Source organism: Astyanax mexicanus, chromosome 18 (genome assembly GCF_023375975.1).
Source record: "Astyanax mexicanus isolate ESR-SI-001 chromosome 18, AstMex3_surface, whole genome shotgun sequence".
NCBI lineage: Eukaryota > Metazoa > Chordata > Actinopteri > Characiformes > Acestrorhamphidae > Astyanax > Astyanax mexicanus.
Window position 1 is genome coordinate 17,748,280 of NC_064425.1, and position 288,358 is coordinate 18,036,637.

General features: G+C 37.3%; 9 protein-coding genes and 4 long non-coding RNA genes across 41 annotated transcripts in view; 5 read left to right on the forward strand and 8 right to left on the reverse strand.

The window, feature by feature from the left end:
* Positions 1 to 4,150: 4,150 nt before the first annotated feature.
* On the reverse strand, positions 4,151 to 5,317 carry LOC125782591 (uncharacterized). Its single transcript, XR_007425312.1, has 2 exons — positions 5,221 to 5,317; positions 4,151 to 4,360 (listed from the first exon to the last, which is right to left on the reverse strand). It is a non-coding gene; the product is annotated as an uncharacterized LOC125782591 (long non-coding RNA).
* tbcela (tubulin folding cofactor E-like a) lies at positions 4,231 to 15,158 on the forward strand. Its single transcript, XM_022668912.2, has 7 exons — positions 4,231 to 4,369; positions 4,541 to 4,680; positions 5,249 to 5,430; positions 7,075 to 7,331; positions 7,631 to 7,757; positions 7,843 to 7,959; positions 9,140 to 15,158. The coding sequence occupies exons 1-7, from the start codon at positions 4,231 to 4,233 to the stop codon at positions 9,462 to 9,464; spliced, it is 1,287 nt and encodes a 428-aa protein (XP_022524633.1). The 3' UTR covers positions 9,465 to 15,158.
* Positions 15,159 to 17,196: 2,038 nt separating this feature from the next.
* On the forward strand, positions 17,197 to 58,178 carry usp2a (ubiquitin specific peptidase 2a). 8 transcript variants are annotated; one of them, XM_022668864.2, is made up of 14 exons: positions 17,197 to 17,269; positions 20,942 to 21,035; positions 27,029 to 27,747; positions 47,911 to 47,961; positions 50,285 to 50,408; positions 50,520 to 50,631; positions 51,451 to 51,561; positions 51,829 to 51,893; positions 52,659 to 52,762; positions 53,838 to 53,918; positions 54,037 to 54,115; positions 55,472 to 55,579; positions 55,701 to 55,821; positions 56,994 to 58,178. In XM_022668864.2, exons 3-14 carry the CDS (start codon positions 27,073 to 27,075, stop codon positions 57,067 to 57,069), a joined length of 1,707 nt encoding a protein of 568 aa, XP_022524585.2. In that variant the 5' UTR covers positions 17,197 to 17,269; positions 20,942 to 21,035; positions 27,029 to 27,072; the 3' UTR covers positions 57,070 to 58,178. The 8 variants fall into 8 exon arrangements, with proteins under 8 accessions (XP_022524585.2, XP_022524584.2, XP_049322901.1 ...); XM_022668863.2 differs by lacking the exon at positions 17,197 to 17,269 and adding an exon at positions 17,287 to 19,718; XM_049466944.1 differs by lacking the exon at positions 17,197 to 17,269 and adding an exon at positions 17,288 to 19,718 and having other exon boundaries at positions 53,841 to 53,918.
* Positions 58,179 to 61,678: 3,500 nt separating this feature from the next.
* On the reverse strand, positions 61,679 to 104,661 carry LOC103040601 (alpha-2-macroglobulin). 2 transcript variants are annotated; one of them, XM_049466945.1, is made up of 36 exons: positions 104,516 to 104,661; positions 98,370 to 98,426; positions 97,524 to 97,684; positions 94,890 to 95,070; positions 94,657 to 94,813; positions 77,128 to 77,180; positions 76,897 to 76,917; positions 76,615 to 76,780; positions 76,439 to 76,523; positions 74,960 to 75,065; positions 74,735 to 74,855; positions 74,541 to 74,650; positions 74,278 to 74,442; positions 73,963 to 74,196; positions 73,625 to 73,837; positions 73,383 to 73,532; positions 67,381 to 67,494; positions 67,137 to 67,233; positions 66,935 to 67,034; positions 65,974 to 66,199; positions 65,757 to 65,886; positions 65,526 to 65,647; positions 65,375 to 65,426; positions 65,179 to 65,262; positions 64,649 to 64,825; positions 64,446 to 64,521; positions 64,187 to 64,343; positions 64,034 to 64,108; positions 63,766 to 63,925; positions 63,441 to 63,631; positions 63,134 to 63,349; positions 62,888 to 63,009; positions 62,402 to 62,483; positions 62,244 to 62,312; positions 61,930 to 62,035; positions 61,679 to 61,841 (listed from the first exon to the last, which is right to left on the reverse strand). In XM_049466945.1, the coding sequence occupies exons 3-36, from the start codon at positions 97,607 to 97,609 to the stop codon at positions 61,801 to 61,803; spliced, it is 4,245 nt and encodes a 1,414-aa protein (XP_049322902.1). In that variant the 5' UTR covers positions 97,610 to 97,684; positions 98,370 to 98,426; positions 104,516 to 104,661; the 3' UTR covers positions 61,679 to 61,800. The 2 variants fall into 2 exon arrangements, with proteins under 2 accessions (XP_049322902.1, XP_022524556.2); XM_022668835.2 differs by lacking the exons at positions 61,679 to 61,841; positions 61,930 to 62,035; positions 62,244 to 62,312; ... (28 more) ...; positions 98,370 to 98,426; positions 104,516 to 104,661 and adding exons at positions 82,002 to 82,214; positions 82,292 to 82,397; positions 82,607 to 82,675; ... (26 more) ...; positions 92,540 to 92,560; positions 92,749 to 92,801 and having other exon boundaries at positions 97,524 to 97,665.
* Positions 104,662 to 105,729: 1,068 nt separating this feature from the next.
* Positions 105,730 to 154,243, reverse strand: LOC111192347 (zinc finger protein 883). Its single transcript, XM_022668890.2, has 5 exons — positions 154,198 to 154,243; positions 110,077 to 110,181; positions 108,735 to 108,921; positions 108,438 to 108,544; positions 105,730 to 107,893 (listed from the first exon to the last, which is right to left on the reverse strand). The coding sequence occupies exons 2-5, from the start codon at positions 110,152 to 110,154 to the stop codon at positions 106,226 to 106,228; spliced, it is 2,040 nt and encodes a 679-aa protein (XP_022524611.2). The 5' UTR covers positions 110,155 to 110,181; positions 154,198 to 154,243; the 3' UTR covers positions 105,730 to 106,225.
* On the reverse strand, positions 118,716 to 152,435 carry LOC103028185 (alpha-2-macroglobulin). The gene is given in 35 exon segments (XM_049466953.1): positions 118,716 to 118,848; positions 118,967 to 119,072; positions 119,169 to 119,237; positions 120,390 to 120,471; positions 120,711 to 120,829; positions 122,568 to 122,783; positions 122,875 to 123,065; positions 123,186 to 123,348; positions 124,104 to 124,178; positions 124,271 to 124,427; positions 131,684 to 131,759; positions 131,877 to 132,053; positions 133,737 to 133,814; positions 133,928 to 133,979; positions 134,905 to 135,026; positions 136,327 to 136,456; positions 136,544 to 136,769; positions 139,698 to 139,860; positions 144,385 to 144,454; positions 144,585 to 144,701; positions 145,393 to 145,542; positions 145,660 to 145,872; positions 145,993 to 146,158; positions 146,160 to 146,224; positions 146,307 to 146,477; positions 146,562 to 146,671; positions 147,418 to 147,538; positions 147,632 to 147,764; positions 148,331 to 148,415; positions 148,500 to 148,665; positions 148,779 to 148,799; positions 148,917 to 148,969; positions 149,086 to 149,242; positions 151,213 to 151,393; positions 152,223 to 152,435. Coding segments are annotated over 35 exon segments (4,308 nt in total). The 5' UTR covers positions 152,309 to 152,435; the 3' UTR covers positions 118,716 to 118,807.
* Positions 154,244 to 155,762: 1,519 nt separating the features above from the next.
* Positions 155,763 to 176,927, reverse strand: LOC103029544 (alpha-2-macroglobulin). The gene is made up of 34 exons (XM_007236888.4): positions 176,819 to 176,927; positions 176,086 to 176,266; positions 175,853 to 176,009; positions 170,296 to 170,348; positions 169,678 to 169,695; positions 169,380 to 169,545; positions 169,221 to 169,305; positions 168,162 to 168,267; positions 167,945 to 168,065; positions 167,721 to 167,830; positions 167,430 to 167,600; positions 167,114 to 167,347; positions 166,776 to 166,988; positions 166,527 to 166,676; positions 166,279 to 166,410; positions 165,974 to 166,085; positions 164,820 to 164,952; positions 163,950 to 164,175; positions 163,733 to 163,862; positions 163,513 to 163,634; positions 163,360 to 163,411; positions 163,166 to 163,249; positions 162,130 to 162,306; positions 161,964 to 162,039; positions 161,685 to 161,841; positions 161,024 to 161,098; positions 159,955 to 160,126; positions 159,655 to 159,845; positions 159,348 to 159,563; positions 158,522 to 158,643; positions 158,042 to 158,123; positions 156,957 to 157,025; positions 156,644 to 156,749; positions 155,763 to 156,555 (listed from the first exon to the last, which is right to left on the reverse strand). Exons 1-34 carry the CDS (start codon positions 176,905 to 176,907, stop codon positions 156,515 to 156,517), a joined length of 4,329 nt encoding a protein of 1,442 aa, XP_007236950.3. The 5' UTR covers positions 176,908 to 176,927; the 3' UTR covers positions 155,763 to 156,514.
* A 3,609-nt stretch (positions 176,928 to 180,536) lies between these two features.
* On the forward strand, positions 180,537 to 187,261 carry usf1 (upstream transcription factor 1). 5 transcript variants are annotated; one of them, XM_007236866.4, is made up of 11 exons: positions 180,537 to 180,641; positions 183,426 to 183,485; positions 183,590 to 183,639; positions 183,733 to 183,878; positions 184,234 to 184,347; positions 184,444 to 184,594; positions 184,813 to 184,900; positions 185,155 to 185,213; positions 185,318 to 185,412; positions 185,492 to 185,620; positions 186,583 to 187,261. In XM_007236866.4, the coding sequence occupies exons 2-11, from the start codon at positions 183,478 to 183,480 to the stop codon at positions 186,670 to 186,672; spliced, it is 930 nt and encodes a 309-aa protein (XP_007236928.3). In that variant the 5' UTR covers positions 180,537 to 180,641; positions 183,426 to 183,477; the 3' UTR covers positions 186,673 to 187,261. The 5 variants fall into 5 exon arrangements, with proteins under 5 accessions (XP_007236928.3, XP_007236931.3, XP_007236930.3 ...); XM_007236869.4 differs by having other exon boundaries at positions 184,813 to 184,867; XM_007236868.4 differs by having other exon boundaries at positions 183,733 to 183,848.
* Positions 187,262 to 193,575: 6,314 nt separating this feature from the next.
* On the forward strand, positions 193,576 to 215,993 carry LOC103024177 (ATP-binding cassette sub-family G member 4). The gene is made up of 15 exons (XM_007236865.3): positions 193,576 to 193,805; positions 196,983 to 197,229; positions 203,476 to 203,593; positions 205,240 to 205,372; positions 205,589 to 205,639; positions 205,743 to 205,888; positions 208,685 to 208,808; positions 208,897 to 209,011; positions 210,214 to 210,359; positions 210,673 to 210,771; positions 210,861 to 211,029; positions 212,708 to 212,808; positions 213,044 to 213,202; positions 214,389 to 214,507; positions 214,600 to 215,993. Exons 2-15 carry the CDS (start codon positions 197,004 to 197,006, stop codon positions 214,823 to 214,825), a joined length of 1,932 nt encoding a protein of 643 aa, XP_007236927.3. The 5' UTR covers positions 193,576 to 193,805; positions 196,983 to 197,003; the 3' UTR covers positions 214,826 to 215,993.
* Positions 215,994 to 221,892: 5,899 nt separating this feature from the next.
* LOC111192856 (uncharacterized) lies at positions 221,893 to 223,859 on the reverse strand. Its single transcript, XR_007425285.1, has 2 exons — positions 223,492 to 223,859; positions 221,893 to 222,444 (listed from the first exon to the last, which is right to left on the reverse strand). It is a non-coding gene; the product is annotated as an uncharacterized LOC111192856 (long non-coding RNA).
* Positions 223,860 to 230,753: 6,894 nt separating this feature from the next.
* Positions 230,754 to 251,350, reverse strand: LOC111192011 (uncharacterized). The gene is made up of 3 exons (XR_002649787.2): positions 250,871 to 251,350; positions 231,564 to 231,627; positions 230,754 to 231,371 (listed from the first exon to the last, which is right to left on the reverse strand). It is a non-coding gene; the product is annotated as an uncharacterized LOC111192011 (long non-coding RNA).
* A 10,680-nt stretch (positions 251,351 to 262,030) lies between these two features.
* The window catches only part of LOC107197064 (uncharacterized), a 41,190-nt gene continuing 14,862 nt past the window's right edge, over positions 262,031 to 288,358 (forward strand). The window contains exons 1-3 of the long non-coding RNA XR_002649767.2: positions 262,031 to 262,111; positions 275,625 to 275,709; positions 288,042 to 288,122. This is a non-coding gene — a long non-coding RNA (uncharacterized LOC107197064). The remainder of the gene's footprint in view (positions 262,112 to 275,624; positions 275,710 to 288,041; positions 288,123 to 288,358) is intronic.
* The window catches only part of msi2b (musashi RNA-binding protein 2b), a 404,741-nt gene continuing 384,267 nt past the window's right edge, over positions 267,885 to 288,358 (reverse strand). For 2 of the 17 annotated variants that reach the window (XM_022667930.2, XM_022667792.2), the window contains exons 12-15: positions 287,670 to 287,849; positions 281,572 to 281,726; positions 277,993 to 278,070; positions 267,885 to 273,382 (exon numbers count right to left, since the gene is read on the reverse strand). In XM_022667930.2, the coding sequence (XP_022523651.2) occupies positions 278,029 to 278,070; positions 281,572 to 281,726; positions 287,670 to 287,849 (377 nt within the window). In that variant the 3' untranslated portion in view covers positions 267,885 to 273,382; positions 277,993 to 278,028. Of the gene's footprint in view, positions 273,444 to 277,992; positions 278,071 to 281,571; positions 281,727 to 287,669; positions 287,850 to 288,358 lie in introns of all 17 variants that reach the window. The other 15 variants (XM_049466947.1, XM_022667753.2, XM_049466952.1 and 12 more) reach the window with 11 other exon arrangements.

The following is a 288,358-nucleotide window of genomic DNA, read 5'->3' on the forward strand; positions in this document are numbered from 1 at the left end:
TAACTGAAATAACAAAAAAGATGCAGAGGTTTCAGACCTCAAATAATGCAAAGAACACAAGTTAACAGTTGGTGAAATGACCCTTGTTTTTAATTACAGTTTTCATGCATCTTGGCATATTCTCCTCCACCAGTCTTACACATTGCTTTTGAATACTTTTATGCCATCCATGGTGCAAAAATTCAAGTAGTTCAGCTTGATTTGATGGCTTGTAATCATCCACTGATTATATTCCAGAGGTTTTCATCATTTTTAAAAGGTCTCTTATCTTTCCCATATATATATATATATATATATATATATATATATATATATATATATATAGTGTATATATATATATATATATATATATATATATATATATATATATATATATATATATACACACACAATATATATATATATATATATATATATATATATATATATATATATATATATATATATATATATATATATATATATATTGTGCTGTTGACCAGAGTGATCTAATTCTCCTTTATTTCTGTATCCACACATGAATATATGCCGTGTGCTGTGAATCTGCTGACTCTGGCTCCTGTACAAAAATAAATAAATTAAATTAAGGGCTTAAAATAAATAAATAAGCCACGTCCAATCACAACCCGCCTCTTGGAGTGATGTCACTTCCTACACAAGTGGGTTGGTGTGTCAGGAAGAACAACAACAACAGGACTGAAGGGGATCGAGCTGTTCTCTCAGAGTGAGTATTTTATTTCTGCTGCTGTGCTTTATTCCTGCGGCGGGGACTCGGGCTGTGTGGGGGACGGTTAGAGAGACAGGTAGCCGGGTTAGGGGCTGTTCTGTGCTGTAACCCGGCAGTGCTGTGCTGTCAGACAGCGGCGGTGGAACTAACGGGCTACGGACGGAGAGATTTACCCTGTTTAAAGCTGCTCCTCTGTGTTACCCAGGTAATATCTCAGGGTCTGTGTTCAAAGGGCTCAGGCGGTATATCATCGTGTATACATACACACACACGTAGACACATCGACACACACTGCTGTCCCCAGTACTAGGGCATGTCCTCGTAGCTCGAGCCTCATTGGCCTGTTTTTACTGCCTGCTCTCCAGAATTGACCTGTGGTTTCATCTGTCAGCAAGTTCTTATCTGAGCTTACTAAGCTTTTCCTCCTTAACTGAGAAAAGCCAATGGTGATGTATGTGTTGTGAGTCACAGACCCGTTAAAAGAACTGGAAAGTTCCTCACTCAACCCTGTGCTTCATTTCTCACTCATTAAGTCTCTGAGTGACACATACTGAACATCCTGAGAGCATCACTACAGGACAGTGTGTGAATGTGGGATTGTTCTTCTGAATTTATTTACAGATTGTAGTCAGAAGTGATGGTTTATTACTGTATCTTATTTTATATGTGTGTATTTTCTGCTTCTACATCTCAGACTGATTAAAACGCTTCAAATAAATGTTTCACATTTAACATTGATTTCTCAATATTTTTCAAATATACATCAAAATAAGAGACCACTTTAAAGGATGTATTTCTTTGTTTTTACCAAATTAAACACCTCTGGAATATAATCACAAGCCATCAAACCAAGCTGAACTGCATGTATTTTTGCACCAGAAGTGGCATAAAGTAGTCCAAAAGCGGTGTATAAGGAGAACATGCATTTTCTTTGCATTATCTGGGTCTGAAAGCTCTGCATCTTTTTGTAATTTCAGCCATTTCTCATTTGCTGCAAATAAATGCTCTAAATAACAATATGACACGTTGCAAACATTACTTTTTTTTATTTCAGTTAAGGAAAAGTGTAAAATATTTAAATTACTGACACATAAAAGGGTTCTATAGATTTCTGACAGAAGCTAATGTCTATCTACTGAGATTCATCGTGGTCCAATATGCTTTTTTTGCATGATATTTCGACAGCAGGGTGACCATTATTGCAATGTATTTTTATGTATTGCAAATGATTAAATACAGTGAACCAGGATTAAAGTAAAATAAATTACACTGAACAGATATAATATGTCTCTATTTGATATTTAATGGCAAATGTGAATAGTGTGAATTTTCCTTTTGTATTGTAAAATTGTATTCTCTTCGCCCATATGGCCCTTAAATAATATCACAATATATTAGGGTATTTTTGCGACAATGACATACATATTTTTGGCAATATTATTGAGTACGATACAATATACCAGATTGCTGAGCTGGGACGAGAACAGTAATTTATAATCCCTCTTAGCTAGATGGCTAGTTTATCTGGTTAACGGCTTGCTAGCATTACAATTACAAAATGACATTATTGCCATTTTCCCGCTTAATGATCAGTTTGATTCAATAGACAGTATGCACTGTACAGTGGCTGGCCGTAAAATGGAAAAATTGACAAAAGTGGATCTCTAACAGCACTCCACAGCATCCATGCTGATAGTGCTGCATAAAACTCTGCCTGAATAAAACTTAACTAAAGCTTTGCATACCATTTATAAAACTTACAAGGTACCTGTAGGTTCACTGGTGGTTTTACATTGTACATAAGATGACTATACACTATGTCTGTACCTGTATTTTTGGTTCCATTCACCACCGCTTTAAGCAAGTGGGTTTGTATCTCTCCTATACACCATTTCACCATTCCTATTCACCACTCTGAATGACTTTGTTTACATTTCATCTGAAATTATTTATGAAGGGGATGTGGTATTCCTTTTTAAAGGGCTTACTTAAAAGCTGCTTGATGCAGAAGGAATGATAAAACCCTTTAAGTTAATATTTGTCTTACTGTACTGGAAAATAGCATTCTTTTAGATGCATGTTATGAACAGCAGAACAGAAATGTAGACATTCCCGCTTGAAAGGGATGACTGAAACCATGGCATAGTTTTCAGAGCTCTTGTATTCAGAGCTCATTGCAAGGATCATTCATTGTAAGTCCCTGCAGCTGTAACACCATGACAACTTTGTTGTTGAGCACACTAGCCTTTGTTTTCTGATGCACAGCTGCTGTGGCTTCTCTCACTTTCTTTGTCATGCAGAGCGAAACTAGTTCTGAGGTGTAAATACAGGATGGTTATTCAGTCTCTCTGTGCTGTTTGCACAGGTCTGACCCTCTTGCTGATTCAGGATCTGCTCTCTGCAGTTGCCTCTGGTGTCCTCTCCTCTCATTGCTGGCCTTCCCCTGACGAAAAGGTGAAGTGAGCAGCTATTCAGGACACTTACTGAAAACTGTGGCTGTGGACTATCAGAGCAGGTAAGACTTCTTATTGTTTACTCTTCTTTCATTTTAGATTACCATTATATCTGAATTTAAAGGTGGGTGATCTAGGCAGTTTTGAACTGGTTAGCAGGTTACCCCTATTCTAACAAAACTACTAAACATGGCAATTAATTGATAAGTTACAAAGATCTAACATAAGTCTATAAATTGTTTTGCTTCTTGTGTTCATTAGTTCATTAGTTAGACATGTCATAACTAGACATGTCATGATAACATGACACAATGTTTTTGTTTGGACAATATTTTGTCCAAATAAATTATCTAGTTATTAAATAATAGCACAACAAAACTTCTCAGAAAAGCTTCTTAGAATACACAACTTGTTGACATTTTGAGGTGGATGAGCTTCAACAACAGAAGCCCCATCAGATTCCACATCTGTCAGCTAGGAAAAGAAAGTTTAGGTTGCAGTTTTTACACACAAAAATTGCAATTAAATAAAAGACTGGAAAAGGTAGCCTGATCTAATTAATCTTGATTTCTGCTAAAGCAATAATTTTGTGCCACTAGCGTTAAATTCTAAAACAGAAAACAGAAAGGACCAGTATGTATCAGAGATATTAATACTTTGGTATTCGTTATACCCATAAATAACATTTTATGTGCTCTATATAAAAAGAAGAGACTATAGATTAAAAAAAACTTTGTAAAATGATCCATTTTCAGGCAGCTTGATAAGTGTATCAATAAAAAAACAAGAATTAGAGATTTCAAAAGATAATTGTAAAGTAATTGTATACTTTGTATAGTTTTAGTTGTATAGTGTCCCAATTTATTGTTCTATCACCGAGCTTACACAGTATCCACCAACTAACCAGTCGCAATGTAACAATACAGTGGTAATGTAACACACAATGTAACACAAAAAAATGACATGTAAATTAAAGGTGAAAAATAAGTTTTAATGCTCTGGTTGGTTAATTTAAATTTTTTTCCAGACAGTCGTGTGTGGGGCAGGGCCATGGAGGCACCTGAGGGGGAAGGCCGCACATTCATGCAGGTGATCAGCGAAAAGTACAGCCCGGAGAACTTTCCATACCGCCGAGGCCCAGGCATGGGGGTGGTTGTCCCAACTGGCCACCAGGGATCTCCTATGAAAGGTGAGACAAGAATTTAGAGAAGACATATTTTATATTATTAGGAATAATAAATGACTAATTCGATAAAGGAGAAAGCAATGGCTTGTCATTGTTGTTGTTATGTTAGCTGCTTGTTGTATTTATGCTTGTTAGACAGTTCTATTGATTAGTGTTTTTATATGCCCCCACCAGACCGGCTGAACCTGCCCAGTATGTTAGTCTTGAATGGATGTGGAATCAGTAATGCAGGAGATGAAGCAGAGATTGCTGCCTTCTGTGCTCATGTGGTCGAGCTGGACCTGTCTCACAACAAACTCCAGGACTGGCACGAGGTGAGAGTGCTTTTTTCTTTTAAACCTCACAAGCTAGAGGGAGTGTTTGGATAAATCAATGTATCCATGAATAGTTATGTATAGTAATGTATAGTCAATTATTTTAAGCAAAAAACAAAAAAAACTAAAATTAATTTTATGACAAGACATATTAAATAGTGCAGTAATAGCAATGTGACCTATAATATATCCAACTTTCCTCTGAACAGTTTAGGCTTCTAAACTGACATGCATGCGCAAAAGAACAGTGCTTCACATGAAGTTTCGGTTTCATCTTTACCAGCATCACTAGGACTGTAAAGCTGAGTATTAGAAAACAAACCCACAGAAAGCTGCTTTGCCAGATTGCACTCTAGAGAGGCCTGATTAGCTTTTCAGCATGTTTACTTTAATGTTTATATTTTTTCTGTCTTGTTTCTTATGTAAACTTGCTGGATATTTAATTTAGCACTTAATTTATGTATCATACAAACATATTTAATGTTTTACACTCTTTGTTCCCTCTGACTTAACAAGTAGTTACACAGTTAATGTACTTACAGTCTGATTTTGCTTGGGTTCTTTTTAGATCAGTAAGATTGTTGCAAACATTCCAAACCTGGACTTCCTGAACCTCAGCTCCAACCCGCTTAGTGACGCAGTGCTGGAACCAGAATCTGCCGAAGCTTTCTCTCGACTGCGCCGCCTCGTACTGAACAACACTCAAGTGTCCTGGGACATCGTGCACACCTTAATGCGCGAGATGCCTGAGTAAGTTTAGCTACTTTTATTTATTTCTCAGCTTTCTGTGCCCCCAGACTGTATCAGCTGCTGTGGAAATCTTATAAAAGAGATCACTACACAGTGAGGCTGGCCTTGAGATATCTTCATGCCTTTAGTGTGAACGTTTTCCATGAATCTTAACTAGACACATGTTTACTGATTTGCCAGATAGACACAAATCAAGAGTAGCAGCTATATAGTTAGAAGATGTTGCAATATGTATTAATAATTGACTTGCCTGCCTCCCTGTGAGAAGGAAAGTGTGTGTGATTACCAGGAACTCGCTGTTCTGCAGATGAACATTATATCTGCCTTTTAGCTACAGTCTCTGCATGCCAGCATGAGGTATGAGCTGCAGTAGAATATCATATCAGAGATACAAACATCAACAACTGCCACTGCTTGTAAAAAAAATAATCCAGTTTTAGAGTAATTATTTTGTTTAGGTAATGTTTCTTGAAAAAGGCCTGAGTCTAGAATAGTCTTGAGGTCTATTCACTGAGATTAGATTAGGGCTGCACAATTTATTGCCTAAGCATTGGCATCACTATGTGCAAATGCGCACTATTCACTTGACTCACATCACAGAATAAGCAATGTCGCATAACCCAAACTACACTGTACACATTATTCTACTTATTACTGGATACAAATGGAAAATCTATACAGTTCTCATTTTCAATGACATACAGTAACAAAAGTTTGGATTGGTTTTAATTTTTTTCCAACATTGTAAATTAAAATAAATTCATCAAGACTATGAAAGAACACATAATGAATCATGTAGTAAAATTGAAAGTGTTAACCAAACAAGAATACTGTTAAATTGTGGTTTCTGAGGCTGGCAACTCTTATGAACTTATCCTGTGCAAAAGAGGTAGCTGTCCTGATGAGAGCCAGTTTCATCATAATGTTTTTGATGGTCTTTGCGACTCAACTTGAAGATACTTAAAAAAATTTAGAAAATTTTGGGATTGACTGATCCCAAACACACATTTTACATTTTTAAAAGTAAATTTTTTCTTCACTTAGTTGAGTAGTTCTTGCAATAATATAGATTAGAACATTACTTAAAAAAAGCTGTTCATTGTATTCCAACTCCTAAAAAAAAACTGATGCTCTTAAACAAAAAGGGGGCAAGAAATGAATTAACTCTTGACAAGTTCAGCACAGTTTTTGTAGCTATTCAAGGTCATTTATTTTACTCCAATAAAAAAGAACAACATCATTTTTTTCAATAGTGTGCAGCCTTAGGTTAGATTATGTTTTGGCAAATTCTGTGACCAAACGAATTAATGTCTACAGGTTATCTGAGAACACATGTCTCTTGGGCAACCCAAATGTTTTCATGGTACCCTGTTTTTTTTTCTAATCTAAAATAATGTTAAACAAAAGTAATACACATTTAGAATCACAAAATACTTGTGCCCTTTAAATACAAGGATGTGTGCAGGCAAATTAAGACTTGTGACCCAGACGTTAACCCTATTTAAATTGGCTTTGCCAGCAATTTACTGCTTTATGAGTCAGTAACTATTGATCGTTAACTCTTTCATTTTCGAGGTTGTAGCCATGGTATTTGTATCGTAAAAGGGTTTGCTTTCCTCTGACATTCATGTGTGTCTCCTCCAGACTGGAAGAGCTATTTCTGTGCCTTAATGAGTACAACACTGTGACGGCGTCTACCACTGCATGTCCTTCACTTCGACTGCTGCACATCACAGACAACAATCTACAAGACTGGAGCGAGGTGCGCAAGTTCGGCTCAATGTTCCCCTCCCTGGACACGTTTGTGCTGGCTAACAACAACCTGGGATCCATTCTAGATTCTGGGGACAATCTCCGCCGGCTCTTTCCCAACTTGCGCAGCGTCAATCTGCATAACTCAGGTACGATTTTTTGTATCTATTTCTTGAGTGTAATTACAATACACTAACATGCCAAATGTCATGAGGCAGTAACTTATATTTTGTCCCAAAACTTATGATGTGTCCCATGAAAGCTAAAGAATGCTGCCCTGACCTGTGGGATATGCATGTGGCGCATCCAGCTTTAAATGTGGAGGTGATTTCTAGCCAGACGCCGCCAGTCATGATAATTAGCACCCTCTGTGCTGTCCACCATGGGTGGTTATTTCTTCTATCATGTATTCCCGTTACAATCCTAATTCTTGCATATTTGTGGATAGGTCTAAGTCGTTGGGAGGACATTGAGAACTTAAATTTTTTACCCAAGCTGAAGGAGGTGAGGCTGCAGGGCATTCCTCTGCTGCAGACCTATACCAACACGGAGCGACGCAGCCTCATGATAGCACAGTGAGTATCTCCTTCTCCCTCTCCTACACAGATTTTCCTCTGGGAAAACCCTGTCTGACTGTCTGCTTGTCTCCTCCCTCAACAGACTGCCATCTGTAACCTGCTTGAATGGGAGTGTGGTGACTGGGGGAGAGCGAGAGGATGCAGAGAGGTTCTTTATCCGTTACCATCTGGATTATCCAAAGGAGGAGCTGCCTCACAGGTACAGTGCATTTAGTACAAAGCAGAGCTGAACCTGTGTGCAGGTGAATCACAGGAGCACTTTTTTATATAGAAATCGGGCAAGTTGCAAAGGTCTGCTCAAAATATTGATGCACCAAAATTTTTGATTGAATTATGGTTGCACATTGCAAAGCTTAAATACAGATTGATACATTTTGAGCAAATGCATAGTTTCAGCAAAGCATTGGATTTTGGAACCTCAAAATATAGTCATAATATACATACAGAAACAGCCTACCATTAACGGGGTACCACAGCAGTCACCATAGCAAAGTGATACCATAGAAACCAGTAGCAACCACATAAAAAACACTTAGCAACACCAAATACCGTAGGGTTCACTTAGGAACACCAAAAAATAGCAAAACATTAGCATCCACCTGGGATACCATAGCGACCACCTAGCAAAAACGTAGCAACGGTATTGAAACCACTAAGCAGGAGGCAGAAGTATTGTGAGATAAATGTATTTTACTTTAGCACTGTACTTTGAAGCAACTTTTAATTTTAAAGAATGTGTGCATGTTTTTTTTGTGTTAACTCGCAAGCTATAGGAACCTATTGCTTGTTAAATGGCTTTCGTGCAAACTTCAGGCAACAAACAGTTATGGTAAAGCTGTTTTCATATTGCCAGCAGGATTCCACTTTTCGTTCGGTTCTGCTCAACACTGGCCAGTTGTGGTTGTGGTTGCTGATGCTAAAGGTTGCTCTTTGTTGTGTGGTGTGGCCACAGCATCTGCCTCAACTTCAGAATAAAGCTCTGATTCTTGTCTCCCTCCTATTATTTCTATATAAGCGTGAGAGAACGTTTTGTGTTCACTAATCGTTAATATTAGTCCCTCACCTGTGTTTTTTTTTGTTGTTTGGACTACAATTTTTCTTTGGTTCCATGACTTTACATTGCGCATCATGTGTTTTCTTGAAGTGGAAGTTAAGCAGTAGCCCAGCAGAGGTGTGGTTATGGGTGTGGAAATGCAACGCTTTCCACACTGCTCTGCGGCAAACTGCTCTGGCACTGATGAAACAATTGAACCCAATGTGCGGTCAGTGTACAGCAGTGCGGCAACCACATGCAATGTGAAAGTTGAACTTAAGCATACACATATGCATAACGCTTATAAGCATAATGCTTATAAATTCTCTGTGCTTCCTTTTGACAGATACCACTGTTTGGTGACCAAATATGGGAAGCTGGCCCCGCTGGCTGAGATCGACCTGCGTCCACGCTGCCATGCTAAGGTGGAAGTGCACTGTGAAGATCGTGTAGAGCAGGTGAGCATCCGTCTAGACCAGACTGTGGCCGAACTTAAGAAGCAGCTGAGGACAGTGGTTCAGCTCTCTACCAGCAACATGCGGCTCTATTACATCGACAAGGACATGTGCTCTGCCTTTGGCCCCGAGGAGATGAAGTATAGCACGCGGGCTCTCCACTCCTACAGCATTCGTGATGGGGATGAGATCCTGGTGGTGCCAAAGACCAAATGACTGACCGACACAAGGACCTAGAAAATACTGTTTGGAATAAAGGAATCTGAACTCGCCGTCTTTAGGCTCCACAGTGTTTCACATGATTCAGGAGAAAAAGAACAACATCTAAGCTTCTTGGACTGGCTTGGGTTTTGATGATTTACTGTAGTTGTGTTTCACAGATCACATCCTTTCAGAGTCACTACACAGTCACGACACACTCGTCAAGCAATGTGTGCGGCCCTGCACTTGTTGATATATAGGTGGCTTCCTTTGGTTTTGTCGACTTTGCCCTGGTATGGGGTTTGCTATTAACTTTTAGCAGCTGCCTGTCTCTTCAAGACGAAAGCACAATAGAAGACACACTTTTTGGCCATCCAAAAAGTGCCTCTTATCTACTTTGTGACAATCATCTGCAACTGATCCTTTTACGGTTTTGTGGCAGGTGTGAAATAAGGAATCAGTTTGTGCAAAGGTCTTGAGGAGAAATGGTGGATTTGCTGAGGGTGTACGTATGCTGTGTCAGCCTAGTAAGACTCACATTTGGCAACATCTGGATTAGGAGTGCTGGCCTTTCATGTAGTAACAGCTTATTATTTTATTATTTTTTAATATTAATTTCTTGGATAAATACAAGGCAACTCTTACCTTGGTGGTTAGAGTTGGCAATAAGTATTAGCATCACTATTAGAATCAGACAGTAATTACTTAAAATCAAAATAAAAAATTATATTTTGATTCAGTCTAAGGCTTCAGTTGCTGACAGTTAGATGTCATCTGATCCCGCTTAGGAGTAGTGGAACTGCTCTTTAGGTGCGTAAATAGACTTAGAGTAGAATCTGAAAATAGGGGTGGGCAATATAGAAAAACATTTATATTTAAACATTTTCACAATATTTATTGTGATATTTTGATAAGCTTACAAAATGCATTATTAGAAGGCAGACTCCTAAAAAAACGCAGTCCAAATACTGTCCCAATATCCTAATAAAGTGATGTATACTTTAGATTTGCTGTACTTCTTGCAGTTAAACAAGACTACTTGTATTTTGTAACTGTATCTGACAATTGATATGCTCAAAAAAAGTATATTATGGATCACAATAACAAATGTATTAAAATATGATAAAATATTCTCATATTGCCCACCCCTAATCAGACATAACCACAGAAGTGAAGAACTACAAGCGTCTGTATGTCCAGGCCACACTAATTTAAAGGCCAGTTTCCCAGACAAAGATTAAGCCTGGTCCTAGACTACACAACATTTTTAATGGATATTTTACATTCAATGGGAAATTGCTGTCTGGGAAACCAGCCTAAAATGTTTTATAGCAGGTTAAAAACTTGGCAGCACAAGCAGCGGACCTACAACAAAATCATGATCATATATTTTTTTCTGCTGTCAGAATACAGTCACTTCCACACACTACTGTGCAAATGCTGGGTTGCAAAGATCATAACACTTTAGTAAATTATAATTTAAAATGTAGCTTTAAATGCTTTAAAGTGTGGAAGTGGTGTAAAAATAATAATATTTACATACAAAAAGGGACTGAAATATTGGTTAAAATGAAAGTGTATCTTATATAAGACAAAAAAATGAAAAACACAATTTACATCTAGTGTGACTTGGCCTTTTAAGAAAGCACTTGAGGATAAGGTTATTCCCCAGAAAAAGTGTTTAACTGACATTTCCCATGTTCTCATAATTTCAAAAGAAGGTAAATTAGCCTAAATTTAAGATGAACCACACATTTAATAGCTATCAGTGCATCTGCGTTGGAGATTGATGGTGTAAGGTAAAGGCTGGTGGCTATATAATAAATATCTCAAATCTTTCTTCCCCTAGTGCAGTCATGTCTGCTGTGGATCTTACATTTTGCTTTTTTATTTTACCTGTGCTGATATCAAAATACTATTGACTGACAGTTAATTCATTTTGGCTCATGAAATAATAATATTTATTCGGGCTTTCTGTGTAGTTTGACTGACCTGGTTGATCATAAAGAGAACATGGGGTAGGCTTCACATAGCAGTATTTCTAAGCATTTATTTAATATTCTATCTATCTTGTGTGTAAGAGTGAGACTAAAAGAAAAATCATTTTTTACAACCCTGTTATTTTTTACTGATGTTTTGTGTAAAAAATAATGCTCTTGTTGGCTGGTTGTTGTTTGGCTTACAGCTGCAAAGCCTTGCACCGTACACCCTAGCATAGCTTTGTTTTTTGTACTGTAGCTAACATGCTAACATATGTTGTTGTTTTTTTTTTAGCCTGAGCCTTAAAGGATAGCTTCACTGTCCTCTCTTTCACCTTTCATGTCCTCTTGGCATGGTGTGCAGTTCAAAGCATTGTAGCCAGTTAGCTTGGTTAGCTTTTAGCCAAGCATGAGTAGGCTCTCACACTTTCCTGTATTTTGAGTTTCCCTTTTTGATATGCAGCTAGCTGTTACTCTCAGGAGGTCCAGTTTGTTTTAAGATAGCCAGACTTTAAATAAAGGGTATAAAAAGGCTAAAAAAGGGAAATAAAAAGCTAATAATGTAGGGATTTGGCTTAACATTTAATTACCTGGCTTGCTTTGTTTATGTTCCCCTTCTGCAGAAAAAGTCTGGTTCAAAAGATAACTATTTTCCTTTAACTAGCGTAGCAGTTTCTGGAGGTGATGTGCTCCCTCTCTTAGAAAACTCAATTTATGTATAAATAAATTTTCCCAAAGTGGCTATTACGTTTTGCCTTGTCGCCAGCTCTGACTAGGACTATCAGAGACAGGAACTAGTCTGTTTTTTCGTGCTGTTTTGCTTCAGCTGGATTTTCTTTTACATTAAGTGATAACATTGTTAGAGGTTTATGGTATGTCCCTTCCTTGTACCATGTAGCTCTCATTATTCCCAAGATAAGTACAATTTTCCATTCTTGGGCCCTTTTAAGCCCAGAGTTAAGAATCACCCAATAAGAATGTCCCTTAATATTGTCCCCAAATTGAACAGCCTTGACTGTGGGCTTAGCTGACTAAACTGTGAAATCCTGCTTTATGAAATTCCCCCTCCAGAAAACTGTTTTTTTTTTTAACCATACTGACTGAGGAAAATACAGTTTAAAGTCACACAACGCAGAAATTCCAGGACACCATACTGATAGTTTTTAAATATGTTTAATTGTCTGATTTTTTTACTGGTTATATGCTTGCCTTGTTTTAGGTCTGGTGCTAATTGTTAAAAATAGAAGTATGACTGTTTGGCCAGCTGATAGTAATTAGCTCATTCTCTGGATGTGTTGCCCTGTGCCATTTTTGTCCTCTTGAATACCATGTTGATTTTTAGAATCTAAAGCCATTTTTGGAACTACAATAAGATTTTTATCTTTAGAAAGTGTTCTGCTGTTTCTAAGTATTCTTACTATTATTGTTTGTTAAAGGACTGAGGAAGTGCTTTAAGCAGTTAGTACAGATCAGAATTTGGCACAATTCACACTTCATAAATCACTAATTTAAATATAAAAATTAATACAAAAAATTAAACAATATCAGTATTATCTGTTTGTATTAGAACATAGAGTCATTCAAGAGTACTCTATGTTTCAATAGAGCAGTGGTTTAGATCTACATTAATGTAAGGGGAATTTAAGGGAAATTTTGGTCTATGTTTATAGAGTAATTTTTAGTTTATAGAGGTTAAATGTTGACAGCAATCTTATATTGTGTAGCTCAGCACTGGATTCTATCTTTTGATAGAATATTTGATAGTTTTATATGGTTTCATTAAATTCAATACACTTGCTACAATATCCAGTGTGCATTACACAAACCATACAGTCATAGCCCAAACAGTCCTTACAGCTAGCCTGATCTATACTGATCTATAGGCTAATAAACACAGCCAGCTAACATTACTATCCGATAATTCAGAGACCTTTCCACCTTCAAGTTACGTCGTAAAACTGGAAAAGCTCCCTCTAGAAATGTTTGTGGTGAAGCTGTTGAATGTGAGAATGCATTAGTTATGGGCAATTTTCTCTTCTTTCATTTTCTCCAAAGTGTCCCTTTAACGAGTCAACGTAGACCAATGAATTGCCTGAATTTACCAGTGGAAGCCTTGTTAGTTTTAAGGCAGAGTTTTAAAAGTTGATTACATGGATGTGTTCAGTGGACGCAAAGTACTGTACATTCTTAACATGTAACATTCGTAAGATGACTGACCATTAATCTGTTATAAAATAATTTACTGTTAATGTAATATATTATGGTATCACTGACACATTTAGGCAGTGCCATTTTTTGTAACTAAAATTAAGGTAATATTATGTTAATTATGGCATTTATACAGTCATTTATTTATGATAATTATACATAGTATATTATCACCCATGATAATAATGATCATATACACAATTCATATATTTATACAATGCCATGATATTTGCACAATAAAGCACTAAAAAGATGTATTCAGACTGCAGTTAGTTTAGAACAAATTTGAAGGATTTATGGAAAAGATAGTCTCCAAAATCACACTGAATAAGAAGATATACACTGATAAATAATGTTCATCAAAGATTTACTGTATTACTATTTGTCATGAAATGGTGTTTGGGAGGACATTGTCTAAATCATGCTGTTTCTTAAGGACTATGTATGTCGTGGTGTCATTTTTGATTTCCTTAAACATTACTACAGAAAGTAAGTAGTTGGTTAGAAAGCGAGTAGTCACCGTAATCTATATTAAACATGAGAATAGACATTAAGAGTGTAATATGTGTAAACTTATTTCCATTTTTCAAGAAAAGAAAAAGGTTTTGTATTATATATAATCAAGGGACCTATCCATAGAAAACAAGGTGTATTGTAGGTGTTTGATTACTGATTAATATTGCTCACAATTAAATGAAACAAATAATAATTGACTTGCACTGGCAAAGAAGTAGATTTGTGAATGATGAATATGGCCATTTTTGTTAATATATTTAGGGCTTCAGAAGGGATGCTTATAATGACTGTATTCAGTAGCTTTACTATTCAAGAGAACAAGTGGGAAACAAATCTCATGTCATTAAGATATTAATTAAGTTATGAATATTATTGTTATTATTAATGGTATTATTATCATTGCTGCTGTTGTTGTTATTACTACTATTATTTGTTTCCCTCTACCAATAATAATCTTGAAAAAACTAAAATGCTGAAGTAAACAGAGGGTCTTATTGTTTCTGAAAAGCTTTCAGTTGTTATTATTATTACTGTTGTTTTTACACTTTTACACATGTTTGGTTAATTTTATATGGTCTGTTAATAATTTGTTCACATTTGTTTGCAGATTTTATTAGCTGAATGTTTGTTGAAGATGGTTTACAGTAGTTTTCTGTTGTTTGCTTGAGAACCCCATATCTGGAACTTATGGGTGCAAGAGAACTTATTTTCTCACTTATTGTTATTTTTACAACCTCGCTTAAGAGACGTCATTTTCCATTAAACTGTGTGACAAAAACATTGGGTGGATTTTACCACAAGGAGGAACAGGCCGTTTACTCACAGCCATTAAATACATTTCCTGTCTATCAGCAGCAACTGAGTTGCTTTGACCACTCCACCCAAATGCATGTGTCAGGTGACGGACTTATGCTGTTAAATAAGTGGAAATTAAATTAATTTTGACAAATGGTTGGAATTAAATGCTTTGAACATGGATGGAAAATAAAGAGATATCTAAAGTGTATTAACAATTTTTCAGCAATCTGTCTATATGTTTATCTGTCCACCTATCCATTAAAAAGGATTCATCGTTGATAATCTATCTATCTATCTATGTATCTATGTATCTATGTATCTATGTATCTATGTATGTATCTATCTATCTATCTATGTATCTATCTATCTATCTATCTATCTATCTATCTATCTGTCTATCTGTCTGTCTGTCTGTCTGTCTGTCTGTCTGTCTGTCTGTCTGTCTGTCTGTCTGTCTATCTGTCTATCTATCTATAGCCATTTCTGTCTGTCTATCTATCTATCTATAGCCATTTCTGTCTGTCTGTCAATCTATCTATCTATCTATCTATAGCCATTTCTGTCTGTCTGTCAATCTATCTATCTATCTATCTATAGCCATTTCTGTCTGTCTGTCAATCTATCTATCTATCTATCTATAGCCATTTCTGTCTGTCTGTCAATCTATCTATCTATCTATCTATAGCCATTTCTGTCTGTCTGTCAATCTATCTATCTATCTATCTATAGCCATTTCTGTCTGTCTGTCAATCTATCTATCTATCTATCTATAGCCATTTCTGTCTGTCTGTCAATCTATCTATCTATCTATCTATAGCCATTTCTGTCTGTCTGTCAATCTATCTATCTATCTATCTATAGCCATTTCTGTCTGTCTGTCAATCTATCTATCTATCTATCTATAGCCATTTCTGTCTGTCTGTCAATCTATCTATCTATCTATCTATAGCCATTTCTGTCTGTCTGTCAATCTATCTATCTATCTATCTATAGCCATTTCTGTCTGTCTGTCAATCTATCTATCTATCTATCTATAGCCATTTCTGTCTGTCTGTCAATCTATCTATCTATCTATCTATAGCCATTTCTGTCTGTCTGTCAATCTATCTATCTATCTATCTATAGCCATTTCTGTCTGTCTGTCAATCTATCTATCTATCTATCTATAGCCATTTCTGTCTGTCTGTCAATCTATCTATCTATCTATCTATAGCCATTTCTGTCTGTCTGTCAATCTATCTATCTATCTATCTATAGCCATTTCTGTCTGTCTGTCAATCTATCTATCTATCTATCTATAGCCATTTCTGTCTGTCTGTCAATCTATCTATCTATCTATCTATAGCCATTTCTGTCTGTCTGTCAATCTATCTATCTATCTATCTATAGCCATTTCTGTCTGTCTGTCAATCTATCTATCTATCTATCTATAGCCATTTCTGTCTGTCTGTCAATCTATCTATCTATCTATCTATAGCCATTTCTGTCTGTCTGTCAATCTATCTATCTATCTATCTATAGCCATTTCTGTCTGTCTGTCAATCTATCTATCTATCTATCTATAGCCATTTCTGTCTGTCTGTCAATCTATCTATCTATCTATCTATAGCCATTTCTGTCTGTCTGTCAATCTATCTATCTATCTATCTATGTTTTTGTAGGCATATCAATCGTTTACTTATCTTTTACATATTGTTTACATATCTATCTATCTGTCTGTCTGTCTGTCTGTCTGTCTGTCTGTTTATGTAGCCATTTCTTTGTCTGTCAATCTATCTTTCTGTCTGTCTGTCTGTATGTCTGTTTATGTAGCCCTGTCTGTTTGTCTGTCTGTGTTTGTTTAGCCGTATGTATGCATCCCTCTGTATTAAACAGTACTGATGGTTGTTCGGTCGCTTCTCTCCCCGGCGTAGTGTTTAGTCCGTCACCAGGGCGATGGTGTGGGCGGCGACGCCGTCTGACGCTCGCGGAGCGACACTGACCAATCGGGTTGGCTGGACGGGCGCCTGACGTCACATTTAAAGTGAGAGTACCGTTAGTGGGAGAGACGGGCTGGGATTTAGCGAAGGCAAGGGAGCAGCGGAGGGGGCTGAGGGAGGGAGCTGCTCGCAGTTTATATAGCTGGTTATAGACCACCATTTATAGACCGGTTACTCTCAGTGTAGCGGCTCAGTGAGGAGGAGCTCAGGGTCCGGGGCATTGTAGTAAATAGTAGTGAGTAGTGAGTAGTGAGAGGGGGGGGGGCGGGGGGCTCACAGGGGGTCCACAACAGGAGAGGAGGTATGGTTACGGTACTATGTGTACGTGTGTGTGTGGTGGGTGAGTAATTGAGTAATCTCTCTATCTCTCATACTCTTGTACAGCCTGTATACAATAGTCAGCAGCTAATGTGTAATAACTGCGGATTAACGCGGTTCCGCCCAATCCTCTATCCGCTAGCCGTTGGCTAATAACTTCTGTACTTAATATTAACTATGTTTCCTTGAGCCCGCGCTGTGTCTCGCTTCATGCAGTAGATAGCCAGCTAACAACATTACCATAGCAACGCTGGTTAATGTAGCTTGTAGACAGCGTAGCTAGTTAACCGCTAGTTGCTGAAGAAGTAGTAGTAGTTCATAGCTAGCTAACCTAGTTAATAGTTTTAAGCTCATGTCTGCACTGTAAAGTTAGTGTACTGAGTGTAGCTGCAGTGCAGAGTCTAGAGTTGCCACCCGTCCCGTAAAAATACTGAATCCTTTATTTGGCAAATGAATGCTATGTCCTGTATTTGTTCCGTATTTCCATTAATGTCCAATACACGTCTGACACACACACGCACACAAAACACTAAAGTTTATCTAAATTTTAGTAGACTACTGTGGTTTGATTGTTTAGGATATTGAGGGTTAGTATTTTGAATGAATGATCATTTATTTAATATACAGCTCTGGAAAAAATAAGAGACTTTAGTTTCTGAATCAGTTTCTCTGATTTTGCTATTTATAGGTATATGTTTGTGTAAAATTAACTTTGTTGTTTTATTCTATAAACTACAGACAACATTTCTCCCAAATTCCAAAAAAATGCCATTTAGAGCATTTATTTGCAAAACATTAGCTATGACTGAAATAACAAAAAAGATGCAGAGCTTTTATACCTCAAATAATGCAAAGAAAATAAGTTCATATTCCTAAAGTTTTAAGAGTTCAGAAATCCATATTTGGTGGAATAACTCAGGTTTTTATTGCATCTTGGCATGTTCTTCTCCATCAGTCTTACACACTCCTTTTGGATAAATCTATGCCACTCCTGGTGCAAAAATTCAAGTAGTTCAACTTGGTTTGATGGCTTGTGATCATCTATCTTCCTCTTGATTATATTCCAGAGGTTTTCAATTTGGTAAAATCAAAGAAACTCATCATTCTTAAGTGGTCTCTTTTTTGTTGCATCAGATAATTAGTAACTGAAAACATGTTGTTGTATATGGCTGAATATTTGAAAATATTGATTGATTGATTCCACTTATTTACCTAATAAAAACTATTTAAAATATTTTACAGTACTAGTCAAAATTCTGGACACACCACTTCTCATTCAATTAGTTTTCTTTCCTTTTATGATTTTGTACATTGTGAAGTTAATATTGGACTGCATTAAAGCTATACAAGAACATACACAAAATTATTTTGTAAGCAAAAAGTATTAAACTAACCAGAATATGTTTTCTAGTTTTGGTTAATCTAAGTAGCACATTTATCTTGGAGGACAGATCTGCACACTCTTGGTATTTTAATCTCAGTGTCTTTATAAGCTAGAGTCAACTCGTTTTCTCAGCGGCTTGAAAGAGTTCCTGGAGGTGCTGAACAATAATTGCTGCTTTTCCTTTATGCTGTGCTCCAGCTCATCTCAAATCACCCAGTCAACCCACCTCAGTTGGTTAAATATGCAATTTTATGTTTCCTTTAATTTTTTAAATATTAATATACAATGTAGAAAATAAATTAAATAAACCGAAAAAAAACATGGAACAAGATTGTGTGTCCAACTCGTACTGTATAACCAACAAATCTCTTTTTTTCCAAAAGCAAAACAAAAATCTTTTTAATTTATGCAATGGTGAAACAGTACAAAAAAACTGTCCAAGTTTATTCAGTTGGGGACAAAACATGATTCAGCATGTTATTACGAGTGGGCCTTCATTAAAGAAGACTCCTCATTCTTCTGCTGTTGCTAAGGCTAAATGATATATGGCATCATCTCAACCTCAGAAGTTGCCAGCAAACCTACCCAAGCGCACAGCCCACGCAAGCCAAGAGGACATGGGAGAACTGGTTGCCTGTGCGCTTTTCCTTCCTCTCACTTGTGTACACTTCTGTACACTGAACCTGACTCCCATCTTCATCACACAAGTATAACTTACAGCTCATGTGTGAGCTCTGCATGTTCTGGAACCGAGCTGGCAGAGTTCATCATCCACCAAAATCAGAGGAATCATGAAGAAGAGTTAGGCCTACTCTGTACCAGTTTCACAAAATGGGTGTAAAAGAATTTGGTCTGCAATTCACCTGCCCATAAAAAGCATCAATGCTGAGCCTTTAAGAGCAAAGTGGAATGCCACTAAGTGTTGAATGACCGACTGAGGTCGTAGGAGATAGCTATATTTACCACCCCAGTAACATGATCTCTGGCATTCGGGATCACTGTGCTCATTCAATCCCTCCCTGGTCCTCTCGCTCTGGGGCCACAGCCTCTCAAACAGCACACTGCGTAGCTTCAGAAAACGCCACTGGTGAGCCTCACCTCCGCTTTAATAACTTTTTGATCTTTTTGTCTTTTGTTTGAGTACTAAAGCTAGAGGACTGATTTGACGAAGGAGAATGGATGTTACTGTCAGGTTGTTACATATTATTTCCTGTGGCTTTTTATAATATTTTTGGAAAGTGTTTTTTTTTAATAAGCTAGCTAATTTTAAGACTGGTCTTTTTGGTAAATTATTTACCACAGATTGTCAAGGAAATGCCTATGAAAGTTTGTAGTATTTAAAACTTACAAATGTTTACACATTTTGTTAAATAAAAACCTGTACCTTATTTTCCAAGTGGCAAGTTATCTGGTTGATTTGGTTGGGGGCTACTGGCCCAGCTTATTAGTTAACTAGCTTTTTAGTCTAACGGTCAGGCCTTAGTGGTAAATATTTCAGGATCTAGTGTACTGTGAATACGGTTAATGCTCAGACCACCAACCTGTTCATTAGAGTCTTTTGAGACACTAGCCAAAGGAATACAGCAGTTCTAAAAGACTGCTGACTGCTTTTTGGAGGTTATTGTGGAAATTCTACTTTGTTTATTCATTGCAGCTTATCAAATGTCAGAAAAGTATTGTAAAGTTATTTAAGTAATGTTTACTGTTTAGTTAAGTTAAGTAACTAAATTGTAAGTAATTGTATGTAATTCGTGATATCGGTTGCTTTGCATGATTTTTCTACTTTCAATTGAATAATGTGTATTCAGTATTCTTTTTAAATGTATTTTATTAAAATATAGTTTTGATTATAAAATTAAAAAATAAATTGAACAGAGTGAATACTATAGCACACACTCAACAAGCTTTGCTTGGTTTTACAGCCTACAACATAAAGGACAGGTAGTTAATCATAATGTATGATCTACAAGTTTACTGAAGTTATCCTGGTAGGAATGACTGCACACTGACGGTGATTGCCAGATTGCCAGGGGGACACATCCAGCCAGCAAATTGATGGTGCCAGAGGCCAATGGAAAATAAGCTACAAATGCCAGTAGACTAAACTCCATTATTATAAGTTGATTCAATTTAAAGGTTTAAGTTGAATGTATATGTGGTCACAAATGTTCAACAAGTAATGTTTGGAAATACCCAATATAACAAAAAAAAACCAGACTTTTTTGAGTTCATACTAATTGTGGTTTTACAGTGCAGTGCCATGTATCCAATGTCTACTAATTGTCCACCTTAATTCATGTCTTCCTTCAGGTTTAAGCCATGAAAAGTGGATGTGAGATATGACAAGCTGCCACCACTGTTTTTCCATCAGCTGGAACTGAGAAAACAGCTCTACTTACAGCAGGTACCCCATAACCTAACACCCATCTGCTACCAAAGTGCACACCACATAAATGATACTGAAAGAGGAGCAGTGGAGCTGACTAAAAGCACAAAGATCGTGAGCACAGACTTTACACATCATGTTTAGCATGCGCAAAATTGAACCTGCTGTTAAAACTGGCCTCAGCATTATTGTTATTATTTTTGTATTATGACTATTATTAAGAAACCGTCTTGCGTAACTGGGTGTACATTACAAACTTAAGAACATCTAGGCCTGTCACAATAATGACATTGTGTTGACATGATCTCAGAAATATTTCTAAACTCGGTATTGCTCACTCTGTTTTTTGTCTTTTCAGAAAGCAAGCCTATTAACAAAATCAGTGTTGGATTTATTTAAAAACAGTGGTTTAATTTAGTTTTGGTTTTATAAATTAAGGACAAGTACACATTGAGGATATTTCTGAGGATTACATTTCAGCATCAATGACTAAATAAGCTTAGTAATTAAATGTTAATTGCTTTTAAAAATAGTGTAATTGCATTAGAATACCAATGGTTTCTCATTTTAATAAAAAAGGGCCTTTAAATTACAATATCAAATATTCTAATAAATTAATATGTCGGCCAAAAATACGTTTCATGAGATTCCTAGTGATTGCATTATTGTGATATTATGGTATAATATTATCTTTGGCATAAAATGAATTTGACAGTTATATTGTTTATCATTATTATTTCTAGGACAATAAACTTCCTTTATCACTTACTGTGATGTGAGTCTATATTTTGCGCTATTGAAGTTGAGTTCCCCTTTTGATTTTGATTTTATAGAAGGTGCTCTAGAAATTAAGCTAAGATCTAGTGAAAGCTAAATGTGCTAGAAGTTGTAGATCTTTGTCAAAGCCTCTAATATTTTTGGAAGAGTATTAATAAGGTCCGACAGGCTGAGCTAAGCCTAAGAGTGGAATCATAGCAGCCTGATGTTGGTTAGAAGGGAGGGCAGAGGCGTCAGTTTGGTTCCCCACAGACGTAGAGTTTCTATCTGCTCGTGTTACAAGGTAAATATAGCTGTGCCCCAGACTCTGACTTTAAGTATTCAACATGCTGACCACCAACATTGTTTACGTTGTAAAAAGCCTCTTTGGTTTTGGAATTGCTTCTTCCTGTGTTTTGGATGGACAGTTTTACTGCGGTAACATTAGAAATTCAATATTTTGACTTTTAAAAGCAAATGAAGTTTATGTGTGCCTCTTGTGTGTTAATGCTGGTTGTTTTGTTGGCTATGACTCTCTTTTTGAGGACAAAAGACTTGATATGCAATAGCGCTGTTGGATATTAGAATAACAACGTGAAATTAAATCATTTAAGAGCCTAAAACAATTTAAGCTCCTAAAAGTTTTTTTGGAACTACGATAATTTTTTCCTGGCAAAGAAGTATTTTTGTGTGTGCGTTTACTATGAAACTCTGCCTCACTCTGCCTCCAGCTTTGTTATGTCACATGAGCACAGTCTGCTGCATTAAGAGCTTCCTCTGTTGCTGCATATAGGTAATATAGTTTCATATATTGCGATAAAGATTTAATTTAACACAATAGTCTTTGTTCCGCTGATGCTTGGACTTTCTTTGCCTAAAGAGAATCAAATACATTGAACTTAACTGTAAAATAAGTGCAGACCTACAGTGCAGTTGGATTGTGCACAATGATGAGACTGTGCACTAATCTACTCACAGATCTGTTGTTGATGACACAAGCCTGTATGTTAGTCCGTGTTAGTCCTTGTAAGGCCGAGTCTGTGCTGACCGTGTCTGGCAACTCCCAGCATCAATCACGATCAGAAGCGCTCTCCTGACTCAGCCACTCTCCACAGACATACGCTCACATAGCACACCTCTATCCATGCTGATTCAACACTCAGCCTAAACCCCCAAAAAAGTGTGAAAAACATGTCACAGTTTCCATAGCAATTTTTTCCATAGCCATTGCAGCTGATCCAATATAATTCCGGTATTGACCAAAAGCCACAGAACTGCCAGAATCCCTACATTGGACATCTGGACCTACAATTGAAAAAATGACACATTTTTTTATCAACTTCAGGCAGTGAGAGGTGCTGTAAATATTTTTTTAAAATCATATCACCATTATTTAACGATTTCTGTTGCAATATACATTGATATTGAACTCCTCCAGGCCCACTTCTTATAAAGTAGAAAGTATTTTGATTTGGAATCATTTGGGAATAAGCAGATTTAAACTGAACTAATATTTAAACTGGACTTTGACGGTAAAATGTTGGCCTTAACATTGGGTTGTCTACATTTTTTATTATTATTGCATTTTTAACCTTTTACAAAAAGTGTAATATTTCTCTGTGATGCCAATTTAAATAAATATTGTCAGTTTCTGTATTTTAGCAGATATGTATTTCAGATACTGGTGCATGTAATTCCCATACTGATGCATAAATGTTACATATACAGTGCCCTCCATAATTATTGGCACCCCTGGTTAAGATGTGTTCTTTAGCTTCTCATAAATTGAGTTTTGTTCAAAATAATATAGGACCACGATGGAAAAAAAGAGTAAAATACAACCTTTAACTCAAGTGAATTTATTCAGTAGGAAAAAAATCCCACATTAAGAAATAATTATTTAACATCAAATCATGTGTGCCACAATTATTAGCACCCCTGATGTTAATACTTTGTACAACCCCCTTTTGCCAACAGAACAGCACCTAATCTTCTCCTGTAATGTTTCACAAGATGGGAGAATACAGAAAGAGGGATCTTTGACCATTCCTCTTTGCACATTCTCTCTAAATCATCCAACGACCTGGGTCCTCTCCTCTGCACTCTCCTCTTCAGCTCACCCCACAGGTTTTCAATGGGGTTGAGGTCTGGGGACTGAGATGGCCATGGGAGGAGCTTGATTCTGTGTGCGGTGAACCATTTCTGTGTAGATTTGGCCACATGTTTAGGGTCATTATCTTGCTGAAAGACCCAGTGACGACCCATCTTCAGCTTTCGGGCAGAAGCCAGCAGATTTTGTTTTAAAATGTCCTGGTATTTTAGAGCATTCATGATGCCATGCACCCTAACAAGGTTCCCAGGGCCTTTAGAAGAGAAACAGGCCCACAGCATCACTGATCCCCCGCCGTATTTCACAGTGGGCATGAGGTGCTTTTCTGCATACTCAGCTCTTGTGTTACGCCAGACCCACTTAGAGCATTTGTTGCCAAAAAGCTCTATCTTTGTTTCATCTGACCAAAGCACACGGTCCCAGTTGAAGTCATAGTACCGCTTAGCAAACTCCAAACGTTTGCGTTTATGATTGTGAGTGAGAAATGGTTTCTTCCATGCATGCCTCCCAAACAGCTGGTTGGCATGTAGATAGCGCCTGATGGTTGTTTTGGAGACTTTGTGACCCCAAGAATCTACCATTTGTTGCAATTCTGTAACAGTGAGCTTTGGAGAACTTTTTATTTCTCTTATCATCCTCCTCACTGTGCGTGGTGGCAAAATAAACTTGCGTCCTCGTCCAGGCTTGTTTACCACTGTTCCAGTTGTTTTAAACTTCTTAATAATTCCTCTGACAGTAGATATGGACAGGTGTAGGCGAGTAGCGATTTTCTTGTAGCCATTGCCTGACTTGTGAAGGTCAACACACATCTGCCTCACTTGAATGGTATGTTCCTTTGTCTTTCCCATGTTGAAGATAAATGGTCTCTGTGTCACGTCATATTTATACCCCAGGGAAACAGGAAGTTGTGAATTACTAATTAAATGTTCCTACATACTCTGATCAACTTCGTAAACTACTGTAGAAGTGACAGAAATACTTTTATTAAATTTATTTCCTAAGAATTGTTAGGGGTGCCAATAATTGTGGAACAGGTGATTTTATGAAGAATAATTATTTCTAAGTCAGGGATTTTTTTTCCCCCTTAAAATTTACTTGAGTTAAAGGTTGGACTTTACTTTTTTTTCCATCGTGGTCCTATATTATTTTGAACAAAACTCAATTTATGAGAAGCTAAAGAACACATCTTAACCAGGGGTGCCAATAATTATGGAGGGCACTGTAAGTCAAAGAAAGCTTATATGTGTATAGGATATTACATATGTACAAAGCACTGATAATGCTTTTGTGCAGAAATTGTCAATCTTATTTACATGTAGAAAATTTATATATTTTGATCATGATGCCTTGTAAATACTTTATCTATTCAAAAATTCCTCATTTAGGATAGAAAAGAACAGGAACAAGTCCATGAAAATTCTTATAAGAATTTGGTTAGCCTGAATTATTTTAAAAACATCTGTATTTCTTTTTTGAAGCAGAAAGTAAAACAAATGTAAGAAAACGTCTGCATCTGATCTGTTTGGGCTACTTTTGCTTAGCAACATACCATGGAAACGGGCTACAATGCTGCATGTTGGCAGTTAGCTCTGGTTTACTTTGTGAAGGACAAGTAGGGAACATGCTTTAACAGTGGTAGACAACTGTCTTAAGGCTCCTGCTCTGTAGCGAGAGTAGCGTCTGTGAGTAGTCCTGCTGTGCTATGTGATTTGGACTGCCTCCAGCGTGCTGCCTACCCCAGATCCACATGCTGAATTATTGATGCCTGTTGGACTGCACTGAGAGAGAGAGAGACAGAGAGAGAGAGGAGAGGGAGGAAAGAAAGCAAAATGTGTGAGTAAGTGAGGCAGAGAGAGAGAGAGAGAGAGAGAGAGAGAGAGTCAGAAAGAGAGAGAGAGCACGGAGAGAGAGCGATTAAAGAAACAGGAGCCTTCCTACTGAACCCAACACGGATCGACAACACCAGATACTTTTATTTATTCAGATGCAGTGCTGCCTTGTGAACAAGAACGGACTGTGCCACCTTAACATGCAGCTCTGCTCAGGAGACTCTCACATTACACTCCAAAACACAGCAGGGGCTGCAGTGGCCCGCTTGGACTGCAGCATCGGACAAGTCCGCCATAAAAGAATGTGCAGCTTGACGCAATGCCCTACGCAAGCAGGGAGCGTATCCCCTGCTTACACACTTTCACGTATAGTGTGTGTGTGTGTGTGTGTGTTGGGTTTAGAAGAGAGTCACATGCTTGTCTTAGTCATCAATGCTTTAAGGGTTTAGGAGTACTCTCCATACAACAGCAGATCATCCTTTATTAACAATCAGGGCATCAACGTATGCACATGATACATGAAAATGAAATTTTCACATTTTGTTCTGGTTGGGAAATTATCCAAAACTATAAAAAGCACTATAAAAAAACATATTTTAAGCAAATGGTTCACCTAAAATACCCAGAGTGTACCATAATACACCAAATGTTTTATGTTAAAATTAGTGCTGTCAACGTTAACATTCCTCCTAAAATACAGGGAAGTATTGTCTATTGTTGATTATTTTATTTACATTTGAGTATTCACTAGTAAAGAATGATCAGTAGTCTGAAGTCCTAAGAATAGGCATTAATTACAGAATAATGTAGATTAAACTGTTTCATTTTCATAATTAATTTACACACTAGATAAAATCATAAAAATGTTTTTCTGTGAATGATTATGCCAACCATGCTCATATATTTCCATATACTGATAATAGAAGTCTGAATCAAGGGTATATGGCTTTTAAGGAATTCTTCATTGTTCCTTTTAATCTAATTTCAAATGATTGGCGATATCAGAATCATATCTGACTCAAATCCTAGCTTTAGAATTACTGGAATTTGATTCCATACAACGAAAATGTAGCCTATGTGTAATGCACCGGATTGAATTTATTTCCCAGCATCTGCAGAAAGATGTGTAACAAATATTTTATCATCATGTCCTTAATAACAGAGCAGGAATTTACTTATTTTGAGACACAGAAGCCAAAGGGCAGATGCTAAAGAGCACAATATAAATGATCAAATAGACGTTATTATCAGTGTTTATAATTTTGTAATTGTATTCTCTTATTACACTGGTAACAGCCTGGTCTTATCTTTTGCAGTCGATGCGGCCTGCCACTGCCTTGCCTCCGGCTGACCTCCCAGCATGTCTCGTGTCTCCTCCACGGCTAAGCGCTATGCTGGCTCTTCTTATACGAGCCACTATAGCTCATACGGCTCCTCCTTGACCCCTTCCCTGAGCTCCTTTGATCGGGACAAGCTCCCCTACAAGACCTCCTCTTCCTCCGGCTACTCCTCTTCCAGCTACCTGAGCTCCAGCACCAGCCGCATTCGGAACTACAGTGCCTCGTCCGAGCCAGACCGTGGCCGGCCCGTCCCTCGCAGCACCGACCTGCTGACCGGCCGGCGCAGCGAGAGCCTGAGCCGCACACCCGTAAAGGGCTACGGCTCGGGCCTCAACGGGGGCTCGGGCTACTCGGGCTACAGCTACTCTTCTGCCCAGCCCAGCTACCTCTCAGCATCACCCTCCAGCATTTCCTCCTCCAGTGTCTCCCTCAGCCGCCGCAAGTCAGTCAGCCAGAGCGACCTGACGCGGGATCTGTCCTCTCTGGGCCTCAGTGAGGCCTCAAGCAGCAGCTCCAGCCTGAAGCAGGCCTATAGGAGTCGGGCCAGTGATACCACGGAGTCCTACAGCAGCAGCAGTACACGCTCTGGATATGGACTGTCACGCAGCTCCACACAGGAGGCCTTGAGTAGCACCAGCAGCAGCCGCTTCTCCACTTACAACGGCCGCTCCAGCTCACCTGTCAGGGACTCACTGGTAAGGCTTATAAAGCTTACTCCCATTTGCAGAGGGTAGTCATTGCTGTGGCATAGCAATGAAACTTTTAACCAGTTGTCCTACTCAAATAGGCATATTTTACAAAAAATCGAAATATTCAAAAAAGAAAATATTTAATTACATCATTAATTTACAATAAAACATGCAAATAGCACAACGTTTTATTTAAAAATACTTCCAGCTGACCTACAAAACTAAATATAATACAAAACATCTGTACACATCTTTTTGTTTGAAATATCTTAATGCAAGTTAGAACTGTACTTTTGTTACAGAAAGCTTTGGGAAACACTGGCTAATAAACAAACATTCTTTAAATCTAGTTAGTATAGTTAGAACTATTTAGCATTATGCCACTTTTGGAAAACTCAGGGGGGTTTTAAGGCATCACAAAAACAGTGAATTCAGAATAGGCAAAATTAGCAGCATAGTTACCATAGATGGTCTGTATTGACACAAGAGCACAGGTATGGTTTGAAATATTAAACAATATTTATATAAACATATTTTGTTAAAAAAGTTGAAGACATTTTCCATGATAGGTGCTTTTTAAAGTGAGACACACTATCAACTATAAACTACATAACTTGTTGTACTGCAAAGCTCCATTAGGCGGCACTGTTGTGAAGTGTGTTTGGGATTGAGAGTGGTGTCTCAGTTGACTGTGAACAATGGCATCCAGGGGGATTGTGACACATGGAAAGAATGTTGAGTCACTGCTCAGATATATGACACTGGAGTGTCACAGAGTGCGTCTTTATGGAGTTCAGGTACCAGCTGATGAATCCTCACTTGTTTTAAGATAAAGATACAGGATGCTTGTCTTGAAAGGTCCCATATCCTACCTTTTTTCTAAAAATGTTGATATAAAGGTTCATTACCAGTTTAAAGTAATCTCTTTTACAAACATAGTTCTTTAGGAAAACAAAATTTATTCTTCCATAACATTGCTTAAATTGTAACACAACCATTTTAAAAACATGTTTATGTGCTTAAATATGTAAAGAAGTATAAAGAGCAATTTAAAGATGTTTTGTTTTCATTTGTTTCCTCTTTGTTGCTTCAGGACAAGATTATGCAGTTAGACCACTTTTGTTAGAGGAAAAATGCTAAAGCAGTGGTTATTTGTTCCTAAAAATTAAATTCATGACATACAGGGTTAATAGTGTAGGTTAATTTACCAGCAGCAGTAATGTTTACATTATCTAACCTTATTTTGACCCTAAAAAGAAAACGCCTTGTTGATGTGCCTTTAAGCCCATTATATGTAAATATGTTGTTTTTGGCCGCTCTTTATTAGGGCTGGACCCGAATATTCGGGTATTCGGATATTCGTTCGTTGAGTAGGTATTCGGTTTTTAATTTTGGTATTCGGATATTCGTTTTTTTTCTCCTTTCCAGAGTTCCACCTCACTCTAACCACTTCTGTTCTCGCGGGTCCCGTCAGAATATCTTGCGCACGGGACAGAACTGAACTGTTATTGGCTGGAGCGGGAGTTTAATCCAGACGATGCGGGAGCAAATTAATAAATAGTTAAGAAAACTGTAATAATTGTAAAAAAAAAAAAAAAACTAAAGAAAACTCTCAACGCGCAGGATGGACCGACACACACACGCACACACCGATGGTGTTTGGACTGGGGTAAGGAACGGGACCACACTATTCAGCGCTGCTGTTTTAATAAATATATAAGTAAATTTGAAGCATTAAATGTAGTTTATTTAATTTATATTAGGAACGTGGGGCGGGAGCGGCAGAAATGTGTATGTGGCGGGCGGGCGCGGGATTAAAAGAAGCAATTTTTTTGCGGCGCGGTAACGAGACAGAAACGCGGGAGCGTGGAAGAGTGGGTTTAAAAATCAGTCTCGCGCAGACCTCTATTATACATGATAAAAAAAAATGCAGGCTCTTCGAAACTGATTTATATAATAAAACGTAAGGGGTAATGTGGCAACAGTAGGGGCTAAATCGGTTACAAAAGCGTGGCCTACAAAAATGATGTCTGAACGAATTTCCTCTTATCTAATATAATTTAAAATGGTTTAAAAATGTAAAATAATTTCTAAGCAAACGAAATATTTAATATTGAGCTTATAGCCCAAGTGCAAAAATACAAAATCAGTAATACGGCTATGCCCTCCTTAAACCGAAATAGACCAAGTATAATAACGTCATTAACAATGACTTTCCTCTACTCTAATATAATTTAACATGGTTTAAAAATATAAAATAATTTCTAAACAAACGAAATATTTAATATTGAGCTTATAGCCCTAGTGCAAAAATACAAAATCAGTAATACGGCTATGCCCTGCACAATCCTTTAACCGAAATAGACCAAGTACAGTTTACAATGACTGTCCTCTAATATAATCAACAATGTTTAAGAATATAAAATACTTCCTGAACAAACGTTTTTTTTGTTTTTGTTTTTTAAGCAAATAGCCTAAGTGTGAAAACACAAACAGCAATTTACTGGGCTGGCTTGAGCAGCGGAGAAACCGTGCAGCAGCAGCCTCAATGTGGGGCAGCAGAAATTCCGGGATGAAAACACAAAGAAATCTGGGCTAAAAACACAGAAAAAATATGGGGTGAAAACACAAAAATCCAGGATAAAAACACCAAAAATCCGGGGTGAATATGTCTCGTCGGTCAGAGCAAATTGAACATTTTTCAGTGGATTAAAGGGGCCGTGATTTGCTTTTTTTTTTTTTTTTTTTTTACCTCTTTTTTAAAAAACGAATATTCGAATATTCGCTTCGAATCAGTGCCGAATATCCGGAGCTCAAAAAACGCTATTCGGGCCAGCCCTACTCTTTATTGTACCATATATAATAACCTCTGAAACACACCTCATAATAGCAGTTGTCCAGTTAGACCTTTCTGTGTGAATGAGCAGATGAACACCGAGGTTGCTGTTCTGATATCTCTATGTTTGTAGTACTTGTATCAGTACCGTTAACTGCATCATAGTCACTCTGGTAACCAGCAAATCTGTCAGAAAGAGCACACTGTCTCTGAATATATTTGGACTTGCAATGGTAGCTGCAGAAGCATATTAATGCCATTTACTACAGTCATTTTCTCTTGTTTCAGCTCAGAAATACTACTTATTTTAATGTAAGTGGAAAAAAAAGGTTTTCTTTCACAAAGAAACAGAGACATAGCCTTAGTAACAAGGATTTAATAGAAAGTTCTTTGCTGTTGTACACGTTTAATTAATTGTCATTCTTATCATATAACTCCTTTACTTGTTAACACAGGTGCCCAATCTAAATTTGGAGCAATGTCTGTCTGGCTCTAAAATGAATTTTCTGGATTTAACAGATTAGTCTACACATCTGGGAATTTCACAAACCAATCATTTCAACAACGCTCGCTTGAGTGCACTAATCAACTTGCTTTAATTCTCCTGCTAATGCTCAGAATATCCAGGGCTGTTTGAATTCAGGCCATTTAGATGACACTGAACCAGGTCGGTACACAAGTGAAGGTGAACTGTTCGCATTGTGGAGAGGGTGTTTTTTGTACTGATATTTAAAAAATAAGACTGATTTAGTCATGTTTTGTATACTGCAGGTTTTAAAGCTGTATGTATCTGCATTTATTAGGAGGTCAACTATATGGACAAAAATATTGAGACACCTGCTCATTTATATAAAAAAATGTGGGTCCAACTTTAGAGCACTGCTGTTGAGATTTGATTGTAATCAGTGGCAATAGTGTTATTGGGGTTAGGATGTCGGATTCACCCCAACGTATTCTTAAAATATTGTAAGGAACAGAGAACAAAGTTCAAACGAATTTGGATAACATATTTGATAAATTGTCCCAGAAATACTTTCAATAAATAATATTATTTTAATCTTATGAATATTTTATACCTATGATATACAAATATACTGATACGGAAATCTGGGCCAATTCCAATGTCCAATATGACATGTGTATATGCAGATGTCCATACAGATACAGGTATGCACATTTATTATTATTATATTTAAGCTTTTCAACTGTATGCAAACAATAAAATTACAGGTTTCTCCTGAGACATGTTTCACATTTTTTTGGTTTCACATTTATTTAGCTAGTACTTAAACTATCACTGGTTGTAGTTTTATCACCTCTTTTTTAACACAGCAAGTTAAATGAAATGATTGATATAATGAAACTAATAAAAGTAATTTAAAAAGAGCTTAATTAATGGTTTTTAAAGTAGCGCTGCCAGTGTTGGGACAAATGTAGTAGTACAGCCAGCATTATTTGGTCCTTTTCTGACACAAAATAAATACTTTAACAAGTACTAATTTGAAATATCGGCAAAATAGTTTCTAAAAAAAGCTCAAATTTGCCGATAACAATATAATTCCAATATCATTGTGTATCAGTGATATTGGACCAATGAACATTTAATTATTAAGAATATTGTAACTTTGGAATTGGAATGTTTATTGTCCTAAATACATAAAACATTAGGGTTGACATATTGGCACATTCATGTTAATAGACACTTTTTACTAAGTAAATACAATGGGTATAAGTATAATATGATAACATAACTGTTGTGTCAGACCTAGTTTCACTGATCCACAGCTCAGTGATGGGGTGCTATATACCTATTTAGATGATGCATGGCATTAGGCATGGTGTCAGTAGGTTCATGTACATTGTCTGCTCCAGAGGGTCCTGTTCTATTAGAAATACTAGATATTAGAAGGGGTGTCCACAGCTTGTTCATTTCTGTGAAGCAGTGCGGTGAAAAGCTCAACTAAGGGCTCCTTCACTCAATTTCAGCACAGCAGCAGATGTAAGAGGCAAATTCCAAATTTCCAGTAACAACATATTTTGCGGTATTTGAGTAGCCAGCAGGTCTGTGTTAGTGCTGGAGCGATTATGGGTCTGGAGAGCATTAACACACTTTCACTGCCAGACTCCCGCCAGTCTGAGCTTTGTGAGTCTCACTCAGATAAAAAGGAAATGTTTGTTATTTTGTCAGTGCTAGAGTGACTTAGCAGTTTTCACCATGTGTTGTCTGGTCCAGGCTGTGCCCGACATTAACTGTACGCATTATAATTTAACTTTTTTATTAAGATCATTAAATTGTAAACCCAAAACAGAAATGGCAGTGTTGGTTACTGGCCAAAAATTTTAACTGTTGCTGTTCAAAGAAATACATAGTACCCAAGTTTAACCCTTTTTGACCTTCCATGGAAGTCAATATAAAGAAATTTATTCCAGGTTAACTTGAAGAATTTTTAATGGTCTGTTTATCATAAAATTTTGACACATGTACATACACGTTTTTTTCTTTGGAGAGTGATGAAATGATGTCTCAGTCAGGTTAAGTACTTTGTGTTCTCCACATATTTATTTATTTGATCCACACACCCAAGAAATGTTTGATAATAAACAGTCTAATTTGCGTTACTGCACAACTCAGCGCTGGGTTCTTATATCAACACACAATGGTTTAAACTGGTTCAGCATTTGTAGGTTTAAATTAGGAAGCGTTAAAGGCTGGGTTATAAGAGTACATGGTGACCCAAAACATTACCTTGGGTTTGGTGGGTTGTTTTTCATTATTCTCTTCACACATCCCAGTTTAGAAAGGTCAAAGTGCAGGGTTAGCTATACTACACCAACCCTGGAGCAGAGAGGGCAAACAATCTTGCTCAAGCTCCCCAACAGTAGCAGCCTAGCAGAGCCGGGTTGTCAGTAACCATTGCTCTGCTACTGCCCAATATATATATAGAAGTTTGGACACACCTTCTCATTCAATGTTTTTATTTGTTTTTTAGCTTGCAAATTAATACTGAAGTCATTCAGACTGTGAAGGAGCACATAAGGAATCATGTAGTCCTAAAAGTGTAAAACTAACCAAAATAAAGTCCTCATCTGGGTTATCTGCTGTTAATTTGAGAAAGCTAACTAAGCTAATTGTATCAGCCCCACATTAACAGCAAGAAAAAAACACACATTTATACATTTCACTTGAAAGGAAGTTGCAAAAAAAAAAGTCAAATATTCTATATTTTATAGTAGTGTACTTACCAATATGTGTGTCTGTTTAACTGACTCTGTTCTAATCAGCTTCTTCGGGCGCTGTTAATTAATGGACATAATCAACCAATTAGCTGGATTGTTACTACCGGGGCACTGTGGCTGTTGGTCCAACTGCATGTGATTCAGGTGCAGCAGTGATAGTGGCTGGAATGTGTTTAATGACATATGGTGGCATAGTAATCCTTAGTAACTTCCTGTTGAGACAAAACTGGTTAGTATTCTAATATTTGTATACTACTGTAGCAAAGCTGCACTATTACGATTAGTATATAGTATTTGCCTTCTGGTATTTGTGTGTAGTATGTAATACTGGGTCAAATTTGGGTAGAAAAAACAAGTTCAGTTATTAGTTACGTTATTAAAAAGCTGAATGTTTGCATAAAACACTCTAGGTTGGGAGTACATAAACAGTTAAACTATCTGGCTAGTTATCTAAATAAATCAGCATTTATTTATCAGTGATAGTAAGAAGCCTTCAGATCTGGGTCATAGTAAATAGTACGGTTACTCCATTTTACTTGTGATGAAAATAAATCGAAGTGTCCCTGATTTTGGAGGATCTTACTTTTCTTACTAGTGCTGGTACTGATGTCAGAGCTGTATTAGAAGACACATGCACATGTACACGTGCATATGATATACACAAACACTCCTGGCTGTGAGCTGTTTGTTTTGTACATACTGCAGACTTAGTCACAAGACTTTTAGGAACAGAATGCTTCCCCTGAGCAGGACTTGAGGCTACCAACACAGCAACAGCAGCTTATCTCAAAAACACCCACTGCTGATATTCAGCAGTATTTTTTATATGACTTAGATATATGTTTGTTTATGTCTGGTAATTGGAACAAAATGGACACGTGAATGGGAACTAGCCATAAGCTTCTTGTTTCTGGGAATTCCATTATTTTTATTTTTATTGTACTATGTTATGCCTCAATAAAATAGCGTGATTTTTTCATCAAAAGAATGAAAAAAATGGTCCTCTTAAACCTTAACTGTGTGTTTTGTCAGATTGGGGTATGCAGTGAACAGCTGCAAAGCTGTTCTTGTATTCCAGTAATATATGTGGCCTATATATCAGGTAGAATGTCTACTGAAATACAAAAATGTATGGGATAGGGGTATGTAAATTAATTATAAAGTTTTACCTTAGAGGGTTTTGAATAACACACACCTGTATAAGTTAAGGCGTAGGGGTGCAAAATGATATCAAAATTGTATTGGTATTGGCTGATAACTGCCAATAAAAAGTCCTCTCATGTGAGGTGAGGTGAGGTGTTGAGAACAGGGGGTTCAGAATTTTCTCTTGTCTGAGCCACTAAAAATTTGAACAACAGGCAAAAGAAACAAGTGGTTGCCTTGCTGTTGTTAAGCACTTTCTATAGTATTCCAGGTTGTTACTAGGGTTTTTGCAATGTACACTCATTAACAAATATGTGGGGGGAGCCTAGGTGTTTTTCGTCCACTTATCCAGTTTATACTCTGTTAAGGCTGGCATACCTCTTAGTCTCTTTTACCTCTTATACCTCTTTAAAGATAGTGACTGCATCAAAACTGATGAATGATTTTTTTTTTATTGGATGCTTTTACCTCTTTATGTACAGGCTTTAAAGTAAAGACTTAATCGGCCTAGTGACAGTGCAGAAATGTAGGTAATTCCATGGAGATTACTTACTTTTTTATACTTTATTATTTCTGTAAATAGCTCTTTGCTTATTTTTAGTAAAATGCATTTAACTTTAATTTATACACAAAAAACATATTTACTCTTGCAGGTAGTTTTGTCTTGGGGTATTGACTTTTTTTTAGTAAAAATGGATTGAATTCCTTAATATCAGAACTCAAAACTAACACCTTCCCACCGATGTTCACATAGTCTATTTTGGATAATAGAGCTGTGCTTTTAAGACAAGCAGCCATCTAATGATGGCAGGAAAAAAATGCTAATAAATGTAAGTTGGGACTTTAGACATTGGAATGGTTCTGGGATGGTTGTGTAAAAATTGTATCTGGAGCCCTGCATAACACTACTCAACAGTTAAGATAAGATGCATTTAAAAGTGTATGTATAATTTCAGTGTTTTCTTGTTTGTAAAGTATTGCTGCAGTGGTGTGAATTGTAATAATGCTGAGAAAACAAAAATCCTCATAGAAATCACAGGCTGGTATGAAAAAAATTTGGTACAATATATTGTACATACTGTTGTAATCCTGATTGTGGTGTAACCTACTGTTTTAGCAGCTAGTGGCCTTTTCACAGTCCTCTCAGTATTCATGCAGTTTTTCTAACTAACCAGAGGTGCCTTAATTAAGTAAAACATTTGGTTATCTATACATTCTAAAATAACATAAACATTTTACTTATACTCCTTATATTAAAAAAAAAATAGTCTTATACTCCTATTTCATTTTATCTTTTAAACACACAATCAAGTGGAGAGTGCATTATATACCACTGTGGAGCACTGTCCCTTATGGCATTTTTCCCCTGACATTACATTTACTTTTAAACTTTAGGTAGTTATGAAACCAGTACTTTTACACTTTTTTGAGTAAAAAGCTTGAGCAGATACTTCAACTTCTGCTGAAGCATTTTAAACCCTAATATCTATACTTTACCTGAGTAATGACTAACACCTTTATAACTAAAATAAACTAATGCTAATGATGTGTGATTAGTATTTACAATTTTTCACGCAAAACCATGTTTTAAACCATGCTACAGCACTTTCTCTGACGTCGTGGCTAATTGTGAAAACGTCGTTTTTAAGAAAATGTGCTAAAAATAGCGTGTCCTTGAGGTCTAGCCTATCAATGGAGATGTGTCAGAAAGTCCTCTGTGTTTTTTTTTTTTTCTCAGACGGAAGCGAAGGCACGCTCTGTTTCTTTTACCACCTGTTTGCGCAGAGGTCCCGCCTCCTTGCGTCCTGTGCCAGGATTGGCTAGGAGTTCGTAATCGCGTTGAGTTAACCAATGAGGGCGGGACCTTGCGCAATACGGGCGGAAAATGAAAAAACAGCTCAGAAAGCGACGTGTGTTTGACGTCAGCGCTAAGCTGATGTGGGTGGGAGCTTAGTGTAGTAAAGAGCAATGCCTCCACGACATAGGGGAGATCTGAAATCACGCACATCTCAGTGCCCACACCAGTTGCGCATCTAGACTGTGCTGTGATGGATTGCTTTTAATCATTGGTGACGTTTTTTTCTGCCTGAACATCGATGTTCAGCACTATGGTATGGTAGATGCTGATCCATGCTGTGCTGTGCTGTGCTGTCACTCTTCACCACTCTACTGAATGAACTGTCCTGGCTACAGATGAGATGAGATGTTCCACATGAAGAACCCACCTGAGTCAGAGTGTTAAGAAGAGGACACATTTGCTGGATGTTGATACGGACGTTTGGTCTGGGGAAACAATATTTCACTTTTTTTTAGTGAGAAGCTTTTATTTTTAAACCATGCCCAGCATGCGCCAGTCCTACACCGTGACCATACCAGAGGAGCCCCCAGCTTCTTCTTTCGCCTTTCTGAAGCAGGATGTGCGGAGGAAAACCACAGCTGTGCCAGGATCTGTGTTGGTGTCCACATTCGTGGGGCTTCTGATTAATCAAGCCAAGGTATGAGGAACCTGTTAACCTGGGTCTGAAACAGGCTGCTGTGCTACAGGGACAGGGAATGTGTATGTATATGTACAGCTCTGGAAAAAATTAAGAGACCACTTCAGTCTCTGAATTAGTTTCTCTGATTTTGCTATTTATAGGTATATGTTTGAGTAAAATGATCATTGATGTTTTATTCTGTAAACCACTGACAACATTTCTCCCGAATTCCAAATAAAAATGTTGTCATTTAGAGCATTTATTTGGAGAAAATGAGAAATGGCTGAATTAACAAAAAAGATGCAGAGCCTTTAGACTTCAAATAATGTAAAGGATACAAGTTCACATTCATGAAGTTTTTCATGAAATCAATATTTGTCGGAATAACCCTGTTTTTTAATCACAGTGTTCATGCATCTTGGCATATGTATATATACAAATAAAAGGAAAAGCATGCAAGTGATGAATTGAATGTTTTGTACATCTCACAATGTCATTGGCATTGCATGCTTCTTGCTTTCTCCATCTGTAAGCTTTCTCTTTCAGAGCTTTTCTAAGGGATCAGTATCAGTATTCCCACAGGCCATTGGTTATATAACCATGGGCAAAGTGAGCCCACTCGTTTCCGCTGTGCTGTGCACTGACTGTATGGAACGCTTGTATTTTTGTATTTTCATGGTGGAGTTGAACTGAGTTGATGTTTGCTTTATGTAACTACTATAAAGACAGAGAAGAATGATATTGAGATTGTCAGAGTTCATCACAATGTTGTGCATTTAAGCTGTGCTGTCCAGGCTAAACAAGACAGAGCACTGATTGGATTCAGCCATTGAGAAACAGTTATAAGTGCAGATCAAAGATGGCAAGCTGTATGACTCATGACATGTGAAGCAGATCTGTACAGCTGTCCAGTGTTATGTAATGAGCAGAAATCGCATTAGAACTCTCTTTAATGCAGCAGAGGCTGCCTCTGGACCCTCTGCTCGCGTCCTGCCTTTGTTGTTGAGCATCTCTCTTTTTTTAGCTCTTCTTCTTTTCTGTTTTCTGTATCCAGTTCCTGCGTACTCCCCGTGCTTTGACACAGAGCTGCGGGAATTCTCAGAAAGCATTCAGCAAACAAAGCAACAAGTCACAGCCCAGGCAGTTGAGTTGTGTCAGAGATGTAGGCTAACTGCGATGTATTTAACCTTGTTAATTATGCCCAACCACATGGATAATGAACTAGGCAGTTTAATTACAAGGGAGAGGATAATTAAAAAATGTAGATCAGTTAAAGCATTAAATGTCCGGTGTTGAACAAGATACAAGGTACAGAAAGACTGTACTGGTTACCATTTGTAAAGTAACTTAAATTTGTAGAAAAATGTGAAATTTATATTTACATAAAAAGAGTAAAAATACTGACTTATTATTATTCTGTTTTCCTGAACAATTCACACTTTTATGAAGACACACCGGACATGATTTTTATATCCAATTCCGTTCTAAATTTTCTCTCATAAGCAATGGTGCAGCCTCTTTATTCAATTAAAAAGAAAGTATTTTAGCCACTACTTCCAGATCTTCTTCAGCATGTTTTTTCATGACGACTTATATTCTTCCTTTTGACCTTGTTTTTATTCCAGTTGCTTTACAATTTAATTCACTGATAGTTTATAATATTATTGGGTTGGGTCCTTATCATTGCTGTTTTAACCCAAAACTCTCTTCATATGGAAAAATGTAAACATTTCAAGTTTCTTTTAGGAGCGTGAATATTAGTATATCCTTTTAAACTACAATCTTAAAGTTGTAAAAAGAAAAAAACCCTGTGTCCTATTTAAACAATAGAATACATAAAAAGCTATATCAAAAGTGAGAACCAGAATAATAAAAAGCATGAAAAAAACACTTAATAATATATAAGTGTTTTTTTAAATACTCACTATAGAATCTTTTTGTGGATAAAAAAAAACTGTCTGCTTGTTAGCTGTGCAGCGAATGAAGGAGTGTTGATTATATTGTAGCACTAGTGGAAAAACTTTTGTATTGAGTCACATCCTATTAATTGATAATGCAGTATTAATCAGATTTTTTTGTTGATTAAAATATGTTTACAGAAATTATTTTTCTCCCTTTTCATAGAGATTACATCCTGGCTGCTTAATGAACAGACTTTTTACTCCTGCATAAGAGCCTCCTTGATCCACCCAATAATCTTAAAAAGAAAGACACTGTTAAAGGATTTTGAGCCGAAATATAAAGGAATTTCTTTAAGCCTTTGGATTTAGATTGATATATGATACTTATATAATTGTCTCTGGAATCGTTAATTTGTACTTGCAAAAAGTCCTTCATATTCCCACAATTCATTTACATGGTACTTTTTTTTTGACCTTGCTTAAAGAAACCATTGTAGCACGTCTTAAAAGTGTCATTTCAGTAATTTCCTCCTGCCAGAAAATAGTAATATTACTTTAAACAATGTTGAAACTCTTCCATAGCTTAGTTCTTGTACATTTCTCTGCTGTTCCCTCTCCTCCTCTCTCTCTTAGCTAACCTCCAGTGACCCTTTCTCCTGGCCCCTTGGTGCGCTGCTGGAGTGACAGGTAGAGTTAGGAACCCGCTGGCCAGCTTGTTTTTGAGCTGCTGGCTGAAAGAGCAGGGACAGAACGCAGTGTTCCTCAGCACTGTCCAGTATTCGATGCCAGCTTTCTCTGGAGAGACTGGAGAAAATGTACGGTGGAAATGTACTTCTTTGGTATTCAACACAGGTATCAGACATGTGATAAATGAACAGAGTAGGTTGGAGTCAGTGACTCTACATTACAGGAGCTAAGTGGATTAAGTGGATTTTGGCAAATTAATGTGAGCTTTTTCTTGAATTCCCATTTACAGAGGACACAAGGGTCACTCTCTTTCTCGCTTGCACACTCGTTCTCTCCCTCAGGGAGTGGTGCACAGATTCTGTCAGGTACCCCTAGACATGCTGGTGACCCCTTTTTTTGGTATACCTACTGAAAATTAATGGTCTGAAGAAGGTGAAAAATAACACTGTAATACACTTTTACAAAAATTACATTACATTACATTACATTACATTTGGCAGACGCTTTTGTCCAAAGCGACTTACAATAGTCAAGTACAATGTAAAATAAGTTTAAAGGTAAAAACAACTTTGGATAATGTAATGTAATGTAATGTAATGTAATGTAATGTAATGTAATTATGATAATTTTTAAATCATATTTGTCATATATGTATAGTAGTATCAGAAAATTCCAGGTGCCACAGCTGCAGGGGTCTAGGGGTGTGGGTTTGATTCCTACTCCAGTCACTGTTTGTTCCGAGTTTGATGTGTTCTTCTCGTGTCCACTTTTCCTCTGGGTACTTTGATTTTCCACAGGGGAGTGTCCTGCCCTGTGCCCAATGGATTTCGTGTAGGTTGTCCACAAAAAGTAGATAGGAGTAGATAGTGGATGGATTGTTGTGTGGCTGGATGGATAAATATTGTAATATGTATTCTGTATTGTGAAAATGTCTATACTGCCCACCCCTAGAATGGATATTCTGCTGGGGGTTTCGGTCCTGAGGGCTAGTTTCTGACATCTACCCGGTAAACCTGCCAGTGTCTTAAATTAAATTTAGAGAGTTATATTTTTATCTCCAGCATTGGTTTAGGGTTGTCACGATACCAAAATTTTGACTTCGATACCGATACCAACTGTAGTATCACGATTCTCGATACCAAAACGATACTTGGAAGAAAAAAAAAACAATAAAAATATCTCAACATAAAATGTTTATTTTTGACTGAACTGGATTGAACACTGAACAATAGGTGCAAACGTTTTTATTCTAAAATGAAACATTTGAACAAAAAACAAGTTTCGTTTTTATAACCTTAACTATAACATAATTATCTAAACACTTCCTAAAAACTAAAACTAAAACCAGAGGTAATGGTAGCCTGACTATGTGAACCTGACGGGCGGGCAGAAGTTAAGTTCTGAATAAGGAAAATAAAGAGACAGAAGAACATTACAATGTTATGTTCATTTTAACACTGCTCCGTTTTATTAATCAACCGTTTACCGTTTTTAATAAGCAGTCGCTAGTAAATCTTAGTAAAACTACAGACAGAGTGTATCTTGACTAACTCCACTAACCTGTCGACTTCTCAGCTCTTTGTAGAGATCAGGGTGCTTGTCTGCTATTATGTTAAATAACACTGTAACATAGAAGCATAGAACTATTATTTAATTAAAATGATTTTTAAGAACAGCTAAACACACTGCTGCAGGTCAAACGCGGAGGCGTTCACGTGCGAGAGAGAGAAACAGAGAAAGAGACACAGCGAGAGTGAGAGAGAGAGAGAGATTTGCGTGTTCTGATGTGAGCTACTCACAGGTAAAGGATCTCTTTTATCTCCTCGTGCTCATATTCTAGTCCCACACATAAGTCTGCAGCTCCCTCAGTGTTTTCTGTCGTATTTTGCGGCTAGCGCGAGCGCTTACAACTAACACCGCGGACCGCGAGGTGCCGCCGCGCTTGTGCCGAATCCGCTACTGAATACGACTCACGCTTCGCGGACAGAATCGGCACAACACCCCCCGCTGTACAACTGCGGGAGAGAAAACAGCGCTAATAAATAAAGTACCGTATTTTTCGGACTATAAGGCGCACTTAAAAACTTTTAATTTTCACAAAAATTGACAGTGCGTCTTATAATACGGTGCGCCTTTTGTATGGATTTTACTCGTCAGGTTGTAAGGAGCAGTAAACACACACTCCGTGCAGCGTTATAGAGAGTTTCAGTGCTATACAGAGTCCAGAGCCGTGCAGCTCCGAGGCTGGAGCAGCAATAGCATTAGCTAGATGCTAACCGCTAAGCTAGCTAGCTTATTCACTGTTCAGAGATCAGTATTATCTAAATTTTACTCGTCAGGTTGTAAGGAGCAGTAAACACACACTCCGTGCAGCGTTATACAGAGTTTCAGTGCTATACAGAGTCCAGAGCCGTGCAGCTCCGAGGCTGGAGCAGCAAATGGCATTAGCTAGCTTATTCACTGTTCAGAGATCAGTATTATCTAAATTTTACCCGTCAGGTGTAAGGAGCAGTAAACACACACTCCGTGCAGAGCCGTGCCGCTCCGAGGCTGGAGCAGCAATAGCATTAGCTAGATGCTAACCGCTTAGCTAGCTAGCTTTTTCACTGTTCAGAGATCAGTATTTTCTAAATTTAGCACTTTTAATACTGCTGGAGCAGTATTATTAGAGTTAGATGCTAATCGCTAAGCGTTCACCGTTCAGAGGTGAGTTATCGGCCTGTAAGTCTGTGCTGCTTTGCCTGGCTAGCATTAGCTAGATGCTAAGCGCTAACTCTCTCAGAGGTGAGTTTTATCAGCCTGTAATCTGCTTGTTTACCGTGTTAAAACAAGCTAAGGGGGACGAATCGCTAGCTAATATCTCACTGTCTTACCAGAACACGCAGGATTACTCAGTGTAACGCTGTCGTTTAAGTTTGGGTTAACTTTACTAGTTTAGGTGACTAGCTAGCGTGCTAGCGGATAGCTATGCTAACGCTGGTGAAGCAAGCGTTAGTGGACATCTGGAAATCTAAGCTTACTGTAAATAAACTGAAGCACGTTACTCACCCAAATAAACAGTTTTCAGGAGAGGAATCTGTGTAGATTAATATCCAGCACTCGTTTGACTTTGAAAGAGCTAACGTTAGATTTGTATACTGAGACGCTCCACCGGCAAGCGACCACCCCCGGTGGGGGAAGGGAAACATGGCGCCACCCCTGTTCACTTTGATATAGGCACCCTTTCTAGTGTCACTTAACGCGCCTTATAATGCGATGCGCCCTATGTATGGAAAAATAGCAGAAAATAGGCGTTCTTTGATAGTGCGTCTTATAATACGGTGCGCCTTATAGTCCGAAAAATACGGTAGTTTAGTTTCACTTTCAGTTTTCGTTATTTTCGTTATTTTCGTTATTTTATTTAAAAATAAAAATATAACTAAAAAACAGATGCCTACATCTCAGACTATTTTCCCACACTTCACTCCTCGCGCCCGTTTTGTACACAAGTCGCGGACGAGAGACATCTGTTATTTTAGCCGTTGCCATTCTACACTCGCTGCTGCTCTGCTGGCTTGCGCGTGAATCGATTCATTTGTTCAGAACACTAAGTTTATCTGAATCCTGCCACACCGACTGCTGCGGTGTGAATCAGTTTTCTTATGAACTGAATCAAATCGCGCATACTAATTTGACTCATTTGAAGCTAGTGACTGGGCTATATACAGTATCGAAAGCATCGAACGCTAAAGAACCGAATCGTTTGTGATAACGTAGTATCGAAAAAGAATCGAACCTTCGGTACACCGTGCAACTCTACATTGGTTTTCACTTTTTGAAATAGTGTGAATCTGGCAGTTGTTCTTTATATTGTGTCAAAATTTCACAATAAACTGTCCTTTATAAATGCTCAAAAAATCCCTGAAATACAGTCTTTTTACACTTTCTTTCTTTGTTATATGTACAAGGTTTTTGTTTAATATAGGCAATATACATGATATTGTACCTGGACCTGGTCACTGGAGGTTTGCAGTAAAGAAAATGGTAACTTGCACTTATGGCCTACAACAATGTAGCTGGGCCGTCAACTAATATATAAAATATTACTAAACACCCAAGAGAAATGAGCCCTAGAAGGCAATGTATGGGTGGGGGCACCCACCATTTATTTTGTTAAAAAAAATATTTACATAAAATTAGAGTAAACTCTTCCCAAACAAAGTAAGATTCTATACAGATTCTGTATGTAACTTTTTATATATGTTAACTTCTCTATGTGGTAGATTTTGTGTTTTTAACTAGTGTTTAGTCTCAAAACAAAGCAGTAAATTCCTAGAAACGTCTTAAATATAACCACCCCTTTTTTCCTCAAATGATACTGTTATGTATACAAGTGGCAGCTGTTTTAATAGGGCATCCGAAGATGCAATGCATTCTACAGTTCAACAAAAGAACATTGTTAACTCTTATTTACAATTAATTTACTGTAAAAAAAAAATACAGGATTTGGTCACAGGGTATTTTACAAAATAATTTTTGCATCATTGATGCAAGGAGAAGAATGTTAAGGTATAAAGAACAGGGACAGTAACCGCCATTCAACCCTAAAGGATATTTCCCAACGTGACTCTGTAATCCTTAGATCTGTACACACTAACAACATGCTCCACTGCCCCGAAGTCTAAGACTTATATCATCTCAACACAACTGAAGATGTGATGTCAGTAGAATTAATGGAATGGAATTATCCATTCATTCAGTCTCTTATATTTTCTCGCACCTGATTTCCAAATATTTGCAGATAGCAACTTGGAAACTGTATACTTAAAAGTACACTTAAAAATGCCTGTAATTTAGGAGCCACTGACAAAAATGACACACTGTTAGCTTGATATTTAAGTAATTGTCCGACTTTCACCAGAGCAAAAGCTCCAATATGGGTCAGTGGATGAAGCTGTGAAGACCTGTTGGCCGCAACCCATAATCTTATCTTTTGATCTGAACTCTACGAATGGTCCACGGTGTGCAATGAGGGAGCCAGTTATAAAAGCAGGATTAAGGGCTCCCTCACCTCTCTGTATTAGGGACAGCAGTGCACCGTGACCCACTTCCATCCTCGTCAACGGAAAGGGTCAGACAGAAAGTGAGAGCACTAAAGCTGTCCTATACTGTTTATTTGACAAGCTCATTTTTTAATGCTGCCATCAAGTTGTTTGAATTAAATGAGTGCACATGGACGCTCAGACTTTAATGGTTTACTCTCATAAACAAATTCTTTTTGAAAATTATATTATTCTGATTGGGTCATTTAATTTAGTTCTACTTTAAAGCCCATCTGAATCCATGTGTCATGGCTTTTTGCAGTAAGAAGAAACTAACCTTAATTGAAATCTAGTTTGTTTTTACACTTGTTATGATTCATTCAGACAGGTGTGAATGCAGATGTGGACCAAAACAACTGCAAGAAAACCTTTGAGAGCAGGTGGTCTTGGTCCAGTCCCAAACAACTTTGGAGCAAAGCTAATTTACAATGTCTGAATCTTCTTCCTGTGTGTACTTTTTTAAGCTCTTACACTTTTCCTGGTCTAAAACACATCATTCAGCTTAGGAGTTATGGTAATTAGCCGATTAGCTATTGATGGGAGAACTAGGTGTGTGAGGACAATCACCCTTTTTTCAGGTGCTGTCTATGTGCCATTACTAGAGTGCCAATACATTGAAGGCAATAGTTGGATCCCTAGTTCTGATACATCAGCTACAGACACCCATGCAAGCTAGTATCATGGAAGTGATGCCATCTAGCCACCCAAAGAGAGCATTACAGGTTGTGCTCTCTCGGGCTCCAGCTGCTGATGGCGAATGCAGCATAACATGAGATTCAATTTTTTTATGCTCAGGTCATAACATGCTTAGTATGCCACTTGGAGACCTAAAAATCAGTTTTTAAGAATCTGCAGACAATAATGTTGTCGGAATATCAGGGCAAACATTGTGTATCGTGTAAATGTCTTTAAATATTGTGATTGAATATTTTTAGCAGCTCTAAAGGCAAGGGTTGGAATCCACTGCTTTACAGTACTGATAGAAGATCTCTGTTAGAATAGGAGATGGATCATATGCTAACAAAGGCTTCAGTTCAGTACAATATAATAAATAAGTTTGCCTTCAGAATCTCTTCCAGTCTCCAGATTGTAATGTATGTGTGTGTATGTGTGTGTGTTTTCACAGTTCTTTCTCCAGTCCCTTAGTTAGGGGCTGTAAAAATAGAGCTGGCCGGCTCAGGAAGCTGTCAGGATGGCTCCCAACCGGCCAGCTGCTGATATGGGATCAGTGTTGCTGTGAGTACAGCAGATCAACCAATGAGCAAACAGCCCCGTGTGAGAGGATGCTATTTTTGGCATCGATGATATTACTCAGCAGAGTACAACAAACTCAGAGTCAGAGTGGCCGCTCTCAAAATGGCGGGACACAACAGGCAGGTTTCCAGTAGCAGCATTATCAGAGCGGGACATTGTGGATCCTCTCTCCTCCCGCAGCTGTTCAATGGAACACTGAGCACCAAACCATAAAAGCTTTGGTGCACATCCATCTGCAAGGGCTTTTAATTTGTTCGTGGAATTTCAGTGAAACAAGGATTTTGATAATCCCCAGTTAATTAAGCACCTATTCTCCCGGTGTTGTTGGGAAATGCACAGATGGTAGGCACTTGCATAGTAACAGTTAAATGCTTGTTTCCTCACATTTGATGGAAACAGTGATGAAATACTTCAGAATCGATCCTGGTGGAGCAGGAGGTCACAGTATATTCCGTGGTTGCTGTTGGCGTCCAGGTGAGACCTACTGACCGACGTCACAGTCACCCTGCTGTTTGATTGAGTTGCTGCTCAGGGTGGATCGTGTTTCTCCTACTGTGCTTCAGTGCTCCGGAAAAACAACACAACAGTGTCGGGTGTCCAGCGTGTCTGCTCCATTAATGGCTAGTTTCTGCCTGACCAGATCCCTATGCAGTTATGTTCACATTTTATCTCCTTCACTGCCACATTTAATGTTATCTAGAAGTAACTGTTACTACAAGTAGTATTATTAGTAATTTGTGCAGTTTTAAGTGTAAGGAAATTTTAAGTGTGGGCCCACATCCAGATCTTTAAGTTCTAAGGGGTCAAAGGAATCCCCCATAACTGGTTCATAAAATCCACAGAATAATAACATCTCCAAAATGGCAATATAACAGAAGAGGAAAAACATATTATTTAAGTAATTTCTATTGGTCCATTGATCATGAAATATTATATACATAATGCAAAGAACACCTGCCAGACTCAGGCCAAGTTAAGATTATGCCAGAAGTTCAGAAAATGGCAAAAATGGAAAAGCAATGATTTTTGGGATAAAAAGTAAAATAAATGTACCACTACTGCAAAAAAAATCCTTAGCATACTTTATATTCACCTACAATACAGTGCACATATGTATCAGTATATAATGTTGCAACAACATTAATACATACTTTTTTATATTTTTGTCTTACTGGCTAATATGTTTTAAAGTTAATCACACTCATAGTGAACAAAAGGTTATATATGTTAACATAAACAAATAAAAATACATAAATCAATCATTATTAGAGAGTTAGAAACTAAAGGAAAGCTTGTAAGTTTTTCTATAAAAATGTGCTGCTTCACTATGTAATACAATATAACTGTGGAGCTGCATGAACAATCTCATATAGACATCAGTCCATATACTTTTTTGTCTTTGCTCGTCAACAAATGCATATTTACAGCTGTCAATAAGGGGTCTATAAAAGCAGCCCATTTACAAAAAATACAAATGATGTCACTTATTGTTCCTTGTATTTGCAAACTAGTATTTTTGTTCACTATAAACATTTGTTTGATTTGTTTTACAGAACTCCAAGAGTGCCCAGGGGCTGGTGGGACTGAAGAACTTAGGAAATACAGTAAGTACACTAATGACCCATTTTTCCACATCTGTTCTCTCCACTTAATAGTGTTTTTTTCGTACACTGTATGGACAAAAGTATTTTTGGACACCTGCTCATTTATTTTTTTCTTCTTCTGTAAAGAGTGTTAAAAAACATTTATCTTGCTTTCTACTAGATATTGGAGCACTGCTAATGTTGTAAACAAAATGTTTTATTGGAAGCAACATCATAATTCCAGTAAACACAGTTACTCTGCTCCATAGATCAATGCTAGTGGGCTTTATACCCCTGTAACTCACTCCTGGCATTTGGGTTGGTACCAATAGGTTTATGTAAATCATTCCTGTATCATTTCTTAAGATACTTTTCAACAGGGACTAGACAAGCTGTGTGGTGCATCTGCACATCTGTAGCAGTAATGTGTGCAACTTTCATTAACACACCGTTTATTAGAAGAGGTGCCCACAAATATTTGCACACTATGTGCAATTTTACACAAGCTCCATTAGCAGAGTGAATTCCTCCCCTGACTAGCGTATTCTCGTCATCTACTGTTTACGGAACGCAGAGTATTTCTGACTCAAAATAGAATCTGTTTAATCTGTCATATCTCTCAACTTTTGCTGGCGACAAATCCGGCAGTTCAGAGAAGACGTGTTTTGATATCACTTTCACATTCCTCTTGGTCTTTCCACCTGATGAGATTATTTGTCATGGTATCTCTTTGCTCTGAACATTCAGTTAGGATGCATTTGCCAGGCAACAGTAATCGGAGAGTCCAAAAATAAATCATTACATGTTACATGCTGAACTGGTCCAAGGCCAACGATTCCCTCATTGCCTCTCCACCTCATACTACACTCTTAAAGTGCCTCAAAAGGTTCTTTAAGCAATGCTATAGAACAGCTTGTGGTAATATGAAGAATCATGTCTGTTGTAAAAGAGGTGTGAGCTATCCATTGGTATCGCTAAAATAACAAGTTGAAGCATTTGTAAAAGTAAGACTACAGCATTTGTAAGACTAGGCCTGTCACAAAAATTACAATATCAATATATATTCTTCAATATCACCCATTTTTTGTCTTAGTAAGTAGAGCCTATAAACATGCATGAGCCAGTGTGTTGACTTTGTATAAACCAGTATTTAATCTAATTTGTATTTTATTTATTTAGGGAAGTATATATTTTTTACATTCCCATTCCATTCTCTAAATATTCCTAAACGTTTATTGCTCTTTAAATTGGTGTAATTCAATTATTTTGTTATATCATATTGTATAATCTTTAAATCAGTGTCATTAAGGGAGAATACTATTGTTTACCACATTTTTTATCCCATATTCTCCCCAATTTACAAGGCCAATTACCCAACCCACTCATTAGAACTCTCACTATCGCTAGTGCTGCTCCAACACCAGGAGGAGAAAGACTAGCACATGCCTCCTCTGACACACGTGAAATCAGCCACCGCCTCTTTTCAAACTCCTACTGATGTAGCATTGCTAAGTAGCGGAGAAAAACGCAGCAACTCGGTTCTGATACATCAGCTCACAGACGCCTTGTACTGCGGACATCACCCTTTGGAATGATATGGGAAAAGAGAGAGCAAGGCCAATTGTGCTTCCTCAACACCCTGGCAGCTGATTGCAAGCTGCATAACAGGGATTCGAACCACCAATCTCCCGAACATAGTGGCAGCGCCTTAGTCTGCTGGACCACTCGGTGCCCACAATATTGTTTATATTAAAAGAGCTATCAGGACAGGCCTAGTCCAGACTTACAGACTGTTTAGTTTGGTCTAAACCAAAATAGCAGGTGTGAAAGGAACCACAATAAAGACCAAAGGACCAAAATTTTGTCCAAATAAAATAAGTAGTAGGCAATCGTCATCCATTCAGCAACAAAAGAAGAAAAAGACCTTGTGTTGTTCCAAAATCTGACTCCCAATTTCATGCATGTTTATCACACACCAATACAGATTTCGCTGGTGATTTCTGTATTTACTATAACTCTAGATAAAAGGAATCAGAAGACGCAACTTACCGAACATTCAACAAGTATGGAGAGACGTAGCCTGCATAAGTGATGACGACAGGCATGGCAAAGTTCACTAAACTGCATTGTGAAACTAAAACAAACTGAATCAAATGTATACAGTGTAACAAACAAAACAACTTTGGTTTGGACTCTGGTTCAAACTTTCAGGAGTAAAAATGGCCTTACATGATCTGTGCAGGGCTGTGGATTGAGCTCTTGCCTTCTCTCCTCTTTCCCCATTGCTTTTTATTTCAGGTTATATGGTAATTTTTAAAGTTCTCTCTCTTTCCTCTTTTTGCAGTGCTTTATGAACTCCATCCTCCAGTGTCTTAGCAACACACACAGCCTGCGAGACTACTGTCTGCACAACTCCCACCGCAGAGACCTCAACAACAACAGTCGCACAAACACTGCACTCATGGAGGGTGTGGGAGCTTTTAAAGTTTCTCTTTGTGTTCGGTGACTCCCTCTGTTAAAACACACCACCTCTGTCCCACTGCTCAGCTCAAAGTATTCCTCTGCTCTTTTGATCTCAGAGTTCGCCAGGCTCATTCAGGCGATGTGGACGTCGTCCGGCAGCGAAGCGGTCAGCCCTTCTGAGTTCAAAACGCAGATTCAGCGATATGCTCCCAGATTTGTGGGATACAAGTAAGTTTTGGCACCGAGCCTCAGAAATTCATTCAGATCTGAGGACCTGCAGGGTGAAGTTAGAAGCTCTTTTAACTGTTCTGTGATGGTTAATGTTTTTGTTTATACTCAATTAAACTTTATAGAATAATTGCAACAGTGACTATGTGTGGTTGTTACATTTAAAAGGCCTAATATACTTCAAAGAACATTTTTACTTTGGATTTTATTACTAGCTAGAAATAGAGTACGGAAAGTTATTAACCAGTTAAGGCCTTTTCACTATAGACTGTTGTGGTCAAGCTTCTCCATGCTTCCTATCAGGCATCCTCAGTCAGATATGTTGAAATGAGATTAAATTAGCTCTGGTAGAAAGGGCTTTTTGTATTATATCGTATTTTAGTGTTTCTCCTAGGCATATTCTCCTAGCCCTACTGTTAACTAACCCTAGTCCAAATCCTGTAATTTTATTCTTATTATTCCACAGACTTCTTTCACTTGAAAAAATGGTTCTGTAACTCTTAGCTTGTCAGCAAATGCATGGATACAGCTGTTCACATGTGTTTTGTATTTATGACAGTGATGTAAATGTGATATTTGACGTTCCATTACTGTATGGGGAGCCCTGGGAAAAAAACAGTTGTTTTATAATGCTTTAGGTTTTCACTTTAATTTCATTTCCTTTTTTTTGCAGTGTTTTGTAAGAAAATATTGCTTATTAAGGTTAATTCAGTCTGCTGTTTCTATTTTTTCGGCAGTCCAATGCTTTGCTTGCTGTGCATTTTGTAATTCAGCCCATTTCCCCACAGCAGGTACTGATCTATATCCTGTGTTGTTCAGCCAACAGGACGCTCAGGAGTTTCTGCGCTTCCTGCTGGACGGCCTGCACAACGAGGTGAACAGGGTTACAGTCCGGCCACGGGCAACTACAGAGGACTTCGACCATTTGCCGTAAGTGTGCGTGTGTGCGGATGTGTGTTGTGTGTTTTATTTTTGAGTCTGATTTCTCCCTGCTGAGCTGCTGGGCCACAGCCAAGCGTGAGTTTACTGTAGCGTAGATCAGAGGGCAGCTCGTTCAGATGAGCAGCACATGCGCTCTGTGGTCTAACTCAGGGTTAAATTTGCAAATGTTTCCAGCAAAGTATGTGGACAATTTTGAGTAGCACTTCCCTTCACACATGTTCCCCTGACTGTCAGTACTTGTTTTATCTGTCACAGTGATGAGGAGAAAGGGAAGAAGATGTGGAGCAAGTACCTGGAAAGAGAGGACAGTAAAATTGTAGGTATGTATGTTTGTGGATACACTGAGAGCTCTTATGGATTTGGGCCTCAGTGAATATATTGTAAGCTGATGGAATTAAACTTTGCATTTGTTATTATATAAACCAAACATAGACACTATGGGTAAAAATGCTGTGCATGCCAAGACTAAGCTTAAACATCACATGGGAAAATTATAGGAAAAATATATATATTTTATTAAAAATGGTAAAATTATCCCAAACTTTTAAACATGAGTCATTCTGGATATTAATATACAAATACAGTTAATTCCTAAAACCACAGCTATAATTAAGTACAGCTCCTTCCATCATTCCTGACAAGCTTGTTGGCACAGACTTTTGCAAACTGTATCTTTATTTTTGTTTTTGTTTTGACACCATTTGATTCTGGCTGATTTTTTACACTGTGTCAATCAATAATCAGTAATTTCAACCAAGTGACCAATAAAAACATTTCAAAATGACCTTAAGTCAGGAAGGTTTTGTTCTCCTTTGGTATTGTTACAGTTTTGGAGACATGTTTTTTTTTTTACATAAAAATCGTACTGTAAATATGCTGTATGTTACTCCAACAAAAAGAGGATTAGCTTTTTTGTGCTCTTGATTTTTAAAGAAACAGTAATTGAGCAGGTGTCCTAATACTATTGTCCATGTAGTGTATCAAAAATCTGTTAGCAGATCTTCCATAAACCATTGGATCCTTAAAAAGATTTTTTTTCCTTTAATGTATGTGTCTGATAAGCATATTTGTGTGTTTGTGTTTAGATTTGTTTGTAGGCCAACTGAAGAGCTCCTTGACATGCACTGAGTGTGGCTACTGTTCCACTGTGTTTGATCCCTTCTGGGATCTTTCCTTACCAATCGCCAAGGTCAGTTCTGCTCAGCAAATCACACATACAGTGGCAGGAAACAGTGTTTGCCCCCTTAGAGATTTATTTTGTTTTTGCATTTTTGTAACATTTACATTTTTCAGATTATCAAACAAACTTTAATATCAAACAAATATAACCTGAGTTAATAAAAAACACTGTAGAATCAAGAAGTCACTTAAATAAAACCTGTCTGACAACAAAAAGCAGGGTAAAACATTATGCCCCAATCTGAAGAAATTCAAAAACATATGAGAAAACAAAATCATTGACATTTGTTGGTCTGGAAAAGGATACAAAGTCATTTCTAAGGCTTTGGGACTCACAGCAGACCCCAGTAAGAGCTATTATTCACAAATGAAGAAAACACGGAACACTGGTAAACCTTCCTAGGTGTAGCCGTCTGACTGAAATTATTCCAAAAGAACATGGACAACTCATCCAGGAGGTCACAACAGAAACCAGAACAACATCTAAAGAACTGCATGTCTCACTTGCCTCAGTTAAGTTCAGTGTTAATGATTCAATAATAAGAAAACTGTGTACACTGCTGACCTAAAATAACACAGTGACCCCTTTCAAAGTCTGATTGAGATGCTGTAGCATGATCTTAATCAGGCTGTTCATGCTGGAAAACCCTTACATGTGTCTGAATTAAAACAATTCTGTAAAGAAGAGTGGAACAAAATTCCTCCACAGAGATGTGAAATATTCATTGCCAGTTATCAGTAAAGCTTGATTGCAGTTGTTGCCGCCAAGGGTGGCACAACCAAGTTATTCGTTTTAATGGGCAAACACTTTTTCACACAGGGCTAGATTGGTTTAAATAGTTTTTTTCTTTAATAAAATGATCATTTAAGAAGTGTTTTTTATATTTACTCAGGTTTTCTTCATCTGATATTAAAGCTTGTTTGATAATCTGAAAAATATCAGTATGACAAAAAAGCAAAAGTAAAATAAATCTGTAGGGGTCAAATACTTTTTTGTGCACTCACACACTCTGCTATGTCCTCTTTAACACACATGGTGCAGTGAAAGAAAGTGATTGGGGTTTAATAGTGTGTATTCCGCTCAGAAGGGCTACGGAGAGGTCAGTCTGATGGACTGCGTTCGGCTCTTCACTAAAGAAGACGTGCTTGATGGAGATGAGAAACCGGTAAGACTTGAGACATCTCCTTTCGGCCAGTACTAATTTTACAGTTCTGCATATTCCTCCACAATAGATAACAGTTGTTTTAAAGGGCTTACCTGTCTGTCTCTTTCTTCTCCTGCAGACGTGTTACAGATGTAAAGCCAGAAGAAGATGTACAAAGAAGTTCACAATTCAGAGGTTCCCCAAAATCCTAGTGCTACGTATCCTTCTGTTTATTTGTTTCTTTGTTAAGATATCAAGGTATTAAATTCACAGTGTATGATACCAGATAACACTTTGGCAAAAATTGGTTTCCTGGACAATGTTTAAGCTTAGTCCAAAACTACATTGCATGGACTAAAATTAATCATCAAGTGTTTTTAGTCTGTGTTTTGCATTGACTTTAATCTCAATTTATTTATTTAAAAAAAATAGTCTTCTAGTTTAATTAAAGTACGAGTTGAAAATAGTACATACAAATATTTTAACAATGTATTTCTAAAATATGGTACCAGCAAGGGAAGTTTATTTATTAGATCATAAAATGAAACATATAGTATATGGAAAAGAATGATTGACAGTCATTACTGACAGAATTCGAGCACAAATTACACACGGTTCAGCTCAACACTGGTTGACTATCAGAACTGGTAGGGTTCCAGGACTGCCTGGTACCAAATTCTAGTATGAACAGAGTATTTGAAAATACTGACTATGTGAGTACCACACACAGCTTGTGATGCTGTCAGCAGGTACTTGCCCATAATGCACAGGATTTCTAATAATTATTACCAGTGTTAATAAGTCATTATGGACCATTACTACTGGTCCATCATGAAATGTCTTTCATTTTCAGATGCACTCACTAAGGATTCTTTGAGCTATGTCCTAGAAAACCTATTTGATTCCATAAAATTTCAAAATTGTCACAGAGGTTTTTTGTTCTTAAAACGATTTTTTACACTTCCTACAACATCTGGCAGCAACACATTTCAAAAAAGTTGGGATAGGGCAGCAAAAGGCACAAAATGTGAGGAGCAGAGTCTCTCAGAATCAGAGTCTCTCAGAATCAAGATAGGCAGAGGTTTGCGTATCTCTAAATTATGGAACAATTTTTAAAAATGTTCCTCAATGTAAAATTGTGAAGACTTTGGAAAATCTAAAGTACAAAATATCATCAATATATGAAGGAAATGTGCACAAGGTACAAGGCCAACCGTCAAAATTGGAAGCTTGTGATCTTCAGGCCTTCAGACAGCACTGCATTTATAACAGGCATAACAAAAGAAAGGTTTCCTGTTTTGCCTCAGTTTGTTTTAAATGACCCAGAAAAGATGTGTTTTCTCAAAATGTGTAGATACAGCTTTTTCTGAAATAAACAATGGTTTCAGGAAATGCTTTTCATCTTAAAACTGTTCTTAGTTCTACCAAGAACTTAGTGTTACAAACATTCTGGGATACCCACTCCTAGTTCTTTATCATCAGTTACTGAGACAAGTCAGTTCAGTTTGTTTCACATTTGTTAGTCAATACTTTATATTGGTAGGACTGTTTATTTCCTTGATTCATTCACTCAGATCTGAAGCGGTTCTCAGAAGCTCGAGTCAGATCCAGCAAGCTGTCCACTTTTGTCAACTTCCCCATGAAGGACCTGGACCTCAGGGAGTTCGCCTCTGACAGAAGCAGTTAGTACTGACTGACACTCGTGAACTTGCAAACAAAATTTATTGAAGTCATTCTATATACCTGTTTTTTAATATAAATAGTTTAATCTGAAAACACTTGTGTGTTTGTTCTCATCTCCAGGTAGTGCAGTCTACAACCTGTACGCAGTGTCCAATCACTCAGGCACTACCATGGGAGGACACTACACAGCATACTGCTGCAATCCTGCCACTGGAGAATGGTACACATACAATGACTCCAGGTACTGTTTACACAATCCACAGCTGAACATGCTCACCCGGTCACTGATTTCTCTGAATGCTGCTCACTGCTCCATGTCCCCACTCTTTTAATCTTCAGAGGCTCTTTATGAAGCTCCAGAGCTGCATGAGGCCAACTTACAGATTCTGGCTTCTGTTTTTCCAACCATTATTGTTTTTCTTTCTTTTTCTCTCACTTACTCCTGCTGAGCCACCCCTTTCTCTTTCTCTCCTGCTTTCTAACCTTCCTCCCACTCACACTCTCTCTCTGTGAACACTGCTGCCATTCTCACTGCCACATTCTCGGAAACGTATATCTTATTTTACTGTGTAATTCCTCACGGATTCAGCTTATTCACTACAGTAGTTAGTAAACTTTATAAAATTATTTAAACATGCAAAGAAATCACTATGTTTACACCATTATTAAACTCAAAGTAGCTCCACACACTTCATTGGTAGAATTCTGAGGGCCCTGGCATTTGAAATGAGGCACTCAGAGCTTTAAAAGTGCACAGCTAATTTATTTAAAATACTGTTTATACATGCCTTCAGGTATTTCTCTGGGCGCCGTCAGCTTGAAATTAAGTCAAGTCAACTGACAAGCAAGAACAAATAGGTAGAATATGGTAACAGATTTCAAAATTACTTTTGCTACTTTGAACTTGTTAATGATGTAAATATTGATTTGCAATTTCTATGCCATTATCACTAGCATTGTAAGCCTGTTATGAGCATCAGCTAAAAGCTCTGTATTTCAGAATACTAGAGACAAACAGAGGTAGATTATTCGATAATAGTTCATGCTCATTATCAAAATTCAATACACCCCAGAGTTCTCCTTTAAGTTCTCCTTATATGACTTTGCCATGAGCCTGTATGGAATTCACATAGGGCATAGTGCTTTATAAATAATAATGTACATAAATATACTTCAATAATATACAGACTCATTTTATTCTATGTTGTTTGAGCTAAATGAGCTTCCCAGCCCAAATAACAAAAAAAAAACTCTATGCTCTGCCAGTTGTAGCAAATTTATAGTTTGCTTTTCTGATTTTTAAGAAAATATCTATTAGAAAATATGTTCTATGGGTTTCGCTGATATATTTTACCTTACATTAGTTTATGCTGCTGCTGCATTAGCTCACAGCATGTTTCTGTTTTCCTGCAGAGTAACGCCAATGTCCTCCAGCCAGGTGCGCAGCAGCGACGCATATGTGCTGTTTTATGAGCGGGCTGGCCTGTGAGGACACCTGAGTTGCAGGAGAGAGAGAGAGCAGCTTCCAGGCACCCAGGGCTCATTACACACTCCTTCACACACTGCTCCAACTTCTCCTGACTGACAGAACAAAGAGACTGTCGCCCTCTTCTGGACACCCAACAAAAATAAATGTCTTGTAGTAAAGGGCACTCTTGTTACTGTGACCAGACTGTTTCGAATGGGCGGAGCAGAAGGTGTGTCCTGATGCCTCTGCGAACGTGCGTGTGTTTGCGTGTGTGTAGGACTGAGTGTATCTGTGTGTATGTGTCTGAGGGCAGCTGCTGGGAGACATTGTCAGGCAATAAACCCCTCATGGCTCTGTCTCAGAAGTCTCTTGCTATGCACTGCAACAGGACTTGTCCCGACTGCGCCTTCTTCTCGTTAAAGACCGCCTCAATATTAAGACTGGTTTTAAACTGTTAATGAATTGTTTTTTCCCTTGTTTTAACTTTTTTTTTTATTCCCTGCACTCTGAACTGGGAACTGAACTGGTATTACGCATCAAGAGGGCATAAGGAGAACAACATGAATTACTGCTTCAAGGCTGCAACTTATAGCTACCTGATGATCATGCTCACCTCCCCACACTTTGTTGTTTTAGTGTTTCATTTCACCTGTGAGTCCCTCCTGATTGCTCTCGAATCTCCTGAGGGTTGGAAAGGGGGGAAAAAGTCTGATGAAAGCTCTGTCGAAATGGTTAGGGTGGCCGTGTGGCTGTGGCTTGTTTTTATTCAGTGTGGCTGCTACTGATCCCTGATACTTAAAACGCTGTGAATGAAAGGACAGTCCAGGTCAGCTGACTATAATAAGAAAAATAGTCCTGATCGTATGGACTGGTTCATCCTTGATTTCATGCCATTGAACAACATGGGAAGAATGTTTTGGAAAACAAACAGAAAACACTATATATGTATATTTTTATATATGATAGAGAATGTACTATACAGTGGTGCTGAAAATGACCTGTTACTGTTTTCAGTTGGTTTAACAGGAGAAAGACCGGATTCTATTTATGATTACAGGTGATATAATGTCAGATGAGTCACTTTTTAACAGTGGCAGATGATGTACAAAACAATAAAGTTTTGAAAAACATCCAGTCCTGTCTTTTTATTATCTGCGTACAGTCTTAATTCTGTAAGATGTTGGCACTGGTGTACTGCAATTATAGTGGTGCAGTGTAAAAAATAAATAGATTACCTTTATCAGAATGTACGTTCTGCATTAAAACTATGGGTACTATCATTTACTTAGGCCTGTCACAATAGCTTTTTTAGGACTATATATTGTCCAAGAAATGATTGCCATTATCTATATTATTTTTGATAATATAGATAATATGATATAAAATTATATTTTATATCATTTTAAGAGTATGTTTTTACACTAATAATATAATCATATTTTAATAGCATAATAATGCAGTTACACTATTTAAAGGGCGGTGATTTTTTTATTATTATTAGGAATTATTCTTTATTATTAACCTTTTTTTAATCTTACATGACACAAAGTAAACTCACTGTCAATAAACTGTGGACATACCAGCTTATTATTATATGACTCTTCTTATAAAAAGTTGTAATTGGTGATTTCCAGGTCAGCAGAAATTACTCCTTTTCTTCCACAGCCATGCTTTTGTGTTGTGTGCAGTATGTGGTTCGGACATCCTTGTTAGAAAATCTGTGGACATTGGAAAATATCTCACCTTGTAGGCAGAAAAATAAATTGAAAACGTCTTTAAGGCAGCGTATGTCTTTCTAAATTCCCAGTGCACTGATCGGCATTAATGGCATCAAAGAAATTTACTGACAACCCCATACCATGGCAGACCCTGGTTTTTGGAGTCCATCTCTTCCAAACAAGATCAGAAATACAGTTTCATCTTCTCACAATACATTTCCCACTATGTAACAGTCCAACCCTGATGCTTCTAACCTGAAGATTCTTTGAATTTAGTCTCCAAGTGTGCTGTTCTATGTAACTAATATTACGTCTGGTGAAATTCCCTAGGTGGCGTAGTTGACAACTTAATATACTTTTAAAGGGTCCCATAAGAATTAAAATACTTCAATAGAAGTTGATTTATCAAGTTAAGCTTTTTACTCAATTAAAAATACTGGTTCTGTAAAGAGAAACTAGCCCAAAATTTCACACCTTTGAAGCAAATGGCAAAACAACTGTGTGTATATATACAAACAAAAAAAGATGCCAAAAGAACACAAAATAAGAAAGTTCTGAAAAAAAAAAAAAAGATTTAAAGACAAGCAAAGATCTTAAACAAAATCCACACAAACGTTTCTTTGAAAAAAAAAAGACTTTTTCCATAAAGCAAAAATACAGAATAGTTTCTCTTTAAAAAAATTATAGTGTGCATACCGATACCTAAATATTTGTTATAAAGTGACAAAGTCTCTCAAAAGGACTTCATTTACGAGAAATCTCTCTCTTATCATTAAATAGTTTACTCACAGAAAACATTAGACTGTTTATTTACAAGAAGCTCACGGTCGCTGACCTTTTCCCTGGAGAGCAACTTCAGGCAAATGTCTCACTAATTCATGTTTGCATCTCCTTTCTAAGCATTTTAAGCAGGGCTGGGGTACTTTATTATTACAGAGGAGCATATTTCAGCTATTAATGTAAAGTTATTAATGTTAGTGTAGTTACTCTTAAGATATGTGAGTAGGCTTGAATAACCGTGGGCATGCATGGCCGTCTTCTTCTATACATGTTTTTAATGTTTAGGTGAATAAAGGTGCAGCTATAATAAAGGAGTATTGTTGTAAGGGATATACATTATTCACAGCAGCTGTTACTGACTGATGTTGATTTGATATTATTTTAAAAACTAAAACAATAGTTTAAGTAAACATTTTACATTGTGAGGAAAAACTGAAACAAAACTTTGGAAAATTTAATAGGAATTTGAGAAAAATAAACCGGCCCTGAGCCAGAGTTTAGAGGAGCTCTCCGGGGTTCTGAAAGAAAGACTTTAACATCAGCACTGTAGAGCACAGGCTGTGCAGGAGAGGCACAATCTGACATAACCGAGCATAACGCAGGGCCTACAATAAAAGTGTACCACAGCTCAGTTTGAGTGTTCGCCCTGGAGAGATGCCAAATCACATGACCAGTGTCCTGCTCACAGACGGATCTTACTCCAACCAAGCACGGCTTTTTTTTTCTTCATTATTTCACATTTAGAGTACTTCACCTGTACTCAAGTTCTCAACCCATTATTTTTCTTTTTAGATCTCTTTTTTTCTTACTTTTTTACGCGTTTTTGTTCTGTTGTCTTGTAAAATTAGTTTTATGTCCGCTCTCTCTGTTTTTGCAATTTTTTCTTTTTTGTTTGTTGACCTGTCTAATTTTCTATTTGTTTTGTGATAATCTGTTTTTCACCTGTTATTCTCCACCGTTTGTAGATGGGGTTTACTATGGAAAGTACAGTCTAGTAATTTTCTCCCTGTGTTTGTTCCAGAACCCCCACACTACAGAAATGAAAAATGTTAAAGTCTTGTGTAAGCTGTGTAAAGGTTCAATCGCACTTGACTGTCTGTCGTTAACTTTAACTTTAAGTGACACATACTGAACATCCTCAGAGCATCACTACAGGACAGTGTGTGAATCTGTGTTCATTTATCTGACTTTATTTACAGAATGTAGGTGTACTGGTTAGTTCTGGAGATAAAACTCGCTCCTTTAAAAAGTGTACAAGTGTACATTCAAACCCTTTAATTACAAGTTTTATGTTCTGATACGACTGTTAAAATACCCGTTATGAAATTGTTGTTTTGCCATTTGTTACATCAATATTTTAACCATAAAAATATTTACAGTTATGTTCCAACAATAACTAGAATAAAAAAACAGTATTTAGAATTGGATCTGGGCCCTTAAAGACATACTATACACTGGCTCTGCTAAAAACAAACAAACAGATCCTGAAAGGTCAAAATAGAAAGTTTAATTAAGCTGCCTGGCCAAAAAATGTGTCGCCACCTGAATTTAACTAAGCAAATGATCTGGAGTTGCTGCAGTTGGTCAGGTCTAGATTCAGCAACAGTATGTGCTGAAAGAATGACTACCTGAATATACTGAATATAGACCAGGTTATTCCATCAATGATTTTTTTTCTTCCCTGATGCCATGGGCATATTCCAAGATGACAATACCAGCATTCATGGTGCTGGAATTGTGAAAGAGTGATTCAGAGAGCATGAGATCATCATTTGGATTGTTCACACATGGATTGTTCACCACAGAGTCCAGACCTTAACTTCATTAAGAATCTTTGGGATGTGCTGCAAGATCTTGGTGAAAAATTAATGCAACACTGGATTGAAATAAATATTGTGACACTGCAGAAGCTTATTAAAACAATGCCTGAAACAGTGACTGCATGACAAAATTAGTGTGTGACCTTTTTTTTTTGGTGTCCACTTTATTTCTTTTTTTTGACCAGGCAATGCAATAATAAAATTGGATGCATAGAATTTGTTTTGGGTAATTTGTACTCTACTGTACATTTACTGTATTGCAGGCTCAGTGTTTGCTTTGTGTGTAGGAATGTTGTGCAGGCACACTCTTGGTTTAATTTTATATTGTAATTTATAACAGGTCATACAAACAAGTCTTAAGTCAGGATAAGATAAGCAAAATACACATCCAAGTTCCTTCTGTCTTTTCACTGTGCAGCTGCAGGTGTGAAGGTTTACACACAGGGGGAGGAATACTCGGTTTCAGACTGGTCACCTGAATAAAAAAGACGTTAAAATCAGTAACTAAAATCAACACAGTTACAGTAATAGTGTCAGAATTCTGAAGACTGGAAATCTCTTACTTGGTTGGTAGTAATCATAAACTTTGATCACAGCTGGTTTGAGGTTCTTCCCTGGCAGCTCTTGTTTAATATGTAGATGATAGGTCACAGGACTATTCCGTGGAAGCTGAAAAACAGAAACACCAGACTGTAAAATATCTTAATTGTTTATTTTCGGGGTATTTCCTATTCTCAGTATGCATATGGAATACATTTTACTTTTAATTTCTTTAAATATTATGTTTAGAATGTACATAAACAGCAAACAGTACCTTGTATCACCTTGCATTATGTATAAATGTGCACTGTAACTGAAATTACACTGTTTTTCTTACCTCTTTCAGATACATGAGCACATGGTCATTTTTGGAATCGACTCGCTCCACCAGTGGGAAGTATGTTAGCTGAAAACACAACAGGATTACTTCTTTGCAAATAATTAATACATATTTTAACAGAATATCTCATGATATACATATTTAAAAAAACTTACAAAAGTGGGATCTGCTGTAAATCCTGACAGGAGTTTTATATCTACTATGGCCATGTTAGTGTAGTTTAATACTCCATCATATCTAAGGGGAAACAAAAGAAAAAAAAATTACTTACAAGGAGGACATATATATACATATATATATATATATATATATATATATATATATATATATATATATATATATATATATATATATATATATATATATTGTGTACTTATTTAACAGGTGGTTGATATTACAATATTATGTCAGACTGCAGGGATTATGTATGTTTTCCGCATTGCGTAAATCATAGGAATCAACATAGTTAGCATGATGACCTGCTGCGCTAATAAACCTAATGTTTCCTTCTGTCTAAAATACTAAAGGTCTCACCACTGCATATTTTACACTGGTGACTGATCATCATCTAAAGCTAATTTTACATAGTTTCATTTTATTAGCTATAAGCTCTTCAAAACACAAAAGCCAATAGATCTTACTTGATTGTTAAGTTGAGAGACAGCGTGTATCCAAATGACTTTGTGCAATTTCCGCCGACTTCATTCTTCACACTCAGTGTAGTGGGTACAGTAAGTGTGGGTACATTGTAGAAAAGAGCTATCTGCATTTAGGGGGAGAGGAAGAAGTGCAACAGAAAAATAACAAAATTGACAGCTGCATTACGCTGCACAGACCGCTTCATGCTTTCATCAACTGCACATAAATCACAAAAGACATACACTGACCTGAACTGAGGCACAGGTAGTGCCATTCACTAAAACACTGTATTTTCCAGGAACATTTTGTAGGGATTTCTCCTGGTACAGTAACTTGTTGTTCTGATTCACTTCAAAGCTGTGAGTCTCTTTATCTGCTGACTGCACAGTTACAGTGCTGGAGCCGTCTGAGCTGTACACTTTGGTGGAGTACAGAGCCAGAGCCTGGAGGGCCACCACTGTGTCCTGATCTGAACACAAACACAATGATGAATTAAACACATCAACACGACAGCACAGGCAGGTCAGAACACAGACTGAATGGTAGTATTAGTACCTGTGTGGAGGAGAAGCCTCCATAGGGATTCTGCTGCCTCACCAGCCAGCTGACAATCCTGTTAGCATAGCCCAAATCAGCATTAGAGAGTTTATCTGTAGAGAGAACAGCTAACAACACGTAGGAGCTGATCTCCACTGACAAGGAGTCAGAGTCTTCAGATGCAGACTGAGACCAGTGAAGACGACCATCTGCAATTAAAATAGAAAAATAAAAGATGGGGTTAAAGCTCATTAGTTTGTTAAGATTATAAGAGAGGAATCATAACCCTATAAGCCCAACATTTCCAACAGTTTATTGATCACAAAGTATGATCAATCCATACCTCCTGAAATGGCATCACCATCCAGTTTCTTAAGCAGCTGCCCTCGGATTTCATTTTCTCCAGCCAGACTGAAAGTGTAGGCCAGCAGAGCGGTAGCGTAGGTGTTTATCGTACCAAGAGATGATTTTAAACATGATAACCCTTTAATCACCAAAGGATCCTGTAAACAAAATATCGATTAGGGTATAGAAGAACATACAACAGTTTAGTAAAGCAGCACTTAGGGGACATTTCTCATCTTTAACCAAAATAAAAGTTCCCACTTTACCTCTGCTTTATGGCCCAATTCAAGAAGTGATGCAGTGATGTAAGCAGTGATGGTCACATTATCATTTACACCACCCTATAATACATCACACTGTTACTTTATACAGAAACCAATGTATTTATATCACTTGGTAACAATTAACTAGTATCATACCTTCATTCTGTTGTTGAATAGTCTTCCTTGTCTAATAAAACAGCCGTCTGGTCCTTGTTTACTGATCAGCCATTGCTTTGTTTGGTCAATGTTCTTTGGATCAATAAATATGTAGCGCTGTGCTTTTCCAAAAGTCCTCAAGACAAAGGCGGTTAACCTGGTGGTGAAAAGGGATTCATATTTAAAAATGCAATATAGCAATATAGATTAGATTTTTTTAAGCATTTGTCACGTGTACAAGCTGTGTGCACTGATTCACCATGTATTTTCTTCTCCTCTTCCAAATGTGCTGTACGCACCATTGACATGCTTGTAGTTTAACTGTCTCTGATATCCTGCATAAAGTAAAAAACATCTTAGCATAATCAGATCTGAAATGCAGAGTCTTATGAGTATTAATCAATACACAAAGTGTCACCATGAAAAAAATCTTATTCATAAAGCTGTGGTAGGTTCTCTCACCACTCTTAAGGAAGCCAGTAGCTTTCTCTCGGATGGCTGGGGTGAGCTGTTGAGTGTTCTCCAGGTACTGAAGAATGTAGATATTGGGAGAGAGGAGAGCAATGTTTTGTTCTCCACAGCCATACGGCATCTTCAACAACCCATCAATATTCTTTAGTGCACGGCCCAGAATGTCTCCTACAACAAAACAAAACACAACAACAGCTTACTTTATATTAATATTACTTTACAAACAATATGCAATGGTGCAGAACACCTTGAATAAATAAGCATACAACGCAGCATACTGTCAGGACAATTGTTAGCTTCAGTTTTCACCAGTCCCCATCAAATCAATACAAAAAGATAAATCTTTAAATACAATTTTGTACCAATTCTTAAAGCATACAAATGTAATACAACAGGGAATAAAGCATTGAAAAAAACAACAAAGGAAAAAAAAATATATATATATATATATATATATATATATATATATTTATATATATATATGTGTGTGTGTGTGTATAGAGTTCTTAATGTTTTCTTACCAAGCACTGAAACAGAAGCTCGTGCTGAACCTCCTATCACATCTTCAGGAAGAGTCAGCTCCAGCTCCTCTGAAACACTGTTTCCTGTTAATTTAATGGTCAGTTAGTGGCACTACAGGGCGGTAAAGTAGTGTTCACTAAGATTATATAAATACTGCCTCAAAATGAACAGGAAAAGATCAGAAAAGAACTTTACCTTGTGGACACAGCAACCAACTCTGGCTCTTGGTCTTTTCAGTTCCTTCAGCCTGCATGAGAAAACTGTATAAGTTATTAAAATTCATAATTCTACAGCTTATAGTCCTACTAACAAACCTGGAGTTCTTTTATTGTTTTTGAAGGCCTACCTTCACCAGCAGGCTTCGTGTGACTGTGTCAATGCGTCCTCTTTCAGGAACACTCACAATCTCATTGTCACACAAAGCCTGTGACGGTTCTGCTGCAGCACTGACCGTCACGTTCAAGACCCCTATCACACAGCAGAAGATTCAGAGAGGAGTTTATTAGTGTTGAGAACAACAGAAATGTAAGATAATGTTAAATTAAATAATAAACATGAGAAGCTTCAGAACTCTTACCGAGCACAGAGGGAACGAGAGTCCATCTGAAGGTCTTTCTACCATTTGCACACAGACAGGATGAATACTGCTCATCAGAGGAGGAGGCTTTTAGAGTGTAGTCTGAGGAAGGAGCTGGAGTCACTTTAACCTGTCAGGCAAACACAGGAGATCAGCTCACTGTGGATGTTAAATGATGAGAGACTGTTGAAGACACACAGGGTGGATCATACAGTACCATAATGCACTTGGAGAGATAGTTGAAGACAGTGGCCTTCAGCTCAAACTCTTCTCCCCGGATGATGGAGTAGGGCAGAGAGAGCTCCAGGAAGAAGGGCTGGAAGACACGAAGCTGAGCAGCAGGAGCCACTCCCACACCTCTAGAGGACAGACAGAAAGTGTCCATCTCCCAAGTGGTGATGGTGTCAGGAACAGTGACAGGAACCTGAGCTGATCCAGAATCACTGTGAGAAAACAGCACTGGCTTATTATCTTATCCTAATATTAATTTATTAATCACATTTATATGTTTCAGATTATCCAACAAATTTTAGTTCAAGGTAAAGATCACACAATTATCTATCACGTTCAGATTAAGAATGATTTAAGGTTCCGATCAACACCTGTGTCACCCCTTAGCTAATAAAAATCAACTAATTAACAAATTTAGCATGGCAATACAGTAAAAAGTATATAGTTAGTAATTAAGTCATTTTTTGGTAAAGCACGTTAAAATAAATATTTATGTTTTCGGCCTTGTTTAAAAAAATGAATGCCTGAGGGGATAGACCTCACGGCATTTTGTACTAACTGTGTTAACTGCATTTATAGCCTAGAAGGTCTCAAAAAGCACCACATGATATCACGTAGAAGAGATTTAAATACAAACGCAAAACAAAGTAACTGAAACCCTGTACAGTGTGTAGCAGGCTAATTACTTTTTTCCAGGGTTGATTTATGTTTTACCTTCATTTAAAAATCTGCTCAATTTGTTAATCTGTGTTATATATATTATATTAAAATTTAATGAGATCTAAAACATTTCAATTGGGCAAATATGCAAAAAGAAAGCAAACCAAAAATACAGCGCTATAGATGGCTTCCTCACAGTCTATGACAAACGTGGAAAAGATTAGCATACAAACATATTTTATTAAATTTAAACACATCAAATAATAAAAAACACACAAATATATTACCCCACTTCAACAAGTTGCCAAATCCAGGTTTCTGGGAAAAAACTGCGAACGGTTTGAACAGGTTCACTATAACCACCTGCCTGTCCATAAGCAAGGCCACCTGTTGAATAGCTCAAGCCAACAAAAAACAATCAATCAATCAGCATATTTTACACAGTAAATCCATTAAGATTAAGAGATGTACATTAACAACATCCCTTACCACCATAATCATGGCTGCGAAAATACTGTATGCCTTTGTAGATCAAACACTCAGGTTGTCTAACAACCAGATTAGTCACCAACTTAAGTCCCACAAACTGTGAAGAGATGAAACATTATTATTCATACAGTATGACATAGTTTGGTGAAAATGAAATGAATCTTGTTGTGTATACATACTAATTTAAAATATTACATAAAGCACCACTTGCTCAAACACTGCAGTAGATTTAACAAGCAGTTACCTTTATGCTATCGTAAGCAGAGTCGCTTGTTGAAGCTCGTCGAGGTCTAACATGCAGACATTCCGGCTGATCTTCAACCTCGTATGAATAAAGGAATGGCAACAATCTGAAGACCTGATGACAAAAACAATATAATCAATCTCACAACACACAAATACTTTCTATTTTAATACTTTATTTGGTAACACTTTTTAATACTGTTCCATAGTTAATAGGTAACTAAGCAGTAACTAATTAATAGTGCTGCATTAATACCTAAATATTTTCTATTAACTACCAGGAAGTACTGAATAATTACTCAGTAAATAGTACTGAACTAATGATTATAATAGTTCACTATTAACTCCACAATAATTACTGAGACTTACATATCTCCCAGAGAACTACTTACTAATTATGTCTCCTTTATAATAACTATTCATTAATTACTGCTCAAATCAACATTAACTACTGAAACCCCTTACATGCCACCTGGGGAACTATAGATCTAAATCAGTCTACACAAACAATTATTCTATCAGTGGTGATATTAAAGGCATATTTGAGTGACACCATTTGTAGTAGTAGTAACCTTAATTACCATCATTACCAAATATTAGCAACATATAGTAAAATACTACAGTGTGTCGTAATCAGCTTAAACCCCATTTTTGAAAGAAAAAAAAAAACTTTATAACGTAATATTATTACATAGTAGACATTATTTATGTTCTCCAGAAGACTCTAAGACTGACTGTACTCAATTTTGTTTTAATGGTCACTGGTTTAATTTTCAGCACCAACCTTATAAACGTTCATCTTTAGCCTTGCAGACTCACAGACTTTCAAGTGCTCATTATTAGGGTAATTACGGTAATTCCACAGCGCCGGACCGCTAGCCTCTATCAGTGTGTTTATCTGCTGCTGCAGGTTATTCTATCAGTGGTGATATTAAAATCAGTGACACCACTTATCATATATTAACCTTACTTACCTTACTATGCTCAATATCTTCCAAATGTTAGACACACTGAAATGTGCAGTAGTCTGCTTAACCCCCATTTTTGTAATGTTCTGTCAGTGTGTTACAGGTGTTTATTCTAAACCTGTGCTCTTCTTCAGTCCTCCTGGTGATGTGCTCAGTAGAAATGATGGCTCACATACAGCTTTACTCTAGGCTGTGTCCTACATCTTTATTCTGGGGGAAATCATGTTTAAATGAATAAATATTTGTGTTAGATAACGAACTAGGCATCCCTGTGTTCTTCATAGATAATTAATAAGGGGTCCCTGTCTTCTTTTTTCGGGAGTTAACAGCAGCACATGGTAACCCATTACTAATGACTGAGGAGTTACTGTGTTCTTCTTTAGGAGTTACTGCAGATCATACCACAGTATTATAAAGTGAGAAACATGTTAACTAATTACTAATTACTGAGGAGTTACTGTGTTCTTCTTTAGGAGTTACTGCAAATCATGTCACAGTATTATAAAGGGAAATATACATTAATAATAATAATAATAATAATAACACACATTTAACCTAGCTAACTAACACACACACACACACATTTAACCTAGTTAACTAACACACACATTTAAAGTGTGTGTCTAGCTAACAATGAGAGGGGGTTGGATCTCTGCCTGACGGGAGACGGGCGGCAGTGGTGGGTCTTCGTGACGTCACCCGCCAGCCACTTTTTCATCGACCCGGCAGTGTCAGGCACGTACCCGGCAGTACTAAAAACTGTCAGGTAGCTTCCTGACAGTACGCCGGCACTACTAAAAACTGTCAGGGAGCTAGCTGACAGTACACCGGCACTACTAAAAACTGTCAGGGGGCTAGCTGACAGTACACCGGCAGTATTAAAAACTGTCAGGGAGCTTCCTGACAGTACGCCGGCAGTTTTAAAAACTGTCATGGAGCTTGCTGACAGTAAGACCGGAGTCAAGCTATCCGCGCTTCGGAAATTCTCAGACAAGTCATCCGCGCTTTACATTTAGATGCGCGTATACGTGCGATTTTACGGTAAACAGCCGCGCAGGCGGAGAGCACGCTTAAAAAACACAGAGAACGGGAGACCGACACGTTTCAGTCTATTATATTAATTCAGACATACATTAAGCCCAGAAACGAGAAAAAACGGATTAAAATAACTCACCTCACTGTATATTTTGTGCAGTACATTATCTATTTGATATAATATCCCATCAGTGTTTAAGAGAGAGAGAGAGAGAGAGTTTTATATTAATATTACTTTTTTCAATCCATGCTTCAAATTAAATTTCTCATGAGTTTCCCAAAAAAACAAAACAGATCCAGTACCTTGTAAAAGAGTCCATCCTAGACTATCACTTCTGCAAGTGTGGGCAATTTTCACTGTATGGTTTATTTTATATTAATAAAAAAATTGTATGCGTGTTTAAAATTAAATTTTTCATGATTTTCCCATAATGCCAAAACTGGTCCACTACCATTTGAAAGAGTACAACATAGGCTGTCACCTCTGCAAGTTTGGGCAAATTTCACTGTATTTTTTATTTTATATTATTATTATTATTATTATTATTATTGTTTTTTATTCATGTTTAAAATTAAAATTCTCATGATTTTCCCATAATGCCAAAATAGATCCACTACCATTTGAAAGAATCTGTCCTATGTCCTTTTTTTTATTCATTTTTATTCTACCCAGAGGCTATCACCTCTGCAAGTTTCGGCAAATTTCACTGTATTGTTTATTTTATATTATTATTATTATTATTATTTTATTCATGTTTAAAATTAAATTTCTCATGATCTCATGATCTCTACAATTTGAAAGAGTCTGTCCTAGGCTATGACTCCTGCAAGTTTGGGAAAAATTCACTGTATTGTTTATTTTATATTATTTATTTATTTTTATTATTCATGCTTAAAATTTAATTTCTCATGATTTCCCCATAATGCCAAACCAGGTCCACTACCATTTGAAAGAGTCCATCCTAGGCTATGACTCCTGCAAGTTTGGGAAAAATTCACTGTATTGTTTATTTTATATTATTTATTTATTTTTATTATTCATGCTTAAAATTAAATTTCTCATGATTTTTCCATAATGCCAAAACAGGTCCACTCCCATATGAAAGAGTCCATCCTAGGCTAGCTCCTTGACAGTTTTTAAAACTGCCGGCGTACTGTCAGCAGGCTCCCTGACAGTTTTTAAAACTGCCGGCGTACTGTCAGGAAGCTCCCTGACAGTTTTTAATAGTGCCGGCGTACTGTCAGGAAGCTCCCTGACAGTTTTTAATAGTGCCGGCGTACTGTCAGCAAGCTCCCTGGCAGTTTTTAATACTGCTGGCGTACTGTCAGGAAGCTCCCTGACAGTTTTTAGTAGTGCCGGCGTACTGTCAGGAAGCCCCCTACTGTCAGGAAGCTCCCTGGCAGTTTTTAATACTGCCGGCGTACTGTCAGGAAGCTCCCTGACAGTTTTTAGTAGTGCCGGCATACTGTCAGGAAGCTACCTGACAGTTTTTAAAACTGCTGGCATACTGTCAGCAAGCTCCCTGACAGTTTTTAATAGTGCCGGCGTACTGTGAGCAAGCCCCCTGACAGTTTTTAGTAGTGCCGGCATGCTGACAGCAAGCTCCCTGACAGTTTTTAATACTGCCGGCGTACTGTCAGCTAGCCCCCTGTCAGTTTTTAAAACTGCCGGCGTACTGTCAGGAAGCTCCCTGACAGTTTTTAAAACTGCCGGCGTACTGTCAGGAAGCTCCCTGACAGTTTTTAATACTGCCGGCGTACTGTCAGGACGCTCCCTGACAGTTTTTAAAACTGCCGGCGTACTGTCAGCAAGCCCCCTGTCAGTTTTTAGTACTGCCGGGTACGTGCCTGGCACTGCCGGGTCGATGAAAAAGTGGCTGGCGGGTGACGTCACGCAGACCCACCACTGCCGCCCGTCTCCCGGCAGGCAAAGATCCAACCCCAACTGCTAACAATAGTAACCTAGCTAACACACACATTTCCTCTAGCTAACTTAGCTTGACTAACACACATATAACCTAGCTAACTAACCCACACATAAAAGTTAACTTATCTAGCAAACGAATACACATAACCTAGCTAACTAACACACATTTAAACTTGTTAACTAACACACACATAACCTAGCTAACTTAGCCATTTAACTAACACACACATAACCTAGTTAACTTAGCCAGTTAACTAACACACACATAACCTAGCTAACTTAGCCAGTTAACTAACACACACATAACCTAGCTAACTTAGCTGGCTAACGCTAACTACACACACAACTTAGCTAACCTAGCTAACACACATCCTAAAGCTGGTTAACAACCCACAAAGAGTCCTCCTCTGATCCGGGGGTAAAATCAGCTGGAAAAGATCTCAATATCTTGATTACTAGTTTATTTTCAATCAAATGCAGAAATATGAGAGCAGCAGAGTTTCTCTTAATCCTCCTCCAGCAGCAGCAGAAGCAGCACAGCAGAGAATTTACAGGAAGGACCAGGAGAGCTGCGTCCGCTGTGAAATTACCGTAATTACCCTAATAATGCGCGGAGAAATAAATCTCTGTGAGACTGCAAACGCTGAAGATGCACTTTTATAAGGCTGATACCTCATATTAAAGCAATGATTGTTACATTATTACAGTCTTACAGTCATTCTTAGAGTCTTAGATGCCTTCTGGAGAACCTTCATCAATGTCTTCTATGCAATAATAATTACGTTATAGCGTTGTTTTTTTCTTTCAAAAATGATGAGTCATACACCCTGTAGTATTTTACTATATGTTGCTAATATTTGGAAGGAACTGAGGATAATAAGGTAATTAACTACTACTACTACAAATGGTGTCACTTGCTTATTCAAATATGCCTTGAATTAATATGCATTTAACTCAAATATGCCTGATTTAGATATATAGTTCCCCAGGTGGGATGTAAGGGTTTTCAGTAATTAATGTTGATTTGAGCAGTAATTAATGAATAGTTATTATAAAGGAGACATAATTAGTAAGTAGTTCTCTGGGAGATATGTAAGTCTCAGTAATTATTGTGAACTACTATAATCATTAGTTCAGTACTATTTACTGAGTAATTATTCAGTACTCCCTGGTAGTTAATAGAAAATATTTAGGTGTTAATGCAGCACTATTAATTAGTTACTGCTTAGTTCCTGCTTAGTTACCTATTAACTATGGAACAGTATTATAAAGTGTTACCCTTTATTTTAATTAGCAAATCACTTTCAAACTTTAAATGCAATGGCTGAAAAAGGCTGAGAAATGGCAGCTGTCATTGTATAACTGTAGTACTTGCTGGGAAAAAGAATAGTTCTTTAAAAGTGTATGTTGCATTTTATTTATTACTGATCGTAAATGTAGTTTCAAAAGAACCGGGCCGAGATCAGCTAGAGGAGGTTAGTCACAAACGAACTCTGCAGCGGTTCGCTTGTGGTGAGAATGTAATCCGTTCTCGATACGATCGAGCTATTAAATATAGTTTATTTATTAGAGGTAAACTGCTGATTAGGCGCAGTTTAAACTGATATATTAGACAGATAATGCTAATTACCACAGCTGGTGCACGGGTGGACTGTGTTGCGTTCACAGCTTGCAGCCTCGTGACTCGGTTTACTATGTCTACATCTGCGCTGCACGTCCAAACACTGTGTTTGACAGCGTAGCGTTTCAGCGTTCAGTGTTACAGCACAGATATACGCGCTGGAACACAGAATCTTCTTGCTATATTTATTTTCCTCGTATATGTATATTTATTCCCATGCCACACAGCTCTGACCAATCAGAGGACACAGCCTGCTTGTGTGGTTTATTGGTGCGCATTTTGGTGCGTTTAGTTTTATGTCTGTGTGAAACCAGACGAGACCAAAACTCCAACTAAGCAAACTCATCAACTGATCCGGACCAAAAAAACAAACTCTACAGGTGTGAAAACAACCTTAAACGTACAATACAGTTACTTTATAAAGTTAAAAACAATCCAAAACAGAACATTACCGTGTCAGCATTCAGTCGTTTTCCTGGCTCCAAGATGAACACACTCTGATCCACAGCACTGAGAGCACACAGTGAACCAGGCAGAGCTGAGAGCTGGAGATAGTTTTCCTCACCAGGAACTGCTTCAGTAGGAGAGAACTGCAGCGATACCTGAAGATCAAGATAGAAACACCTTTACTAAGAGACACCAAACATCTGGATGCATAGGAGCAAAAATAAAAGATCTAAATGTGCTTCTTTACTTTGTTTGTGAAACATTTGTCCACTATAAACCCCCTGCTAGCAGCGATGACGTTCTCACTGGGCAGTACTCCATACACCAGAACCTGCACTACAGGAGCCATCTCAGGAACCACAGACAGTTTAAAGGATACTCTTCCCTCTGTGAGTTCTCTGGACTCTTTCACTTCAACCTTTTCATAGCCATGATGGACAATGACTCCTCTGGAAATGACCTGGAAAAAAGAGACAAAAATCACAATAGTGATCAACAGTTTACTGTGATTCACTAAGAGCTGTCAGAATATAGGAAATACTAGTGCTCAATATTTCAGTGTACAATATTACTGCATGAACTCACCGTGTAAATGAGATCAGTGCTGTAATTCTTAGTGCTTTCACCGATAATGTAGTACTTAAAATTTACAGACACCTCAGAGTCACACTTGATTGGTTCTTCTAAGCTCTCTATTGATATTTTACTGTACACTGGACTGTAAGGTGTAGCCGGTTGGAGGAATCGAATGTGTGCATAACTGTGTTCAAAGAAAGGTTCTCTGTATCCATGGTATTGGTTGCCTGGATAAACGCTGGCCTAGATGACAATAAAAGAACGATTTTAGCAAAGACACAAATTATACATATTTCAACTAATCTTTCAGGCATCATACCATACCAACAATGAAATCTCAGTTTCAGGCTCAGCAGGTGCATCAACAGCAAATTTGGCCAATCCATTATCATCTGTAGTAAGGTTAAGAAGTAGTGTTGGGGACCATCCTTTCAATAGATAAACTTCCTTGTTTGGAATTGGTTTTCCACCATAGGTTACAACTTTGATCTTTAAACAAGAATTGTGATGAAAGTGTAAGACAACCCAAAGCTCATCAGAATAGTAATAAAAACATGAATTATTTCTTAGAATCTAAAAACACGTACTTTCCCTTCAATAACTGTGTCTCGTTCAAAGTTTTTGGGTAAATCAAGAAATTCAGCTTTGCCAATTTCATAAGTAAAACTTGTACGCTCAGATTTGGACATGGAAATACCTAGAAAAAATGAACAAGTTAATTCGATAGATATTATTTAAATCATTATGTCTTTCTATTTTTCTTTTTCTGCAATTGACTTACTCGTCCCTTCCTCCGTCATTACAACATTAATGTAAAGAGAATTTCTAAAATTGTGTTCCAATACAGAATTGCTGAAGAGAGACAAGTTGAACACATGGGATGCACAGCCACCCTCATCCATCTGCAAGAAACCCCCCCGAAAAGCAAACACTTGGTCAGATCATTTGCAATATAGGAAGTATGAAAATCTTCTGTCCTCTGTTAAAGTGTTGCATAAATACGCACCTTTATATTTTCACTCAGGCATGGCATAATCAATTGTGCACCGGTATAATAAGGCTGGCACACTTCTAACAGTGCCTCGCCGGGTACCGGCTTTCCATATGTGTACCTGAAAAAATATATAAACTTTGAAATAAGCAGACAGTGTTTTAAATGTATTTTTTTCCTGTACACAGTATATTAATGACTGTGAGATCAGTGGTTAGTTTTTTCACCTTTTATTCAGGGGGTTTATCCAAAATATATATTTTTACTTTTGAGAAACCTTACCTTACCTTACAGACACTATTCACAGTTCCTTCACTCATACTGTATGAGAAGAGGGTGAGGGTAAGCTATATGCAATCAGATTCATCACCCCATAAACACCCCCTTCTTTATCACTCACCTTAGCTGCGGCGGGGGACCTGGTTGAAGAACAATCTTAAGCTGTACTGAACTGTGCCCCAAGCAACATAAATCTCAGTTCACACCCTCCCCCGCGTCACACAGACATGGTCCATTATAGCAAAGTTAAATATAGTTATAGAGTTAAATATATGCTATAGAGTGAACAATATACAATCAACACAGTCAAACTCAGAATTTTATGCTTGCTCCTACAGCTTCCAACATAGAGGCCAGGGAGTTAAGTCTAATATATGATCTACAAGTTTACCTGAGGTTATCTGAAGGAAATCACTACACACTGATGGTGATACACCCAGTATACAAGTAGATGGTGCCAAAAGCCAATGGAAAAGAAGTGGGCAATGGCAACAATCTAAACTCAGTTATTATAAGCTCATTTAACTCAAAGATTTCTGTTTAGATGTACATGTGGCCACAAATATTCAACTAACTCACCTAACTAAAATAGTTGAGTAATGTTTGAAAATATCTAGTTTTACATTAAACAGACTCAAGGGCGTAGGGTATATATCCATATGACAAAAGCAGATCAGTGATCACACAACTGATATACACAATGATTGATTTATGGTCCATAGGGGGACTTTAACAGGTAAACTCAATAAAGGATTGTTTATTAGCTGATCGGGTGGAAAACACACAATTTCAGGGCAGTAACCAGAGTTAAGAAACTGCTTTAACATAGATACATAAACATAAAGTATTGTACTAAATTCTGAATATATACAACATGCAGCTTCTAGATAACTAGTTAGCTAAATGAATGTTCGTTCATAAGTCCTGCAATTAATTAATTAATTAATAAACACAATTTGAAAATAAAATAGTTATTGGCTGTTCAGGCACATCAGTGTAAACTGAACCATACATTTCTTTTCTTATTTTCTCTGTTAAGCTAACTGACTCACAAGTTGCATATTATTAAGCACACAGTGGACTTGATTTGTGTGCTGATTTAGAGACATGTTTTTTAACCAGCTATCAGAAATAATCTCATCACAGTTTACATGGTTATCTTTTTTTCTGATAAGGGTTTGTTGTTTTTATTCTAATTTTGAAACCATCACTCACTTTCCACAAACTTCTATCTTCAGTTCCTCCTCAGCAACACTCTGTTCTTTGGGAGCTTTTAATGTAACCTCAAACCTGGGCAAAACTACATGTAAAACAGTTCATGAGTAAATGTACATGAAATGGTTACATGGTATCATCAGAAGAAAGAATAATATTTTAATATTAACACTTACCATACTTTCTCACAATAAAGTCATGAAAGGTCGACCTATCCCCAGTTTTAGCCTCCAGTTTGTAAACACCCTCAGAAGCCTCAGAGTTTAGCTGGTGAGAAAGCTGCAGGATCAGGATTGTTGAGGAAACATTCATCCACTGCCCGATCCTGTTACCTTTATTATCCTGTTTTTTTCCATAGAATGAAAAATAACCTAGTTATTGCAGTGACAGCACAAAAAAATAATTATAAACATTACATACACTGACAACATATAATAAACATAGTTTTTCCAGCTCACCTCAAGTGTCACCATGCTGTACTGAAGAGAAAAAGACAGTAAGATAAAATGAAGCTTTACCACATTGTAAAAATGAGCATGCTCAAAAATATATATATTTTTTCCCAAATATTATCCTGCTGACACAACTTTATTTGTTTTGTTGCTCACACGTTTTGTTAAATCAACCTGATAAAACATATTTATTATTTTTTTTATTTGTGAAAAGATTTTATAGAAAAATAATCTTACCTCTTGTTGCAGTGGGACTAAATTAGCATCCAGAGTAACAACTCTGAAATGCACTGTGAAAAATTAAATGTCAGTATCAACTGTTTTGGTATTAATAGTGTATTTTAATTTAGTTGAAGTCTGCTATTGTGTGTGGGATAAATAGCTGAATTTATATTTATACTGTGATATTTTAGATAGTATTTGAAAAACACAACATCAGGCCCACTGACATTTTATACATCTTATACATCTGCATTTGCACAGTTCCAGCCACTTCAACAATGTTCTAAACACCAAAATCTCCCCATTATAGGAAAATCTAATATTTCTGGCCCACAATATGAAGAGGCTGTAGGTTACCCATACAGTTTTTACAGTTTTATGCAAAACACTGAATATGAATCAGTTTATAGCTGTGCTTAGATCAGCACAAAGTTTGCTACAGTGTTTACACGTTAAATAAAATGTATTAGCATATTGATTAACCCTCTCATGCATGAATTATAATAAACTCAGTCAGGATTTTTTTTCTAAGTGTTTTTATACATCCTTAGGGATGTAAAACAAGGTTTGAAAAAAATATATATTCTATCTTTATTCGATAAAGAAATATTTATCTGTCCACTCAAGTGTACTTCATGCATTTTTTGTTGTAAAAAAAACACAAATGTAATTCAGTTATACAGTTGTAATATGGTATTCTGTTGGAATAGTGGAACTGAGGAGGATATTGTGACACAAGAAAATGTCTCTGAACCGTAGAACCTTATAGAATCTTGATTGTGACTGGTATTATCATACTGTATTCTTGTCAAGTCTCTGAACTGTTAAGTGAGCATATTCTCTTATAGTATTTTATAGCATGTATCATATTTCCTGTCAAATCAAGCTTGTTGCTAATTTCTGAGACTATTTTCTATGATGGTTGCCAAAGCACACAGGGCACAAAGCTACAAGACACTGCATGCAGATGTACTTGGTTCTTCGTGTGCTGGCATTTTATACTTTCTTGAGCTGGGGCCAGTGGTTTCCAGGGGCATACTGGATATTGGGGTGCCCTTAGTTTCAACAGCCTCATCTCCTTCATCTCCGTTCCTCAGCCTCAACTCCCTCAGTAACATTTCCAGACTCACCTTCACTACCACTGCTTGACCCTACTTCTCTGCTTGCAACTGTCTGTACTGGCAGACATTCCTCAATTAAAGAAGTTGATTTACAGCCAAAACATTAAACAATATGAATTATTTTAAAAACAACACTGGAAGTAATTGACATTGCATAAAAGTTGAAAAATAGCTAATGATGCATGATGTACAATTAAGTGGACAGATGATTAATCTACAATTCCCTCAAATATAAAATCAAAATTTCGAATATCTTTACATAATATGTCACCTTAGATGTTACTTGATGTAATTATATATTTTTTTACCTGCGGTGATATAATTTTATAAAAGGTAGAAACAAAAATAGCCAAGGTGTTTGGTGGTTTTCCCTGTCTGCCGGCCATCTTGATTTCATTGACTTCTTTTTCCCATTACAATGACCAACCAATGGGATTTTTTTGTATAGGATGATGCAATAGCTTCCACTACAGTGGACTATATGCAGCAGTGCCCAAAATTGCAAGCATATTTAAAGAAATTTTTTTTTTAAACAGCTGTACACTGTAGTGACCTCTATGCATGAAAGGGTTAATACATTGCCATACATACTTACAGATTTCTTTTGACAAAGATACCCACCGTAAATACTAAAATCTATTTTTAAAAGATGTAATTTATTAAGGAAAAAAGCAATTCAAACAAATCTGGCCCTATGTGAAAATTAATATGCCAGAGTATCGATGTAACAAAATAAAGAAACAATTGAGCCCAACTCACAAAACACTGTAATGTAATATGCATAACTGTCCAGGGGAAGGTTATGTAAGAATCCACTGTACAAAGATCAAGGCAAGTCTGTGTGTTTAACTGTTCAACTCAGCGATCAGTACTGTTGCAAAACTGTAGACAGTGAGGCTCAGGTCATATATACCGAAAAACACCTGTGATCAATATCATGCTTATGCAGTCTGAAGTTAGGAATTGTTCTCGTAATCTTTTCCAGCATTATATATTTACTCTGCTTTAAAAAAAAAAGAATTCATATTCCTTTAACTTTTAATTTTTTTCCATGGTACACCCAAAATCTGAAATGTAATTTATTGGGATTTAGTGTGACTGACCAACACAAAGTGAAAAGTAATTGTGAAGAGGAAAAAAAAAATCATTTATATATATATATATATATATATATATATATATATATATATATATATATATATATATATATATATATATATATATATAAATGCCTTTAGAAGTTTTGTTAATTTTTAAGTTCACAAAAAGCACAATGTGTTCTATAAAGATCTCAAAAGTATTTTAATACTAAATGACCCTCAAACATTTTAAATATGTTGTATGTTTATTCTTTGCTACCACACAAAACATGTCTACATGATTACTAACCAACATGTATATGTTTTTACAGAATGGACTACTAGATTTTTGACCAATAGACATACTTTGGGATTACTTACGGTCTGGGCGGTTCTCCATAGACATTGAGAAAGAGGAGACAGGCTAACAGCAGCCCTTCCCGTACAGGAAGCCCACCGACCGACATGATGAGCTCTAAACAGCAAGTTTAGAATTTGGACTCACTTTTTAAAAGGACGTTCAGCCCACATTAGGATCTCTTTAAACATTTGGAATCATTCGCTTATTAATCATTAACCATTTGATGCTCTATGTGTTTTGAAATTGTTTACCAGATTCCTTTTTTCTTTTGAAGATCCACCACTGTCTAAGACTTTTAACCAGATTCCTCAACCAACATACAACTGGTTAGATACCAACATAATCCCTACATAGGCCACTGCGGTCATGTGTCATTCTATAGGCCTTGTATGGCCATATTTGGTGTTCCGTGTCTAAAATAAATTCCTCAACGGGGAAAATGAATGGGGTTTCACAGTGAATCGCCTCGAACACATTCTGTGGTGAATAAATATGTTTAGAACCCTGTACATTTTATTCTGTGTACATTTTCATCCTGAACATCACTGAATCCTCTGAATTACAAGATTGTTTAGTAGTCATAATTTGAATACAATTAAGCTAATTCTATAGTGCACTGAACTGATTCCACAGGACAGTGGCACAGAATGCAAGCAGACTCGATGTAGTGTATGTTTATGGACACAAACTATGCATGTTAGTACATAAACACACCCGCATGGACCCCGTGAAACAACTGCTTAATCATTTATTCTTTATTTTGTTGATTATTATTTTTATTATTGTTAGTAATATTAGTAGTTGTAGCAGTAGAAGCAGTACTAGTAGTTTTAGTAGTAGTATTTGTAGTAGTATTAAAATAAAGTTGTCCTCAACCTTTTATGAACCATGAACCCTGATCTAAATCCTATTGAACATCTGTGGATGGAACTACAACATGCAGTCTGGAGAAGGCACCCTTCAAACTTGTGGAGGCAGAAGCAGTATCCTCACCAGGAGTGGGCCAAGATATCTGGACAGGTGCAGAACAGCTTCAGATTGGTCATTCTGTTTGGAATAATTTTAACAATTTAATCATTTTTCTATCTGTTTTAAATGTGCTTTAGGTGTATTTACTGGTGTGTTTATTGGACTGACACTAATCCACCATCCAGCTGAAAGAATTCTGCACAGAGTAGTGGGAATTTTTTATCTTAGTCATTATCTAATTGGTTTATTGGTTACTGTACAGCAGGGGTGTCCAAACTTCGGCCCACGTTTCCTTTTTTGGAGTGACCTGCGAGGTATTATAGAAATGAAAGTTGGCCCACAGGTTTTTATAATATGAGATTCAAAGTTTGAACGCTAGGTGTCAGAAGACGGACCAAAGAGTCTATATATGTGGCGAGACTGCGCACTTGTAGCGCAGAAAACGGACCAAAGAGTCTATATATGCAGTGAGAATGCGCACTGTAGAGCAGAAAACGGACCAAAGAGTCTAAAAGCGGCGAGAATGCGCAGAAAACGGGCCAAAGAGTCTAAAAGCGGCAAGAGTGCGCAGTTGTAGTGCAGAAAACGGGCCATAGAGTCTAACAACTCCAAAGAAACGAAAAATGGACAGCAAATGCTGAAAATTTCAGGCATGTTGGGAAAATTACTATTTTTTAACTGAGTACCTTTGGAAGTGTGTATGTTTAATTTATCAGGAATCAAGTGCCTTATCAGGAGTATAATATTAAGAGACATTATGAAGCGAAACATCAATTCGTATACACAACACTGTCACAGATAGATAAAGATAGTAACTCAAGTAAAATAATGTGTAAATTATAGTAATTTAGGAAATGTTTTATTGTAAGTAGTATGTTTCATTATTTGTTTTATTGTTTTTTGAGTCTGTGGCCCGTGACTGTTCATATACTTCTCCTTCTGGCCCACAACAAAAACAGTTTGCACACCCCTGCTGTACAGCATCACAATTTTGATAGCAGTTTTGCAAAATCAGAAGCAGATAAACCAGGAACTACTCATATAAACACTTATAGATACCTCACTAATTTGGTGTTTGTGTCCACTTTGTGTAGTGTTCTTCGTCCAAAGCAGCCCAGAGCAGGTTAATAGAGGCTATGCAGGTGACACCAGAGATTGACCATGGTCATGTCCAGGGAAAGTGCGACTAAAGGACATCTGACATTTAATAGACTCAACAGGGGAGGCAAAACAAGCAAAGCTCAGTGTTTGCTGTGCATGGGAATGTTGCGCAGTTAAACTGTGGGGAATTTCATCACTGTTTAGTAAAAAAACAGCAGTCAAAAACTGTCAGTCAAGAAGTACGATAGCCAGCTGTAGTTCATTGTTTATTGCATTTATTTCATTATTTCATTTTCAAAGACAACACAAACACACCATCTTATTCTGTTATCGCTGATTAAATGTAAATAAAATCAGAATAAGACAATAAGCAAAATAAAACACCCAAATTCCTTGTGTCTTTTCGCTGTGCAGCTGCAGGTGTGAAGGTTTAAACACAGGGGGAGGAGTACTCGGTTTCAGACTGGTCACCTGAATAAAAGAGACGTTAAAATCAGTAAATAAAATCAACACAGTTACAGTAATAGTGTATACTGGAGAAAACTTACTTGGTTGGTAGTAATCATAAACTTTGATCACAGCTGGTTTGAGGTTCTTCACTGGCAGCACTTGTTTAATATGTAGCTGATAGGTCACAGGAATATTCTTTAGGAGCTGTTAGACAGAAACACCAGACACTGAACTGTAAAATATTTTCATTTGCTCATTTTTTGGGCAGTTCATTGTAAAATGTATTACAAATGCATTTATATATGTTTTTCAGAAACTGGAATCTACTGACTGTACATGTACAGTATACAGTGATCCAGTTGCTATTATTATGTATAATTGTGCACAATAACTGGCAAACAAATTTCTCGTACCGCTTTTAGATACAATATCACATGGTCATCTTTCGTATCGACTCGCTCCACAAGTGGGTGGTTTTTCAGCTGAGAAAACAAGAAAAATATTTTAAAAATTCAATAAAAAAGTAACGATGTAAATAGCATATCTCAAATGATATACACATGAAAAATAACTTACAGAAGTGGGATCTGCTGTAAATCCTGAGAGGATTTTTATATCTACTATGACCATGTTAGTGTAGTTTAATGCTCCATCATATCTGAGGAGGAAAGAATAAAAGTTACACACTAGGAGTTTTCACCAAACAGATATAGTAATAACTCCTACCATGTAAAATACGATAACATACATGGCTAATGATAAAATTATCACATTGCCACATTGGAAAGAACTTCTGCCAGATCCAAATGATTTCCAAAAGTAAAGAAATAAATATGGAGTTGTTGACAAGAAGGTTTTAGAAGGTAACTTCTAAGCAACTAAGGGCCTTTCGTTTGAGTCCACCATTCACCAATGGTTTGTGGACAGATGAGACCAAAATATATTTTTTTGTGTAAATGAGAAATGTTTTGAATAATTTTCTTGAAGAAAACACTGCACTCCAGCATAAAAACATTATTCTATTTACAACATAGTAGTGGTAATATCACGGTTGGGGCCTGTAGGACATATAGGAGCAATACATTCTAAATTTTATCAAAAGGAAATTTAAAACATATGTCTGTTATTTAATTAGAGAACATGGACCATGCAGCCAAACAGTGACTCTAAACAAACAAGCTGTCTCCCAAAAGAATGGTTAAATATCAATAAAATCAATGTTATGGAATGGCCAGGTCAAAGTTCTGACCTTAATGCAATTTACATGTTGTGGAAAGGCCTGAAGCAAAAACACAAATGTTAAGATGGTTTGTACAGAGAAATTGAATATAATTTGTCCAAGCTGATGTGCAAGACTAATTAAATATACCCTAATATTTTGGTTGCAGTTGTTTCTGCACCAGGGGGGCAAACCAGAGACTGATGTGCACTATTGTCATAAACAACTGAATATTTATTTCTGGTGCATTATGACACTAAGGTTGCATCAAAACATTCTTCATATTGATGATCATATTACTCATTGCCTATTACAAATTAAAAATACATTCTTACTTGACTGTAAAGACAGTAGACAGCGTATATCCAAATGATTTTGTGCAGTTTGCATCAGCCTCAACCTTCACACTTAGTGTACTGGGTACAATTGGTGTAGGAATATTGTAGAAAAGAGCAAGCTGCATTTGGGAAAAAAGATCAAATCAGTGAAACAGCAAATAAACTAATTCACAGCTGGATTGTGTGGCACAGCACAGTAAAGTCCCAGTGCAAGTGTCACCACATACATAAGAGATAAGATGCATAAAATATACACTGACCTGCACTGAAGCACAAGTAGAGCCATTCACTGAAACACTGTATTTTCCAGGAACATTTTGTAGGGATTTCTCCTGGTACAGTAACTTGTTGTTCGGATTCACTTCAAAGCTGTGAGTCTCTTTATCTGCTGACTGCACAGTTACTGTGCTGAAGCCGTCTGGGCTGTACACTTTGGTGGAGTACAGAGCCAGAGCCTGGAGGGCCACCACTGTGTCCTGTTCCAAACACAAACACAATGAGGACTTAAACACATCAACACGACAGCACAGGCAGGTCAGAACACAGACTGAATGATAGTATTAGTACCTGTGTGGAGGAGAAGCCTCCATAGGGATTCTGCTGCCTCACCAGCCAGCTGACAATCCTGTTAGCATAGCCCAAATCAGCATTAGAGAGTTTATCTGTAGAGAGAACAGCTAACAACACGTAGGAGCTGATCTCCACTGACAAGGAGTCAGAGTCTTCAGATGCAGACTGAGACCAGTGAAGACGACCATCTGCAATTAAAATAGAAAAATAAAAGATGGGGTTAAAGCTCATTAGTTTGTTAAGATTATAAGAGAGCAATCATAACCCTATAAGCCCAACATTTCCAACAGTTTATTGATCACCAATTATGATCAATCCATACCTCCTGAAATGGCATCACCATCCAGTTTCTTAAGCAGCTGTCCTCGGATTTCATTCTCTCCAGCCAGACTGAAAGTGTAGGCCAGCAGAGCGGTAGCGTAGGTGTTTGTTATCGTACCAAGAGATGATTTTAAACATGATAACCCTTTAATCACCAAAGGATCCTGTGTAAAAGAAAACTAGTTTAGCCAGTATTACTGAAATCCTACAGAACATGTTGTTTAATAACATGATGATGCCTATTGCCCATCATATGTATTGAAAGTATTGCACATAAATAAAAGTTCCCACTTTACCTCTGCTTTATGGCCCAATTCAAGAAGTGATGCAGTGATGTAAGCAGTGATGGTCACATTATCATTTACACCACCCTATAATACATCACACTGTTACTTTATACAGAAACCAATGTATTTATATCACTTAGTAACAATTAGATAGTATCATACCTTCATTCTGTTGTTGAATAGTCTTCCTTGTCTAATAAAACAGCCGTCTGGTCCTTGTTTACTGATCAGCCATTGCTTTGTTTGGTCAATGTTCTCTGGATCAATAAATATGTAGCGCTGTGCTTTTCCAAAAGTCCTCAAGACAAAGGCGGTTAACCTGGTGGTGAAGGATTTAATTTTGTTTTAATCTTTAAAGGTGTTATCGCAAACCAGGTTTCCATAAATGAATTTATGAAACATTTTGAAGACATAGACAAGACATAGTTTAGTTTAAATTTAAAGCACTGTGCATTGGTCTTCAGTAAGAGGTTCTCACCATGTATTTCCTTCTCCTCTTCCAAATGTGCTGTACGCACCATTGAAATGCTTGTAGTTTAATTGTCTCTGATATCCTGCATAAAGTAAAAAACATCTTAGCATAATCAGATCTGAAATGCAGAGTCTTAGTCACGTAATCCTTTCTTCATTATAATTTCATAGTCATTTCTTCATGAAGTTACGTTCTCTCACCGCTCTTAAGGAAGCCAGTAGCTCTCTCTCGGATGGCTGGGGTGAGCTGTTGAGTGTTCTCCAGGTACTGAAGAATGTAGATATTGGGAGAGAGAAGAGCAATGTTTTGTTCTCCACAGCCATACGGCATCTTCAACAACCCATCAATATTCTTTAGTGCACGGCCCAGAATGTCTCCTACAACAAAACAAAACACAACAAAAATGCACGATATTATAGGCACACAGCATGTTAAAAACACTGTAACAATTTTCTGGCACTTTCACTGCATTACCACAATATAATGATACATTTCTTACTGTAAAAACCTGTATACAGTTACAGTTACTGTTAAATTTATTATGCTAACTTACTAGCAACCCAATGACAGCAAGTTCTGTACATTTAACATTTCATGTTCTTTTTTAGTGTAATATAAAATAAATAAGTCAGTACAGTTGGCATAGTAACTTTAGTTTCCATGTGTTCCACTCTAATTAACTAACTCTTTAATCCATGTAATGCGTAATAGTGTACCAGTGCTTCAAGTGTACAACCGGCAATGAACCGCATAGAAGGGGGGAAACTAAATAAGGGTGTTAATGATTTTTTACCAAGCACTGAAACAGAAGCTCGTGCTGATCCTGCTATCACATTTTCAGGAAGAGTCAGCTCCAGCTCCTCTGAAACACTGTTTCCTGTTAATTTAAGAGACAGTAGATGTCATTACTTGGCAGTATTTTCTGAATGTAAGTATTTACATACTGCTTTGTGGATGTTAATAAGAATATACCTGATTTAAACCAAAATAATTAATGGGACACAGCTCAAAATTTACCTTGTGGACACAGCAACCAGCTCTGGCTCTTGGAATTTTCGGTTCCTTCAGCCTGCATGAGAAAGCTGCGTTAGTAATTCCACAGTAATAATTGTAGAGCTATTACAATTATTCTTAATATGTGTGTTTTTATATGTATGCATTTATTTCCTACCTTCACCAGCAGGCTTCGTGTGACTGTGTCAATGCGTCCTCTGTCAGGAACACTCACGATCTCATTGTCACACACAGTCTGTGACGGTTCTGCTGCAGCACTGACCGTCACGTTCAAGACTCCTATCACACAGCAGAAGATTCAGAGAGGAGTTAATTAGTGTTGAGAACAACAGAAATGTGAGATCATGTTAAATTAACTCTCACCGAGCACAGAGGGAACAAGAGTCCATCTGAAGGTCTTTCTACCATTTGCACACAGACAGGATGAATACTGCTCATCAGAGGAGGCTTTTAGAGTGTAGTCTGAGGAAGGAGCTGGAGTCACTTTAACCTGTCAGGCAAACACAGGAGATCAGCTCACTGTGGATGTTAAATGATGAGAGACTGGTGAAGACACACAGGGTGGATCTTACAGTACCATAATGCACTTGGAGAGATAGTTGAAGACAGTGGCCTTCAGCTCAAACTCTTCTCCCCGGATGATGGAGTAGGGCAGAGAGAGCTCCAGGAAGAAGGGCTGGAAGACACGAAGCTGAGCAGCAGGAGCCACTCCCACACCTCTAGAGGACAGACAGAAAGTGTCCATCTCCCAAGTGGTGATGGTGTCAGGAACAGTGACAGGAACCTGAGCTGATCCAGAACCCCTGTGAGAAAACAGCATTGAATTATTAACTTAATATTAATTTATTTTATTTTAGTGTATCTCTAAAGTATATACTTTGTCCTGCAACTAGTAGTTTCCCCCCAAAAAAGGCTTAAATCCCAGTCTAGTGCTGACCAAACTAAGCACAAAGGCTTGTCTCACATTAGCCAAAATGTATTGATATATATTATGACCCCCCCCAAAAAAACAAAAGTGTCCTCTTACATTTATTGTAAAACTAATGCCACATCCCATGATGTTGAGATGATATGCCAACAGTTAAACAAAGCTCAAGTACATTAGAGTTATGCAGAAGAACAATGACTCAATATCCAAAAGTTTTTCACACTATAAGGCACACCGGATTATAAGGCGCACTATAAATTTTTTGGTCTATTTTCATACATAAGGTGCACCAAATTCTTTCTAAGTCAAACGAGCACTTGATGTTGATCTACACAGATGTATTTCCTGAAAACTGTTTATTTGGGAGAGTAAAGTGCTTCTGTTTATTTACAGTAAGCACAGAATTTCAGATTTCCACTAAGTCTGGGTGCAGCAGCATTAGAATTAGCATTAGAGTCTGCTAACACTAGTAAACTCCACCTGACAGTGCTACACTGAGGAACCTCGAGTGTTCTGGTAAGCCAGGGTGATATTAGCTAGCATTTTGTCCCCTGAGCTTGTTTTTATACGGTAAACATGCAGGCTACAGTCTAACATACCTATGAACTGCGAAAGAGTGTGTTTAGTGGCTAGTGCTAATAGTGCTCCAGACCAAGCAGCAGGCTACAGACCAATATTACTCACCTCTAGGTGAAAAAGAGCTAGCGCTTAGTGGCTAATGCTAATACTGTTTCAAACTCAATGCTGGAGAACTAAACTGAAACTCTGCTCCTTTAAAACTGAAGTTTTACTGCTCCTTACAATCTGACTGAATTCAAAGACAAGGCACACTGGATTAAAAGGACCACTGGCAATTTTTGGGAATCTTAAATGAATTTAAATGTGCCTCATAGTGTAAAAAATATGATAAGTCCACCTCTGAATAAAAAAAAAACAAAAAAAAACAAATTAAGGTTTCGAAGTGTAGGTTGAATAGTCCTGACTTAATTCTATCGAGATGCTTTTACAGGTTAGCCTTTATCTTTTTTAATAAACTGGATGATCTGTTGAAATTTTTAAAAGTGATACATTTTTAAATATAACATAAATCGAAAATACAAATTCAGAGCACTGAACAAAGGGAAACCCAAACATGGTTCCCTAAAACTCTATGAAGTCAGTATGCAGATTCACTAACCCCACTTCAGCAAGTTGCCATATCCAGGTTTCCGGGAAGAACTTGCGAACTGTTTCGTAACTGTTATCCGAGTCTTCACTCTCATAACTCATTCCAACTCCCATTGCAAGTGCTACAGGGGGTGCACCAGGACCGGCCATGCCAACTCTTGAATCATACCTCCCTTAAAGAAACATAAATAATTGGCATATCATATACAGTAAATACTTTAAGATGGATGCTTTAGGAAATATTAAGTAGAATTAATGGCTGTACATCCATAACCACCACGATGATACTCTACGCCTTTGTAGACCAAACACTGCGGTTCTCTAACAGCCAGATTAGTCACCATCTTGAGCCCCACACTCTGTCAAGTGAAGAAAACTTATTGTTTATTAAAAGTAGGAATACGTGTTTGACATAATTCGTTCTAAATGACATCCCTCTACTGATGCATATATTTGATTAATGAAGAAAAAAATTAAAGTAAAGGTAAAAAAATACATTACTATTTATTAATAAGCTTAGGAGTAAGTATTACATCTTTACAGTGAGTCAGTTACCTTAATAGCGTTGTAAGCACGGTCAACCTGTGCATTTCGTCTAGGTCTAACGTGCAAACATTCCTGCTCATCTTCAACCTCATAGGTGTAGCCTGACACTGATGTTACTGGCAGCAAATTGAAGACCTAAAACAATTAGAAATTAATTTATTATTAGATTATTATCTTTTGCAAAAAGTCCCAGATGACAAAGAGTGTGCTGTTTGTGTTAATGAATATATACACGTGATAGAAAAAAATATTTGAAATGGTAAATATAAAACAAGTTGCCAAGCTCCTGGAAACAAATACGTCTTAAAATAGTTAATTACTTTGGTAAATGTAATGCTATTTCAATATTTAACACCAATTTAGTAATTAATGTGTATATTATAATGACATAAAATCAAATGTCTTTTCATCAAGGTCCTTATTTATTAAAATTAAGATAAAACACTTATAAAATTGGATGGTCTGAACACATAATTCTGCACAATAAACAATTCATGTTAAAATTGTTTAACATTTCACATTTTGCTGTGTATCAGTGTACATATTTGGTTAAACTAGTCAAAGAATAACATCATAAATAATATTTATTAGATATAAGAATTATATTAGATATAAAAATTATATTAGAAAAAAAGTAGATATAAAATCTGTTGTTTTAACATTTAGTGCCACAACACATTACAGTTCAGTTTCTTGGACAATATACTGTATTTTCTATTCAATGGAAAGTCTCTATTCAAAATACTAAAAGATAAACAGCAGTACATGTAATACATTCTTTTAGATTAATCTCTTATTTAGACTGAACATTCAGTAAATTTAAACATTACCGTGTCAGGATCCAGGCGTTTTCCTGGCTCCAAGATGAACACACTCTGATCCACAGCACTGAGAGCACACAGTGAACCAGGCAGAGCTGAGAGCTGGAGATAGTTTTGCTCACCAGGAACTGCTTCACTAGGAGAGAACTGCAGCGATACCTGAAGATCATGAAATAAACACCTTTATTAAGAGCCACCAAACATCTGGATACATGAGAACAACAATTAAAGATCGAAATGTGCTTCTTTACTTTGTTTGTGAAACATTTGTCCACTTTAAAATTCTTGCTAGCAGCGATGACGTTCTCACTGGGCAGTACTCCATACACCAGAACCTGCACTACAGGAGCCATCTCAGGAACCACAGACAGTTTGAAGGAGACTCGTCCCTCTATGAGTCTTCCGGACTCTTTCACTTCAACCTTTTTGTAGCCATGATGGACTATGACTCCTCTGGAAATGACCTGGAACAAAGAGACAAAAATCACAATATTGATCAACAGTTTACTGTGATTCACTTAGAGCTGTCAGAATATAGGAAAAATAAGTGCTCAATATTTTAGTGTACAATATTACTGTATGAACTCACCGTGTAAATAAGATCAGTGCTGTAATTCTCAGTGCTTTCACCGATAATGTAGTACTTAAAATGTACGGACACCTCAGAGTCACACTTGATTGGTTCTTCTAAGCTCTCTATTGATATTTCACTGTACACTGGACTGTAAGGTGTAGCAGGTTGGAGGACTTGAATACGTGCATCACTGTTTCTAAAGAAAGGTTTTTTGTATCCTTGGTATTGGTTGCCTGGATAGACGCTGGCCTAGATGACAGTAAAGCAAGAAACGATTTTAGCAAATACACAAATTAAACATAATCCAACTAAACTTTCAGGCATCATACCATACCAACAATAAAATCTCAGTTTCAGGCTCAGCAGGTGCATCAACAGCAAATTTGGCCAATCCATCATCATCTGTAGTAAGGTTAAGAAGTAGTGTTGGGGACCAGCTTGGACCTTTCAATAGATAAACTTCCTTGTTTCGAATTGGTTCTCCACCATAGGTTACAACTTTGATCTGTTGGTCATTAAAACAAGAATTGTGATGAAAGTGTAAGACAACCCAAAGCTTATCAGAATAGTAAGAAAAACATGAATTATGAATGACAGAATATAAAAAAAACATACTTTTCCTTCAATAACTGTGTCTCGTTCAAAGTTTTTGGGTAAATCAAGAAACTCAGCTTTGCCAATTTCATAAGTAACACTTGTACGCTCAGATTTGACCATGGAAATACCTTAAAAAATACAGCAAACATGTTTTGTTTTGTTAATTAAGTCAGTCTGGTACAAGTACAACATTTCTTCCTTGGTTTGGTTCTGATGTTTAGAAAAGAACTGTAATTGACTCACCCGTCCCTTCCTCCGTCATTACAACATTAATGTCAAGAGAATCTCTAAAATTATGTTCAAATTCAGAATTGCTGAAGAGAGACATGTTGAACACATGGGTTGCACAGCCATCCTCATCCATCTGCAAGAAAATGCCAAAGGCAAACATTAGTATTGAAAATATATTCTGTTCTGTATTATACTTTTATATAAATACACACCTCTACATTTTCATGCAGGCATGGTGTAATCATTTGTACACCTTCATAATAGTATCGTTCAAATTTCCGGCACACTTCTACCCGTGCCTTACCAGGGACTGGCTGTCCGTATGTGTATCTGCAAAAACACAGGAGATTTAAACTAAGTCGGCCTTTTTAGGACCATCTAAATAATAATAGTTTAGATTTTCAGATTTTAACAAGTTTAACAACATATACTGAATAGTCATTGCATTTTCACCGGCTCAAGACAATTCATATAATTATAAACCTTTCTTTTTACTACTAAGATGCAAATCTTTACAATATGAAAGTAAATCTCTGCACACTTATATTTCTCAGAATTCATCCTGCTTCTTCTTTTAGAAGTTACATTTTAATAAACACAATAAGACCCAGTTCCACTGACAGGTTTATATTCTATTGCCATTACAGGGAATCAGATGGTGCAGAATCCATCAGATTAAGATCTTACTTTTTCTTTGCGCACTACAATCTGGTTTCTTATACTCAAAAAATCTTCTTCCAGTTTTACAAAACAAGTTTTAATAGTTGTAATTTTAAAAACATTACTTACTTTCCACAAACCTCTATCTTCAAATCTTCCTCACCAACACTCTGCTCCTTTGGAACTTTCACTGTAATCTCATACCTGGGCAAAACTAATGGTAAAACATGTTACTGAAATAAATTTAATGGTTAGTTTATTTATTAGAAGAATAATAATATTATCAGAAGAATAATAATAAATTACTATTAACACTCACCATATTTTTTTACAGTAAAAAAATGTGTGATCGACCTATCCTCAGTTATAGCCTCTAGTTTGTACTGGCCCTCAGAAGCCTCAGAGTTCAGCTGGTGAGAAAGCTGCAGTATCAGGCCTGTTGAGGAAACATTCGTCCACTGCCCGATCCTGTTACCTTTATTATCCTGTTTCCCCCCATAGAACACAAAACATTTATTTACTAGAGTGACAATATAAAGAAGACACTAAAAAGTCTTTTTAATTATTCATAACATATGTATGACATAAGTTTCCAACTTACCGCAAGGGTCAGTATGTTGTACTGTAGAGAAAAAGACAGTAAGTTTGCCATTTTTGCCATTTTTTTTAGAAAATCATCAGAAGACCTCTACAAATCACTCCATACATTACAAACAATATATTTAACTTAAAGCGTACTGAAACATTACATGACAAAAAAAGGCTTTAAATTGCTAAAAATCAAACAAATAATATATAACTCTTTCTTACCTCTTCTTCAAGTGGTACTAAATCAGCACCCATGGTGACAACTCTAAAATGCACTGAAAAAAGATCATTCAAACCAGTTAAAAAACAAATGCAATCAAGCAAATGGTCAGCAGTAGGGGTGTGACGAGACACTGATACCACAAGACGAGACGAGACACGATATTGGGTTCACGATAACGAGACAAGACGAGATTTAAAAACTTTTTTTGGACAAAATCATACACCACAAACTTAACAGACTGGTTTTTCTCACACATTGATTCTTTAAGGAATAAAAATAAGAATAAAAAATAAAAATACAACTTTTCTAGGTCTTATATAGTGCAAACTACAACCAGTCATATTAAGACTTTGGTTTGTGTATTTTTCTTTCTCCTAAATATCTTGTAATTTAACTATGCAGAAACATAACCAGTCATATTAAGACTATGCTTGAAGTGCAAACAAAGAGCTAAGGGATTAGTAAAACTGCCTATGAAACAGTCACGTGTAGGATTTACTTACAGTACTTACATATGGTTTGTGTCTTGTTGGTCACTCTGTTACCGTTTATTGTTTCCACTGGAGCCATAATGCAGCCAGACAAACAACTTAATAGTAGCAGAAGCATCTTCTATATCAGGGGTATTTAATTATATTAAATAATTAACTTGAGTGCTATACCCTGTAAGGTTGTTTGAACTGAATGATGTAAAAATATAGAAGAAGAAGAAGTTCTCGTTTTTCCGCCCGTTCTCGGGCTCCCTATCTCCTTATAAAGGCGTTTTTTCACGACCGCGACCCTGACAACACGGGTTCGATCCCGCGTGAGGAGCGGTGTGTTTATTTATTATTTTTTTTCCCTTACCGCGTCTGCACAGATATGATAGACTGAAGAGATCGTTTGGTGATCTTACCCCACACGTGATTGGTCTGTGAGTTTACTGCGCCGCACAATTAAATTCTTCTAAGTAGTTTATTGGTTTGGGTCCGCATTGGGTCTGCTGAGAGCTGCACTCACACTCGCTGCTACTGGGTTGCCAGATCCCTCTTAAAAAGTCCACACTAAACTGTTTTTTTTTAAACGAGAAATATCGTCACATCGTGGCACGATATCTCGTCACACACCTAGTCAGCAGCCAGGTTAAGAAAAGCAAACTTAAGTATTCTTATCATTAATCTGTAATAGATGTCCTAAATTGTTGTACTGTTATATACTTAAATGTGTTGCTTTCCTAGAACAGAACTGACTTTTAAGAAAATTCCAGATGAGTTTGATGGGCTTGAACTCAGAGGTTATGCTTAAAAAATTCTGACATAGTTCTCCCGAGCATGCTGCTACTACCACCATGCTTAAAAGATTGTACAGTGTTTATGGCTCACCTTTATTTCCCAAAAAAATGTTCTGGTCATTTTGGAAAAAATTAGTCAAGTATAGTGTCTGAATAGTAATGAACCGGATATTTGCTAACCAAAAATATTTGGCAGAAAATAGCAAAAAAAAAAAAAATGTGTTTGATCGAATTAGTAAAGAGACTAAATATTTGTTACAGAACAACGACATATTGAATTGACTTATATGCAGTCGAATGCAGTGCAATACATCCTCCCATGGTCAGACTATTTAGAATTGAATGATAAAATCCTTATACATCCACATAGGTCTAATATATTCAGGTCAATATGATACAAGCAATTAGAAAATTGTTATCGTATTTTTTTAGCACTATAAGGCGCACCAAATTATAAGGCGCATGATCATTAATGTCTATTTTCTGGTCTATTTTCATACAGAAAGCGCACTGAATCATAAGGTTAATCATGCAACACTAGTAATACAACTTTCTTGTTTTCTTTTTAGGGGTGTAAATACAGTAGAGATGCAGATGATGGTAGCGACTGATGCAAAATGCAGAAGCGAGAACGTACCTGTTTGGCCTGGATTGTAGATTGGTTTATCAGTCTGGATGAATGTCAGTGGGTTGTAAGATTTAAACATAACTTTCCTCTTCTCTGTCATCACAAAACTTTCACCTTTGACCTCTACTCTGATCTCTTGAATGGACTGACCTTCAATCTCTGGAGCCTGCAGAGATCACATCATCTGTTATTTTCTGTTTAACAGTGATTACATCAGAAATATAATCTAGATGTTTTCTGACCTTAAACTGAGAGCAGCGGTGAAATTCTTCCTCCACTCTCTCCTGTAGAAGTGTTCTGTTCTGGTTGGTGTGAAGCAGGTAAACAGTGAGTTGTAGAGTCTCATTTGGCTTCAGGAGACTCACACACAGTTTAGCCTCAGAGCCAGACTCAATCACCGCAGGAAACGTCACCATGAAAACACTGAAGACAAGAAGCAGAAGTTTCAGGTGGTTGTTCAGTAACATATTTATAGCAAAGCATTTATATAAATAAATGTAAATTAATTACATAAATATGCTATATAAAACATACTGTGATACAAGCTACTAATTCTATGTAATTAACAAATATGAGAGTTTATTGAAGCTGTGAGTTATGTAAGAATCCACTGTACAAAGATCAAGGCACGTTTGAACTGAACTTGCATTACTGTTGCAAAACTGTAGACAGAGAGGCTCAGGTCATATATACTGAAAAACACCAATGTGATCAATTTCATGGTTGTGCAGTCTATAAAGAGCTATAAAGAGTTAAGATCACTTTCTAACCTCCAGCTGAATCGTGACTCTTAGGACACAAAAAGTCCAAAATAACATCATTGTAATGAGACTAAGAGACATGAATCACCTAAAACAAACAAACTTATAGTACTTTTTGTGATCTGAGGAGTGCCAAACAGACTATATAGTAATGTATAGAATCCTTATATATTTAAAATACATGTCAACAAAAAGATTGTGCTAATTCATGTAATTATTAATGATACTGTACAAGTTACAGTTTAACAGGAATGGCCAGTATATTGTGAAAATCAATATATTCAACTGCTACACAGGTTCCCGTGTTTGTGCAATTTACCAGCAAAAAATTACAAAAAAAAAAATACAGGAGTTTTTTTGTGAAATTGGTTTGGTTTGGTTTCTGAAAGGATGATTTAGCACAGTACAGTCCTGTGCAAATTTATAATTGAAACATTATACAACTTCAGTTTAAACAACATACAAACACAATCCAGTGCAGTGTCACTAAGAACTGCTAACTGCTAAAAAAAAAATACATAAATATAAGTAACCTGCATACACAGTTACATATTTAGTATTTAAATACACAGCATACTGTGTTTTTGGTGTGAATAATAGATAAACACGAACACACTTACTCCAACTTCACGTTGATACCCAATCTAATTTCTGAATTACTATTATAAGATCCAAATCTAAGTAAGCTTTAAGTATGCTTACAATAACACCATAAATCAATACTGACCCAAATCTTTTCTCTAATCAGGTCGATGGAATTCTTTCAACCCACCGAAATCACATTCATGTCTCTAAGACTGGACAGAAATGGTCTGGTTAATAATCCAGTATGACTTACTGTGAAGCGTTAAAAACTAACAGAACTGCACAGCCTTTATTACGCTGACAGTTTTAACTACAGGTGTATGATTTGGCACAACACCTGCATTTAGCTACACTGTGATGTTTTGTTCGTTTTTTATAGTTCACAATCACTCACACTCTGCCCTATTCAGCATTCTATTGCTTCTTTGTACTGATCGTCTGTATAAATCCAGATTCCCTGGTCCTTGTAAAGTTTCTTTGATACTGCCTATAATCTTATTACACATATATTTCATGATTTGTAATGGAAGTTAGAGCTAAAAAAATATTTAATATTCAAAATACTGTCTTTTTTCTATTTTTGCTTCCAAATAAAACATATGTGCATGACAAAGGGTGTGAAAATTATTCACATTCATTATTCAGGTAAAAGTTTAACATACTTCTATAGAAGTTGCAGTATCAGCTTTTTACTCAAGTAAAAGTGTAAAAGTACTGTAAAAGGACAAAAAGCTTAGCCGTAACACAGGATCCTATGGTGTACTTCATAGAATGTTAATATATTAAAGAAGCTTAGTTGAGACATTTTGCTTCTGAGTTCTCTTGAGTCGCTGTCACAGATCATCTTCATACTAGGCTACATACATCTGCCATGTTCTTGCTGGAGTGTGAGGGGGCGTGACGTGTGCAGGCGTGATCGATCGTGTATAAATTAATAGGGTGTCAGAATGGAATATATGTTTATACTTCTCCTTCAACCACAATCAAATTCACTCTATTCGGCTGGAGAGATTTATCTGGATAGATTTTTTTTAACGATGTGAAGCCGGGATTAAAACAGGCTGAAATGAAATACGAGTAACGAGGCTATTTTTTGAATATATGGAGAGGAAAGTACAGATACTTGTGTGAAAATGTAAGTAGTAGAACTAAAAAGTCAACTGTAAAATAATTACTCCAGTAAAGTATAGATAACCAAAGTTACTACTTAAGTAAGACAACAAAGTATTTGTACTTGGTTACTTTACACCTCAGGTGCATGACCAAAATGCATGCCTTGCATTTTAATTTTTGCAGTTGTTTAGAAATTTCATGACTAGTAGCACAATAGATTTTTTTTTTTTTCAAAATTCATTTAATAAAATAAATTATCTTTACTTTGATGTCCACTAAAAGTTAAGAGGGTTTTTTTATTCCCTTGTTAAAGTAAACATTTTGGAGATACAAGAAGTTGTGTAACAACCACAATTCATTTTTACAGAATGGACGACCTATATTTCTGACCAAAAGACATCTTTTAGGATTACTTACGGTCCGGATGGTTCTCCATAGACAGGGAGAAAGAGGAGACAGGCTAACAGCAGCCCTTCCCGTACAGGAAGCCCACCGACAGCCATGATGAGGTCTGGTCAGAAACAGCAGGATCAGAAGTTTCCCCCTTTTTAAAGAATGTCCAGCCCACAAGAGGATCTCTGTAAACATTTTGACTCAGCAGCTCATTAATGATTAATACCTTAATCAATGCAGGTTGGCTAAATTGAAATTGACTACTGTAAGCAAAAACATATTCTGAAATGTAGTATTTCATAATGTGTAGTAGAGCGGGGTTATAGACAATTGGAGTAAAAACAACATATAACATTTTATATATTTTTAAATAACAGTAGAGTTGAAAACTTAAATTTGACTATTGCCTAAATGTATCAGTGTTCAATACTTCAGGCATTAAGTAATGCATGCACAGATTTTTGTTTTTAAATCAGTTTTTAAAGCATTTTAAAGTTTACATATTAATAAAAATAGTGCCTGGTCTTTATTAATGTTTTAGAACAAGGAACACATGCAAGTTATATTACTGATCATGAAAAATTGTGGCACAAAAAAAGTTTTAAAAACTTGAACGGAATTGTTCAGATCCAGTTTTTCCAGTGTGTGTCATCTTGCATTGATAAGAACCACCCCCTTAGAATACCATTTCCATTATTGCTTAAACATCTGACAAAAGACACACAGGGTATATACAGTGTTAATGACACATACCTGCGTGGGCCTAATGTTAGCAGAACACCATGATTGAGTCAAAGTTGCCCTTTAGCTCTCACCATTTAAAAGAACCCCACTGTCTGTTGACCTACAGAAAAACGGATGGTCACTGACCTGTTTCAGTTGTACAATCTTCAAACAAACACCTCACTCCTGCGCTCTTATCAGCTCCTAAAAGAGAATAATGATTCAATGTAATCCTGCAGCACTAAGGTCCTCAGATCTACTAAATAATGCAATTCAGTTGCTGCTCATGATCCCGTCGTGCATTGGCCCTCTGCATGAAAGCACTTATCACTGGGTGTGTTTGCTGCATATAACACCAAATATCAATGTTATGCAGCTGGGTGTGTACAGCAGTGACAGACAATTTTATTTTAAGGAAGGCCTGCTAACAGGTTGTGAAATAGGGAGGGGTGCAGCAAGTAAGCTCGTAAGATGGTGTGTTCAGGGTGATGAGCAGTGTTACTTTTCTGCCACACATTCTGCTTTGCATTTAGGACAAAAAGTTCAACTTTGGTCCCATCGGATGTTCAAAGCTTGGAATATGTTTTTATAACCTGAGCCTGCTTTAAACTTCTCCACAACCTTATTATGCTGTTTGTTTACTAGTGTTCTCTAACAAACCACTAAGGCCTTCACAGAACAGGTCTTTATTTATACTGAGACGAAATTACACACAGCTATTAACTAATTAAGTGACTTCTAAAAGGCAACTGGATTTGATTTATTTTGGGGTTTCAGAGTAAAGGAGTCTGAAATGTTCTTTTTTTTTGTTTGTTTGTTTTTTTATTTTTTCATTTCATTCCAGTTCACAATTATGTGCTATTGTGTTTGTCTAATACTTTAAATCCCAATAAAATACAAAATAAAAAGTATGAATACTTTTGCAAGCCACTATATATATACATACATACATCTCATCAACAAAAATTGAGCATTTTATCAAGTTGATCATAAATGTAAAGATTTGGAAAGAGACAGGCCCCACACTAACCTACACATGGTTTTGTGAATCCTAAACCTAGTTCATCAGGTGGATATAACAAAAAAGGCTTATAAAATCAGGATTTCCTGCAATATAGCTGCAGGACTTCGCATAACCAGTCACATCACATCTGGCTTAATTAACTTCATGCAGTAGGTTTTGTTGAGATAAGCCAGGATTCTCTCATTAGATTATGTGTGCCTGCACTTCAAAAAAGTGCAGGAGCTCAGGGGGGGCTGAGCTCGCACTGCATCTAATATTTGGTAGAAAAAAGAAATAGAAAAAAATTTCTGGTTAATAGAAAAATATCTTAAATGATCCTATCTTCCTTTTGTGGAATTTAAAGCATATTGTTGCTTTCCAACGAAAGACAACAATGTCCATTTTTTTTACGATTTTTAGTTTTCTAAAACTAAAACAAACGGTCCCTAACACTGTGTCAAAATTTCTTGATGAATGGATGAACAGATTCTCCAAAATTACCTGAAATAAACTGTTTTTATATATTTAGTTTTATATATGCTGTTACTGCACTCTTTACTGCAGCATTTACAAAATACTGCACATTTAGACTTTCATCATAATAACTATAAAAAGACACAGAAACACAGAGAACTCTTAAACTATTAAAAGTATAAGTCTTTCCTTTAGATAAATTACAGCTGAAGCCAGAGAGAAGGGAGTACCGTTTCCTACACCTTCAAAAGATTCTTGGAAACTGGAGAAAACTGGTTCAGGAAAAGGCCTGGCTGACCCACATGACAACATCTTTAGCTAAGCTAAACATTGGACTAAGTCTCAGATAAGACTTAGAAGTCTGACAGGTGAAGTGCAATAATACAATCATTGCTAAGATGTAAAAATAAAAAAGTAGCTTATCTGGGCCATACAGCACTGCTACTGGACAATAAAAAAAATAATGTTTTTTAAACTTTTGTCCAGTAGTGTATATAATCAGAAAGTATATTTTTAAATAAACTACTAAAAATAAGATAACTAGGTTGTCTTTACTAACTGCTGATGCAATTCCAATGGTGCTTGTCCAATCAGTTTAATTATCAGTTTGATGAAGGAAAATGATAAGTAAGCTCTGAGACTATATGCTGATTCCTTTCTCCTCTTCCTCCTAATCTTGGGTGTGTTCAGCTGTACTGGCCATGGCGAAACAATACATGACTGTCATTTTCTGTTTATTGTTGATGTAAAAGTTAGGGGTGTTGCTCATATTGAGCAACCGAGGAATAATAGTGAATATTGTTTAAAACGTACTGTTTGTAGATTTTAATACATATTAAAATGTACTCTGTAATGTGCTGAAGATATTATTCAATTCAGTTATTACTTTTTGTTTTTTAATGCAGTTGAAATTATTATATTCTATCTAAAGATTTTAGAGGGAAGATTTTGTAGGCCATCTTATCATAATTACATTAATAAACACTAATAAACCTATAAACAAATCTTACATGTTTGCAAAGGACCCCCTGATGATATTCTTAATTATTTTTATTCTTACAAAATGTTTAATTCTCAAAATAATTAGCCCTTTTCTGTGGGGGACGTTTTCTGTGGGGGATTAGTGATATGTAAATCAGAACCAATGAATATGTCTGTCTATAGAGAAAATAACCTTCTTCTTGTCCTCTTTGCCTGTGTTTAGACTTTTACTCCCATCTTTCCTCCTTTTTATTTTCTGTCTTTCTCTTTCTCTACAGTTCTGTTTTATTGAATGATTTGCCTACACAATGAACCACAATTAAATAAGAAGTATAATATGGTTGTTGTATTCTGCTGTAGTGATTAACTGTAATAATCTGACTTCACCAGTACCAATTTCTGTCAACAAGAGAATGTGATCTTCATTGAAACAACTGGTATAAACAGATGGCAGATGGCTTTGTGAGAAGAATCATCAGGTTGCAAGCAAGCATTATTGAGTCTGACATTAAATATTCATTATAAAACAATTCCAGCCTTTATTGTAAAGTTGTGCATATCTGAAAATGGTTTCTCTGAGAATTGCATTATTTTTTATTGTTTGTTCCCAAGCAGGAAATAGAGCATTGAAGTAATCCAAGAGGATGTTAATCAATATAGTGGCATATTCAGTCATCCAATGAACAGTTTATTGTATTTGGCCATATCCATTTAACCATATTATACATATAATTATATAATTGCCTTTTTACTCTCCCTATGTATGATTTTATCAATACACACACACACACACACACACACACAACCATTATCTGCCAGCACTCTAATCTGTTTATCTCTTTTGTGCCCTGCCCACAAGATGCTTACTAGAAATTATCCAGTTCCACTCTGTACACTCACTTTGTCCAGACCTTCATCCCCACATCACAGAAGTTTTATATCAACGCAGAAAGCAATGATAAGAGGTAAGACTTTTGCAAAGCTATATTTTTCACTTTTAAATTGACAACCTGTTGAGCACATGCACATTTTCTACAGCCTCTTAAAATGTTTGGGCTACACAAACTGTCATTATACCTAAAAACTGAAAATGTTCTGTGTTTGAATCGAGTTTAAAGTTAAACAGCAACACGGATGTAACTAGAGCCGGGAAAACAGTGTTAGGGCAAGACTGATGGAAAACAAAGAGAATGGGTGTGACTCGTGGTCTTCCTGCACTGACACAAACTCAAACATCAGATATACATGTAGCTGTGCATTAAACAGGTTGTGCTTCATAAGTAACAGTGAAGTCAATAGGCCCCAGAGAAAGAGATGCAAGCAAAAAGGAAATACAATAAGAAATGCAGTTATTTTCACATGTTCAACCAACAGCAGCCTGAAAGAATTCAGTGAAGTATATTCTGAAAACACTTTTACGGTTGTAAAGGGTCACTTTCATACAAAAACCTTATATTTAACATTTTACTTTTGACATTTGATAAAAACATTTGAAAGCTGAGATTTTGTAATTCTGTCGGTTTAGCATAAAATGTCTAGAAAAAACAACACAATACAATCTGTTGCATTTTGGTTACAAATTAAACAAGTTGGCTCTTTCATCTTTCGCTCTGTTGGTGTCTTTTAAAGAGCCTCTACACAAAATGAACATATTGTTGCTGTCCAGTGAAAAACAAGCATCTCCATTTTTTTTTGTAGATCTTTAGTTTACTACATAATTTGAAGAAACAAACTGCCTCTTACACTGAGTCAAACTGTATTCATGAATGGACCAAAATAAATTTGCCAAAATTACCTGAAAAAACTCATTTGACATTGAGGTTTTGTCTCTCTCCTGTAAAGTTTCTGTTTTGGAGATACATGTTTTTATTGGACAGCAACTATATGTTTATTCAACATTCTGAGGAGAATCCTGAATAAAGTCTATTTTACTCCACAAATTAATACCGTACAATCCAATAATTTAAAATGAAAACTGCATTAATACCTTAGCTATAGAATTATTCAATATTAAATTATATAATTATTAATAAGTGCCTACATTGGCCACAGTAATAATCAGAGGCTTCCTCAGTCATTCCTTTGCTTTCTCTAAACACCACCCACTGACTGAGGCTGAAGACACAGATCTCGGGGGAAACAGATAGCAGGAGGTATTGTTTGTAACATTATTAATATTTTAATTAATAATTAAAAGAAACAAACCCAAACTCTTAGACTTGGTTGTAACATTTCTAATTCTAGAAGAACTGCAGAATTACATTACCAGTAAATACATGTAGATCTGCAACGGTTTTCCTATGACATCATTTATAATGTGTATAAACTGTGCTCTCTTACACAGAGCTTCTGCAGTCCCCTAGAGGGATTTACATCTCCATTCTTTTCCTGTCACTGTTCATTGGTAAGAGTCTTATCTAAAGCATTTTATGAACTTGCATGCTCATTCATTAAATGTGACTTGTTGTTTGTTTTTACAATATATTTAACACACAGAAAACCTCTTACACAAACTCTTTAAATAACAAACAGCTTAAATTCCTTTTTCATCTAAAATGTTTTATTTGTTATATGTTATATTTTAACTGGTCTAAACTGGTTTAATCTGGCAAGGGCAGTGAAAGTGCTGGTGTCTTTTTTTTCCACTTATAAGAAACAAATAAAAAAATCTAAATAAAGTAACATTATTTATGCAGGTTTCACTATGGCAGTGAGGATATTTAAATTTAGCTTACAGGTTATTATGATTAATAGTATCAGTATTAAATAGTACACAGAGGAAACACAGCTGGATACTTGTTTAACAGCAGAAAGCAAGGTTTGGATAACAGCAATCATTCAATTGTCCTAGCTCGTCTACATTTATTTAGTCATGTGTTTTTTCACCCTTACGTTTTTATTCAAATTATACTCTAATGTTTTAAAGCTAAGTATTTTGGACAGTGATACATTTTTTAAAATATTCAATCTAATTAAAAGCCTGAAGCCTTAATTAAGTGCCTTAAACTTAAATCACTTGGCCAGTATATGTGAGTAAATGTGTCCCAAAATGCATTGCGGGTCTCGCTACTAAGCAACAGACAGCCGAAGAAATGGAGCGGACAGCGAGCCATCAGGGTTGCCAGATTGTTACAGTGGGATTCAGATAAAACCATAGACTGTATATAGCTGGACAGAGCATCGTCTCTCAAAAGTGAAGCCACCACAGGTCGGGCGCCCTCTGCTGTTCGGTTTCAGAAAGCTGTGTAACCCCACCCATCCCCATAGGTTTCAATGGCAAAACAGACAACTTTCAATCACGTTTTTTCCAATATACTGTAATTCTACCTCCATTATTTAAATGCAACAGCTAGTGCTACCTCTGCTTATATTGTAATGTTTTATATCCCCACGGAACTTGTTTTTAAAAACGTTATTCAGTAACAATATTACAGGGTTTATTCCAACATGATCTTGACTAAAATACCTCAAATATCTTAAATATCACTAATTACAAAAACAATATTTAACTGAGTTTATCTGCATGTTTGTATTCTGTGTTTTGTGCCTTGTATCATTGGACACACGAACCAAGAAAAGGAGATACAGTACATAAAAATAAGCTTGCAAGTAATGACAGAAAGAAATACTCCTATATCGTAACGACCATAAACACAGCTTCAAATTTCCATCAGCAGAACTAAAAGATCTGTCTCTGCCAGGTTAGATATCTAACTACAACACTGATCAGTTCAATTCCCAAACTCTTAGCACAGCGTTTCCTCCGGAGAATTTCAGACACAACTCGACATTTGGCATTTAATTCAGAGCTCAGCTCTGCTCAACCCCCTCTCACCTGTGTGTTTATGCGACCGGCGCTGGCGCAGGATAATGATGAGTTAGTGTCCGAATTCACTCCTGTTTCACGACTACTTAGTGAACTACATAGTGTCTCCCTAAATAGCGCAACACTAATGAGGGAGTAGGGAGCCATTTCGGTCCCAGCCTGTGCGATGTCTACTGGGCAATCAAACATGGCTGCGTCCCAAATAGCGTACTTCCATACTAAACAGTATGCGAGAAGGGGGGTTAGTGTGCCGAATGCACAATAGGCGAGTTTGAGGAGGCGAAACGTTCCCAGATTACGTACTGCACAGGTGTTCTGTCGAATTGTCCTACCCATCGATACATGCTTCCCAAAGATACTGCGCATGCGCTGACCTACACAATTTAATTATTTATCGTGTTTTTTTTATTTATAATTAATCTGTTTTAGGGGGGTTATGTGCATTAAACAACCTGGACGCACTGACATTGGACAAACATGTAAATGGAAACTAATAATTACAATTATTATTATAATAAATAAATACAAAAGCAGTTTGTGCCTTTGTACCTTTTCTGCCCAAAGTGCCTTTTGAAATGATTTATTTATTTATTTATTTTTGTAAGTGTATATGTGGAAGTCTGTCTGTGTGGCCCAAAATAATAATAATAATAAAATAGTAATAATAATAATTTGATCTACCCTCGGATGGTCATATGATCCACATAGACGTGCCCTCACTGCAAAATTTTGGACTATATTAGTATAAACACAGCAATAAAAATAATTAATTAGAAGAATGTGAATTGTATTTTTTTTCAACCTCTCATCTAAGCAAATTAGAACTTGTTTATAACATTTATATACACAGAAATGAAATATAATATGCATAAAAATAAATCATGTAACTTTCATAACCTTGCACAAAGTGGATGGTCGAGCACAAATACATTTAAATATATAATGATTTCTATATTATTTGACTATTTTTAATAATAAAGGACAGATTATGAATCAGCACCATCAATGCTTGACCTCTATTAAAAAGTTAAGGTGTGTGATTTTGGAAAGGCTGACTTTTCTTACTTCACTAATTTACAAAAAGAGTAAGCGTAACACACTTAAACATATTGACTGGTACTACACAACCATACCCTCATGCTTTCTCATTTCTTTTAAGCAGAAAAATATATAATTTAAAATAGTCAATCCTTTTTAAAACATTGTGTTGTAGGTGAGTGAGGTCTTTCTACACTTGAATCTTCACTTTATTAAATCTTTTCAATGCAGTGTTGACCTTTTTTTTTTACATGTCAATACAAGAGAGATCGTGTTTATGGTAAATGTTGTAATGTTATTACATGTTAAATGGTTTACTAGGCATTTTCCTGTAACTTTGTAGTATTTATACACAATAATTACAACTTGAATCTGTCTGGGTTAATGGATATTAATGTGTCTCAGGCAAATGTAACAATATATGGAGCACAGTATGTAGGGAGTAAAAACCCTTTTTTTAAAAACATTCATTCATTATTTATATGAGAAAATGTATTCACCTTCATTCTGTACACAGTTTTGAACAGTCTGCTGAGGCTAAATTACATTTATCAAATAACTACAAGGCATTGCCTATTTCAAGTGTTTAAATCGTAACACTAGAAAAAAAGTTTATAAAAAAAACCTTCAAAGCACATTAAACAGCAAGACCATATTAAATGGCTAAGGCTAGGCACTGCATCACATACATTTGTGATCGTTGTAATTCCTAAGATAAGCATACTTCTTCCCACACTTCTGACAGCTGTACGGTTTGACTCCAGTGTGAATCTGCATGTGGGCCCTCACATTATTAGGCTGGCTGAAGCTTTTTCCGCAGATTTCACAGCTGAACGGCTTCTCTCCGGTGTGAACGCGTTTGTGTCTGCTTAAGTTTCCGGTGGAGCGGAATGAATTTCCACATATGTCGCACTTGTGTGGTTTCTCCCCGGTGTGAACGAGCATGTGCATCTTCAGTCCGTTGGCCAGGTTGAAGGCCTTTGGACAAAAGGAACATTTGTAGGGTTTCTCATTATTGTGCAGGAGCATGTGCACTTTCAGAGAGGCTTTGCTGACATATGTCTTTTTGCATATTACACATTCGGACGCATTCAGCCCAGAGTGCTGCTGCTCGTGTGTGTAAAGGCCTGCTGTGCTGCTGAAGGTCTTGCCGCATACCTTACAGGTGAGAGGATCACTTTCAGAATGAATCCTCTGGTGCATTTTCAGAGTATAAGTGGTGCTGTAGCACTTGCCGCAGACATCGCAGCGCTGGGGTTTCTTCTCCGACTCTTCGACAGAACCTTCATGTGTTCGCATGTGATTTCTGAGTGTGTAATTGTACACAAATGTCTTGCCACATTTCTCACACATGAAAGGCTTGGACGCTCCGTGCACTGGCATGTGCTCCTTCAACGAGCTCTTCTGACTGTAGCGCTTGCCGCACGTCTCACATTTGTACGGCCTTATGCCCAGGTGATTACGCATGTGCCTTCTCAGGTTCTCCCGGTGTCTAAACTTCTGCCCGCAGGTCTCGCATGTATGGGGCTTCTCTCCAGAGTGAACTACCTGGTGCTTCCTCAAATTGGCCCGCCGTTTAAAGGTCTTGTCACAGAGCTCGCAACTCCATGGCTTTTCATCCGTATGTGTCCCCTTGTGGATTAAAAGCGTACTTGACTGAGTGAAGCGTTTGCCACATAATTTGCACTGGTACGGCTTCTCGCCTGTATGGAGCCGCTGGTGTGCTTTCAGGACGTACTCTAGAGTGAAGCCTCTTCCACATACGCCGCAAAGGAATGGCTTCACTTGCAAATGGATGCGTTCATGACTCTCCAGGTCAATGAAGCTCTTGCCGCACGTTTGGCAGCGACGCAGCTCCTTTTTCTTTTCACAACCTGTCAGCTGATGACGTTCTAGAGCTTTCTGAAATACGTACTTCTTTCCACATTTCTCACAGCTAAAGCCCTCTTTCCACTCGTTCCTCTTTCCACTCTTTTTTCTTAATGTCTGATGTGCATTCAATCCACGTTTCTTAACGAAACTCTTATTAGACTGTAGACAGCTTACAGCGGCATGGAGAGCCATGTGAGCTTTGAGATGAAGCAGCTTGCTGAAGGTTCTTTTGCAGATCTTACAGCAGATTCTCTGTGTCTTTATGCACCCCACCTCTCTTACGTTGGGTAAATCTGTAACTGCATTCACTTCTGTCCCTACCGTTACAATACAAATATCAACCAGTCCTGGATTAATGAGTTCCATCATTTGTTCTTCTTCCTTGATCTGCAATGTTTCCTTGTCCATAGCATTCTCCTGGATCTGTTCAGGAATTTCTTCTTCTTTAATGAGCATCAGACTACCCATCATGTTTGACTGCAAAGAAGGAAAACAGGACATTTGATTACAGACTGAACATTATATACTGTAATACTACAGCACTGACAAGCTGAAGTAAGCAAAATCTTACTCCAATATGCCACAAGTCATGTGTCAAGAACTGGTATCATGTCCCATGACTTTCGCAAGGTTCCTTGGAAGTTAAGGATGCAGCACAGACCTGGAGTATATGTGTGTGGAGCCTCCTGTATTAACTGTGAATGTGAGTCACTTGTTTGTCCACATCCAAATCATTATCTACCACTGCGCTGTCCACTGTGTGTGTTTTTTTTTTTTTACCTGTGTACCAGTGTTTAGTTTTGGCTCACAAGTAACACCTTACAACTTATACATGTTCTCCCAAGCGGTCAACTGAGGGACAGTCCAATGATTTTTGGCATGTCAGTGTACATTGGCGAAAACTGAAATAAACCTTTAGGGTGAACCTGGAATGAGGAAGTTTACATTTTGGAACTCTAATCATAGCAAAGGTTTACTCTGCAAATACTCAGGTATTTGAAATTTGTAAGACTTAACAAACCTGCTGTGCTGTTGAGAGGAAAGCATCAAGTGACTCAGGTTGGTCAAGATCTCCACTATTTTCTTCTTTCCAACTCGGAGGGCCAACAGCTATGATCTCCTCAGGAGCTGCAGGGAGTGAGCAGACAGTGCAGATAAATCGGTAAGGGTACGAGACCAGTAGAACAACAGTAAAACAACGAGGCAGGTCGTACTGTGGTACACCACTTAGCAAAACACATCTGAACAGGACGGTGGAAATGAAGGATGATATGAATCTAGTCTTTATCAATCTGATGGCTGTTGGGTATTTACTTACATCCTCGCATGCTACTAGTCACAGATTCATGACTCATCTCCAGCTTTGGTTCCATCTTGAGGTTATCCTGTGTAGTCTGATTCTCAGTTAAAGGCAGATGTAAAACTGCTGAATTGTCACTAAAGAGCCTGCAGACCTTCTCCACCGCTTCCTTTATGTGGATTTCGAGGACAGTGTTCAGCTGAGCCTGAAATGTAAGACAGTTCAAAGTAAACTGCAATGAACAAGGAAATTTTAATGCCTTGCTGACTTCTTGGCAACTTAACCAGACTTTGCTCTATCTACTGTTTTGCATTAGCAAACCAGAAAAAAACAAACAACTGAAGGAAAATATCAAACACAAAAACAAGCCTATGGTAATTAGTGTAATTTATTACAGAATAAAAATACAAAAATCCTGCACCTAACAACTAGGGTTACATACTAATAAATGAATGGGATTGCTGATTATAAGTGTACCTATTGATATAATCTTATATTTATGTATAATTAAAATGTGATAATTATAAATAGTGTAATCAGGATCCTGTAACGTGAATTAAAGGAGACACTCTTTGGAACAATGGAACGATGTTAAGAAACAAACCCGACTGAGCTGCTCACTGAATTTATCCGATTCAATTTTGAAATTGGAATAAATATTTCAAAATTAGTCTAGGCTCTTATGGGTTTAAACATGCTTCTAAAAATGCTTCTTAAAAATGTGTGGTTTGTTTTATTAACACAAATGACCCGACAACAATTTCATAACTGGTATTTTAACATCACAGAATAGCAATCATTTTCAGAGCCAGTTATACAGAATGTAAAACATTTAATTAAAGCATTTGAGATTTTCAAATGGCTGGAAGACACGAATGGTTCAAATGGTTGGACGAATGAACCAGTTTTATCTGCAGCACTATCCCAGCACACCTAAATTCTGTAAATAAGATCAGATGGAAGACCCTGACACTCATACACTGTGCTGTGATGGTTTTGGGAGGTTCAGAATATGATTCAACGTTATAGTTTTATATGTATGGTGTGTATTATACTTTCCTTACAATAAATACGTATATCTTGTTTGTTTTCTATTCGTATAGCCTGCATTGTGGTCTAGCAGTGTAGATAGAGACATTCAACCATTTTAAATGAACCAGTTTTACCTGCAGCACTAACCCAGCACACGTACATTCTGCGCGATACATATAAGATCAGATGAAAGACCTGTGGTGCTTTTAAGAGGTTCAGTATATGTAAGGAACTTCATGAGCTAAAATGATGGTTAAAGTGCTAAAAGGACAGGTTTAGACAGGTTTTTGTTTTACAGTATGAATCAGGGTTAATACAGGTTACCCACCTTTACTGCAGCTGGCTGGTTCAGAGAGTGGCTCTCTTTAAACTGATCCAGCAGTGATTCATCCTCAGCTCTGGCCATGCTGTTTACCGTGGCCTCAACAAGATCCTGCAGGATAGAAAACACTCGAGACTCCAGAAGAGACATCGTGTGTATTTTTCAGCCTGTAAAGAGAAGGCTGTGTTTATATCATATAAACAGTGGCAGGCTGTACAATGGCCTGCCGTTACTGTGCTCTCTGTGGGACTGTTCTGTCGGGAGGGCGACGCGGCTCACTGCTGCAGCCCACTGGCGCGGAGCGGCACTGCGCCCAACACCAGGACACCCCACTAACTAACTCAGTGTTTCTCAACCTTTTTTCTATCACGTCACCCTTTAAATATATGCGTGATGTCAAGGCACCCCAGTTTATGGGGGAGGGGGGGGGGGTGCTGTTGCAGTACTTCAGGTGAGAACGGGGGGGGGTGCTGTTGCAGTACTTCAGGTGAGAACGGGGGGTGTTGCTGGCGGAATATGAAATAAAATAGCGCGTCACAATTAGCGCGATTAGTGCTGCCTGTGATTTGGGACACACCCCGACACGAGCTGACTCTGGAAAGGAAATATGCACGTGAGGCGCAATATTTTGACGGCACCCCCGATGAAGCCAGACGGCACCCCAGGGTGCCGCGGCACCCTGGTTGAGAAACACTGAACTAACTAACTAGCGAGGGCAAAAGTGGGCCTTTCGGAGATTAAATCTAACGAACTGATTGATTTGGGAAAATATTCGATCATCACCAAACGGTAGGCTTGTTCGACTTAACCCGGCGCTGCGCAGTCCGCTCACCGCCTGGCTCCGTACCGTACATGCAGGTTAGTTTTTTTTTGTCCGACTTGCGTTTGCGCCTTCATCACGTGACGATGACTTCCGGCGTTATAATCTCGCGAGTGTATGAAACGTCAAAGGGGCCAAAAAACGTCTGGACGAGACGCCTTTTATCGAAAAGAACGGCGTAAAATACGATGGATGTTTTGATTGTTTTTACAGAAGTGTCTCTCTAATATGTTAAAAATGTTCAAATCTTGCAAAAAAAAAAAAAAAAAAAATACACGCACGCAAAATTAAACAGCGTTTTTTTAATTTAGTAAGCTAATGATGCTGTCCAGCATTTAGACTGGAGTGAGTTAGGCTAGCTGTAGTAGTAGTAGTAGTTTTTTATTTCGGTTTTTGCCAAAACATATACACACATAAAGAACAGAACTTAAAGAAAAGAGAAAAAGAAAGAAAACATCACATCCTCAAGTCTATGAGCAAATACTTTTTCTAGTATTTTTGAGAATTTGGAAAGCAGAGAAACTTATCTGTAGTTAGAGCATTTGTGTCTGTCTCCACTTTTATATATAGGAATGACTTTTGCAGTTTTCATTTTTTGGGGAAATGTACCTGTTTGCAGTGACTGATTACAGATATGTGTAAAAGGTTTTACAATACACTTTATGATTTTTTTTATCAGCCACATATCTAGTCCATTCCAATCAGTGGACTTCTTGTTTTTGCATTCATTAACAATATCCAATATTTCATTTTCTTTAGTCCTCCTAATAAAAATGGAGTGAGAATTTTTATCAATAATATCTTTATTAATTTTATGCGTATTTCTTGGGTCTAAAATCTCTTTAGCTAAATTATGTCCTACATTTACAAAATAATCATTAAATTCATTGGTAATTTCTTTTATTTGATGTACAATTAATAAATTAATAAATAATTTGGATTATCGGCTTTTCCCAAACAATTTTTAACTATGCTATTTAGCACTTTCCATGTTCCTTGAGTATTATTTCTGTGATGTTCCAATAATTTCTGATAATATTCCTTTTTGCTATTTCTCCTAATACTTGTTCATTTATTTTTATAGGTTTTATATTTGTTTTCTGCTTCTTTTGTTCTTTGTTTTAAAAATGTCTTATAAAGTAATTTTTTTTTTGCAAGCATTTGCAATTCCTCGAGTAATCCATGGTTTGTCCACTGTTTTGTGCCTTCTTGTACATTTTCTTAAAGGACAGTTTTTTCATATAATTCAGTTACTATAGTCAAGAAAGTATCATGTCTTATTTGGATCGTCATTTTCATATACTTCTGTCCAGTTTTGTTTCATTAGATCAATCTCAAGAGCAGTGATAGCTTCTGGAGTTCTGTTCCGAATAAATTTAACAGTGTCTGGCTTGTTTTGATTTTGTTTCATTAAATATATTTTGAAAGATTGCAAAAATTGGAAGATGATCACTTATGTCATTTATGAGCAATCCAGCCACTATTTTGCTCTCTATTTTATTTGTGAATATGTTATCAATCAGTGTAGCAGTGTCAATTGTTGGTTTTATGATCACAGGTAATAGGCTGTTGCTGTACATTGTATCAATAAATTCTGTTGTCCTTTTGTGTCGATTTGGATTTAATAAATCAATATTAAAATCCCCACATACAATTTGAACATTATTATTACTTAATTTATCAAACATATCACCTATTTTTTATTAAATGTATCCAGGCAGGTTCCTGGTGTTCTATATACACAACTTATTATAATATTCTTAGATTGCTCTACATCAATTTCTACAGTTATGCATTCCATTATATTTTCTATAGCCTCTGACATGCCTGTTACCATCCTGCACCTTAATGCTGTATCAACATATATAGCGACTCCTCCTCCTATTTTCTTCCCCCTATTAACTGTAAAAAGCTCATATCCATCTAGCCCTACATCATAAACCTTTTCATTGTCTAGCCAAGTCTCAGATACTGCAATTACATTAAACTTTTTAAATTTATTTAAGTAATCCTTAATTTTGGAAAAGTTTCTGTACAGGCTTCTACTATTAAAATGTATTATTGAAAAAGCACCTTCCATATTTACGTTACTGTTGAACTGTCCCTCTGTATAGTATTCGCAACTGTTGTCAATGTTAGTATAGAAGTGGGTTTCTGGGTCAATATCATGTCCAATTTCATATGTTTTAATCTAATTGTTTAAGGTTTATATGGTCATACTCAGTAAACATTCTATATGCATGATTATTCATATCTATGAGTTCTTCTCCCTCAACATCATTTATCAGAAATGAACAATTGTTGTTGGGTGCTGTTGGTCGGTTTGTGTGTTTATATTAAATACAGTGTATTGTACTGCCTGTATGTGTATCAGCTAATTGATGTTACATAATAATAGAATATGATGAGATAAATTGACACTCATAATGTGCATGGGGCTTGCCAATAAGTTTGGATACTGGATAGATTTTCCAAAGTAAAGAGCCAGATTCAGGATCATAAATGACTAAATGATGGGATTTCACTTCCTAGATTTATTTTATTTTCATTTGCCCTGAAAAATCTATTCTGGTTTAAGTAGCTTACTGCTTGAACCCTTTGATATGCAACATGGGTAAAAATGGCCCTCATTCATTTTCTATGTAACTTCATGTGTGGCTGATGGTTTCTATGATAAATTAATTCAGTCATTCAGAATTTACGTTATTCCTCAAATATGTAACTTGTAAGTCTATGTCTGTAAATGACATTACTTGTGTTCTTATGGAAATAGAAAAATTACTGGATCTGCTGAAGCATAAAAACTAATATTAATAATACAATGCTAAACAACAACAAAACTAACAATATTCATAGTAAATTAAGAATAATTTACATCTAATAATAATAATAATAATAATAATAATAATAATAATAATAATAAGAAGAAGAAGAAGAAGAAGAATCAGCTTCCTAATATAATTTGTAACTAATTTAATAAATTAATAAATTCATTTATTTAAACCCTGATGTTTTTGCAACAATAGGGTTCTTCATGTGTGATATACTGACAAGGTGATGTGATTTCAGTCTGGATATAAAAAAAGTGGGGAGCTGCACAGCAGCTGCACAGCAGACTTCTAGAATATAAGGACAGCCAATAGCTACTTTCCTTACTGAGGAGTTGGCAACACTGCTGTCAGTACACAAGCAACATACCGAAGCGCATTATGTTTACGGGCGATTTACAAAAGAGTTTACCCGCTTTCACACCGGGTCGAGACAAATAGGAAGCCTTGTGCACAGTGTTCATGTCCCTCAAAGTTAAAGGACTGTTGGCCGCAGAGAAGGACTTTATTTTTTCCAATAGTTGATTGTTAATTAGTTTGTTTGTTAATTTCTTTTTTTTTCCAATAGTCTACAGAACAGACAATTTTTTTTTCATTACTGAGGGTAACTGAGTATCATGTGTTCTTTGGAGTTGAGAGTTATTCATTCAATACAGGAAATGTTAACTTAAATTAAATTAAACCCCAACAACCTGCTCTTATTAATTATCTTTAAAAGCACTATGTAACTATTACACTGATATCTACTTTTCTGTCCTTCTATTTTTTTGTGTTGTGAAATGCGCTAAACAATGAAAGCTGTGTAAATGAGCATGATGCTGTATTTATTTCCAAGAACAAACAACAAAAAAGCCGATCTGCAAAAAAAAACAAAAACAAAAAACAATGTTTTAAATCTGATTGTTTTATGTGTGATTCATCAATAAATTGATCAGTTCCCTTTCAGTAAATCTTAATTGCCTTTCCAGATATGCACTTCGGAAAGAAGACAGGAGATTTTGGCATACTGACATCATGCATCATGAAAGATAAAAGGCTCAGGATTGACTGTTATTATCCACCATGCAATGACGATGCACCCTTTACATGTGAATTTAAAAACAGCATGAATGACCTACTTGGAAGCATAACTAAACCTATGACAAGTAACGATTCCTTCTTCAGTCGTACAAAAGAAGCATGCCACCTGTTTCTAAATGAATCTGTGTACAAACCAAACAACACCTTCCACTGTATACTGACTCGACGCAAAAGGAAAGAGTATAAGACGTTAACTGTGATGTATGGCAATGATAAAGGTAAGTGTCAAATGAAGCTCTTATGTTTTTAATCTTTAGAATCTCGCTGACTAAAGCCTGATTTCTGTACTAACATTTCCATTTCTTATCCTTGTGAGATTTGAACATGCCATTGGTATATGATAATGTGGGATGAGACTGTAAGAGGGTGGGAACTGTAAGAGTATGGGCTGGAGTTCAGGTGGCTTTTGCTTTGTTTACAATGCATTGTTCTCAGGCTGTTTAAAGGGTAGGGATGACATTTTTTCAATTCATAGGAGCACCCTTTTCTACTAAAAGTGCAGAAGAACACTCATAGATGGGTCCTTAAAGAGGCACATTATCAAAATGTCCTGATCTAGAAGGCATTTAATTTACATAATTTCATATTAGTGTTTAGTACTCCGGTCTAGTCTCGGACTTGACCTTCTTTGGAATCAGTCTTGTCTCGGTCTCGGGGTGAGGTGGACTCTGAGACTGTGGACGAGACCAGCCAAGTCCGAGTCCTCTATCTGAGGTGAAGTTCATTAGAAACTATCTATTGTTACTGAACATCAACAATTCATTCAAACAGACAGAATCAGTCCTTTTTCTGTATGCCTAAAATCTGCACAAAGATTGGCTAACAGCGAAAGAAACAAGCTACTCCCGCTTTCATTCAGTATCTCATCAATGCACTTTTTATTTTGAATTGTCTGATGTTAAGTTAAATGTGTTCTTTTTTTACCGGCTTGCTGGAGTTATATTCTTTGGTTGTGGGAATCATTGTGAGTTTGTATGCAGGACTTCACGAAAGAAGAAACATTCAGAAGAATGTAAAATCTGCCACATTTCGATAACAGAGACCTCAGGGACCACGACTAACTTTTTCCAGACATTTAGAAAAAAAGGAAAGTTACATGCAAACTAGCGAGGTAGTAAACTAGCTAACATATAAATGTTATCGGGGAGAGCACTGACTTTAACAACGAGCTAGCTAACCTTAGCTAGCTAACTAAAGCTAGCGACGAGCTAGCTAACCTTAGCGACAAGCTAGCTAACACACTAATGTTACAGAGGAGAGAACTAAAGCTAGTGATGAGCTGGCCAACCTTAGTGACAAGTTAGCTAACGAGCGGTCTGAGAGCAAATTGTGTGTGTTTGTTTTTTAACATATTAATTAAAAAACATATATTATAAAAATTAATAGAATTTGATTTAGTTGATGCATTTGGTGACTTCTCATTAAGAGACACAGATTAAGAGTAATTTTGATAAATATGGAAGATCAATTTTTTTTTTGTTTTTATTTAAATCTCTCTAGCTCTAGCAGTCTTGACTTCAACACTAATTCATATATTATTCGTATTCCCCTTGGTTGGCACTTTATGCCTTTTTACTTTAAGAAGTGCAGTCAGAAGGGCATTTTGTCTCTTTTTTGCCACTTTTTAAAAGGGCACTAATAATACTAATGCCATGGGGGTAAGGGAGCAGTTGCCCTCCTTGAGTCCACCATTGAATGCATACAGGCAGAGCATTTAAACGACAAGGCAAGTTCAGGAAAGAACATGTGAGAGTGCAAGTAAGCTGTACAAATAAATGCAGTACTATGATAATTTTTTTAAATTGTCCTTCTTTTTACAGAAATGCCAAAACAGTGTTCTTCCGCTGTGCTGCTGATGCATGAAGCTCAAGGATTGCTGTGGTCAATATCTCTACACACTCTGCTGAAGATGCTCTCCTAATCTTAGTGATGGTTGTTTGCTGATATATTAGTACAGCTATACTTGATCTTATGTTTTTTTTTTTTCTGGCTTAAACTGTATTAGCATACATTTGAAGACAGTAATAATTCAAAAAGGCTAAACACATTCCTTCAGAATTTTATGTTTAAATATTGAACATAAATGGACTATATAAATAATATCCACATTTGTGCTGAATAACATTTTTAACTTTCCTGTCATTCTAAAATGTACTTTTAGTAATCTTTTATCATTGGGGTCAATTTGACCCCAGCAACTTTAACCTTAAATTATATATTAATTAAAATAATGAATTATTACGTTTATTTCATATGCTATGTTTGTTTGTCGACTACTTAAATAGCTTTTAAAATGGTTATGTTATGTAAGGGCTGTAAATTTGTGTTTGAAGATTATAAAATGTCATACATGTCACAGTGACCTTCACATTATCCAAAACGAATGTGTGAAAAATGCTAATATTATTTTATATGTTTTACACTGCTAAAACAGCCTGGGTTCAAAGAGACCCCAAATATAATAGGTAAAATAACAATACTAATTAAATATGACAACCTAGCAAACAGAACTACATTTACTGTCAAAATGTTATATGTTAGAATATAACAATTATAATTAGTATTCATAATCATATTAGTCTCCAAATAAAATAATATTATATATATATATATATAATATATATATATATATATATATATATATATATATATATATATATATATATATATATATATATATATATATAATATATAATTGAGCTAGCTGAAACAATGTCCCTTTGCATAAGTATGTTACATGGAGGGACTTCTCAAAAATAAGGTTTAAATATTCCAGTGAGTATTGGGGAAGAACTGCATCAGACCATCCAGGAACTGCCTAGAGATGGACAAAACTTAAACCCATGTGTGATACAAACCTGACACTACCTATTCATTAACAAACACCATCCCTAAAGTGAAATGCACGAGTGGCATCATCAAGTTATTTGATTACTTTGGCTTTGTGGTTCTATGCATTTCGCTAATTTTGATTTTTCAAATGTGAGTTAAGGTTTTCTGACAATTAATGAATGTTGACACTGATTTGTAATAAAAGTATTAAATTATTTTAGTCTGTGTAGGTTTTATTTGTAATGCTCTTCATAATTACATTGTTGACACTGTTTTTCTGAAAAGGCTTTCTAATGAGGGGGCAAATCATCTTCCTTTATATATATATATATATATTTTTGTGCTTTAATCTGTTTACCGTATTCATCCACGTTTGTGTTCATGTCAACAGCCAGATTCAGCTATTCAGAGTTACTGTAAAAGTAACTGAGTATAGGTGATTATATTAGGCAACAAGTAATTTAGGCAGGTTTATAATTTATACTTTGACATGTGCAGTTTGACTTTGACAGTGCAGTTAAAAATCAAAAGACTCCTTCAGGGTGACTGTGGAGGAAGGTGTGATAATGAAAGGGGCAGCAGTGTAAACACAGTAGAAGTGGTGTAAAATCTTTCAACCAGATTTCTGGAGCATTTCTGTGAGGATTTAATTGCATTGACTGATACGAACGTTGGATGATGAATGATTCCCACCCAACCCCCCAACTCCACCACCATCATTCCAGAGAACACAGTTCTTCAGCGGACCTGCTGTTTTTTTTTTAAGCAGGGAATACTTCTCTAGAGGGAGAAGACAATCTTAGTGAGTGAATTTGTGCATCTGAGTAAGCAATCAGTGCAATGTAGAAGAGGTGTCCACAAACATTTGAATAGACAATGAAATTCTTCATCTCCAAATTTTCCATCAGTGAGTAAAATATTAAAAAATACCAAATCAACAGATTTGGCGTTGATTTGTTGAGTGGTTTCACCTACTGTTAAATCATTTTTTTAACAATAACAAATAACATTTTTAATAAACTGCATAAACCTAATTGTGTCCATGTGCCTCCTTTGTTATATAACAGAAGAAGAGCACATATATGTTGCTTGCAAATCACATTTATTTCAATTGATTAATCAATATCAACACAGAGTAAAACCCTTTCTGTGTCTGTGAAGCTGCAGAGGTGTAGGCTTATGCACAGAGAGAGGAGTACTCCGTCTCAGACTGGTCATCTAAACAAAAGAGACGTTAGAATAAATAAATAAATAAATAAATAAATAAATAAATGAAAAAAAAAACAGGTAAATTACAGTAAAGTAAATTTTTAAAGGCATTTTAAAGAACTCTTACTTGGTTGGTAGTAATCATAAACTTTGATCACGGCAGGTTTGAGGTTTTTGACTGGAAGCAATTGCTTAATATGTAGCTGATAATTCAGAGGTTTGTTCTTTAGGATCTGTTAGACACACCCTAGTCATTATACCGTACTCAGAATGTTTCAATCTACAATTCTTACCATTCTAACAATCATGTTAAGCTCTTTATCTCTCACCTTATTTATGTACATGATAACGTGGTCATCTTTAGAATCTACACGTTCCACAAGTGGCATGCCTTTTAGCTGCACAAACAAAAAGAACACAACCTACATTTACATTTTTGCAAATATGTCATATTTATAGTTTAACATCTTTAAAACAAAATGCAAAAAAAAATATATATATATATATAAAATGACAATATTTCTATTTCGAATTTGGGAGAAATGTCTGTAGTTTATAGAATAAAAAACAACAATGTTCATTTTAGTGAAACATATACCTATAAATAGCAACATCAGAGAAACTGATTCAGAAACTGAAGTGGTCTCTTAAATTCTTCCCCGAACTATATATACATAGGTATATATTCCATTAAAATTAACATTGTTGTTTTATTCTAAAAACTACAGACAACATTTCTCCAAAATTCCAAATAACAATATTGTCATTTAAAGCATTTATTTGCAGAAAATGAGAAATGCCTATATATATATATATATATATATATATATATATATATATATATGGTGGAATAACTCTGGCTTTATTCAGCAATTTCATGCATATTGGAATGTTCTTCTCTCCCAGTCTTACACATTGCTTTTGGATAACCTTATGCCACTCCTGGTGCCACTCTCCTTGTGTCTGTGCCAGACTCTGTAAGTTTTCTGACCCAGTCGCAACCAACGCTCGCAAGAACTGCAACCTGCTTTCCGACCTTTAGTTCTAACAGTTCTACAAGGACTACTGGTTCATTCTTTACAAACTGGAAAGAGACCAAATATGTCTGTGAAAGCCAGAAAAGGAGAAAGAGAAACTAATCGGCCTGAAACATTTATGACACTCTGCAACTGTAGGGGAAGCTCAGACTGTCTAGTCAGTTGTATTTATTGTAGTGTTTTAGTCCTGTGTTGCACTATCATTACACTTCTGCACCTTTTGCATTGTCGTTCCATGTCTCCATGATTCCAGAGAAAAGTAATTTCATTACACTGTATACCTGTACTCAGATGTAATGACAATAAAAGCCTCTTGACCTGACTTAATAATAACATATTCTAAGCTTAAATTGAGATTTAAGAACATCTATTCTTCTTCTATATTTTTTCACTAGAGTATACATATTTATGAATTAGTTTTATGAGTGTGATACATATGGGAAATATGACCCAATGTCCTGAAAATATGCAAAAAAAAAAAAATTGTGTGTTAAAGGAAGAAGAACTACTTACAGTGCTAGGGTCTGCTGTGAATCCTGATAAGATCTTTATGTCCACTATGACCATATTAGTGCTGTCCAGTAGCCCAATATATCTGACAAAAAACAGCGACCAAATTAAGTCATTTATTGAATTGTTTTAGCTCAGAATACACACACCACTTTAGGTAAACAGCCATGAATGATGGAGTGTTTGATTAATATATGCTAATATAATATTTTTTTTATATTTGAAACATTTCAGGCAGTTGCCAGTAATTACCAACTGACAGTTATTATTTCTTATCATTTCACCGTTCTTCCATATTTCATTTGGGTTCGGTTATGTTCTTACTTGACTGTGAAGTTGATGGCTAAAGTTTGGGGATTTTTTTTACAGTCTCCTTCAGTCTTAGCCTTAACGCTCAATGTACTGGTGTCAGTAGGTGTAGGGATATTGTAGAAAAGTGCCATCTGTGTGTGGGGATATAAGAAAACAATCAGTTAAAATAGTCATTAAACAAAATGTATACAAGTTTATGCATTTTTCTAATTCACAAAATGATTTAGTGATTTGGCCAGCAATATAAATATCCTGTTAATAATAATAATAATAATAATAATAATAAAAAGATATCCTCTTTCTCTTCTCACAGACTGACAGCCTAATCTGCTTCTATACAGCCTATATGGAGAACACAAAATCATCACCAGTTTCAGTAACGGCTTCCTGTTAAGTTTTAACTAACAGGTACACTGTGGCATTAGGGTAGCTGCTTCATTTAAGGTGGAACAAAAAAATTCGAATAAAAAGCTCCCTATCACTAAATAATTAGCGCTGGAGGATAGAAAATAATTGTTAACCTATTTTATCATATTCTTTTGTCTATATAGTTCATGTCAGATTTAGTACATGTTTACGATCACTCAGGCTACGTTCACATTACCAGGCTGAAGTGACTCAAGTCAGATTTTTTGCTCACTGTGGCTTAGATCTCATTTTTTATGGCTGTGTGAACGTTCCAAATCCGATCTATGGACATGCAACATAAAATTGGGGTAAAATTGGAATTCATGCATCTTTTTGCTTTTACGCATGCATTTTGACGTTATGTACAGTTCATGCTTTTAAAGGGATAGTTCGGTATTTTTGACATGAGTCTGTATGGCATCATCATAACCAGTGTCGTGCATCCACACTGACTTACCCCCCACAGCGTCCTGTGAGCCGAGTTCTTGTCCAGTTTAGGTCAAAGCGAAAGTAGTCCGGCATGTTTGCTGGGGTCAGGAAAATAACTCCTTTTTCTTCCCAAAGCAGTACGTGTTCAAAAGAGTGATTTATTTACATCACAAAAAACTAACCCTGCAAAAGTCACGCCTCGTAAATCACTTGGGTCCTACTTTGTCTCATTTCGTATCAGTGCGCGCAGCGCTGCAACCTGACAGCTAGCCTACGTGTTTGGTTTTGCTTTGTTTACTTCTCGCCTCAAGAACATGTCTGACTACGAGAGTGACGAGGAAAACATTGATCACCGCTCAGAGCCACGGGGATATCTTTATGAACCCGAGTATACAGATGTTGAACTTCGCCAAATGGAATTAGATCGGGCAGAAAGAGAGAGGGTGGACAGAGAAGTGGTGAAAGATGAAACTGGAGCCACTGCTGGAGCTGCGATACCCAGGGTGGCCGACAAATCCTGGTGCACTTGTTTCAAGTGCGAAATAATGCAGACCGAGGTGGAATGCTACTGTTGCCACGAGTGGGACTTAGTTATGCCCGAGATGCAAGACCTATCCATTGATGAGGATGTCAGCGGGGCAGCTGCTTGCATCACAAACAAGTTGACGCGTGCGCAGCTCGCTGTCAGAATGACGCGCACTGATACGAAATGAGAGAAAGTAGGACCCAAGTGATTTACGAGGCGTGACTTTTGCAGGGTTAGTTTTTTGTGATGTAAATAAATCACTCTTTTGAACACGTACTGCTTTGGGAAGAAAAAGGAGTTATTTTCCTGACCCCAGCAAACATGCCGGACTACTTTCGCTTTGACCTAAACTGGACAAGAACTCGGCTCACAGGACGCTGTGGGGGGTAAGTCAGTGTGGATGCACGACACTGGTTATGATGATGCCATACAGACTCATGTCAAAAATACCGAACTATCCCTTTAAACAAAATTATCTCAATCTAGGAGAACCTAAATACACTGACCTGCACAGACACACAGTTGGAGCCATTCACTATAACACTGTATTCTCCAGGAACATTTTGTAGGGATTTCTCCTGGTACAGTAACTTGTTGTTCTGATTCACTTCAAAGCTGTGAGTCTCTTTATCTGCTGACTGCACAGTTACTGTGCTGAAGCCGTCTGAGCTGTACACTTTGGTGGAGTACAGAGCCAGAGCCTGGAGGGCCACCACTGTGTCCTGATCCGAACACAAACACAATGAGGACTTAAACACATTAACACGACAGCACAGGCAGGTCAGAACACAGACTGAATGATAGTATTAGTACCTGTGTGGAGGAGAAGCCTCCATAGGGATTCTGCTGCCTCACCAGCCAGCTGACAATCCTGTTAGCATAGCCCAAATCAGCAGCAGAGAGTTTATCTGTAGAGAGAACAGCTAACAACACGTAGGAGCTGATCTCCACTGACAAGGAGTCAGAGTCTTCAGATGCAGACTGAGACCAGTGAAGACGACCATCTGTAATTAATAAGAGTCGAAAAACCTCAGCTTTAAATATGTTATTAGTTCTCAAATCTTAAAAACTTGCTCTTTGAGATCTCAGGTTTTATCATTATTGCTAAAAGTATAATTCTATACCTCCTGAAATGGCACTTCTATCCAGTTGCTTTAGCAGCTGCCCTCTGATTTCATTCTCTCCAGCCAGGGTAAAAGTGTAGGCCAGCAGGGCAGTAGTATAAGTGGTTTTCCTGCTATTAACAAAGAGCTTTAAACATGATAAGCCTTTCCTCACAACAGGATCCTGAAAATAAAAAACAGGAATAGGTTCTATTTAATCAAACTAACATCCTTAAATCATGAAAAAACACTCAAAACACTTAATTTACTCACTTATGTTTGTGCACGCATTTTGTGACTTTAAATAATTTATTCACCAATATTTAGGCTTGTTCCTCCTCTATTTACTAACTGATTCATTGATTGTTTATTTTCTTGAAGCATTATTTTTTACATAACATATTTAAAATCATTGTAATGCTCCACTGACTGTAATAAGCACAACAGCATATTTGTCATTGCCATCTGTGAGCTTGACATACTGGCAACTGCACTGTGTACTTTTGGCAAATACTTCCAGACAGTGGAGTTAATGTCCACTACACTCTTAACTGTATGGGTATGCAGGAGGAAAAATACTAAATCTTGCATGCAATGCTATAATATTGACATTTGTATTGTGTTTAATTTGGGCTAAAAAGCCATTGCATATTCACTTTTCAACACAAGGTTTATTTTATTTGCGGCCCAGGCAGAAGAGAAGCTGATACTGAAAACTAAAATGTAAGCATTATCCTGCCTGCCTCACTAGAGTGAACTGCACCATTGTGTGGTTTTCAGCACTAGTTTCCAACCCAGTGCAGCAACAACAGAGACTTTGTTCTCCCTATTATAAGACAGTGGTGCACCATAATAATGTTGCTGTTTATTTAGGCTAAGAATGCTATAGTGGTGCTTTAATGTTACCATATTACTGACCACACTAAAAAAAATGCCCACCTCAGCTGTTTGGCCCAGTTCCAGCAATGAGGCAGTGATGTAAGCAGTCATGGTCACATCATCACTTACACCACCCTACAATACAGTGAAATGTTACTCAAAATAGAAAACAAATAGTCTCAGAAAATCACTCTACAGCATTTAATTCCATGGTATAAAATACAAACCTTCATTCTGTTGTTGAACAGACTTCCCTGTCTAACAAAACAGCCGTTTGATTTCTGTTTACTGATCAGCCATTTCTTTGCACTGTTAATGTTCTCTGGATCAATGAAGATGTACCGCTGTGCTTTCCCAAAAGTCCTCATTACAAAAGCAGTTAACCTGGTGGTGGACATAAATACAAATCCATGTTAAAAAAGACTTTTTTCCGTTTCAAATTTCATAATAGTCATTTACAGCAATTAAAATGCTTTTTTTTTTGGATATTTGTAATGAAAATCCTGTGAAGTGTAATTCCTCATATATATAATTCCTCATTTGCTTATAATAGTAATCTTATAAACTAGGGGAGTAACGGTACAGAAAATTCACAGTTCGGTTCACACCTCGGTATAAACCCCATAGTTCGGTACATTTTCAGTACGGTTGGTGAAAAAAATTGTAATGGGTTGGGAGCAGTAGCTCTCCAGCCCAGAAGGTTTTTAGAACCCAAGTGCAGAGCAGTAGATCTCAAAGCAGGTAAACCCAAGAAAAAGGAAAATAATAATAATAATAATAATAATAATAAATATATATATATCTAAATATATCTCTATATATATATATAAATAGGAGATATAATAATATTATATAATAATATTATGTATATATATTTACGTAAATAGGATATATAATAATATTATATAATAATATTATGTATATATATTTATTATTAAACCCCGCTCCACGCGGGGATCGAACCTGGGCTGTCACGGCCGCAGCCCAATGCTCTAACCACTGAACCAGCGAGCGGATTGGGATGCGGCCGCTTTATTCGCCCTTAGAGCCTCCGCCGAAAGGGGCGGAGCAACGAAAAACGAGCGGACAGGGAAAAACGGGTGGAAAACAAAACCTCACGCCCAGCGTGAGTGAAAGAGAAGGGGAGAATGTAAACAAGACTTGCCGCGGAAGCTAACGGCTACCTCTTATGGAGCGAGGTAAAAACAAAAGAGCTTACAAACTAAACAAAGAAGTGAATTGGGGTGCTTTTGGATTAAACGCTGCTCCACCAGAGAGAAGAGGAACAGCGAGGGGAGAGAACAGGTGAGCACACCGCGTGCCTCGCAGCGGCTACCACACACACACACACACACAAACACAGAGACACAGGAGAGAGCACACAGCTCTATCTCCAGCAGACTCGAGAGAGAAGAAAGGGACAGAGGAAGATACTTTTGCGGGAGGAGTATGCCAGCGGTGCTGGATCATACTCTCTCCAAAGGGATAGCAGGAAGAGAAAGAGAAAAGAGCCGAGGCTCACTCGAAAAACGGGCATAGATTCGCTCTCACGAGCTTCAAAGATCCAGCGCCGAGTGGCTGGTTGGCGTTGCTTATAAGGTGTTGAAAGCAGGTGTTGATAATTAGCCAACTAACCCTCGGCGCTGGCCTGGCGCGTCCTCCGATGCCCTGGAGGACGCCCCAGTCGGCCACCAGCCCTTACAGGACCCCCCCCCCGAGGGGCGGCACCCGACGGCCCTAAACCCGCCGCACGGTCTCGCCGAAAAGCCCTAACCAGTTCTGGGTCCAGGATGTGTCTAGCGGGCACCCAGGACCGCTCCTCCGGACCGTACCCCTCCCAGTCCACCAGGTACTGGAGGCCCCTATGGTGCGGGGACCCGGGGGAGCAGCCGGACCCAAAGAACAGAGGTGGGGCCTAAGGCGGGACACGTGGAAGGTAGGGTGGACTCTTCTAAGGGCGGGTGGCAGGGCGAGCCGGTATGATACCGGTTTGATCCGGCGAAGGACTTTGAATGGCCCCACGGTAGGTGGGGTACCCCGCAACGGGAGGTCCTTGGCCGAGAGCCAGACCCGTTGACCAACCCTATATGAGGGGGCGGGCCGCCGCCTCCTGTCTGCATGGCGTTTCTGGGTCGCCCTGGCAGACAAGAGGGCAGCCCGCGCCTTCCTCCAGGCTCTGTGGCAACGTCTGACCGTCTGGTCGGCCGAAGACACCCCCGTAGTGGTCTCCTGTCCGGGGAAAGCAGGCGGAGCATACCCAAACTGGCACTCAAAAGGCGACATTCCCAACGATGAGTGCCAGAGGGTGTTGTGGGCATACTCCGCCCACTTCAGTTGGTCGGACCAGGTAGACGGGGCAGAGGAAGCCAGACAGCGGAGGGTCCTTTCCAGATCCTGGTTGACCCTCTCTGTCTGACCGTTGGACTGGGGGTGGAACCCCGAGGACAGGCTGACCTCAGCCCCCAGTAAGCGGCAAAAGGCCCCCCAGAACCGGCTGGTGAACTGCGCCCCACGGTCTGACACGATGTCAGCGGGTGGTCCGTGGATGCGGACCACCTGGTCCAGCAGCACCTCTGCAGTCCCCTGCGCGGTTGGTAGCTTGGGCAGAGCCACAAAGCTACCAGCCTTGGAAAACCTGTCAACGATGACTAGTATCACGGTGTTGCCCCGAGACGGGGGCAACCCCGTGATAAAGTCCAAGGACAGGTGTGACCAGGGACGCGAGGGGACCGCTAGAGGGTGCAGCAGACCCGTGGGCCTGGTTCTGGGGTCCTTACCCTGCGCGCAGACTACACAGGCGGCCACGTGGGCACGCACGTCTTTCTCCATGCGGGGCCACCAAAACTGGCGCCGCAGGAACTCGAGCGTGCGTGTGACCCCTGGATGTGCGACCTGAGGTGAGGAGTGTCCCCAGGTGAGCACCCTTTTCCTGAGGGAGTGGGGTACATACTCCCGGCCTGGTGGGCCGTTCCCCGGACCGGGATCTGTCTCTTGGGCCCGTCTGACGGCGTCCAAGAGTCCCCACCGAAGGGGCGCCAGGATCCTGGCCGGAGGTAAAATGGTGGAGGGCTCGCTTAGGAGAGGGAGGGGTTCCCACTGGCGAGAGAGGGCGTCCGGTTTGATGTTCTTGGACCCAGGGCGGTATGACAAGACGAAATCAAACCGGGTGAAAAACAACCCCCATCTGGCCTGGCGTGGATTTAGGCGCCTGGCCTGTTGGATGTAGGCCAGGTTTTTGTGGTCAGTCCAGACCAGAAAGGGGTGTTCGGCCCCCTCAAGCCAGTGCCTCCACTCTTCTAGGGCAAGCTTCACCGCCAGGAGCTCCTTATCTCCCACGTCATACCTCTGCTCGGCAGGGGTCAGACGGTGGGAATAGTAGGCACATGGGTGTAGTCTGCCATCCAGCCCCGCCCGCTGGGACAAGACCGCACCCACGCCTACTTCCGAGGCGTCCACCTCCACGACAAATGGGAGTCCGGGGTCAGGCAGTCGGAGAACAGGTGGCCTGGTCAGCAGGTTCTTTATAGCATCAAACGCCTCCTGGGCTTCTGTGGTCCAGGTGAACCGCCCTGAGGTCTTCCTGGTCAGGGCGGTCAGTGGAGCGGCCACAGTGCTAAAGTTCCGGACGAACCGCCGGAAAAAATTAGCAAAGCCCAGGAAGCGCTGGACCAGGCGTACCGAGGTGGGTTGGGGCCAGCTCTCGACTGCCTTGACCTTGGTGGGGTCCATGTGCAGGGTGTTATGGGACACCACGAATCCCAAGAAGGACACTGTCTGCACATGGAACTCGGACTTCTCCAGTTTGACGTAGAGGTGGTTCTCTAGCAGTAGCTGGAGTACACGTCGGACATGGGTGACGTGTTCGTTCACCGAACGACTGTACACGAGTATGTCGTCCAGGTAAACGAACACGTACCTGTCCAACGCCTCCCGGAGCACCTCATTAATATACCCCTGGAAGACAGCGGGGGCATTCATCAACCTGAAGGGCATTACCAGGTACTCATAGTGCCCAGAGGGGGTGATGAACGCCGTCTTCCATTCGTCGCCCGCCTTAATCCTGACTAGATTATAGGCACTGCGCAGGTCCAACTTAGTGAAGATGGTGGCCTGCTGCAGTGCCTCGAAGGCGGACGACATGAGGGGTAGGGGATAACGGTTCTTTACCGTTATCTTGTTGAGGCCTCTGTAGTCTATACAGGGCCTCAATCCCCCATCCTTCTTCCCCACAAAGAAAAAGCCGGCGCCGGCCGGGGAGGAAGAGGGTCGGATAAAACCCAGGGCCAGAGCCTCCTGGATATACTCCTCCATCGCCCGACGCTCGGGGCCTGACAGGGAGAACAACCTTCCCCTGGGGGGACTAGTTCCAGGGAGAAGGTCGATGGCCATGTCACAGGGGCGGTGGGGGGGCAGTATCTGGGACTTCCTTTTGCTGAACACCTCCCCGAGGTCATGGTAGTCGGTGGGCACTCGGGAAAGGTCAGCAGCCCCGGGATCGAGGTTTGTGCCTCTGGGTGCTCGAAAAGGCTGGAGGCAGGAGGACCGACAGGCGGGCCCCCATGCCAACACTGACCGGGACAGCCAGTCAACATGGGGGTTATGCCTCTGGAGCCAGGGAAATCCCAGAACCAGCTGCAAGTCGGGGGCGCTGATGATGAACAGCGTGATCTGTTCAGAGTGCGACCCGACTCGCAGCGTGAGGGGACGTGTTTGATGTGACACCACCCCTGGCTCCAGGGACCGCCCGTCGATCGCCTCTATAGGCAGGGGTTCCCTCAGACGGACCAGCGGCAAGGCTAGCTTCCTGGCTGTGGCTGCGTCCAGGAAGTTACCCGCCGCTCCTGAATCCAGGAAGGCGGGCAGGCGGACCTCAGAGCCCCCACATGCCAGTGTGGCATTGAGGAAAACCCCTGTAGTCCGAGGGAACCCGGGTCGGTCCGTTAGGGGTCCTTTACCCCCTAATGGATGCTGGTGTTTCAACGCCAACTCTGGACAGGCGGTGCGTGGGTGCCCTGATGTTCCGCAATAGAGGCACTTGCCTTCCCGCATACGGGTGTCTCGCTCCTCTTGCGAGAGGCGCGTGTGCCTCAACTGCATGGGCCGCCCCCTATTACCTGTAGGTCTGGGGGGTCCATCCCCAGTGCGTGCCCTACACCGCTCTCTCAGGCGGTTATCCAGCCTCTGGGTGAGCTCAATGAGGTCATCAAGTGTGGTTGGCGAGTCGCGATGGGCGAACTCATCCTTGAGATCCTCATTGAGCCCGTGATGGAATGCGCTAGCGAGCGCACTAGCGTTCCACCCGCTTTCAGCCGCGAGCGTTCGGAACTCGATGGCATACTCAGACACCGACCTCCTACCCTGACGCAGGTTCAGGAGGCGGGCCCCCGCCTCCTCTCCTCGAACCGGAAGGTCAAATGTTCGCGAAAGAGCTTCCGCGAACAGCGTAGCTGTGGTGCAAACGCCCGGCTGGTGTACCCATACTGGGGTTGCCCACGCTAATGCTTTTCCGGTGAGGAGGGAGACGATGTATGCCACCTTGGCCCGCTCCGACCGAAAGCGGGAGGGTTGTAGCTCGAAAGCCAGCGAGCACTGTAAAAGGAAACCCCTACAGCCCCCTGGCTCACCCCCGTAGCGCATGGGAGCCGGTAACGGTGGCTCAACCAAATGTGCAGAGGGGGGTGCAGCTGCCACAGGCTGCTCTGCCGGAAGAGGGTCCGGCCCCTGGGGAACTGGTTGAATGGTTGGGGGTGGGTTCTGGGCCAGCCTGGCCGTCAGACCCTGTAGCTGGGCCAAGATCTGCTGCAGGGTCTGCTCATGTCTCCCGATGGAAACCCCCTGGTTCCCTAGGGTGAGCTTTACCTGCTTGAGATCTTGCTGCTCTGCTGGGTCCATGTTAAGGCTGGATCTTTCTGTAATGGGTTGGGAGCAGTAGCTCTCCAGCCCAGAAGGTTTTTAGAACCCAAGTGCAGAGCAGTAGATCTCAAAGCAGGTAAACCCAAGAAAAAGGAAAATAATAATAATAATAATAATAATAATAATAAATATATATATATCTAAATATATCTCTATATATATATATAAATAGGAGATATAATAATATTATATAATAATATTATGTATATATATTTACGTAAATAGGATATATAATAATATTATATAATAATATTATGTATATATATTTATTATTAAACCCCGCTCCACGCGGGGATCGAACCTGGGCTGTCACGGCCGCAGCCCAATGCTCTAACCACTGAACCCCTTATTCGCCCTTAGAGCCTCCGCCGAAAGGGGCGGAGCAACGAAAAACGGGCGGACAGGGAAAAACGGGTGGAAAACAAAACCTCACGCCCAGCGTGAGTGAAAGAGAAGGGGAGAATGTAAACAAGACTCGCCGCGGAAGCTAACGGCTACCTCTTATGGAGCGAGGTAAAAACAAAAGAGCTTACAAACTAAACAAAGAAGTGAATTGGGGTGCTTTTGGATTAAACGCTGCTCCACCAGAGAGAAGAGGAACAGCGAGGGGAGAGAACAGGTGAGCACACCGCGTGCCTCGCAGCGGCTACCACACACACACACACACACAAACACAGAGACACAGGAGAGAGCACACAGCTCTATCTCCAGCAGACTCGAGAGAGAAGAAAGGGACAGAGGAAGATACTTTTGCGGGAGGAGTATGCCAGCGGTGCTGGATCATACTCTCTCCAAAGGGATAGCAGGAAGAGAAAGAGAAAAGAGCCGAGGCTCACTCGAAAAACGGGCATAGATTCGCTCTCACGAGCTTCAAAGATCCAGCGCCGAGTGGCTGGTTGGCGTTGCTTATAAGGTGTTGAAAGCAGGTGTTGATAATTAGCCAACTAACCCTCGGCGCTGGCCTGGCGCGTCCTCCGATGCCCTGGAGGACGCCCCAGTCGGCCACCAGCCCTTACAAAAATAAAGAGGCTGGGCATTCTGTATAGCCTCACCTTTATTAACTTCATTTTCATAAGAACCCTGTTTTGTTTTTTGGGATGGAATGTTGTAACAGGGTTTGAGCACTTTCATTAAATGCTTGAAACCAGGGTCTCTCCTAATGTCATCATGAGAGGAGAGATAATGAGCATGATTTATTAAGAACAAAAACAACAGCATTACTTTAACTGCCTAAACTACAAATATTTGTTTCCTAAACATATTAAGAGATGTTAATCAATAAACCAAGGGTCATACTCCTTTAGGACCTGTATCAGGGAACTAGAAATTATTTGATTAGAACTTATCACATCTCCTGTTGCTGTGTTATTAGAGTAATTGATTTGAACGCACCCTGTCCTGCCCACTTTTGTAATCTCTGTATTTAAGTCTCTTTTCTGTTGGCAGTAAGGAGTACCAGAGTACTGGGGCTGGATCCCCAGCGAGTTGCATTGGGGCTGGTTCCCCACAGCTGTAAGGCTGTACCGTGGTGCCTCTCTGTACTATGGCTATTGGGTCTTCCTGCAAGAAGCTCTGAGACTCTAGTTTTGACAACAACTAAGGTCGCACAAAAATATACAACAACTGTATGTTTAAGAGCAGATGAAATGACCAGACATGTCTCTTTAAAAAAAGTATACAACAATTTGGTGCTGTGAGCAGGATCAGAAGAATACAACAGCCCTCACCACGTGTTTTCCTCTCCTGTGCCAAATGTACTGTACCCTCCAGTGATATGCTTGTAGTTCAGTTGCCGCTGATATCCTGTGCAAAACCAAATGATTATCTTTATTATATTCTGGTTTGTTCAGTAGCATATTGCTGAATATGCTTAGTGTCACCATAAAGAATTCTTCTTCATAAAATGGTATGCTTACTCACCGCTCTTAAGGAAGCCAGTAGCTTTCTCTCGGATGGCTGGGGTCAGCTGTTCAGTGCTTTCCAGGTACTGAAGAATGTAGATATTGGGAGAGAGGAGAGCAATGTTTTGTTCTCCACAGCCATACGGCATCTTCAACAACCCATCAATATTCTTTAGTGCACGGCCCAGAATGTCTCCTACAAAAGAACCAATAAGTAGGATTTCTTAACTACAGTCAAAAGTTTGTACACACCTCCTCATGCAATGTTTTTTTTTTATTTAAGAATCAAAGACAAAAAATTAAGGGTCACATACAATTACGTACTAAACAAAAAAAGTGTTTGTCCTCCACAATCCACTGACCTAAACCCAACTGATATGGGTGATTTGGGATGAGCTGGAGCTTCACAACAAGAAGGAAAGTAGCAACTATCGTTCAGCACCACCAAGAGTGTGCAGATCTATTCTTAAAGCTAAATGTGGTATCTAAAGTATCTAAAGTAAACTTGGTGTAATATTCTTTATCTCCTCAGACAATTGCCACTAAATCCTTGGTAATAGACAGTATTACCAAGTACACTACAGGTCAGATTCCTGGACAGGGATCATATCTAGTCCTATAGTAAAATTTCCTTTGAATTGAAAATCTCCAATCATAATGCTGTGTAGTCCAAGACTAGTGAATTAGTGAATAGTCACTTTAGATGCATTTGCACAACTGTGTGAGCAACGGGTACAACCTAAACATAGTGACAAGTTCTTGTAATAAATTGTTGAATTGGCAATAAAACAAGAATATGAGGAGCAGATAAACATGAACCTGTTGGCGTCACACGTGGGTCACCTAGTGCTAAGCTGTGGAGCAGAGGAACTCATTGATTCATCAATCAACGCCTTTGGGATACGGGCAAGATAAAGGGGGTGGTGATCAATCAACATCCAGACTAATCTAAGATTTTGTCACTGTATGTAATCATATGCTCAAAGCAATGTTTCAAAATCTAGTGGAAAACCCTACTTGCTCAGTAGAGACAGTTACTACTACAAAACAGGATACACTCTTTTATAATACCCTGGATTTGAGAAGAAACAATGAGTGAGCAGGTGTACCAATACCTTTGTTCATATAGTGTTCATATGACTAATTTATAGTCAAATGTTATATAAGAGTCTGACATGCGACAGATTTAATGAATGACACTGAATATGGCATTTGGGGCAGTGGTCTGATGGCTTAGCAGAGGGCGGGGTTGTTGGTTCAATACCTGGGTTTGGAAAGTTGCCACTTTTGAGCAAGTCCCACAACCCTTGCTGCTCCTAGGGTGCCAAGGTAATGGCTGCCCACTGCTCCAGACACAAGTGCTCACTATAGCTGAGTTTCAAAACCCCAGTAGGAATACTGAGTCCTTCTTAATACCCTGTTGGTCACACATTTGCTTGAGTCCACTGCTAGTTCACTGTATGAATGGGTCGAAGGTAGAGGCCACATTGCAATTTTTTGTCTTTTACAAGTATGCTTAAATGTGCTTGCATGGCACAACAGTTGACTGACTTGTCATGCGTTAATGTTAGCATCTTCCAAATTTCTCTTTAAGGATTTTCATACAAAATGGCGAGTTTGCTGATAAAAACTACCAGTTACTGCGAATCCTGTAGGATCCTGAACCATGGAGAGGCACTCCCTTCTTGGGTAACTGATTCCTGATTTAAATTGACCTATTAACTTTCAAGTTTGGTAGGTGAGTTACTGTAAAGAAATCAACAAACAGTACAGGACCTGGCACTCAGTTTACCTACCATAGCTATGGACCAAAAAATACAGATCAGGTACACTGTAATCAGGTGCATCAGTCATTTACATCCATTGTTTTCTGTCTTACCAAGCACTGAAACAGAAGCTCGTGCTGATCCCTCTATCACGTCTTCAGGAAGAGTCAGCTCCTCTGAAACACTGTTTCCTGTGAATCAGATAAGTGTCTTCATCACTCATGAGCAGCACAGTATCATGTGCATCTCTGGTACTGAGTACTGACTGAATTAGTGTGTAAAGATGTAAAAGTGCATAACTGACCCTGTGGACAAAGCAACCAACTCTGGCTCTTGGTCTGTTCAGTGCCTTCAGCCTACATGAAAATATGTATAGTTAAAATATAGAAATCTTCCTTTAATATATTTAGTTATGATGTGCCAATTGAAAACTCAATATTTATATCAGTCCTCAATGCTATAATTCAATATGATCCATTAGCCTAAACTATCACATAAATGTTTAAAACTCCTAGAACCCAAAACCACATGTTCAAACCTACACTATCAGTCAAAAGTTTTAGAATACCCGTATTGTTTAGTTGTCCAGTAGCAGTGTTGGCACAGGCAAGCTCCTTTTTTCATTTCCTCCTCTTTGCTGTCAGACCTCTAAGTCTTTTCTTAACGTAAGCTGAGATAAAAGTGTTGCCATGTGGGTCAGCCAGACCTCTTCCTGTACCAGTTTTCTCCCATTTTCCAGGCTTTTTTGAATTTGTAGAAAACAGTACTCACTGCTCTCTCGCTTCATCTGTAATTTCTCTGAAGGAATGATAAGAGTTATCTGTTTCTTTGTATTTTTCTAGTTATAAGTGTGAATGTGCTGTGTGGTGTGTAAATGCTGCAGTAGACCCGATCTGTTCTAATACTGCTTAACTACAAACAAAGGCTGTGTAGATTGGCATTTTCCAAGATTTGTTTATCTCCCTTACCAGCTGTACGCTGTTATTTAATGAATTGTTTGCTAAAATGATATACTTGTACCATATACTCATTTTTATTTATTTTAAAATTACTGTTTTCACTTTTTAATTTATTTGTTTTCTTTAAATGACCTGTCAGTTTACTGCAGGACTTTGTACCATTTCCGGTTATTGACTGGACCTGAGCAAGGTGCCATTTAGATGGTTATGTTAAGCAAAGTGCTTCCAGACAATATATATTACTAACAGCATAAGAAAGAAAAAAATAGTATAAGATTGGTATCTATACCAACAAATATTGTTATACTTTTTAAATGCCTACCTGTACCAGCAGACTTCGTGTGACTGTGTCAATGCGTCCTCTGTCAGGAACACTCAGAATCTCATTGTTACACACAGTCTGTGACGGTTCTGCTGCAGCACTGACCGTCACGTTCAAGACCCCTATCACACAGCAGAAGATTCAGAGAGGAGTTTATTAGTGTTTATTAGAACAACACAAGAGAAACAAAATAAGTTACAGTGTCTTAAAGGGGTTTAAATTCTGAATGATATCAACCAGTAAATTAAGCAAAAATATTAATGTAGCCAGAAGAAGTCTAGATCAGATACAAAACCCTGATACAAGTGGTGGAATATCTCCCACTGAGTATTCCAACAGCAGAATCACTTTTTATCTTAAATGTCAGCTGGAGACCCACCTCTTTCAGAAGAATTTATTAAATCAATAATATCAATTATATATCAACTATCAACAATAATATCAACTATATTGCACTTAAAATGTTTTATCATTCTTTTGGTGTTCTCTAGGAGTACTTGCATAGTTTAGTAATATCTAGTCTGACTCCAGGAATTGTGTATTATAAGAGTAGGGCTTGTGTGGCTCATTTCTGGTACTATCAGAGCTCAAGGTATTTCTAATTTGTGTTAATTATGTAGAATATCAATACTAGCCTTATCAATACTAGGATTTTCGAAGTGAATGACAAATAACATTTTGAAGTCACAGGCGCCGAGTGGTCCAGTGGTCTAAAGCACTGCCATTATAAGCGGGAGCAGGAGGTCGCAGGTTCGAACCCCAGCTCACGCAGCTTTGCCATCAAGCTGCCGGCATTCAGAGGGAGCAAAATTGGCCCTGCTCCCTCCGGGTGGGTAGATGGCGCTCTCTCCCCACATCACTCCTATGGTGTGTGAGCTGATGTATCGGAACCGAGCTGCTGCGCTTTCCTCCAAACACACTGGCAATGCTGCATCAGCAGCAGCTTGAAAAAAAGTGGTGGCTGACTTCACATCGGAGAGGACATGTTAGTCTTCACCCTCCTGGTGTGTTGGGGCATTACTAGTGATAGGGGGAGTCCTAATGAGTGGGTTGGGTAATTGGCCGTGTAAATTGGGTAGAAAAGGGGAAAAATTTGAAAAAAAAAAACCAAAACATTTTGAAGACATTCTGGGAAAAGCATCTGTTAAATACCATCAATGCAAATGTTTGGTGAGATTTCTTTATAGTGGTGGAGAAGCTTTATAAAATGCATCAGGAAACATATTCATTACGATCTTACATGATATTTTACTTTAAATTGCTGTGTTTTATAGAGGTATTAAACTTTTTAAATGCCTGCATCCTACCACTCCACTGTTATTATTTATTTATTAGTTATTCTGACATTTTTCTTTACTGAATGTAAACATTACAGACAATTACAGACAATTCTATTAATTTATGAAGTTTTAGAACTCTTACCGAGCACAGAGGGCACGAGAGTCCATCTGAAGGTCTTTCTACCATTTGCACACAGACAGGATGAATACTGCTCATCAGAGGAGGAGGCTTTTAGAGTGTAGTCTGAGGAAGGAGCTGGAGTCACTTTAACCTGTCAGGCAAACACAGGAGATCAGCTCACTGTGGATGTTAAATGATGAGAGACTGTTGAAGACAGACAGGGTGGATCATACAGTACCATAATGCACTTGGAGAGATAGTTGAAGACAGTGGCCTTCAGCTCAAACTCTTCTCCCCGGATGATGGAGTAGGGCAGAGAGAGCTCCAGGAAGAAGGGCTGGAAGACACGAAGCTGAGCAGCAGGAGCCACTCCCACACCTCTAGAGGACAGACAGAAAGTGTCCATCTCCCAAGTGGTGATGGTGTCAGGAACAGTGACAGGAACCTGAGCTGATCCAGAATCACTGTAAGAAAACAGTTATACACGGCTTAAAATAATAAAGGGAAAACTCAAATAACACATCCCAGATATAAATGAATAAAATATTCTCATTGAATACTTTCTTCTGTAGAAAGTTGAATGTGCTGACAACAAAATCAGACAAAAATCGTCAATGGAAATCAAATTTATTAAACAATGGAGTCCTGGATTTGGAGTCACACAAAATTAAAGTGGAAAAACACACTACAGGCTGATCCAAATTTGATGCAATGACCTTAAAACAAGTCAAAATGAGGCTCAGTAGTGTGTGTGGCCTCCATGTGCCTGTATGACCTCCCTACAATGCCTGGGCATGCTCCTGATGAGGCCCCACATCCGTCAATTCCTGGACAGTCTGTGGTGCTCTGTGGCGTTGGTGGATGGAGTGAGACATGTTACAAATGTGCTCAATCGGATTCAGGTCTGGGGATTGGGCGGGACAGTCCATAGCTTGAATGACTTCATCTTGCAGGAACTGCTGACACACTCCAGCCACTTGAGTCCTTGCATTGTCCTGAACCCAGGACCAACCGCACCAGCATATGGTCTCACAAGGGGTCAGAGGATCTCATCTCGGTACCTAACGGCAGTCAGGCTACCTCTGCCAAACCGGTCATGCTGAAGGATGTTGCAGGCAGTAGATCGCTCTCCACGGCGTCTCCAGACTCTATCACGTCTGTCACATGTGCTAGTGTGAACCTGCTTTCATCTGTGAAGAGCACAGGGCACCAATAATGAACCTGCCATTGCACGGTGTTGGGCTGTGAGCACAACCCCATCTGTGGACGTTGGGCCCTCATACAATCCTCATGGAATCGGTTTGTAACCGTTTGTGCAGACACATGCACATTTGTGGCCTGCTGGAGGTCATTTGCAGGGCTCTAGCACTGCTTCTCCTGTTCCTCCTTGCACAAAGGTGGAGACAGAGGCCCTGCTGCCGGGTTGTTGCCCTCCTACAGCCTCCTCCATGTCTCCTGGTGTACTGGCCTGTCTCCTGGGAGCACCTCCAGCCTCTGGACACTGTGCTGACAGACACAGCAAATCTTCCTGCCACAGCTCGCATTGATGTGCCATCCTGGATGAGTTGCTCATGCTACCACAAGTGTGAAAGCACCACCAACATTCAAAAGGGACCGAAACATCAGCCAGACAGCATAGGTACTGAGAAGTGGTCTTTGGTCCCCACCTGCAGAACCACTACTTTATAGGGGCTGTATTGTTATTTTCCAATCATTTCCACCTGTTTTCTGTTCCATTTGCACAACAGCAGGTGAAACTGATTGTCAATCAGCGATGCCTCCTAAGTGGACAGTTTAACAGAAATTTGATTGAGTTATATTGTGTTGTTTAAATGTTCCCTTAATTTTTTGGAGCAGTGTATATTTTATACAGATGTGCCCCTAATGTAACACTTCATGAAAAGCTTACATATCTCCTGACTTTTGGCATTGTAGCGTACTTAGATTTAGAATTATCTGTTTTCAGTTTGATAATAATCTAAATTGAAAGTACAGTTTCTTTGTGATCTTTACAACTCTGTCTATTTAAAAAAAACACACACACACAGAAGTGGTAAAACTAACTTGTATGTGAGGGCAAAAAGAGATTGTTCCTCGTGAGGCAACTCCTCTTGGATTACGAGAAAGAACCGGAATTTGTTGTCACACATACGTGGAAGCGCGAGCAAAGCCTTTATTTTACGTTCTGCAATTTTTTTTCTGCAAACTTATTTAGTCTGATAGTTATTTATTGTAAAGTAAATGCAGTTACAATGTCAAACATTTTCAAGCAGTTTCTTCAAAATTGTGTCACTTTCCAGGCCTGGAAAACAGAACGTTAAAACTCAAGCATTCTCCAGGATTTCAAGCACCCGTACGAACCATGCAAGACACACCAGCAAGTCCACCTCTGAATGGCTGAAGAAAAACAAAATGAAGACTTTGGAGTAGCCTAGTCAAAGTCCTGACATGAATCCGATGCTGTGATTTTGATGCTGTGGCATGACCTTAAAAAGGCCGTTCATGCTCGAAAATGCTCCAATGTGGCTGAATTACAACAATTCTGCAATGATGAGTGGAGTCAAAATTCCTCCACAGCGCTGTAGAAGACTCATTGCAAGTTATCGCAAACGCTTGGTTGCAGTTGTTGCTGCTAAGGGTTGCCCGACCAGCTATTAGGTTTAGGGGGCAATCACTTTTTTCACACAGGGCCATGTAGGTTTGGATTTTTTTCTCCCTTAATAGTTAACACCTTCATTTAAAATTAACATTTTGTGTTTACCCGTGTTGTCTTTGACTAATATTTAAATAGGTTTGATGTTCCAAAACATTTAAGTGTGACAAACATGCAAAAACTCAGGAAATCAGGAAAGGGGCAAACACTTTTTCACACCACTGTACATGTTCTTCATGTCCTACATGTATTTCTTCACATACTAAAGCATACTTGACTAAAAGTATATTGAACAAGTAATTTTAAGTGTATTTTTAAAAACTAGGTTTACAAAAAGGCCTTTTACAATAAGCTTTAGTAAAAATCACCTAATACTAGCAAATTTATATTAAAAAACTTTAAATTATTTGTTAACTAAAGTGAATTTTACAAATATTTGCTTTCTAAAGTATAATTTAATACAAGTTGAGAAGCACACAAATGAAATTCAATTACATATTAAAATATATTTCACACTTTAACTGATTAACTAAATGTAACACTATATATTTAACATTCTACACTTTATTTGCATCACAGTTGTTTCATTTCAAATACAGTGTGGTGGCCTCTAGAGCCCAAATCATGAAGATTGTTTAGCTGTGGTAATATGTATGCCCTAACTTATTGTTCTTATTTTTACATGAAGCATTACAAACACACACCCACACAAAAAAAAATGAAGCAAGAAATTAGTTACCTGACTTTAACAAGTTGCCATATCCACGTTTCTGGAAAGAATTTGCGAACCGTCTCACTGGGATTGATGGGCTGTTCCTCTTCTTCTACATGAGATTCAGTCACAGTTGCAACGCGTGCCACACCATAATCAAGGGAAGTAGGTACGATATATGCAAAATAATCTGAAAGAAAAAAAAAATCAAACAATTAAGATTTTTTCATTAAATCTTCTGTAAAACCATGCTGCTAAAATAACCAACATCTGAGTAAATATAAAATCATATCCAGTGGAATATGCATTTTTCCCAAGTGAGGAGGGCATTCCAGGAGCCATTTGGTTTGTCATGCATGGGACAGATACCTCAAACCTTTTAAGTCAGTGTCAGGCCAGCCACTTCCTGTCTGTCTGCCGTGTAGACTAACTCAGTGACTCAGAACTACACTTCCCAGAATTCCCCTGTGCTCTCTCTTTCCCCGCCAAATGCCACTCAGGGACATGCACAGGAACCCCCCCCCCCCCCCCCCCAAAAAAAAGAGTCTCTCTCTCTCCTGTATTCGTCTCTTTCCATAGGCATTTCGAATTTTCTGCATTAACACAACGTGCATGTGAATAATTAGAATAGTGCTTTATGTCCATCATTCATCTTGCTTGATAAAAGGAAATGTTATCAGCTGCATGTAACTTAGTTTGGTTAGCCTCCCACAAACAACCTGAGCCATGTAAAACATTGACTGCAAGCTAGCTGGCTGTCGTTTTTTTTTTGCTACCTAAACGTGGCACAGTAGGTGGCTGTCGGATTATTTAGGATCACTAAACATCCTAAACTTGACGACATCGGATTTTAGAGAATTTGATTGTGATCATGTCTTGTAAAACTATGAAGGCTACATTTCAAGCTCAAAATCTTGTTGAAATATGAAATCATATTTGCCTATATTATATTTCCCCCTCCCTCGGAAGGGCAATATCAGCCAAGGACGACAAAAGGGCAGTTGCCCAAAATCATTGGGCCATAGCGTCTGCACGTCACTGATGCCACTGCACTCTAAAAAACAGAGGTACGATATGAGTACTTTTTTGTACTCTAAGGTACACTCTTTATAATTGTACCCTCAAAGGTACAATATTGGTCTTTACGGGGTCAGATTTGTTCCCTCTGAAGTACAAAGTCATTTCTAACAGCAATAAGTACAAATTTGTACCATTTAACCAGCCAAAGGGTACATTCAGTATTCTGCATCACTGTACTAATGAACAATATATATTTAAATTGCACATTTTTTATTTGAAAGCCAGACAATTTTGTATCATCAAGTTTTTGAGCCATATTTAGTTGATGATAATGTTTATAATCTTTATGATCTTTACTGCCACAAAAACCATGGGTACAAAAAAGGACTTTCACTGAAAGGTACTTTTTTGTGCCTCAATATAAGGTACAGCCCCAGCGACAAGCTTTGTACTCTTTTAAGTACAAATCTGTACTTATATTTCTTAGAGTGTGCATCTCATGAACTTTCCTTCATACTAATTAGTCTGATTGATCTCACCTTTGCAGCCCTGTATAAATACCCCTCATCTCCTGTTCTCTGTGCCCGGTATTTCATCTCCTGTTCTCTGTACCTGGTATTCTAGTTCACTAGCTCTTCTACTTCGTGTTCTCTTTATCTTCCCTGTCTTTTGTGTATGACGTCTGCCTGTTTATTTACTGACTACTGATTTAGCTAAGCTTAGTTAAGCATTGTCTTCTGGTTTAGACTCTTGCTTGCTTTTGGACCTTGCTCTCTGCCGTGCCCATGGTTAGTGTTGTTGATCTTCTGTGTATGACCTTCGACTCTGGTATGTTGTTTGTTTATGCTGCCCTACAATTGTTAGCTACACCTGTGCTTGGTTTTCCCATGTAGTGCTGTTATTATCTTTATTAAATTCTCTGATACTAATTCACGTGTGTCTCACCCGTGTCTGGCATGCTGGTCTTTTGGGTTTGACATCTACTTACCACAGAGACCTCGCAATTACAGCAGTATTGTATTATTGTTCTATTACTATATTATTACTAGGATATAAGTTTAGCATCCTGTATTGTTATTATTAGAGGATGTTTCTTAATCTTTTTAGATGTTTGTCCAAGCAAAATTCACTGTATTTCTTTGTAATTCTCTGAAAACCTTAAAATGACAAGAATAGACTGCTGAGGTTGGCTGGATGTTTTTGGGTAGTTCTATGTAATCACCATCATAATGAAACTAAGCTGAGATAACGCTTTTCGGGGGTAAGTCAGTACGGGTTATCTCGATTTTAGAGGTCCTATATCAGAACAACCTGTTCTTCCTGCAAAAGAACTGCAATGTTTGTTGCTGTTAAAACCTGTTGTGGTTGAGCAAAGATCTTTATCAGAGGCTCGTAGTGCTCTTTATTTTATACTGAGTACTACAATAGCTCCTGTACAAATCTTAGCTTTTGTACAAGATGTGTGTTTGCAGTTTATAGATTGAGCAGTAAAAACAATGCAAATGTACGGCTTTCTACACATAAATGTTTTTTATTGTAACAGGTAATTTTTGTATGTAGAACATATAACTTTTTTTTTTTGAAGGATAAAAATAAAATGTTTTTTTGCATCCCTGCTGCCAAAAATAGAGTACACATAAAATGAATCCTGTCTGAATAGAGATATAGCATTATTTTGTATTTTCTGTATGCTGTTTTATGTGCATTGTACATTCCGAGTTTGGTGGGTCATTTTTTATTTATTTATTTAAATTTTATTAAAAAGTTTTATCCCATTTTCTCTAGAGATGGGACCGATCCGATCCAATATCGGTATCGGGGCCGATATTGACGCAATTTGACGAATCGGATATCGAATCGGATAGCGTGGTCGATCCACTTACCGATCCATATTCCAGTCCGCAGATTGAGATAGACAATAAACCCGACGTAACATTGACACAAAACACATCACTGATCCGGATTCCAGTTTAACAGTTTACTCTGAACCCCCAGCAGTACAGCAGCTTTAGTCTGCGGCTGAAGAGTAAACTTTGTTTGTTTACAAAAAAAGTAAATTGTCTGGAGAGTTTTCACTTTGGCAAAACAATACACATAATATTTGTAAAGTTAGCGTTCGAGGGGTGAACAGATTAACACCAGCAGTCTGTTAGCCTAGCTAGCACTGAATTAACAGCAGCTAAATTCTGGTGTTGTAAAGTAGAGGTCTGCACTCCCGCGGGACTCGTCAGAATATGTTGCGGCGCGGAACAGAACTGAATTGTTATTTAATCAAATTTAATCAAATGTGAATTGATAAATAGTTAAGAAAACTGTAATAATCACGCTATGATTCCCATGCAACCAACCAAAAACCCTCAATAAAAAGCTCAAAGCGGAGGATGGACCGACACACACACTGTGGTAAGAAACGTGACAGTACTATTCAGCACTGAATTGCTATTTTAATAAATACATAAGTAAATCTGAAGCGCTAAATGTAATCAATTCAATTCATATTAGGGCTGCGGGGCAGGAGCGGCAGAAATGTGTATCTGGCGGGTGGGCGCGGGATTAAAAGAAGCGTTTTTTTGCGGGAGCGGGCGGTAACAGGACAAAAACATGCGGGAGCGGGCAGGAGCGGGTTTAAAAAAGCAGTCCCACGCAGACCTCCACATCACAGCATGCTCGGAGGAAAGCGCAGCGACTTGATTCCGATACATCAGCTCACAGACACCTTGTGCTGATCAACATCACCCTTTGGAGTTATGTGTGTAATGACCAACCCAGAGAGCAAGGCCAATTGTGCTCCCTCAGGGCCTAAAATAAAACATTTATATGTAGCGCCCCTTAAATCTAAGCTATGCTATATGAGTTAGGTCTCTCAACCCAGTTTTAAATGAGACATTTCAATTCACCGAACCAGTATATAAAGTGATTAAAATAAAATAAATAATATGTATATAAAAATATATTAATATTTATACTACACCCTGCAGTTTCAAATATTACCCAGACTTATATTAATTATAAAGACTTATTGTGGGCCCACACTCAATAAACGTTTTCAAACATCTACTTTAGGTTTAGAATTGTTAATTAGAAAAATTAGAGAAAAACAAATAAATGTGGGGTACCCCTTTTTCCTGTAGTATGTCAGTGTGTACATTGCAGGCCTGAATCACTGCTTGCTGTGAACATTGTGGCCTCAAACTAAATGCCACACTCTTTTGCGCCAGAAAAAAACACTTGGCTTACTCAGTTCAACGGGGAAGCTAACTATAGCTGACCTGGGTGCTATTAGCCGATGGGGCTAACGCTAGCGAAGTCTCGTGCAGACCTCAGCAGCAGAACTTCAGTAAGAACGATAAAATAACAAAATATAAAGTGTTTTAAATTATTTTCCTATTTTTAGATGCTCCTAATCTCCACACACACTCCTCTGCCCGCCCCGCTACAGACAAAGCACCAATCAAGAGAAAAGGCAGACTCTAACAATGAGTGACAACACTTTTAGCCAATGAAAACGCTTTTTAACCTACTTAAGTCTTATAATATTTGACTACATATTTTAGCATGCTGATATATTTTAAACTTTTAACCATATTAAACAGTTTTTAGAGATTTTAAGAAAAACAATGAAATAAAATAAAAGTAAACCCAAAATTTACCTGCGGCTACATATAAATAAAGTAAAACAAAAATCTGTACATACCATAATCATAAGAAACATATTCACACGCAGAGTTCACATCCAAATTAGTTGCAATCTTCAACCCCACACTCTGTCAGGTAATGAAGTCACAAGTCAGTACAATAGGTCACAGTTAAAAAGATTGTTTTTAACAGAACTGGTTTAGTAGCAATATAAAATAGAAAATCATGTTGTTAGTGGAGAACAAATCAGTCTGATACCTTCACAGTAGTGTACACACGCTCTCCTTGTGCATTCTGCTCTTGATGACACTTCGGATCATCTTCAACACCACTGGCAAAATCAGAAACTGATTTTACAGGCAACAAATCAATCATCTATAGAAAGAATTTTACATTAATTTATTGTTCGCAGTGTGTATCAAGGCATATTGCTGCTGTCCAATGAAAAACAGGTATTTACATTTTTGTCCATTTTTATTTTTCACCATCATTTGAACCATGTAGCTGCTCTGTATACTGTGTAAATATTTCTACTATTTACTATTAGTACTATTTGGCATTAACTTCCATTTAATGTTAAGAACATTTTTGCCTTCTCCTGTAAAGTTCTGTAGATACATGTTTTTCATTGGACAGTAATGATTTACAAAAACATTTGGTGTCCTTTACTAATTTTATTAAATGAATTTAAATGAGTTCACTTCTAAAAACTTGCATGGTGTTCACTCCAGTTATGGCAAGAAAAAAAAGTATTTGCTTAAGAGCCATTCCCTTTAACGGCGCAGTGCTTCTACGCTTCTCAGCAGAGAAAACTGACCTGCTTGTTTACTGTGTGAAGGTATGCGAGCAGGTAATTTACAGGAACAGCAATGTTATTTTATTTAGTATTCTGTTTTTTGTTGATGGTAAAAGTTGTGTTTGTACTCTGTGGCTTGTCCTGTTTTAATTTCTTATTTTAACAGCTTGAAAATAGACTGTTTGCGGGGTGAGTATTGCGACGCCTTGGACAGGGTGTAAGATAACAGGGCCCTATAACTTTAAAACAAAGGCTGTGTGGGAACATTACCGTGTCAGCACTCAGGCGTTTTCCTGGCTCCAAGGTGAACACACTCTGATCCACAGCACTGAGAGCACACAGTGAACCAGGCAGAGCTGAGAGCTGGAGAGAGTTTTCCTCACCAGGAACTGCTTCAGTAGGAGAGAACTGCAGCGATACCTGAAGATCATGATGGAAAGAGGTTTATACTGATTTACAAATATGTATCTATTCATCTTTTGACTATCAAATGTCTAACATTTTGAGAAGCATAAAAACCCAAATGTGCTGCCTAACCTTGTTTCTAAAACATTTTTCCACGTTAAAATTCTTGCTAGCAGCAATGACGTTCTCACTGGGCAGTACTCCATACACCAGAACCTGCACTACAGGAGCCATCTCAGGAACCACAGACAGTTTGAAGGAGACTCTTCCCTCTATGAGTCTTCTGGACTCTTTCACTTCAACCTTTTCATAGCCGTGATGGACTATGACTCCTCTGGAGACGACCTGGAACAAAGAGACAAAAATCACAATATTGATCAACACCTGACTGTTATTCAGAGATTTCAGAATATAGGAAATACTAGTGTTCACTATTTCACTTGACACTATTATGAATGAACTCACCATGTAAATGAGATCAGTGCTGTAATTCTTAGTCTTCTCTCCAATAATGTAGTACTTAACGCTTATGGAAACATTAGAGTCACACTTGATTGGGTCTTCTAAGTCCTCTATTGATAATTCACTGCTCACTGGACTGTAAGGTGTAGCAGGTTGGAGGTGGTATACTTGCATTACTGGATGTAAAGTATTGTTCTTTGGATCTATGGTATCTGTGAGTTCTATAGACACTTGCCTAAAAGACAGAAACATGTTTTAGTGCAAGAATTAATAGCTCTCAAAATTGTCTTTTTTGGTATCTGGACATCGCGCCATACCATCAGTGAAATTTCTGTTGCAGGTTGATCAGGCACTTTAATTGTGAAGTTGGCCAATCCATTAATATCAGTGGTGAGAGTAAGATGTTCATTCCATTGCCACATTTGATGTTTAAAAAGATAGACACTCCTGTGAGGAACAGGTTTCCCACTGAAGGTTAAAACTTTGATCTGTTGATCAGAAAAAGAATATTAGTAGTCACATAGTAAGGCACAATAAGGAATAATTTAAGACTAAATGCAAAACAGACTCACCTTTCCATCTATATATGTCCCATATTCAAAGTATTTAGGTAAGTCAAGTAATTCAACTTTACCAATCTGATAAGTGAGACTTATAGTTTCAGATTTCACCATGGAAATATCTAGGATAAAACAAAGTGATACAATGTACGATTAACTTTATGACAAAATTAGTGACATATACACTGCCAGGCCAAAAATTGATTTAATTAAGCAAATAGTTAAGAGCCTCCCATTGGATAATTACTGCAAGTTATTTTACCCTAACTGATGCAGTGAGTAGCTTCTCATTTGTTAAACAACCATATGGAAACACGTATCCCGTGGTGGTGAAAAATATGTTAATCTGTTTCAGAAACTATTGGCATGCATGAAGCAGAGAAAACATCTAAGAAGGTTGTTGAAACTACAAAAATCGGGTTAAGAACTGTCCCACGCATTATTAAAAAGTGGAAGGACAGTGTGGAAGCACTGATTTATCCTGCTCCAGTGCATCAGGGTAAGAAGAGAGGCAAGTGAAGCGATGTACCAATCGTGCCTAGTGCCTACTGTACAAGTCCACGGGCTATGATCTGAGGTTGCTGCAGTTGGTCAGGTCTAGGTTCGGCAACAGTATGTGCTTAAAGACCAAGGTCAGCTGACTACCTGAATATACTGAATGACCAGGTTATTCTTTTTTATAATGAAATTTCAGAGCGTGTGACTTTCTTTTTGTTTGTTGGCCAGGCAGTGTAATTTAAACACACTTCTTCTTCTTGAGTGATCAAATTTCAAATGTTTAAAATGTTCTGTTTGCACATTTTCCGTGTTGTTCTCCCTGACATATTTGCTTACTGTAAGAGTTATGAGAGATGTGTAATTGACTCACCTGTCCCTTCCTCTGTCACTGTAACTTTAGCATCAAGAAAATCTTTTAAATGATGTTCTAGCTCTGTGTTTGTGAAAGTAGACACAGTGAAGGTAGCAGAAACACAGCCACCATCACTCATCTAAAAGAAACAGGCCAAATTAAACATCTGAACTCAGTATTTCATCAGTAAAAAATTCTTGCTATTTTGAGGTTTACATATAGACAAACAAACCTCCAGCGTTTTAGTGCGACATAGTAGAGTCTGAGGGTCTATAAATGGTATGCTATAAATGGGACTTCTTGATTTAAATGGTCGGCACACCAGAATGAGTGCTTTGCCAGAAACTGGCTGTCCATACGTGTACCTGTACAAACACAAGAAAGTCAGAGTCTGTGTATAGATATAATAGAATATGTAATCTGAAATGTTATTTTTTAGAATGACAAAAGTGGGATAAATATCAATATTGTTTTCACTTGAGACACACTACTGATACGTAGCATCAACTATTGATATTTTTATTGAAACATAGTTGCTCTAAACTTCCTAAGACTCGCCCCCCCCCACCTCAATCTGACCCGATCTTACCTAATCTGACTAAAGTTACTGCACGTGGTGGCACTAATCAAATGAATAGTAAACCTGCAGAATACAGAATATTGACTGTAGAATTCTGTGAAACTGACCCCAATAAATCCATAATTCCTACTATTTGCTTATTTAGGAATATTTCATCCAGTATCGCAGATACAGTGAGAAAGAGAAGAGAAATGTCTTGCGGTGTATAGAGTATCACAGAATCACAGAAACGGGATATTATTATTGTGAAATCATCATCGCTGTGATTCCCACACCTAATACTAACTGTAGCTATTCCAGCAACATTGAGTCTCTGTTACGTTTCTTCATCATTTAAAAATCATCACTCACTTTCCACAAACGTCTATCTTCAGTTCCTCTTCACCAACACTGTGTTCCTTTGGAGCGTTTACTGTAATCTCAAACCTGGGCAACACTAAACATAAAAAGATACTATTGTAGCACACTTCACTTACTTTACCATCAGTAGAAAAAGTAATATCCTAGTAGTGACTCATACCATATTTTTTCACTGTAAAGTGGTGTGTAATCGACCTATCCCCAGTAATAGCCTTTAGTGTGTACTGGCCCTCAGGAGCCTCAGAGTTCAGCTGGTGAGAAAGCTCCAATATCAGGTCTGTCGAGGAAACATTCGTCCACTGCCCGATCCTGTTACCATTATTATCCTGTTTAGTTACAAAATAGTAAACTGTTAAGGATTTGACCAATGCTTACCAATGGTACTCCATCAGAGAGGCAGGAAATATACTGTGTATACTGTGTGGATCCATGGTCTTACCTCAAGAGCCAGTGTGCTGTACTGTAGAGAACAGATTGTAGAGTTTGTTTTTCTACATACAAAAGCTTTGTGGCAGAAGAAATCATATAATAAGACAGATTTAACTCAACAAGTTACACAGTTAAAGATTCCCCTTACCTTTTGTTCAAGGGGGATAAGTTTAGAGTCCATGGTGACAACTCTGAAATTCACTGTGAGGAACAATAAACCAAAAAAATAAATATCATATTCTGAACTGTACATTAACTAACATTTACTTTGTCATGTTCTGTAATTTTTGGGACAAAGTGCAGAAATGTTAAGTTACCTGTTTGGCCTGGATTGTAGATTGGTTTATCAGTCTGGATGAATGTCAGCGGGTTGTAGGATTTAAACATAACTTTTCTTGTTTCTGCCATCAGAAAATGTTTACCTTTGACCTCTACTCTGATCTGTTGCACTGACTGAGCTTCAACCCGAGGAGCCTGTCAATATTGTCACACATGCTGAGTTATTTTCCATCATTTCCATGTTGTCAAATCAACAGTTTTTTTTGTTGTTAGTGTTTTTAAATACTGTATGTAATTGTAGCTCAGGGTGAACCCATAACCCTTACTAATGATTTTCTAAAATGTATTGTATTCAGCTACGTTTGTAAGCTTTTCTAGTTGGTTGGTTGTTGGGGTTTTATTGCCACTCCAGCACAGATTTGGCATACACTTGGTATACACAAGGTATTCAGCTATATCCTTTTATTCAGCTCTAGCTCTTTTGCACATTCAGAGGCGAGTCTCCTGGACTATAGCCTGTGTGTTTGCAGTACAAAGACAAGCAACATGAGACGAGGCGATAGCTGATAGCGACGGGAAACGATCAGGGTTTCTCAGCCTATGAGGGGCGTAAAGGCTGCTCGACAGAGCCCTGAGTTACCAGAACCCTGAGGTTCCTCGGCCTGCTACATTACAAGAGAAGCAGATTTTGTGCACTTTGTGGCAGCTCTGTGTAAGTCAATCATGCAGCACCTAAGCACTGATTTGTGAGTATTCCTGGTCAATAGAATAAATGAATCCCTGCCTACACCTGTTAAAATTATTATTATTTTTTTTTTCTTTAAAAGGGTGAACAGAGTGACCGGTCACCATAATACTGCTGTGCAGTTAAGCTTTGGGTTTTGTAACAGAGTGAAAAGTTCTATTCACTATCGTATAAATAAGTCAGAAGACCACAGATTAGTACCATTTAATCTGTACAGAGGTTAATTAAACAATTTAAATAGTCGTCTTCAGATTACTGGTCAAGAATATGAACGTTTGCACTATTTAAAGGAAATTGTGTTTTTATAGGCTCCTTTAAGAGGTTTGTTTTCTAATTAGAATATATTTATTAATTTAAACCTTCATTTTCCCTAAAGTTTGTATTCTGTGAACCATATTTTAAAGGTTTGGTTACTAAATGCATATTACTTTCCTAAATTCTACGTCTGACTCCACTCCCCAAGTATATGGTTGGTACAATGTGAGAAAGAGAATGAATATGTAAGTTACTTTTGTAACATATTGAATATATTTTCATATCATTTACTCTGAGGTAAAAAAAACAAAAAAAACAAAACAAACGCATTTTTAAAGCATCACTTACATTTTACATTATGGAAGCAAACTGTGAATTTATCTATACTTATCTATTTATCTATAGTTATCTGTTCTATTGTGATGTTAAGGTGTAAAATATCTAAATAATTTTCCTTGTAATGAAGTTTACAGTTTATATCCCTGTGCACAGGTTATAGTAGCTGGCTATAAATGATGCACAGTTTATCTAGTTTATCCATCAGTATCTTTTTACAGGAACAATAATAGTGTGGAAAAATTGTCAGAGTTATAAATAGATAGAGGTGGGTATTATCGGATTGTAGCCTGCTGCTAACCCTGGCTAGCACTGCTATAGCAGTTTTAGCATTAGGCGCTAACCACAGCACTAGCTCTTTTGCTCTTCAGAGGTGAGTTTATCTGTAGCCTGCTCATTTACCGTGTTAAAACAAGCTATGTGGGACAAACCGCTAGCTAATATCAACCTAAACATTTGGTTGTGTACTACTGTCGTTTTTTTTTTTTATTTTAGCTAATGTAAAAGTAAAGTAATATGTGGATTTTTTTTCTAGGATGTACTAGTACAGTAATTCCATTGCACTTAATTTAATCCAGCGTTGACACCTTTTGTGCCATTTTTTGTTTGTTACCCTGTATATAGAGTTTTGTGGTAGTTACAATCTACATGTTTTGTCTCTGCACTAAGTGGTGTTAGTTGCAAGTTTGTGTTAGGGATGACTCATGCTGAAGAGAAATGTAATGTCTAGTACTAAATAAAATTGATGCACGTATAATTATTAATTCAAAATCTAATATAATTGAAAAAACTGAAAATATAGATACAACAGTAATTCAAGTGTTCTGACCTTAAACTGAGAGCAGCGGTGAAATTCTTCCGCCACTCTCTCCTGTAGAAGTGTTCTGTTCTGGTTGTTGTAAAGCAGGTAAACAGTGAGCTGTAGAGTTTCATTCGGCTTCAGGAGACTCACACACAGTTTAGCCTCAGAGCCAGACTCAATCACCGCAGGAAACGTCACCATGAAAACACTGAAGACAAAAACAGTGTTTTAGATGATAACCAGATTCAGAAGAAGTGTTAAACATAAAATTAAGTAAAGAAGCAAAGAGAACTCCACAAGCACAGACTGAACTGATTGTTCAGTATTCATAGGCATCAAACACACCAGTCAAAATACAGCATCTCAGTAAAGCTCCATGAGTTCAAATCTTTTAAAACACTTAACTATTAGAACTAGATTTTTTTTAGTAACCCAGTTTCCCCCCTCTGGTTAAAAACAGAATTTACACACCTGTTACTTATCTATATCTATATGAAAGCTTATTATTGCAAATCAGCAACTGATATAAATGTACAGTGAAATTTGTGGACTTGATATGAACATTTTCCTGATCGGTGCAAAACAGTAGCAAAGTATAAAGCTTATAGAAACCACAAAACTGCAATGTGTTCAAACAAAGCTCTATAACTATAAACAAGAAAGACTAAAACTAATTATTAAAAAATAATAATATAACTTTTATTTTTTACAGATCTGTTGAAATACTATTTATTGTTTTTTTTTTCTTCACATAATTTATTAAATAAAAATAAAATAAGAAATGGGGACTTATATGTAATAAATTATATATATATATATATATATATATATATATATATATATATATATATATATATATATAAATAAATACTGTATAAATAAATACAGGTTATTTCTGTAAGACTTTTGATGCACATTTATGGTAAAACACTACAGAATAACTGAGCACCAGTCAACTTAACCATACCAAAAATAAAACCAGTGCCTCAACTCTAATATATTAATAACATTTACACAAATACAAACGGATTACTTACGGTCCTGAGGTCTGTCCATAGGCAGAGAGAAAGAGGAAGCAGGCTAATAGTAGCCTTTTGCTTACATGAGTCCCACCAACAGCCATAGTGAATGTTTTATCATCACAGACTCAGCTGGCTTTTTAAAAGAACAGTCAGCCAAAACAAGGTCTCTGTAAATAAATCACATCAATTATTAACAACATTGTCAACAACAAGTCCTTCAAACATCTGATTTACTGGAAAACTGGCATAAAAAAAAATAATAACCCATTTTCATATGCTTTTCATTAATTGCTTTTTCTGAAATCAAATGTATTAAGTAGGTTTTTCCTGCTTTTGTAGGAGAAATTGCCTCATTGGAGTCAGGATGACCACCAACCCACCTTACCTACAACTGGAACACCAGCATTTAGTAGAATAGCCCTAGGTTATTAATGTAGCCTAAACTGCCTCATGTATAGATTTCTGGAATACAAAGATACGTAGCTTTTTAGCAAGCACGCTGATTAGTGATGTACACAATTTACAAAACATAGTACAGTAGTCCATACAACATGCAAATAACAAAACAAATTAATACATACAGTACCTTAAAACATATCACTTCTGCATTCATCTTGGAGAGTATGATCCTTTTGTAGGGATGTTGAAATCATCTGGATCAAAATGTGCACTACATACACGGTAATCTTGCCATCAAAACAATAAGCCACTGTTTCAAAGTTGACTCCTGCAGAGGTAGCCTGTGAAAATCTACGACTTGTATAACTTTATTATAAAAAAGTAACTTTTTATCTTATTGCCGCATCCTGTAAAAAGGCACAAACACAAACTATTCTGTCTTCTCTTTATTTTATCTTATCCTCCGTCATACCAGCTAAAGGTTGTAGTCCATACACTGCACACATCCCACCACTCCTTTACCTGTATAGCATGTACTTCCATCAACAACAACAGCATTTTTGATTCATGTCACTAAGTAGTTAAATCTTTTGAGCTAAGTTTAAGCTATTTGTTATATGGTGCTCTTAATTCTCACATAGTTGATCACCAGATATTTTAAGCAACAACTGGATTACATTTTGCAATCTGCTCCTCGTTTTAAATGTCAGCGCCCTCAGAATCCTACCAATAAAGTGTGGAGCCACGTTGAGCTTGTTAATAGTGTAAAATTCTATTCTACTCAACCTCCTCTATGATGTATTTTCTTGCTTATTTTTATATAATGGTCAACCCTCTGGTCTCTGTATTTTAGGATATAATAGCATTGTCTGTATTGCTGAGTTTGACTATAAGCTGACTGAGTTTTGCACTTTCTCTTGTAATACCACAATATTATACAATCCCAATGTTTTGGCAGCTTAATAAGGAATAAAGGTTAAGGAAAAAAAGGAATTAAGGACCAAATTAGCTTTTAGATCAAGGTTATTCACCTTCCGTTGACAGTTGTAGTTTAACCCAAAGGAGCCCATGGTGATGTATAAGGAAAGTGTCAGAGACCTTTAAAAGATTTAAAAGTTCCTTACAGCACTCTCTCTCCATCACTTTTAATCACAAAGTTCCTAAGTACCACATACTGAACTTCCTGAGAGCATCACTACAGGACAGTGTGTGAATCTGTGTTTGTTCCAACCCTTTAACCATTCAAATGCCTAAATTAAGGGTTTTTATTCTATAAAGTTGGTTCTGACACTATTTCTATAACAAAATGTTAAAATACAGGCTATGAAAATGTCATTGTGTAATTATTTGTTTCATGTGTGCACAATGAGAAACAACATGAATGAGGTGCTTACTGAATTTATTTGATTAAATAAAGCTTTTTATATTTGCTTTGTTTTCTAAACTTTAGTTTCTGGAAGAAATATCTGATCTCCAAGCACTTCTTTCATTATTAAAGATGAATAAAGATCATGACAATGATTAAGCAAGTCAGAGTGTTCATGCTGTTTCTGACCTATCTACTCAAACAAGTAAATCATGTAGTACTTACAACTTTAGGAACAGCAGAGGAGGATCTGAAGGCAGTAGTTTCAGTAATCCTGATAGTCCTGATTTATCTCTTTATCTGCTGTCTGTATTCTTCTCTTCTTTTTCTTGTTTTTTTTTATTTATTTTTTATTCCTTGTTGTTTACAGATTAAAGCAGCTTTACAGAGCGTGACCGGACTAAACCACTCTTAACACAGAGAGGGATTGTACTGGAGACTGGGGCATTACAGCACAGCCTCTGTATGGAGCGCCTATAATATCAAAAGTACTGCACACCGCTAGAGGGAGCCCGTGAGTTAGTCCTCAATGAATGGGGGTGAATGGAGATAAAAGGCTACAACCTTTAATAAAAATAGTAACGTATTACTTTTCCATGATATTTATTTTATTTTACTTAATATATTACATTTATTCCTCAAAGAAAATAAAATATATCTGTATATTCTTATGAAGTCAAAACACAAAAGGGAAAATAAACTCAATATTCAATATTAAATAGTCTGTTTACAAACATGATTTTAAAATCAATAATATCATAATTTGATATCAATAATAGTCCTCTAGTTTTTAATTTTCTTTTTGTTTTAGATACTTTTAAAACATTTGACCCTATGTTGATGATATATATATATATATTTGTCCGTTTTTTCTCCAGTGAATGCTAGCATTACTGCTGCTGTGAGTTTGATGAAACTCCTCATCATTGAGTGAATCAAGAGATCAAACTGATCATATAAGATTTTAGCACTGCTGTCTTTCCACTGCTTTCTGCAATAACTTTCAATACTTCAGTACATTTTACAATATACTAAAATAAATACAAAAATGTTGAATACTTTAGTACTTCTACTTAAGTGTGATATTTAAAGAAAACATTAACTTCTACTCAAGTCACTTTTTTGATAGAACACCTACTTTTACTCAAATCTGGGACTCTTACTGTACATGTCTGGTGAGCTGATGGTGTTACAGCCATAAAGGTTTATAACAGGAGTTTAAAAGCTTAAGAAACTATACCTGCGGCCCTGAAACATTTCAAATGATGTGGAAATAATACAATATTCAGCATAAAATGATCAAGCATTTAAAACTCAAATTTTGCTCCATTGGCCAATAAGAACTAATTAATTACTCTGTTGCGCCATCTAGTGGTAAAAAAAACCTCAAGAAATTCTTGGGTGCGTATTCTGCTCTCTCGGTATTCTCTAAACTTGACTCCCAGTGCATCAATCTGGCAGGACATCCTGGGTCTGAATAGATGAATGGGTTTACATTAAGCAAATGAGCATTTTTTTTTAGAGTTTGTAATTGTTTGACAAATATAATGCTGAAAAAAATGATAGGAATATACCAGGCCTGGGGATTTGCCTGGGTTTATAAAGATCCCAAGATCAGAAGAGGTTAGTTTTTATGCCTCTGTCCCAGGCAAGTAATAAATGACTATTTACACATATCTGCAGCAACTTCAGCTTCATCCGATCCAGGGTTGGACTGGGCATTACATTCAGCCTTATACATGTAACCACTGTGAGTAACACTTAAAAATAACCAGAATGAGAACAAATACTCAAGAATTAGATTTTTTTTTATTAGACAACAAAACTTTATCCAATATCACTTAGCACAATCCTTTATTGAGTTTACCTGTTAAAATCCCTTAGCCCCCTATGGACCATAAATCAATCATTATGTATATCCAGCAGTGTATTAGACACATCATACCACCACTTACTTAATTAAGTGGCTTTAAAGCAGAGAAAGCTGTAGAATATACTGGAGCAGGGTTGAGAAACGCTGCTCTAACCTGACTTCTGTTCATTTGTAGTTCGTAAGATTACAGTAAGACCACATGTCCTGAGTAAATAGAGGGATTCCAGACAAATCCATTTTTTTCTGACATTTAACGTTTATATTAACTTCTGCCAAAAATAATTGTAAGAATTGACATGCCGATACATAATAATAATATTATTTTAAATATTATGTGATAAGTGATCCGTCTTTGTCATATGTAATGAAGTGGCTAATGAAAATGCACCTGACTTATGTGGACCAATGCACAATTTATATTTTTAATTCTTTCAGCAGCCCACACACAGAGTAATTGTCCCAGTACTCCCTGACTTAATGGCCAGCCCATCCCTGGTCCTAACTGTAAACCTTATTTTCCTCCTTCATTGTCTTACTTTTAACAACAAAATAGCGGCCTGTGAGTTAAAGTTTACATTTATTTTACCAAAAATACTTAATAAGTAAAAATGACTGGCACATGGAAGATAATCTTTCTGTCTCATATTCTGAAGATGCAGGTGTGAAGGTTTACACACAGGGGGAGGAGTACTCGGTTTCAGACTGGTCACCTGAATAAAAAAGACGTTAAAATCAGTAAATAAATTCAACACATTTACAGTAATCGTGTCAGAATCCTGAAGACTAGAAAACTCTTACTTGGTTGGTAGTAATCATATACTTTGATCACAGCTGGTTTGAGGTTCTTCACTGGAAGAACCTGTTTAATATGTAGCTGATAATGTACAGGACTATTTGTTGGAACCTGATGAACACACATCAGACACAATACTGTGAACATGCAATAAAATCTCTTCTCATCTGCAGTAAAAATTCTCAGAATTTCCACAAGATTTTCAATCAGATTTTTTCAAATATGATTAATTATGTGATGAATGAATGATTGTTAAACTGAATCGTTGTGTGTATGAATGAAAACAAGAACTTATACGTATTAAACTGGTTTTCTTACCTTTTTTAAGTACATGAGCACATGGTCATTGTTGGATTCAACCCGCTCCACAAGTGAGCTGTGTCTTAGCTGAGGAAACAACATGATTACTTCTCTGCGATTATGTAATCAATATTTGAATGGCATGTAAATCCACATAGGATCCCATTCATTTTTTGTAATGCACACCTATTCACACCATTTCATATCTATTATCTTAGGGAATACTTAGGGAATACAAATTCCCATTTTTCCTCATTTATTTTCAACCCTACTAAATACTAATCTCATTTCTGTTTGACACCAACAAAACTAAATGTTTTCCTTCCTTCTAAGTTCTAAATCACAGCCATATTGACCCACACTTTGTTTATTTGTAACTTTTTTATCTCTCGTTTCTGCCATTCGCTGCCATTCATTTTCACACTAGACCAAGCCATAGGATTACTGTGTTCTGACAGCCAGCAAACTTCATGTGTTCTGTCAAAGTAAATAAATAAGCTGTAATTTACACACTCCTCTTTTTGTAATTTTTCATCTGTTATCAAACTGTGTCTACTTATTCAGGGCAGGTCTCCGAACTCTAGTCCACAGCCATACTGACACATTCGTACCCATCTGCTTGTTGTTTTTTCATACCTTTTTTCTTTCATTTATCAGTGCAAACATTTTGATTTTTTTTTTCAGGAAAGGAACATTTCTTGTGCATCTAATTTAGTTTACATCTGTATATCAATAAATCATAATTAAATTAGTAAATAAATGTAACATTCTTGACAAAAGAAAAACTGAACAATGTATCTTGTAATTTCTATACTTTTAGAGTTTATAGGTTATCTGCTTTTTTTGGCATTTTTTCACATTTTTTATTCAGTTCTTTACATAGTGTAAACTTTGTAATGGTCAACACTTTTTTGCAATAAAATCTTTTTTTTTATATAACATTAACTTCTATTAACAGTTTTATTTGCTCATTCTGGTAAGTCTTCTTTTTGGAGATGCAAGGTTTTTGCATGATAGTCATTGTATGTATATGTATATATATATATATATATATATATATATATATATATATATATATATATATACACACCACTAATACTTACCTCATTGGGATCTCCTGTGAATCCTGATAGAATTTTAATATCCACAATGACCATATTAGTGCTGTTTAACTTCCCATTATATCTAAAATATAAATAAAATAATGAATGAACAGTTGTAGCCATCTGTTAGTTAATTACTCACAAAGTTAAGATTGATCCAATATAGAAAATGGATATTAAAAAGATAACCCAAAAATTAAATAAAGTAAAACAGTGCCTTTGTTCATACTTCAATAACAGCGGTAAACCACCAGTGTACATACTGTAGGTTGTAAATAGAGAGCCTTTGGGTCATGTTTGGCCTTCAGGACAAGGGCAGTATATTGATATAACACTGCCTATAGTTACCAGAATATTCAAATAGTTTCAAGCTACAGGTATTAATTATTTTATCAAAAAAAAAAAAAAAAGAATTAATTGTGTTTCATTTAACATTTTGTTTTCATCAAACTAAAACTGAACCTAAAAATGTATCCTTACTTGACTGTGAAGTTGACAGACAGAACATGTCCAAATGACTTTGTGCAATTTCCATCAGCTTTAGCCTCGATGCCTAGTGTACGGACTTCATTAGGTGTGGGGATATTATAGAACAGTGACATCTGCAGTTAAGAGATCAAACCACAGACATGACAATAAACAGTCAGACACCATGGCTGAAGTTCCTTCCTGAAATGCTGAAGAGATCTGCATAATGATATGCAGATGCATAATAATAATTTTGCTATGTATAGGCATATGTTTGAGTAAAATGAACATTGTTGTTATATCCTATAAACTACGGACAACATGTTTCCCAATTTTGAAAAAAAAAAATTGTCATTTAGAGCATTTCTTTGCAGAAAATGAAAAAAGGCTAAATAAAAAAAAGATGCAGAGCTTTTAGACCTCAAATAATGCAACAAACAAGTTTATATTCATTTCCACGCATCTTGGCATGTTCTCCTCCACCAGTCTTACATACTGCTTTTGGATAACTTTATACCACTTTATGCCTGGTGCAAGAATTTAAGCGGTTCAACCTGGTTTGATGGCTTGTAATCATCCATCTTCCGCCTGATTATATTCTAGAGATTTTTAATTTGGTAAAATCAAAGAAACTCTGCATTTTTAGGTGGTCTCTTTCTTTCCAGAGCTATATTGGTGACTTCTAGAGACTTTTTAATATTTCTTCAAAGTCCAGAAATGCATGTAAGTGTGCCCTTCAGTTGTAGGAGGAGCACAAGAGCAAGATAACTGATTCTTGCCTAAAACATCTGTGAGGAAGTTCTGCACAGCTGTTTTTAGCTACATGAGTTTCACTGACCTGCACTGAAGCACAAGTAGAGCCCTTCACTGAAACACTGTATTTTCCAGGAACATTTTGTAGGGATTTCTCCTGGTACAGTAACTTGTTATTCTGATTCACTTCAAAGCTGTGAGTCTCTTTATCTGCTGACTGCACAGTTACTGTGCTGGAGCCGTTTGAGCTGTACACTTTGGTGGAGTACAGAGCCAGAGCCTGGAGGGCCACCACTGTGTCCTGATCCAAAGACAAACACAATGAGGAATTAAACACATCAACATGACAGCACAGGCAGGTCAGAACACAGACTGAATGGTAGTATTAGTACCTGTGTGGAGGAGAAGCCTCCATAGGGATTCTGCTGCCTCACCAGCCAGCTGACAATCCTGTTAGCATAGCCCAAATCAGCATTAGAGAGTTTATCTGTAGAGAGAACAGCTAACAACACGTAGGAGCTGATCTCCACTGACAAGGAGTCAGAGTCTTCAGTTGCTGACCGAGACCAGTGAAGACGACCATCTGCAATTAGACGAAAACAAGAATTATTGTTAAAACAGGCTAATTGGCCTACAGATTATTATAACACCCTCTTTCCATGATTTTTAAACATGTTTTAATCATTCCATACCTCCTACAATTGCAACAGTATCCAGTTTCTTTAGCAGCTGCCCTCGAATTTCATTCTCTCCAGCCAGACTGAAAGTGTAGGCCAGCAGAGCTGATGCATAAGTGTGTTTCAGGTGTTTCAGGTCACCAATAGAGGATTTTATACACGATAACCCTTTACTTACAACAGGATCCTAAAAAAAAAAAAAAAAATGGTTTAAATATATTCACCAATTTCTATTTATGATGTTTTAATTCTAGTTTTCTTAGCAAAAACCTTATAAAAATGCGTTTATTTGCTTCTGAATGTATAAATAACTGACGAATTAGCATACTTTGCTATGAATCTCTAAGATGAACTTTTTTCACAGTTACGTGAAGATGTTCAGATGCTATACAAAAGCATATTGACTGTTCTCAGAAGAAACCGGTCTAATGTCGGAGAGTGAGAACTCTCTGCAATAAACTCTTCAGTTGCATTATGGGATTTTCCTGCATATTAATATTGATGCCAACAAATTCTGTGTGATCTCCTGGAAATCAAGACTGTATTTTGCCCTCAATTGTACACTTTTTGGGAGCAATCAAGTCAAGTTTTTTTCATAGTGAATCAGTTTAGTTTAGTTCAAAAACAGGTAATATAAAGGGTAATATTCCATATGACTTTATTTCTTATGATGGGCAAATGACTGGAAGACAAGCAGAGGTAAGGTTACAGGTCTCATTCTTTTATTGGTATAGCTAATCTTTTATAAACTAACTGCTAGCTGTGGTGCTCCTGTCAACTTCTTTCAAGATATAATATAACATAACTCTTATTATGTTTACATAATTGAAGAAAACTGCAGTGCTACCTCTGCAATAGGTTAAGGCTACGATGTAGCATACACTGCTTAGTGGCGAAATAGAGAGGAAGCTCAGCAGGCTGGCTACCTCTGCCCTTGCCAAACAACAGACCTGCATAGCTGCTCAACTGATGGACCACAATGGTTGAAATAAGCAAACAGTATGATGCTTTTTTTCACTTTCCTTGCAAAAGGATTCCAAATGAATATAAGACTGTAGTTTTTACAGGAAGATAAATGTCTTACCTCAGCTGTATGTCCCAGTTCAAGCAGTGAAGCAGTGATGTAAGCAGTCATGGTCACATTATCATTTACACCACCCTACAATGCAATGTTTTGTTATTCAAAATAAAATATACAAATTAATTTCAGTAGTATATTTTTAAAAAAGGTACAGTGAATCTACTGTATTTTCTGCACTATAAGGTGCACGTATAAGGTGAAAACTGTTGTTCAGAGCCGAGTATTATTGGCCTGTAGCCTGCTGCTAACCCCGACCAGCACAGATGAAGCAGCATTAGCTGCTAACCGTGCTAAGCGCAAGCTCTTTTGCTGTTCAGAGGTGAGTATTATCAGCCTGTAGCCTGCTGCTAACCCTGGCTAGCACTGTTGGAGCAGCATGTGCATTAGCTACTTAGTGGAAATCTGTAAATCTTAGCTTACTGTAAATAAACGGAGGTGCTTTTCTCACCCAAATAAACAGTTTTTAGGAGATAAATCTGTGTTAATTTGAAAACGTTTACTTAAAACTTAGCTTAGCTTTTAGTTACCTTCACCACCACCCAGCTGCGAGACCTGCTAAATTAGATTAGAATACATAGCGACACCCCTTTTCCTTACTTGAGTTGCTAAAATAGACGTTTATTGACAGTGCACCTTATAGTGCAAAAATAGGATAATATAATACCTTCATTCTGTTGTTGAATAGTCTTCCTTGTCTAATATAACAGCCATCTGGTGTCTGATTTTCTAACAGCCATTTCTTTGCACTGTTAATGTTCTCTGGATCAATAAAGATGTAGCGCTGTGCTTTTCCAAAAGTTCTCATCACAAAAGCGGTTAACCTGGTAATAGAGCCAGATTTGCACTGAGTTGTAATAAGTTTATCAGAACAACTTACATTAACTGAAATGTTAGTTTAGCTGCATGTGTCATGACATATATAACAGGTATAAGAGTGTCTCACCATGTATTTCCCTGTCCTGTGCCAAATGTACTGTATGCTCCATTGTAATGCTTGTAGTTCAGTTGCCTCTGGTATCCTGTGGACAGTAAAATAACAAATTAACTTCTTCCGGATGGAAAGACTCCTTATGAAGAAATTCTTTACGAAGCTCAAAAAGTTCTCTCACCGCTCTTAAGGAAGCCAGTAGCTTTCTCTCGGATGGCTGGGGTCAGCTGTTCAGTGCTCTCTAGGTACTGAAGAATGTAGATATTGGGAGAGAGGAGAGCAATGTTTTGTTCTCCACAGCCATACGGCATCTTCAACAACCCATCAATATTTTGAAGGGCACGGCCCAGAATATCACCTGTAAAAAACAATATTAATAATTAGTAGTGTCAATCGATTTAAAAAAAATTAATCTGATTAATCACAACAATATTCTGTGATTAACTGCGCTTAATCGCATTTGTTTTTCTTTAGACTCAAATTTTTATAGTGGATATTTAAATGTAAATAAAATAATGAATGTAAGAAATGTAAAATGCAGTTATATGTATATTTGTGGTGTCAGTTAAAATAATAGTATATACACTTGTATGTTTGAGGGGAGATATAATCAACATAGGGTGCTGGAATAAAGAATGCATGATAAATTGGACTGTAAATGTCTCAGCTTGGTTGTGAGGATTTCTGAATTTAAACCTAATTTGATGAGTATACAAATCTCAGGGATGAGGATGTGTGTGTGCACACGTGTGAGTGAGTGAGAGAGAGAGAGAGAGAGAGAGAGAGAGAGAGATCTGACCGGGTCGGAGCTGGAGGTGTGCCGCTCAATCGTTCAGCCAGACAACAGATCAGTGCGGTGGGTGGAGGCGGGCAGATTACGGCGGAAATAGGGGTCAAATTGGTGCCTTAATTAACTTGTGTTCAAAAAATAGTAACGTGTTACTGATTCCAAATTACGTTTGAACATTGACAGCCCTATTAATAATCTATTCCTTTAAACAATGTTTTCACACATGGTGAAATAATAAACAGCTTAGTGTAGAAGTAATGTGCAAAGTAGTGTCTGGTGCTGACCACATAGTATATGGTTCTCATGACTAAGTATGTGGTGTTGATCACATAGTATCTGGTGTTGACCACTTAGTGCCTGGTGCTAACCAATAAGTAAGTATAACCAAGTGTGACACTCTTCGTTTTGGATTAAAATTTGGACTTACCAAGCACTGAAACAGAAGCTCGTGCTGAACCTTCTATCACATCTCCAGGAAGAGTTAGCTCCAGCTCCTCTGAAACACTGTTTCCTGTGAATCCAGTCATGCATCACATTCTTTACCAAGCTGCACAGTATTGAATGAGCACCTAGTACCTCATTAGTGTCATGAAAGTAAGGATATAAAAGTGCATAACTGACCTTGTGGACACAGCAACCAACTCTGGCTCTTGCTTTTCTCAGTTCCTTCAGCCTGCATTAGCAAATATATAGTTAAATCAAAGAAAAAGAATGAGGAGAATAATTGTTTAATCCATGAATTTCATCTAAAACCATGCATTAAAAGGGGCCTACCTGTACCAGCAGGCTTCGTGTGACTGTGTCAATGCGTCCTCTTTCAGGAACACTCACGATCTCATTGTCACACACAGTCTGTGACGCTTCTGCTGCAGCACTGACCGTCACGTTCAAGACCCCTATCACACAGCAGAAGATTCAGAGAGGAGTTTATTAGTGTTGAGAACAACAGAAATGTGAGATCATGTCTAAACGTGAGAAGCTTCAGAACTCTTACCGAGCACAGAGGGAACGAGGGTCCATCTGAAGGTCTTTCTACCATTTGCACACAGACAGGATGAATACTGCTCATCAGAGGAGGAGGCTTTTAGAGTGTAGTCTGAGGAAGGAGCTGGAGTCACTTTAACCTGTCAGGCAAACACAGGAGATCAGCTCACTGTGGATGTTAAATGATGAGAGACTGTTGAAGACAGACAGGGTGGATCATACAGTACCATAATGCACTTGGAGAGATAGTTGAAGACAGTGGCCTTCAGCTCAAACTCTTCTCCCCGGATGATGGAGTAGGGCAGAGAGAGCTCCAGGAAGAAGGGCTGGAAGACACGAAGCTGAGCAGCAGGAGCCACTCCCACACCTCTAGAGGACAGACAGAAAGTGTCCATCTCCCAAGTGGTGATGGTGTCAGGAACAGTGACAGGAACCTGAGCTGATCCAGAATCACTGTGGAAAAGCAGCGCAAACACTTACTGGTACCAACAGATATCTGACACATTGTGCATTTTTGTTTAAAACATTTGCATTTTAAATGATGCAAGGCAATTTAAATAAGCGAATAAATTATTTTACAGTATTTCATTTATATAATTCCTGTAAAATTATTATTCAGTAACTTTTAAACCAAGTGTCAGTTCATGGTAGTGATAGTGCTTAAAATGTTAAAAATAATACATACATCATTTAAATACATAATAATAATGTACAATATTCTTCAGCAACAAAGTGACTTTACTACATTAATCAATTAGCAACACCAGATCAACCACCTGAGATATCATAACAACTACCCAAAATCCCACTGTGGCTCCACTGCAACATCCTAGAAACCTTAGAAAATACCACAGGAACTGCATAGCAGAACCCCAGCAACCACCTTTGATGCCACAACAGCCAATTGGCAAATTGGCAAAAAATGTTTCACCCAAGTGGGCTTGTAGCAAATGTTTAGCCAGGAACTGATTAAACTTACTTTTCTTTTATTAATTTAATTTATTTCATGTAAGTTTATGTTTAAACATCAACAATAAAAAAACACACTTTATAGAAATATATTTGCAACAAATATATTTGTATAAGTTGTAACTAACCCCACTTCAGCAAGTTGCCATATCCAGGTTTCAGGAAAGACATTTCTAACAGTCTCAACAAATTCTTCTCTTTTTTCCATTATTACATTTGCACCGTGGGGGGAGTGTCTTGAAGATGATACACGGGCCGTTTCTTAAAAACCAGCACAAAAAAAATGCAAAAAATGTATTAACAAGTAGTATACTTTACAGTTGCAATTAACTTTATTCATACCCTCCCCTCATTGCAATCAGGTTTATTAGCAAAATTGTAATACATTTTAATATCTTAACACAACTAATATAACAAGTGGTTTATCCAAATTCAACACAAAATTGATCTTTTAATAAATGCAGTTTTAGAATGTTTCGGTCAACCGCTTCATAGCAAAGGTAATAAATATGTATTTGAGTAGAAAAAACTTGATGCACTGATGCATTGCCAGAGAACAGCTAGTTGAGCAGGCCTCTTTATATTCTAATATTAATGTTGTTGATGCTGTATTCTGCAAATGCCTTTATTAAATCCAAAGATTTTCCATGAGGTTCAAGTCTGGTTGACTCTGATGGCCATTTCAGAGTCTTCCAGGACTTCTTCTCTAATTAAACCTTGGTTGATTTTAAGGTACGCTTGGGATTGCTGTCCTATTGGAAGGTCCAGTGACGCCCAATCTTCAGCATTTTCAAAGAAGGTAAGGCATCTTGCAGCAAAGCAGCCCCAGAGCATCACAGATTTCTTTTCCGCATATATACACGCTGTGCACACTGATATCAGTGTCTCTGGCCACCAAATCTCACCGCAGGCCTGTTGCAGCCACTCAAGGGTTTTAGACCACCGACCTCCAAGTATCTGCTGCCAGCTGGTGATATCTGCCTCTTTCTGCCCTTAGCCAGTGTTCCTTTTAGATACTTTATGTTTACTTTTAGATCCTTTTCCTTGTTCGTTAAAGACCATGATCTCTTCTCTGAACTTTTGGGACAACTGTCTTTACTTTACCTGCTATATTTATTACATGCAATCAAATGTACAATTTGATTTTGGGGAAACTGCTTGTTATATTAGTTATAATAATATATATTAATAAAACAATAAAATAAATAATTAATAATTAAACATTATTTATTTTTTTGATTGGTTTGTAGCAAATGGCGGAAAATGTGTAAATTCTACATACTATAAAGACGGTCAAAACGTTCCCCATAGCGGCGGTGAAACCTTTCACCCTTGTAGACCAAACAGTGAGGAGCTTTAATAACCAGATTAGTTGCCATCTTTAGCCCAACGCTCTGCCAGTTGATGAAAAATCATTATTTATAACATTGTACACCAAAGCAATCTGTTTGATATAGCATGTTCTAAATTACATTAATTCACTTTCTTATATAAGTCACATATAAAGATTTGCTAGTAAATATCTAATAATAAAAACATGGATATTTACACAGGTATTTACACCCCATTTGACAAACATGGAGTTACCTTTATAGTATTGTAAACATGGTCTTGCCGTGTCTGCCGTTGACGTCTTGCCCACACGTTCCAACACTCTTGAGCATCTTCAGCATCACGAGCATAATCTGATACTAATTTCACTGGCAACAAATTGAAGACCTATGAAAACAACTGAACATATTAATTAAATTACTAGATATTTTCTGTGAAAAGTATCAGTATTAGTGAATTACTAAAGAACACGTTTGGGCTGAAAATTCAGTTTTGAACATCACCGTATCAGGATCCAGACGTTTTCCTGGCTCCAAGATGAACACACTCTGATCCACAGCACTGAGAGCACACAGTGAACCAGGCAGAGCTGAGAGCTGGAGAGAGTTTTCCTCACCAGGAACTGCTTCACTAGGAGAGAACTGCAGCGATACCTGAAGATCATGGATGGAAACATTTGTGATTGCCTGCAGGCTGAAACTAATACTTTTCTATGAATAGGATTAGCATAAGAATAAAATGTGCTGCTTTACTTTGTTTGTGAAACATTTTTCCACGTTAAAATTCTTGCTAGCAGCGATGACGTTCTCACTGGGCAGTACTCCATACACCAGAACCTGCACTACAGGAGCCATCTCAGGAATCACAGACAGTTTGAAGGAGACACTTCCCTCTAAAACCTTCCTGGAGTCTTTTACTTCCACTTTCTCATAGCCATGATGGACTATGACTCCTTTAGATAAAACCTGAAAAAGAGCCAATATCCTTATATTGTTAAAAAGCAGCAAACTGCAGTTCAGTTAGAGCTGTTTAAGTAAAGAAAATTAAGGTGTTTTTGATTTCATTTTACAATATTACTGCAGGAACTTACCATGTATATAAGGTCAGTGCTGTAATTATCAGTGGTTTCTCCAACAATGTAGTACTTTACGTTAATGGTAACTTCAGAATCACATGTAATCGGTTCCTTTATGCTCTCAATTATTAATTCACTGTACACTGGACTGTAAGGCGTGACAGGTTGAATGAGTGGTATACGCACTTCCCTATACTCAAATTGTGGTTTCCTGTATCCGCGGTGGTGCTTTTCCGGATAGACACTGGCCTAGAAAACAGTAACACAAGAACTGACTTTAGACAAAGACAGTGTACACAAATAATCAAAACATCTGCTTGTCATACCATACCAGCAATCTAATCTCTGTGTCAGGGTCAGCAGGTGCATCAATTGTGAAGCTGGCCAATCCATTATCATCCGTAGTAAGATTAAGAAGAAGTTTTGACTGCCAACTATAACCGTTTAATAGATAAACCTCCTTGTTTGGAATTGGTTTTCCACTGTGGGTTGTAACTTTGATCTGTTCATTGGTGAAAAAATGATTTTAAAGTTGTTCAAAGCAGTGAAAAAATCAGAAGCAAAATAATAATACATTAAGGAATAATGAATAATGTACACATAAAAAATATTATTTTCTTACTTTTCCTTGTATAACAGTGTCTCGTTCAAAGTGTTTTGGTAAATCAAGAAACTCAGCTTTACCAAGGATGAAAGTAAATTCTGTTCTTCCTGATTGGACCATGGAAATACCTAGAAAAAGTAAATATAAACATGTTACTTACTAAATAGTACTAATGTACACAATAACTAGATTCATTTCTTATTTCTCTATATGCAGTGTAGAGAGATCTATAACTGACTCACCTGTCCCTTCCTCAGTCATTGTAACATCAATATCAAGAGACTCTCTAAAATTGTGAGCAAATTCGGAACCGATGAAAACAGACATGTTGTATATATGAGATGCGCATCCATTCTCACTCATCTACAGGAAAAACCCAAAAGAAATTTTTAAGAACAGGAAAAAATTTCAGTACAAAGCAAAATCTATCATTTATTACTGTGATAGACTAATACGCACCGTTAGTGTTTCATACAGGCATGGTACACCCTGAAAATAGCGCTGTCTAGATTTCCGGCACACTTGTACCAGTGCTGTTCCGGGTACTGGCTGTCCAAACGTGTATCTTCAAAAATACAGGCATTTTTCATGTAACATCAGTATATGTGCACTTCAGACATTTGTGGTCCAGATCAGGGGTGACCAATCCTGGTGCTGGGGATTTACCACCCTGCTGGATTAGCTAAACACTAGGATCACTGAAATGTATAATCTTGAGGACAATACACTTAATTTTTGCTAAAATCTTTATCAGAGGGCTTTAAGTAGGTAACTTTTTTATGTAAATGCATGACAAAAGAGGACAGCAGTCCACATTGCTCCCTCTTTCATTCTCTCTCTCTCACACACACACACACACACACACACAGAGGGCCCTATCAGGGCCCTATCTTACACCCTGTGCAAGGCATGTCAAAATACACATTGCAATCATTAACCCTGCCAACAGTCTATTTTCATGCCTTCTGCCTGTGTCCTTTAAATAGCAAAGGTGTTTGTAAATAAGATATGTAATAATGCAATGTAATAATTTACTGTTGTCCCTTTTTTCTTTGTGTTTGAGTGCATGGATACTTATCTGTATATAAAGCATATGTGTATATTTTATATACTGTTTATCTTTGTAAATGTTATGTTTGTAAATGTGGGACCCTTTATTTTAATTATAGGTATTGACACAGTGAAAAAAAGAGAAAGAACAAAAGAAAGAAAGAGAGAGAGAAAGAGAGAGAGAGGGGGAGAGGGGCACAGGTAATCCATTTAAAAAGTTTATTTGAATCTAAACCTTTCAGGGAGGTTGATCACAGGACCAAGATTCGGGCATCTCTGGTCTATATATTTAGCAAACAAAATACGCTTTTTTTCTGGTTCTGGATTTCACCCCTGCAAATTTTCAACTTTGACACACAGGAAAGGCTCATTAATTAGGAATAATAATCTGGAATAATATGATTTACAGTCAGACCTACTGCTTTAAAGTTTAATTCTTTGTGATTTAATCTTAAAACAATCACTTACTTTCCACAAACTTCTATCTTCAGTTCCTCCTCACCAACACTGTGTTCTTTTGGAGCTTTTAATGTAACCTCAAACTTGGGCAGAACTAAAAGAGAAATTTGTGACAGATTATTTAATTACTGTCAAATAGAAAAGTATTGGCACTGCACTGTAACTTACCGTATTTTTTCACTGTAAAGTGGTGTGTGATCCACCTATCCTCAATTATAGCCTTTAGTGTGTACTGGCCCTCAGAAGCCTCAGAGTTCAGCTGGTGAGAAAGCTGCAGTATCAGGCCTGTCGAGGAAACATTCGTCCACTGCCCGATCCTGTTTTTATTATTGTCCTTGGTGGTTCCACAAAAGATGCATACATTAATTAATTTACTGTAGAACTGTAATAATTAAGCACTGTACTGTACGATGACTACATGCTAATGTCAGGAAAGCTATATATTCTGTGAACTGTGTGCTTTTACCTGAAGTATCAGAATGTACTGTGGAGAAGAGTAAAAATAAACAGTGTTATTTAGTTTTTTAGATTTGGAAATTATTAGAATTAGGTCATTAAGTCATTCATCACATTACGAACACACAGGTCTCCAGTGTCTTCAATACAAGAGTTAATGCAGCAGATACACAACATTCTAATGAGTGCTAGTTTACTTTGCACTCATTGCTGACACAGACATGCAAATGCACACAGCTTCTATAACCCCCGTAAAGAACTACTACCTATAGTGTTGGACTATATGGAGCAGATAAATATAAACATGATTCTATTGACACCATCCTTAATGCCAGCTGTGGGCTAAAGGAAAAACTCTGTGGAAATGTGTTCATGGGAATGATGTTGCTCCATCCAATACTTTTGGAACATCCTGATATCACAAAAGCTCTTCACTCTAAATACAATGCTCCAAAATCTAGAAGAAGCCTTCCCTGGTCAGTAAAGACAGTTACTTTTATTTAGTTGCCCTTTATTTTAGAAGAAAAAAATCACTTGAGCAGGTGATAGTATTTTTGTCTAATACTTTTGGCCAAAGATAAAATCACAATCTGCCTTAAAGTTGTTTTATAGCAAATACTTTGCTTACCTCTTGTCGCAGTGGGACAAAGTTAGCATTCATAGTGACAATTCTGAAATTCACTGTGAATGAAGAAGAAAATTGTAACTGTACTGAGTAATTTGGAAAACTGGATTTGAGTTATTAAGTAATTATTTGGACACAAAAAATAAGATACCAACACCTTTATTTTTGGACCTTTAGTCACGTAATTGGTAATGCATTTAAGATCTTTGTACAGTACTTGCATTGTAAACATTTTTAACTCCCTTTGTATATCCTCAGTGTTCCTCAGAGTTGGTGTTATTTGTTAAATCATGTGCAGTTTCTACTCCCCACAGTGTATTCTATCTCACAAAATGGGGCTTTGTGATGTCAAACCAAACATAAATGGAAATATAAGTACACATTTATTTACTGCTAGTTTGACATCATGAGGTCAACCATTGGCATAGGAACCGGGGGGGGGGGGGGGGGGATGGGGGGGACATGATATTAGAAACAGGTGGATTTGTCCCCCCCCCCCCAAAAATTATATCGTTTCACTCAGATCAGCTGTAATTTTTATGAGGAGACAGACCGGACCAATCACAGAGCCGGTTCAGGTATTAAGTCCTGCCTCTCAGTAGAAACAGCCAATCAGCTTGCTGGTTTTGTGGCGCGCGGATTAGAGGCAGTGTGCTGTTGGGGAAGCCCCTCCCCTCACTGTGAGATTTAGCAGCGAGATCGGGACACGCAGCCGCTTCAGCTGATCTTAAAACAGATCTGGATATACAGATATTTTTCTAAAAGAAAGGTAACGGTAGGCTAACCACTTGAACTGTGATGATATGTTTCTGATAGCTGGTAAAAAATACACGTCTTTGAATCAGCACACAGATTAAACCCACTGTGATTAATAAACTGCAGCTGTGTTAGTGATTTACCTTAACTTTGGAATTAGCTAGATTGGGAGTCAAGGTTAAAGAAAAAAACAGCTATATATGTAATGTTCAACTTGACCTGTACCTGATCAGCTAATCACTATTTCACTGTTAATTTAGGATTACAGGACTTACTCTAACCTATAATGAACGAAAATACATTTAGCTAACTAGTTATCTAGAAGCCAGATGTAGTGGATAGCCAGAATGTAGTACAGTACTTTGTTAGTAGTTTAAAGCAGTTTCTTAACCCTGATCACTGCCCTTAAAATTGTGTGTTTTCCAGCGGATTTAACTGATCAGCTAATAAACATTTCTTTATTGAGTTTACCTCTTCAAATCCCTTAGCTCCCTCTAGACCCTAAATCAATCATTATGTATATCCAGCAGTGTATATGACACATCATACCACCACTTACATTATTAAGTGCATTTAAAGCAGAGGAAGCTCTAGAATATGCAGAACAGTGTTAATATGCAGTAGAATATGTAAGGACAGGGTTAAGAAACACTGCTGTAACGTGACTTCTGTTCATTTGTAGTTCACAGTAAGACCACATGTCCTGACGTTTATAAAAATATCTATGAAACGTAAAGTTACATTCTTTTACATAAAGGACAACATCTTAAGAAGAGCTCTTAGTAGAAAAAAAAATAAAAGCGCAGGAGAAAATGTAAATATATGACAGAATTATAATGCCAATTCATAATAATAAGAATAAGAATAATAATAAACAATAATAAACAAATCTATTATTATAAATATTAGGTGATAACTGGTCATTTTTGTCATATGTATATAATTCAGACATTGTATGCATAATTTTTTCTAACAACAGTAACTGTAACGTGGAGTAACATGTTTAGGTTGTAAAATCACCTTATAATAATAATTTACTTTTAATTAGTCATTAATTAGTAATTTCCACAAATGTTGTTCTAGGAAACTGTAGGGTGGGCTTGGGTTCATATTGGCAAATATGTCCCCCCCCCCCCAATATCAAGCCCGCTCCTACGCCCTTGAGGTCAACGTTTGGAGAAAATCTGGTAGATATATTCATTAATCATTTTGTCCAGTATTTTTTCAACAATCCCCAAAGTGCATGAGTGCAAAGACATTGTGCATTTTCTTTGACTCCAATTCTTAATATTGATTGACCTAGAACCTTTTTTGCAGTTACTTAATATTGTAAATTGACTTTTGAGTCATATTAGTGTTCAAAATCACTATTTATAAAATTAGATCTTGTTTCGCCTTTAACATACAGCTCTGGATAAAAATAATAGACTACTTCAGTTTCTCAATCAGTTTCTCTAAATTTGCTATTTATAGGTATATGTTTGAGTAAAGTTAACGTTGTTGTTTTATTCTATAAACTACTACTATAAACAGCATTTCTCCCAAATTTTAAATATTTTTTTTTTATTTAGAGCATTTATTTGCAGAAAATAACAAAAATATGCAGAGCTTTCAGACCTCAAAAATGCAAATAAATCAAGTTCATATTTATAATTTTTTTTTTGGTGGAATAACCCTGGTTTTTAATCACAGTTTTCTTGAATCTTGACATGTTCCACCCCAACAAGCAGTTCAGCTTGGTTTGATGGCTTGCGATCATAAATCTCTCTTGATCAAATTCCAGAGGTTTTCAATTAGGTAAAATCAAAGAAACACATCATTTTAAAGTGGTCTTCCAGAGCTGTATGTAAACAATGATACCAAACACCTATTTTGATGGATTCAGTAGCTGTGAGTATGTGTGTATGGCCTGGAATAATTGGGTTCTAGCATTAAATCAAAGGAACAACATCTTTGAGAGGCCCTGATGTTAACCAATACGAAATCCTCTATAAACGTGTCTGGAGGATGATCCCAAACAGCCATATATCTACTCCTGCTTTTCAGGTCCCATGCCTAACCAATATACAAACACTTTTTTATTGTCCCTGAGATGTTGATACGTACAGCCAAGGGCGTAGGAGAAGGTTTGATATTGGGGGGGACACATTTGCCAATATGAACCCAAGCCCACCCTATAGTTTCTTAGAACAACATTTGTGGAAATTACTTTTAATCACAAATAATATTTTTTTTTCTGTATTTTGTTTTTTATTAGTTAACAAGGTGATTTTACAACCTAAACATGTTACTTCACATTACATTATGCAAATACATATACATATGACAAAAATGATCAGTTATCACCTAATATTTAAAATAATATAACAGATTTGGTTGTTATTATTATTATTATTATTATTATTATTATTATAATCATGTATTGGCATGTCAATTCTGTTGTATATTTACATTTTCTCCACTCTTTAAAAAAAATCCTACGCTTTTATTTTTCTATTAAGAGCTCTTCTAAAGATTGGTGTCCTTTTATGTAAAAGAATGTAACTTTACGTTTCATAAAGATTTTAATTATAAACGTCAGGACATGTGGCCTTACTGTGAACCCTGTTCTTACATATTCTACTGAATATTAACACTGTTCTACATATTCTAGAGCTTTCTCTGCTTTAAAGACATTTAATAAAGTAAGTGGTTGTATGATGTGTCTAATACACTGCTGGATATACATGATTAAACTCAGTAAACTCAGTAAATGACTGTTTATTAGCTGATCAGCTGGATCAGGTGGAAAACACAATTTTGGGTCAGGGTTAAGAAACTGCTTTAAACTACAAACATAAAGTACTGTACTAAATTCTGACTATCCACTACATCTGGCTTCTAGATAACTAGTTAACTAAATGCATTTTTGTTCATTATTGCTCACAGTAAATCCTGTAATCCTAAATTAATAAAGACAGTTTAAAAATGAAACAGTAATTAGCTGATCAGGCAAGTTGAACATTACGTATATAGTTTATTTTTTCTTTAACGTTGACTTCCAATCTATCTAATTCCAAAGTTAAGCTAACTCACTCACACATCTGCAGTTTATTAATCACAGTGGGTTTAAACTGTGTGCTGATTTAGAGTATTGTGTTTTTAACCAGCTATCAGAAACATCATCACAGTTTATGTGGTTAGCCTATCGTTACCTTTCTTTTAGAAAAATCCCCGTATATCCAGATCTTAATCAGCTGGGGCCAGTTGTTCAGAGGTAATCTGATCGGATTTTGGTTATCGGATTGGATCAAATCTGGAAAACGGGTTGTTCAAAAGGGAAAGAAGCATTCTGAAATCGGATCAGATCACGTAATCCAATCCTAGTTTGTAAATGGATCAAACCTTCAGTTTCTGTTGTTCAAAACTTTTCAGTAGGATTTGGATAACTTTGATCCAAAAAAACAGGATTACCCTGATCCCAACAAGGGGTAGGATTTCAAGGGGGATTTCAGGAAGTAAATGTGGTAAAACTTTAAAATCAAAGTTTTAAAGTAAAAAAAAATACATTTGTACAATTTAGTGTATATACATTTACTTCTATTTTGCACTTGACCTGTTTAACCGTTACAGTAATAAAGTAGACATTGGCTACCAATTAAGCCTTTTACTATAGTAACGTAAAAATAAAAACAATCTTGACCCCATTAAATAAACCCCCCAAAAGATTTCAATAACAAACAAAAATAATATATTAATTTTTTCATCTACGTCACTGTCATTCATCACTGTATATTAATGTCAAAGAAACATTTATCAGATATGAAGCTGTCAAAAATAATTTCGAACAATTGAAAAGAACACCAGAGTTTGTTCTGGTTCTTCAACAGGCTCAGGTGCATCATGAACATCACAGAGAGGGACATTGCGTCTGGTAGCAACATTGGGCAGGACAATACATGCAAGTGTTATGTTGCATGCTCCCTGTGGTTCGACTCGCAAATAGTTAAGGCATGCAAAGCGTCTCTGCAGAACACTCGATTGCTCGTATTGTTTTGCAATAAGCAGTATCTTGTTACTGCAAGAAAAGGAGTCATCAACCCCTGTTGGTTCTTCTATCTGTTTTTTACATAGCTGGTAATCCGGATTAGGTAATCCTGAAAACTGTGTTTCTGGATCAGGTTGATCCAATCCAATATTGCTTTGAAAAACTGGTTTAAAAGTAAGACAGATCACCTGATCCTGGATAGCAAAAAATGTGATTACCAAATCTGGATAATTTTGATCCGGATTACATTTTTTGAACAACTGGCCCCTGAAGCTGCTGCAGCCCGATCCCGCTGCTAAATCTCACAGCGAGGGGGCGGGGCTTCCCCCACTAGCACACCGCGGGCCGCAAAACCAGCAAGCTGATTGGCTGTTTGTGCTGAGAGGCGGGACTTAATACCTGAACCGGCTCCGTGATTGGTCCGGTCTGTCTCCTCATTAATAGTACAGCTGATCTGAGCGAAACGATATAATTTTTGGGGGGGACAAATCCACCTGTTTCCAATATGTCCCACCCATCCCCCCCGGTTCCTACGCCAATGCGTACAGCTACTCGGTTTTGTTATATATGTGGTTGTAGCTAGAATTGCATTGTATGGGCACATATTTCCAAGTGCAAAATGGATTTTATAAATTATTTTTTTATTTAAGCATAGGAAATCTCACCAAAATTATGAGCATATACATAACACAAAAAAATGCTGCAGTATCACTTTAAACACTATTCTGGAACTGGTGAAAAAGATTTATTAAAACATTATTAGAAATGAGAATGTACCTTTTTGGCCTGGATTGTAGATTGGCTTATCAGTCTGGATGAATGTCAGCGGTTTGTAAGATTTAAACACAACTTTTCTTGTCTCTGTCATCAGAAACTTTTCACCTTTGACCTCTACTCTGATCTCCTGCACTGACTGTCCTTTAATCTTTGGAGCCTGCAGAGATCACATTATCTGTTATTTTCTGTTTAACAGTGAATACATCAGAAATGTAATATAGATGTTTCCTGACCTTAAACTGAGAGCAGCGGTGAAATTCTTCCTCCACTCTCTCCTGTAGAAGTGTTCTGTTCTGGTTGTTGTAAAGCAGGTAAACAGTGAGTTGTAGAGTTTCATTTGGCTTCAGAAGACTCACACACAGTTTAGCCTCAGAGCCAGACTCAATGACCGCAGGAAACGTCACCATGAAGTAACTGAAGACAAGAAGCAGAAGTTTTAGACATGGACCATGAAACCAACACAAGGTTCTGCAGGTAGAGGGGGAATTGTATGTAAGGCTTCTTAGGAATTTTAAGTACCACTCAGAGAGACAATTAACACTAAGAAACTACTTTCACAATAACAAAAAGATAAAACTCACACAATGGCAATTTTAGGTTTACAGACTTTGAACTTGGGGGGTCCAGTGCAAAATTGAGGTGCAAATCTAACTCCCAAGAATACAACATTAGGATGCACCTTGCACAGGGTGTATAATAGGACCCTAAGAATCTTTTTCTCAAGAACAAATGTAATCTGCGCACAAAAAATATATTTTTACCCTTTTTTTAAATTCAGTTAGATCAAGAGAATGGCAATAAAATAAAATATTGTCTAGAAAGTCTATGTGTCATTAGTAGTGCAGACAGATATAGTCTTACAGAGTGCGATTAGCTTTGCAAGGAATCACAGAGCCTATATAATATATGGTCTGTGTAACAACACTAGAACATTTTCACCTTTTAATTTTTGTTAGGGTTACTCACGGTCCTGAAGTTTCTCCATTGACAGGGATAAAGAAAAAACAGGCTACTAACAATAGCCCTTCCCGTATAGAAAACCCACCGACAATCATGCTGAAATCTGGCCGCTTACACCAGCTTAAGATGTTAGATTGCCTTTTTAAAGAATGCTCTGCCCACGTACAAATCTCTGCAAACATTTGGCCTCATCAATGATTAACGCTTTCAGCGTTATATTTTGGCTACACTGAAATTATGTGTTTTTTTATATTGTAAAGCAGGCTTCTGCAGTAAAAAGTCTAAGCTTCTTTTCCTTTAAAAAAAATTACAATTACATACCCAATATACATAGGGTAAATGTGATACGCAGGTGAGTGGTCATTTTAAATTAAAATATTATCATTAATGATATGATTGTCTATTTATTTCACACACAAAAAAATGAGAAATTAGCCAAACAGAAATCACCCTTATCCTGGAACCTAACCCTACACTTCTAAAAGACATATAATGTTTATACGTTTTGAGGATATTTTTACTCAAAAAAGAAACAAAGAAACTGGTTTACATAAATACACACAGGAGGAATATATAGTTTATGTATTATCAACTGTGCAATCACCAACACAGTTTTTTTCACGGTTTTGTTTTCCATTGATAAGAAAATCTGTTTCACTTTTTAAATCTGAATAAAAAAATAAATAAATTTTTTAAATAAGTATCAAATAGATAACTAGATAAAATATATGTAAATTTTTCGTCATGATTTAGATATAGTATAAGTTGACACTTACTCATGTTTGTAAAATTGTAACCTATTCGTCATTTACAAAAAGTCCTCTTTCGTAGTCTGTTTACTTACAGCAAATAACTAAAGGTCGCTGACATGTTTCAGTTGAACAAATAAACATCTCGCTCTTGCACTCAGAGTGGGCACTGACTAACTCACTGCAAAAAAGAGAGAATATAACATTCAGGTTATACATGAGGTTTATTAGAGATTTAAAAACTTAGCTAGCAACACAAAATAAAACTTTTAATAACAACGACTAAGAATTATTCAAGCCCTTAATGAGAAGTGTCTTTAGTACTTAGTAGAGCATCTTTTGCTGTTATGACCTGCTGCAAACCCCAGCTTCTGGCAGCGTTCCTGTGGAATCTTAGCATATTCCTCATGAGCGGTGGCCTACAGTTCACTAATATTCCTGGGATTGCATCCACCACCTTTAAATCCAACCATAGATTTTCTACAGGTTCAGGTGACTGTGATGGCCACTAATTAATCTTTTATCACCCATTCTGAAATATTCTTTTTAGGATAATGATCTATGCAGAGGCAGTTCTTTAATTAGGCAAACCTAGGCATTTGCCTAGGGCCTCGACCAAATCTGTCCTCCATAGGGGCCCCCAAATCTGACCATCCCAGCTACAGTAAATACACCAAAAACAAGGTTTATTTGTTACTTATGTAAAGTAAAGAAAATACATATTTCTATTAAATAAACAACAGAAATATCAGTAGAATACGAATTAATGTCTAAATACTAATTGTCCAAACACACATACCCCTTCGTTGCTTGCATTGAACTAGTCCATAATATGATGACGTAGCAATGTGCAACGCGGCATGTTTCCTCTAATAACATCCACGCCAAAGCAAACACTGGTAATTTTCACTGATAGTAAATAAACACAAGAGTGCTACTGACCAAAATAAACGCTTTTTAGGAGAGATATAAGTTATGTGTAAATATTTATAAGACAATACCTGACAAAATCTGTTTTAATGACGTTATTAAACATCACTGTGACAGCGCTACTCAGTTTCACCGCAGCAAAGGACGAGGACGTGAATCATTATCTAAACAGTCTTTACTGATTTCTGCCCCCAATAACCCTTTCAATAACCTCCAATAGTCAATAGTCTTCAGTCGCCTTCAACAGTCTAACCTTGCAGCCGTGGTGTGTCCACTAAACTCCGTAGTTATAAACATCATGAGGTTAGCAGCGCGCTAACTGACCTGTTTTTAATGTAATCCCAGCAGTGACTCCGTGACGGCTGCTCTAAACTGCTGCTGTTAGCTGCTTGGGCTGAAAGATGAACAGTAGAGCTAAATTATCCGTTTAGTGGGGTTAAAACCTTAAAAAAAACGCTCCAGACTGGCTAAGCTGAGCCTGTAGCCCGTGGCTGGGCTGTAGCTCTGGCTGAGTAAAGACAGCGGGGCTTATGCTGCTGCTGCTAGTGGTTGGATGAGGAACTGCAGCTTCCTGTAAGCGAGCAGTTTCACCGGCCATCCACTCACAGCTCTGCTTTACTGCTTAACCCTAAACTCCTGAATCATATCGGCTAAAATCAGAAGAATATCTGCCGATCGATCATTCCATCTCTACTTTTTTGGTTCATGTGTGTGTTTTAAGAATGAGGGCCCCTTGTTTATATTTTGCCTAGGGCCCCAAAATGGCTAGATCCGCCCCTGGATCTATGTCAAGAGTGTGACTTAACCCAATGTGTCAAAATAATAGTTTTGCTGTTTTGATAGCCTGAAATAGTTTAATAGCTACCTTCAGTAATTTCCACAATTCAGGACTCTTCTTCAGTTGGTAAGCAATATGATTTTTACTACGATATAAAGTTTACTTTTCATTAAAGACTATAGGCAACAAATATTGCATAACTATTTAATTTTATTATTGATTTTTTAGATGTCATTTTAGTCAGCAAAAGAGCTAAGTGCATAAAGCTAGCTAGAAATGCTCTACAATCTGTGGCTGGTAAAATGTTAAAATGTTAACTGTTTTCTGTCTTTTCAATCAATATTTTCAATCTTCTGAATTAGGATTGGTTCTGATTGGTTCTGCTGCTTAACTGTATGATAGACTATCCTCTCTTAAACCATTGCCATAACATATTAATTAATTAATATTAGCATTTAAATATTAGGTATACAAGGTAGAAATGAAAAAAAAAAATTAAGTCCCCTTTTATTGAAGTTCCCTTATATTGAGGTTCCCTTATATTGAAGTCCACTTATATTAAAGTCCCCTTATATTTAAGTTCACTTTTATTGAATAACCCTTATATTAAAGTTCCCTTATATTGAAGTTTCTTTATATTAAAGTCTCTTATATTGAAGTCCCTTATATTGAAGTCCCTTATATTGAAGTCCTCTTATATTAAAGTTCCCGTATATTAAAGTTTCCTTATATTGAAGTTTCCTTATATTGAAGTCACTTATATTGAAGGTACCTTATATTGAAGTCCTCTTATATTAAAGTTCCCTTATATTGAAGTTTTCTTATATTAAATCCCTTATATTGAAGTCCTCTTATATTAAAGTTTCCTTATATTGAAGTTTCCTTATATTGAAGTCACTTATATTGAAGGTACCTTATATTGAAGTATTCTTATATTAAAGTTCCATTATATTGAAGTTTCCTTATATTAACTCCCTTATATTGAAGGTACCTTATATTGAAGTCCTCTTATATTAAAAGTCCCTTATATTGAAGTTTCCTTATATTAAGTCCCTTATATTGAAGGTACCTTATATTGAAGTCCTCTTATATTAAAAGTCCCTTTTATTAAAGTTTCCTTATATTAAGTCCCTTATATTGAAGGTACCTTATATTGAAGTCCTCTTATATTAAAAGTCCCTTTTATTAAAGTTTCCTTATATTAAAAGTCCCTTTTATTAAAGTTTCCTTATATTAAGTCCCTTATATTGAAGTCCCCTCGGTCTCAGTCTAGGGCGGATGTTATGTGACGACAAAGCCCCTCACACCATTTTTTCACTCAAGTAAACAAAACAGTGCGGAGCTGCAGAACAGAGAGAGAACAGATAGAACGGTATGATCAGCCGCGCGTATTTTCCTTTTCGACATTAAAACCTTTATCTACATTATAACACAGCCTGTTTTACCCCTATCAGGTTCTTAAGTGTTTTGAGAGAGTGAACTTTAGCGACACAGCGTTAGCCTGTTAGCTAGTTAGCCTGTTGTGCTTATTTCCTGACTAGCTCCTTGTCAAACTGAACACGTAACTATAGTAACTAAAATCACATAGCCTGGTAGTTAACTAGCTAGTTAGCTTAGCTAGCTATCTAGGTAGGTAGCTGGTGTGTTTTTGTGCTGTATGTATGTAATGAATAAAGGTAATAGTAGCTACATATCAGTGTGCCATTGGCTGGATAACCTAGCTAGCTAGCTGTTAGCTTTTCCCAGTATGTATGCTACAGGGCTGTGCAAAAAATACTTCTTATTAAATCACCCTACAGGATGTAAAAATGAAATTTAGTTGGAATTGGTTCTACACTACAGGATGTAAAATTGAAATTGAATTGGTTTCACCTTACAGGATGTTAAATTGAATTTGAAATTACGTTTGTTCCACTTTACAGGATGTTACATTGAAATTGAATTTGAATGTAAAAAAGTAATTGAAATTGGTTCCACCCTAAAGAATGTTGAATTGAAATTGTATTGGAATTGGTTCTACCCTACTGGATGTTAAATTGAATTTAAAATTTATCCACCCTACAGGATGTTAAAATGAAATTTAATTTGAATCGAATCCACCCTACAGGATGTTAAAATAAAAATTGAACTTGAATTGGAATTGGTTCCACTCTACATGATTTTGAGTTTGAATTGAAATTGGTTCCACCCTAAAGGATGTTGAATTGGAACTTGTACTGGAAGTGGAACTGAATTAATTACAATAGAAGAGAAGATCTGATCACTTAGCAGCAAAAATGTAACATAACACTAACATTAGGCATAAATTCCATTCATCTTTAATAATTATCAATACATTAATCAAATTAAACAATTAATTGGTAAATACAGTTACCACTTATTAACATACTTTACAGGGTGGTGTTGTTGCATCTAATGGTCAACAGTTTCTCAAGTGTTTTTTCATTGAGGCGGAATCGTATATCTGATCTGAATATCTGGCCTGCAACACTAAATATACTTTGTGTGACTTCATTGAGGCGGAATCGTATATCTGATCTGAATATCTGGCCTGCAACACTAAATATACTTTGTGTGAGTATGTCAAAAAAAAGAAGCGAGTTTCTAGCTCATTTCTATCAAAAGTTGTGATTTTTTTTAAATGAATACAAATTAAATGCTCTCTCCGGTCGCTAGGGGGCAGTAAATGTCCCGCATGCAGCACAGACACGGCAATCTTGCTTCACCACAGCAGCAAGTAGACTGCAGGAATGCAGAGAGAGAGAGAAATTTGTGAAAATTTGTGGGAAATTTGTTTGCACTCATGAATACAGATCATTAAAAATAAGATTCATCTGGTTTCATATTAAAGACAGTTAATATTGTGCAGTATGTTCTCAGCTTCAGTAGGCCCAGCCTAGTAGTTTGATCTGGTCTAATCTTATTGCCCATGCACTGCTATAACTTTTATTTTGTATTTCTTTTTTTTATTTATTTCAAAGCAGTATGACAATTAAGGTGAAAATATTTTTTTCATAGCTCCCACTTGAGTTTGTTGATGTGGTGAGTTGGTTCAGGTGTAAAACTGCATTCACTCAACTGTTAAAATAAACCAGTTGTTAACACATTCACCGCCAAACATGAAAATCATTTTTTTTCCATTGTTTTATGAATAAATGTGCTTAGAAAAGATCCCTTTTCATCCATGATTATAATATGTAGGGTAGGCTAAAAATGTAGGCTGAATAATAAAGCATAGTACTGAAAAACAAAGCTAAATATTTGGAGTTGACATTCTTTTACTGATCCGGCCCACCTGAGAACAGAAAGTCTGGATCCGGCCCCAGAGCCAAACTGAGTTTGACATGCCTGGTTTAGAGGGAATAATTAATCTTATTTATTTAAAGGGAAATTTCTTAATAAATCAAGAAACAATTTATTACATTTATGTAAAATCTTAAGTCTTAACTTTATTTATTATTTTCTACTAGGCCTGTCACTGTATTACGTTTTTGGTGTGATATACCTGAGATTATTAGAAAGCTCCAATAAACAATATTATTGTCATTTAGCACTATTTTATGGTGTTGTTATAATGATACAGGTTGTCTGCAAATCCTTAAACATTTGTTTATCTAAAACAAATACCTAAATTTGTCTTAAATCCATACAAAAAATTCCAAAGACATTAAATACAGTTAATTAAATATATATTTTTTTCTCTTGCAAGTTTGCGAATTAATTTAATGGCAGGCTAATATATTATTTTTTATTATTATTATACTATACCTACTGTAGGCATAGGGGAGTGTAAATTTAAAGAAAAGTGGTTACATACGCCTAGTTTTACACTGGACCCAGTGTACAAACAGTTTCAATTATGTTTGCGCAAAGCTGTTAATATATGTTTGAAATGATAAGATTAAATACAGGAGTCACAAGCTTACTGTCTCAAGTCTCTAAAACCTGTAACGTTTAATTAACCATCATTCTTTTGATCATGTAAAACAGTGGGCAATATTGAGTTTAGGAAAAATATTAAATATGTCAATAAACTGTATAATCAGCCAATAAAATAATTATCTTAACAAGCCTATTTTCTACCTTAATACCTTATAAATTTGTATATTACGTTGTTTCAAAAATGTCTTGTTTTTTGTCTGCTATTGTTTTAAAGAAAGGTGGATTAACCTGAGTGGCTTATCTGCTGCCTTACAGTGCCGGTGGATATGAAAGGGTCAGTGCCCTAATCACCTTTATAGATATCTGCTATTTGTGTTCAGCTAAAGTACCGTGTGTCTTGTTTAGTTGTTGTTCTAATAACATTAATTATTTTTTTAGGCAACAGAAAAGTTCAGACCCTGATTGCAATGTTCCTGTAATTGAAGAAGGTAGTGTTAAGCTAATAGTAAAAAGAGATCATTCCAATTTTAATCCTATGTCCTAGCTTCTGTGACTGATTTATGTTTCTCTTTTTCCTTCAGGAGCAGTTGCTACTGCCGAGGACCCATCAGCAATTGCAACCATTCAGTCAGCCACAACTTTCACCTCTGACCAGCCCATCAAATACCTCTTCAAGACGGAAGGAGCTGGGGGGCAGGTAGGGGAACTGTACCCTCCCACTGGGCAGGTAGGAGAGGAGTAGAAGGGATGGGCTTGTAAACCTAGTTTAAATGGCATTTGATGAGTTGAAATGAATCTGATTGACACATTTTAGTGTAACAGCAAATTAAATTTCCAAAAGCAGTTGGTGTAGCATTGTGGATAGCTCTACCACATTTCCTGTGGCAGACTAGGGCTTAATGCCTAACTGGGCCAGCCCACAGTGCTACACCAAATAAAAGTCTTTGATTAAGACATCGAATGCTGCAGTTTTCTATTAGTGTAATATGATTTGAATTGAGAAATAAGCAAAAGCCATAATTGTGAATGAAATATAAATGTAAAACTGTAAAACTGATGTTATTGCTGTGGTCTTTGTCCAGGTAACATACCGTGTAATACAAGTTTCCGATGGGCAATTGGAGGCTCAACCAGACGGCACCACAGCTGTCAGTGTAGTTGCTGGCTTCCCAGCTACAACACAGCCTGTAACACAGGTAAATGATCTGTAAAGTGAAATTGTTTATGCTTTGTCAAGTCGAATTCTGTCAGTGTTGCAGTGTTGTAATTTATACTACTGTTGATCCAAACAGGCGGTATTCTCTCAGTCAGAAGGCTTAGAGGGAGATGGCACAGAAACCCATTACACTTATTACCCAGCCACTATTGCAGATGGTGGAACAGGGACTATGGTCGCTGGTGTGCAGGCCCCTGACACAATCCTTAGTCAGGGCACAACTGCAGGTAATGCGTAATGTATAGAATTACAGCAGATATTTAAATGTTTAGGCATTTTAATTTCTTATTACAATGCCGTTAGAGTAAATTGTTTTTTCTTCACTCTTTAAAAATTAGTACAAAATAAGAATAATAAGGTAGCGTAAGCTATGATACATTTCTGTACAGTCCTACAAATTTTATTGTTGTATCTCTATTAACTGGACAATTTCACCTTTTTTCAGGTCAGTTATACGTGATGATGTCCCCCCAGGAAGTTTTGACGGGAGCAAACCAGAGGTCTATTGCACCTCGCACACAATCTTTCAACACGTAATCTTACCTCCTCATTTAGAATCTTAAACATTGCAATTGGAATTATAATTTACATTTTTCCTCTTGGAAGACAGTACTTATTCGCAGTAAGCCGCTATTGTTTTGTTGGACCTTTTTTTGTTGGAAATTTTAAAATGGTCCAGCCAAATAATAAATATATGTTATATTTTGTTATATTCATGTGGTTTTAGTCAAGCAGTAAGGTAATAGTAACTCTTGTTTGAGAGGGTCTGTTGATCTGCTTTTTACAGCAAGTCAGAGGCACCAAGAACTTCAAGAGATGACAAACGGCGAGCCCAGCATAATGAAGGTGAGCACTGACTTTAGTGTTGAAGCAGAACAGTGTTTTCCAAATACAGGTAATTCTCATCATCAGCAGCAGATGCAGAGCAATATTTTGTTCCTGTTTTTTAGTGGAGCGAAGGCGCAGAGACAAGATTAATAACTGGATTGTTCAGCTTTCTAAGACTATTCCAGACTGCACTTTGGATGCTACCAAAACTGGGCAGGTGGGTATCTGTTTAAGATAAGGTCCATCATATGCAGTAGAAGAATGGAATGTCTGTTTTTAACATATTTTTGCCACAGAGTAAAGGTGGGATTCTGTCCAAGGCCTGCGATTACATTCAGGAGCTGCGGCAGAATAATAACCGTTTGGGGGAGGAGCTTGGCACGCTTGAAAGGTTAAGAATGGACAACCAGCTTTTACGGCAAGAAGTAAGTCTGTTAATTTTAGCATTGATGCTAAAAATCTCGGGCAGAACAATTTAAATTGTTTGTTTTCCTAGTATTAGACTTCAAGGTTTTAAAATGACATGAGACCATTCCATAATGAATCACAATCACATTGTCCAACAAATAGAATTCACTGATTACTATTGTTCAGGTTTTGCATGATTTATTATGATTAGCCCTTACTCCACATTTTACACTTGAAGGGCCGTTTTTCAAGACAGGGATGAAGCAGAGTACTAGGATTTATCTCTGTGCTGAAAATCAACCTATTGGTGCTTTAATAGCTACCTTATTTGGTCTGGACCTTCTCATATTTTATAGTTTAGACTAAACCATGTTTTTAATGTGCTGTGAACCACGGTCAAGCCCAAAGGACCAAAGTCTGAATCAACTGATTCCTGTATTTACTGTAACAGTAGATTATCTGTTATTCATAAACAGAAATAAAAGGAATCAAAAAGGCGTATTTCTAACGCATGCATGTCTACAGACCAATGATGCTAACAGAGCATATTTGAGTTCTTTAGTGCCCTTACTATGCTGCAGTGTGAAACCAAAATAAACTACTACTACAAAAGAACAACTTTGGGTTAATATTTATATGAATAATAATAATCTTAATAATTGTTGGTTAAGTGAACCTTGCACAAAATTAATACAAAATATGTTACTATACTAAAATATCCCCAAATGAGTCTACTATTTGAACCTTGTGAATCAGAATAGAGTTTGATCTATTCTGAAGAACAGGGATGAGTCCAAGCCCTGCATGTGTGTCACATTTACAGTTATTTACAACAGATATTAGGCCTATTCTGTGATTATGACACAGTCTTGTCTTAAAACATTGTGCATTGTCTTGAAATATATATGAAAGTAATCTAGAGATATAACTGTAGGCATTTGCACAGCAGAATCTGATTTTAAGATTTTATCTGCCAAAGGTGGAGGACTGGAAATCCAAAAATCAGATTTTGAGGAACCAGCTCCGACAACATGGGATTGTTGCTGCAGCAAGTGCGGACCCCCAGTGAAGAGTGGTTGGGGGTGTCTGAAGTGCTGCCTGCAGAAGGTCTATAGTTCAAGTTGAAATGAAGTTGCAGGATTCAGAATTCTGGAGCGAAAATAAGCGGAAGTTTTACTTTGTGTAAGACCTCAAACAATATCTCTGACTTCCTGTCATAGCGGCAATCATGGACAACGTTTATTGCAGGATTTATCAACATGCTTGCTGATGGGGCTTCTCGTACCTGGACCTTGCATTAACATGTATATATTTATGTTTTATATACATTTTTGTACTTGTTCTAATTATGCTTTTGATTGTATGTATTGGTCAGGTTTTTGGCATTGTCTCATGCCATTGAAGCATGATGTATTCTTTTTTTGTACTTTAGTCTCTAACCTGAGGACAGTCATTAATATTGCATGAATTATGTTTTTTTATTGAATTTACTACAGGTTCATGGCTTCCATTTCCAACAAACGAACTACAAAATAACTACTTTTCCAAATTGAGTAAAGGAATAGTCTCTATTAATACAATGTATTCTGTATTATACAGTTCACAGTACATATAAATAAATAGATATTCCCAATAGCCATTTGGGAAGAAATCTTTAATTTGTATGCTTGTCTTTTATACTTTTGAGTCTGTATTCCTCAGGTGGGATGTAGCTGCATTCATTTGTTTTAAGTGTCTATATCAGGAGGAACTGTAATAAGTGGGAACAGTTTAAGTGTGTGTGTGCACAGGGTTAGGGATGGGTAGTATTTATAATGGATATATTCAAATACAGTGATCTAAAACCTTTTGTGCCTATATATTTTTTCATTTCTGTAATTCTTTTATTAGGAATAGGTAATCGGACATGTAATTGTAATGAATTATGGCTCCTTTTACAGTATCAGCTACTTGAGTAAATGTTAAACTGTTATTGTTATTGGTCACATGTTTATTCACTCTCATCATTATGAATATAAAGGCAATATTGGGCTTTTAGTGATTTTTTAAACAGATTTTGAACTGGTGGAATGAGTGTGCAACACTCACTGACATTCCAATAGTCCAATAGATAGCAGTATGCAAGTTAAACATTGAACCTTGGAGGACAGCTTGGGAATGCCCACTCCTGTATAATTGAGATGCTATTTTGTTAGTGGGTTTAAAATGATCAAATTATCGATGTTTGAGTGAGGCCTGGTAATAGCCTGATACATGGGCCGTCCCATTTGACATTCTATTAAAGTTGTGCAGGAATTTAACGTTCTTTAATTCACAGTGTAACATGTGTCCTGAAAATACATAATAGAAGACATTACTAATCACAGTGACAGCGCAGCACCTGGCAAGATTGTCCATTAAAAAAAACCTATATGTGACAGAAGTCTCAATGCAGGAGTCCTCACCCACATATCACCCACAAGTCAGGACAGTGTTCTTAAGCTTCCTTGAAATAAAATGGCAGAAGTCACGAGACACAATATTAGTTTCCAGTCACATGATGTACATGTCGTTGTACATCTTTAATACAAAACACATGAATTCAGTGCACAGGTTTTAATATTTGTGGGGTTGTGAAAGAATACCTGAACTTTTAAACTCAGGAAATTGGTTTGGATGTTCAGAAACAACCCAAGAACCACCGAGACAGACCTGACGCACACAAGACAATGGGTGTCATCACCATTATTCCTTTTACATAAGCTTATATATTATGCCTAGTTTAAATGTGCTGTTCATGCTCTACTTTAGGTGATAGATACTTTTGTATTATAAATTTGACCATGCAAGGATAACTAAATGTACTGTTTTTATGTAAATTAATAAACAGTAGAACTTAGAACTCAATCCAGTCATTGATTCTGCCTTAATTTACTCTATAATGTGTTGATAGTGGCCTCTACTGGATGTGACATACAATTACATCTATGTGTGAAGCATAGACTGTATATAAGTAATATAATATTATTAATTTTCTGTGGTATAAGACACACTTAAAATCTTTTAATTTTAATAAATCAACAGTGCATCTTATGTGTGATTTTTATCAGTCAGGTTGTAAGGATCAGTAAAGCCACTCCGCTGAAGTGCAGCGTTATACAGGAGTTTCTGTGAAGTTTTTCTCCAGCACCAAGTCTGAAGCAGTATTAGCATTAGCCGCTAACCACAGCGCTGAGCACTAGCTCTTTCGCCATTCACAGGTGAGTATATTGGACTACAGTCTGGATGTTTGCCGTCTTAAAACAAGTTACGTGGGACAAACTGCTGGCTAATTTCGCCCTGGCTTACTGGAACACTCTGTAGCGCTGTCTGGTGGCATTTACTAGTGCTAAGTGCTGCTAACCACACTAAAATACTGGATATCTAAGCTTAATGTAAATGTGTGAAATCATGGCGACCCCCCTGTTCCTTACTATTGCCGCATATAATTCGTTGTGCCTTATGTATAAAAATAGACGAAAAAATAGATGTTTATTTATAGTGTGCCTTACAATATGGTATGCCCTTATAGTATGTAAAATACTACACAATATTATCATGTAGACATGTTCCCCTATCCTAACTATTCACTCATGTTCATTAGTTGAATTATCGTGACTTTAATTTTAAAATGCTGGTACTTGGAGAACTATATGAAGCTACTGTGTATATAAACAGTATTTAATAAAGTACACACTGTACACTTTTAAAGCTCTCAGTGCCTTGTTTTAAATATTCGGGCTCTCAGAATTCTACCAATGAAGTGTGGAGCTACTTTGTATGGAAGCCCATTTCCGCCACCTGAAGAAAAAAAAACTCCTCAACTAAGTCATAATTATGAGATAGAAAAGTCATAATTATGGGATAGTAAGTCATAATTATGAGATAGTAAGTCATAATTATGAGATAGTAAGTCATAATTATGAGATAGTAAGTCATAATTATGAGATAGTAAGTCATAATTATGAGATACTAAGTCATAATTATGAGATAGTAAGTCATACTTATGAGATAAAAAAGTCATAATTATGAGATACTAAGTCATAATTATGAGATAGAAAGTCATAATTATGAGATACTAAGTCATAATTATGAGATAGAAAGTCATAATTATGAGATAGACAGACATAATTATGAGATGACTTTTTATCTCATAAATATGACTTACTATCTCATAATTATGACTTACTATCTCATAATTATGACTTACTATCCCATAATTATGACTTTTCTATCTCATAATTATGACTTAGTTGAGGACGTTTTTTCTTCTTCAGGTGGCGGAAATGGGCTTCCATAACTTTGAGCTTGTTAACTGTGTAGAAATATGGATTTATTCGCATGGGCAATGCAATGCCTCTATCACTAGCATTGTAAGCCTGTTGGGAGCATCCGCTAAACGCTGTATTTTTGGAATGCTGGGGGTGACCGGAAGTCCATTTCACAGACAGATTACCACAGATTACCAAATAATAACTTATGTTTTTCCATTTGATCAAATACTTATTTCATGCAATAAAATGCACATTAATTATTTAAAAATCATACAAAGTGATTTTTTTATCCCTGTATTGAATCAATGTTGGATTTGGTGTTGATTTTGAAAAGTGAATCAACATTGTTTCAATGTCATACAATCAATCTTTAATAAACCAAAACTGAATGCCATGATAAAAACATTGCAGTTTTATTTTTATTCACTTTCTCACTGAATATACATCTCTGAAAAGTATGAACTGTACAACTACAAACAAAAAGCAATTACTACTAGTAGCTAAAAGTAGAAAATTCTATGGTTAACAGATTGTTAACAATAAACTTACAACACTGTAGTAAAGCAGTATATAAAGCAGAATATAAAGAATGATACTCACCCCTACCAATCTGATTCAACATCTGATCTCAAAAACCTAACAGTAAAACAACTATAACATGAACATACCCCTAGGTATGGTGAAGAATTGGTGCCAAATTAAAAAGCAGTTACTTGGAAATCAAATGAAACCACTTTTTCATCCCTCCATTTAACCGTTTTTTTGAAATTGTATGCTGATGAAATGTAAAATGTTAATACAAAAGGCAGAAGGTTGAGGACATTATCTTGATTCAATGTTAGAATTACAACATTTGCACAACCATTTCACATTAAACAACAAACATTATTTTAACCATATTTTAACCACATTCCAACAGTAAAGGTCGGTTGTGTGCCAGCTGGGATGTCTCACAGTTAAAGTGTACCTACAAAAAAAAATGAGAAAACTTGCAAAACGACAGTGTATCAAATAATTATTTTCCCCACTGTAGTTTGTGTATTAAAATGTATTTAACATAGTCAAATTCAGGGCAATTCCAGAGGCATGTATATAGATTTTTGTAAAGATACTTTGCAGCATCTCATGTCATATCTGTCAGGTTGTGTCATTTTCCACTCTGAGTTTGGTCTAAGCATCACATTCCTCACATTCAGCAGCAGGGGCCCCTATAACAGCATGTCAACATAACAATGAACCCATCCTGTCATCTTCTCCTGACTTCAAGCTTGGACATGCCCAGGTTGTCTTCAGAGTCTGACCCACAGCAATGCAGCTGGTTTGGTCAACTCTTGAGAATTTCAGCTCCTCAATTCCTTTTTCAGCTCTACTAGAGCAGCGGTTTGTTGCTCAAACACACTTACACACACAGACAGTGTTGATTGACATGACACAAAATAAACACAACTTGATAGTTTCCGGATTCAATTAACTGTATTACTTGTCATCAGATCAGATTCCGATCTCATCTCATATCTCAACTTTTGACCTCATACATAAAGCTCATTGTTTGATACTAGAATAAAAGAACTGGCACTCTCACATCCACACATTTCTTATGCACTACTTATCGAACTCCTCAAATATGGAAACTGGAATTAGGATGAAACACAAAACTCCAGACCACACACAAACACTATGCTGATGATCAATAAATATTGTATTCATTGATCCCTTGTGTGTAGTTAGAACAAACTAAATTCCTGCTTCACACTTTGGGCCCTAATAAGCTGACTAACCTATTTCAAGGCATTTGTTAATAGATGCTGAGCTCAAGCCAAATCTCTGTAACACAAGACTATTTGACCTCTGCTGGTGTACAGAGGCACAATATAGGTCAGATGAGAACAGTAGCAGTTAGTGTCAGACCAGTGGATGTACAAAAATATCTACAGTAGTGTTTTCGACTCATAGGGTAAACTCAAAATATATCAAGATATGAAATCTGGTATGTGGAGTGAAATGGAAACCCAAAATCATTTTTTTTCAAACTACATGGGGCAACTAGATTAAGTGAAACTTAATGTGAGGCATTGCTCCGTTGTGCATATGTGCAACTCAGTGTGAACTGTTTAGACAGATGTCAGATATGGTTCATATTTAAAAAAAAAAAGGAAATATTGGATTTGGACAGAAAATCGGACTTGGGCCACTTTTACCTGCTGTGTGAACGTAACCTTACTTTGGTTTATTTCTAGGTCCAGATTTTCAAATGCATTCAAATGTTTTAATAGTCTTATCATTCTTGAAGGACACCCTTAGGAACTGATATGTAAGTAAAAAAACAAAATAACTGACATAATAAAGTTTGAAATCCAAGGATTTGACAACAGAATCAAGAGGAAGATGGATGATCACAAGTCATCATACTAAGCTGAACTGCTTGATTTTTTGCACCAGGAGTAAAGGCATAAGGTTATCCAAAAGCAGTGTGTGTAAGACTAGTGGAGGAGAACATGCCAAGATGCATGAAAACTGTGATTAAAAACCAGGGTTATTGCACCAAATGTTTGCATTAATTGAGGTCTGAAAGCTCTGATTCTTTTTGTTATTTCAGCCATTTCAATTTTTTTTGCAAATAAATGCTCTAAATGACAATATTTTACTATATAAGTCCACAATTCTAAAAGTAATCTAGTAACTATCCAGGAAAGAAGCTGTGTTTTATCAGTATCATCTACTACACTGTGTAGACCAGGCATGTCAAACATACGGCCCGCGGGCCGGACCAGGCCCGTTGGATGATTTAATCCGGCCCGGCATAAATTTCTGAGTATGTCAAAAAAAGAAGCGAGTTTCTAGCTCATTTCTATCAAAAGTTGTGATTTTTTTAAAATGAATACAAATTAAATGCTCTCTCCGGTCGCTAGAGGGCAGTAAATGTCCCGCATGCAGCACAGACACGGCAATCTTGCTTCACCACAGCAGCAAGTAGACTGCAGGAATGCAGTGAGAGAGAGAGAGAGAGAGAGAGAGAGAGAGAGAGAGAGAGAGAGAGAAAAAGTGTGATGACACGAAATTTGTTTGCACTCATGAATACAGATCATTAAAAATAAGATTCATCTGGTTTCATATTAAAGACAGTTAATATTGTGCAGTATGTTCTCAGCTTCAGTAGGCCCTAGTAGTTTGATCTGATGTAGTCTAATCTTATTGCCCATGCACTGCTATAACTTTTATTTTGTATTTCTTTTTTTTATTTATTTCAAAGCAGTATGACAATTAAGGTGAAAATATTTTTTTTCATAGCTCCCACTTGAGTTTGTTGATGTGGTGAGTTGGTTCAGGTGTAAAACTGCATTCACTCAACTGTTAAAATAAACCAGTTGTTAACACATTCACCGCCAAACATGAAAATCATTTTTTTTCCATTGTTTTATGAATAAATGTGTTGTGCTTAGAAAAGATCCCTTTTCATCCATGATTATAATATGTAGGGTAGGCTAAAAATGTAGGCTGAATAATAAAGCATAGTACTGAAAAACAAAGCTAAATATTTGGAGTTGACATTCTTTTACTGATCCGGCCCACCTGAGAACAGAAAGTCTGGATCCGGCCCCAGAGCCAAACTGAGTTTGACATGCCTGGTGTAGACCAACCCAGCCCACCTCACCTCATCCCACCCCACCCCCTCACTCCTGCGTCACATCTCAGCCGGCCGGGTCTCTCCGGTGTTCCTGTCTCCAGTGCCGGGTGTGTGTGTGTGTGAGGGAGACTGAGGGTGAGTGTGGAGGGTGAATTTATCGTTAAAACAGCAGAAATGAGTCCTGCTCTCTGACTGGCCCACACACACTGAGCACCACCACCACCACCGCCTCTGGATTTACCTTATCCCTGACTGACTGACTGACTGACTGAGCACACTGTGGAGGTAAGCTAGCTGTGCTTTTTTATTTTAAATAAGTCTTATATTGTTGACCCAGTACCTATCTGCATTTAAAACCTCTGATTTTGCTCCTCGTGGTGTTTTCTAATGGTGTTATGAATGACATGACATGACAAGGCAGCAAAGCTAGCAGTGTACTGTTTAATTTACTTTACTCTACAGTTTTTATTGTAGTTTTTTTCCCCACTTGCTGCATTACTATGTAACGTTACATGTCTTTACAGTTCCTCTCCTAACTAGTGTGTAGTTACTCATTTCATTACACAAGCTGGGAAGATGCAGGTATGTCTGTCTTTGTTTTCCTATAATGATAATTAATCACTTTAAATTAAACTTAACTGATTTGTCTTCTACACTTCAAAAAACGAAGTCTTAGCAAATTATCTGATTTGTATCTGATATATCTAAATGTTTATCTTACTAAGCATTATAATAAGATTATTTCTGCTTATTTTATCTTAAGGAGTCTTAGAATTCTTATCTTATTTAAAGTCATTTTAACTTTTGAGACAGTTTAAGAAATTGTATTAAGAAAAATTTGCTTACCCCATTGGCAGATTTCTTTGCTTAATATAAACATATACATCCCAGTTTAGAAATTTTTCGACTAGTTATTGCCAGTGTAATTTTGCAATTTTTGGCATTGTAGATTCTGATTTAAGCCAATAAACCGAGCTGCAAATCATAATGGAATGGTTACTTGATACGTATATGGAGGTATGTGTTATTTCATGTGTAATTTCATAAATGTACCTTTTAATATAGAAACCAAGGCAATAAGTAGCCAAGCCCCAATATGAACATTTGTGGCCTAAATCAAAACCAATACCCAATTCTAAACATACTTTTTCTAATATTTATTTTGCTAATTTTATTCCCATTACATAGATTACAGAGCATTAATGTAAGTTTTACTTGCTTTTCAACGAAACAGCAATGACTCAACTACAGTTTAACACTATAAAACTTTTAAACATCCAAGCAAACATACCAAACATAAAAAAGCACAATATATCTAAGTATATATAAGTCATAGTTCAGTTCTTTTGGTCAAATCAGCATTGACAGTGTTTGTAAGAGGAACAAAACAAAACGTTCCCTCACAGAAATGTGTTACATAATATCCCTGCCTGATGTGTGAACTGTTGTTTTGTGGTGGTGTCAATGTGATTTTTTGCCTAAAACCTCAAATTCTTTTACATTTTTTTAATGGTGGGGAAGAACAGTAAGCTACGTACAGGGTGTGTCAGTATTTTTAGTATTTTTCCATTACAAGCATGCTATGTCCAGCTAATGTAACGAGATCCTTACATTTTAGTCTAAAGCACATTTTACACCAAACTACTCTAAAAGACTGACATCTGATTATCTCATTAGTGGAAGTCAAGTAAATTAGTTTTTTTTGTTACATGTAAAAGTTACATTTTTAGAATGCTGGACACAGTGGGTTACTAGCAGTCTAATGACATAAGGCTTTTTAGTTCATTCTTCATTCACTACGATACATAAAAATAAAACTTAAAGCATGCTGTGCATTCTAATTGCCTGGAATTACATTGCAAATCAAATTACAATAGATTACGTATTAGCCTACATACACAAAAAAAAAAAAAAAATCTGTCTGATTGAAAGCTGTGATTGGGAATGAGTAGTATGTAATTAAAGATTAAAGAGTGATTGGACAAAACAAACAAGCGAGTTGCATGTTTCATACCATTACATGCCACTGAGAGTATTTGTTCTTTATGACTTAGTGACTGGTTCTCTTCTCTGCCCCATCTCCTCTATCTCTGTATTGAGGTTTCTCTACCATTTCTTTCTCATATTGTGTATGTAATATTCTGGAATTACCTCATTTTTAGTGAAGGTATACACCTCCATTTTACCATTTAAGGTTCTCCGGTTCTCCTGGTTTGAGCGATCCCATCCTTCCAGTGTAGCTGGTGTACTCTATAGAGTTGAATCAGTGGGGGCTGGCTCTGCACATGCTACTCACATTTCCTCAGTGACTCTGATACTGCTGCTTCTTTCACTCTGGCTCAAGGGATTTGCTGCAAGCGAGTCATTTTAATGCCTCAGCACAATGCCGACTCTCTGTGGAAACCAGATCCGAGGCCTTTTCCAAAGCTCCAAAATCTAAATAAGATCAATCTGGTGGTGCCTCCCTTTTGAGTGGATAGTGAATGCTACAAGTGGCTGCAATATTACAACAGATATGCCTTCTTTAGAACACCTGTTTTATTCACAGTTTAGTCATGTGATATCCAGAAATGAATTTGAATGAGGAAATATTCAGAAGATGCGAGTGTCAGTTTCCTTTGTACCGTAGCTGCAGAAACGTGAGACTAAGACAAGACCAAAACCTTTAATTTTCTTTCAAGACCAGTACACTCCCACTACACAATATTATATAATATTATACAAATCAGAATTATGAACAAGATTTGAAGGATTTTTGTCACAGGTTTTGATTGGTTTAAAATGAGTCAGCTTTGTTTAGTTGTCATTGGATGCACAGCAGAATAAAATTTCATATTTTTATTTACAACCCCAATCCCAAAACAATTGGTCAAATGTAAATTAAATGCCATTGAGATGCCATTGATCCACGTTTTATTCACAAAAGAACACACTGTAGAATGTTTAATGAAAAAGATTAACTAATTTAGAAATTGATGGCAGCAACACATCTCAAAGAAGTTGTGACAGGGTAATGTCTACTATTGTGTAGCATCTCCTCCTGTCTGGAAAATGTCTGGGAAGTGAGGAGACCAATAAGTGGTGTTTTGGGAGAGAAATATCTGATGTATGATTCTAGCTGCTCAACAGTGCTGGCTCTTCATTGCTGGATTTTATGTTTCATGATGCGCAACATGTTTTGTCTGTTTTTAATGTAGTGACACCTGAGGGCCCAAAGATCACCAGCATGCCGTATTGAGTGTCAGCCTTGTCTCTTTTATATACTGTAGATGGTGGGATATCCAATATCTGTGTAACTGTAAATTTTTCTGGACATTTTTCTAAAATAGTTTTTGGCAGATTGGTGAAGCTTTATCTATAGTATTAGTATGTCTGTCATGAAATGGTTAAATGTCTCACTTTTAACATACGGAATGTTCTACTGGTAAATAAAATAAGGGTATATTTTTCTCTGTTGTTCAGATTGACGTTGTGGCAGAAAGGATGTGTGACATGGGATCCGTCAATATTGCCATGGAGGACAGCCTGTGCAATGGGGGGATGCAGACACAGCCCCAGGAGGCCCCTTTACTGACCCATCTGAAGAAGGTGGAAAACCACATCACTGAAGCACAGCGATTCTCTCACCTCCCTAAACGCTCCGCAGTAGATCTGGAGTTCTCTGACCTTTCCTACACTATCAGTGAGGGACCGTGCTGGAAAAAACAAGGTCAGAACTTACTCACAGTCGCATTCTTTAGCAAACGGCACTTTTCTGCCAGCTGTAGGCAATTGCTCGGTGACAGTGTTTAGATATGATCTACAGAAATGCTGTTAACTGGTCTTGAGCTACAGTTCACACTAACTACAGCCTGCCTAAGAGTAAATTATGACACCCATTGGGAAAAAAGTAAAATGCAATGTTATCTGGCCGTAAAAAAACAGTACGGTCTAGCAGAGTACCTGAGTACAGCGCAGTGACTAATTTAATTTAAAACTGAGGACCACCCAGACAAGGTGCAGAGACCAGCAGGCACAAGAGATCCTAGGTTCCTTGGGAGAACAGAACATGCTAATAATGCTGACTGAACAAAACAGAGACAGAGCTGTACTACCCCACAGAGTGCCCAAAATACACAGATTTGCACACGATTCTACACAAAAATCAGCAAGAAATACTCCAAACTCCAGTTCACTCTCGCCAGCCCCCCATCAGTGGAACAGTGAATGACTATAATGATATTTATTGATCATTATAAGTATTAACACTGTTCATGATAGTGTTTTATTAGTTATTTGTAAATGATTCTATATTTTTCTCAATAAAGCACATTTGACTTTATAGATTATCGATTACTTTTCCTTTTTATCCCATGTGGTCACTTTAGTGGATGAGTTTTAAAAAGTAGCCAGTCCTTTACATTTTTTTAATGCTTTTTTGGAACATCTAAAGGCTGACAGACTCACTGTATGTTACGATTGTGTGAAGAACAAGCTGACTTGTAGTGCAGGCAATAGAGCTGTAGGGCATCCCGTGGGGGTTCTGGTATAGAAGACAGCTTAAAGAAGAGGCATTCATCATTAATGAAGAGAGAGGAGAAGACAGAGAAAGGTAGACTAGTCTACAGTAGTGGTAGACAACATGGCAAAATACACTTACTTGATCAGCATCCTCAGAAAAAAAATGCACTCTGAGGGAAGTGTCAGATTGCTTTGATATATAGTAGGAAGATGCATGTTACCAGGAATAATAAATGATTACAAATTGATTAGTTTTTGCATGTATAATGCATATATAACATGTCAAACATGCCAGAGGTCACATCATGGAGGTTTAGAGGTTCGTAATGGTGTCCTGTGATAATCCATCCCATGCAGCTTCCATATACTTACACCTGCAGGTTTTGTAGTAGAGTTTTAATAGTGCATTTAATAGCATCCCACACATTTACAATTGGTGACAGGTCTTGAGATGTGACTGGTATAGGCATGGCATCTTCATGGTGTCTTTGAGGCAAGTACTTGAGGTAGCAACAGTATGTGTTATACACTACTTCTGTATGTGTAGCTCATTAAAAATGACCAAGTGTTTTCCATATCAGTCTAAATTTTTAATTGTTTATTGTTCCTATTTGGAAGGAAACTAAAGTATCTACTTTAGCTTCCTTCCAAATAGAAGTGCAATCCGACACTTACTTTTGGGTGCATTTATTGTCCTGATGATGAGTGTATTCAGACATTAGGACCAAAAAAGTACTTTTTCAAAGAACTACTTGAAATTCTGCTCTCTTTATAATGAAACACATGGTTGGTCAGTATCAGAACTAATAATATTCGCATTCAATTCACAAAATGAATATTGTTATATTGCTCAGCCCTATTCTACAGTGCTGTGAAAGAGTATTTGCCCCTATTCTAGTTTCTGTGCTGTGACAAGACTGTAAATGGGCAGTTAATTCTCCACAATTCTCCAGTGTGTCCAGATTAGCCTATAAGAGCCTGTGGTGACACATGTGTCATATCCCTTCATAGGTGTAGAAGGTTTCTAACAGCACTATGTCCTTCACTTTACGTCATGACGTCCCTAAGTGACATATAGTGAATATCCTGGATGCGTCACAAGATTTGAATGTGCGTACATGTGACGTTTTTTTCAAAATGCTAGTGTGCTCAATCAGTTCTTGAGGCAAAACTAGCTAATTTTAATTTTAATTTTAATTTTTGTACTTTTTTGCTTCTGGTGGTCTGTTCCAGCCCATTTAACAGCTCGATTGATTTGATAAAATGTAATTTATTACATATGACCAATTTCAACACCATTTCTATAACAAGTAATGAAATATATGATATGGAATTGTTTTTATATGACATTAATGTAACATTGGGATTTTTATCTTAAAATATTTTCAGTCATGTGACCTCTCTATTATAATATGAAATTCTATTACAATTTCTGTCATATTAAATCAACTGTTTCTCACGTTTATTACTCTGATTCACTATATTGTCCAAAACTACAGCTCCAAAACACAAACCATTATATATTCAAATGTTATAAATCATTATTATTACCCCTGGACAGGAATCTCAGCAGTACTACACCCTCTCTGCTGTGTACAGTGCATTACAATCACAATTAATATCAAAAGCATAACAAAAGCAGTTGTAGGAGGTGATGTTCATATAGTGAGTCACGGTCTGGAAGAAAGCTTCTTAAGGTTTGATTATATTGCAGATAAAAAAGCACTCAGACCAAATCTAATTAAAACATCTACTAGGTAGTAAGTAGTTTAAAGGATGAGATCATGTTTATCAAGTATCTGAATCTATTGCTGTGCAGGTCACATCAATCCTGCTGCTCTTCTGTTGTTTTACTCAGAGCTGAGTCATGATCACTGAGAACAGCAAATGTTTCTTTGTGTCCAAATATCTTGTAGCATTTACTGGAGTTTAAACCAATTGCAAGAATGATTATTAACTGTTATGTGGCGGACTCATCAGACTTATAAAAACTGACTATGTAATTTACAGCACTGATGCCATTCATCCTGATTTATAAGGAACCGATCAGCTTTTTAAATGAAGCCCATCACAGCACACCCAGTCAGAGAAGAGTTATATATACAATCAAAAATGTAATTTGTTGGATTACAAACAATTTCCACTTAACTGAGCGGAATAATGCATAATTATTTTGTAATAAATACTGCTTAACCAGGATGTTTTATAATTTAGATTCTATTAAGTAGGCACATTTAACTTCAATGACTGTCACGTCCTGGTCTTGTCTCATGTCTCTGTGTGTTATTCCCACGTGACCTGTGTCTCCTGTCAGTAGTTTTCCACCACCTGTTTTTCATTTGTAGCTCCGCCCCTTCCCCAGGTGTTTCCAATTCTAGTGTGTTTCCTGTTTGTTAAATAGATCCCCTGTGCCACTTGTCCTCCGTCGGTCTTTGCACTAAGCTCTGTTGTTTTGTCTCTCTGTGTTTCTCCGCGTTTCTATTACCCTAGCTCCGTGTTTATTCCTAGTTTGTTTCCCGTGCTCCTTATTCCGTGTTTTTCTCTGTTTATCTCTAGTTCCCTGTTATTTTCCTTTGTTTTCTCCTTGCCCTGTTTAGTTTATTGATTCTTGTCTAGTTTAGTTATTCCCTGTCTAGTTTAGATTCTTGTTAGTTTCCTTGTATATATATCCCTGCCCAGTTTAGTTTTGTATTTATTCAGTCCCTCGTTTGTTCTTTGTTTATTTACTCCCTGTTTGTTTATATCATTAGTACTTCTTGTTTGTTTAGTTTATGTTCTCTAGTTTCACTGGTTTGTTTTGAGTTTTGGTTATTTGTTTATCTAGTTTCATTTATTTGGTTCACTTCCTTGTTCCTTGTATATATCTCCCTGTTTTATGTTTACGTGTTTACTTGTTCCTTGTTTACTTGTTATTTATTTATTAAATTATTATTATTATTATTTATTCACCCTACCTGCACTAGCGTCCGACTCCTCGTCTCCCTGCCTGGGTCACCCCGATTGTGACAATGACAGATATTTACAGCTCTGGAAAAAATATGAGACCACTTAAAAATGATGAGTTTCTTTTATTTTACCAAATTAAAAACCTCTGGAATATAATCAAGAGGAAAATGGATGATCACAAGCCATCAAACCAAGCTGAACTGCTTGAATTCTTGCACCAGGAGTGGCATAAAATTATCCAAAAGCAGTGTGTAAGACTGGTGGAGGTGAACATGCCAAGATACATGAAAACCAGGGTTATTCCACCAAATATTGATTTCTGAACTCTTAAAACTTGTTTTCTTTGCATTATTTGAGGTCTACAATCTCTGCATCTTTTTTGTTATTTCAGCCATTTCTTATTTTCCGCAAATAAATGCTCTAAATGACAATATTTGTATTGTATTTGTATTTGTATTGTATTTTTTCCAGAGCTGTATAACAACTATTTAAGGTAGAAAAATTTGGGGTCTCTCACGTTTTCGTTTAGAATTTTAGAAATCCTGTAGTGTACCTTAGATTCCTAGCCACCTAGCCACCCCACATTTTGCACACGTGTTTCATGATGGCAGTTCCAAAATGTACTTGATTGGTATTTTGTCCACAATTGCTCATGCAGTGACGCTTTTCTGCAAGACATTTGTAATCTGATGATGTCAGTGCTGTTGTCAGCAAGGGAAACGATTCCCCTGTTGTCCTGGCTGTTCACTTTACAACAGTTTACGTCACAATAGTGATTCATTCAGAAAAGCAGTGGGCCCATTTGTGGTTTGGGTCCATTAGTAAGATGTCTCTGTTCCCTCCAGGTGTGGTGTTGAGTGCTCTTACAGTTCTGTTGTGTGGGTAATGAGTTAGGGAAAAAAATTACGACCTGGATGAACCCACATCTTAGAATTAATCTCTTGGCAGGTTTTACTGTAACATACAGGGATCATGTGAGTTCATCCAGAAGAGCTGCTGACATGTGGGAATAAAATAAATCTAAGGTGTAGTGTAAGGGAGTCACACACAGTGAACCCACTCGAAACTTCCCTGTGAGAACAAGAGCACTGGAGCCTCACCTGCAGCTAATTAAAGGGCCAAAGCTTTAAAACAGGTTAGATGCTGACGGCCCTGGAATATGCTTTTTGTTGAGACTGATTGCGTAATCAAAGGTATTACAATTCCTTTACATTTGTAAAGGGCACATATCCTTTATTTTCCTTTTCCTTTTTTCTTTTTCTTTTTCTACTTGTAATGTTAGATCTACTTGTAATATTAGATCTACTTGTAATGTGAGGTACAAAAGCCATTATTAGTTATCTATGCTTTTTTTATCCCTTAGATTCCCTTTTATTCCTTAATGTCAATTTGTGTTCTGACTAGACTTTATTTGTAGTGTTAATACTTTTATTGATCACATTTAGTACTATTTCATTGTGCATGTTAGAAAAAGTATGTGAACTCCCCTGTATCAACACCAGCCACCAGCCAAATCTTGTAGTTGTTCTGTAACAACTACAGCTAATGCTCCTACCACCCTGCTTCACATTTGGAGGTCTACTTCAAAACTTACTGGATTTAAAATATATGCAGCTAACATTATGGTGCCAGACACCACAAGGTATCATAAGAGATCAGTTTTGATGGTGCACAGAGTACCAATAGCATATTATGCATAATAATTTGTCTCATCAGTGTATAGTCTTTGAGTATACGTTAATTAAATATGATATTAAATATACCACATCTTCTTTAGCACTAAACCTGGCCATAACTCCACTATTGTACCTTACCTAGCTATAAAGGCTAAAATTAACCATAAATATTAGCCCCAATCCTAAACAATTTAACCCCAGTCCGTAATATATAAGATCATTTATTTAGTCTGGGTATTATAATATTATTATATTATTATATTATAATATTATTATGAAGTCTATGTTCAAAGAATCTGTTACAAACATGAAATAACTTCTGCATGTATATCTTATATCTTATATCTTATATATATATATATATATATATATATATATATATATATATATATATATATTTTTTTTTTTTTTTCTGGATTTTAATATAGTGTTCATTTCATTAGTAAAATTTGACTATTTACTACAATTTTTATTCATATTTTACATATTTTGACATACTTTTTATTAAGAATTTAAAACAATCTGAGGCATTCAACAAGTGACATACTGTTATCACACAGCTATAGGCCAAAGCCAACTAGTACTTTCTGTATATTCAGAAAAGGCATGGCACACTGTAGGCTTACAGTATTCTCCTAATGTTCCTCTCATCACACTAACTCACACACACATACTCTGTTTCTCAGCTTTACAGAAAATATGTAGCACAGTCATGGGGTTCATGGATTAAACCATACCTCTTTTCTTTGTATTTGAAGGGATTAGCTTGAATTGCACCATTTATGCCAAATGAGTACAGTGTGAGATCGGCTGTGTTCTGTGTATGCTTGCAGGTTACAAGGCCCTACTCAAGTGTCTCTCTGGGAAGTTCTGTAGCCGGGAGCTTATTGGAATCATGGGACCCTCAGGGGCAGGCAAGTCCACCCTGATGAACATCCTGGCGGGCTACAGGTGAACTTGGTGACTTTGTGTCAAGATTTATCTACTCTGGGTTGCTTGTTTCTTAAACCTATTAAGGAAACCTTTTTTAAGGAGGACCTCCACTTACCACTTTGTGGATTTCCTTGTACTGACTACTGATGCTACCCCATCCATCAGAGGACATAGATTATTCTGTTATTAGGTGCAATTGTATAAGTAACAGCTGTTTTTTTACTGGCCAATTTAGTAGAAACACCTACCTTGTTGGGACACTGTGTAGGACTAGTCAAGTGGAATTTTGATGTCATTTCAGACCCTTCAGATACATGACATCACAGTGTATACCAAGTTCAATAAACACAAAATAAATATACAGGGCAGTAAATTAAATTAATGCTCCTCCTGCACAACCAGTTAAGCTGGTTATGCTTGACCAGCATGACTCGCAAAACCAAACTGGTTGACCAAGCATGAATAAACTGTAGCAGGTTAGCCAGCTAACTTACCAATGTAGGGTATGTTTTCCCCTGAAGGACCAGATTTTCAACCACCCTCATCATCAATGCATATTAAAATTACAATAATATATGGTTTAAAAAATAAAGCAACAGATTATATAATCCGAACCAAAATAGTTATCCTACCTACAACCATATTTTTTGTGGTAGATGTATCTAAGGAACTGGAAAGTTAGGACTATCTAAGGAACTGGAAAGTTTGTATATACTGATAAACCTTTACAATAAAACTACTGAATGGCCTGAATGACAGTAAATGACAACACATGTGTTTACAGGCACTTCATAATCTTATTATACACAAATTATTGTAAACAATATACTCTGATATCTTAGATGGGAGTAAGGTCTAAACATCTGATCTAAGGAATCTGAGTAATCTGTTTAAAAAAAGCTGATAAAGATTGCTAGATTTTATGTCAGTAATCATATTTCTCAGTGATTTATACTCTTATTTGTAGTATTTTTTGATTTTTTTGTCTGCACATCTCTGAAAACAGACGTAGTAAAGTAAATAAACAAACTTGTTTAACACAGCACCCACGAGGTGGAGACAAACCACTTTTGCAATCCTAAAACTGAAGGATTTAATAATCGCCAACTGATGTTTATCCAGAATGCAGTATAATTTGGGTTTTATGTAATGTTCAGATTATGTCTTTATTGTGTGAGTTCATTGGCTGATTACAAAGCAAAAATCCAAAGCTTGACCTACTCATCTGCTCATGTAAACTCAGATTCGTCTATTAACTGTATAACCAAGTTTAAGTCAACCTGCTGATCTGATTACTGATAAACTCTGATTTAGTAATCGGGATTATAATGTACGTAAAAAAAAACGGCCTTATATTAGGCAGCAAGTGAACAAGTCAGTTCTTGAGGTTAATGTATTGAGGACAGGAAGAGTGGGTTTAGTGAAAATCTGATTTGTGATGGCAAGGTGACTGGTGACTGGGTCAGAGCATCTCCAAAACACCCAACCAGTGGTTTGTATCTACCAAAGGTGCTCCAGAAAATCTGTATAATGTATATTTAAACACAATCAAGCATTTATTATCAACAACATATTTTATAATGTTGATCTTGATATTTAACCTAATATTTATCAGTGAAATGGAAAACTAAATCTTCAATGGTTTTCTGCCACATCTGTCACAGGAAAACAGGAATGACGGGGCAGATCTTGGTCAACGGCAAGTCCAGAGATCTGCGTACCTTTCGCAAAATGTCATGTTACATCATGCAAGAAGACAAGCTGCTACCCCACCTCACAGCTCAGGAGGCCATGATGGTAAGATGATATGACTGAAAAAGACATGTGGTGATGTAAGGTGCCCTCTACTGCTGACTCTGTGCTAGTGCAATGATTACACAATCACATGAGATCACAGGTTTGGTTTAGTGTCTGATATGATTAGGCTCAGAAGCTGAGCACTGAACTAATTACAGACTAAATGGGAATGTTAATGAAGCCACCTGTTTCTGCTCTGACCTCCTGCTGTTTCAGGTTTCTGCCAACTTGAAGCTCAATGAAAGTACTGAGGTGAAAAAAGAACTGGTGAGTAGTACGCAGTAAACACCATGAAGCACCACAAAGGTTACACCTTTCACTTCTTGCTGATGGGTGTGTGTGTATGTGTGTGTGTGTGTGCGTGTAAAAGGTGAAGGAAATTCTTACAGCTCTGGGGCTCCATGCCTGCGCCCATACTCGCACAGTCTCTCTTTCTGGTGGGCAGTGCAAAAGATTGGCAATCGCCCTCGAGCTGGTGAACAACCCTCCAGTCATGTTCTTTGATGAGCCCACCAGGTAAACATTCTACTCTCAACACACATCATTTTAACCTGAAAAACAGTGACACATAGTGAACAAATGCAACATTTAAAAAGAAACAAATGTGTGAAAAAGCAGCAAAAAAACCCTCATTACATCACTCTGATGCTGCTTGATCTTTTCACCTGACCATGTGGGGTACTACAAACCAACTCTGACCAGAGTAATGACCTGAGACACATTACTATAACCACTGGGTATAGCATAGCAACTGGCTAGCAACCACCCAACAACACCATCACCCACCAAGTTGATATTTCTTTTCTTTTTTTTTTCTAGTTTTTTGGTGTTATTGTGTTATGGGCCAGATGACACACACATTCTAATAAAGCAGTATACTTTCATAAAATTCTGAAACCAAACTATACCAATGTTTCAATTTATGTATACCAGAATAAGAAAAGAAAGGCATAAATACCATATATATATATATATATATATATATATATATATATATATATATATATATATATATATATATATATATATATATATATATATATATATATATATATGTATATATATATATATATATATATATACTACACATCGTTTCAGTGCTCAATACAATCTGCATGACTGCTCTGTGATTACAACTTTAATTCTTTTAAATCAGTGCCCTTATCAGACTGTATCAGATTGAGCCTTGCTGTCATTCTGCATTAACCTCTGCAGTAGTTCCTGGCTTTTTCCCATCTGGTTCAATTTAGGAAAAGCTCAGGCAGATTGCAATGCTTTGCATGTAGTTACTGTTTAGTAAATTTTATTTAACTTTATATATAACATTATACAAAATATTATAAAGACCCAGAAGCCTAGATCTATTATACCATAGGATCTGGGTTGGGTTTGATGATTATGGGCAAAATTTATATAATGATATATTTTAAAAAAAAGTGATACAATATGAATCTGATATTGATGTGAACATTATAAAAGCCAACATCTATAGTGTATGTACGGTAATCACACACTAACAGAGCTGGGTAATATGTTAAAATATAGTATTATAGTCAATATATTTTACATTTATAAAATCTATTAGGATCTGGCACTAAATGCCCATATATACAGTGCCCTCCATAATTATTGGCACCCCTGGTTAAGGTGTGTTCTTTAGCTTCTCATAAATTGAGTTTTGTTCAAAATAATATAGGACCACGATGGAAAAAAAGAGTAAAATACAACCTTTAACTCAAGTGAATTTATTCAGTAGGAAAAAAATCCCACATTAAGAAATAATTATTTAACATCAAATCATGTGTGCCACAATTATTAGCACCCCTGATGTTAATACTTTGTACAACCCCCTTTTGCCAACAAAACAGCACCTAATCTTCTCCTGTAATGTTTCACAAGATGGGAGAATACAGAAAGAGGGATCTTTGACCATTCCTCTTTGCACATTCTCTCTAAATCATCCAACGACCTGGGTCCTCTCCTCTGCACTCTCCTCTTCAGCTCACCCCACAGGTTTTCAATGGGGTTGAGGTCTGGGGACTGAGATGGCCATGGGAGGAGCTTGATTCTGTGTGCGGTGAACCATTTCTGTGTAGATTTGGCCAATGTTTAGGGTCATTATCTTGCTGAAAGACCCAGTGACGACCCATCTTCAGCTTTCGGGCAGAAGCCACCAGATTTTGTTTTAAAATGTCCTGGTATTTTAGAGCATTCATGATGCCATGCACCCTAACAAGGTTCCCAGGGCCTTTAGAAGAGAAACAGGCCCACAGCATCACTGATCCCCCGCCGTATTTCACAGTGGGCATGAGGTGCTTTTCTGCATACTCAGCTCTTGTGTTACGCCAGACCCACTTAGAGCATTTGTTGCCAAAAAGCTCTATCTTTGTTTCATCTGACCAAAGCACACGGTCCCAGTTGAAGTCATAGTACCGCTTAGCAAACTCCAAACGTTTGCGTTTATGATTGTGAGTGAGAAATGGTTTCTTCCGTGCATGCCTCCCAAACAGCTTGTTGGCATGTAGATAGCGCCTGATGGTTGTTTTGGAGACTTTGTGACCCCAAGAAGCTACCATTTGTTGCAATTCTGTAACAGTGACCTTTGGAGAACTTTTTATTTCTCTTATCATCCTCCTCACTGTGCGTGGTGGCAAAATAAACTTGCGTCCTCGTCCAGGCTTGTTTACCACTGTTCCAGTTGTTTTAAACTTCTTAATAATTCCTCTGACAGTAGATATGGACAGGTGTAGGCGAGTAGCGATTTTCTTGTAGCCATTGCCTGACTTGTGAAGGTCAACACACATCTGCCTCACTTGAATGGTATGTTCCTTTGTCTTTCCCATGTTGAAGATAAATGGCCTCTGTGTCACGTCATATTGATACCCCAGGGAAACAGGAAGTTGTGAATTACTAATTAATTGTTCCTACATACTCTGATCAACTTCGTAAACTACTGTAGAAGTGACAGAAATACTTTTATTAAATTTATTTCCTAAGAATTGTTAGGGGTGCCAATAATTGTGGAACAGGTGATTTTATGAAGAATAATTATTTCTTAGTCAGGGATTTTATTTCCCCCTTAAAATTTACTTGAGTTAAAGGTTGGACTTTACTTTTTTTTCCCATCGTGGTCCTATATTATTTTGAACAAAACTCAATTTATGAGAAGCTAAAGAACACATCTTAACCAGGGGTGCCAATAATTATGGAGGGCACTGTATACTTTTTCCTTAGTGTTGCCCAAAGCACCACAAGGAGTTTATGCTGAAAAGTTGATGCAGAGTCTTGATTTCTTCCCTTCCTGCTTCATAGTGGTCTGGACAGTGCCTCAAGTTACCAGGTGGTCTCATTAATGAAGTCTCTGGCACAAGGTGGACGCACCATCATCTGCACTATTCACCAGCCCAGTGCCAAACTGTTCGAGATGTTTGATAAAGTAAAAACCCTGTTTTCACTTTTAAACAAAAAAGACTGTACACTCTTGACTAAATAGCATCTCACTGCTGTTCTTTTGACTTCTCCAGCTGTATATCCTGAGCCAGGGGCAGTGTATATACAAAGGGACTGTTCCATACCTCATCCCGTATCTGAGAAACCTCGGGCTGCATTGTCCAACTTACCACAACCCTGCAGATTTCAGTGAGTGTCTTTTACCTTATCCCTCAAGAAAATCTTCACACAGCTTCTTCACTATATACTGTATGTGAAGTAGAAAAATATGCTTCTCTGGAAAAGGATCATTTTTAAAAGGTACAAATATGATTGGCTCAACTATGATTTTTTTCAATTGCAATTTAATCTTGTGTCAAATTATATAATGGTTTAATCACGGTTTAAGGGTCAGGGTTGTGGGTTCAGTTGTCACTTTGGTCACTGTCCATGAGGAGATTGGTGTCCTCTCCATTCAACTGTGTGGGTTTCCTCAATCACCTCTGATTTTCCTGCACTCTTAAAAGTATGAATGGGTTGAGCAATAGAAGAATTGTTTTAGTTCCATAAAGAAACATTTTTGGAGATGTGAGTATTAAGAATATGTGAGCTGTGAGTGTGAAGAACCTTAAATTTCTCTCTATTAAACTTTTAAAAAGGCACTTTAAACTTTCATCTGTATCATAAAAATGGTTCCTTGTCCATTGGCAAGACTCACATTAAGAGTAAAGGTGTGAGTATGCAAGTAAATGGTGTGTAGTACCTTGAGATGATTCGCTAATAATTCTGGCTAGGTTTGAACCCTGACCTGGAAGAAGCAAATTAGAAAGTGTATAAATGAATACAGAGAATAGGTCACAAAGAAAGCAGTAAAAACCAGCCTCGTTATTGCCTTTAGTAAGATATTAGAAACCATAGGACTAGGCCTGTCACAATAATTTATAATTAATAATTTAATAATTTATTCATATTTGACTCTGCCCATTGTGTGTAATAGTGTGTTTTGTTACATAAAAATAATTGTCACTAATATTACGTGCGATTCTGTTCTCAAGTCTGTTAACTTTTGTCAGAAAGTATGAATCCCAAAAACAACACCAAACCAAAAATTACACACCCTTGCTATTTAAAATGGTGTAATTTCATTGTGACTTGATATTATCAATAGATCTTTATTTTATTTATGGAATTGAAACAGAAAAAAATGATCACAACAGGTCTGGATATGACAGCACTATTGTGCCAAGTGTTGTGGAGATAATATCTTCATTAAAGTGTTTACCTTTAAAGACAGCTAAATGAGTGTACATAAACAGACTGCTACAGCACTGTTCATGAATGTACCCTTATTGTAAAGTGTTCCCAATTATTCCAACATAATGCTTTTCACGTGCTTTCTTTCACTTATCCAGTAATCGAGGTGGCTTCAGGAGAGTTCGGGGATTTAAACCCTGTTTTGTTTGAAGCTGTCCGAGGTGGAATGTGTGTTCTGGAGGAGAAGAAGAACTGTTGTGAAAAAAAGGACACATCAAATCCTTGCCCAGCAAAATGTGCTAATGTGAGTGGTTATGCTTCACACTCGTACAATGTAAAAAGTCAACTGTAAAGTTAATCATACTAAAATGCTTAATGGTTAACACAACATACAATAGCAATTTCATTTCATCTTTTAAAACAGTCGGTCTACAAGTTTTTAACTGAATAGATTTTACATTGCACATAGTTTACCCATAATACATCAACACACCTCTGTAGAAGCCTCTGTTTAATATACCTGACGTTTGCTTTGTCTTTTCATTGATAAGTGAATAAGAAGTCACTAATGATTCACTATTCATTGTGTTTGTTTGTTTTTTATTTTTTTGTTTTAGGACTCTGGGCATGTTGAGAGTCATACATTTGCAACAAGCAGTATGACTCAGTTCTGCATCCTCTTCAAAAGAACATTCATAACAATTTGCAGAGATCAAGTATGTATGTTACTATTTCTCAAATGTGCTCATATGCTTTATTTATGCGATTCTGTTGTATTATAAAATGGACCTTTATGTTCTGTTAGGTATTGACGCACATGCGGCTAATGTCCCACATCTTAATTGGGGTGTTAATAGGCCTGCTTTACCTCAACATTGGCAATGATGCCAGTAAAGTGTTCAACAACACTGGATTCCTCTTCTTCTCCATGCTCTTCCTTATGTTTGGAGCCCTGATGCCCACAGTGCTCACATGTAAGTAGGGGGGAAAGGGTGATGGGTTCATTATAGTAATAGTGTTCCATATTCATCTAAAATCTAAAGATTAGGAATGTCCTAGTTTAATGTTCCTCAACCTGGATGGTGTGGTCTAAGGAGATATCCAAGCGAAGAACTGCATTGTGGAACTATACTGACCTGCCATGAATCAAGGGACAGAGGCTAGTATTGTGATAATGTCCCATGACTTTTGCCATATCCCACGGAAGCTAAAGTATGCTGCATTGACTTGCAAGATATTTGTGGGGTATATTTCATTAAATATGAATGTGGCTTCTGCCAGTCACTTATTTGTTCTCATGGACAATCCTATCCAGATGCAGCCGTTTACACATGACACTGTAGATCAAGGAATGTTAAATATTCATTCAACTTCCGTAATGGGATGTCCCATTTATCTTACATCCATTATCAGGTCTCAACAAACTGGCCAGTGTTTAATCTTACTCACAAGACAATACCTCACAACATATACAGGTGTGGGAGTTTCCAAGCCCCCCATGAGTTACAGCTTGTGTCAAACCTTAACTGGTAGAGATGGCACAACCTGGTTGAGCCCAGTTCAACAGCTTTAGTAAGATACAGGTGCATCTCATAAAATTGGTCATTGACCATCAATAAATTTTACATTTCATTTGGTAATCAAGGGAGCAGAGTCTGGAGGAAGAGCGGAGAGACACACAGTCCAAGCTGCTGGAGATCTAGTGTAAAGTTTCCACAATCAGTGATGGTTTGGTGTCATACAGTGTAGTGGTGGGCGATATGGCTCTAAAATAATATCACAATATTTCAGGGTATTTTTGCGATAACGATATACTTGGCGATATAGGAAAACTAAAATAATTCATTCATTTCAGGAATATAGTATAATAGTATAACAGAATAATCATAATGTGGCAAAATAAATAATATAGAATAAAATAATATAATGCAGCAAATAATATTGCAGAATATTTAGTGCATGCATATAAACTGCAAACTAAAACAATTATACAATAAATACACCTAAAGCTTCACAGTAAATAATAGACTACTTTTAAGACAGAACAGCCCTATTATCACGATATGGATTTTTAATATCATGATATTTCTGTGTCACGATATATTGTATACGATATAATATTGCCCACCCCTAGTACAGTGTCGTCTGCTGGTGTTGGTCCACTGTGTTATATCAAGTCCAAAGTCAGTACAGTGTCTACCAAAATATTTTACAGCAGATCATGCTTCCCGCTGCTGAGAACTTTTATGGAGATGTGGATTTCATTTTCCAGCAGGATTTTGCACACTGCCCACACTCCTAAAAGTACCAAAATGTTTTATATAATATTAACATTTTCAGAGATACTGCCTTTTGGGTTTTCATTGGCTGTAAGCCATAATCATCAACTCTTAAAATAGACCACTCTGTGTAAAACATCTATATAATAACTAAATTACTGGAATACAGTAACTTTTTAATTTTTTTAAACACCTGTATAGTGAGTCAAATGTACCTTACTAAAAAGTTAAGCAGAACATTAAAGGGCTAAAAAGAGTATAATAAATAAAAAATGCATGTACAGTAAATATGACTAGTTACTACTCACCCCCGTGTGTCTTTTTTGTAACTGTAGAAAGAAGGAAAGTGAAAGGCTGTTTTGCTTGCTTTCAGTTCCTCTGGAGATGGCTGTGTTTCTAAGGGAACATTTGAACTACTGGTACAGTCTGAAAGCCTACTATCTGGCCAAGACAATGGCTGACATTCCGTTCCAGGTGAGAGACTGTCTGAGCCTCCATGAGTGCCCTGTGTGTGGGACATGATCTGACACTGGGAACTTCTTTGAACAGAAAGGTGGCACTGGCATTTCAGCACAGCCTAATCAGGCTGGTGGCATGCTAAAATAGAAGACAAGGGGGGGCTTGAGGGTCTAGTGATTTTGAAAATAAAAAAGTTCTCCACTTTGATATTAATTTTTTTTTTCTCATGGATTTTGAACTCTTTTCCCAGGTCATCTGTCCTGTTATGTACTGTAGTATCGTGTACTGGATGACTGAGCAGCCTCCGGAGGCGAGTCGCTACCTACTCTTCTTGGCTTTGTCCATCTGCACTGCCCTGGTAGCACAGTCTCTGGGACTTCTCGTTGGTGCTGCATCCACCTCTCTTCAGGTATTTGAAAATAGTCTGCTCTGGTATTTTAATCTGTTTCTACTGTTTTTAAAAGGCTCCAGTTAGAAGTATTAATCTCTGATCACACAGTGATGTAATCTGGTTGCACTTTTTAGGAAACTATATAGTGCATCAAGAAATTTCATATTTTTAGATTACAAAATTTGAAACTTTTTAAATGTGTTTAAGTCTCTTACATAGAAGAAGAAAGTAGCCAGTGCGTTTGTATCTGCACCTTCATACACCTACATTCTGAAAAAATCTTAATTCATTTATCATCAACCGCTTAATCCTTTTTGGTTGTGGGGGAGCAGGAGCAATTCCCTGTAGTCATCGGACAGTTGACAGGACACTCACACACTCCAAAACCAGGGGCAAAGGAAACCGGAGCACCCAGAGGAATCACATACAGACAAAATGTGCAAACCCAGCTTCCCCAGCCAGGAAACAAACCCAGGCTTTCTTGCTGTGAAGCAACAGTGCTACCCACTGCACTACTGTGCCACTCTTCTGAAACTAATTCTGTTAATTTTTTCCTCAGATTGATGAACCTCTTCCCATATTTGCAGCTGAAAACTCTGCCTCTCTAAAATGCTCTTTTTTCTACCTAGTTACTTTGCAGCTGTTTTTTTTTTTTATTAGTACCACTTACTTTTCCAGTCTTTTATTGCCCAATCCCAACTTTTATGGATTGTGTTACAGGTCTGAATTGTAGAGAAATTGGTGTTTATTAATAAAAGAAAATTAGGTTGACCAGACAAAACATTAAATATCTCAGACTTTTTAATTTTATTTGCTTTTTCCATTTTGCCCCAAACCTTTCTGACTTGTATATATAGATGCAAAACACATATACTCATTTACAAGCTGTTTTTGGCGTACAACTAATTTGTTCACAATGAAATGTCAGGTTACATTCCTGCTCAGGGGATTGTGAGAGCTTCCTTGGACTGAACCAGGTAGAGATGAATAAAAAATCTAAAAAATAGAATTAGTACATGGAGAAAACAGACAATCATTTAGAACAAGAAACTGTTTGCGTAGACATCTCTAGCCAGATGTTGCTGGTCAGGATCATTATCACCCAAAATTAACTATACTAAATAGAGTGGAATAATAAAGAAGTTTGAATCAGTGTATTCAGTGTTTAACCATCTCTTCTTTCAAAAATGTGTTTTTTTTACAGGTGGCCACATTTGTAGGTCCTGTCACAGCCATTCCTGTCCTCTTGTTCTCTGGCTTCTTTGTCAACTTTGACACCATTCCAAAGTACCTTCAGTGGAGTTCTTACGTCTCTTACGTTAGGTATGCTATCCCGCTGCTTTTAAACATGTCTTAAGCATTAGGTCTGTAATCAAATACTCTTTCTAGTAAGATATTAATTGTTTCTTTGACAGGTATGGCTTTGAAGGGGTCATTCTATCTATTTATGGAATGAATCGCACAGAGCTGGACTGCCCAGGAAAAGTCTGCAAGTTTCAAAAGCCAGAGGAAGTTTTGCAGCTGCTGGATGTAGAGGATGCCAAGCTCTACATGGACTTCATCATACTGGCCATCTTCTTCATCATCCTTAGACTGGCTACATACCTGGTGCTGCGCTACAAAGTCAAGATTGAACGATAATATTAATTCCAGTCGTTCCTCTCTTCTGTGCCAACTCTCTGTATGGTTTCCTTGTTCTATGGTGTATTTCCAAAGTGTACTGTAAGATTAAGTGCCTACTCAGGAAATTCACACTCATTATGGTATACGTTATATATAGCAGTGTGTTGCTTTCATTGAGACACTACAGTAGTACTGCAAAGTATTATTGTTATGACAGTAACATGTCATAGGACCTAAAAAGTATTCCCGCCTTAAAGGGAACTTTTCTAGATGTTTTTGAGGATCATGAGCAAGATTCATCTGAAGGTATCACCTAATGGTCATTCATAGTGGTCTACATATTTACTGCTCCTACAAATATGGCTGTTAAACATAACTAAAGGAGGATTAAAAATGTAGAAAGACTGTGAATGACCCGTACAGTGCCTATGTTATTATAACATATCACATTGCTATATCCAAGTTACCAGCCTTTGTCTTTCTTAATCTTAGTTTCTTACATTTATTACTTAGATTTAGGCCTTAACATGAAAGTTGCCTACGTCGTATGGTGCTCTGCTTTTAAAATGTACTTTAAACCAAAGTATGATTTACAAACTTTTTTTATCAAGTGTGTTTATATATTATACAAGGTTCATATTCAGTTCAACATCTACTGTTTAAATCATGTGAAAATGGGTTAATATATTCCCAATAAAAGGATGATATTTATCAGCAGTCACAGTCATTGTTATTATTTATGTTTTTAGATTCAGTGTAATATCCCAGCTGCATGGCTGATTACTAATACAGCAGTGTAAGAGGAAGAATATAAAGCATGTTTTAATCTTCTATTGATAGTGAATTACCTTGTGATTTCACCAAAATCGCCAAATTACGTACAGCTATAGTCTAATCTTTTGCTGTCTTTTTGGGACATTTTTCAAACTATTATTTTCCATGAGATTATAACACAGATGAGCTGGAAGTTGCACACACATGGTATATTATGTGTATTTTCATTCAAATATGCAATAAAAAACATTTTTTTTTTATCAAAATCACCAAATGTCGTAAGTCTAGTGTTTCCTTTTGGTTTAATTTTGGACCATTGGTGAAACTTTATTTCTATGAGAATTTCTTGCCTGGGCATGGTGTATTGTAAGTATTTTCATTCAAATATGCAATAAAACACTTTTTATTGTTACGTGTCAGTGGGGCACACATATTTTCTTTTGTGCGTCTCTTCTCTCCCCTATATTCATAATAATAATAATAACCTTTATAAGGCTATAGTCTTAGTTTTGGTGTCCTTTTGGGCCATTTTTCAAACTATTATTATTTTTTTATTTTATTTTTTAAAAACACTTTATTTTTCACCAAAATCATCAAATTTCATAAGGTTTACCTTGGTGTCATTTTGGGCCATTTTTCAAACTTCTATGTTTCAATCAAATAAGCAATTAAGAGAACACTTTTTATTCTTCACCAAAATTGCCAAATTGCAGAAGGCTATAGTCTTACCTTTTGGTGTCATTTTGGACCATTTTTCAAACTATTATTTTCCATGACATAGTAACTCAAATGAGCTGGGACTTGCCCGGGCATGGTTTATTGTGTACAGTTTCATTAAATGCAATAAAATAATTGCCAAATTACATAATTATGGGGAAAAGTGGACCTAACTACCCAGGGCCCAAGTACAGAGAGGGCCCATAAAAAATCCTGTTTTTTATCTCTCATGTTCCTTGTGTACTGGTTTGGATAGTGGCCCACTGACATTAACAGTGTACAGGACCCAGAATTAGCTGCTACACCCCTGCTCCTCGATGCCTGGCTCCTCCTCCCTCGCGCTTCTCTCCAGTGTGTTTGTCTCGCTTCCCAGGATAGCCTTTGTTTACCCTGCCTGTTGTCTTTCTCGCTTACGCTTTGCGTGATCTCTGTTTTCACCCGTTTTCATTTTTTGCCCGTTTTCGTTTTCCGCCCGTTTTCGTTTTCCAACCGTTTTCATTTCCGCCCGTTTTCGTTTTCCGCCCGTTTTCATTTTCCGCCCCACGGCGGAAAATGTGTGTTTATTTTTTCTCCTTTCATCTTGATTTGAGATCTACTGTTCTGCAGGTTTGTTCATCAACCTACTGGGCTGGAGAGCTGCTTGTCTGTAGCACTCCACATGGGCGTGGTAGTAGGGGGAAAAGTGGACCTGACTATCCATGGCCCGAGTACTGAGAGGGGCCCATGAAAAATCCAGATTTTTTTTTTTTTTTTTTTTTTTTACTCACGTTCCTTGTGTACTGGCATGGATAGGGGCCCACTGACATTGACAGTGTACAGGGCCCAAAATTTGCTGCTACGCCCCTGCACTTAGGGTTATTCCACCAAATATTGATTTCAGAACTCTTAAAATGTACCAATATTAACTTTTTTTTTTTTTTTTTTGCATTATTTAAGGTTGGAAAGCACTGTACCTTTTTCATTAATTAGACCATTTCTCATTTTCTGCAAATAAATTATTTTTCTCTAATATATACCTATAAATAGCGAAATCAGAGAAACTGATTCAGAAACTAAAGTGGTCTCTTATTTTTTTCCAGAGATCTATTTGTTGAGCTGTAGATGTAACTGTAGATATTTTACTGACAGTATGCAGTTTCCACATATTCCACTAGATGGCACTGGTGCATTAGAAGTGTTCTGACTGTGGCTGATGTTCCTAGATTACGGTGGCTCACTGTGCTTAGTGCTGATAATTTCCACAAAATCATAGACAGGCATTTCACTATAGAGGCGTCAAAGGTGACAATAGAGGCAATATCCCAGCAGATCATGTCTCTTCAGTGAGATCATGTATTTTAGGGAGAAAATAGGAGATAAAGTAGGTCTAGTTGTGGAGCTGACATCTTTTTGTCTTTTTCTTAGTAACTGTTCTTGAAGGGTAATGGGAAATGTCACTGCTCTCTCATTTTATTTAAATTTATTTATTTATCTATCTATTTATTTTTCTTTCATTTTAACAGTTGATTGTATCGTGTCTTTAATCATTATATTTTTTTGTGTTTGTGTTTATGCATAGGCTTTGGCAGCTAGAGAAGTTAAGCTTGGTAATGTTGACTGTGTTCAGTACAGCACTTTTTTTTGAGATATTACTGAGAATATTACACAGTATTTCTTTCTCTGGAAAAAAACTCCTAATAAAATAATGACAAGAATACACTGTTTTTTAAAATAAACACTGTTTATTAAAATGTATTAGATTGTATGAGAAAATTATGTATAAATTGAATACATGAAATATTTACAGGTTTTGGATCACAAAAAAGAAAAACCCATAAAATTACAAAGAGTTTTTTTTTATTATTAAAAAAGTATCAGCATGTTCTGTAATTTTACACAAAATACACATTGTTTTGATGGTATATCACTGCAAAAATACAAGAACATAAAAATAAAAGACGCAATTTTTTTTAGAAGCAGTGGCGCCAGAGATTGAACACTTTTGTGTTATTTTTCTTATCAAAAAGAGTGAATTTGTCAACTAAATCTGTAGACAAACACACATCACATTCTAACTCCTGTTTGTGTAATGTGTGCCATGATTTTGTGTATTTAAATTCATATCTATATCTATATAATAGAAAAGCCCCAGTTTGTGCAGCAGAGAAGTCTGAATGTGTCTCTGCAGTGTTTGTAGGTGTACTTACATTTCTATTCTGGTGAAGACTGAACAGGGAGGGGTGTGTAGGGCTGGGTTGGCATGTGTGTGTGTGTGTGTGTTTCTGCAGAGGAGGCCCAGGTGCAGCTGGAATTAGAGAATAAGAGGCGTGAAAGTAGTAAAGTTGTGGGAGCATGACGGTCGCTCTGAGGGTAAGGACTATATGAACGTGTTTGACGGCCTGTCTCCAGTGCCCTACTTCTCCTCGCAAACCCACTACACTACACTGCTGTGTGCACATGACGAGTGTGGAGGAAACATTTTTATACCACACACCATGACCGGTAGTGTATGTGGACATTGTTTTTATTTTATCTCTTTATTTATTTTTGAAGGGGGGTTGACACTTCTCTGTCCTGTCCTTGTCTCTGTCCTTCATACAGCTCTGGAAAAAAATTAAGAGACAAATTCAGTTTCTGAATCAGTTTTTATGATTTTGCTATTTATAGGTATATGTTTGAGTAAAATAAACACTGTTTTTTATTCTATAAACTATGGACAACATTTCTCCCAAATTACAAATAAACATAATGTCATTTAGAGTGTTTATTTGCAGAAAATGAGAAATGCTTGAAATAACAAAAAAGATTCAGAGCTTTTAGACCGCAAATAATGCAAAGAAAAAAGGTTCATATTCTTAAAGTCTTAAGAGTTCATGCCCCTTGGCATGTTCTCCTCCACCAGTCTTTCACACTGCTTTTGGATAACTTTATGCCACTCCTTCAATTCAAGCAGTTCAGTTTGGTTTGGTGGCTTGTGATCATCCATCTTCCTCTTAAATATATTACAGAGGTTTTTAATTTGGTAATATCAAAGAAACTTTTTTAAGTGGTCTCTTTTTTCCAGAGCTGTATATTGCTTTAGGTAACAGGTTAACTAATAATATTTTAATATTAAACTGTGAACATTGTAAAATTCACGCCTACAACAATAGTCTACATTAAATCTAATGTTAAACATTCCCAAAGTCAGTCAGTGAGGACACAAGTTTGTTTCTTTAGTTTTCCACTGTGGCTATGGGGTTATGTTCAGATTGCTTACCTAAATCATAATTTTCTGGACTGTTTCCAGATTGATTTTTGGTATTGTGGATAGACAGACACTATATGATGTTACTTTTGGAAGTGGTTTGTATACATTTCAATTGGATTTGTACAGATGAATTTTAATCAGATTTTGTAGTCTTTTGTGTCATTCTAACAGGACAAACAACAATCTCCTCCCGTCCAGAATGACAGAGGTTAGAGGGGTGGGGTCCAAGAGGTGCACCCAGGGATAGTTTCAGACTTTAGGCAAATCGGGTTTGTTTCTCTGTCAGATCTGCTGAAATGACTGTCTGCACCGTTTTTAAAAATGAATCAGATCGGAAGTGACCTTTGGAGCTCTTTTCGGACCTCCACATATCCGTCACTCTGCATTTGATGAGCTTGTGATTTTCCATGTTGTGAGTTTTGCAAAAGACATGTTGAAATCCTAGTGGTCAGAGCATGTTTGTGATGTTAGGACATGCAAATCCGATCTGATCACTTGTGAAAAGTATTCACATTCGTTACTCAGGAAGAAGTATAGATACTAGGGTTTAAAAATACTTTGGTAGAAGTTCAACTTTTTTATTTCAAATTTTCTTTTGTTTTTCTCCCAATTTATCTGGCCAATTGTCCCACTCATTTAGCTGCTAGCCAGCTGCATATCCCCAATTATGAGTGATGCCTCAACTCAAGGAGGGTGAAGACTAGCACATGACGTCCAGACATTGTGGAGAGTGTTTTTTATTTCATCTCTTTTTAATTTTTATTTTAGAAATGGAATTATTATGTCTGTCCCATGTCTGTCCTTCATATACTGCTCTGGAAGCTAACAGGTTAACTTATAATATGTTTTACATAACATTAAACTGTGAACATTTTAAACATCCAGAACGTACAGAAAACGTGACAGATTTAATGTTTTAAGAATGTTTACTGTAGCATTCAGAAAACGTTATTCCATGGAAAAACTGTTAGCTGGGTTGTGTGTCTATACTTAACTGAAGTGAAGCTTAAGCTGTCCACCCTGTCATAGTAAAACAAAAAACAATGAAATAGAAAGTAATAACAGTGGGAAATATGATTCTGTGTAGTCTGAAGTCTTATAATTATGATTACTATTCAAAAGAAGTAAAAAGTCATTTTGTATAAGTTTTGTTGGCCCAAAAGCACAGTATTTTGAGTATTCTGATAATGAATACACAGCTACATTAGCCCAATAGATCCAGTGCTAACTATGGAAAGAAACATCAGACACCGAACACACGGTTGATTGATTTTTGCGTAAACATTGCTTTAAGATGACATTTTTCAGACAAGGAGAGCAGCACTTCTTTTGAGGCAATGTGGCATTCATGCTTCACACCGTGCAGCTGTTGTAGACGACGCAGGTTATACAGAAGCTGGAGAAATGGATGGAGTGCCATGACTGATTTCCTGGTAAAGAGGAGGTGTGCACTGAGTGGAACAGGCTGGCAGATGAGAGCGGAGGCTGCCAGAGCAATGATGGAGCATGCTGCTCCTCTGTCCCGCACTGTCTTTTTCAACCTCCTCTACTCGTGATTTCAGGTGTTGCTCTTTTCCTTCTAGAGGCCGAGAGGGCTGCAGCCGAGGGGGCGTTTAGTACAATGCTGAGCAACTGAATGCAGGGTAACAGCTTCACGTCCTCCAAGTAATTCATTTGAAACCTATTACATATTGAACTTCCCTCCCTGTTCATTTAATTACATTTTGACTTGTGTTTCTGTCGATGGTCCTTTTAACAGATGAATGCGGAATAAACCGTGGAGGCAGCCAGCTCGTGCCACGCTTATGAATTCAGGCAAAAACCTTTTCTCCAAGGTTGGCATCCCAGGCAGACCGCCCCGCTCTCTCTGTGCTGATGGTCAAACATGATCTGTACACATTAGAGCTCTGTTTCTGCTCCAGTCAGGTGGCCAAACAGTGCTATGAGCAACATCACCATAATCAATGGCAGGTTGGGCCCGCCGGGGCTGAAAGACCTTTACACAAACACTGTTTGTTTTACTTCTCTGCGGCCATGGCACTCAGAAGAAAGGCCGTTATTCGAGTGCCCTGGTCATACTATTGATTGGGCCTTGCTTGTTTGTTGTTCTGCTTATTTATTTGTTTATTCAGCCCCTCAGAACTTTGCAAACCTGGATGAGATCCTATCAGCTCAAGTCGATGACTTTTAAACAGTTTGGCCACGCTGCTCTTTTGTTGTACCCTGGCCTGTGAATGATTAATTCAGGCCAGACATACAGTCAGTCCAGGGAACTTTGAATGAGTGACGCAATGCGTGAACTATTAGATCAGTGATACTTTGAATTACACACAGAAGATGGAATGAAATGAAATGGAATCAGATCAACCATATATACCTGCATTGTATATTAATACTAAAGTCATCCAAACTAGTATGAAGCAAAACATGTTAATAATTAAGTTAACAAAAAAGTGTTAAACAAACCAGAACATGTTTTATATTTTAGATTCTTAAAATAACACACCTCTTGTTTAGACAGAGACAGCTTTGCACATCTTGCCTGGATTTTCTTAGTCAGCTTTATGAGGTAGAGTCACCTGGAATTCAGGCTTTCAGTTAACAGCTGTGCTGAACTTGTCAAAGTTGATTACCTGATTTTTTTATTCTCTTAATGTGTTTAAGAGCATCAGTTGTAAAGTTGTGAAGAGGTATACAGTAAATAGTCCTGTTTGAGTAAAGTTCTAATTCATATTCATATGTCAAGAACTACTCATCAACTAACACTTGGGTGTTCCCAAGCCATTTCCTAACTAAACCTAAAATTCATAGTCAACTTACATACTGATATCCCAGCACAAAGTCACGTGTGTTGGATGTAAACTCTTCAGTGTGGTAGATCTCTTAGAATATAAGCCCATCGATTGACACACAGTTCCTGGAATAAAAAAGAAGAGAGTTTTCTAAACAATTCAAAACCAGTAGATAAGAACAAGACTGTTTTGTGCTAAAAAGACTGAATATGCTGCTAAAACTCAGGCAAAGTTAATTCTACCATCTAGGTGTCAGGACAGAGAATAGCCTGAATGCTCGTCTTGCTCGTGAGTCAAGCCGAGCCGAGCCAAATTTGGTAAAGATTATTTGTAACCATTGCCATCAGGTAAGCAGAAGCGTGGCCATTTTAGGTTTTGTAGGCTTACTGATGTGGGTTCAACAACTGGAAGCCAATTGAAAAGTACACAATAAGGGAGTGACAAGGCTAAACTTTGGAACGATACAAAGTGGACTTAAGTGGAAGTGAATGGAAGTAAGTGGAAGAGTGGAGAGAATCACAAGAGACCTGTATAATTCTTGCCTGACAGAAAAGCAAGCAGACACCTAACCAATAGTACTCAGTTGAATAGGTGTTGACCAAGTGGTATACAAATGTGGTGCCTTTAGCTAGTGCTGAGTTTAAGTTCATTCTCCTAGTGTTTCACTGGCCAGCGCTACAGGACTAACTCTATTTAAAGCCTGTCAGACGTCTCTGTTGACCAGGCAAAGGGTTAAAGGCTCTCCTCTGGATTTGCCTTTCCACCATCAACGCATGAAATGCAGGTCAATGCAATTTGCTCTGCGGGCGAGTTCATTTTCGCAGGGCATTAAAATGCACAGCCGTGCTCTCCGGCTGCATCGCCCAGGTCTGTTTCCTCTTCCTTGTCACCTACAGCTAACCTTTCACATGATACAATCCCAAATAATTGGTCTTGATAATTAATCCTTGTGAAATGGCTTCTTAATAAGTATAACAGGCCTTCACTTAAAGCTTGGCTTTTAAAAATCAAATCAGGGGCTCACAATTACAGGCTCGAGGAGGGGAAAAGTGGATCGCCGAGAGCGAGTGGCACCCAGGCGGTCTATTAATAGTGCAATTTGCCTCGTTCTTGCCATTCAGCCTACTGTTTAAGTGTTTATTTGAAAATATTGATATGGATGGATGGCCTACCGACAGAGTACAATAGCTCGGTGGTGGTGGTACCCTCTGCGCTGATCACTCTTAGAGAGTTGTACAGGCAGGCAGAGGGCATGAGAGCCCTGCTCTGCCTTACCCTGACCGTGCAGGTGAGCCCACACTAATGTGAGATTAGAGGGGTTGCCCCAGGCAAGGTCTCTGACTTGGAGTTATGTCCTTAGGCTAGGAAGACTGAGCAGAAGTTCAGACAGAGAGATGTAGAGTGCTGAATGAATGGAGACAGGATTCTGAGCGAGGCAACAGGTTGCTTCCTGTAAAAGAACAGACCTGGTGAAACAAGAAACATATTCGGACTAATATTGATGCACTGCAATGATTATATTTTATTGATTTATTTTCCCCTGGGGTCCACTTATGATATATATGTTTGTTTGTTTTACAGTATGTAGTCATACATATTGTGTTTTTAAACCATATGCAAATATATATGTTAGTGATCTATGGTATATTTTTGACTGTCAGTTTCTGTAATGTGACTACAAAAAGCATTTTCCAATAACATAAATCTTATAAAAGCAATTCAACAGGAATAGCAGGGTGAACGATGTTCAGCTGTAAACTGTAAGCAGAATGTCATCACTGCAAGACACAAAAACCTTCTATCTCAGAATTGGCAACTCTACAGGAAAAGAAATCATTTTTTCAATTTAAAGGTCAATGCAAAAAAAAAATATTATGTAATTTTGGAGCATTTTGGCATTTCTATCAGTATACTTTAAATACTATACATAAAATTTAGGCTACTTCCTAAAAATATGGTAAGAATATGGTAAGAATTTAATTAATGTTGGGTTATTTAACCTGCTGTGTGAACAAAAACCAAAACTCAATTTTATGAACAAATGCTGATTTCAAAATATGCTCAAAAAAATGTAAAACGAAACATGGTGCTACGAGGTTGTTGTCTGACAACGAAAATATATTCATATTTATAAATTTAGCTAGATTTTTTTTTTGACATCTCAAAACACTGAATCCAAAAACAGACTGGTCAGCCCTTCAACATTCACAGACTGGTTAACGTTAACAGTGTTTTACATACTACTTTAAACTCGTATTTCAATGACACAAGGAAAACTCAGTCAAACATTTATTTGTGTGCCATCTAAAGCTCACAGTCTGTGTTATTTACAGACACTGCGAACACCTCCCAAACCCCAAACATATCATCATATTTCATCCTCGCCCCCCTCCCCTCTGCCCTCCTGCGTACACATCCGCTCGCACTCATTAGAATGTGTGAGACCAATCGCTCTTCGTTTTGCCCGGATCCTTTAATGCCATTATCTGACTTAGATGGAGTTTGGCCCTGTATGTTTAGTTTGGGGAATCAGATTGTATTTGTGGCACAAAACGGTTCTTGCTTGCAACCGGAGTGTTAATTATGATGGGTTTGTTATTGCTCACCAGAGCATAATAAATTGCTATTATGTTGTTTTGCGGAGTCTAATTTAATTGGCACGTTGTCACAAAAGTAATTATCTCTCATTTATATTGATGCCATAAGCACAAGTAAGAGTGCACCTGCTGCCACCAGCCCATGCTAAAAATAAACAGGTAAAGCCAGCTGGCTTCCTATCTCCCGTGCTGTTCAACAGGATGGTGAATTTCATATTTTTCTCAAACTCTCACCCCTCTTCAGCTGCCTCAAATTACAGTGGCGTGTGATTTTGTTGGCTGTATGAGTTAAACTCTGCGCCCTTTTGGCGGGGTGCTGGATGAGGCTGGTAAAACCTTCATTTAAACAGGGCCTGTATGTTAATCAGAGATTATAGCAGGTCTTATGAGTGACGGAGACAGAACGACACAGCAGGAAAGGCTGAATATGCATTTGAAATGACAGAGCGAATGACACGGTCCTTCAGAAGACTTTGCTTTGTCACTTTACAGCACATCAAACTTACACCGTGGTGCCTTTACCGCAGCGCTGGGGAGACCAGAACTCCCTCTTTCATTTTCTCATGTAAATCCAATGTGGCTTACTGAATATCAATGGCACCTACTTTCCATCTCAACCTTACTGTAAAAATAGTTAACGACCCGCGGGTTGTCCTCTCGGAGCGGCGCCTATTAGTTTGTCCTCGAGAGAAATGGGAGGGAAGCTTCAACAGTGACTTCTTCAACAGAGCCTTCTGTACATTTCTCAGGGAAACAATTTGCATGCACTGTCTTTGCTAATACCATGTAGAAGCAGAACGTGGACAGGTCCATCATCGCCCAGAGGGACGTTTTAAAGACCCTGATGTATGTAGTCAAGGCCAGTTTCCTGACAATTCCCTCAACCCTCTGTGGGATGCCTACTGTATACGGCTGCTCCGACACCTGAAAGCCAAGTGACATTACTATGATACCTCCCCTCCCACTACCACACCACTACCCCCTCCCCTACCAACCTCCCTCACCCCCCCTCCAGGGCCAGGACTACTTGCTGCGTTTTGTCCCCATGAGGAGCTGTCAATAACAGGCGCCCGTCCACTCACTACACTCACTATTCTCAAACCCATCTGGTTCCAGCATTGCATCCCTCAATGTTCATTTCATATTAATGTTTGTCAGGAGCAATTCTCGCTCTGTCTCAGCCCGAGGATTGACTGAAGACACTCGGAGGGATTCGTAATGAGAATCTTTAATGTCTTCTCGTCTCATTTGACTGCAGATGAGATTGTTGTTGGCTAAAACTTTACCCCCCTCCAGCCCCTCCTTCCCAGCCGCCCCCGCTCCATGTCTATCTCCAGGCTATGAGACCCCAGTTTGAGACCTCTGAGCCTCGAGACCTCTGATTTTCGAGTTTGCATTGCTGAGTAGGGCAAGGGAGAAATAACCTTGGGGGAGTAATTTGGCTCTGTCACTTGTCTCCCTTTTGACAGGCGAGGCGATTACAGTGGCGCTCCCCGAAACTCAAGAAGTGTTTGCAAATACAGTATTCGCATACAGTTGGGCTCGGGCAGCCGTGTAATCAGCCTCTAAGTAATATGACACTTTTTTTTGCTGCGGTAATAAGGGAAGGAGATTTCAAATTTTCTCTCTCATCCCCCATGAATAACATTAAAAATGGAAACCATCTGAAGTGTGGGGACGGCAATGAAGGCCCCTTTTATTAATTATGGCTTTAAATAAATAATGCAGGCTCGTCTGGATCCATTCTCTCTTCCGTTCGCTCATCCATCCTTGGCCTCTCCTCCTCTTCCTCCCTCACTCGCTTGCTCGCTCCACCGCAGCTCCTCATGCAGAGCACATTGGATCCTTGAAGGACAGGACAGACAGAACGATGACAGACACATGTTGCACACGCTTTCTTAGAAGCAGTCTGCTTTAAACAGACACAACACTTCTTTGGTTGTCTTTACATGATTAACACAAACAAAGTTTAGTTGATATGAATGGTTATATTAATATATTCTAAAATAATAGCAACAAAATAGTTTTACACTACTTTTACACTAGTAATTAGGCCAAAAAGTACCACAGAAGAACCCTCTTGGTTCCTTAAAACATGTCAATATCAATTCTTAAAATAAACAATTTATAAGATATTTCATGATTAGGATTTTAAAATAATGTTCAATTAATCTATAAGACACTTTTAAAATATTGAAGAGAACATTTATATTACTTTTATTTAAGGTTTTCTCAATTTCTGAATGGTTTCACATATTCACAGATAAGCTATGTGGACAAAACTATTGGGACGCTTACTCATTTATGTTTTTTCCAAAATCAGGGCCATTAAAAAAAAAAAGAGTTTAGACAGTAAAGACAGCTATTCCTACAAAAGCAGGATAAACTCTTTTGAAGAAAAAAACATAAATGAGCAGGTGTCCCAATACTTTTGTCCATACTGCGTAGGAATTTGAGCTACTTTTTTGGTTTTTACATCTGATCTCACTGTTGTCTATGAGCAACTACATTAATAATTGGGGATTTATATGGCTTTTAATTTAAAAGAAACACTCTTAGTGAATTCTTCTTTTTGATACTCTGGGACATCCTGAGGCCTGAAATTTGTATGCCCTTCTTTTACACTGCCTGGCAAAAAAAAAAAAAAAGTCGCCACCTAGATTTAACTAAGTAAATGATGTGGGGTTGATGCTGCAGTTGGTCTGCAGGTCTAGGTTCAGCAACAGTATGTGCTGAAAGAATGAGGTCAGCTGACTACCTGAATATACTGAATATAGACCAGGTTATTCCAAAATCAATAGATGTGTTCTTCCCTGATGACACGGGCATATTCCAAGATGATAATGCCTGGATTCATGGGTCTGGAATTGTGAAAGAGTTCAGAGTTCAGGGAGCATGAGATTATCTTTTTCACACATGGTTTGAGAGAGTTCACCACAGAGTCCAGACCTTAACCTCATTGAGAATCTTTGGGATGTGCTGGAGAAGACTTTGTGGAGCGGTCAGACTCTACCATCATCAATAGTATGATCTTGATCTTGATCTTGGTGAAAAATGTGTGCAACACTGTATTAAAAAAAAAACTTGACATTGCAGAAGCTTATCGAAACAATGCAGCGAGTGCGTGCCACAATCAAAGCTAAAGACAGTCCAATGAAATTTTAAAAGTGTGTGACCTTTTTTTTTTTTTTTGGTGTTGACCTAAGCAAAATTAAAAATATTTTTTTATAAAAGTGCCTGGAAAGGGAAAATGCATACATTTAAGTAGTTTACCAAGCTAAGAATAGCCCCCGCCTGCTAATGAATGTCAGCCAGCTGACTGTCCCGTTTCTCACTTCTCCCCGCTCGCTTTGTTATAGTCCTGCTTTAAGCGCCGCCGATGTCAAGCTTTAGATCTGTGCGATTTGTTGTGAGATAAAGCAGACGGGCCTTTGTATGTCTGTCACTGTTTCCAGCTAAAGCTGCAGACCTGCGCTGGCATACTGTGCTTTCACATCTCCTCCTTGCGCGCGAGAAGGGCAAAAGGAGACAGGGAAAGGCTTGTTGTGGGCAGAGGGAATAAAGTATGAAAAGGAAATGAATAAAAGAGAAAGAGCCTCCTCCTTTTCTTCGTGGAGCTGGTGTGGAGTTGAAGTTGTCTGTGATAATCTTATCAGGCTATGACAGTTAGCGGAGAGGGACAAAAGAGGCCAAGGCGCGCTGAAGGTCTGATGGGCCGCTGATTGCAGAGCTGTCCGGAGAAGAGACAGTTGCCATGGAAATGATGAATGACATGTGTCCTGCCTGATAGGACGGGGGCTGAGGCGGAGTGATGAATAGTTACGTCTGTGTGTGAGAGATGATGAACAGCTTCAGGTCTGTGTATCACCCGCACACACACACACAAGCAACATATGTTACATCCTTACCTTGTCATTGCTGTGGGGTTTCAGTGTACATCCCTCAAGGTCCTTTCCTGAACACGTCTGTGAGATACACTCTGAGGAATAAACATTCCCCAATGGGTCTGGACTTGGAGGCACAGTTCTAAAAGGAAAAGTTCTTGGTTTATATATTTAATTACAAAAAAAACGAAAGTGGTTCTTTTATGTCATCAAATTTATACCCCCTTTTTTAAATTAACACATATTAACCTCAATTCCTACCTCAAAGTTTAAACACAGTATAAAATAGCAGCAACATACCTCAAAAATGTTGGAACAGACATGGCCATGTCTACCATTGGGTAGCGTCTCCTCTTCTTTTAACAGCAGTCTGTAAAGGTCTGAAAGTTGTGGAGACTCATTGAGAAAGGTATGTTCTCCCATTCTTGTCTAATTGAACATTGTAGCTGCTCAGCAGTCCAGTCTTTTTTGCCAGACAGAAACTGGACTCTTCTTAAGTGAAGCCATGCTCTAGTAATGGAGTCAGTGTGTGGTTTAGCACTGTCTTGCTGATATATAGCTTCCCCTGAAAGAGATGTTGTCTGGATGGGAGTATACCTGGATTATCCTAAAACCTCTGTATATTCCCTGGTGAAAGAAAATATACTTCATTGTACTTAAAACATATTGAGAAATGTCTAAATATGCAGATTTATGTACTTACTTAAAATATATTAAAAGTACATTCATATGATCCTTTTTATGAAATCTTTGAAAGTAAACTTTGATCATACTAAAGTACAATTTAGTGTATTTAAATATAAACGACTACTATGAAGTACACTTTTAGTTTAATGTAATTCAATATGTTTCTAAAATACTTATTTCCAAATATACTTTCTTTTTTTCAAGAAATACGTAATAATGTGCTTCTAGTGGAACAACATAATTTCCTGAATTACTTAACATAGGTATACATTTAGCAGAATACCATTCTAACAGCATATAATAAGATTTACCAGTAACATATAAAGCTCTGGAAAAAAAAAAATAAGAGAACACTTCAGTTTCTGAATCAGTTTCTCTAATTTTGCTATTTATAGGTATATGTTTGAGTAATTTGAGCATTTATTTGCAAAAAAAAGGGGAAAATCAATATTTGGTGAAATAACCCTTGTTTTTAATCCATGCATCTTGGCATGTTCTCCTCCACTAGTCAGGGTTGACACTTGTCTGTCCCCTGTCTGTCCTTCATACAGCTCTGAAAAAAATTAAGAGACCAATTCAGTTTCTGAATCAGTTTCTCTGATTTTGCTATTTATAGGTATATGTTTGAGTAAAATGAACATTGTTGTTTTATTCTATAAACTACGGACAACATTTCTCCCAAATTCCAAATAAAAATATTGTCATTTACAGCATTTTTTGCAGAAAATAAGAAATGGCTGAAATAACAAAAAACATGCAGAGCTTTCAAACTGCAAATAATGCAAAGAAAAAAGTTCATATTCATATTCAAGTCTTAGGAGTTCATGCACCTTGGCATGTTCTCCTCCACCAGTCTTACACACTGATTTTGGATAACTTTACGCCATTCCTGGTGCAAAATTTCAAGCAGTTCAGCTTGGTTTGATGGCTTGTGATCATCCATCTTTCTCTTGATTATATTCCAGAGGATTTCAATTTGGTCAAATCAAAGAAACTCACCTTTTTTAAGTGGTCTCTCATTTTGTTCCCAAAACATAAGATGATTTCTCTTGCCATGATATATTTTCTTTCAGTGAAAACAGTGGCATTATGTGAATGTAATAACATGTTTTTAGAACTGCAGTTTATATGAATAGAAGCCATATAGTGTAGATATATAAAATAAACATCATTTGAAAACTGCAGTTGTATACAATAAAGAAAAAAACTGAATATGCCTCTATGCCGTGAAGAGCTATATTATTATATTAGTAGGAGCTCCTGCATTGACATGGAATAGGCTGCCTTTTAACACCTCTACCTCAACTAGCCGCTCATTACTAGAGCGCAAGGACACTGCGGAGGGGAAGAGGGTGTAAAAAGCAGACAATGAGCTGTGCTCTGACGAGTGTGTTTGCTAATACAATAGACCCAGCATGGCCTCCAGCCTCCTCCTCAGCGCTGACTATGATAAATGAGGCGGGAGGAATGAGCAGCATCGCTGTAAAGCCGCTCACAGCTGCAACTCAACCAGCACAATTCAGGGACTTCTCACGAGCTGAAGATGCCCCCCTGTTCCTCCCCTCCTTTCACCTCTTCTAATGTCTTTGGGGGCTATTTATCACCAGGTGTGCTACTTGTTTAATTGTAGCAGTGCTTAGCTAATTTCAGAGGAAAAAACACTCTCTCGCACAGCATACTGTATGTAATCTAATTCTAGCCTCATTTGAGAGAATTGTTTTCTTCATTAGTGTGGCTAAAGTGTAGTGTTTACCTGCCTCTGATTGCTGTTTTAGGTACTGCAGGGGCTCAAATGAGCTTGATGAGGGGCTTACGCAGTGAGATTAGCTATATAGCTCATAGCAAATGTGCTTTTGTGTGGATGAAGGTAAAGAAAGCTCTTTCCTGGAGAAATAAAGAAACACTGGTTCATTTGTGTCTTGAAAAAAAAAAGAATTTCTGTTCAAATCAATTTAGAAAACACAGCAAAAAATATATATCACACTTTATTAACATCTACAAGATTAATGAGTTTTTTTAAAAGTTAAAGATGCTGTATATGATTTAAGTCTAATACACTTTTTGCACAATTCTTACTTCTTGATCTCTCTCTGTTTGTGTTCTGTTAAAAAGTCCAGTGTCCATACTGATCTGTGGTTTTCTAAACAGGAAACAGGAAAAGTGTCTTAGGCTACATTCAGATCATCAGGCTCAATGTGGCTTACATCTGATTTTTTCATGGCTGTGTTCAAATCTAAGTCACTTTTATATGTGGTCCTAAATCAAATGTGTATCCAATCCATCGACATATGGCATGAATGTGAACGGTCTTTTTGCTTTTACGCATGCGCTACGTGCTTCTCTCTGTACCCACACATCTCTTGGTGCAGCTGTAGCTCCAAAAACAGCAAAAGCAAACCGCCTGGCCTTTTTTTTACCTCCTTGACTTGAGCATGTACTTCGGGCGAGCTGTGTGCTCTCCACTCGAGCAAAACATGATCCACATATCTACATAGTAATATATATAAATTATATAGAATTATATAATTATTGTTTTTTTTCCTCATTAGTAAATAGTGAATTAGTGGCTTGCTAATAAGTAGCAATTGTAACAACAGTTTGTTAACCCATGTTGTGAAGAACTAAAGTGAGGCATGTGTTTGTTTTGCTGTTGAACTCAAGATTAATAGTTCAGAATCACATACAGGACCTCTAATATTATAAATTACATTACAAAGGTTTTTGCAGCCAAATCAAACAGAGATCATTTAAAACAATAGATCTAAATGGCACAGTAAATATAAAAGCTCTGTTTAATTCTATTGGAGGTTGATTTTGGTGCATAACCTGGTCTAAAATTCACCACAATCACTACAACTCTACCATAAAAACTTTTTCCCACAACCATCAAACTGGTAGACACAGAAATCAACTTAAAAAAATGAACAACAACATTAGCAGAATGCAAAAAAAAAATGTTTAGCAAAAAGGGTCTAAGAACATTCGGAAAACTTGACAGATTTTAAGAGTTCTAAGGTCATTAATTGTAATGTTCAGAAAAAGTTATACTAATCAAAAATCGGTAGCTGGATAGAGACTTTTAACACCAAAAGTTAGTTTGCTCTGATCCAATCAGTTAAGGAGATGGCACATTTTTTGGTTTGTTTTTACACAAGGAAAAATCCATCAGAGTGTACCAAAATACATTACAACAAACCCTATGAGAATGCTCTCTCCTGTTATTGGTCAAAGCTGTCTGGAGCAGGAGCATGAAAGTAAATACAGAAAAAAGGTCCTGTGTTCTGGACTAGTGCAGATTGCTGTGCAGTTTGACATGGAGCAATGGCACAGATGGTATTTGCCCATAGCTGTAGTAATAACCTGTGCAATATACTTGGTTAAACTGGATATGAGTGTGATTTAGCTCAAACTCGAGGAGTAGATTTTATAGTTGGATCAGATTGAGGTGGGATCACTTTCTCACCAAAAGCAAACCGCTCCAGAGCTTGTTGAGCATCTCCCTTTTAAGGGTATTGGTGAGGTTGTTTTGATGCGATTGCTGGACCAAAAAGTACAGGTGTGAAAACACTCTTAGATTGACAGTGAAGTATCTGGCCAAGCAGCCTTTTTATTCACCTTCACAGCTTCAATAACTCATGTAAGTGATATGCAGAGAGATTATTAATGCTGCAGAGTATCTGAATATGTCTGGATAGATCGCCGCAGTCACATATCTGTAACTCGCAAACATTCCGTGAACAAGGCCAGATAAGCTATGGCTGTTTTATTTTGCATCCATTGGACACCCGGCTTGTCAGTGTGTGGCACCAAAGTGAAAAACTGCCACCTGCATTGCCATTTGTCTCCCTAGATCTCCCGGCGGGGCCCGCACTCGACCCTCCACACTCTGTCATAACTCATGCAGTCCTGGGCTCAAACTCTGTGGCGCGGGCCGGCTGCAGAACCACAGCTTATTGAGTATCTTCAGGGCTGATCAATATTTAATGCGGCCTTTAACAAGATCAGATTTAGCAAAGAGTTTCTGCTCCAGCTCGAGACCGAACATGGCTGCCGTGGCCTTGGGCTGGAAAATGTGTGGAGAGCAGCAGGAGCCCTTTTTGGTGTTATTAATGTAAGTGCTTGACCTCTGCCTGCCTGGGCCTCTCTTTCCCTCGTGTCTTGGAGGTTTGGGAACAAGGCTTTTTATTTGCCTGTGGAGCGCCGATCCTCGTTGGAGTCTGGAAGGCAAACACCTTTATTTGCTGATGCTGTGAGGCTGGAGTAATAAGCAATTCATGAGCAATTCAGACTGGAGGGATCTTTAGTACTTTTTAGTACGTAGTTCTTTTAGAATCTAAAAGAAATAGAAAATACAAGGATGCTAACTGTTACACCTGCCTGTTTTTTTTAACAAAATACAATGCATACATATCTCAACATACTGTATTTAAAAACACAGATTTCTCAGATTTTAGGTCAATTAAAAAGTAGACATTTTTAACACATAAATAAAATGTGTTAATATTTAAAATAGTTCATTCAAAAGACTTTTTTATTTGTAGTATTGAAGTATATTAACTTGCCTCTAAACAGCTTTTGACATTTGCCTACATTGTACACAGAACACTGGCAGCAGTGGAAATCATATTAACCAATAATACAGCATGTTTTCCCTTCCCGTATTTACCCACCACACCCCAGCCATCATCTAGAGAAAACATGGGTTATAACCAATGTTCACCCCTCACCTCTGCTCCTGGCTGCACATACAGGCTTCAATAAATGTGGCCTGTAACAAAATTTACCTTCTGATATCTTTTCGTTCTGTATCAGTGGGATTTCATCCCCCTCTTCCAGTGTGGAAAAAGAAGGTGTTCCTCAGGCGCAGGCACAGGCACAGGCCATAGGACAGGCGTAGGCACAGGCATAGATGCAGGCCCAAGTACAGGCTTAGGTACAGACGCAGTTGCAGGCACAGGTACAGATGCAAGCACAGATGCAGGCATAGATACAGGCACAGGCACAGACACAGATGCAGGCACAGGTACTAATGCAGGCACACCCTTGTAAAGGAAAGTATATTTTTTAAAAGTATACTTAACATGGACAAGTGCATATAAAATTAAAATATGTTCTTAAATTCATACTAAATGTACTATTTTGGAACAACGTATGGGAACATAAGTATATTTCAGTTGTAATTAAGCTATATTTAAACACAACATAAAAGTATTAAATTGTGCTTTTGAGTGCTTTTTTCGTACAATTACTGATAGAAAACTCAGGTAGATTTAAGTATGTATTTTTAAACACATTTTTAATACATTTGCAGTTTATTGTAAATGTACTACTTTGTGTATTGATGAACATATTGTGTACACCTTAATGCTAGCGGAAAAAATACACTAAAATGCATTTTAAGCAGTATTTAATGCCACTATATATATTTTCTATCAACACAACGTATAATTTAAAGCACATTGCTTAAAAATACATTTCATGGAAATACAGAGAAAGTATATTTAATGTGTATTTTCAGGAAGTAATTCAAAATGCACTTTTAGTATTTTTTACCCAATTTGAACATGCTTTTAATGCTCTTAATAAAACTTTCTTTTCAAAAAGTGGAAGCACAGGCACAGACGTAGGCATAGTTGCAGGCACAGGTACAGATACAAGCACAGACACAGGCACAGGGCCAGATGCAGGCAAAGGCACAGGTACAGTGCGAGTGCTCCTCCATAGCTAATCAAAGACTAGCATCCAGGTTTGTTTCAGATAAGACCCATTTAAGATTGTATGTCAGTTTTATAAATAAAATCATGGAATGCAGACTGAACAGTTTTAGAATTTCCAGACATATACTTTCATCCAAATATTAAAGAACAATAATCTGAAGTGTATGTGAATTAAAATTAATCTTCCACTGGAGGATAGTCTGGTTCATTCATCCATTAGCATGCAATGGCAGCCTGCTCGTGCAGACAGTTGACGTGTGGTCTTACGATTATTATGTAACTGTTTTAACAGAGTTAATATGGGCAGTGCTTTGCTGATAGGGACACATCGAGATTCTTTCGCATTCGCAGTACAATAATAATATGCACATATCCGTGTCTGACTACCTCTGAATGTGGTTAGAGGGATTGTATTAACACAATGTACCCCATTCAGTTCTGCACTTTGTGCTGGCCACTTTATGATCAGATCAGGATGCATGTTAATGTCAGATTAAACAAGGTTAGTTAGTTAGCATTTTCAGCTGCAGGGTTTAGCAGTATGTGTATTTTTCAGATGGAAGGTCACTCAAACAATCCCAGGGGAACATCTAACTTCATTTTCTTTATGTGTAGTAATTATCTCTATTTTGGAAACATACTCCATATATTAATTCCTGATCAGCATGTTTTACCTGCAGTATAAAAATGTAGTGATACAGATTGCTTACTGAAGGGAGGAAAACAAATTGATGGAATAACCTGGTCTATATTCAGTATATTCAGGTAGTCAGCTGACCTCGTTCTTTGGGCACATAATGTTGCTGAACCTAGACCTGACCAACTGCAGAAACCTCACTATGGAACACGCCAATCTTTATGTTGCCTAGCAAGTTTATTCCCAAGTGTGGAAATGCTCTTACTTTCACTATTAAACATATTTCTAGTTCAGGTTCTAGTGTTGTTTTTCTAGCATTTGATTTGACCTAATGTTTAAGGGATCGCCTTTCCAACCACATTCCTTTCTTAAAGATGATGTTCCCCACTGTCCTTCAACTTTTTAATAATGCATTGGCAAGTTCTTTACCTTATTTTAGTAGTTTTAACAATCTCTAGATCTTTATATAACTGTTACCATGGTTAAAATGATACCTTTTTCCACATTTTAAAATCACTAGCAAAATGAAAAATCAACTAAAGCAAGAAATGTTTTATTTTTGTATTTCAGTAATGGGTTTTAAAATGTGAAAAAGCTAATATAGCTCCTATTAGCTAAAGCTAAAGTCTAAATCTGGTGCAAAAGGTTTACTATGTCTGCCCTTTCGTGTATGTTTCAAGGCTCATTTGCACATTGCAGTCTTCTGCGATATCAGTATACGGAGGTCAATAACACGAAAACGATTAACAAACAATATATTGCCCAGTCTTACTATCAGCGGTCTGTTTCTTCCCTAATGATCATCCTTCTAAAGGATTCATTCATATTAAACCACTAGCAGCATCACACAGACCGGTGGAAACGGAGGAGACGCTGGGATAAATAGGCTATGGTGATCGGAGATGATCGAATTCGAATGTGCTGATGCTGCCTCTGTAAACGAATCTTGTGTCTCGTCAATCAGGCCCCTACACAAATAATACATCCATCAGGCTGTTGTTTCCCCTTTACCATTATCTCCCCCCGAGGCGGTCAATAGCCTTAGGCCGCAGATCAGATCAAACCGGCTCCATATTTAATAAAGCCCTCCCAGCAGTCAGGCCCCAGCCTCATCCCAGGCCTCCATTCATTTCGCCCGTAATTACCTGCGCCTCCTCCCCCCAGCCCACCCGAACCCTTGACCAGAATCCAATCTGTGCCATCGCCCACAGTAAATCTGGGTGGTATAAATAATAATGTGCGTGCAAATGAAATGCGAAAGATTACATTTGGTCACATGGAAGAGGAGGCGGATGGGAGGCCCCGAGGGCGAGGTCCCAGCGGTGCATCAGCGATCGAAGAAATATTTGAAGGTTAATTTGTTTTAATGCCTGCAGCAAATCTGTGGCGCCCATCTTATCACCGAGCGCCGCTTCTGTCACCGTGTGCAAGAGGTGCAGGAGCTGCAGGTTAATGGCAATAATGTGTTGTTGATTTCACAACAAGAGGAATCAGGTTTAATGCTAAAACAATAAGCAAAATCAGCGGTCAGTTACTGGAAAACGGGGAGAATTACTGGAGCCTATACCGGTGGGCTGGGGGGCACTTATTTGTCGACAGCACGTGTGAAAACGCATTACACATTTGCTGCCTCACCGCATGGCTTTTCTTCACTTACTGATCGATCTGGAATCAGCATCCAAAACACATAAATTCTGCGCAAAAAACAACAGAGAGGCTGAAAATTACAAAACTAATTCCAGGCCTGAAGCTATTGAAGTGTGGGGTGAGGAACGATCAGTTTATGCAGGATTGCTTTTCTGCACTGTGGGCAACCAATGACACGTAACTGTAAGTGGAAACAGTTTGAAGAAAAGGTTTCATGGTTTATTTGCTACATTCACAATTCTACCAGATTCTTGCACACAAGAGAGCATGTAAATAAACACCCAATCAAATGCATCTGTGCAAAATCTGAGACCACCCTTCATGTCATTTCCAGTCAAAAGAGCTATCAAGTACAAGTTTTTCATTCTTCAGAATATAGTTTAAAGAAAAATGAAGAAACACGAGATGCAACCTATGCCTAAATGTAACTTACACATTATCCTAAACCTAAACTCACAATGTACACCTCGATCTAAACCTAAACTCACAAAGTACACCTCGATCTAAACCTAAACTCACAATATACACCTCGATCTAAACCTAAACTCACAATATACACCTCAACCTAAACCTAAACTCACAATGTACACCTCAATCTAAACCTAAACTCACAATGTACACCTTAATCTAAACCTAAACTTACAATATACACCTCGATCTAAACCTAAACTCACAATATACACCTCAATCTAAACCTAAACTCACAAAGTACACCTCGATCTAAACCTAAACTCACAATATACAACTCGACCTAAACCTAAACTCACAATGTACACCTCAATCTAAACCTAAACTCACAATGTACACCTCGATCTAAACCTAAACTCACAATGTACACCTCAATCTAAACCTAAACTCATAAAGTACACCTCGATCTAAACCTAAACTCACAATATACACCTCGATCTAAACCTAAACTCACAATAAACACCTCTATCTAAACCTAAACTCATAATGTACACCTCGATCTAAACCTAAACTCATAATGTACACCTCGATCTAAACCTAAACTCACAATGTACACCTCAATCTAAACCTAAACTCACAATGTACACCTCGATCTAAACCTAAACTCATAATATACACCTCGATCTAAACCTAAACTCACAATGTACACCTTAATCTAAACCTAAACTCACAATGTACACCTCGATCTAAACCTAAACTCATAATGTACACCTCGATCTAAACCTAAACTCACAATGTACACCTTAATCTAAACCTAAACTCACAAAGTACACCTTAATCTAAACCTAAACTCACAATGTACACCTCAATCTAAACCTAAACTCATAAAGTACACCTCGATCTAAACCTAAACTCACAATAAACACCTCGATCTAAACCTAAACTCACAATATACACCTCGATCTAAACCTAAACTCACAATGTACACCTCAATCTAAACCTAAACTCACAATATACACCTCGATCTAAACCTAAACTCACAATATACACCTCGATCTAAACCTAAACTCACAATAAACACCTCGATCTAAATCTAAACTCACAATGTACACCTCGATCTAAACCTAAACTCACAATAAACACCTCGATCTAAACCTAAACTCACAATAAACACCTCGATCTAAACCTAAACTCACAATATACACCTCGATCTAAACCTAAACTCACAATATACACCTCGATCTAAACCTAAACTCACAATATACACCTCGATCTAAACCTAAACTCACAATAAACACCTCGATCTAAACCTAAACTCACAATAAACACCTCGATCTAAACCTAAACTCACAATAAACACCTCGATCTAAACCTAAACTCACAATCTAAACCTCAATCTAAACCTAAACTCACAATATACACCTCAACCTAAACCTAAATCACAATGTACACCTAAACTCACAATGTACACCTTAATCTAAACCTAAACTTACAATATACACCTCGATCTAAACCTAAACTCACAATATACACCTCAATCTAAACCTAAACTCACAAAGTACACCTCGATCTAAACCTAAACTCACAATATACAACTCGACCTAAACCTAAACTCACAATGTACACCTCGATCTAAACCTAAACTCACAATGTACACCTCGATCTAAACCTAAACTCACAATGTACACCTCAATCTAAACCTAAACTCATAAAGTACACCTCGATCTAAACCTAAACTCACAATATACACCTCGATCTAAACCTAAACTCACAATAAATACCTCTATCTAAACCTAAACTCATAATGTACACCTCGATCTAAACCTAAACTCATAATGTACACCTCGATCTAAACCTAAACTCACAATGTACACCTCAATCTAAACCTAAACTCACAATGTACACCTCGATCTAAACCTAAACTCATAATATACACCTCGATCTAAACCTAAACTCACAATGTACACCTTAATCTAAACCTAAACTCACAATGTACACCTCGATCTAAACCTAAACTCATAATGTACACCTCGATCTAAACCTAAACTCACAATGTACACCTTAATCTAAACCTAAACTCACAAAGTACACCTTAATCTAAACCTAAACTCACAATGTACACCTCAATCTAAACCTAAACTCATAAAGTACACCTCGATCTAAACCTAAACTCACAATAAACACCTCGATCTAAACCTAAACTCACAATATACACCTCGATCTAAACCTAAACTCACAATGTACACCTCAATCTAAACCTAAACTCACAATATACACCTCGATCTAAACCTAAACTCACAATATACACCTCGATCTAAACCTAAACTCACAATAAACACCTCGATCTAAACCTAAACTCACAATATACACCTCGATCTAAACCTAAACTCACAATATACACCTCGATCTAAACCTAAACTCACAATATACACCTCGATCTAAACCTAAACTCACAATAAACACCTCGATCTAAACCTAAACTCACAATAAACACCTCGATCTAAACCTAAACTCACAATAAACACCTCGATCTAAACCTAAACTCACAATCTAAACCTCAATCTAAACCTAAACTCACAATGTACACCTCGATCTAAACCTAAACTCACAATGTACACCTCGATCTAAACCTAAACTCACAATGTACACCTCGATCTAAACCTAAACTCATAATGTACACCTCGATCTAAACCTAAACTCACAATGTACACCTTAATCTAAACCTAAACTTACAATATACACCTCGATCTAAACCTAAAGCGAACTTACAACTCAATCTAAACCTAATCTACAACTTAGCCTAAACACAAACTAAATTTACACCTTAAAACCTAAACCTAGACCCAAACTTATCTTATCCCTGCTGCACATACCACAGTGCTTTGGAGGGTCCTGATTTGAATGTGGATGCTGTCTACTGTGGGTGGTAATGCCTTTCGGAGCTGGTCCGGACTTCCTTGCGGCCCTAAGCAAAATTCTGATATGGGGTCCTTCTACCTGAACTCTGTGAGATAAAATGTGACCATTTTTTGAAGGGAATATTCATATAATTCATACCATCTGCTAATAAAAATCTTTTATGAGCAACTCATAAAAGATGTTTTAATCATTAAAAGTAATGAGAATGTTTAATTTCATTGCTTTACCATTAAAACAAACTTTTGGCACATTAGTCAGTCGTGAGCACTTTGTAAAATTGTCATTCATACTGTGCTTCGGCTTCTCTGTTTGACTTCTCAGCACACACTGTAAGCTTTTGGATGGCTCTGTTAGTTCACAGATTGTAGTTTAATTGTGTGTCTAATTTCACTGGAATACAGTAAATGGAGTCTATAAAATGTACTCAGGATTTAGTTTAGCTGAATAAATACTTTATATCCATGGTCTGAAAGCTTCTTTGACAATTTTAAGAGGAAATGTAAGTATAAGTCTTAGGGGCTTTCACAAAATCAAACATCCATGTTAAGGCCAGGCCTCTGACAACAGGTCTTCATTCTTAGGTTTGAAGTTAGTATCTGTTGGATCTGGGGTCTAAGGTATTTCTCTCTAGGGGAGGAATGAACAGCGTTTGTAAAATTGGATGGATCATGCCCTGTGGATGTGCGTGTGTTCTGTTCCAGGTAGGGTTTTTCCAAGTGAGCATCACAGTGCATAAGGGACGTTGAAAAATAAGGCAGGGTTTCCCCCAGGATTTCCTTGAAGGTGCGGTGGCAGGACCCCCCGGTTGGGAACCGATAATTTATATCACGTTAATGATATCACGATATAACACAATTACACATGTTTCCAGTTATTTTCTTTATTTCCAACTGTCACTGAAAAATGCCCACTTAAAACAAAAAGTTGCAAAAAGTAGGTTTCTTTAAAATAAATCCTTATTGTTCTTTTTTCAGATACGGTAAACGTAAAAGTGTGCAACACAAAATGTTAAATTATACATATCAATATCTTTAATCTTTAATTTAATTACAATAAAATGTTTACTGGACCGTGAAAACAAATGCATCACAGAGCTGTTCTAGGGTGCCTCTATTCAAGGGCCCTACATCCTTGCTTTATGACAGCTCCAGAAACAGAAACATAGCGTGATTTTCACTCCACCAGGTGAGTGAGCCTGAGTGGACACCTGCGTAAGTTGAAGCTGTTTAATCACTGTTTAATTCATCTCTCTCTCTCGCGCGCGCATTATGTTTCAGTCTCTCTCTCTCTCTCTCTCTCGCATTATGTTTCAGTCTCTCTCTCTCGCTATTTACAGGCGCGCTCTCGCTCTCTCTCTCTCGCGTTATGTTTCAGTCTCTCTCTCTCGCTGTGTCCTATACTCACACTCTCTCTCTCGCGCGCGCGTTATGTTGGCACTGCATGACTAACTACCGATTTCCACCCCCGAAGTTCAACACATGGCTGACGGAATTATTCCCCCCTAAATTTAGCTCCGGCAAATTTAAGACATTTTGGTTGAAATTTTAAGACAAAATAAGACTTTTCAAGGCCTTATTTGACAAAAATGAAATTTAATACCATTTAAGACTTTTTAAGGACCCGCGGCCACCCTGCTACATGTGCAGGACTGGAACACAGCTGTGCGTTTAGGAATTACGGCTAGAGAAGCCCTCACCTGTAGCCTCCCGAAATAGATGCAACATGCGAAACCAGCCGTGTTGTGTAGGCTACGTCTACAACATATTACCGATATAACCCTTGAACAATGTTCAACAACTTGTTCACAAATATAAAAAAACATCATTTCAGCGCCACATACCTCGGATTCAGTTGTCCAGTTTGACAGCCGGTGTCCTGTCGAGATGATCAAATTCCAGTGTCAGAAACGAGAGAGGGCGGGGCAACGCTGATCAAGCGCGGGAAAAACGCCGGGCTCCGAATTTTCACGAAGGGTGGCGGGGAAGAACGAAGGCGTGGCGGACCGCCGCACTGAAATGAACGTGGCGGAAACCCTGTAAGGTAAGTTAGAACAAGTTTGGCATTCCTTATGACTTGTTACAAGCTACAAATCAGTGTAATGAATTAGGGGTGTCCCGATTTCGATATTTTATCAAAATCGATCGAAATTAGGTCAATGTTTTGAGCCTCGAAGTCAAAAAGAGGATCGACGGTCCCTCCCGCAAATGGTGCAGCACACTAGCCGACGCTGCGGACATTGTGACTGCTCAAAGAGCAGTCCTTTCTCCAGAGAATGTGGACATTTTCATCTTCTTAAAGAAAAACTTGAAAATATAAAAATATCAGTTGTTTTGTCTTGCCTCAAATATGTTAATAGTTTTAGTACCTTAAGGAGCATCTTTCTCTCTGATAAAGTTAATAATATCTTTATTAAAGAACAAAAAACTGTCATTTTCAGGGACCGAAAAAGTCTTACAGTCTTATTTTTCAAGTTTAACTGTTCTAGTAGGATAGAGTTCAGTTTGTTAAGGCTCTAATTGTTCTATTATTTTGTACAGGACTGTTCCTGTATTTTATTATTATTTATTTTAATAATACACACTGCTGCTACCAAAAAAGCCACTAGATGTCATTACATATATATCTTAATGAAATGATTTAAATTTGACTTTTGTGCCTAATGTGGTGTATTACAGATCACTTGTATCACTTTGCATCACTTATATCAAGCCCACCTTTTCAAATAAGACATTTGATGAATCAAACCAATGACTGACCATAGACTAATCTAAAACTGGCATAGGCCTCTCTGCTGTAAAAAAAAAGAAAGAAAATCGAGAATCGAATCAGATAGGTGACCCTAAAATCAGAAATAAAATCGAATCGAAGATTTAGAGAATTGTGACACCCCTATAATGAATAAAGAAGAAATAAAGATGTCCAAAAAAATGTTAAGCCACATTTGAGCCCTATTTAAGGCTCAAATCTATAGGAGAGCCATCAACAGTGCAGATTCTTAGGCCCTGTCAGTGTGTCTTTGCTATCATAACGACTGGAAAAGTACACCTTGTGCGTTCTAATTCTCTTAATTAATCATGAGTGTGTTTTGGGCCAAATATTCAATTGCCAAAGGTTCAGTTTGGTCTGTATCCCCTGCTCTGTCACTAAGACACTACAATTACAGTAAAATGTGAAGTGTGAACTGAAGTATATGCTTTTATTGTAGTATATTTTCATATGATCATTTAAGGCACATGCGTATTTGAGGTAGATTGCAGCAGGTTTTGCGATAGTAGCATTTGGAGCTCCTAATTTAGAGAAACCAGTTACATTCCAGGGAGAAATGATTTAGCTTTGAAACCTGCTTGATCCCTAAGGGGTGAATCACTATGGGGTGAATCATTATGGGGTGAGATTTGTATTATTTTTTTCTCATACAAAAAAAAAAAGTTTTTTTACAGTGATGTGAAAAAGCATTTGCCCCACTGCAGATATTTTTTTGTTTTTATTATACTTACATTTTCAGATTAACAAACACATTTAAATAGCAGATAAATATAACCTGAGTACATAAAAAAGCAATTTCAATTTTATTTTTAAAGGGAAAATTCTATCCAAACCAACCTGGCCCTGTGTGAAAAAGAATTTGCCCCTTAAACCTAATAACTTGGCTGGTCCACTATTCTTAACAGATTTGTTTTAATTAGGCCACATTGGAGAGTTTTTGAGCATGAACCACCTGTTTAAGATCCTGCCACAGCATCTCAATCAGACTTTGACTAGGCCACTCCAAAACCTTTATTCTTATTTTTTTAAAGCCATTCAGAGGTGGACTTGCAGGTGTGCTTTGAGTCATTGTCCTGCTGCAGAACCCAAGTACGCCTGAGCCTTAAGTCATCAACTGATGGCCAGATACTTTGGATATAGCCCCAGATCAACATTCTACCACCACCATGTTTAAATTATAGTATGATGTACTCCACTTTTGTCTTGTCAGTCCACAAAATATTTTCCCAAAGTCCTGTGGATATTTATTGGCAAAGGTGAGATGGGCCTTTGTGTTCTTTTTGATCAGCAGTGGTTTTTGCCTTGGAACTCTCCCATTGATACCATTTTTACTCAGTCTTTTTTTTTTTATTATTGAACCTGACCTTAATTAAGGAAAGTATTACCTGCAGTTCTTTAGAAGTTGTTTTGGGATCTTTTGGGACCTCCTAGAGGAGTTGTCCATGCCCTTTTGGAGTAATTATGGTAGGGAATCTGGGAATCTCCATTTGTGAAAAATAGCTCTCACTGTGTTTCTCTGGGGTCTCAAAACCTTAGAAATGACTTTGTAACCATTTCCAGACTGATAGATGTCAGTGAGTGTGTTTTCTCATCTGTTCTTGAATTCACTCAGATCAGGGCATAATGTGCTGCTTTTTAAGACATTTTAAGTGATTTCTTGGTTCTACAGGTCTGGCAGTAATCATGCCTGGTTGTGGCTAGACACATTGAACTTAGCTTTCCAAAAAATGTGATTAATTAAAGTGAATTAACTGGGGGCAATTACTTTTTCAATTAGGGCCAGGATGGTTTGGATAGCTTTTTTCCCTTAATAAATAAAATAGTCTTTTAAAAACTGCTTTTCTTTTTGTATTTACTTATGTTACCTATGTTTGATATTAAAGTTTGTTTGATAATCTAACAAATGTAAGTATGGCAAAATGGATAAACAAAAGAAATGTACAAGAGGACAAATATAATTTTACAGCAATGTAGATATGATGTCAACTGTAATATGAGGCCTACATGTATACTTTTCTAACTGGGTACAAAGGACAAGAGCCAAGCCAGTAGTTTTTATAGTAGGTTATTAGAATCAGATGTACAGTCTTACTGTCATTTCATCCCCAGCTCTTTTTCTCCATGCTAATATTGGATATTCATATGGAGGGAATGATAGATGAAATGGCACTTTGCGAGGAAAGTGTTGTATGATTTTATGTTTTCCTTTGTGGCTAGCTAATGATGTGGCAAATCTCCAGAGAAACATGCATAAAAGATAAAAGAACAGTGGCTTTATATCGGCATTTTATGAAATGGTACAATCAAATGCCAAATGTGATTAATAGCAGAGAGAGACAGAGAGAGAGAGAGTGTGAGAGAGAGAGAGAGGGATGGGGAGCGCTCAAGATAATTTACTTGAGGGACAATTGAGGTCTATTCAGGAGGCAACTCTGGATTAGTGGAAGACTTGTTTAATTAACAGTGACACTGTGCAACCTGTTCCATACGAGTGGAATACCAAATATTTAACTCCCTGATCTTATTACAGGAATAAACACATGCCATGCATGCCGGAAATGGTTGCTGACAGTGCCAAAGAGGTGGCAAAGCATAGCTTTTATTCTCCAGACTCTCTACATCTCATCAGTGCCTCCCTATTTAGAGTGCAGCCACAAAGCATAGCCAGTGTCTAATTATTTATCCATTTTAAACGTGAATATATGAATATGAATCCAAGCATTTTTAACCTTCTTTTTGAGGGAATTCATTCAGGGAGATTCCTGAGAATGCCAGCATACCTTGACGCCGAATATTTTAAGAGATGCTATGTCCAGAAAATAGTTTCATGCTGTTTGGGATAACATTGAGTCTGATTGAAATGTAGTGCTGTGGGTGTATTAGTTTAATGTGTGGCATTTTTGCATTTAGGTGCTTTCTGTCCAGAGATGTCTGAAGTACTAACGATCCAGACTTGAGAAAAAGTACAAGTGCTCTATCAAAAAAGTGACTTGAGTAGAAGCTGAAGTGTTCTTAAAGCTCCACACTTAAGTGGAAATACTAAAGTATTCATCATTGTTTGTATTTAAGTATTGCAAGTAGTTAATTGTAAAATGTAGAACTCAAGTACTGAAAGTAAACGTACAATATGGTGTTCACCCTGATCTCTTGATTCACTCAGTGATGTGGAGCTTCATCAAACAGTGAAAGTGCATCTACTGCTCTGGATTTAGTGAAAATGTTTGCTTTTTTATATAATTGTAACGAGTAACAATACAGCACATAAAAATGTATTGGAGAAAAAGTATTAAACTCATTTTAAATATGTGGTTAAGTAAAAGTGGAAGTAGGAGAAAAAAAAATCCTCCAGTAGATACAGATACAGCTTTGTAGTACGTAAGTACAAAAGTGAAGTAGCTCTCACTATACATCTCTGTTCCTGTTTAAAGATCGCTCTACCCAAATTTTACATTGTACATTTGAGATGTCATGTGATTTTATGATATGCCATGACATTTTATGTTGACCTATAGTTATACTGACTTTTTCTATTTAAGAAAGACATACATATCAGTAACACTTTATCTGAAGGCTACGTACTGTACATGGAAGTCATGTAACATATCCATAGGCATTAAATACTGTTTTATAAAACAAAAAATAAATATTTAGTAAATATTGTTTTTGCTAAGATTTTTCTTCTTCTTCTTCTTCTTCTTCTTCTTCTTCTTCTTATTATTATTCTTTTTCTCCTGTAAAAACAGTTGTGCAGCCTAAACCGTAAGTCATAGAGAAATGAAACTTGGTAGGTAGATGTAGGATCAGTGCATCTCGGTGGACAACAAAAATGGCACCGATTGGTCAAGTGGTGGCGCTATAAACAAGGAAATTCATTTTTCACAATTTTCTCAATAACTCAAAAACCATAAGACCTCCATTCAAAATTCTTTTTTTGATGGATTCCTTGGGTCAATACCAACAACTTTCCAATTTGGACCATGCACTTCCGTCTATATAGATTTTGTGCTAATTTGCATACTATGCAAAACCTACTTTTGCAAACTAGTCCTAGGAATTTTGACCAATCCTGGCATGTTTGGTATCAAAACACTCGTGAGAGCATGCGCTTCAATATTCATTAAGAAAAAGTTGAAATATGTAAACAATATGGCCGCCATATGCAAATTAGTCCTTCCGGATATATGCCCCATTCACTTCAAGAGGTAAATTTGGAGCACTGTTTCTCAGCAACCGTGCAACCTAGCAAGTTGAAACTTTGCATGCAGAATCTATCATACAGCCTCTAAAGGATGTTCAAAGGGCAACTTAATCAATCAACATGGCTGAACACCATCAGCCAATCAGCATTCAGCAGACATTTTGGCAGGCTGAATGTTGCCCAATCTGGATTATATTTGGCAGTTATGTTCAGGTGGAGACACTGTAGTGACCTGCAAAGTGCTGAAACAATCCGCCCACTGGGGGGCGCTGTTCCAAAAAAACGAGTATATGTCAATCATGCTGTACTATTTTGACATCTAATTGTTTTTGCCATATTTAGTACAGTGGCTCTGACAAATTTCTCAATACAACTATGTTTAAAAAGTGCTTTGTTCATTCATAATTGCTAATTGTTTGAAAATAGCTATATTGAAACTACTCTCTGGATATTTGGCCTATCACCTCCATTTCAGTCTTGCTGCACACTGTAGAGTCTCTAGGTAAATGTTCATTAAAAACATTTGTGAAAATTTCACATACAATACTCTCCAGGCATCAAGCAATCTGTGCGTCCTTGGAATTTCTAACCTAAATTGCTGTAACTCTGCAGTATTTGCTGTAATCTCACAATGTTAAAGACCTCTGTACAATATCACTCTGATGAAGCGCCATTTAATACAGAACTAGATTAAGAATAACTTGATTACATGTCATATCAGAACATTCACTCCTTTGTGCCTCTTCTCAACATTAATAACAGGTGAAAGACTTTTGATCATTTCTAAATGTGACAGAATGTCTCCAATTGTGTTAGACCTTCTTACAAATCACCATCCTATGCTCTAGTAGGCACCATTGTGCTAGTTGGTGCTTGATGAAGCGCCATTTAATTCAGAACTAGATTTATAATAACTTCGTAATTACATGTCATATCAGAACATTCACTCCTTTGTGTTAATTTAAACTTGTTTGGTCAAACATTTCAGCTTGTTCTGCAAAGGTTCAAAGGTCAATCTGAATACCACTTTGTGAACATTCTGGTTGAAGCCACCTGATCAATACCAATAACATGTAGACACCTTTTGACTAGTTCTAACTCACTTAATGAATATCCTACAAAGTTCACTAGATTTACATGTGAATTTAAGCACTGATCAGGTTGAAAGGCCTCTGCTCAACATTAATAACAGGTGAAAAACTTGATAATTTCTAAATGTGACAGGGCATCTCCAATCATATTAGACCTTCTTACACATCACCATTCAATGCTCCAGTAGGCACCATTGTGCAAGTTGGTGCTTGAACCCGATGATTGCCGCTTGCGGCTATATTTATCATTTGTTTCTGTCAGTACTCTCAACATGACATAAGATATTTCATGAAATATAATATATATTAAGTTTTAAATGTTATATAGTAAAAAAAATCTATACATCATTATTTTTGTCAGCATTATCCAGATGGCATGTCTGTTTTATGACATGGATCATGAGTCCTATCGTTCTGTTATTGTGCATCATGTTGAGAACGGACAATATTTCATACATATGGTTAAAGAAAATGGAAAATAAATAAATAAACCCACTCATCATAAATATAAAAAAGAATTCAACACTTATGCATGTTATGTCAATCCAATGCCACTGCTCAATTATATCATAAAACATCATAATACATAAACATGTCATGTTGCTAGTACTGCCATTCTTAAACATTCAGGTACTGCTTCAAAAATACATCTCGATGTCTCGAAACCTGATAATGCAGCTTGCCATACTGACAATTCAACTGGCAGCAGCACAATCCCAAAACATGATCAATCCACCACCATGCATCACAGTTAGCCAGCTGTTGTTGTTCATCAGACCACAGGGCATTTTTCCAAAGCTAATTTGGCAAGTGTAGATAAGTATATAGGTATGGTTTTCATCCAGTAGTTTTTTCTACAGTTTTCTTGGTCTTCCAGATATCATACTGACCTCAATAGCTAGTCTGACCTGCATTTCTTGTACACATTGAAGGACTTGGCAGTCTTTTTATTATTTTTGCCTGCGCTTTTTTGACAGTAGCTTAGAAAATTCTATTTTTGCCTAATAAGTGTTTGTACAAATGTTAAAGTCAGAAATTATATAAAACAAATCTTATAAGTTTAACAGTTGTCAGTGAAACTGAATTAAAATAATAAGAAATCTAAATGTCATTTTTTAAGTAAGTGTAGCGCCATCTTTTCCCAGCGCTGAAAGTAACGTCACGAGGTTGATTCACGAGGTTGGTATTTCCTCTATGGATAATAAAAGCCAAAACAAACCAAAAATCGTTGCGAAGGGGGGCCAGTTTTGTACTGCCGCTGGGTGTAGCAATACTGGGTGTAGTAAAATTTTATAGGGTGAAGAATGAAAAAAAGATCAACTTTCAGTTTCATATCTTGCCTCTTAAGCGGACACCTAAACCTTAGCGGCGAGCACTTTCTAGACGAGGACTATGTGGAGGAGAGGGTTTTTGAGTCAGGAGCAGTAGTCGTTCACCGGACAAATAAGCTGAAGTCCGAGGCTTTTTTTCTCCGTTTTTATTTTTTCATCTGACCAGCTGGGATGTACAGATCGTCTGACTGGGTACTATGAAAGCAGCAGCTGTGAGCCGCAAGGAATAAGCCAAAGGAAGCCGCCCACCCAGCAGAGCAGCGAGAGGTAAGTTACCGAAAGTTTAGATAAGCTGACAGTTAAAGAAAACATAGCTAACGTTAGCTACGTATCTTAGTTAAAGATAACATAGCTAGCGTTAGCTACTTATCTGGCTATCTTACCATAGCTAGCATTTGCTATTTAGCTAGCGTTAGCTACTAAGCTAGCTAAGTTAGTTAGCTTAATAGCTAACGCTAGCCATGTTAATATAGCTAGCCAACGCTAACTAGATGAAGAAAGCCTTTTAACTTCCAAACTGAACGGTTTATTAACCAAACAGCGCCTGGGTGTTTCAATAGCCACTAAAATCATGTACGTTTCATTCAGTCTTAATGAACTCTGGACTTTACATGCTAAATAGCTGAATGTATATAAACAAGCTAGTTAACTGGATGGCAGTAACGTTACCTGCTGTTGACGGGCTGTTGCAGGGTTTCTGCACGGACCTCACCTAGAAAGAGCAGGGACACCCCCAAAACGTCTCGCTCTTAGAAAAGCATATGAAAGGTTCTGCTCAGGTTTCTGCAGGGAAGATCCCTGAGCAAATGGTCCACGTTTGCCTCCTGACAGCAAATCCACTCGGTTGCAGTCGGCACGGCAGTGCAGTGACCGCATCTGCACCAGGTAACTTAGTGTTGTCCTCCACTTGTACGGGAACCGCTGGCTGCTCCTCTGTACAAATCGGAGTTTGTAGCGTTAATCTGTCTCGTCTCCTCACCGGCTCGAACGCATAAGCCATTGGGTTTCTAGGAACCCCTTAAACTTCGTCCTTATCCATAATCTTGACGGCAACAAGCTCTTTTCCTTAACCTTGACAGCTAGCTATGTACCTGGGTTCTTCAACCAACCAACCTCGTGACGTCACCAGTGCTGCACGGGCAAAACGGCTGCGCACTATCGCAAACGTTTAGGGTAGTAACAAACATAAATATATTATAATTTAGTGTGTAAACATTTTATATAAAAAAATCCCCCCCAAATAAAATCCATCATATTTAATCCCTTAGAAAACTTGTACAACTTGTTACGTTATAACTGAAATGTTTCATGTCCACTTTAAAAATACACTTTTTACTACTTCTCGAACATAGACTGTATCGCTATTAAGTATTTTTAAGTTAACAGTTCTTTTTTAGTACTATATATAAATAGTTTGTTTTTGCAGTGTATGGAAAATTAAAATTTGTTTTAAATATCTAATGACAGCAACAATATGTTTAATTGAGAAGGAAAATAAGCTCGCCAGCACATCAACCTGTCATGGCTTGGCTGTTAATGAATGCAGAGGAGAGGCTAGGGGGAGGATTGCGTGGGGTCCGACATGCCGACTGCGGAATATGCAAACTAACCCAGAGTCAGGAGTGCATCGGATTGGCCACGCGCAACGCATTTGCATGCAAGCCCAAGCAGCACTGCTCCACAGCTCCAGCTCCGGCGCCCACTGTGTCCCTGCAGTCCCCGAGAGTCAATGTAGCTTGATTACACTTCATACTCGCCAAATTATAATGCAAATAACGTTCCAGCCATTAACCATGCAAACCGCTTTAAATGTGTACGCGTCTCCGCAGTGTGTGATGTAAATTGCTATGTCACATTAAAAGTGACACCGGTAATTCTGCGCATTGTGAAGTTATTGGATGCCAGATCTTATGAGCCGTTGTGACAGCTATGCAGATGAGTGCATTTTGCCGTACCGAGTCAATTTGACACAGTCACAGGAGAGAGATTGCTTTTTTAGGCATAATGAAACCCCAGAAATTAAGAAATTACCTTTGAGCAAACTCACCCCCTATCTCACTGGCACTGCCAATTTCAGCTGAGTTGGAATAGTAGAAGGAGTGCTTTATATTCATGCTCACTCATTGCTCATTAAGAGACCTTTAACCATAACTGAATTATTATAATGTAACCAATGGAGAGGTTTTTAACATTCAGTTGAGTCGGTTACTATTCGTAGAACAAGAATGACTGGGAAAGTTTCATTCCTCAATTCTGAATCATATAAGGGAGGAATATGAGAAGACAGGAGCGCTGTTTTCATTTTAATACGTGTAAAAAGAACAAATCCTCAGACAGCTTATGAATCACATTCAGCTATCAGAGCTACTACACAAATAAGAAACAGTGTTAACTGATAAAAGGTCAGTATGGACATGTTTTATTTGAAAGAAAAAAAATATATAGTTCTATTTCACCTCTTTGCCTAATTTAACCCTTTAACGTACCAATAACATAACATTTTTGCATGTGACATCCTGAGCCAAAATTTCTCAATAAATAAACTGTAGAACTTGCTGTATCTCCACAGAGATAACTATAGGGCTGCAGCTATCGATTATTTTAGTAATCGAGTGCTCTACTTTAAAAAATCGATTCGATTAATCGAGTAATCGGATAAAACATATTTTTGATTGCTTAAAGAGTAATTCAAAATACACAAGAGAAAACAATCACTTAATAATGAATGACCAATTGATTTCCTTTTTTAGATAAGTTATATTTTTAAATTCACAACATACATTTCCAAACTGCAAACACAAAAATAAATAAATAAAGGAAAAATAGTAGTTTAATAATTAGAGCTTTAATAAATTAAGTTAAATTATTTTCAACAAAGATTTCTTGTAAGTATTAAAACTATAGGGAATAATCAATAAAAAAGAAATAAACATTTGCATTATGTTGTGCATCTTAGCTTCTGAACAGCAGAGATGTTGCAGTTCGTTTCACCAAGCCGGTGACATGTATTTGTTTATAAACTTCTCAGCGCTGTGTTCATTTACATAAAGCCTGTATTAAGTCCAGAATTGTCTGTTTTTATAAACTAAACACACATTAGACACATTAGAGCGCTTCACAACGCTGTCGTTATGTTATTAAGGTACATAATAGGGGTGGGAATCGATTACTATCTCACGATTCGATTCGATTCCGATTTTGGGGGCCACGATTCGATTCAAAATCGATTTTTGATTCAAAACGATTTGAATTATAAATATTTCTGCTTCTGGCTTATGAATCGTATTGAAAAAAAACCCTCCATAATATACACTGGTCCTGGAGCAAGTAATGTGTTACAAAAACAATAAAATGTGCAGGAATGTGGGTCCTCAGTGACAGAGGAATCACTGGGATATCACAATGACGTTAATGAACAATAAATACATAAATAAATAACACTGCTTTATTACCAGGCTACTAGCGGTGGTGTGTAGGTGACGCTGCTGGGCTGATGTGATGATAGCAGTGGAGCGCTAAAGTTCAGGAGCAGCTGCTGATTAACTAGTTAATTTAAGGTGGTTGTATTTCTTCAGAAAGGGGGCAGGAGGTGGAGAAATTAATTCATATTGTCCATTCCTTAATTCCTCTGTGATGAGGAGCTGAAATTAGCTCTGATTAGCTTATTGTTATTTTTCCGTTCCGCCTTAAATGCTGCAGCCCGCTGCCACCTGTAGCGTTATTTAAGGTGGAACTGGAAAGTTAGCTAGTTAGCTAGCTAACAGTTACTGAAACTAACTACTAGCGATCTTTTTTATGCTTGTTATGAAGCATTCTGCCATAAAACATTGAAACTACACGTTAATCTAAGGTAATATAGTGCTTGTTCTGCCATCTTACCGGTGATTCTCAAACACCTACGCTCTGTGTGTGTCTGGAAGATCTCCAAAGGGACAAGCGCTATCCCCAGGGTTGCCAGGTCCAACAAAAATACCCAGCCCAAAATCAGTCTAAAACCCGCCCCTCAGAATCGATTTTGGGACATTTTAAATCGATTCTGAATCGTAGTAAATGAGAATCAAGATTCTTATGTGAATCGATTTTTTGGCACACCTCTAGTACATAAATGTTAATCTCATTGATTTGTTATGAGCTATATTAACCTTCTCTCGGCTCCACCGCTAACGTGTCCTCGGATGAGACGGTGCAGCATTAAAAACGTGCTGTTGTGGTAGGCAGGAGCGAATACACGCTGTCCAGCCTAAAATGCTCCATTATTATTGTCCTTTTTCCACGTAAATTGTCACTTTTTTCCCGCGCCGCTTCAAAATACTCTCTTCTCAACTAAAACCTCCACCGCCTGCTCCTTCTTCCTGCGCGCGGGTGACGTAACGCTCAGCGCGTTGTCACATAGAAGCGCAAATTACCGCGCGCTGAGTTTTTTTATTAAATAAACGATTACTCAAGGCACAGAATATTACTTGATCAATTTTTTTAATCGAGTAAATCGAATTACTTGAGTAACCCCTAGATCACTATATTAACTATATTAATATATCTTTGAATAGTGTACCTACAGACCTTACCCATATAGAAAGCCAAAGTATTTTCCGTAAATACGAGTTCTACCAGAAGACTCCAAACATGCGAAAGAAGAAAATTTATTCTTTACAATTTTATTTCTATTTTTTTCCCCAATTAGCTAACCCACTCATTGGGATTCCCCCTATCACTAGTGATGCTTCAACACCTGGAGGGTGAAGACTAACACATGCCTCCTCTGATACAGGGGAAGTCAGCGACCACCTTTTTTTAACCTACTGCAGATGAAGCATTGCAGTGTAGCATCACAGAGCGCTCGGAGGAAAGCGCAGTAACTCGTTTCAGATACATCAGCTCACAGACGCCTCGTGCTGATCGACATCACCCTTTGGAATGATGTGGGGAAAGAGAGCACCTCCTACCCACCCAGAGAGAGCAATACCAATTGTGCTCTCTCAGGACTCCGGTAGCTGATGGCTGGGAAAAAAGGGATTATAGTGTAGATATTTTTTTTTCATTGTGTGCATTTGCTCTAGTTAGGTTTGGTTTCACACTGCAGCTCAGTGAGCGGACTAAAGAATTTCACTATATTCTGTCGTCATCAGCTATGTGGCTGCATCTCTCTGTACAAATGTGTGTGTGTGAAAAATCTATTTTGCCTTATTGTATAAATCAAACAGTAGCTATTGGGTTACATCAGTTCTCAATAGAAGGAAAACAAAACATGTATCGCCTCTGCAATGGAATATGGCACAATTATGTTCCCTAACTAACTGTATTGAAGACGTACCCTTGACAGTGACACCCCAGTGAGTTGAAGGGTACCAACACAGTGACAGTTTGGCATCTTGGTTTTTTTGTGCATGACAGACAATCTTGCCACTTAAAACCCTGAGTTTTCATGGAGAACTGTTCTTTCTTGATGTGTCACAGCTCTTGCATCAGCAGGTGTGGGGGCCCTGCAGTATGCTTAGACAGGTCAATGGAAATGCCTGCTTCTCTAAAAGCATTTCTACGCATCATACACAGATCTTTGTATGATGAGGAATCTGGCAGAACTGTAGGAAAACATTGACAGTGGAAAATCAAAAGGTTATCTAAGAAAATCCTCTAGTTGAGGAGATACGTATGTTTTGTGAAGACATTTTGAGGATTTTATGGTGAAGAATGATGCATTGCTAGGTTGAAAGTAAAATACTTCAGTGTTTACAGTGTTACTTACAATCAGCCTTTTAGCTCTCACTATTCAGAGAAGGCTTGTCCGAGGGTTACCTGTTGGCGACTCTTCTCTCTGTCGAGAGCTCCTGTCCTGTTCCTTGCTGCTCCAAAATGGGCTTTCGCTGGTTTCTTGCTACTCCCTCATGATTAACTCTGCTGGGGTCGTGTCCCTAGCATTTGCTGCAAAGATTGACTCTTGCAATACCTGAGACTTGTGAGCCTGTGGGCACCGGCTGAGGGCTCCTAAACTTGCAAGTGTTGTATTATTTATTTTTAATTTAATATCTCTGTATAAGTTCTTTAAATGAATGGCTTGTCTTTGCAGTGTACGGAAAATGCAAGCGTTGTTTTCTTTCCTACATCAATTAATTCTCAAAATCTGACTGATAACTGATTACAGTATACAATGACAATAGAATTTGTTGGAAAACTGCTTCTTAAAGAATATAGACTGTATAAATAGCTATGTATTTCTGATTTAATATCTCTATATAAATACTTTGCAGGTGAACTTGCAAGCATTGTTTTTTTCCCTACAGACCACAGTGACAGTATAGAAGACCTCCATTTGGCCTGTGTTGACCCATTTAATCATTAAAAAAAACAGTATGAAACACATTAATTAACTAAAAATGTTGCATAGTGTGCCTTTTAAAGATCTCAATATGTAAGTCTGTTTCATATTATGTAAAAGATAGTTTTGGGATTAAACAACATTGTGATGAGTTAGCCTTATATAGTATACAACCAATTTCATTTGTCAATATCATCATCATCTTTAAATGTTCTATACAAAACCCTGCCCAGTTTGTTCCCAGTTATTAACCAGGCATTGTAACTATTATTGTTGTGTTCTTTGATTCATCATGGTTTTGTTTTCACCTTATTTTGTATGACAATAAGAGGACAGCTCTGTTTACTTTGTGTCGTGTTAAAACGCATCATGTCTGATGATCAATTTCATCTGAGGAACATGGAAAATTGTGAGATGCTTTTTGGGCCATCGGCCATCGACCCATGACTTTAACAGCAGCAGCTGACCAGTTTTGATAGGATATCCAAAAACAGCTCAGTCTGCCTCTGCTGTGGAACAATACATTATCTCTCCACTTCTCTCATTTCAATGCTAAATAATTGAGATATGGAGATAGCGCAGATGAGCTCGGTGGGACTATAAAAAGCAGCGACCACAGTTTTAATTTCCCTCCATCGGGCTCAGTGGGAACTCAGTGGCGGGGTTACAGTGCTGCTCTCACCGCTGCACCACGCCTGCAATTTGAGCTGATCCCATCCACTCCTGCTCTAAACACGCAGCGTGCTGAAGAGGGCTCCTGAGTGGGCTGATTGGGGCCTAATTAGGGAGCTTTGTTAATGACAGGTAGTGTCAGATGCTAATGAGGCCTTGATTGGAGTGTGGAGGAGTGGAGATGATTGGGATGTCTTGCAGCTAAAAGTCAAATACTCATCAGAGCAGACAAGGGGCTTGCACAGAATTCACATTCGAAACCGTCTAGGCGACGCGTCAAGGTGCTAGGCGTCTGCTGTGGCGCACTTTAAAGACTAATCGTATTCATAACTACTGCTTTTAATGCTTGTCAAGCATTTTGCGAGATGACAGGGAAAATCAGCCTGTAATAACTCCGATCATGTACTTTACAGGATCAAATATTGAAATAGATACAGGGTATTTTATTTAGCTAAAATGTCTCTTTTTACCATGACAGCTAAAGTAAAGGGAATTACAACACTGCATCCTTAAAAGGGTGTTTTTCTTAGTAGGTGTGTGCCATATCATATTGTACGCAATATTATCAAAATATACCAAAATCTTGACACATTAAAAACTCTATATTGTGATATTGCAATATTCTTGCAAGTCTAATTTGTTTGTATTATTTTTGCAGTTTGCCTGCATTAATATGTTGCTTTTTAGTTTTATGGTAGAATTTTTTTATTTATTTTTTATTTTGTTGCATTATTATTTTATACAAAATTTAGGGTTTTGGTAAGTTACTGTTTAGAAAATAGACGGAAAATAATAGATTTGTTTTTTTGTTTCTACAAATTTTTAAAAACTCTTATATTTATAAGAGTTTCATTAAACAAATGTAATATTGATTTTGTTTAACAGTAGTATATTCTTAAAATTAAGGTTACAAATGTCAATGTTTTGTCATATCACCGAGAATATTTTTATTGCACAAACACACTTAAACATTGTGATATTATTATATTAGGGCCATATCACCACCCCTAGTTCTAAGCATTCTTTAGAAAAAAAGGCATGATAATATATAGTACAACCACGAAAAATATTAATGGTTAGATGGTTCTTCTCGTTTATGGACTTTAAGAACTTAAAGAGCTTAAAGATAAAGATATGAATGGAGCCTTTGGTCTGTACTCATTTTGTTTTGTATATTTATGGACATGGTCTGAAAGCTATTGGATACAGAATAAACCAGTATCAGTGAAAAGCATGAAACAAAAAAAAAACTGAAATTATTAAATTAAAAAGAAATATTTTGTACATATTTTTATTTAAAACTATATGTGTTAAATGTTGTAGACACTGATGTTCGTTATATTTGTACTTCTACTGTTTTTAACAGACTGCTGAAGACATGCCCTTTTAGCCAAGAATCACCAGACTAGACTTTGAAACAGGTATATTTGTTGGTGAAGTGTAACTTCAGGGTTGACCTCTGGAGGCACTGAACAGGACTATAGACTTTTAAAGTTGTGCGTCATTCTGTTGAAAGAAACTCCAGACTAGACAAAAATACAGAAAGTGCAGCTATCACACTCTGAGGTAAACATAAATGGTTCAAAACTGGTACAATTTGGTCCTGTGCACAATGTTCTCCCACAGTGTTAAAAAAAGACCAGACCAGAAACAGGATTCTACTACTGCCAGAGCCTGTTAGTTAGTTTGGGGGGATTTTGTTAAAACTGGCAGTCTGATATCAATGCGGTGCAGAGTAATGTTTACACTTTTGTAGCAACATTTACATTCCAACTAATTAACAGCTTTGTAATTCTGAGAATCCAGTAAAATACATGCTTTTATTATGGAACTGGCACCAGATATACTGTACATGACCATGCCCAAAAGTATAGGTATACAAACAGTTGTAATTGTATGTTTAAAAGAATCAGCCACAGAACCCATATAGTGCAAATATACTTTTTATGGCTTGTAGATGACCCAAAAGGTATATAAGTCCACTTACTTTGTCAGTTATTTAGTTAAATTAATTATTTTTCTTTAATATAATAAATATTAAAATCCATTTTCAAATGTAATTTTTTTAACTTCTTTTAAAAGCTCACATGAACTAATATTATGGTGCCTCAGTATAATACTCAATGTTATTTCACATATGCAACAGAACAGGGAGCCAAGAAATCAGAAAGCTGCATCATTATTTTACTTTTTACAATATTTAGCACTAAATTATAAAATTGTTTTTTTTTAGTATTAAAATAATTGATTTGTTAGTAAGGAAGTACAGGACTTAGATACCTAGCCATACCATCTTAAAAAACGAGGGTTCTTTAAGTAATAAAGTTTGGTAAAGAATTCTCTATAGAATTCTATAACTGTGACCACTCCAAGATCTATTACAATGCTTAAACAGTTTTTTGCCTAGTTAAATTGTTCTTCTAATTGTTGGAAAATTCTTTATTTTAAACAGCACCAACATTATTTCTAGTGCAATTTAAATGTTTTAATTTTAAATAGCTTTACAAACTTGTTACAGGGAGAATAACATCTCTATAGTTTATATTTTGGTCTAGACACTGCTAACTGCACTGTTTAACACACAAGAACTGTGTATCGCAGTGTACCCAGTCATATTTGTGTATAATCTTATTAAGCAATAATATTACTTGACTCAAAGTATACAGGAGCTTTCCCGTTATTAACAGCACTGTATCTTTCAGCTTGTCCAGAAATGTGTGTAAGCTTGTGCTCAGTGAGGGGTGGCCTAAAGAGCAAATTCTACCTCCCAACTCTAGAAGCAAGAAATACCAATTCATACATAATGCTGCTTTAAATGTCAAACATTCTGTACAGATTTTTTTTTTACCATGCTCACACAGAGAACTTATTTCTTAAAAGAATCCACATTTTTTCTTTTTAAAAGAATCAGTGATTATAACATCTTAAGCTTCTGTCTCAACATGGAGAACAGCAGGATACTTTGTACAAAAGGTATAAACACATGATTCCATCCCTCACTACACACCTGAGGTTACATGGTAAGGCCATGTCTGAGGTAAAATCAGTTATGTTCTGAAGAAAAATACAAGATAAACAAGATCCTCTCTGCTTATGCAGGATTGGGGAGAGAAGGCTTGCTGTGATATTTCTCGGCACATACAAACACAGCAGAAGACCTTAAAGATAGGGCAGCTCGGTCTTAAATATACACCAGAGAACAGTGAGTTCTCCAAATGAGTTCTCTAGGGACAGCTCCCGACACCTGCAGTCATTTTTCAAACAATTTAATTGGTTTACTTAAGTCAGGTGATACCTACGGCAGTGCTTTGTTGCTTGTCGCCATGACACAAAGGTCTCTGGATGCAATTAACCCCATTCTGACACATCGTACCAAGAGCGTCTTTTTGGGAGGCAGCCATAAGAAGAGCATAACTTGTCAAATGATGGAATTAATTCAGTAACACCATCTCTGGGACTTCCACCTTTACACACAGGCGAGGGTTTTTGTATTACTACAGCAAAAGACACTGGTGGTGCTTAGTGCTTGTCTACCAGGGTTGTAGTGGTTACTTTTAAAATGTGACTGGATACAGATTACCAGTTACCTGCTCAAAAATGTAACTGTAATCTAATGAATTTTTATTTTAAAGTAATGAAATGTACTTTTATTGAGGCATATTTTTATATTTTTTAAAAGCTACATATTTACATGAAGATAAAAGAAAAAGGTTTATGTATAAATTTACTTTAAACTATCTCATACACTACTCAAGCATTCTTGGGTTCACATTATACAAATATAAAGCTGCAACAATCAAATATTAAAATAGTTGTCAGCAAGGCCATTTTTGTAGCTTTTCTCAGCTTTTTTTAGTTTTTTTTTGCTGCCAATATTTTTATTCCTTTTTTGTACCTCCTATCTTTTTCAAATTATATTAATCTTCCCACAGAGCAGGTATGTTGTGACCTCCTTTATTAGAATTTTTTTCCAAATATCCCCTATCTCCATTAAAAGTATTCGCACCTTATATTGTTCAATGCTTTTTCTTTCAGTAGCATTAAAAATGCCTGGGCCACTGAGTTAGGCACAGTTTTTACAGAACAGTGGCGGGACAAAGCAATTAATAAGGTATGATAAAGTATACCCTTTTCAAGGCTCCATTTGATACAATAAAAATATATACTGCTCAAAATATAATTTATATATATATTTTTCCCCCAAATATTCATGACTCTTATTCATGTCATAAATGTTCTGGTTCTGCTTGTAATGTTTTTTTCCGTCTTGCAATAGCAAGTTTTGGTCAGATTATTTCACTGTAAATAAAAAAAATATCTGTTTGTCTTTTATTTACACTGAAACCCAGTCAGAAATTCTAGCATTGCTGGCAAAGTGGAACCACTGACTGGTTCACAATGGTTAAAAGATGTTATTTATTTTCTTAAATTGGAACAAAAATCTGATTCACAATCAATGGTAATGGGTCAGCATTTTACAGCTAGTGGGTTTATTTTTTTCATATTTTATTTTGCTCTTCAAACGATGCTGTTTTATTTGTTTTCTTTTTTTATTAGTTAATTCTTTTTTTAAATTCTTTAATTTATTCTGCTTTGTTTGGTTCTTTATATTTGCAAATTATATATTTTTTCATTTCCAAGGTAAGTTTAGTTTCAAATATATAATGTGGGTTTAAAATACAGATTTTAAAAGGTCAGGTATTTTTAAGAAATGAATGTTTCTATGACTTATATGTTTTGTATTATTTAATTGCTGTGTAGTCAGATTCTCGATTAAAAAAAAAATAGAAATGAATTTAAAAACTGATTAGTTTGTTATACGGCGACCACCTCCCACAGCTGATCATCATCACAGCACAACATCACTCTCTGCACGAGCACCTGAAGAAAAAGCCTGCTGGAGCCATGTTCACTACTAGCTCACAGTAAGTTAGTTAATTAGTTAACCTAGATAGATAATTCTGTTTCATTCGGTTTATCTCTCACTCAGTGTTCCTGGAGCCTGCTAGCGTGTTTAAACAGGAAGCTCATTCTTAGGAAATTTATATCTCACACGCGTTTACCAAACAAGTTAGCTGTAAAGTTTTCCCTGCGTTTCCCTTCCACCTTAAATGTGGCCGCTCGACCAGTAGTTTTAGTTAAGTTAACGTTAGCGACAAGTTCTATTTTTTCTCTCCCTCAAAGTTACTAGAGCCATTAAGACTAGTTAAGCAAAACATGTTTTATTTTTAAGTAAACCTATATCTTACGCACGTTTAATAAACAAGCTGCGATTAACATCTTCCCCTTCCACCTTAAATTTTACTTTAAATGAAATTTAAATTTAAGTGTTACTAGAGCCTGCTGGAGTAGTTAAAAAAAAAAAAGTCTCATTTTAAGTAAGTTTATATGGCATTGTGCTGGTTAGATTAGTAGATAAGTAGGTGTTTGATGTGATATGTGGATTATGGCTGTAGTTCACTTGAGTCTTTATTTATTGACCTCAGAACACCAGAATCTGCTCAATGTTAGCCAACAGCAAAACTTAGCAGTAAGGATTGGAGCATGTTAGCATGAACGCTAACTGTTTTCTGGGCAGAATTAATGGCTGATGTTTGATATCTGAATTAAGTTGCTGTGCTGGTTTTGCTGTTTTATATTGTGTGTGTGATGTCTGTATATTACTCTGTTTTTTTTTTTTTTAAGAAATGTTAGAACACCAGGCTACAGTGCCGGTTATTTATTTTTAGGTTTTCTACTTCTGTGTATTTCTGTGTTAATTCTGTGTTTATATCTGAATTTCGCTTTCATTCCTCAATTCTGGGATTCATAGGGCCCTAGATAGTGGGTGCCAGATGATGGAACATTCCTTTTCCAAAGTTGTGTGGAAATTAAACATTCCTTCATCTACAGTTTTGCGTGTGCATCATGTATACTTTATAGATGGCATTAATTACCACACACACTGGACAGCACGGTCTAAAATTCACATACACATTTAGTGCAGACCCCACACCTATACAACCGCCAGGTTCCTGTCCCATGACCTCTGGCACATTAGTGTTACTATTTTAAAGCTAAGAAGAAAGTATGGTAATTGTGGCCCACTTATGTGACTGAATTCTGACTGCATTTTACACTTTTTCCAAAACTAAGTTTTTCTTAGCCTCTGGTACACTAGATTTACACTAGATTAGACTACATACACATTAGCAGGGGGTGAGCATATCATGTATTTAACTATTGGAAAAAATATGTTTCAGACTTGTTAAATGAATGACAGAATTGATTCATCCTCACTTATGCTTTTATACATAGACAGTAGTTTTTTTATTTAATTCATCTATATGGGATGATGCAGTGTCTGTACACAAGGCCCAACAGTGTTACACAAATTAGCAGCAAGTGGCATCTTTTTTCACATAATATTTTCTGTCAAATAATGCATTTACTTTCGTAATAACAGCTGCATTAAGTGTTACATATGAGTTTGGGGTTATGGTCAGGTAATGGTTAAAGGTCTAAAAGTTAGGTTGATGTTGAGGTTATAGTTTGGTTTAGGATCACATTTAGGGTTGATATTAAGGTTAGATTGGGTTCAGTTTGGACTTACTGGTCAGGTAATGGTTATGTTAAAGTTTAAAGGTTGGTATTAAGGGTACAAGTTAGTTTAGAATTAGGTTTGTGATTGACGAGTGCATCTTTCAGCCCAATCTGTGAGTAGCAGAGCTAATAAACACCACTAACCACACACAATACCAAACACTGCAACATACATTAACCACCACTAAAAGAACAACAACAGCAGCAGTCAGAAAGCTAAAGAATTCATGTTTAAACAGTTTTTTGCTAGATAAGCAGCAAGTTTCTGTTGTTTTCACTTTTAGCGCCACAATGCAGTTCTGTGTGGTTGATTGTCAGACTCTCTCAGCTGGACTGTTAAAGTGCTTCCATTTTGTTTTTTATTCATCTTAGATTCCAGTGTTTACTTAGATGGGGTCATAATTAGGCAGAGCTGTATTAAGTTTAAGTTTTAAGCCAAAATACGGTATCGGACGCGCTGAGGAAGTTCCGCTCAGATAAAATTAAAAGCACGGTGCAGTTTGCGCTCTGCTCACCTCAGAATGTTTATAACTGCGCGGTTTAGTGAACACGGCTGCCAGGTAAGACTAGTGAAGGCTACTGGAGACTGTTAAAGTCTACTAGAGGTTATTGAAAGGGTTATTGGGGACAGAAATCAGTACAGGCTGGTTGGATAAGTGATTCACGTCCTCGCTGTGGAGAAAACACAGCGCTGTCACGTTTCGTAAAAAAAAGTTTTATTCTGTGTTGTACTGTGTATTAGCATCATTAAAACAGATTTCGCTCATTCCAACTATTTGGAAATTAAGTTAAAAGCTCCGTTTTATTGCTGTAACATTTCTTACTAAAAATGCGGAGTTTAAATTAGGTCCGCGCTCGTAATTACAGTTTATGAGGGTAGGCAGAGTCAGGCTGGATTTTTAGCACAATCTAAGCTTTAGCTGGAAAAACAACAGCTCTAGATTACTGTTGTTCTTAATAAAATAATGTATTATTAGTTATATATTAACAGTAAATATGACCTATTTTTAACAAGGCAGTAAGCTAACTCCGAAAAAAAAGGCTGAGGCGGCTGATGATACATTCCTGCGATATTGACATATATAGGATATAAAAAATAAATATTTACACATAACTTATCTCTCCTGAAAAGCTTTTATTTTGGTCAGTAACACTCTTGCGTTAATTTGCTATCAGTATAAATTACCAGTGTTTGGCGTGAATGTAATTAGGGGGAATCTGTACCAGGTTTGCCTAGCACCTGTGTGGCATTAATGTGGCATTTGGCCCCGCCCAAGATCGGTATCGGGGATCGGCCGATCGAGATGAAAGACGATCGGAATCGGTCCCAAAAACACTGATTGGTCCATCTCTATATTATGGTTATAGTCTGGTTTAAGATGGCATTTTGGGTTGACGTGAGTACAGTCTGCTTTAAAATTGAATTTCGGTTAATTTTAGGGTCATTCTTTTGGTTAGGTATATATTTAGGGTTGATATTGCTACAGTTTAGTTTGCGATTATGGTTGTTGAGTTGATATTTAGGTTATAGTTTGGTTTCGAATTAGATGAAGGCTTGACATTAAGGCTACAGTTAAGTTCGGGATAAAGTTTAGGGCTAGTTTTATGGTCATAGCCTGGTTTAAGATGAAATTTAGATTTGATGTGGGTACAATCTGTTTTCATTTTTAATTTCATGTTAATATTAAGGCTACTATTTAGTTTATGCTTAATTAGGATTGATATGGTTACAGTTTGGTTTGAGATTAGTTGTTGAGTTGATATTAAGGTTACAGTTTGGTTTAGGGTTAACTTTATGGTTCATTTTAAGGTTAGTTACAGTCTGGTTAGGTCTAGGGTTAATATTGATGCTTTTTTGGAATAAAATGACACACAGGTGGTAACTTACATAGCAGAGCAGATATAATATTACAGATATGGCCATTGTCTATATCTTGCCTATATTAAGATATATTGATATTTATGATATATTTCCCAGCCCTAGTTCTACTGCATGTAACAGACATTTATTTGAATGTGGCTTTTCATTAATATATCAAGACCTATTAGTCTGTAACAGCAAAATGGGCTTGCACAGAGGAGCTGTGTGCTTATTGGTAAAAAATGAGCCATTTTTTTCAGTTTAAAGAGCATTTTTCATTCTTAGGTACATTAGAAATGGAATAATACGCTGTTACACAAATTAGCAGCGGCTTGGATTTTCTTTCTCTGTGAATGATGTGGAGCTCTTATGTGTAAGAGGTCCTTCAGTGAGAAGGGAGGTAGAAATTCCTTGCAGCATTTCTATCCTGGCAAACAGAGAACACAATGAGTCATGACACCATCCAAGGGCTCCAGTGAAGTATGTGGGTGGACAGCTGCTGTGATGGTGAAGTATATGAAGAGAGCTTCCTCGGCCGAGGACACAGACAGAGCGGGAGAGGGGAGAGAGAGAGAGAGAGAGATGGCGAGGGGGAAGCAGGTGGGAGGGGGTGAGAAAGAGGGTGGAAGATGGATTTCCACACATTTATAATAGCTGTCACACCTTACATTCTCCGAAGCAATTTCACATTTGAGAATGGGACAGCAGCTCAAATTAAAAATGACATTAATTTCTGCCAGCCAGCACACATTGCATTTTTCATCCCAGGTGAAACACTTCTTGATTAGGCTCTGGAATGGCATATAAAAGTATTTCATAACAATAAGCATCAGTCAGGTAGGATTCTGGATTTATGGGAATGCGCATATGCTTCTCCACATATTACATTCTGTCTCATTTCACATTACATTACTATTATTTCACTCTCCTTCAAAATGTTGCTTTTTTCCCAGTCATCATTTGATTTCTTCCATCTGATATCATTTCAAAAGGGCATGTGGGAGCAAATGTGGATGCTGAATCACACAGTAAGAGGAGTCAGCACATGTTCATATTCCTGATACCATTTAAAATGGGTGTTGCATAAGGGAAACACATTTAAATGGAGATAAATCTTTCAGTCACTGATGAATGTGAAGTGATGCTGGGTAAAACAGCCCCTAAATGTCACTGGCCAATTGTGCCATTTAATTTGTTACAAAAACTGGATATTCAAACTGTGAATAATATGACCCACAAACTCCAAATCTTGTGGAATTAACAGTGACCTCCGGGTTTAGCTATAAGACAGTCTAGTGATTTCAGTATAGAACTGAAGATGGATACAAAACATGCAGTAAAATTAATCAGATTTGCTCTCCAAGCTCTTACATTTGTTAATTTTCCATGTTTTGTGGAAACTTCTGACAGTGATCAAAACTATGCTCATAAGTGCATCATGTTTTCTGTATAATGTATAGCTAACTGTTTTAGCAGATCACTGTTTTGAACATGGAAATATGATGTCTTTGACTTGGTTAAACGTATCTGCGTGGTTTGCTGTATTATTAGAATTTTTGTAATCATTTTCCTATTTAGGAGCATTTTATCCTCTTCAGTAATACAGATGCTTTGAAGTATCGTAGAGAATTATCTTGCAATATATTGAGTATCTCAGAATCTCAGTACTGTGATATCATATTGTAGCCAACATTTTGTGATAATATTGTATTTTGCAATGCCCTGCCTCCTGTCATTACATCTAGTGGAAAATGCCCTTTTCTATTCCTTCTAAACTACTACAACAAACCACTGCTTTATAAAAAAAAATGGTGGACAATATAGTAAAAATTACATTTGTACAATACACACCATATTTATGAATTATGTGTTATTGCAGACAAAATGCATGAATCGTGTCAGATTCCTAAAATCTAATAAGCAATTTATCTTAGATAAATTTTTAAATAACACATTGCTATATTGCCGACCCTAATTTTAAAAGCTATTTAAATGATTTAGTATATAAAATCAGTGCTCTTTTAATTTCAGCTTTACCTTTTTTGAACTAGACAGAAAAATTTCAAACATACAAAATTCCTAGAAATAAATCAAACTTACACAAACCTTTCAGCTCTGTATACAACTTTGTGCATTTTAATTGTTGTGCATCTCTGGCATACAATCTTTTGTAGATATATTCAGTTTTGATTCATATTTTGAATCACACATCATTTGCTTGAAAAAATGCTCATTTCAAATCAAAAAACCATGAGTGAAATGTTTCAAAACAGTTTATTATTATTTTTTTTTTATCTTTTCCAGACAAACACATTGATTTCTGGACCACAGTAGAGGATGGAAACCTTTCACAAACATTTTTTATTATTATCATTATTATTTGAAAATACAAATATAAAATTATACTTTCCACATCTGAGATGTGAGAGACCCCCATCCACTTTAGTTTTTTTTTATTTTACAACAGGGCTTAAGCAAGCCATACAAGAAGACCTGAAAGATGCTTTCAGACGTCAGTCCGTTCAGTCAGTTCATGCGGTAAAAAGTCCGTTAAAAAATGGGCAAGTGTTAGGAATGGACAAGGCAATCAGAGAGGCCGAAGATGCCTCGGGAGAGAAAACAGGAGAGTTCCCGAAGGAAGCGTCAGAAGTAAGACCATTCCCCTGCCACACCTGCCATAGTGACTGCAGTGACCTCAATAGAGCTGAAGGGGCATGGACACGCATATGCGTGAGGTGTTCCCAACACATTCCACAGCTAAACTAATGACTTTCCCGTCGCCGCATCCGCCCCGGCAGTGCCCTACCGCGAAACAGCTCTATACCCGACGAACAGACATGTGACTTCAAAGCGTCTCAGTGGTGAGTGTTAGAAACAGTGTTGACTACTGAACTGAACGCTGCTCGGCTCATTCAGTCCCACTACAAAGATGATTAATGAGTTTTATGAGGCAGCTTAAACAATTTAACAAAGATGTATATATACACTATACATATATATCCTGTATCTGTATACAAGTATATACATACGTCATTACAGTATGTGGGTTTGCTAGTGTGCGTCAGTGTGTACGTGTGTTGTCTGTGTAGGTGTTTGCGTTTGTGTGTGTGTGTGCGCGCACAAAGTAGTTTTGTTGCTTCAACAATAATGGGTTGATCGTTTTGGCCATTGCCTAGCACTTGCCTCGAGATTCAAGTTTAAATGGATACGGTAGTTCACTCCCAATATCACCCAACACCTTCCAGGTCGTTTATTTTTTTAGCTTTTCCATTTTTTTAAACCAACAATTATCCAATGATTTAACTAGTCTAGCAAGATGTGTAACATTCATCTGCTGTAAACTGCTGTCAGTGAAAAACAAAATAACGGCAACAGAGCCATGCTACCTTAAAGTCCAAGCTACAAGATCAAATCAGGAAAAATTTCAACTGAGCGAGAGAGAAAGTCTATAAAAGACTATATATAAAAAAAAAAAAAAAGCAGGTCGCCAGCTTTCATTTTAATCAATAACTAGGCTGAGTCTAAATTAAACTAATATATATTTAAAAACATTCTCTGACAATATATCATATCAAATACACAGGATAGAAGATGTGGATAGTTGGATAGTTAGTAGAAGATCACGGGTTAGGTTGGTGATTTCTGTGTGAACTCCAGTTACTGTACGGATGTGTTCTACCAGCAGCAGCTCACCTGATTTATTTCTGATTTGATGACTAACTATGTATGGAAGATAACTGTATATACTGGCCTTCCTCCAGGAGAGTGCTGGAAATAGCTGGTTACGCAAAAGAAAAACTAAAAAACAAAATTCAAATGTTAATGTTAATTTTGCCTTCCTGATTAAAAAACAAACGCCAAGATGAATAGCGTTACCTATGATTGTGTTTTCAGGCGACGGAGCCTTTAACAGTACTGTGTGTGTGTGTGTGTGTGTGTGTGTGTATGAAAACATATCTTCTATGATTTGTATTTGATAATGCAGAAGAAAATTTAGCTGCTCCTATTCTGTTGCTCAAGAAGAAGCTGAAAATTCTCACCCATTTGATAATTTCCAACAGTTTTATATTCAGGACAATAACACAGATAACCAGGTTTAATGGCTGCCATGAGCAACTGCCATGGATGAATGCAATCCTTATGGGGTTCAGCCCAACAGCAATTCCAACGCAGCACTACTGCATCTAACAAAGCGTTTTTGTGTCTGAATGAAATCTGAGACCACATATCAGAGACAGAACCCACAAATTAGAGAATAATCTTCAGCTAAATCACACAGATAGAGGAGTTCGATTAGCTCACATTCATAATCCCTGAGAAGAGATTTCATTCAGAAAAAAAAATCTGCCATTGATTTAAATTCTATTATGACTGCTGGCAGTAAATAATCAGTGCTTGCTCAAAGCAAGAGCTCAAAGATATCTTCATTTTTGTAAGCTACACTAATTCTTTTAGACATTAAAAGCATTCACGTTTCTCAGCCTAAGCTTTGATTAATGTGAAGAGCTGGCAAAATGATTACAGAGTACAAAAATAATCAAAGAAATGTTCCAGATGACAAAAAAAACCTAAAGTATACATGAATCTATGCAGACACATAAAAAGAAGTATTCAAAAATAGTAGTGCCATGGGCCACTGGGCTTTTTTCTTTATAGAGTATAAATATCAAAACCTATTACAGTTTTATCCATATCTATAATTATTAGGCTATGTCATCATTACTCTGGTAGAACTTACTAAAAAAATATGAATTTTTCATTCATGTAATAAAATCATCCTTTCCATAATTATAGCTTGTGTCCCTCTTTAAAAAAAAAGAATGAAAATAAAATGGTTTTGCATATCGAGCGTTAGCATTTAAGGTAGTATGGCACACCCCTTTTGAAACATTCAAGGGTGGGGATCCAATTAATGCCTGGTTTTACAATTCTGTCTTACACCAATTTCTTTTTCTGGACTTCATTATGAGAGCTTTGGTTAGTTGAAACCATGTGAGAGTCAGAAAAAAAAGAAAAAAAAAAGAGAAAACATAAGAAAAATACCATGGAAATGAAAACAACGTTCAGCATTTTTTTGTTTCTTTCTTTTTTTGTTGTTTTTTTTAAATGATTATCAAGAGAAAGTTCTATCCTTACTGGTCCTAAATCTGCTACTAACTACGGCTCTACCTTAACGTTGATTACATAACATCTAAGCCTACTCACTAAGAGAGTGTGAGACAGAGATATAGAGAAAGAGCAAAAAGACGAAGAGGGAGGAGGAGGGGGGTCAGGCCAAACATGGAGGGAAGAGGAGGGTGAAAAGGGTTAACGGGGAAATGTATAGACCACTACACTGGCATCAAAGACAGCACTCTTTTACAAGGTTATTTCTTTTTTTCCTCTTTTTTACACACTACTGAAATACAAAGATTAACAGAAGATTACTGTATGATGTGACAGGGAATGGAGAGAGAATCAAATGATAAATACAGTACATTAATCGTAATATTGTCATTATATTTAGCATATTCATTCACATCCACAAAAATATCGATAAAAATCCCCCACTTATATTTGAACCGCGCTGGGGTTTAGTCTTCTTTTTTTGTGTGTCGTTTTTTTGTCTTTTGAAAAGTTTGCAGAAATCATTGTTTCTCATATTACTTTTTCTTAAAAAAAGATTCAGCCTTTCTTTCTGAATCCCCACTTATTTCAGTAAAATCGTGAAAAGAGAGAGGAAAAAAAAATAAACAAATACATTTTGCAGCAAGGATGAACAACAGCATATATCAGTCGATTCATATTCTTAAATATCACTCTTATTTCACTGAGCATATATCTTAACGTACTTTCTACTTCCTCTAATCCAGTCTCCACATGTAGTACGTAACGTGTGTGTGTATGTGTAGCAGCTACTAGTTTAATTCAGTTTCAGTGTTTCTGAGAGTTTGAACTATTGCTACTAATAAAACTCATCTGTACGGCCGGCAGATCCTATCCGTAAAAATACAAAAAAAAAAAGTCCCAGGACAAAAAGAAAAGAAAAAGATTATTCAGAAGCACAGTTTTCCACTTAACCCAAGCGGAAAGACTGCGATCAGCGAGCGCTATCCTGCGACTCCAAAACAATCCTTCATGTGACCCATGCTAGAGAACATCTTTTAACATGTGCAAATAGAAAAATGATAAATTCTTTCTCACAGTGCAATGATTTACTTTAATTTCAAGACAATCTCATAGTTCTTTTTCAATCTGCCTCAAGATAAAATAAATTAATTTGTTACGTCCTCTTAAATACATCCCACTGGACTGAGGTAACAGTACAAAACAGCTGTTTTCCTAATTGATCAAGAAGATAAGCCGTAAACGACTTGAAAAATCTTGAAATATTGCCATTTTTTGTGTTTCCGAAATCAGGCGTTCTAGGATTTAGCATGACTGGAGACTCTAAGGGAAAACCTACAATTAATTGAGAAAAAAATAAAATAAAAACATACCTATTACAAAACATCCCTATTACTAATTTAAGTCAGTTACTGTTTAAAAAAAGAGGAAAGAAACATAAATGTGTGCTTTGGGTTTCAGTTCTTCAATTTCTTTTTTTCTTTAAATATATCTTTACAATGTAGATCTGTGTATGCTTTGTAAGATATTTTCTCTTTGAAAGCTGTGCACGTCTGATCTTCTCGCTATCTACAGTCAGTATGCTGGTATGCCACCTGCACAGTATTTACAGAGCAAGCTAACAGTGTTTCGTTGGGATTCTGATGTCCGCAGTGGGGTCACGTCTGCTTGTTGTGCTACAAATAGATTTCAGTTATCGCACTGAGCCTGAAAAGGTCTTTTGCATTAAAACATATATGTCAGTTTTGCGCACAGTTACAACCTCTAGAACACCAGCACAAAAATATGGTTCTCTCTTTGAGATGGTTCGATGCAGTGACCGGAAGTAGTATTTACAGTTTTATAACTCTCATTTTTTTCTTTTTAAATCTCATTTCACAAAGTATTAAAAGGAAATGTAGTTTTTTTTCTTTTATATATATATATATATTTATATATAGATCAACAAAAAAAGAAAACATTTATAAAAAAGGACTGTGAAAATATTGTAGTCCTCTTATTGCCCAAAATAGGTAATCATGATTAACAAGACGCCACACAAAAACAAAGAACGAAGAGCTACTAAGATTTGTTTAGACACCCTCTCGATGCGCTTTTTGAAAGTTGAGCAAACATCACCGTTTAAAGCAAAAACTTTTGTTTGTTTTGTTAAAATGAAAGCCTGAAAATGTGGCTTTTTTCAGGTTGTGTGGCATTACCCAATAAGAGTGATGAAGACAACTGTAGCTATGTTATAACATTAAAAGGAATAGAATAAGAGAGTGATAAAGAAAGAAAATGTACATTTACACAGCTCTCCTCATCAGAGAACCTGAACATGAATAATGAAGCTCAAAACTTGAGTCAGCCTCAAACGCTGATTCAGACACTACTTGATAAAATATGTCAAAAAAAATCAGTGAAAGGGGGAGGAGGAAAAAAAAGAAACATAAACATCAGCATCCTACGTCAAGTTATGGGGAGTTATACAGTAGGATAAAAAAAGAATCCGAAAGCCAGCTTTTCTTTATAGTACAGCAGATCTTTTTTTTTTTTCTTTTTCAGAGATGATTCGGATTCAGACTTTTCTTTTGTTCTTCAAGTGGTGCCATCTCAGCTGTTCTTCCGCTGTTCCTCTCTGTAGTGCTTGAAGTTGTATGGCCGTTACCTGTACACAGAACCAATTAGAAACTCCGGCCTGCCTTCCCCGGACCTCCTGATAAACTCTGCTGGAGCAAACACAACATCCACAAAGCTCATAAACAGACTTAAACCAGAACAGGACAGAACAGAACAGACAGGGTATGACTATACATGCATTAGATGTGCTGCATCTAAGTCTTGGAGCTTTTTATACACATCAAAACAGGTTAAACTGGAGTGGTGGATTCTCTGTTTTGTGTAAGTTCAGACAGTACTGAAACAAAACAAATCTTTAGGATAATCAAATGACGGTTAGAAGAGACATCAAATGCCTTTTGCTCTCCTAAATCTTCATCTTTGTTGTGGAAGTAGACTAAATAGCCGCTGTCGCCTGGGACACATCTGAGGCGTACGTGCACTGATGCTGTAGAACAGTGCTGCTGTTCAGACCAAAACTCTCAAATCTCTGAAATGGTAACTTTGTAGGTTGATGGTTTTCATCTAAATGTTAATTGTACTCTGATTCTTTTTCTAAACTAACAAAAAATAATATTTTATTGGTCTATTCGTTACTGAATATTTACGCTTGTAAATTTAGCAATTAGTTAACCCTGTATGGCATATATATATATATATACATACATACGTATATATATATATATATTTTTTATTTATTTATTTATTTACCAGACCCCCCCTTGGGGATCCTTGTCGATCTATGATTTATATAAAAAAAATATCCTTTAAGCCCCGTACACCAGAAACCAATTTGTTGACTAAAGGCATATAAAAAAGTTGAGTTCTGTAGCAGGGAAGTACCTAAAATCTCACTTTAAACACTAATTTAATTTTATGAAAACATTTGCAATTGGGCAACACCGGGAGCTTGGATCAAGCCCCCCTAAAAATGAAATCATAAAGTTGTTTTTTGGTTTGACTTGTAAACAGAAGTGTGTTTTTTGGTAAGCTAAGATGTTTAAATCTAAGAAAGTAGATCATTAATAGAATGGTAATTTGCTATTGCTGCAGGCTGATAATCAGACATTGTTTAAAGGTGAGTGAGTGAGGCTAGGCTGTGATGTTGTTCTAGTCTGTGTGTGTGTGTGTGTGTGTGTGTGTGTGTAAGTGTGTAAATAAAAGGCTAGGTGCTAGACTAGTACTGTCTGTATGTGTATCAGCTAATTAAGTATCTGTATCAGCTTAATAATATACTATATAGTATTTCCAATACTGAGTTTTCTATAAAGATTTTCACTATTTAAATGTAGATGTAGAGCGCAGCTGTGGGAGGTATTGTTCATAAAATTATATAAAATGTGGGCCTGTTTTATCTTATCTGCTGAGAGAAAGTTTAAAATAATGGTAACACACCTCTCCCCTGTGCATTATATGTAAATGTAAATGTAAATGATCTTGTTTCGTCTGATATGTCACACTCACCTGTCCTGGGAACACCTCAATTTCATTTACAGTGTTTTTTATTTATTTGTTTTCTTTTATAGAAAGGTCAGTGGGGCTGGATCCATTGGATATTTAGCACCTCTGAACCTCCGATATGAGATTCGCTCCTGGGCAACATCATGCCATAGAGGGTTAACATCTAAAAAATGTGTTTTTTTTGTGAAAAGTTAATCTTTGAATATAAGTGTACAGTCACATTAAATCTTTAAATCGTGAAAGCACCAAACTCCAGTAGTCAAATACATATAGTGTGTGCACATATAATGATAAAAACAATATCTATATATCTACTGGCTTTAGTTACACAGAACCACACTGTGTTCAGCATGTTCATTCTGGGTTCTGAGGAGTATCTAGTGGAGAAGCTTGGATGCAGAACATACAGCACACAGTCACAAACACACACACACACACACACATGCATGCATGCATTAGTGTTTATAGCATGCAAAAACAACTCTTTGGGTGGCCATCCACCCAAACACACAGCTGGTTTACTAAAACTGCACAGCTCTGTTGCTTTCTCAGAGAGCACATTTTATTCTGTGAAACTAAAATATAAAATATGAAAATTAATAACATTTAATGGCTATGTTCACATTACAAGCCTCATTAATCAGTGCAGATTTTTTGCTCAGATTGGATTTGGCTTTCACATTAATAAATGTACGTGACCTGTATCTGTCTACACATTGATACGTTTATGCAAAGCTGCTGCAGAGTCATTAGCAATGAAGAGAGTGAGCGGTCACTGCTTGAATATTACTGACAGTATTTGTAACGCTTACCATGGTGTGTGTTCACAGACAGAGCCCTGTCCTACACCCAAAAAAGCCAATCATTTGACTGGTTACACAGCAAGTAAACAGAGGACCGTGGACCTGCTAGAAGGTAAGCAACCTAATGTACAGGTCTGCACAAAGACAGTTGTCAATGAGCTTTTGTCAGATTTTATCAATGAATATTTAACATTTTTCTGAAACCGTAATTTAACCTTCAGTTTTAAATATTTTAGTCTCTCCTCAGTCCTTAAAATGAGAACCTGGTCTTGTGTAACTGGAGCCTATATATAGCCTATAAGGACTCCTGCCTCAGTCACTAAGTGAAAGAGGCAAAAAGGCGCATAAAATTCTAAATATTATCATATATTCATATCCCATGCCCAAAACTACATACTATAGTGACTCATATTTGGTTTGAAAAAAAATTACTTTAATACAGTCAGATTTTAAAAAATCAGATTTGTGTCCCATTAAACAACTAAAGACAACTAAATTAAGCTATATTAATATTAAGGTTTGCAAAGATTTTTTTGAAAGAATAAGCAGAATAATCTTTTTGAAATAAGCATTTGTAAATCTTAGTTTTACATCAGCTGTTATTAAAGGTTAATGTATATTTTTTAAATAAAAGTTCTTATAATAAAGTTAATTTTAGCAATGCAAAACCATTTTGGTTCCATAATAAAGAACACAGTACATTTGGCAGTTTTATTTATCATTAGAACTGGCAATTGTACTGTGTATGTGTGGTGAGTAGGGCTGGGCAATATTTAAAGCAAAAAAAAAGAATTTATTTTTTTTCAATTATCACATTTTGAAAATCACATTAAAACAGTAATTCCATTTGTCATATTATTTTATTTAACCCTCCAGCTCTTGTGGTAACCCTGTTAAGATTTATAGAAGTCCCTGTAAATGTTACTTTCAGTTTAATGGTTCAGCTTTACTTTCACAGCTACTTGACAAAAACAGGTTCTTTATGGAAACAAATATTATTCTATGGGATCACTCAAAAAACCCTTTGTAGAAGCAAGACCGAGTTTTTACCTGATTATCAGTGTTTCAACAAACACCATTTACTCTTTGTATGTGAGGTTTATACATGAGTAATAGGCTTCAATTCAAAATCAGCCTGTTTTAAATTTTTTTTTTCTATCACAAAGGCCACAGATAAGCTAATTCAGAATTATTTAATACCTTTAATTACGCTATAAGAAGTGTCTGAGTCAGAATTGCATTTTGAATGAGGCACAAGACAAAGGACAGCCAATCAGAAGAGAGTACAAGTATATTCAATATATTCATCATATACATATTACAGGTACAGTAAAATAAAACAGCCTGTTTAATTATTGGATTATTGGAGGGTTTGGATAATGTTCTTATAAATCCAAACTATGGCTGTAGTTAATAAAAAATAAATAAAAATAAAACTTGGATATGGGCCCTTTAATGAAACCTGCTTTTGGTATGAGGAGATGAGGGCTCTATTAGCAGGCTTTTGAGAGTGGTCTAAAACGTGTTCAGTCATTTGGTTGAGCCACTCACACACATACATACATGACAGACACATACATTCACACACACACAGCTCTGATTAACCGTAAGAGGAGAGAAAAAAAGCTCAATGCACCCAAATGAATTGCCAGTAAATGGCTTTACACGGACAGTTCAATGTAGTGAAGTTGGAAACTATGTTCTGTGCAGAAAAACAGATCCATTTCAGCAGATCTCCAGCTTCTCTTTAAATGAGAGCCATGTTCTGACTTCAAGGGGCCAGCGTCTGCAGGTGCACGCTGATCAAAGGCCCAACACCTGCGCACATTATCCGAGTACAGCGCTGCAGAGAGCCTCAGATCAAATCCACACGCTTTGCTAAGTACGAGACTACAAAGTGGGCGAACAGAGCTCGGGTTGTCTAATGGAACTTTAGCTGTAAAAAGAAAGCAACAGCACAGTTTGAGTAGACCAACTCACACAGACGTCATGCATGCTAGACACAGACAAGCAGGGGATATAAAGAACGAATGACAAAAAAGCTTTGGGACAAAAGGAAAAAAGCAAATAAGAAAAAACGTTAACAACACATTTTTTTGCGTTGGGTTAAAACAGACAACACTAATGCAGAAAGCTTTCAAAGGGTTTCTAGGCCTCTTACTACGTTTCACTACCTTTACTGGCAGCCGCAATTCAAGCTCAGAGAACCATGTAAAAGCTTCCTGCCACACTGGAGACAAAGACAGACTAACACATTTAATATTACAGATTAAAAGAAGGGAGAAAGAAGCAACAAGAAAGTGCAAGCAGCAAGTAGGAAGAGACTACAATGGAATAATAATAAACGGATAATGAAGGGATCTATCACAGGTCATAAATGGTTCAAAATATCTACCTCAAATGAGATGGCAACCAACCACCTGTTAGGTTTTCAATGGTATCCATTTGTAAAAGCTGTCGCAATCAAAGGACCCTAAAAGTGTACAGTTAGTAATGGTGTCAGTATGCAGTCCAAAAGGTAAAAAGGCTCATTAAGCTATCACTGGTCAGTACGCTAGAGTTCAATCACTGTATTGCTAGCATGAATCAACTTATTTGTGGCCAATCCAAAGCAACATCAGGCTGCATTATTATTTTCACATTAACACACATTAACTCTTTAAACATTAAAGCATTATCGTATAGTATAAATCTACATAACATTAATTTCTTACATCACATTTCTTTGCATAAGCTCATACATTCATGCCAACAGTAACAACATTAATTAATGATCATCATCAGGAGTAGCACTTCATGCACAAAATTCTGCAGCAATCATGGCAGGAGGATCATCCTCGAAAGCAAAGATAAACATGTATTTCAGCAACCAAACTGTGAACTTTTCAAAGGCAGTGAGGCAATGCTCCGTCACCGCTTTGTTTCTAGGTGTAATAGTCTAATGGAAGCTAGAGAATGCTGCAATGTCATCCAGGATGTGCATGCAGGGCGCCTTGTGTCGCTTGTAGCCAGACACCACCAGTCACAATCATTGCCACCCACTGCTCCACCCAATGTTGGCCCATCTTAATCACAGGTGTAAGTGATTTTGGCATGTCAGTTATCGGAAGAAGAATCCCTTCTGTTTCTATAAAGCTGCTATTATTTATGGAAGTAAAAGTTGTTGTTTTTTTGGATTTGCACAAAGAACCATTTGAAGAACCTTTATTTTATCGAGTGCAGCACTTCAAAATACAAAAATCACAACTACAAAATTCTCTTAGAGTTTCTCTAAACATTCAATAAGAACCTTTTAGTCACTATGAAGACTGAGTCTGTGGAGAGCATAGGCAGGCAAGGCTTTCACTGCCAGTGCTGTCAATCACAGATAAAATTCACTGAAAGTTTGGGGCCAGCCTACATTCCACTTTATTTAGGTTAAAAACTCCATCTGAAAGTCAAGCGCAAGGTGACATTGTTATTCTGAACATTCGGTCTGCGGCTAAATGAACGGCCTGTCTATTTTTCAAACTGTACTTAAGGGAAAAGATCGCATAAAGAAATTCTCGCTTGGTTTTCCTCACAAATGAGAGATTCATGGTGCGCTCATAGCTGAGTAAATCGGAAATGTGTGTGTGTGTCTGTGTGTGTGTGCGCGCGCAAGTAGGCACAACACAACAAGCGGTGTCCTCACACACAAAAGGGCTTATTCATTTTCCTAGCAGACCTTGATGTTCACTGCTGGACCGCAGCTGAAAAACGGCCTGAGCCGCTAATTCTCCAGACGGCCTGTGATTCAGCCCTGCGCCCCCCCTTGTGGGCTAGCCTCTCCTCCCTCAGCTCTCCAAAGCCTCTATCACTCCACTCCGCAAAAGGTTAAAAACAAAAGGATGGAGCGAGTAATGAATGTCTATGGCTTCAAAGGGCAACACAACATATTCTTATGACAGGCTTCCTCACAAGGGCTTATTATTGCCTTATTGATTTACATATGCACTTTGTGCGGGGGACCTTTCAAAGGTTGCCTTGTGGTATGCCCACAGCCCGGCGTATGGGGAAAAAAAGAAGGCCTTTGTGTGCGAGAGACAAAATAGCAAGTTTGAAAATGAGAGAAGAACTAATTGTGAGATTTCTGTCCTCCTGGCTGGCACGCGAACAAAGCCACGCAGATACGTCGTACTGCCGATGACAGGCTGGTACAAAGTTCACAGTTTGTTGTAGGGAAGCTGATAGAGAGAGCTGTGGGATGGAGGGAGTGGAGAAATGTTGGCAATGCAATAACCATACTGCGAAAGCTTCAGAGCCAGAGCACCTGCTTGGCACTAATGAGAGCATGATTCCACATTTTGCAGGCAAACTTCAGACAAAAGGCATCTTCTTACAGGACTGTTTACAATAATTAGCAGCAGTAAAACATCTTCATCTTTCACCCACTTTGCCTGGATGCATTGTACAAAAGAGAATTTTTCAAATATTCAGATTGGGTTGTCGTCTAATGGGATTTTTTTTAAACACGACAAATTACAAATACCTTCAGTTGTAGTATTTGTCATTTGCAAGTCAAATTACTTGGACTACTATAGTCATTTTAGAAAAGAATGCAAAAATGATGAGCTTGAAAAATAGTTAGTCTAGGCCTTGTAGCTACTGGGCCTAGAAGCCAATGTGTTTTCAGTGTTTTAAAGGGCAACAAACTGTCCGGCTACGCTATTGCAGCCTGAGTGTTTCACAGCAACAGGTGAAGACTGATGTTTTGAGATGGGTGAGAAGTGAGCGCTATGTGTGAGATGGGTTAGAACAGAAGAGAACTGACTGTCCACAAATGAGCCTTTAGCAACTGTTGTGAAGCTTTGGACAAAATCAAGAGGCTACAAAACTGGGAAAAACTCTTATTCTCAATGAGAAAATGTTTCAATTTTGCACTACAATCCAGTCGCACCAGCTGAACAGATTTTAGCCTAGTTAAAATCTAACTAATGTAAAGTGCCTCTATGTTGAAGTTTACAAACTACTAACATTGAATCGATTGCAGCAAGCAGACTTGTTTCAGTGTATCTCTAAGTATGTCTTCAAGTGTTTTGTTTGCTTGATGCAGTCATTTTCTTGTCATTATTTAAGCTAATAAACATATAACTGCCTTTAATTTCCTAAAATATAGCATCAGTAACATTACATATAGACTAAGAGGGAGAAACTAGAGTGTAGATTACAAGTAACAACTAAATTACAAACTTTGAACATTCAAAATGTTACTTTACTTTTTTCTTGTCTCACATTGAATTAGAAGGTCAGCAAGTGCTTTGCTAGTGATAAGTTTATTTTTTTTTAAATTACCAAAAAGTGGTGCAAAATACAACTAGTTCCAATTGACTTGTGACATTACGACTAGCTAAACAGAAGACATATAACTGATAAAATACAATGGAATCTTTTTATTATTGAAGACTTAATATGTTGCTGAAACGTTAATTAATATGACAAACCCTAAATAATTGTAAATATAGGAAGAAAAAATAGTGAGCTGTTTACAATTTAATATAATATATATATATATAATATAGATTATTGTACAATTTTTTTGGTACAAAATTTTTAATAAAATACTGGAATTATATTCTTGTATCATATTAGCGACAATTACAATATTATTTATTAAAGTTATTAACTTTTATTACAGTATATTGTCCTTTTTTTATTGTGACTGTCTTAGCTTAGTGTAATAGTTTGTGTGTTATTGGTTCAGATGTGTGGTTTAGCATGTACAGCTGGTGCAACTGACTGCAGTTCAGTGATCATAGTTAATGTAATCACAATGTATGCTGATCAACTAGGCAAATTGGAAATAACAAAGAAATGAACATCATGCTAAATGCCTGTTTTTGTTCTGTCAAAGTCCTGTAAACCTCTCAACAGTTGCTGCACTACAATGCATTTACGGGCACAGCAAGGACAGGTCAGTCAGAAAGGTGCTAGGGGGTTTTGGGTGGGTACTTACGGCGATACTGTGGCCGAAACCGGAGCCGGGCTGGGGGCTAGCAGCGCTTATGTAATTGCCCACTCCAGAGTCCTGGCTGGCGGGGCCGTAGAGGTCAGCCACAGGGCCGGGGCTGCTGGCTCCGGGGAAGGCTCCAGGCCGAGGAGGGTTGGTGCCTGAGAAGAAGCGGAGAACGGCGCGCCAACATTGGGGTGAGCAGTGAGACTAGTCAGGGACAGTGGGTGTGTGAAGCTACAAAAAGCTGAGATTAAGCTTTGCATGCAAAGATTTTCACAAGACAGAACACCCAAAGCACTGCACTACAAATCAACAGTGCTACAAAGAGCTAATGAAAGTCGGGAGTGTGTGTGTGTGTGTGTGTGTGTGTATATGATCTATGCAGCGGACAGCTACACAGATTTACTGTAAACCAATTAGAAAATGTTTTTGCAACGAGCATGGAGTAATAAAACTCCGCTCAGCTCTCTGCATAGATATACACACACACGCGCACGGCAACCGACTGCACTATTTACAGCCTACAGTGACTACAGTACGCCACTGACACAAGCCTCTCTATTCTTCGCGGCACATTTTCCATCGTCTCTCATGCAGGCGACAGCGCTTGCTCATGTTGGACACATCTACTCAGCATTCACATGGCATGCATGCACGCTACAAAAAAAGGGAGCTAGGGGTAGGTGTTAAGTATGCAGGAGGAGGTGTTTGGTGGCGAATGGAGGTGCTTTTAGAGAAGGCTGAGGACTTCCCTCCAGGGGCTTCTGTGATGTTAAAGAGTACCAGTGAGAGTGAGTTGCTGCCTTGTAGGTCTCTTTCATTATCATAACCTCTCTCTCTCTCCCTCTCTCTCTCTGACAAGCGCACACACACACTCGCTCACTCCACTCCCTGATCTTCCCCCAATCTCGTAGCAAGGGCTCTCTCTGCACTAGTCGTCAAATTTGACTGCCAGTTCTTGAGTCCTTCTCCGAAATTGCACGGGGGATTGTGCCACAACACCCCCTATCTAATCAACACCTGTCACTGCCAGAGTGCTCTCCTTCTCCCTCTCCTCCTTCTTTAAATATATGATGGTGATTATCTGGCTGTTAGCGTCAGGGGGCTATTGGGCCTAGCAGCCGCTATGGCAGCCAGGAAATTGCAGAGGGTGTCTTGAGTAAAGCGTGTTAAAGACTGAATCATTCAGTTTCATTTCCACTGAGAGGGTACAGTTCATCTTCTACCAAAAGCGCATATAGCCCTTACAGCAACTGCTGAGAACAGAACTCAGCGGGACAGTACTTTGCTAGCAAAAAAAGGGGAAATGCCAGCAAAATCCCTGCTTTCAAAAATGGAGCAAAAGCCAAAATGCTTGCAAAATCGCTAGCTGTAGAACTAAATTAAATACCTAAATTCCTGCAAACTTCTAGATCTATAACTAAAGTAAAACTTTTAAAATTAGCAAAACCACTAGCTGTAAAACTAAACTAAAAACTTAAATGCTAGTAAAATTACTAGTTGTAATCCAAAACGAAACATTTTTACTTTAGGTATACAGCTGGCAGTTTTAAACATGTATTCTTTTTACATACAGTTTTACAGTTAGATGTAAAGTAAAGTCAAAACTTAAATTCCTACAAACTGCCTGTTGGAAGACTGAATAACTAACTTACACAATTGCTAATTACTAGATGTAAAACTAAAGAAAAAAACTCTGCTAGCAAAACAACTCAATTGCTAGCTGTACATACAGAAAAAACATAACTGGCAGGTTTGCTAGGACAAAACCTTTACGTTTCAGTAAAACTAAAGTAAAAAAGAAAATGACTGTTAGGAAACTGCTAGCTATTAAACTGAAGTAAAAATGTAATTATCAGCAACCAGCTGTAAAACTAAAATGAAAAAGTAAATGCCAGGTTTACAGCTGGCAGAAACACTAAGTAAAAACTTAAAAGCTAGAAATCTGTAAAATAGTAGTAAACACTTATTTGCTAGCACAGCAACTAGCTGTAAAAACTAAAGTAAAATTTTAACAAGACTACTTGCTGTTAAACAACTTTTTTAAACAGTTTTTCACATTTATTTACTTTAATTTTGATTCGTAAAAAAAGTTATATAGTCATTTCTACGTATTAAAGGTTTTGACTTTTTCTACAACTGGATGGGTATGAAATTAAAAGCTCTGAATGCTGGTTTAGGGAGACTAAGGAAATATTGGACTCATTACAACTTAGATATGACCTCTCCAAATCACTGCCACTGAAAAGACAAATAAAATAAATCTAAACAAACACACACACACGGAATTAAATGGAGGCTCTCAGAAAAACTTTTGCGGCCCCGCTCTGCTCCACGCTCATTTTTCTCCTTTGCACAGCCCCAATGACACTTCCATTAATAAGCGAATATTAAATCAAGTTCCTCCACAGCCGGAAGCCTTCACTTCACCACCCATTGAAAGGAGAGTATATTAATGCGGCAGACTCCAAAACTCATGAGGGTAAAAGATATCTACAAGAATGAAATATCGAAGAAAAAAAAAAGAGAGAAGAAAAGAAAAGAAAAGGCCTTACGGGCTAATGTGCAAGAACAATTCAGTCAGACAGGGGGCGTCGTAGCACTAAGGCTGTGTTTCTCCAGCTTTCTTCTCCCCCACCTATCTCAGACGAGAGCAGGGTAGACAGGAAGGTGAGCGCTGAACAGTTTGTCAGTCACAGCTCTCACTTTCCAAATGTCAGCCTCCCAAAACACAGACAGCTACTTCCAGAGAAGAGCAAAGGGGGAGTGGGGGATCAGGGGGGCTGAGGGGGGGGGGCTTATATTTATTGGTGGATCTGAGCGCACCCAACACTAGATGGATATCGCAGACAGGCTGCGCATCAGTAGGTAGTGTGTGGAGAGACGAGAGCTGCTTTTGACACTTCAATGTGACATCTGCTGCACAAAAAGCCAGCTATTGCCAATAAGCAAACAGATTGCGCCAGTCTCTTTAAGCACCCGAGTAAATGTCGGAACACGCCGGCTTCGTGGAAAAAACATGGCAGAAAGAGAAGCAGGAAATTCTAGCAGGATGTCAAATAAAACCCTACTTTGTGTGTACACAGCCTTGCTTCACAATTGTTTAAACAGAAAGTTGTAAAGTTTGATTAAAGGGCCCATATGCTAAAGTTACATTTCAAGTTGTATTAGGTGTGCTCAATATGGACAGAAAATGCGTTCTTTGGTAACGCTGCCTGATATCTATATTCATTTACGTTCTCCAAAAGCCCCCATTTAGCTGGGCTGCACTAACTTTTTTTAGGCTAGGAAGAGTGGGCTTAGAGTGGGTTGTAGTGTGTTGACTGTGTACCATTACCTCACTTCGCCTCCAGCCTAGCCATGTCATGTGATCACAGTCTGCAGTGTAAAGAGCTCCCTCTGTGGCTGTACTAGAATAATTTGAGTAATTTGTGTTTGCTGTTATTTATTTTCGCTATTATCGCAGCTTCTTTGTTGAGTGCATTATTAAACCTTGTATAAATCTGATTTCATAATATACTGATATATGAATCCTTAGAGTCATGCAAAAATCTAAATTTATAAATACATTTTTGTATGTTTTACTTGTGAAGTAAACATAAAACAGTTAATAGTTTGGGGTAAAATAATGTTAGGATTGTTAATTAGTTCAGGCTCTTTTTTTTAAGAAAAAGTGTACCAAGTTATATATAGTATTGGGGTCAAACTTTGTCCAATCGAAATATAATATTATATATATAGTGCCTCCACTGTTTCTCCTAAATTGTTAGGGATTCCATAATGAGGGTAAACAACTAGCTTATTGCCCATAATCCCATGTAAGTGACAGCGCTGGTTAACATCAAGTCCTTTTCCTATGACTGCTCTCACTGCTCCCATCGGGCCAGTACTAATAAGGCTGCTGGAGGCAATAACTGACTCACTGTATAAACAGTAAACCACATGGCCTGTAATCGGGCCCATTCTGCTGAGCAGAGCGATTTGAGCACCATTTCCATGTCAAGAGGATTTAGAGCTACATTTGTGTCAACAGTTCCTCTGCACAACCTTTAATCTAAGGTAGATTAAGACCTTGAAATGACAGCAGTTCGCAGTGTTACGACCCAGCTGGCTGGCTTCAAATAGAACAACTCTGTTTCTTCACCTCGAGATGAACCAGAACCTGTGCTATATTTCACAGGGTATCAGAATAGATATGTACATATTTTACGTGGTAGCAGGCTAATACTATCGTCTATTCCAAGCACCCAATTTGGAGCTACATACATGGGTGAAACAGGCTATTGACACTTCGGTTCATTATCTTTAGAAGCTTATTACTGATTCACACAAAGAGGAACTAGATAATGAGACAGTTGACAGTTCATTCCAGTAGCTTATCAAGGATGCCATAATTCATAGAATATGGCACAGATTATAGTGGAAGTTCTCACTGAGGGTAGACATAAAGCTTAGCGTGAGATGCACGTTATCACTTTGCAAATTCATTAAATACACATGTACATAGGCAAGCATTATATTAACACATGGCTTAATAGTTTTATTAGCACCTGACCCATATGAAAATATGGATTTAAAAGGGCTAAAATGAGTAATATTGTAAAATTTCTTTCTGCATTTATATTTATTCTACATAATAATATTATATATAATTGGATCTATAATAAGATGTAATGTCCACACATTCATAATAAACTGTGCTTTACTGATATCACTAAGTTCTCCACTGTTTATTGAGCCCTTTCCAATGAATAACCATATAGGGAGCATTAAGCCTTTTGGGACAAGTGTGTTATTTTCTTAACTATAGTAAGTTTTTTTTTTTGTCAAATACCTATATGGATAAAACTAATTAAATAAAGCTTTAATTATTTATTGAAATATGTTTTTTATTGATTTAATTATATATTAATTATATATATATTTATATTAACTTTTTTTAATATTAAAAAGGTTGCCTAAAGTAAAAAAGAAAGTATAACCTCAAATGGGAGAAATGGTTGATATATGATTGACATATGGTTATCAGTTGGAAAGGCTCAGTTGTTAAACTCAACTGTCAACGAAAATATAAAATTTAGTTACATAGAATTAATTTTTTCCATTTTTTTTAACCATGATCCACCATGTCGGCCTACGTTAATATAATACAGGATAATACAAAACGTAACATTTGCTGGGTTCTCACTTAGTGTTAATTTTGTCGAGACTATTACTGGAGTTGATGTAAAACAAATTTCAGTGTCAGTTTAAATGGATTATAAAGATCCATTGATAAACTTATTGATGTTATTGATAAACTGATATATTGGTCTAGATCTCTTTTTCCTGCACTTGTTTATCATAAGCAGAAGAGGAGCGTGCAGAGGAAAAGAATAGCACACTTGGCTGTACATTCAAGCAGCTTATCAAAAAAACATGCCAACATTAAACAGGTGTTTGCTCTAAATAGGACAGAATGATGAAGTGCTCTTATATCCATAGCAAAAAAAAAACAAAAAACTAAACTTAAGCTCTTTTGTAATAAAGAAAAACAGAGATGCCATAACAGAGGAATAATGATAATAAAAAAAAACAGAAAGGCAGGCCTTTAGTCATGAATTATATTTGGTCAGTAGACAATACTCTCCAGACCTAATCAGAAATGGACAATCAACTTAGAAGCGATGACTTTGATATCCGTGTCTATAAATGATGACATGCAGCTGGGCATGTCACAGACACGTGCATGCCTAAATATGAGTGTAATAGGGTTGCGTGTTCAATTTGGATCTTTTGTGATGTGTGTGGCGCTGCATCGTAACCCTCGTCGCTCCACTAGCTCACACCTCAGCAGTGCAATGATTTGAATATATATATACACAGTAGAAAATGCATTGCCAAAGGACAGAATAGAAAGAATAACAAAAAAAATAAATAAATGTGCAAAAAGAGCTCAAATCAGCATGCAGTTCATGTCAGGCAAACCAGCGGCCGCTCTGATCTCCCTTGCTCTCCTGCATCTTTTTTTTCTTCTGCCTTCAGTTTGAATGAATGGCTGGATGATGAATCAACTCGCATGAATCAAATCAATCACTGAATGAAGTAGAGGCGGTACACACCTGGGCTCTTATACTGATCCGGGCTGGGCAGGTGCTGCAGGGGGGAGTTGCAGGCGGAGGTGGCATGCTCGCTTTGCAGCAGCTGAGCCGCCTGCGGGCCCAAGGAGCCATAGTCCGCAAAGGAGAAGGGGGGCCCCCGTTGGTCACTTGGCGAGGAATAGAAACCATAATCGGGGAAGCCTGGGAGATACAGGAGTAATAGGGGAGGGAGGGAGTGTGACTCCATCATTGGGAAACACTACGTTGCATAGTAATGTCATTGAGTGAATGTTTTATTGTCTTGTCTTGTTGCATGGCATAAAAAGGTGGAGTTGGTGCAAGATAAATAACAGTGTCAGTTCTAATGGATGCTTCCTGCTGTTTTCCCAACAGTCCTTGTAGGGGTGTGCGTGTGGTGCATATGTATGGGTGCTGCTGGCCAGGCAGAGGGAGTAGACACCACCGACCACTGAAGTAAGCTAGTAAGATTTTTACCTTATTTTTCTCTATTTTTTTCCTTTCTAACTCTTTCTGCTGGACCTAAAAAGCATTGAACTCACTCCAACATCTCTAGTGACTAACTGCAGTAAGTTACATTAGGATGAGCACAGCCATAAAATGCACTTTTCTCGAAAAAGTCCCACAGAACTCAAAAAGAATGCCACTGCCCAAACCTTTCAAAGACAAATCACTTTGCCGTAAATGTCTGC

Coding starts and splice junctions, on each gene's coding strand:
- tbcela (XM_022668912.2), top strand. CDS start 4,231: ATGGAGGCACCTGAGGGGGAAGGCCGCACATTCATGCAGGTGATCAGC. Junction 4,370..4,540: donor CCAGGGATCTCCTATGAAAG/GTGAGACAAGAA, acceptor TGCCCCCACCAG/ACCGGCTGAACCTGCCCAGT. Junction 5,431..7,074: donor TTAATGCGCGAGATGCCTGA/GTAAGTTTAGCT, acceptor TGTCTCCTCCAG/ACTGGAAGAGCTATTTCTGT.
- LOC103029544 (XM_007236888.4), bottom strand. CDS start 176,907: ATGATTGTCGGTGGGTTTTCTATACGGGAAGGGCTATTGTTAGTAGCC. Junction 162,307..163,165: donor AGCTTCTGTTTCAGTGCTTG/GTAAGTCCAAAT, acceptor TGTTTTTTACAG/GTGATATTCTGGGCCGTGCC. Junction 157,026..158,041: donor TCACAGGAGATCCCAATGAG/GTAAGTATTAGT, acceptor TTGTTTCCTCAG/CTAAGACACAGCTCACTTGT.
- usf1 (XM_007236866.4), top strand. Junction 183,879..184,233: donor TGTACCCTCCCACTGGGCAG/GTAGGAGAGGAG, acceptor GTCTTTGTCCAG/GTAACATACCGTGTAATACA. Junction 185,214..185,317: donor GCGAGCCCAGCATAATGAAG/GTGAGCACTGAC, acceptor CCTGTTTTTTAG/TGGAGCGAAGGCGCAGAGAC.
- LOC103024177 (XM_007236865.3), top strand. CDS start 197,004: ATGTGTGACATGGGATCCGTCAATATTGCCATGGAGGACAGCCTGTGC. Junction 205,640..205,742: donor CTGAGGTGAAAAAAGAACTG/GTGAGTAGTACG, acceptor TGCGTGTAAAAG/GTGAAGGAAATTCTTACAGC. Junction 210,772..210,860: donor TAACAATTTGCAGAGATCAA/GTATGTATGTTA, acceptor ATGTTCTGTTAG/GTATTGACGCACATGCGGCT.
- LOC103040601 (XM_022668835.2), bottom strand. CDS start 97,609: ATGGCTGTCGGTGGGCTTCCTGTACGGGAAGGGCTGCTGTTAGCCTGT. Junction 86,905..86,991: donor ATCTCTCCAAGTGCATTATG/GTACTGTAAGAT, acceptor TTTGCCTGACAG/GTTAAAGTGACTCCAGCTCC. Junction 83,870..84,010: donor CTACTTGTGCTTCAGTGCAG/GTCAGTGTATAT, acceptor TCCCAAATGCAG/CTTGCTCTTTTCTACAATAT.
- usp2a (XM_022668864.2), top strand. CDS start 27,073: ATGTCTCGTGTCTCCTCCACGGCTAAGCGCTATGCTGGCTCTTCTTAT. Junction 52,763..53,837: donor TTTCCTTACCAATCGCCAAG/GTCAGTTCTGCT, acceptor TATTCCGCTCAG/AAGGGCTACGGAGAGGTCAG. Junction 54,116..55,471: donor CCCCAAAATCCTAGTGCTAC/GTATCCTTCTGT, acceptor TCATTCACTCAG/ATCTGAAGCGGTTCTCAGAA.
- LOC111192347 (XM_022668890.2), bottom strand. CDS start 110,154: ATGGCCAGAGCTGAGGATGAATCACTGCTGGATCAGTTTAAAGAGAGC. Junction 108,922..110,076: donor ACCAGCCAGCTGCAGTAAAG/GTGGGTAACCTG, acceptor CTTACATTTCAG/GCTCAGCTGAACACTGTCCT. Junction 107,894..108,437: donor TCCTCTCAACAGCACAGCAG/GTTTGTTAAGTC, acceptor CCTTCTTTGCAG/TCAAACATGATGGGTAGTCT.